The following is a 288,358-nucleotide window of genomic DNA, read 5'->3' as shown; positions in this document are numbered from 1 at the left end:
CTTATACTTTTAGAAAAATAATGTCAATACCCGAATCCTAAGTTATAATTGATTTAAAAAGTAGCCTATATTTTAAGTGACAGCATCTTGTATATGTATAAAAAATTTCATCTCAATCAGATAAGTGGTTGATTAGTTATAAAGGCACAAACCGACAGAGAGACAGACAGACGAAAGTTTCAAAAAGGGTAGATAATGTATGAGTAGGTCATAAAAATGATATTTAATGCTTAATTCGAAATAAAAACACCATGTACAGACAGAGCCTATAGATTTATATATTAGTATAGATATATATATACTAAATAATATGACAATTTTTTAATATCAAAGTTATTAAATTTTCATTCTGTTAACTATGAATTAAACTGAAATCCCCTATACTTAAAAAAAGATCAAAGGTTTTGGCAGCAATTTAAAAGTATAAAGTATCAATTTGATTATTTGGATAACGTAATGCCATAAACTTTTCTTAATTATAAGTGCAGAACAGACTAGAGGATCAGACTACAATCCATCGATAACCAAAGTTAAGCAGCATCGGCGTAGGACATCAATTGGACAAGTGATCTCGTAGTAAAATAGTAGTCAACGGATAATAATTTTTTTTTTTATTATCCAATTTTAACCGACATTTAAATTGATTAAGACAATAAATTCTAATTAAATTACTTAATTAATAATTTACAGATATTCTAAATGAGATTCTAAAAATGACTAAATTCGTTCATGCATCATTATATATAATCATATATGATCATGTATAAACATATCTGATTATATATAATTAGACCTGGCCAATTTTTGCATCTAATCATATATAGATGATTATGGATAATTATATATGATTAGACAAAAACTTTTTTCATCGGGGTGTGTCTGTTCGGGTGGAATTTTGTAATTGATTTTTAAGTAATTTCCCGATGACCTAAAGAGTTGAAATTTAAGAAAGAGCTCAGAATCAAATGACAATGCAAGAAAATAAAAAAAAACAAAAAAAAGAAAAAAGGAAAAGCAGCAGAGGAGGAAGAAAAAAACGAAAAAAAAAAAAAAAAAAATCTGTCTATCGGTTGACCCTGCGGGCCAGCCCTAAAACTTCCCACTATTTTCGAGCTCCGTGAAAAAATTAACCGATTTTGATGGTTGAGGTGGCAATCAACGTATTTTATTGAGTTCTAGAGCTGATAAAATTTTGGGGATGTTTAGTTCAGTTATTTCAAAGATATTGGCAAAAAACTGTTTTTCATCGTTTCTTTCTCTCGCGATATCTCTTAGGCAAATGACTCGATTTTGATGGCTGAGGTGGTAATCGACGCGTTTCAATAAGTTCTAAAGCTGATCAGATTTTGGAGTTGTTTAGTTCAGTTGATTTAAAGATAATCGAAAAAAACCGTTTTTTACCATTTCTTTCTCCAACGATATCTCTCGAACAAATTAACCGATTGAGATGGTTGAGATGGCATTCGACGCGGCTTGTGAAGTTCTAGAGCTGATTAGATTTTGAAGTCGATCGTTCTACTCGTTTCTAAGAAATCAATAAAAAAAAAAAAAAAAAAAAATTTTATTTCGTAATTCGCCAATATTTTCGTGTCTACTTGATCAAATGATCTGAAATTTTCAGAAACTGCGATGGCCAACAAGCTCATTCGATTGCCACCTTAACCATCCAAATCGGTTCCTTGTTTAAAAAGTTATAGAGCGGTCACACACACACACACACACACACACACACACACACACACACACACACACACACACACACACACACACATATATAGAAAAAGTGTTAAATAGATCTTTAGATCTGTTAAGCAAACGGTCAAAAGAAAATCAATTGAAACTGAATATTCAAAAAACAGTTTTCACAGTAATCCATGACAAACGTAACAAAAATATAAATCGAGCTTGTAATTTAAGAATTGATGGTGCTAGTATTCAATACGTGAACAAAACTAAATACTTAGGTGTCATCATTGATCATAATTTGACATTTTCTGATAACGCAATATATGTAGCTAAAAAATTAGCAAAGAAAATCAGTTTGCTCTCAAGATTACGTGATTCTGTCAGTAATTTTGCGAAAACTATTATATATAAGTCTATTGTAGCACCACAATACGATAATTGTAGTACTGTAATGTTAAATTATGATCAAAGAAAATTGGACATTCTGCAGAAACTTCAAAATCGCGCTATGAGGGCAATTTTAGGGGTAAATGAATACACAAGCATAAAATTAATGCTGGATACGTTGGGCTGGACGTCAGTCAAACAACAGTTAATGTTTAATTGTTGCTTTCTGGTCTATAAAATGGTTAATAACTTAACACCATCATATCTATCTAATCAAATTGATTTTATAAATAGCAAGCATAGCTACTATACAAGAAACAATAAAAAGATTGAAATTAAACATACACGAACAAAAACAGCTGAAAAGTCTATTATATATAGAGGGTTTATGTGGTATAATGACCTACCAGTAAAAATAAAAGAAGAGACAATTGTAGCTTTCAAAAGATCTCTTAAATGTCATGCTATGAATAACTTTGATGTAAAATAAATACTGATTATTATTATTATTATCCTGTAAAGTTGTTAATAATGTAGCAAATGCTAAATAAAGAACTCATTACATTACATCTTTCTAAAAATAGTCAGAATAGCTTCCTAGGACCTCAGAACGTCGACATCTGATGAAATTTCGATTTTCGCAAATCGGAGTGAAAACAATGACTTCCCGAAATTTTGAACATTATCGATTTTCTTAGCGGGAAGTTAAAAAATGAAAATTCATGTTGTACCCTGTATCTGTATAAAAATATAATATGTTAAACTGTGTATTAAAAATTGTTTAATTTAAAAACGAATAAAAGCAATCATTTTCACAAAATTTTCTCCTTTTTTATAACACTTTCAACCTTATTGACAATATGTTGTATCCCACACAGGTAGCAGCAGTCGATATGTCGTAACCCACATAATAATTAAACAATTTATCAAAAAATTTGTTTTTTACTTCTATTATTACTACTTATGTATTAAAACAAACGTCAGAAAAAAAAGTTACTAGTTTTCTTTTATTTGCGACCGTGAAACGTTTTAATCGTCTCCTGAAAAATTTTCCAAATGTAGGATCGGGCATATTAGAATGGCAGTATCGATATTATGCTTGAGAACTTGATCCAGATGATACGGCTATAGATGCTTCCACAATCGACTGAGAAAACGATTACTTTATATGTTTATGTAAATATAAAATTTCTAAACTCACACACTTGCAATAGTACTGTAACAACGTTTCAAGCATGATTTAACTAATACTTTTCTAAAAATTTTTGTAATTGAAATTACTGGTGCAGATCGAATGTCCTTATTTTACAGGTTATGTGTCTGTGTCATTATGAAATATATAAACCAATGTACTTGCAATAGTGCTGTACTAACTTTTCAAAGAAATTTTAACCAATAAGTTTTTGAAAATGTTTGTGATTGAAATTACTAGTATAGGTGGAGTGCCCTTTTTCGCAAGTTATAGGTGGGTGAAAATATAAAATATGTAAGCCCATATACAAGCGGCTGAGGCAGCCGCTCGACACACGCGTGGCTCGGGCGATCACTGAAGTTAAGTAGCATCGAGCATGGTTACTATTTGGCTGGGTGACCGTTTAGCGACGCGTCGAACTCGAACGAAGGTCTCTGACCGTTAGGAGCGGGATGAAGATCCAGTGATCGGGAAATGGCAATTGTATCGATCACTTGAGTTTCACCCAAACCGAAACTGTACTGGCTAGGTTTTCTCTTTGGTTTTCCTAGCCACTGCACCTCCATTGCACAAGGGAGGTTGTAGGGCATCATCGTAATGATCCAGTACAGTGTAAGCACAAGTCGGGCCATAGCCACACAAATTTGGGTATAAAGGAATAATGAGCTTAGGAAATTAAGAAGCAAGGGAAATTATAACGATATATTCTGTAAAAAACTAATAAGTTGTACAGTTAAGGAAAAACAATAAATAAATATAAGCCCATACAATAGCAATAGTACTGTACCATCTTTTCAAAGAAAATATAACAAATATTTTCTAAAAAATTATCGTAATTGAAATTACTAGTACAAGTTACGCAATGATCTAAAATAAAGGAATTTTTTTTTAAATTGCAATAATGTTTTGTCAAAGGATATTTTGCCGTGGGGATATTTTGTGTAAGGATATTTTGGCGAGGGTATTTCGTCCAGGATATTTTGTCTGCGGATCAAAACGCCGATTACCGAACAAAGATGTAACACTGCCTTAACGCAAAAAATGTCAATTAACCTTGTGCAAGTGTGTGTATTTGCGTGAAATCGTAGACGAGTGAGACGGTACGGTGCAGAACCGAAGACGATTTAAGACTGTACGGTACAGAACTGTATACATTTCGGGACCGTACGGTGCAGAACCGTTTACGGTTTGTGACTGTACGGTGTGATACCATCTGCGGTTTGAGTCCGTACGGCATGAAACCGTGTACGGTAGAGTCAAAATATACACTTCGTTGTTTATTTACTGATTATAATTAAGGACCAAAATTCTTACAATAATAATACATATCAATGTTGTTTTTTTAATAGTTAAGTTTTATTACCGAGGTTTCCTGAATTATTTACATAGTTTTAATCTCAATTTACTGATTATTTAGTACTTATTGTAGAAAAATTTAATCGTAATATCTTGTTTCTACGAATGCTCCATCGGCCCCTTCGTCAGTATATGCTAAAGACATACGAATTCCAATACATAAAATTTTTATGTCTTATTAATTAATGATATTCAATTAAAGCACAAATGGTATGAAACTTACAATGTTCAACTCCTATGAAGTTAATGACCCATCCGCTGCCTCCATTATTTGCACTTGTCTGATAAATTACTTTAACATCATTCGTTGATGCGTGGAATTTAGCAGGATTATCCTGAAATTTGTTGAAAAATTTTATTATTCAATAAATAAGTAGTGGTATATTGTACGAAGGAGGATAAAAGAAAACTTCATAAACTTTCTTTGGTAATTGCACCAATTTTCGCGTCTCTAAAGCCAGTCAAAACAAGCTAACTTTTGGTCCATGCCGCAAATAACTATAAGTGAATGCCAAAATTGCCAATGCTTCGAATAAATAAGCAAAAAGAAACATGTTATTTTGTGCTGTAAATTATACAGTAAACTAGGATTTGTCGAAACTTACACCTATCGTCTGTAAAACAAACGGTTTACACTCATTTATGTGTTATATATATATATATATATATATATACATATATATATTTTAGACTGGGCCAAAAAAATCGACTATTTTTTTTGTTTTTTTCGATACTGTGAAAATATTATTCCTTATGACAAAAAAAATTATTGTGCAAGTTTGAGCCCTTAATATTGATATTAAGAGGTGTATCGTTACGACTTTTAGTTTTTTGACAGAAATTTCATTTTTTACTCAAAACTCGTAAATCATCTATCTGAAAAATTTAAGCAATGTATGTTCTTAAAGGAACTTGAATTCCCTACGATAAATCTTTCTTAGTAAATTGACGTTAAACGAGCCGTTTCCTTGTAACCGTGCCTTAAACATTGATTTGTTTTTTAAATTGTTTGTTTCTATTTTGGATTTTCGTAACTACTAGAAATATTAAAAATTTTTTCTAGTCAAGATACATATTCTTGAAGAAAATTTAATGCTCTACAAAAAAGGTCTCTTAACATTTTTTGTTAAATTCACCCCTTCGAAAGTTATTCAAGGTCGAAGTTGAGTCAAAACGACTTTAATAACCTGAATAACTTTCGAAGGAGTGAATTTAGCAAAAAATGTTTATAGGCCTTTTTTGTAGAGCATTAAATTTCCTTCCACAATATGAATCTTGAATATTTCGGGTAGTTACGAAAATCCAAAATAGAAACAAACAATTTAAAAAACATATTAATGTTTAAGGCTTGGTTACATGAAAACGGCGCGTTTCATGTCAATATACTAAGAGAGATTTTTTGTAGGGAATTCAATTTTCTTCAAGAATATACTTTGTTCAAATTTCTCAGATAGATATAGGTGATTTACAAGTTTTGGGTAAAAAATGAAAATTCTGTCAAAAAACTAAAAGTCGTAACGATACACCTCTTAATATCAAGATTAAGGGCTCAAACTTGCACAATAGTTTTTTTTTGTCATTAGGAATAATATTTTCACAGTATCGAAAAAAAAAAAAAATAGTCGATTTTTTTGGCCCAGTCTAATATATATATATATATATATATATATATATATATATATATATATATATATATATATATTTTAACATGCATCAAAAGAAAATATAGAGTCTTCTAACATTACAAAATGCCCAGCAAAGCGGCGGGTAGCAGCTAGTATATATATAACAGCTGTAACACGTGAAAAATTCGACGTCGACCCGTGGTTTAAAAATTATTTGAATGAATGACTGGTTATTCGTTGAGCAATAGATTTGGTGACATCTATGACGGGAATTCGAACTTGGATTGGAGAATCAATCGAACAAATGGATCGAGGGAGAGCCGGTTGAGCCGTTGAACGAAACGGCCACGTTTTCTACTTTTGGAACAATTACGATTTATGATTAAAAAACGGATAAATTTCGTACAATAGTTAATGGTAAATAGTACTTCGAGTTGTTTGATTGAGCAATGGAATTGGCCGAAGCATCGGCGTGATTTGATTAAGTGACGTAGTGTCATGCGCGCAACATTGTGTCTTTATTGTTTATTAACGACTGAAGTGTGTCGTTGTGCGTTTACTTTATAACAACGAATATCAGTTAATTAATTACGTATGGTTACTGAACGATGATAAGTTGAACGATTGATTGTAATAAAATAAATTATTTTATATTATTTTATGCGAAAATTTCGGAGAACGGCGGATTATCTGTCTTTCGTCTGTAACGACAGTTGAGTCTTGGCCGTGACCAATACCCTGACGTCACTCGTCAAGTATTTCGTCAAGACGTGCAGTCGTATGTGTGTAATCAAGTTGTATGCTAAACAAAAATGAACTGTATGATATATCGAGTTTTTTTTGTTTGTTTATTTTGGTTTCTATCGAGTTTTGAGCCGAGTTTCGGCGACTTTTACCTTGTTTTGCTCTATCAACTGATTATGTTATTTATTACATCGATCAATTTGTTATTTGATTGAATATACACTAATTTTATTTTTTTTTAAATCTTAACAATTCTTGAATCGTAATCGCAAGTGCCTGACCTTTCCCCAATCCACTATCCTAAGTCGTATTACAGAAAAATTCTTTATCGGTGGTTATTAAATCACCTGGCGCCCAACTTTAACTAATTTGAACAAGGTTGCCAACTGGTAAGTGCATTCGGACCTCACTCCGGTAAATCCCCGGTGGTGAAAACCCCGTTACAATATATTTATATATATTGTAACATGAGGAAAATTCGACATCGACCCGTGGTTCAATAGTATTTAAAAATTTATTCGAATATAATGAATTGTTATCCGCCGAGCAAATTTAGGTGGAATCTATCATCACCATTTCGACTTTAACTTAGCAATCGACCTGACTGATTGATTGTGGCGCGAGATCCGCTTGAGACGCGCAGAGAGCGGCCACCTTTCTGTATTTTGAACAATTCGACTTCGACTAACTAGGACAATTTTGATCTACGGGCAAAATCAATTGTATCGCAAGAAATAATTCCGATTGAACAATAAATTACCTTCTGTAAACAATAACTGCCTTTAGAAGTGAATTAACAGGTTCTACTCTTCTTTTTTATGTGTAATATACTATACTGATAAGGGCGTTTAAAAAAAAAAAAAAGTTCTTTTTCGTCTTCTCGCTAAGAAAATAGTCAAGTTTCGTAAAGTCGATGTTTTCACTCCGATTTTCGAAAATTGAATTTTCATCAGATGTCAACGTTTTGAGGTCCTAGGAAGCTATTTTGATTATTTTCAGGATGATGTCCGATTATCTGTATGTATGTATGTGTATGTGTGTGTGTGTGTGTGTGTGTGTGTGTGTGTGTGTGTGTGTGTGTGTGTGTGTGTGTGTGTGTGTGTGTGTGTGTGTGTGTGTGTGTGTGTGTGTGTGTGTGTGTGTGTGTACGGATGGATGCAAACTGTCCATATCTTTTTTAATGAATTTTAATGAATTTACCGATTGAGATTGTTGAGGTGGCAATCGAACGAGTTTGTTGTTCGTCAACTTTTGTGAAAGTTTGAGATTGATCGATAAAATAGACTCTAAGATACTAACGAAATACAAAAAAAAAAAAATAAAGCACTCCGATTGCCACCTCAACCATCTCATTCGATTAATGCATTCACAAGATATCGTTGGCGAAACAAATGGACGAAAACGGTTTTTTTATTTACCTTTAAAGTGACTTATTCGATCAATCTCTAAATCTAGGCAGCTCTAGAATTCAATAGAACGCGTCGATTGCCGTCTCAACCATCAAAATCGGTCAATTCGTTCGTTAGATATCGTGAGAGCAAGGAATGCTAAAAAACGTTTTTTTTTTTAAACAATGGCAAGCAAAAATATTTTCAAGCTCGAAGAGCTTGAAAATGTATTCACGTCAATGTTTTCGAGCTCGAAAACAGCAGGAAATTTTGGAGCTGGCCCGCAAGGTCAACCGATAGACCGATTTTTAACTTCCCGCTAAGAAAATTGAAAATTTTCAAACAGTCGGGAAGTTATTAATTTTGGTCCGATTTGCAAAAACCGAATTTCTATCAGATTCTGACGTTTCGAGTTTCTAGGAAGCTATCCTGACTAATTTCACGATGATGTCCGAGTGTATGTATGTGTGTACGTACGTACGTGTGTATGTATGTAAATATTCATAACTCTTGAACGGATGAGCCGATTTTGATTTTTGAGGTTTCATTCGACGCAACTTGTTAATATCTTGAAGCTGTAAAAATTTGAGCTTAATCGGTAGGGTAAATCCATCTGTTCGAAAGTTATTGGAGCTGAAAGTCAAATCCACAGTCAATTTCGAGATCTTTTTACTTTTCCAGCAAAACTATCAGATTTATCAAAAAATGTCATAGGACCTTTTTTGTATACAATTTTATTTCCTACAAATTACTTTATATAAAGTTCATTCAGATTCTGCATTATTTTCTAGTTATTTTCATTTTGATGCCAAGCTCATAATAATAATGGTCTTCTAATCGATTTTGAGAACTTGACATCAAAATAAAAATAACTAGAAAACAATGCGGAATTGGAATAAGCTTTGCCTGGTTTCGAGAAAAAAAAATTTTTTTTTTGAAACGCCCTAATACTGATGTACCCATACCCCAGTCATTGTCAACGACAATAGTATAAAACCATTCTTTTTAGCATTGAAACTCAAAACTTGTATATTTTTTTCCTATAAGAATTTAATATTTAGTAATAATATCAACTTACTCGTGCGCAGTATCTCCTTGATACTCCTGCATCTTCTACCTCAATATAATCAGTCGAGCAATCGCTTAAACCTAAGTCAAACACTATAAAGTCAAGAACAACTTTAAAACCCCGAGGGACACTGATGTCCCAAACACATGTACTTGTGTTACGATAATTATTTGGATACATTGGCGAGGTAATTCTACCAACATAATTATAAATTATTCCCCCACAACCACGTCCTATTAACAAACAATCATAATTTAATAAATATTTAGTAAAAAGTTATTTTGATTAATGTTTTAGGGAATATAAAGTAATAATAAAATACCTTTATCAGTTGATGTATACAAAATATCATAACTTTCCCATGTAACACCACGTTCTGATGTCGAATGTAGACTTAACTTATTGGTTGTACTGAAAATTGGCGATGGTATTTGCATGCCGCATAACGTTGCTAGTAATGGAGCACTAAAATCACCATCATGGATTTGTAAATAACTCCGCGTACATTCAGACACATCGAAAAGTCTCAAAGAATTGAAGTATAGTGAAATAGTGTTTCCAGGTGGTACTATTATTTGCATCCAACAGTCCGTAAATCCTTGATGTATAATTCTTCCTTGTGAACTTGTATAATTACGACTACAATCAGCTAATCCTACTTCAAATTTAAATTTCCTTGGTTTATTAGGATGATCAACTGTAGATTTCAGATTGATTTCAATTTCACTTCCTCCACTACGAAACATATTTCAATTTAAAAGATGATTCATTGTTCTATAAGAAAGTAATTTAATAGATTTATAGGATACCTGTAATAATCATATGATTGGAATTTTGAACAGTAAGTATAAGCAGCCATAGGATTATGTTTTCCCTTGAAAAATAAAAATAGATATTAAAATTACTATCCGGCCCTGTGTTGAGGACAATTTACGAATAATTTTACTATTTTGATTTAAAATAGTGATTTATGTTTTTATTTAATCGAAATAATCAAGGTGATATAAATGAAAATGTTGCAATTGAAAAATAAGATTTTCACATTCATTAAAATTCCATAATTACAACAAGTTAAAAAAAAATGAATTTCAAGTTAATGAGCATCGCTTTTAGAACAAATTTAAAAAAAAGTCAGTGAAACAAGTACTTACTAATCGGATCATTGGCCGTTGTCCATGTTTTCCACTATAAACAAAGTCTTCACCGAAATCTTGACTTATGTGTTGGTTATTCTAAAAAAAATACATGATAATCACACAAACCAATGATAAAATTACTGTGATTAATATAATATATGAAATTACCATTTCATCGATAATTTGTAATCGATCGCCTAAGCAATCAGCGGAATCTTCCATATCAACATCTATGAAATGAATATGAATATCATGACTACTTGGCGTTGTAATAATCCATTTACATCGAATACCTAAAGGAAAATCAGCTGGATACTCGGGAGAGCTTATTACTTTTGATGTATTGACTATTGATATCGTTGTCTCGCCACAAAGTGCTATCAAAATGTATTTTCGTAGTAATAATTTGTATCATTAAAAAAAAATTGTTTACTTTATGGACGTATTAGAAATATTTAGTTACAATTGACTATATCAAAATGTGCTGTTACTCCAGATCCTTGAATTTCACCGTCACTGAAAAATCTAATCCATAAATGATTTAATGAAGATATAATGGGGTCGGGTGGTATTGTACTTCCACAAAATCTTCCGATTAATTCAGCAAATGGACCTTTGCCATCACGTATCTGAATTCATAATAAGTTATATTTTTATGCATGTAATTGAAGTATTTGGTAGTTGTTTAAAACTGGGACTCCACATATTTATACTTAGCAAAAATCCGATTTTATACATGTCGCAGTGAACCAGGCTTCATCAGCGAGCATGTATCGGCAAATTAAAAATAACTTGATTAGATTGTGTTTAAGCATTCACAATTTATAGTTTGATATGTAACGTATAAAATCAGCTAAATTGCTTTATCTTTGCTAGTTCAAAGTTCCGTGCAAATATACACTATGTGCCATAATGTACTTAGTTTTACATGCATTGATTGTCAATTTGCATTTGACTACGCTTATATTAGTACGAACCCAGCTAAAGCTCTGTAGTGAGCTTCACTTTACTCTACACCAGTAGAGAAAGGTTGATACTTTCGGAATGACTTGCATCTATTCGCTTGTCTTCCTGATACACTATATTATTAATAAAAAACAGGACTGTGATAATTTTGACGTACTCAAGAGTTTAAAATTATCCTGTAACTTAATTTACCTTTCGAGCTCCACCGTTCACCTAACGACTATAAATAAATTATTGCATCCCTCGCAGATTTGAATCACGGTGGAAACACCGTGGAAGTGTAAACACCGTGGATCCACCGTGGTTACACGGTGGGTTTGTTCCATTTTACCACCGGGTATACACAGTGTATCCACTGTGATTACGTAGTGTATCCTCCGTAATTCCACGGTGGCTTTGTGCTATTTCGACACCGTAGTTCCACGGTAGATCCACCGCGTAATCACAGTAGAAACACCGTATATATACGGTGGTCAAGCCACCGTGGGATCACGGTCGATACACCGCGTAATCACAGTGGTAAAATAGAACAATCCCACCGAGTTTCCGCCGTGATTCAAATCTGCGAGGGATGAGTTAAAAACTTATTTTGGAAAATTTGTAAGTTTTCTTGTTAATCTCATCAATTTTTATCACTTAGACTACAAGGTTTACTCGTGTATTTTGTGTTATCGACAAAAATGTGATGAAAAAAAAGTTTACTAATAGTTATTCTCAATATGAGTTCACGGAACTTTGAAAAATGTGTGAAGTCGTTTTCCTAAACCATAACTAAGTTTTTTATTTAAGATTCATCAGAAATTTTCATGAGCTCTATACCTCTAAGAAATCACCATTACAAGAACCACCATGCAATGCAGTTTTATTTGGTGTATTGTGAAGATCCATACTTGTAATTGTCATTTTAATATTTTTGCCAGATGGGGCAGAGACAGACCACAAGCAATCCTCGAATGCATCATATTTTGCCCCCGTCTGTGTTTTCCAAGTATGCGATGATTTTAAATTCAAATCACCACCACAACCACTTTCTCTGTTCTTTGTAAATAAAATCTATAAAATGAAATCGAATATGTAGTAATCGATTGATTATATTTAATAAATTTATTATTTTAAATTTACCGCAGCTTTGAACCCTCTGAAGTGTCTACTTTCATCGGAATTGAAGCTAACTGTCATTGTATTGCCAATAGATTTAATAACAGGCAATGATTCTGTCAAATTACCACAAAATGTAGCTAGTGTTGCAGAATCGTTAATATTTGCGCCTTCGAAAATCATTAAACGATCAAAATAACATCTTTATTAAAAGACAAAAAAAAAATGACGAAGTCACAATTAGTAAACAGGTTTCTGTTTAAATATTAAAAATGATTGATCATTAGTACCACGTTTATTACACATACCTACTACTGTACTCTAATTCAAACACTTCAAATCTTAAAACAATACTTTTATCGACTGGAGCACGTATAATCCAAGTGCAATTAAGTTTTCCGAAATATGTCAATAAGTCTTTAGAATAAGGTGGTTCAATGATTTCTTCTTTTGTTACTTCACCTCCACATTCTAATGGAATTTTTATTATTATTTACTTTTTAATAGCAATCAGCATTATTATTATTATTAAGTCTGAATAATTGATAACAAATTCACACAGTTACCGTTCACAAAATACGTAAATTGAAAACCTCTTCTCTGAACAAACTTATCGGTTTGGAAAATTATTATTAACGCATTGTCTGTTAATTGAATTGGTGGTGTATCGCCAGCACACCAAACAGTTTCTGACTCTTGCCAGCCAAATTCAATACGTTTGATTGTTAAATTGTCATACTTACAATTATCACCTATAAAACAATATTTAAAAACAAAATAATTAATATATGAATTGTTCATTTAAGATACCCCATAAGTCATGTTCTTTGCGAAATTGGGTTTTTTGCATTTTTGGGTTCTTTGGATGCCCCCCACCCCATAGAAATCAATAAAAATATGCATCAAATCAGCGTCTAAAAAACAATTATCGAGGTAACAGCAGTTTCATTTAATCGAGAAACCCCATAAGTCATTGACTTATCGGGTTTCTCATATAAACATGTGCAGTTTAAGTTTTACAGAAATAATTTTATTTTTTATTTAAAATTCGCGCTTTTTTGGAAATAAATTTCAAATATTGTTTTATTCTTGACTGTTATATAGCGAATTAAAATGTTGAAATTAATTATTATTTTTTGTAATGTCTGGGTTTCAGAGATCAAATACATATTTTATACTTCATTTTATCGGTCTCATAAATGATTTGAGTGGAAAAAAAAAAAAAAAAACAATGATTTTATAACTTTTTCTTCCGTTTGGTTGAGAAACTCCATAAGTCAATCAACTTTAAATAATTGTTTTAAGTAGTTTCAGTTACAAAATTGAATTTTTCTCATTTGAATCTTTTTCAGAGACGCTAACATTATTGTCTTCAATTATTTATTTATTATTTTAATGGCAAGTTTTCCGAGAAAAATGTTTCTTGTGATTCCTGAAAAATTTTATTTTCTTGACTAATGGGGTATCTCAAATAAATTTATGCTTACGAAAGAAAGCAAAAATGATAATAAATCTACTTATAACATTATAGACAAAGAAGTTATTACATTTTTATTTCACCACTGTCCATTATTTCATTTTAAAGTTCGTCTGTATGAAGAAAGGTATGTTATTTCTATTAATTCTCATAAAACAATTTTTTTTCCCCTTGATTTTCTGTTTAGGCCATGAAATCTACATAAATGATCATTGGTACTCGAGTGATAATAATAATTATCTTTCATTTCAACGATTTTATAGTCAAAAACGGTAAAAATGAAAATAGAATTAAAAATATTATAGGATTGATAACAAACACAAGTTTAACGTTAAATAACTTTTGAAGGAGTTATTTTATCGAAAATCCATAGGAGAACTTTTTTGTAGAGCGTTCAATTTCCTATCAGAATATGCTTCGATCAAATTTTTACTCTCATTTGTTTCTGAGAAAAATAATTAAGAGTCAAAAGTAAAAATCCCATGTTATTTAAATGGGAAATATAAAATGATTTCGGCACGGTTTAATGTGAAAATTAAGAGCCTAATTGTGTTGGATATTTTTTTTTAGGTCATAAACTAAAGATTCAGGGGGTGATCGGTAAATACAAATCGATTTGGGAAATAACGGACACCCTAGTGTATAGTCCTTCTGTTTCTGAACCAAGAGACCTATAGGATTAAAAGTCAGAGCGAATATTTGCTTTGCAAAGAGAAACTGAATGACATAATTTTTTTCAGAAAGTTGACATTTATTGAAGTTTGTGTGGGCGTAAAGAATGAAAATTTTCACCTCTTCTATCTTATAAACCTAGAGACTTAAAATTCGGAAGAATTATCTTCTACGCAACTAAACAAACAATGATGTACCTTTTTTTTTGTAAAACTGAGTGTTATAGAGCTAGCGGAAGTGTCAAAAATTGACTCTATACTACGTCATTACCGCTTTAAATTTTTTTTTACATCAAAAGGAGAATAAGAATATTTACGGATGTCTTGCACCAGAAATTATCTGCAGATACAAAGGTATGTTTTGCGCCAGATCTGCTCAAGGCGTGTTTTGTGCAATAATACTTTATTAATTAATTACGCGTAATAATTGTATCATAGTGCAGTTTGAACGCGTTACCGAAATAAAATATTATTTCATATTTTATTTTATTTCATTCGACATTTTCTGATAGTTACGAATTATCTGTTTCTCATTTGCACGGCAGTCTTGCAGCCTAGCCGTGTAAGAATACTCTGACGTCACTAGTCAAGTATTCGGATAATACAAACGTTGAATGTGTGAGTGAAAAATAACATAAGATTATTTTATTTCGTGAACTGACTGTTTTTTTTATTACGAACTGACTTTTTCTTTCGATCGACTACGACGTTTGTGAACAATTTAGTTTATATTGAGTCAAGACAAAACCGACAATTTATATTTTGTTTTTTCAACCGATAATATTATTTATTATATTTATTTTATTTAAGTAGTATATTAAGTAATAGGGTCGATCGCAGAGGTCTTACACACGAAATATTTACTTCATACACTACTTAAGTAAGAATCAACACGAGTAGCACAAAAAACTTCAATTAGACATTGATAACGAACTTGAAAACAAATAAATAATTCATTATATACACTAATGCAAAAAATTAAAGGAGCAGAAAAATTTTATAAATTTTTTAGTGATTTTTGGAAAGCTGTAACTTGGTGAAAAATGATCGTATCGAGATTTTAGAAAAAGCATTTTGTAGCTTAAAATCTCTAGTTTTGGTGCATTTTTTTCAAAATTTTTTAAAAGCTTCGGTTATTGCGCAAACATGAGAAATACCGCGAGACAAAAAATTTCTAAATTTTTTTTTTTTTCCGAAGAGTCCACGGACCACGGAAAAATTCGTTCAACTAAACGAGTACATAGCTCGTTTAGCAAATTTATTCAGCTTCAATTTGGTTTTTTGTTTAACCTCGTAGGACGTTTTGTCGCAGAGATATCAGCCTTCAAACAGAAAATGATCCTTTTGGCTTTGATCATCGATATTTCAGGTACCAATGATCGCACAGAAAGTTAAAGGGCGGCGTTGAAAACTTGAATAAATTCCCTACGAGACCCCGTCATCATTTTTTGGAAAAAAAAAATTTTTTTTATTTTTAACATCCATTAGAAGTAAGTACAAAAAATTACTTTTTTTGGTTTTTTAGTAAATCAACCGCTACTCTGCAAATATCGATAAAAAAAATAATGTTGCCAGGGACTTTTTTAGCTGAATGTACCCCCAAGGCCTCTGTAAATTTTTAAATTGATCCATCGAGCCGTTTTTTGGGAATCATCGATCAAAGTTTTGCTAAACAATTAAAGGAGCAAGTTTTGTTCCTTTAATTGTGTAATCATAATCAAAATTAAAAAATTATTTTTTTTGGACTTTTTTCAAAGTTTTGCATTGGTGACTCAGCTAATGCAAAGAAATGACAAATGATTTACTAAAGAACCAAAAAAAGTAATTTTTTTGTACTTACTTCTAATGGATGTTGAAAATAAAAAAAATTTTTTTTTCCAAAAATGATGACAGGGTCTTGTAGGGAATTTATTCAAGTTTTCAACGCCGCCCTTTAAATTTATGTGCGATCATTGGTACCTGAAATATCGATGATCAAAGCCAAAAGGATCATTTTCTGTTTGAAGGCTGATATCTCTGCGACAAAACGTCCTACGAGGTTAAACGAAAACCAAATTGAAGCTGAATAAATTTACTAAACGAGCTATGTACTCGTTTAGTTGAACGAATTTTTCCGCGGTCCGTGGACTCTTCGGAAAAAAAAAAAATTTCGAAATTTTTTGTCTCGCGATATTTTTCATGTTTGCGCAATAACCGAAGCTTTTAAAAAATTTTGAAAAAAATGCACCAAAACTAGAGATTTTAAGCTACAAAATGCTTTTTCTAAAATCTCGATACGATCATTTTTCACCAAGTTACAGCCTTCCAAAAATCACTAAAAAATTTATAAAATTTTTCTGCTCCTTTAATTTTTTACATTAGTGTAGATTGCTAGAATATATTATCAATATATTTATCAATATACGATTTTTTATGTATGTTTTACATATATATTTTAATATATCTTTTTTATATTCACGGAAAAAAATGATTGTCAATAATTTTAGTTCAACTTCTAATTATTTATGTCATGTTCAATGAATAATGTCGTTTCAATCAGTAAAATTATGATTTTAATGTTTAAACTGCTATAATTAACAGTTAACCGTTGAAATATACTGCTTGACTATTTAAAATTACTACTTAAACCTTAAAAAACTACAAGACACTTGTCAAAAAAATGCATCTGTTATTAATTTCTCACGTTCTACTCAGTAAAATTTACTGAGATTCGGTCTAGGCGCGCTGTTGACGAGAATCTCAGTAATATTTACTAATTTTTTTTTTCCGTGTTGATATATTATATTGAAAGTAGTATATTAATTAATATATAGTATTTTTTATATATGTTTTCCAATGTATTGCAAAATATATGGTTTCCAATATATTGTAAAATATATGGCACTTTTTTTACTTTTCTTAGGTTATTGCCAGTAAATATAAGGTCAATGAAAATACGGAGAAAAAATACTAAATTTGACTTTTTTTTGAGGAATTGTGTAAAAATTGAAAAAGTATATTAAAACAAAAAAATTTTCAATATATTGCGAAAAATATAAGTTTTGATATACTGAAAAAATATAATTCTAATATACCGCGAACCATATATTTAATCATATAAATTCTTTCATATATCATCATGAAGTTCACTTTCCGTTGACATTTTAGTTCAAAAAATTAATATTTTTTAAACTTCACTTTTCAAAAATAATAAAAAAAAATTCAACACTGAGTAAACTAAATTTTTATTGATTTTTGAAGCCCCGTAACTTTTTTCCAGTTCGTTTGACGTACATAATGCATTCGCACTTTTTTGTAGAGAATTTAATTCCCTACAAAATCATTTTAAGCGAAATTAAAAAAAAGAAATTTTTCATAGTCTTAATAACGAAAAACTAAAATGAAAAATTTTCGCGTGTGTTTTAAATGGGAAAGGGGACCGCCCTTTGTGATAGCTCAATTTTATAGATATCTGGCTAAAATTTTGTGAGGATTTTTTTTATAATATGAAGCAACTTTTGAGCCCATAAGACGTTAAAAAAAAAATATATTTTTTCTTTTTGCGACACCCTAATATATATACTATCCATATATGATAAGAATATATTGAGCATTATATGAGATAATATATATAGAAAAATACAAAACATTATATACAAGTAAATATATTATGATAAATATATAATCCAATATATGTAAAAAACATATATTTTTCAATATAGATATTTTTGCCGCTATATATTTATCACATATTCACCATATATTTTTTTATATACTTTTAACAATATATAGCTTTTTCATGCGGGTGACATCCATTATTCGTTGCGCAAGCGCAATCAATTTTAGACCGGCTGATTGTTAATTGTTCGTCCATTTTTATTAATGTATATATTGAAAACGATATTAGTTGTAAATTAAATTAAAGATTATATTTAATTTGAGTTCTACCAAAATGTCAAACGCATATCAACGAGTAAAAAAATTTCGAATGTTAAAAAAATTAAAAATTAATAACCAACAACAGCAAAATGATCAATGTGAAACTGTAATAAATGAACATGTGTCTTGTGTTGTTGATAACAGTGATGACAGTATAAATTCTCAAGCCGGCTGCAGTAATTGGGATAATAGTTTTGTAAATAATGATATTAATATAAGTATTAGTAGTAATGAGAATGATAGAAGTGAAAGTGATAGCAGTGAACGTGTTGTCATCGATAATGATTTAAATTCAAACGTCAGTTTCCAAGAGAAACTCCGAAGATGGGCTGTGAAAAATATAAATAGCCTTCAATTAAATGTTATCTCGGAATTATTAGTGTTATTGAGATATGAAGGACATCTAACGCTGCCCAAAACAGCACAGACCTTGTTACAAACTAACCATCACCAAGTGAACCAATCCATCCTTAGTCTGAAACAAACCGAGTGTGATTATAAGTAGTTCGTGATAGCAAATGGGTTGAAAAAAATTATTGTTCCTAATATATTTACTGAAAATACTATCGAAGTGCTGATTCATATTGATGGTATGCAGATCTATAAAAATTCACAAATCCAAGTATGGCCTATTACTGTTAAGGTTATCAATGACAAATACGTCACTCACCCTTTCATTACTGCTATTTATTGTGGAGACTCCAAACCTGCTAGTGTACAAGAATATCTATCTAACTTTGTTGAAGAGTCTAAAGTGTTAATTAATTCAGGTATTTCTATTGAAGAAACAAAATATAATTTCGAAATAACTGCTATTGTTGCAGATTCTTAAGCTAAATCGTTTATTAAATGTTGCAAACAAGCGGGAACTTTCTATGCATGTGAAAGATGTGTTACGAAGGGAGTGTCTGTAGGTGAGAAAAAAAAAAAAGGGTATACCCTGAAATGGACTGCTGACTTCGTACAAAAAAATCGTTTAAAAAAAGGTTGCAAGCTGAACACCATACAGGTGATTTGAAGTCTCCTCTCACTAAGATACCTGGGTTTGATCTTGTCAATGCTGTTGTTCTGGACTCAATGCATCTACTACACCTTGGTGTAATGAAAACATTAATGGAATCTTGGATATTGCGAAAAAGTAAAGCACGCTTGAAGAAATCAGTGGTAAAACATCTTCGACTGAAATTTTTATCAGTAACGCGACACGTACCTTTTGAGTTTCAATGAAAAGTATTTGATGTAAATGATTTATCAAGATGGAAGGCAACACAATGTCGTTTCGTTTTAGTTTATTGTGGGCCAGCAATATTGAAAGATATTTTAACAAAGGATCTGTACAATTATTTTTTACTTTTTGTTGTTGCCTGTCGCATCTTATACAGTAAAGACTTGATGATAACTTTCAATGACTATGCAAAAGAATTATTGAGAAAATTCTTTTACTTGTTACCGTCATTATACGGTGAAAAGTCGCAGACTTCAAATCATCATAATTTAATTCATTTAGCCGATGATGTATCAAATTTAAAACTACCCTTAAGCAGTTTATCTGCGTTTTGGGGTGAAAATTATATTGGGAAAATTAAGAAACTTGTTAAATCACCATACAAACCCTCAACCCCAATTTCAAACAGACTATCCGAAATTTAAAATGAAGATAAATTAAAAATTAAAAAACAAACAATATTCAAAAAGTGTGTGATTGATGAAGTTTCAGAAATTTTTACCAGTGAAGGTGTTGGGTACTTGAGTGTTAAGAGTATTATTATAAACAATGTTTATTTATCTTCAACGCGACCTGATAATGTTATAATATTAAAATGTAATAATATAATTATTGTTAACAAACTGTTAATCAGAAAAAAAGTTAAAAAATCACCAACAATAAATGATATTTACACTGTAGGTCGTGAAATGGTTAATAACGATGCTCTATTTAAATACCCAACTCCTTCAACTGATGTTGGTAATTTTGTAGGCGAACAATTTTCAAATTTAACAACGTTATTGCCAATTACATTAATGAAAAATAAGTGTATTTCATTAAACTCCGATAAAAAATTTTCGGTGATATCTTTATTACATCTTTAATTTAAGTTAAAAACTCGAAAAAAGCGTGAGTGTTTGATATTCAGTGTCCGAGGAGTCAGATGATTTGAAGTAAATTTTTTGCAAAATTTTAAAACTAATTTTAGTGTAAATAATTATTAGAAATAATATTAAAATAAAAAATCTTCTAGGAAAATTTAAAGTATTAAATTCAACGATCCTAAAGTTAGCAGACAGTTATAAATTTGCGGATTTTTTATTCAACAAATAAATTACAAAAAAAAAAAAAAACTAAAAATATACACATTTAAAAAATTTAATAAACTATAGGTGCAATTTTTCAAAATATTTTTGTTTATAGTTAATCGTTTTTAAAAAAAATTAAAAATTGTCAAACGTCTGCTAACTTCAGTTTCATTAAATTTAACGCTCGTCGATATGCGTTAAAAACAAAGACCGCCATCAATTGTATTAAATGAGTGTGTGTTAGTGTCTTGCAATGATCCTGAAGTTAACAGCCAATTAACTTTTTTCAAAGTATTTTTTTCAACAAACCTATTACAAAAAAAAAAAAAAATAAAAAAAAAAACTATAAACATGCTCATGTAGAAAATTCATAAAACTATAGGTTAGACGTTAGCTAACTTCAGTATATTATGTCTCGCACGGAAAAATTGAAACCCGACTGAGTCGTGTGCAAGAAAAAATAAGGGCAAGCACACGACTGGTTCTGGTGCGCACCCGAACCAGTCGTGTCTAGCACCGTACTCAGTCTGGTGCTGCACCCGAATTGCAGCACCGTAATCAGTCGTGTGCAGAACAATACTGATTCGTTTGTGCACCTGAACCAGTCGTGTCTAGTACCTTACTCAGTCTGGTGCTGCCGTTGTTGCCATTCGGGTGGCGCACCAGACTGAGTATGGTGCTAGACACGACTGGTTCGGGTGCAACACCGTACTCAGTCTGGTGCTGCTCACGACTCATTCTGGTGCAAGAAACGGTTTCTGTTATAACTGAGTTTGGTGAAAGAAAGTCAACAAATTTTAAATGCAGAAAATCAATATTTCAAAATACTTTAAATATATCAAATATATTGTGTGGAAATAGCGTTTAAATATTTAGGTAAGTAAGTAAAAAAATTAATAAATATATTTCATCATCGTTCGCACTCGAATGAACAAAATTTTAATATTTTGAGGTTATATTTTTAACTTCCCGCTAAGAAAATTGTAAATTTTCAAAAATTCGGGAAGTTATTGGTTTCGGTCCGATTTACGAAAATCGAATTTCCATCAGATGTCGACGTTTCGAGGTCCTAGGAAGCTATCCTGACTAATTTCACGATGATGTCCGAGTGTATGTATGTGTGTACGTACGTACGTACGTACGTATGTATGTATGTAAATATTCATAACTCTTGAACGGATGAACCGATTTTGATCGTTGAGGTGTCATTCGACGCGGCTTGTTAATGTCTTGAGGCCGTAGAAATTTGAACTTAATCGGTAGGGTGCGTTCAGAGATATTTCAAAAATAAAATTTTTTCAAAAATGTTTTATTTGGATAACTTCCAATTTGCTCGATGGATTGATTCCAAAATCTAATCAGCTCTAAAACTTTATAAGCCGCGTCGAATGCCACCTCAACCATCAAAATCGGTTCATTCGTTCAAGAGAAACCGTTGACGAAAGAATTCAAAAAAAATTTTTTCCTTGGTTTTTTTGAAATTTCTCAAAAACGGCTGAGTAAATCAATTTCAAAATTCGACCAGCTTTAGAACTTGATAAAACGCGTCGATTGCCACCTCAACCATCAAAATCGGTTGATTCGTTCGCGAGATATCGTGGAAGAAAGAAATGCTAAAAAATGGTTTTTTACAAAACAATGGCATACAAAAGTATTTGCGAGCTCGAAGAGCTCGAAAACAGCGGGAAGTTTTGGGGCTGGCCCGCAGGGTCAACTGACAGACCGATTTTTTTATTTATCGTGAATACAATTTACTTATTTAACTTCATTGATTAAGGGGATTCTCAGACTGTGCCCCTCCCACACACTTTTTAAAAATATGCAATGATTTATAACCGTCATAATCTTATCAAAATTCGATTAATCAATAACAAAAAATTAAAACCTTAATTGAAGAAAGGACAACGTAGTCGTAATTTCGCTGAGATATGAATTAAAAAAATAATACTTACAGTTGCTATCAATTAGGAGTAAAATGAATTCATTTGGATAAATTTTAGCCTACAATATTTGAAAATTCGAATTATAAAGTTGACATGAAGATTTGACAGAAAGTTATTTAACAAATTTTGTATAGCTCTCAATTGATGTCAAGTAATTTCTTATTACATCTATATCTCAGCGAAATTGCCACCACGATGTCCTTCTTTCAATTAATGTTTTATTTTTCTTTTAATTATGTGACAAAATTTTAATGCGCTTATGACAGTTGAATGTCATTGAAAATTTTTAAAAAGTGAGGGACACTGTCTACGAATAGGTTGGAAACAAAATAATTCCTGAGGTTAATACATTATCGCTTGAAAATGTATTTTTACTATTTTTTCTATAATCACTTTTTTTTCTTTCTTTTTTTTTATATATTTTAGCCATGACTGAGCAAGACGAACTTGGTAATCCTAATTTGGATTCAACGGATATACTAAATTCGAGTTCATTTAATTTACAATGCTCCAAATGTAATGTTTCAAATGACGTTAATTCGATGATTTTTGTATCATCTGAACTAAGCGATTTATTATCATTTTTACAAAGTAGTTTAGAAGGGACTTTAATAATATTTCATTATCATAAATTTAAATCATTAAATGATTCAATGAAAAATAATTTAACTCATCTCTTAATTAACAGAGAATTACAAATAATTTTAAAAAATAGCAAAGTAACTTTGGAAAATCCATTGCAAAAATTAGAGTAAACTTTATTATTCTACTGTGCATGTAAATATCATCTTATCTTTGCCACTAAACTTTTTAAATTATGATGTTAAACTCGTAAATTGTTTTACACTGTAAAAAATTGGGAATGAATCCGGAGTGATGACGGGTTTTATTTCCATCCAAATTCACTCCGATTTAGAGTTTTAATATTAAAATAAACACCTTTTAGGAGTAAATATCACTTCGAACCGGACTTCTAATATTAATTTAAACTCTCTTCCAGAGTGAATTTTACTCCGAGGGCATTAAATAGGGGAAGGTGGCCCAAAGCGGGTACCCCGCCTAAAGCGGGTAGGCGTTTGTGCGCCGACTCATGAAACGCGAGGGACAAGTGATGTATATGTCGAGGTTACCCGAGTACTTCCGAGTTTCGCTCAGTCCCATACGAGCATTAATGAAGCGTTGATAATTTTCTATTAATTTGAGCCTATTGAAGTTAAAATTAAGAAAAAAATATTAGCGTTTTGTTTTGAATTACTTGAGGTTAGCATCATTTAGATAAAAAACGTCGTCTCGGGCAAAGCGGGTTTCAGAGATGATACCCGCTTTGCCCTGACATTATTTTATACTTATTTTTTTGAATTTTTTTTTAGATTGTGAATAAATATAAAAGGAAAACGGAGCAAGCAGCCTGGACGGCAACGACAATGGAAAAGGCGATGGACGAAGCCAAAACTACTTCAGTTTCCGCGGCTGCAAAAAAAATATGGTATTCCACTTGCCACCTTGCAAAGGCATTTAAAAAAGGGGAGTTGTAAGAAGAAACTTGAGCGATATCAGAGAGTATTTAATGATGCTCAAGAAGCTGAATTGTTAGAATATGTATTCCAGGTTGATGATCTTTTTTATGGATTGACTAGATCTGATTTTATGAAACTGGTATATGAATATGCAGAGAAAAACAAAATTGCTCATCCATTTAAAAATGGCTCAGCTGGTTATGACTGGTTTTTAGGTTTTAAAAAACGTCACCCTAAATTGGTTATCAGACAGCCAGAACCAACATCAATAGCTAGAGCACGAGGTTTTAATAAACCTCAAGTTTACAGGTTTTATGATTTATTAGAGGCAGAAATAGTTAAACACAACATTGATTCTACTCGTATATACAACATGGATGAAACCGGGATTCACACTTCGAGTAACAAGCCGCCAAAAATATTGTCAAAATCTGGTAAAAAACAAGTTGGTGTAATTTCAAGTGTAGAAAGAGGAAAATTAACCTCTGCTATTTGCTGCTGTAACGCAGCTGGATCTTTTATACCTCCATTCCTGATTTATGGTAGAAAAAGAATGGTTGATAGATTATTAGATGGAGCTCCACCTGGCACCAATGCTACTTGCACAGATAATGGATGGATAAATGGGCCTACATTTCTACAATGGCACGGTCATTTTGTTGAAATTACTCGTCCAACTCCGGAGAAGAAAGTGATATTGGTATTGGACAACCATGAATCACATAAATATCTGGAGGCTTTAGAATATGCGAGACAGAATAATGTAATTTTTGTCTCAGTGCCTCCTCACACAACGCATCGCATGCAACCTCTGGACCGTACCGTGTATGAACCATTGAAAACTTATTTTGAACAAGAAGTTTCTACTTTCCAAAAAAGCCATGTTGGTAGAATAATTAGTCAGTATGAAGTGGCTAGACTCTTTAGTAACGCACATTTGAAATCAGCTAGTGCCCAGAATGCTATGAAAGGATTCGAATCTACGGGAATATGGCCTACAAATCGATATGTATTTAATGATGCAGACTTTCTGCCATCAAGTCTAACAGACAGAGCTCCAGTGGTTGAAAATGAAAGCAGTGATTCATTTTAATCTCAATCTGTTAGCAGTGACAATAGCCTTTCTGTCAATTCTCAATGTACCATTGCTTCATCTGTTTCGGGAGAAAAAAATCATTTCATACCTCAAGTCCCTATGATGAAACCACGATGCACTACCAGGAAAACAATTAATGCTACGTCCAAGGTTCCCTGACCTAACTGACGTGGTTGAAGTTTCATGTTCAGCATCAAGTAATGTCAATTTACACCAATCAGTGGAAAGTCCAATGCCAATCGTGTCTCACCAAAGGCCGATAGATATCAGACCATTACCTAATGTAAGCCCAAATAAAACATGCCGGCAACGAAAAACTCAAAGAGCTGAGATGGTAACTAGCACGCCGATCGAAGAACAACAAAAAGAAAAAAAAGAAAAAAAGAAACGTCTCACTGCTAAAAATACTGTGAAGAAAAATTTAAGTGGTTTCCCTTCTACAAGTCAAATCACCAAAACTAAAAAAAAGGACAGTATCGGACAAAAAAACTGCAAAGCAGTATGTTTGTCTTGTTTGCAGAGTTCCTTACGTTGACCCACCAGAAGAGGACTGGATTCAATGCGGAGACTGTCAAGAGTGGGCTCATGAAGCTTGTACAACTTATTCAGGAAGAGGCTCCTATTTCTGCGATCTATGTCACGAATAAGACGTTTGCTTTTATTTTTTTTTTTATTTTTTACTATTTTTAATTTGTGACTTCATAATTTGTCATTTTCATAGTCATTTAGATCTAAATATCGCTATATTTCTATAAAAAAGACTGTCAAACTACTAAAGACTAATTAAATTAGTCTAAAATCATTATTTAAATAATTAACAAAAATATTCAATTATAATTTATGAGTTTCATAGTCATTAAGATCTAAGTGTTGCTATATTTTTAAGAATAATAGTTTTATACTGCTAAAGACTAATTAAAATAGTCTAAAATTATATTTTAAATGATTATCTGGAATATTTAATATTTATATAAGACGATACTTTTTTATATAAGACTTTTAATCTACGAAAGACTGAATAATTAGTCAAACATTAATATTTATATAATTAACAAAAGAATTTAATCAAAAGTTGTTGAAGACTGATTAACTGAACCCAAAATTATTATTTAAATATTTGTAATAAGCTTATTTCCCTTAATTGTAGTGCCAACCCGCTTTGCCCGAACAGATTACCCGCTTTAGGCCCCCTTCTAGGGCAAATCGGGTTTTGGGAGTGTTTTTTAATTTGAATAATAAATAATAAATTAAAACAAATTTATACAATATTGCTTATTAATTTTAAAGTTCGATCCATCCTCTATCAAAAAAAAAAAAAAATCATTATTGTTATCATTCAAATACTAAATTTTCTCGGCTTTTAACGTTAACATACCCGCTTTAGGCCACCTTCCCCTAAATAAACAGTCATTCGCTTCGCATTCACTCCGGATTTATTCTGCGTTCATTCCGCTAATTTTTTATAGTGTAGTTATAAAAATATGTAACATTGTTTTTATTTTAACTTTGTAATTATTCATGATGTTATTATAGAGCTTCATCTGAGTGTTTGAAAAAACTTGCTGATGAAATTGAAATAGTCTACAATGAAAGACCCGGTATTTATTTTTCTCCCGCTGTAAGTGATGGAAAAAATATAATCAATGATTCAGGTAAATTTGTGCAGAAGATAAATTATATGAGGAAACTATTCGTGGAAAGTGGCCTTTTAGTTTATCCATCCAAAATTACTGATTCATTTACTGCGGAAAATTTGACAGGTAATGTAGGAATTGAAGTATTTTTTAAAATTCCGGAAAATTTCAAAGTTAAACTACTGATTTTTATTTTAATGCCTATTTATAGCCATCGATTTAGATGAACAGTTACCGATTTTAAAACGAGACCAAAGCTCGTGGGAAGAAATCGTAGAAGCTTGGAAATTGACCTATGAAAGGAGACAAAAGTTAATTAAATCCAGAAAAGAAGCAGAGCTTTGGGAGTTTACAGAATATCCATGTTTGAAAAAACAAACTGGCTTAGAGTTAGTAAGTGATACTGCCTTACAATGTTATGTACAAGTTTATTTCATCTTATTATTACAGTTTAAAATAATATGGGTTTATGTTTATAATAGATTATTGCTGACTTCAATAAACTCTATGCAGACAATGCAATAGAAATAGATGATAAATGGAAATCTCTGCGTAGTTGCTTCGAGAAATTTATTTTTTCAAAATATATTCCGGGGGATGAAACAACTATTCTCCTACAAAATTTACCTCAACTAACCGATGGTAAATTTATTTTATTGAAAATATTTGTTCATACTTATATGTGCAAATTATTTAACTACAATGATTATAATGTACAGATAAAAAAGACGCAGTCATACTACAGTTGCTACCTCTCACATTGAAATCTACTAATAAAAAATTAAACAAACCAACTCCACAGCGTCGAAGAATTACGACGACAGAAAAAGTAAACGTAGAAGTACGAATAAATGAATCAAACTGGGATAATTTCAATCTCCATGTGAACGTAAGTTTCGTTGTCCTAGGATTGAAGCTTTTGTAAATTTTTTGGTTCTTCTTTGTGTGGTATTGGGTCACAATTAACATATTTTTTTATTCGTATGTTTATGTTTTATTTTGATTAACGGATTGCAGCAGACATCGACAAAATTGAGGAAAAATTATTGAGGAAAAACGGACTTACGTTTATTCTAAAGGTGAACGTTTACAGCCTTTTATTATTTTTGTTGGTTCCTGTGATTCACCAGATGCTTATTACACCATTGTTGATGACATCAAATATAAAAGTGACTCTGCTGTAGCTGCCTTAGATGCAACGTATAAAATATTTTTTTTCTACGAATTACGAATATCCAAAAGCTTGCCGACAAGTGTGGCTCGTCATTCAAAAAGTTATTTATGGAATGAGTTCAAAAGGAGATAAATTTAGTGTTGTACTGAATAACGCAATTGACTATTTTGAAAAGGAATTGAATATTAAACTTTAAATAATGGAACCTCATATTTTTTCATCTAATTTATGTAATACTGCAGCTGATTTTGTTTCTCAGCTCTATAACTTTCCAGATTTATCACGCAATCGAGTCCAAGACATTATCAAAATCTTCAGTACTTTTTTCAATTCTGATCCAATTTCAATTTTATTTAACCAAATAATTTATAGATTAAACTATCTTTGTGAAAATCAACATAACATCATTGCTTATAAAAATATGTTAAGCACTTTGAAAAATTCATTCAATAAATTTAAATCTGAGCAACAATGTTTTGAATTTTTTCAAATTAATGGAACCTATATTCCCCCACGAGAAATCTCAATAAAAGTAAAAGAAGTTTACATTAAAAATAAGTCAACTATGATTTTAGGAAAAAAGAACATAACTATACAAGTTATACTCCTTAAAGATGTTCTCCGAAAGTACTTTGAAAAACCTGATATTTTAAATGAAACGTTAGCGTATTTACATTATTTGGAAACAAATAATGGATTACTTATGAACGTTGTTCAAGGACAAGCATGGCAAAACAAAAAAGCGAAATTCGGTGATAAAATTGTCTTTCCAATGTTTCTATATGAAGATGAGTATGAGACCAACAATCCTTTAGGAAGCCATAAAGGCTTGGGAAAAAACGGAACAATTTATATCACTTTACCATGCTGACCTCCACATCTCCGTTCGAAAACGGAAAATATTTTTTTATCAACTTTATTTAGAGCTAAAGATTTAAGACACGCCACTTTACAAACAATTCTAATTAAAACAGTAGAAGAAATTAAGTTTTTAGAAGAGACAGGAATTACGATCCGAACTACATCAGGTCCAACTCAAATATATTTTTCAATAATGAGAGTTATTGGTAATAACCTCGCTGTCCATCAAGTTCTCGGCTTTATTGGAAGTTTCAGTGCGCATCATCCGTGTCGATTTTGCTTGCTACATTCTAAAGACATAAATGATATTTTTGATGAAAAAAAATGTGATATTCGTACTAATGCAAATTATAAAAATAATTTAAAACACAACGATCCTAGTGAAACCGGAATTGCTGGTCCATCAGCACTTAGTGAATTTAAATCGATTTCAACCATAGAGCTTTTAACAGTAGACTACATGCATGACATTCTGGAAGGTGTAGCTCAGTATGATTTGGGTTTAATTTTACATAAATTTATTCTTCAAGAAAAATTTTTTACAATATTGGATTTGAATAACCGCATCTCTGGAATGTATTATGGTGATGACGAAGTACGTAACAAACCTATTGAAATTAGCATGAATCAAATAAATCACAAGTACATAAAAATGTCTTCTGCTAAGACACTTTGTTTTTGTCAAAATATCGGTGTATTAATTGGTGATTGGATTCCAGTCGACAACTGCTGCTGGAAACTAGTTATTTTACTAAAAGAAATACTCGACATTATAATTTCACCTATAGTTCATAACGATTTGTGCGATTTGATAGAAGTATTGATAAGAGAGTATTTAACTTTACGAGTGGCATTATTTCCCGAACGTTTAAAACCTAAACATCACCTTTTAATTCACTATGAAAGAGTTATGCGATATTTAGGACCACTTTGTAATATGTCAACCATGCGATGTGAACACAAAAATAAAGATTCAAAACTTGTTGCCAGCGCTACGACAAATCGTAAAAATACCTGCAAAACTTGAGCTATTAAACATCAGCTGCAGTTTAGTTATCGGTTGCGATGCAAGAGTTCTTCAAATGATTCTCGTTACGACAAAGGTCAATCAACTCTTACAATCGCTCGTGATATAGCCGGATTCTTTATGTACGCATCACTTCTGCCCATCAATCCACAGGATACACTTAATGAAATTAATTATCTTGCTTACAAAAATCGTACGATAAAAACAAATGTTGTGTTAATGATACCGGATGATGGTGGTCCAGAATTATTATTAGTGTTCAAAATAATAGAACTTGATAGTTATAAATTGTATGTTATTACAAAAAAAAATAACTGACTATTGTTATTACGATGAACACTATCAAGCATTTAGACTCCATGAGAGTGCTGTTGATAGTGCGCCATTTGGGCGTTGTTTAACGATGGAAGATCTTGAATTTTGTTCGGTGACACGTATTATTCAAATCGGTAATGGTTATTATTTCATACCAAAACGTTGGGTATAAATTTTTATTTTTATAGTAAAGAAATAATATAATAATTGTATAATCTTATGTATTTTATGAATAAATTTCAATGACAAACAATCTAAATTACAATTAGTTAGTTTAAGTCAATTTTTTTCATCTAATTCCTATCATAAAAACCTCTCTTATATAATAATCGTGAACGCTACTAAAAGGCAGTGTTAAATTTTGCTGGTGAAAATTGCAAAAATCATACTGTCAATCATGTAACTGTGTAGATTACTATAATTTCGAACAGTAACTGTTCGAGAGTAGCACACGAGTGGTTACGGTGTTGCACCAGAATGAGTCGTGAGCAGCACCAGACTGAGTACGGTGTTGCACCCGAACCAGTCGTGTGCTTGCCCTTATTTTTTCTTGCAAACGAACTAGTCGGGTTTCAATTTTTCCGTGTGCAGTCGCTATTTGGTGTCGCACGTTCCTGTTGGTTACCGATTGTTTAGTTAAAGAATTTTTTGTTTTCTTCAGTCTAAATTTAAATTAATTGAATAATCTATTGGATTAAAAATAATAAAAAAAGTATTAGTACGGGCTCTCCTTCATAGAATTGTAATAAAAAATAAAAAAAAAAAATTCTGCTATTTAAGGGAGTGCAAGAAAATTCGGCTCTTGTAAAACAAAAGAGCTAAGCAGAGTCAAATGTATCAAGTTAGTGTGTGTTTGTGTCGCGCAAGAGTCCTATCTGTTCCTGTCCTTAGTGTCACGTGTTGCCTATGGTTATAACCGGTAATTCACTAGTGTATTTAGTTAAAGAATTTGTTTCTTTGTTTAAAATAAAGATTTAAAAAATAATTTATTGCATTTAATATAATAAAAAGTCTTTTATGCGGGTTTTTACTTTAAAAATTATAGTAAAAGATATTTAAAAAAAATAACTATTCATAAGAATTCAAGAAAAAGTTGGCTTTCTTATACGTCAAAGTGTATCAAAAAAGCTTAGCCTCACAAAATACATCAAGTGAGAATGCAAATAATTAAATAAATAAACTAATCATTGTTAAAGAAAAAGTTATTTGCATACGAGTGTGAATGTAGCGGACATCAGACAAATTTAAAGTTATAAATAAATAGAGGAAATAATAAAAAAAATAATATCTATACAAAATGTCCTTGTCAATTTCAAAAATTTTTAAATGCGCATTTTTTTTAAATTTAATTTTATTAATTATTTACTTATTCTATATTATTAATAATTTTAAATTTATCTGATGTTTGCTACATTCACACTTGTGATTTGCATAACAGTTCTGATAGTTCAATTTTATATATCTAGAGATGGCGAGTTGGGAAGACAAAGATATTTACGCTATCGTTGAATTCGCAGTAAGTAATAGTGATAAAAAAGATATCGATCTTGTACCGAGCAAGTAAATTACAGAGGAAAGTGATGGATCCTTCTGTCAATATCCGCATCCTAATGATTATCATAAACTCGAAAAATACGTGCCAGAATTACGTGATGCAAAGAAGAGTTGGGCAAAGTACGCAATCAAAATTTTGTCTTATGCAGGTAAATTTATTATGATAAATTTACAAGCGGACTGAAGTTAGCTAACGTCTTATAATTTTTGGATTTTTGTAAAACCTATAAATTATTGGAAAAAAAAACTTCTAGAAAATACCGCCTACAGTTTTTTCAATTTTCTACATGTGCATATTTTAAGTTTATTATTTTTTTTTTTTTGTACTTCATTTGGTGAAAAAAAAAATCCAAAAATTGTTGAGGGTCTGGTAACTTTCGGATCATAAATTTATTTATTTATTATTGTTATTTTTTTGACAATTAGACATAGTTCATTATTACAGTAAAAAATAATAAGTGTGTTATCAAACTTTTTTCATTTTTATGTCGAAATAGATAATCACTCTTACGGTCAAAGACGTTTAAATCGAGCGTATATAACAGTAAATTTAAAAAGTACTGATGATGAAAGTAATCAGCATCAGATTGTAGCTACGGAGCCAAAAATACTCTCGAAGAAAGCAGTGAATTTAGATTTAGGTACAATATTACGTATGGAAACAGACCAAGATCGTCCTCTCTCGTCTTCCAATAAAAAACAATTTTTAACGAGAACAATGTAAGTAGAATAATAGTACAATATTTTAAGTATCTAATTAACAAATCAGAGTTGCAAAAAATAATTTATTTTTTTAATCATTTTCTTATTTATTCAGTCATTTTTTTCAATTTTTAAATCAATTTTCAATTAATTTCAACTAAATTAATTGAGAATTCACTTGTAATAGAAAATTATCTAAATTATCAATTAAAAAGTTTAAATAAATTATTCAAATTTCAAATATTTATAATTTTTCAACTAATTTTGAACTATGAATTACACAAAAAAAAATTTCTTTGATGCAGAAAATATTTTGTATTTTGAAATGAAAGCAAAAAATTTTTTGCGAAATTAATTTATTAACTTGAACATTTTAAATTAAAAATTAGCAACTTTTTGATCAATTTAAATGACTTATCTGTAATAACAAATTTTAATTAATCAATTTACATTATAGATGAAATACGGGATGATGAATTACAACTAATCGCTGAAACTGATGAAGTGTTTGACTTTAGTGCGATTAAATTTTCATTAAATTCATTCCAATTTCATCCCATTCTTCATGCAAGTTTATAAATATCCTTTGTTCTATTATAGAATCCTTCAAGGACTTTTTAGACGGGAAACTAAATAATGTAGTAGCTTCAATTCAACGCAATCTAAGTAGTGAGAAAAAAAGTCTGCAGTATGATATGAAACGATACTTTGGAGAGCTGAAAAATACACTGTTGGCTAATAATCTACCTTCAGTTCCTCAGCTAAGTGTATCTGTTGCAACCACGAAATTAGGTGTCAAGCTACCTATAGAAAACCTGGAAGATTTTTAAAAATTTGATGCAGATATAAAAATTTCAGATTCATCAAAACAGGCTTTGGTAAAAATTATACTCAATCTTGTATATAATTGAATTTGCATCATTATTGAAATATTATCGTTTTTCAGCTTGTACTTCTTCGTGTTTGGATTTATGGACAGATGACTGCTAAGGGATGTATAAGCAAAATGGCATCTACTTTATTGACAAAAAATGTCGAAAAACACTATTCCGGCACTGGAAAAATTAGCAAAGGCACTGGAAAATTAAATTTCAGTGCTACTGAGACCTTCATATGCATGAAAGGTAGTGTAAAAATCATCTATGCTTGATAAAATTATGTGGAACTCCAGGAGAAAGAGAAATTAATTTACAATTTTATCGGATATTACAGATGTGGTAACAGAAAAATTTGGTGATTCGGAGGAATGTAAAAATTTTGCGGGAAAAGTGGGCAAATGGTTGTCCGGGTGCCGGGACAGAGATCATGGACGAAGAGAATGATCTCAATCTTTGTAATAACAAAAAAAAAAAATTTATTCTTAACTTAATAATTCTCCACGAACTTTCAAGTTGATATGCCACAATAAAGGAATTTTTTATTGTATTTAAATTTGATACGTGATATCCAAATTTTTATATAAAAATTAAATAAAAACTATTAAAATTAAGTAACTGAATTATTATTCAAAACTTAAGTAATAATAAAGGTTAAATAAGTAATATTATTATTATTATTTTGGTCTATTTGATGCTTTGCCGTTTATTTGTCATTAACTGGCTAATAATTAAAAAATACTTGGCCCATTGCTGGATTACGTTAACGGGCCGATGACCTCATGCCATACTTGGCCCATTCCTGGATATCTTAACAGGCTGATAACCTCAAGCCATACTTGGCCCATTGCTAAATAATCATAACGGGCCGTTAACCTCATACCATTTTCGGCCCATTACTGGCTGCTGTCAATCGGCCGATAGTCGAGCACCATGAATGGGCCGACGTTATCATTTGTATACTTAGCCGTTCATGGGCCGTTAAAGGTTGCCCATGACTGGCCGTTAATCACCATACTTCGCCCGGCGATGGGCCATCCAAGGGCCCGTTTCCGAACTTCGTATGGGGTCTTGAGCAGATCTAGTCCAAAACATGCGTTAATATCTGCAGATAATTTCTAGTGCATGAAATGCTCAAGTAAACTGTACCAATGCATCTTGCCCAAGATATGTTCAATATACTGGTACAATTCTTGAAGGATAACACAACACAGAGTTTGTCAACAAGTTTTACGCAAAACTCACAATATAAACGTTTGGTCCAGTATCTGCAGCGAGATACATACTCATATAAAGACATAGACATCTAGTGGGCTTGAGTGCCGGCTTGGGCAAGACAACTACAAGATTGTTATGTGGAAATTTAGCAGGTAATAAAGAGTGCTTATCAATGTATAAGATGACAAATTTTGACGCAAGATGACTCAATGAGTAACTTTGATATGTTTTCCACTCTAGCTGTAGCATTTGCAACTCAAGAACATTTTTCGTATAGCTGATGATTTCAGAATTTTAATTATTATGTATATTTATTACCCAATGTATCATATCTAATATGTATAGCTGCTGATAATAGACGCTTAATGGCGTGCCTTTCAAGAGTGTGTTACAAAACCTAATATTCGCAGCGAGTTGAAAAAATGCAAAAATTTGTAAATGAAAATAAATTACCTGTTTCCAATTGAAAATCATTGAATTCTACTAACACTGATTGTCCTTCTGGAGCAATGATAGTGTAATTACAATAAAGATCTTTATCGTAATAGCTCGGATATTTGGGTGATTCGATAATTTTGCGACGTCTTGAGGCAATAAAAACACCACCACAATTGCGATGCCACATAGCACGAAATCCATCTCCTTGTACTGCTTCATTTGAACGAAATATAATTTTCATATGATTTGAAGTTGTATTAAATGGCGTTGGGGTATTTCTGCCACAAACTTTCCCTAACGATTTCCATGAACCATCATCATCATTATTTTCTTGATCATAAATCTAATTAATAAAAAATAAAAATAAAACTTAATAAATATAGGATATGTCAGTTCATGATACACTTATCCAAAAAATTAAAAAAACAAGAAAATTTTATAAAGTTTTTAATGTTTTTTGGAAGGCCGTATTTTCGTGAAAAATGATCGTATTAAAAATAAAGCAAAGTGAAGCTTGAATTCTCCAGTTTGAAGATTTTCCAGCAAAATAATTTTTTGAGCCACGGTTTGTGCAGAATCATAAGAAATAGCTCGAGACAAAATTTTAAAAAATTTTTTGGTTTTGGGGCAGGGAAAATTTTTTTCAGAAAAATCAATTCCTGGCTCGTTTAGGAATTTTATTCAGCTACAATTTGTTTTTTTTTGTTTTTTTTGTACGACAATTTGCTGCTGAGATATCAGCCTTATAATAAAAAAGGATCTTTTTGTCCGTGATTATCGATATCTCAGTAACTAATGGTTGCACAGTGATTTTGAGGTCAGCTTTAGAATTTGAATAAATACCCCACAAGCCTCATTTACGATTTAAAGAAAAAAAAAATTTTTTTTCATCCGTTACATTAATTTGAAAAACCAACAAAAAAAATGGACTTCTTATGGTTTTTGAGTTAATCAACCGCTGCTTTAAGAATTTTGATGGAAAGGGGGGTCATGTTGCCAGGTGATTTTACAGCTTAATGTACCCCTCAAAGACCTGGACATTTTCAAATCGATCCATTGAAGTACTTGTCCAGGCCGATTGTTGAAAGTTTTACGAAACAATTTAAGGAACAAGTTTTGTTCCTTAATTTGTGTAATCATTACCAAAATGAAAAAATCAATTTCTTCCGGATTTTCTTTGATTTTTGCGTTAGTTATTCATTAAATGTAAGTTGAAGAAAAAAAATTTCCGAAAAACGAGATAAAACATGAATATTTCGACTTTTTTTTTCGTATTTCGGAATTTTTTTTTTCTCCACCTTACATTAACTGAATAACTAACGCAAAAATGAAAGAAAATCCGAAAAAAATTAATTTTTTCATTTTGGTAATGATTAGACAAATTAAGGAACAAAACTTGTTTTTTTTATCGTTTTGTAAAACTTTGAGCAATCGGCCTAGACGAACGGTTTAACGTCTCGATTCGAAAATGTCCACGGCTTTGAGGGGTACATTAAGCTGTAAAATCACCTGGCAACATTACCCCCCTTTTCATCAATATTCTTAAAGCAGTGGTTGATTAACTAAAAAACCATAAGAAGTCCATTCTTTGTAGATTTTTTAAATTGATATTAAGGATAAAAAAACTTTTTTTGTTAAATCAAAAATGAGGCTTGTGGGGGATTTATTTAAGTTTCTAAAGCTGCCCTTAAAATGACTGTGTAAATTTAAAAAAATTTTGTCTTGAGCTATTTCTTATCATTCCGCACAAGCCGTGGGTAAAAAAATCATTTTCCTAGAAGATCTTTAAGCTAGAGATTTTAAGCTTCAATTTGCTTTTTTTCTTTTTTGATACGATCATTCTTCACGAAAATACAGCCTTCCAAAAAACACTAAAAAAGTTATAAAATTTTTTTGTTCCTTTAATTTTTGAGATAAGTGTATGTAGTTCAATTTATACATACTTCAACAAAATCATGAGAACAAGATGAGCTTGTTTCTAAATTAAATCTATCAATAAAAGACAATCCGATATGATAACCGGGTTCTCCAATTATTTCCCAAGTACATTCAGCATTATTAGGATACTGACCCGGAAAACTATTGGATGAAAATATTCCTTTAAAAAATAGTTTTAATTGAAGTATAAAATATAATCGATCTAATGTTAATTACTTTGGAGAAGATATTTCTCTATTTGATCCACGCAATACACCTCCACATCCATATCTATCAGCATCTAAATTAAATTCAAAATCACTCGGTGCTTCCTTAGCATAATATTCAATCCATAGCTTATGAGTAGAACTTGTTATATTTGGTGGGCTGAGGTTGCCACAAAATTTTCCTACTTCTGGAGACATTGATCCCCCATTCCTGAATGTAATATTACCATAAAGATAAAGTTAAAAAAGTGAAATTATTTGAAATAAAACGACGGATAATCTTTTTGTGTTTTTTTTTTTTTTTTAGTTAAATTAATTGTTTGATAATAAACACCTGACAATAATATATCCTTTATCACAGCTGCCGATATTGAATCGATTAAAAGACATACGAATAATTTCGCCATTATCAGGAAACTCTACTCGCCATGCACAACTTTTGGGGTACGGAATATCTGCCGGCGCTCCAATTGTATAAGAAGGACCTGAAAGTACTCCACCACATCGTTGCCACCAATATTCTATTTCAAAGTTCATCGTAGAACCGTGAGTACCATTTAGTACCTTAAATACAAACAGTTGATATTATTTTAATTATTTTAGTATGGTATGAAGAGTTGATAAATTGTATAGATAAGAGAAAAAAAACTTTAATTGTTACTAAATTATAAATAGGCCATAATAAAATTAAATTTTAACTTAGCGTACATTACAGTTTGATGATTGACATCTTTTGAACGTTTGATTCAATCGACTAAGCATAAAATACCATTTTAAAAATCAAAATCGGTTCATTCGTTCAAGAGAAACCGAAAACGAAAGAATTAAAAAAAAAACTTTTTTTTTGGTTTTTTGGAAATTTCTCAAAAACGACTGGGTAAATCAATTTCAAAATTTAAAGAGCCTTAGAACTTGATAAAACGAGTCGATTGCGACCTCAACTATCTCAGTTGGTTTCGAGGATAAGTTTCTAGTCATGTGAGAGTTAATGGCGTTCTTATTAATTGCTAAGCAAGGTCTCGAGTAAAGAAGATCTGGAATGAATTCAGAGCAGTCAGCAGTAATAAGCGGTGAAAAGACAAGGCAAGTTGTTATTTGCTGATAGTGCTTTAATCCAGATTTCAGCACAAAATTTGTTGCAAATACATGGAACAGTGCTGTGGAGGCGAGAACAGAGTCGGGGCAAATAGCTCAATGGTCACGGGAAGGTGATTTGAATCGGTAACTAAGGGTATTATCCACATTTTTTTGATTAAGTTAATGCCTAAAATGTTGACCTAGATAAGATCAGATATGCTATTGCCAAGTTTATTGACATAAGTAAAGCCACTAGGCGTATTACTAGGTGAACGTCCATTAAGAATGACAAAGCCATTGTTGAGCATGAAGTCAAGCAAGATTGGACACCATTTATTAACTAATTGATCACGAGAGGATCTAGACTCAGTCAAGGTTGTTGACTCAACAAGTGGGTAGTCTAGTGGCCCAAGATTTCCTACGTGAACATTAAAGTCGCCTCTGAGTAGTAAGACTTCAAAGGTGTGAGCACTTCAAATAAGGCGTAAAGCTTGCTGTAGAAGGTCCAAAACGGGTGATAACTCAATGTCAGGCTCCTAGAACTTTGACTACTGTGGAGGGACATTTATACCAGTCAGGAAGGCCAGGATAAGCGAAGTCCTTATTGGTAATCTCGGTCTCACTAACGCCTACGAAGAAGGAACCATGAAGCTCGCAGATGTCAGCTATGTTACCAGGACCATGTGAGTTCAAAAATGATTATAACATAGATTTATGGATATATTAACTTGATCGATATGGAACGAGCGGCGATTACATGAGACTATACCAATAATTACTTTCACATCAAGACAAATTATCTTCATATTAAAAAATTTTAAAGCATACTTGAAAGCGATAATGATATTGTTTATATTAAACTTGAGCTATTTGTTATTATGATCGACCTTCTAGCTGAACGGCTGCACGACTGGCTGAAACGCCACAGACTTGAGCTAGCAGCCCACAAAACCGAGATGGTTGTCCTCACCCGTCAACGCTGGTTCAAGAAACCGTTCTCAGTCAGAATCGGCGACGCGGAAGTCGAAGCAAAACAGTCGATCCGCTACTTAGGCCTTCAGCTCGATGAGAAGCTAACCTTTTGGTACCATCTTTCTAGAACAGCTGACAAGGCCAGCAAAGTGGTTGCAAACCTATCAAAGTTCCTGCTCAACCTGTCCGGACCCCGATACGCCAAGAGACGGTTGCTGTTAAGCGCCGTACACTCAATTATGTTGTATGGCGCGCAAATATGGGCAGAACAACTTGTCCATGAGAAGTACAGGTGAAAGCTGGCCTCAATACAAAGGCAAACAGCTCTCAGGGTGGCCTGCGCGTACCGCACAGTATCGGAAGCAGTGACGCTGGTTATAACCAAAACAGTGTTGATAGACCTTATGGCAAAAGAGCGGAAAAGAATCCACGAACAGTGCAAGGTGGGAAACCTTGACGATAAACGTCGGGCGCTCGAAAGAGCACGAAAAATTGAAGAATGGACAAGCAGATGGAATAGCTCGGACAGAGGCAAATGAACAGCCAAACTCATCCCGGAACTGAAGGAATGGGTCGACTGCAAGCACGTCGAAACCAACTTCTATCTCATGCAGCTACTAACAGGGCACGGCCTGTTCAACGAGTATCTACACCGCATGGGAATAGCGCATAGCCCAATGTGTCAATACTGCCCCCTGGCAGTTGACGACGCGTGCCACACCTTCTTCCACTGTGGATGATGGACAGCCGAGAGACAAGCAGCCGAACATAACATCGAAAGCACGATAAACCCCGAAAATATCATCCTGCTTATAATCAGCTCGGAGCAGAAATGGGAGTCAATTATGGACTTTGCCGAGAGCGTGCTCAAGGCCAAGAAACAGGAGTAAACACCGAGCGCCTAGCTGCGCATCAGGGGCCAGACTGAAGTGATGTGTGAGCGGTTTCCAGCCTGGCCTCCCTCTGCCCACGGCGAAGTACAGAAGAGAGAGGATTATTTTTAGTGGGTGAAAATCCCACACTACCAACTCCATCAAATCTTCAAATTCCCCTTTCGTTGGTGTCTTTAGAAGATTTTTTAACCTCTCTCATATAAAAAAAAAAAAAAAAAAAACCACTATCATTACTACTCTAACATCTACTACTACACACGTGCTGCTAGCCGTTTTCATTTACATTAAGGGCCAAGAGCATACAAGCCCACAGTTCGTGGAAGCTTATTAAATCAAGTTAAATTTAAATTATTATTTGGAGTTAATTAGAAGACAATTGCTGTGGATTGGCCTGGAGGTCGTTTATTGAGGATTTTGTAATTTCCTGGAGGATCCAGAGGTTTCGGGATTGAGAAGAGGACCGGTTGGTGAGGTGAAGGAAGTTGAAGTAAAGTTGAAGTGAGTTCGTATAAATTGTCGGTTTATCTTATTATAAATTATTTGTCAGTAAATTTATATAAGGCATAGTTAATTCAATCGAGTCATTGTATCAGTAACGTCGTTGTTAAATTTATTAATTAAATCAGTCAAGTCAGTTATGAAATTTAGAGTCATTCGAGTCAGTTTCAGCAGTCATATTAAATATTTATTGTTCACCTTCATTTTATTAATTATTTGTAAAGCGACTTCGTTCGTAATAAATTCCATAGTTATCAGTTCACTAAAATATATTAATTAATTATCTAACCATGTTAACCTTCCTGATAAGTTTAGTATAAGATCTCTTTCTTAATTTTAATACTGCGTAGTCGTGTACGGAGTTATCCTCGCCCTGAGATTACTGAGCATAGTTGGAGAATTACGTAAGACACTTTAAGTTTTACACATGTGTGGGCCCTTATTTTATTACGACCACATTTAGCTGATAAAATAAGTGGACCCATTACATTGGCGCCCAACGTGGGGTACCAATGTAATGGGTCCCTTTATTTTATCAATTCAATTGTGGTCTTGATAAAACAAGGGCCCACACGTGTATAAAACTTAAGGCGTTTTACGTACCTGACCAGCTATGCTCAGTAATCTCAGGACGAGGATAACCCCGTACTGGACCACGCAGTATTAAAATTAAGAGAGAGATCTTATACCTAACTTATCAGGAAGGTTGTTATTAATTATTTAACTAAACGTATTAAATTGACATATAAAATACTATAGCATTTATTTAAACGAAGCCGCTTTACAAATAATAATTAATAAAATATAAACAATAACCAAATGACTGATGACACTGACTCGACTCAATTAACAAAACTGACTCGAATAACTTTACTAAATAACGACTTCTCAATTAATCAATTATATTACTTTATAAATAAAATAGTTAACCCGACAATAAAACAAAACGACTCGACTTACTCCAACAATCTCCAGTCATAACCAGTCCTTCATTCCACCGGTCCTTTTCCTCCAAGACCAAAACCATTAACCAGTTCCTTCCAAGTCCACCAATCCATTCCAAGCCTTTCCAAATCGACCAGGTCCATTCCACAGTAATTATTAATGATGTAATTAATTAAAATAAACTTAATTAAACTTGAATAAACTTAAATACGAATAAGCTTCCACCTGAGGTGGGCTTATACGCTCTTGGCCCATTATGAGTATAACTATCAGCACGTGTAGAAGTAGTAGTAGTAGATGATAGTTGTAGTAGAAAAACCAAGATGGTAGTGGTAGCCGTAGTAAGGCACGTTCGTCCACGGCGGTTGCTGCGAGCCAAGAGACCGACCACTCGTCGTCTCTGGCCCTCGTAGCTCTCCACTCAGGTTGACCAACCCCTGAAACCAAATGTCGGGACTCGACCGTAGCGAACCCGGCGCATCAACGCCTGCATTTTCTTCAGTATTGACAGTAGTTGAAGAAGGAGGGCGGATCTTTTGGCACGAGTCGAAATTAAATTTAAAATGTAATGTGGGAGCATTCCACCTCGTTACAATGAAGTTGTTCGAGGTACGAGTATGATATCGGTCCGAGTTTATACGTTTTGGAGTACGTTTGAGTGGTGTGTGTAAGTAAGATCAGTCGTATATGGGCAGTCTAGCTAAGTCACGATTAATGGTCACGGCAACGATCCTCTCGGCTGGTGATTACACTTGGACCTAGGACCTAGTACTTTGGGTGACGTGGTGGCCGGGGAAGAACGACTGAGCTATCGTTGCCTCCTCAAGCTGAAGTTTTGAGTAAGTATAAGATACGGTTACGAATTTACGGGTGGCCTCGTTTGCTACCCTCGAAGAAGTCAAATTTAATAATGACTTCGGGTTTCACGGAAAGTGGCACCACGGGAAGGTTTACGAGAGTTCGTCTTATGTGTGTAATTGTACGAATGATAAAGAATGTAGAATGCAAGGGTGCAAGTATAAGGAGCTCGCAAAAGGATGAGAGTGGGAGAATGGAGTAAATTAATGTGTTGTGAGATGGTGAAGTAGTCAGTTGAGTTTCAGAGCTGCTAATAAGTGGTAGTTGCTAATAAGTGGTAGCTAGTCTGCCATTTGCCCTGACGAAGTCACAAGCCAATACCGGGTGATATGGATAGCGACTTCCAAGACGAAGCACGAAGCTCCAGTTGCTGATCTTGGACTCTGGAGTTCTCGACATTTAAATAATAATTTTTTATTATTCATTGATATTGTTACTGCACAATTTGTTAATTTATTTTTCTTATAGTATTTTCTTTCATAAGGCACGTGTATTATCTGAGTGGCATCTTTTCAATAATAATCAGATATTTATGCTCTCATTGGGTGTCTGATAGACACTCTACTAATGTCTCTAATCCGGGTCAAAATATTTAGCTTCAATCTAGCCTCATCGAACCCAAGTAAGCCTCAATTCAGTCTCACTGACCAAAGGAAGCATTTTGAGCCTCAAATGATGTTAAAAAAGCCTCAATGAGCCTTAAATGATTCTGAAAGATCCTCAAGAAGCCTCGATGAGCCTCAAATGAACCTACTACTCGAGTATGTAATTTAAATTCGATTAGTATTATTTTAGGCTCTTTGAGCATTATTTGAGGCACATTGATGCTTTTTGAACATCATTTGAGGCTCAAAATGCTTTTTTTACTCACTAAGGCTGGATTGAGGCTTACTTGGGTTCGATGAGGCTAGATATTGGGACCCGGGAAGTCATGTCCGATTATTTAAATCACGTCTATTTACCTACCCTTGATTTTATTCATTTTTACTGTTTAGATTACAAAGCTTCTTTCAATCTGGACTTACCTCAACTCTCTTTCTATAACCTAGCATACTGAGAGTAACGGAAAGAGCCACTATCGCCGTACATTTTGTTCATTTCTAAAGGACATAGATCGTAGGTTTCAAGATTTGTAAGATTTACGTTGTCTAGCATGGACTTCCCAAAGCTGCTCTAAACTTTGACTTGACTTGAATAATCAGAGCGCCTAAAGGCTCAGAAAGTAGAAAATCTATCAGGAAATGAACAAGCGAATAATAGCTTGTTAGGAACTGAAAAAAAACAAGTGAAGGAAGCCCTTTACATAGAGTTTGGGCAAAAGTTGCGCCCCACCACTTCCATAAGCAACCATGTTCACCAGCGCTGGGAGTCTGGTACCATGGGTGGCTTTTCCAAGCCCACTTCGATCAGAGTATCTTTATTTCCTGAGATGGTCATGGTGTTTGGCGCACAGAGGAAGGACTCGCGGTGGCTGTGGTTAGATACCTCGCGCAATGAGGATTTTTGATGATACCTCCGGTTAATGTCTACCTTAATCGTCACTTGATTATATTTTTCGGCTAAGAGTGTCGTTTGGGTCGTAAGATGGGGATGACCTAGCCGCATATGTATTCCCAAAAGGTCGCGGAAACAGCTTCCGGTAAAACGGAGGTGGATTTCGGTCCCGTTACATTAATGAATTCTAGTCTCGACTTAAATTTTTACGTTACAACTTTCATTACCTTAATGTAATTGTATGGTGAGGGGCTTCTTATAACATATGGCTCTTGTGATACATTACCACATACTATTCCTGTTAGCTCATCAGGACCTAATAGGTAAAAACAATAAATTTGAATTATTGTAAAATCGAGATATCAAACTTATAGGAGAGGAGACCATGGGAGATCGACCGTCACCCATCAGATAACTCGATGAGACATAATTTTTATCAAATATAATTTATTAAAAAACATGCCTATGATAACTTGCCGATCGAAAAGTGTTCATAGCTATTCGTAATTGAATTAATTTTAATCGATTTCCTTTCATCACTTTCACTCTTTTGATAACCGAGTGAATTTCATGTCAACTGATAGTGTTTAACACAGAAAATATGCCTAGGTAGGCTTGCCTATTTATTTCTGTGCATGGCTACCTGGCAAGCAGATGTGAACAGGTAAGTCAATATAGATAAGTTCACCGATCTGATAACCAATCGAAATTAATATCATAAGTAAGATATTTTACTTACAAAACCAATCGTATAGGCTTGCCTGCAAAAAATCGAGCATAAAATATAATTGCCGAGCTATAAAGTTGTAGAATTGGAGCTATTTGATAGGTGCGAGAGAGAAAGTAGAGCGTCTGAGGTCCGTGTGATAGAACAAGACACAACATAGCAGCTGCACGCTACCTGACCATTAAACATGTGAGTGACAAAGACAGCATTTATGAACAGTTGACAGAAATTTTGAACTATAATTTATTATAACTCTAATTTCGATCACAATTTTTGAATTATTTCATATTATATATGGGGCATTTCACGCTAAATCGACCACTTTTGAACCCGACTCCTTTAGATATGGATGAAAATTATCTCACTTTCTCTACCCCATCAAAACCGTTTCCTAAAATTTTTTCAAATTTTTTTACCCGACCAAAAAAAAGTTATAAATTTTTGGAAAAAATGGCTCTTTTTATTTTAAATATCTATAACTTTTTCAAAATTCGACTGATTGGGACGTTTTTTAGGTAGATTTTTTTAAAAATCTATCTATTGTATTTGTCCTCATGGTCGATTTTTCAAGGAATTTCGTCATAAACTATTATAATTATTTGAGTAGAGTTCAAAAATACCATTCGTTAAAAAATTTATATATGCATGCGTATATATATATATACGCACAAATCTTTTCGGATCTTAGTGAAATTTTTTACACTTATTCTATAGGCGATTACCTTGATCAAGTTTAAGGATGGGCTGAATCGTTCAAATAGTTTTGAAATTATGGCTGTTTCAAATTTTCATGATTTTTCGTAAAAATAAATTTTAATCACTGCTAAAGTTTATATAACTTCAAAACTAATATTCATAGACAATTTCCGAAAAAGTATCTGAAAGTTTGTCTAATAATCTTTAATTTATGACCTTAAGCTTTATGTTTTAACTTTTTCTTCCAATAATTTGATAGACTTGAAATTTTTAATGAAATCAAAAAATGTTGGAAATATGGTTTTCATTTCACATAAGTTGAGCATTTCTCATTATAATCCAATTTCGTCAGTTGTATTTTATTTTAAAGAAAATAACCTGTAAAATTCCCTGCTATTTTATATTTTAAAAGCATTTCTTTTATCACTAATGATGTTTCAAACGTACCTGTACGTCCTATAATTATAACTGGTCTTGTCATCGTAATATCGATTACAATTATGATCTCAAACTAATTAAATTTTCTATACTTTGTTTGTGTGAAGGTTCGTTTGGTACATTACCTATATAATGTATGTCAAATTAACTATCTGATGTTCTCTATCGAAAATCGTCGTTGTCTTTTTTTACCCTCACTCTTAGAAAACGATCCTAATTTTATATCATGACTATGCACTAACATGAATTACAAGATATGTATGTATGAAACTTTTTATATAGATTAATAGGAAAATCTACCTTTCATTTTGGCTGTCGAATGGCCTTCTTTATGTAAATTTTTGTTTTTAAATGAACTTTTCGAAAAAAAAATCAAAAAAATTATTGCAATGTATCTTTATTGTTTTTTTGTGAATTTTTAGAAATAAGCAAAAATTTTTCGATGCTTACCATTATTGATTTTTGATTTTTTTTTTAGATAAAACTTTCTGCAGATTCTCAAATTTTTTCAGAGTGATGTTTTGTCGGTATATATTTTTTTTTCCAATTGAAATGGGAATTAAACAAAAAATTTGGTCTACACTCATTCTTTTATGGTTAAAGGACTTTTTTTTTATTTTCTTTGTTTTTGAATGTAGTCTTCAAAAAAAAAATGATTCAGAAGGTCCTTCTATTTTTTAACTTAATGTTTCGAACAAAATTTTAATTATTTCGATGATTACCATTTAAATTTATTGTTGTTAGTTTTTTTTTCCAAATTTAAAAGTTCTCTGAGCACTCTAAAAAATTTGAAGCATGGTGTTATGAAAAATAAGGCTAGTTTAAAAAAAATTTGTTTTTTCAATTGAAAAAAAAAAAAATATAAATTGAAAAAACATCACTCTGAATAAATTTAAGGATCTGCAGAAGATGTCAAAGTTTTATGTAAAAACTAAAATTTACAGAAAAAACGTCCCAATCAGTCGAATTTTGAAAAAGTTATAGACATTTAAAATAATAAAAGCCATGTTTTTCAAAAATTTGTAACTTTTTTTCGGTTTGGTGAAAAAATTTGAAAAAATTATGGGAAACGTTTTTGATGGGGTAGAGAAAGTGAAAAAATTTTCAGCTAAATCTAAAGTGGTCGGGTTTAAAAGTGGTCGATTTGGCGTGAAATGCCCCATCTATAATATGAAATAATACAAAAATTGTGATCGAAATTAGAGTAATTATAAATTAGAGTTCAAAATTACTGTCGACTGTTAATAAATGCTGTCTCTGTCACTCACATGTTTAATTGTCAGGTAGCGTGCAGCTGCTATGTTGTGTCTTGTTCTATCACATGAACCTCAGACGCTCTACTTTTTCTCTCACACCTATCAAATAGCTCCAATTCTAAGATTTTATAGCTTGGCAATAATATTTCATGTACGATTTTTTGCAGGCAAGCCTATACGATTGGTTTTGTAATTAACATATCTCACTTTTGATATCAATTCTGATTAATTTTCAGCTCGGTGTAGTTCCCTACATTGACTTACCTGTTTACATCTGCTTGTCAGGTAGCCATGCACAGAATAAGTAGGCAAGCCTACCTAGGCATATTCTCTGTGTTAAACACTACCAGTTGACATGAAATTCACTCGGTTATCAAAAGAGTGGAAGTGATAAAAGAAAATCGATTAAAATTAATTCAATTAAACATAGCTATGAACACTTTTCGATCGGCAAGTTATCATAGGCATGTTTTTTAATAAATAATATTTGATAAAAATTATGTCTCATCGAGTTATCTGATGGGCGAAGGTCGATCTCCTACCGGGTCTTAATTAATAATAAAGACTATTATTAATTATATATTTTTACCTGTAACCATAATATATTTCATTAGATAAATACACGAACGAGTCTGTCTGTTATATCGACCGATTAATCCTTTTACCACTACAGTTAATGTTACGTCGGGTTCCGAATTTTCTTCTGGCATTAAAAACATTGGGGCTTTCAGAGACCATTGGCAATAAAAAGTGGAGTGATTGAAAGGTGAAGTTGTTGGAGCGAACAAAAGACCGCGATAATTATTAATACTTCCACCACAAGCTAAAAAACAATCAAAGAACATTTTTTATTATCTTAAAATATTCTTATTCTTTATTTAAATGATATTATTAATGAAATAGAATGAAATTACGAGCTGTTCCTGCAGCAATGTAATGAGCTTTGAGACCTCTGTGGCCACTGCTTGACCAAAACGAGATCAGCATCAAATTTGTAGAACTGCTAAATTTATTTGAATGCTCTTGCGTCCGAATGATTGAAATCTTTGACTTTGATTGAAAATCATTGTAAAACTGTAAATAATTATTTAAATACAATGTCACTAGAAATAATCTTTTTATGTACGTTATTGTATGAAAATATTTATTTACTGCTAAATAAAATCCCGACCGCTCAGTTTCAATTTCTGATGTATCCAAGTCATCAATTTCTACTTGTACTTGATTACCTTCTGGTACAGTAATTTTCCATTCACAATATCTTAAATCAATATTATGTATGTAAATTATTACTTCTAATTAAAGTGTTACAATGAAACCTTTTCTCACCTAGAACGAGTGGTAGGATTTGGATAACCAAGTGATTTAAATTCTCCTGACATACCGGTTAAAGAACCACCACAACCTGTATAAAACAATATCCAAGAGTAAATGATAATAATTATTATTATGATCATAGTAATATTATCTACTAATAATTTTTAAGATAATATGATAAGGATGTGAGTACAGTAGAGTTTTTAAATCGGAATAAATATTACTATCCGATTTGAAATCCTAACACAAATTCAATTAATTTGTGTTTTCGAATTTGGATATTCGGTTTTCAAATTTTCATCTCACATGTGATAAATTATACAAAATTATGTATCATAATTTACGGATAATTTAAAATCATACGAATATTAATATTTGATTCGATACAAATGTTGCATTTTTTTTTTCCAATTCAAATTATTTGCACACCTCAAATAATAATATATTAAAAACATTTATACATTTTACACATCACTTGTATCGAAATAACCAGTTTCAATGCATATTTAGCCAGTCAAAACAAGTCAATTTCAAACCACTGGGATTGATCGAGTTGAAAGTTATCATTTTTTTCTGAGGGCAAAGAATATCTAGTATCCGACTCGATTTAAGTCTTGTCAAAATCCCATATGCTTATCATAGACTTCGAAATAATCATAAATTATTCAATTCAGCCAAATGAGTAGTTAACCTTTTAGAGCTTGACCTTGAAACATCACTCCATGTTCACACTGACCGTCGTGGAACGAGAGTGAGTGCGGAGTACCGGCGGCAGGGGCACATGATAAAAAAAATAAATTTTTCCTTTCAATATTAGACTTAGCCATGTAAACAATCCTAACTATGGCACTCTTACTGTACACGAAGTAGGATTGAAACGAATGAAAAGGTGCAAACAGTAATATTACTATTTTTACGTAGCACACATACAAATCCACGTTACTTTTGGATCACGCTTTTTCCACGTGATTCTTACCAATACATCTCGAGGCTCCCAAACGCTACAGGGTTAAATTTATACACGTGTTATTGGTCTTCAATTATCTCATTTTGATTGGCTAGATATTCAAACTCTACATTTAAATGCCAGTAGTTATAATAAAATATATCGTGTTGTACGGGACGAAATACAATTTCAGCATGTACAATAGCACCCCTGACCTAAGCCTCGGATGGTCGAAATAACCATCGTCTGAAATCGTTTTATTTCATTCCATGCCACACAATACACATTTTTTTTATATTATTGTAAAATAACATACTGCTTTTACTAGCTGTGAAGTTTAAACTAAATCCTCGATAGTTTATGTAACTTCTTCGATCACTAATGAATGTTATAAAAGCTTCATTGGACGATGTTACAATAGGTAAAGGCTTGATACTTCCACATACAGTAGTTATAGGAATAACTATTAAAACATAAATAAATATTTAAAAGATTAATTATTTCTAGTTTACAAACCCAATACATAGTGTCTTGTTTGGAAAATATGATTTGAAATGATTCGTAATGCTGAACGTATATGAGAAGTGGTATTCATGCGATTTGATAGTATTCAATATTATTTTATTTAAAGTTTTTTCAATTAGTTTAAATCATATTTTATAATCGCAAAATTAAAGTACGAATTTTGTTTACCAGTTTCATTATGAGGAACTTTTTCACCAATAAAAACATGATCAGTATTTTCACAACGTCTTAAACCAGGAAGATGAATGTCACGAAATTGGATTGTTAAGGAATGGTCATCTGGGCCAATTAACCACCAAGCACATTCTTGATCTTTGGGATACATTGCTGGATAGTTTGGAGATGAAATAATACCATCTTTCCCTCGTATAATACCACCGCAAAATTCTAAATATTAAAAAAAATGTATATATTTACATAAATGCTTTTTATTTAACTACTATAATTTATAATTTTACCGCCAGGAATGACAGTCGCTTTGAAACCATTTTTAGGATCAGCTAAATCAGTGTAAAAATGAGCATAGAGAACATTTCCGGTCGTCGTTAAACTACTTGGCGCAACATCTGAACAAAATCTGCCTAAAAGTTTTGACGAATCGGTACCCCCATCTCTAATTTCGAGGAATTCTTTTTCACAACTAAAGGCATAATTGATTTTTAAATAAAAATTTAAATTCTAAAATCTTATTTCATATTGATTGATTTAGTTATATTACCCGGCACTGTTAGCAAGATCGAAACGTTCGATAAAGTGTATAGAAAGTCTTGTTCCAGCTGGTGCCATAAACGTCCAGAAACATTCTGAATAAGGCGGTGGTATATTAGGATAATTAGGTGAGGAAAATTCCATCCTATTTTCTAAATTGAAGACCCCACCACAATCTAATCCTACTTCTCTGAAATTTATGATTATCAATAATCATAAGTTTATCAATAATCAAATATCAATAAGTTACTATTCTACAAATTATATTAGAAAAATAGACTTACCGCCATTCAAGTGCGAAATTAACATGTGTACCAGTGCCAACTGTTTTTACGTATAATTTGTTTCCTGTTGTCATTAAAGTTTCAGGTAAAGTGTTGCCACAATATTTTCCATCACCAAGAAGTGGAGACTCTGGACCACCTCCATTTTTCAACTATATTTTATCAATTAACAAAAAGAAAATAAATTCCTTATCACCTGCATGGAGCTTGAGTTTCAATGGCTGTTCTACTAGTCAAAACAAGCCGATTTCAGGTCAATAGGATTTGGTGGGTGAAAACTAATGAGTTCCTTACCTACGGAAGAAACTCATTAGTTTCTGCTGCCTGAGTTAGTTCCTAATTTCATCCTTGTCAGAGTCGTATTTTGCTGTAAACTTCTAAATGCTTATGTCATTTTAATAACTAACCAAACTATTTGCAATGTTTGGAAAGTTACAAAAATAAGAAGAGTGCTATTAAAAAAATAATAATAATAAATTAATGAAAGGCACTGTTTTCTTTCGTAAACTACTCAAATTCGCACGTTTAAATTAAAGCATTTTTTTGCCGCACTATTGGTCAGAAAAAAGTCTATTTTGACAGGCTCCAGACATAAAAATTCTCAGTATCATTGAAGGTGAAATGACAAATAATGCGTGACACAAAAAAATACGATATCGCCTTAGGCTCGGACAGTCAACTTCACCCTCGTATGAAATCGTTTTGTTCCATTCCTTGCCACGCGATATACTATTTTATATTACCTGTACTATAAGTTTTAATGCTTGTTTATCTAATCGAAAGAATTCTATTTCAGATCAATGCAATTTACCAACTTGACAATTTCCAGTTTCTTTCCTAGCGTAAAGACTATGTAATTGATGCCCACAGTTTATTACATACTTAGGAAAGAAATTAAAACATTCAAACTCCTATGTGTTTGGTTGCCTACCCGAGCCGAAGCCGACGGTAACAAACACATGAATTGAAATGTCCTATCTTCTTCTGATATTGTTTGAGGAAGTTTTGTACATGCGCTTATTCATATCTTCATTTTTCTATAAGAAAAAAGTGCAACTCTCTTCCTGGGATAGAATATTCTAACCCACGCGTTTGCTGTCCCCACTTTCGATTCAAGTAGGTACCTATACACACGTGGACTCGTCTGCTCTAACTTTTTTTTTTAGTCTATAAAATACTACTCTGAATTTATTTCAACTCTGGTAGAATCACATTAGTTTCTTGTAAGCTTTAGTATAATCATATGTGATTCTCACCAACCAAATCAACAGTTGAATTTTTCCATGCATTATTAAACTTAAAATGTTCCATTTCAATTAGCTCTAGACATTGAAACTCTAAGTTTCAATGCAGGTCATTATGAAAACTATAGTAGTGGTATGGAGTCAAAAACGATTGCACATTTCAAACAATTTGGAATGGAAATGAATATCATTTATAAAAGCGAATGATTTAAAAAACATTAAATTATAAGTATTAGAATAAAGTTCAAAAATAAAGCATTAGTGATTATCTACTTACCATTAAATAATAATTGCTACAATGATTATCCGTTGTATCAATTGACATGTTAACTAATTTAACTTCAATTTTTCTTCCAGGTCTCACACTGACATTCCATTCACAGTTAAAGCTCCATGAACGTACTAAATGTTGTCTAATTACATTATTAAATTCAATTTCTCCATTAGAGCCACTTAAGTCACCACCACAATCTAAAATATATATATATAATCAGTCATAATTTAATTGAAAATGTTTTTTGTTATCCGTTATAATTAATGTTATAAATAATTATTTAACAATACCAACTGACCAACGTAAACGACTCCTTTGAAACCAGTATTATTTATGTATATATCACTTATAAATTTAACCGTCATTGTGTTAGTTGTTTCAACATGAAGACTCGATTCGTTACTTAAACAATATTTTCCATGAAGTTTTGCGTCTGGTGGTGGTATTGATGAACGTACATATCCTGAATAAATATCAACATGATCAGTTATACAACCGTTAGATTCTTCAAGATCAAGATCTAAAAACCAAAATATTAGGTGTGTTCCAGGAGGTGAAGAAATAATCCAACTACATTCGAGATTAGGTTCATATCCTGTTGGAAAACCAGGTGAAGTTATATAATAACTGGTGTTTGTTGGACTCAAAAAGATTTCTTCATTACATTCTGATACTGAAAAATTATTAACAGAACGTTATAGAAAAATAATCGCTTATGATAGGGGTGTTCCATGCCAAATCGACCATTTTTGCACACGGCCCCTTTGGATTTGGCTAAACATTTTTTCTCTTTTTCTATCCCATCAAAAACACTTCTCATAATTTTTTCAAATTTCTTCACCTGACCGAAAAAAAGTTATGAATTGGAAACAAATTGTTTCTTTTACATAGCTATAACTTTTTAAAAATTTGACTGATTGGGAATTTTTTTTTGTTTCAAATATTTTTTTTTTTAAATGTATTTTCTAAAAAAGCACACGAAAAAATTATTGCAACCTATCATCATTGTTTTTTTTCTTAGATTTCTTGAAAAAATCGAAAATTTCTCGATGATTACCATTTTTTATTTTTTATTTCTTTTTAATAGATCAAGCTTTGACATTTTCTCGGAAAATTTTCAAATTTCTTCGAAGTGGTGTTTTTTCGATTTTTATCTTTTTTTTTTCCAATTGAAAGAAATTTCTTTTTTAAGTAGCCTTATTTCTCATACCACCTTGCTAAGAAATTCTGAAAGTGATCAGAGAACATTATAATTAAAAAAAAAATGAAAACAAAATCTTTAGATGGTAATCATCGAAAAAATTTAATTTTTTTTCGAAAAATTAAGTTCAAAATTAAAAGGATGTTTTGAATAATTTTATTGTATTTTTTTCGAAAAACTGCATTCAAGAACGAAGAAAATGGAAAAATTAGTGATCTTTTGGTATATTATTAGTCAAATGACGGGAATTGAAAAAAAACTTTCTCCAACCATAAAACACTGAAAGTCAAAGGAATTCTTTTTGAATTCCCGTTATTTGTCCAAACGACACTGTTTTTTTTTATTTTGTTCGTTTTTTAATAGTTTTTGAAAAAAAAATTCAAGAAAACTATTGAGAACGTCCGTCTATTTTTTAATAGAATTTAAAAAAAAAAAAATAAAATTTTTGTTTTGATTACCATTTAAAACTTTTCTTCTTATTTTTTTTTTTTTTTTCAATTTGGAAGTCCTCTGATGACTCTCAAAAACTTTTTGCATGGTGTTATGAAAAAGAAAGCTAGTTAAAAGATTTTTTTGGAGTTTACTCCTTAAGAATCGATTTTCATATAAGGAGCCCAGTCCTGGACGGCTAATTTTTTTAACGGTTTTTCGTTCATAACAATTGCAATTTTATTTTTCCAAAAAAAATCCAAAAAATGACTTTTTCTAGACGCCATTCCGGATCTTTTAAGCTATCAACTAAATTTTTAGAAGACCTGTAACTATTTTTCGCAGGAACTCAACTTCTCGAAAAGACTAAAATAGAATAAAAACACATTATTTAGGTATATTCATTGATTCGGTTATTTACCATTTGATATGGTATTAATTTTTTTCTTAGACTAGTAAGCCTTTAATTCTGTGCCTATTTAGACAGTCAATCTGAAGGAGTAAACTCCCATCGTGCGTCGGAGCTGACACACACACTTTTTTTTTTTTTCAATTGAAAAAAAAAGTAGAAATCGAAAAACACCGCAAACAGTTTGATGATTTCCAGAAAAATATCAAAGTATAATATAATAAAAAACGGTAATCTCCGAAAAAATTTGACAAAATTATGACAACCGTTCTTGATGGGGTAGAAAAAGAGAATAAATTATTAGCCAACTCAAAAGGGGTCGGGTTCCGAAGTAGTCGACAAGGCATGGAACGTCTCAATAGTAAATGTATTATTTAAAAATAATTTTACAACTTGTTTTATGTCCTCCAATGAGACTTTCTCGAGGTACTTGATACCAATGGAGATAAAACCAATTTCCTTCTCTCATATAATCACCATTGAATTTAATAAATATAACATTACTTGACGATTGAACTGGATCAGGTATACTGTTAGTACATGGTTCACTAAGAATTGGAGCTTCAGAATCATAACCATCATAAATCTTAAATAAATAATATGATGTTTTTTTATTCAAATTTCAAGATTTTTCTATGGAAGTTAGCAGTAAATAATGACTGTTAATAAATTTACCGTGAAGCTTGAAAAATAACATTCATTAACGTTTTCGAGATGGAAATCATCAAATTCAATTCGTACTGCTAATCCAAAAGGTACAGTGACTCTCCAGGTGACGTCATCACTTCGCTTGAATGCATGTGGATAAAAGGGGGAAGCAATTGCACCGAAAGTGCCGGTTATGTCATTACCATGAATAAATGTATATTCACCCAAAAAACCTTTACCCGTACCACTGTTATCACTTCGAAATTTTAGCCATAATCTTGCGTTGGATGCTATCGGATCAATTGTATTACCGCAATATGCTCCAATCAATTGACCCACTGCGGAATCTTCACGTATTTCTAAATAATCGCGATTACAGCTTGGACTTGATTCAATATCAAAGTCAGAAAACGTTAGACTTATTCGATTTCCCGGTGATGTATTGAGTTCCCAAACGCATTCAGCATTCAACGGATAACTATCTGGATATGATGGTGATGATATTGTCCCAGCTTCAGATAAATAACTACCACCACATGCTATAAACAAAAAACGAAAATGTATATATACGTATACGTACATCTATATGCATGTTTGTTGCCCTTTTATTACAGACGAAATTTGTTTTTTGGCTGATATCATTAATTTCAGCTGAATATTCGATATTTGAAAACAAAATCGTAAGATTTGAATGCTTTTAAATCGGAAAATTTGAAAATAGTCTGCATCGATATTCTGGTTAAAAATAAGACCTCCAACATTTAGAGAATGTTGTATATATGTATATATATACACTAATGCAAAAAATTAAAGGAGCAGAAAAATTTAATAAATTTTTTAGTGATTTTTGGAAGGCTGTAACTTGGTGAAAAATGATCGTATCGAGATTTTTAAAAAAGCATTTTATAGCTTGAAATCTCTAGTTTTGGTGCATTTTTTTCAAAATTTTTTAAAAGCTCCGGTTATTGCGCAAACATGAGAAATACCGCGAGACAAAAAATTTCTAAATTTTTTTTTTTTTCCGAAGAGCCTACGGACCGCGAAAAAATTCTTTCAACTGAACGAATGCATAGTTCGTTTAGCAAATTTATTCAGCTTTAATTTGGTTTTTTTTTTAACCTCGTAGGACGATTTGTCGCAGAGATATCAGCCTTCAAACAGAAAATGATCCTTTTGGCTTTAATCATCGATATTTCAGGTACCAATGATCGCACAGAAAGTTGAAGGGCGGCGACAAAAACTTGAATAAATTCCCTACGAGACCCTGTCGTCATTTTTTGGAGAAAAAATTTTTATTCATTTTTAACATCCATTAGAAGCAAGTACAAAAAAATGACTTTTTTGGGTTTTTTAGTAAATCAACCGCTACTCTGCAGATATCGAGAAAAAAAATAATGTTGCCAGGGACTTTTTTTAGCTAAATGTACCCCCAAGACCCCTGTAAATTTTAAAATTGATCCATCGGACCGTTTTTTGGGAATCATCGATCAAAGTTTAGCTAAACAATTAAAGGAGCAAGTTTTGTTCCTTTAATTGTGTAATCATAATCAAAATGAAAAAATTTTTTTTTTTCGACTTTTCTCAAATTTTTGCGTTGGTGACTCAGCAAATGCAAGGAAATGACAAAAAAAATAAAAAATTTCCAAAAAATGTCAAAAAAAAAATCGAAGAAAAAAAAAATTGAAACTTTTTTTTTGTGTTCTAAATTTTTTTTTTGACATTTTTTGGAAATTTTTTATTTTTTTTGTCATTTCCTTGCATTTGCTGAGTCACCAACGCAAAAATTTGAGAAAAGTCGAAAAAAAAAAAAATTTTTCATTTCGATTATGATTACACAATTAAAGGAACAAAACTTGCTCCTTTAATTGTTTAGCAAAACTTTGAACGATGATTCCCAAAAAACGGTTCAATAGATCAATTCGAAAATTTACAGGGTTCTTGAAGGTACATTAAACTAAAATAGTTTCTGGCAAGATTACTTTTTTCTATCGATATTTGCAAAGTAGCGGTTGATTTACTAAAAAACCAAAAAAAGTCATTTTTTTGTACTTACTTTTAATGGATGTTAAAAATATAAAAAAATTTTTTCTTTCAAAAAATCATGAGAGGGTCTTGTAGGGAATTTAATCAAGTTTTCAACGCCACCCTTCAACTTACTGTGCGATCATTGGTACTTGAAATATCAAAGATCAAAGCCAAAAGGATCATTTTTATTTGAACGCTGATATCTCAGCGACAAATCGTCCTACGAGGTTAGAAAAAAGCCAAATTGAAGCTGAATAAATTTGCTAACCGAGCTATGCATTCGTTTAGTTGAAAGAATTTTTCCGCGGTCCGTGGGCTCTTCAGAAAAAAAAAAAAATTTTACAATTTTTTGTTTCGCGGTATTTCTCGTTTGCGCGATAACTGGAGCTCTTAAAAAATTTTGAAAAAAATTGTGTGGCTCAATAAGTTATAGATGAAATTGAATGGAATATAGTATAGTGCCGGATAGCTCAACTGGTAGAGCACTCGGCGCGATACCGAATTGGTCTGGGTTCGATTCCCAGTTCGGGCTATCTATATTTTTCTCAATTTATCTATAAATTGTCTTATTGAGAAGATTATTTGCATGTTTGCATGTTTAGGTTTCCACTATACTTAAATGGTGACTGGAGCTGGAATAACTGGAGATCTTAAAAAATTTTGAAAAAAAAGCACCGAAACTGAAGATTTTGAGCTATAAAATGCTTTTTTTAAATCTCGGTACGATCATTTTCTATCACGTTACAACCTTCCAAAAATCACTAAAAAATTTATAAAATTTTTCTGTTCCATTAATTTTTTGCGTAAGCGTACATACAGTAGGGTGCGTCATTTCGGAGCAACCTTTTTTTTTCTTTAAGTGCATGTGGAAAAAATCATAGTTCTACACAAAAAAAAAATTTCCACGGAAGAAAAAAAATTCCATGTCGATTACAGACCTAGCTCATTGAAAAATTCAATTTTCCCATTTAAATAACACAGGAAATTTTTTTTTGTTAGCTGTAAGTATCTTTAACTTTTTAACAAATTGATGGATCAAATAGACTAATACATAGTCCAGTAGGAAATTGAACGCTCTACAAAAAAGGCCTCTTATCATTTTTTGATAAATTCATTTTCTTAAAAAATGATAAGAGCTCGAAGTAAAGTTCGAGATCTTTTTACTTTTCCGGTTAAACTATTAGTCTTATCAAAAAATGTTATAAAAATTTTTTTGTTGACATTTTTATTATCTACAAATTATTATTCATAAAATTTTTTAAAATTCCGCATTTTTTTCTAGTTATTTTCATTTTAATTTCAAGCTCTTAAAAAAATGGTTCTGATCGATTTCAAGAGCTCAACATAAAAATGGAAATAACTAGAAAACAATGCGGAATTTGAAATAACTTTATTGATAATAATTTTGTAGAGATTAAAATTGTCGACTTAAAAAAAAATGCTGCTCCGAAATGACGCACCCTAATATACACGTATATATCTATCTCAACAATACAAATAATGCTGTTAAGCAGGAAAGTATATGAGTTTGTTTACACACACATACGGGACTATGTACGTGAAGCGTTCCACACTTTCCGTGTTATGGGCAAGGAGAATAAGGATAGGAGAAGATTGGGAAGGATAAAGACGGAACCTCCTCAACGAAAAGTCTATGAATGAATTGAAAAAAACATGGACAGTTCGAACTGGGAATCGAACCCAAACCATGTCGGTCACACCCCGAGTGCTCTTCCAGTTAAGCTATCCAAGCCTATGCCATTTTTCGTTCAATTTATCCATATCCATTGAGCCACAACGTCTATCGTACGGTAACATTTTAAAGTAATTAATATAATTATGTTAAGCAGAAAAGTACTATATATTTGAAGTATTCCACCCTTTGCCGTAATATGGGGAATATACGTATTAGATGCATATTTATATAAAATTCTCTTAATGCTAGAAGCCTTAATTTCAATCCGATTATCAATCTAAACAATTTTTAAATTTTCCTATAACAAAAGTACGTAAATCAAGTTTTCTTTTCTTTTAATTATTGAATATTCAGCAACAGTTAATAATATCAGCAGAAAAAAAAAATTCCGTTGGTAAAAGGTGCGCTAAGTATGCATCTATCGTAGTTAAGGTAGCCGGTAGCCGTATGGTAACTCGCGCCGTTTTCATTCCTATTTTTAGGGGCCTATCTTTTGAGAAAGAAGAATTGAAAAGTTTTGAAGTTTCAACATGTTATTATTTACATCTTAAGGTAACAAAAAAAAATTTGTTTTAAGAAATTAAATATTGTTTTATTATTATCATTATCACTTGAAGCTGGCACCTTAAAAAAAAAAGCGAGCAGATGACCCGGGTAATTTTGACTTTTGACGACATCTGAAATCAAAAATTCCTTATTAGTTAATGTATAGATATGTCATTCTAGTCGGAACTACAATTATAAAATTTTATCGAAAAATAACAAAATGATAAAATTTCATAATCGTTACTACGATCAGAATGACATATCTATAGATTGACTAATAAAAAACTTATGATTTTAGATGTCCACAAGAATCAAAATCACCCGGCCCATCAACGCGCTTGGGGGGGGGGGGGGCATAAAATGGTGTATTACCGTAAGAAGGACGGTGTGGCTCAATAAGTTATAGATCAAATTGAACGGAATATAGTATAGGGCCGGATAGCTCAACTGGTAGAGCACTCGGCGCGTTACCGAATTGGTCTGGGTTCGATTCCCAGTTCGGGCTATCTATATTTTTCTCAATTTATCTATAAATTGTCTTATTGAGAGGTTTGCATGTTTAGGTTTCCACTATATAAAATGGACTTGCCTACTTCAAGTGATCATAATAATAATAAAGCATTATTCAATTTCCTCCAAAAAAATTTCACTTTTACCTTAAATAAAAACATTAAAAATTCAAAACTTTTCATTTTTGCATTCTCAAAAAAATAGGCCCCTCAAAATAGGCATGAAAAACGGCGCGAGTGACCAGATTATTACTTTAAAACTTTTGAAATCAAAATAATTACTAAGTATTTTAGCAGCACATAATAATGTTGATAAAGTTTTATTCAATTTAAGTCGAGAACTGATATTTCTTGATTTCTTGTTTAGTAAGCTTTGATGAAAAGTTCTACGTTTCATCTGTCCCTCATGGGTATAATTTTTATCAAATATACAAAAAATAAAAACATTTTTAAATAATATGAATTAACTTGGCAAGTCAGTGTTATATTTATTTATGACTTAATTCAGCTGATATTGACTCGCCAAGTTTATCTGCATTATTAAAAAATGTTATCTTTTTCTTATATTATTTAGAAATTATACCTAAGAGACACAGAAAAAATTTTTATTACATTTTATTGAACAAGAAATCAACAAATATCAACTGCTGACTCAAATTGAAATAAAATTTATCAACAGTTTTATGTGCCGTTAAGTTACTTGGTAGTGATTTTGGTTTAAAAAATTTTTACTACGGTAGATGCATGCTTAGCGCATTTTTTTTCTACCCATGAAACCTGTTTTTTGACTGATTTCACTCTTTTTTGAGTACAAAAAAGTTGAACATAAAATTAGAATAAATTGAGTATAAAAACTTAGTAACCATGTAATGTTTTATGCTCAGATTTTATCGTGAAAAATCGTTGATGACTTTGTCGGAAATTTTTAATCTTTGATCACTTATTTAGAGCTTTGGTTTTCACTAATCCCTCTACATACAAGATAAACAGAGTACTACAGGGCAAATTTTTAACTTCCCGCAAAGAAAATTGTAAATTTTCAAAAATTCGGGAAGTTATTGATTTCGGTCCGATTTCCGAAAACCGAATTTCTATCAGATCTCGACATTTTGAGGTTCTAGGATGTTATTCTGACTAATTTCAAGATGATGTCCGAATGTATGTATCCATGTATGTATGTATGTATGTAAATACATAATATAAAATTTGCGGTGTTAAATTTCAACACCGATATCGGTGTGAAAATAACGCAGCCGCCGGTGTAAATATTCTAGACCGGTGTTAAAATAACGCCGCCGCTGGTGTAGATATTCTTTACCGGTGTTAAAATATTTTAATTTGTGAATATTTGTACTTACTCGATCACTATACTTGTTGATAAATAATATTCTTCATTAATTTTCATAAAGAACTGACATTTTTTGTGTTTTATAATCTTTAAAGTTAATACTCCAAGCGGACGCAGTTTACCCAGCTTTTACACCAGTTACCCTGCTTTTACACCGATATTACTCCGTTTTTACACCAATTACCCCTCTTTTACATCGATTTTACTCCGCTTTTACACCGGTTACCCTGATTTAACACCGGTATTTTTAATACCGGTGAATTACTCCTCCTACACCGGTGTAATTTTATTTTAACACCGGGCGGAGTTAAAATGAGTCCTTTTTTAACACCGCTCTTTTTACAGTGTATGTATAAATGTATTATGTATGTATGTACGTACGTACGTACGTATGTAAATACCTGTACCTTTCGAACGGATGAACCGATTTTGATCGTCAAGGTCATTCGCAAAAAACCGTTTTTTGGTATTTCTTTCTCCCGCATTATCTCACGAACAAATGAACCGATTGAGATGGCTAGGGCGGCAATCGACGCGTTTTATTAAGTTCTAGAGCTGAGTAGATTTTGAAGTCAATCGTTCAAGTTGTTTCTGAGAAATCAATAAAAAACTAAAAACAAAAAAATTTTTTTTTCCGTAATTCGCCAATATTTTTGAGTCTACTTGATCAAATGATTTGTAATTTTCAGAAAAGTTGATGGCCAACAAGCTCTTTCCATTGCCACCTTAAGCATCCAAATTCGTTCATTAGTTGAAAAGTTATAGACCGGTCTCACACACACACACACACACACACACACACACACACACACACACACACACACACACACACACACACACACACACACACACACACACACACACACACACACACACACACACACACACACACACACACACACACACACACACACACACACACACACACACATACGGACACTCGGACATCGCTCTGACAATAGTCAGAATAGCTTCTTAGGACTTCAAAACGTCGACATCTGATGAAATTTCGAATATCGCAAATCGGGGTGAAAACAATAACTTCCCGAATTTTTTTAAAAATCGTCGATTTTCTTAGCGGGAAGTTAAAAAAACAATGGTTTTCCATTATATTCATTAATTGATTTATATTGAATGGTTTAATCTCATTTCAATGAAAACTGAGCAGGTATAGGGGATTTTACCTTACTAAATTTTATTATGCCTACTCTGAATTTAGTTCGGCCAAGAACGCCAAATTTCTCAGTTAACTACTCAAAAACTCACTAGATGTTTTGCGTTTTTTTCTTTATAATGTAACCAAAATAAATTTCTTTCTTTAGGCCTGATACTTGAATTTAGTTGTAAAAACGACTTTCATCATTTAGAAATGACAAATGATTGATTATCATGGTGTCCGTTTTGATTTCGATCACTGGATTCATCTTTGTATTGTAAATACAAACGTGAAAAGCTAATCGAAACAAATTGATTTTTCAGATCTCGATTTTTTTGTGTATTGATTTTTCAGACTTCGATTCGAATCCATTCAAGAATCGTTCTTTTTCGGGAAGAATCGCCACCTCTGAGTAGATCTGTGTGTTTTTTTCCTACTGATGTGAAAATCAAATTTAATTCAACCAACAATTAAAATGTATCGTATCTTCGAGCTCAAAAATACTTTTGTATGTCATTGGTTTGAACTTTTAATACGAAAAAATATCTCGCGAAGGAATTAACCGATTGAGATGGTTGAGGTCGCATTCGACGCGGCTTATAAAGTTCTAGAGCTGATTAGATTTTGAAGTCGATCGTTCTACTCATTTCTGAGAAATCAATAAAAAACTAAAAAAAAAAATTTTTTTTTTTCGTAATTCGTCAATATTTTTGAGTCTACTTGATCAAATGATCTGAAATTTTCAGGAAAGTATATGGCCAACAAGCTCTTTTGATTACGGTCTTAACCATCCAAATCGGTTCATTAGTTAAAAAGTTACAAAGAGTTTACATCCACACGCACACACACACACTCGCAACATACACACTCGGACATCATTCTGAAAATAGAATAGCTTCCTAGGACCTCAAAACGTCGACATCTGATGAAAACTCGATTTTCGAAAATCGGGGTGAAAACAATAACTTCCCGAATTTTTGAAAATTCACAATTTTCTTAGCGGGAAGTTAAAAATCAAAAAATCGAAGAGGGTCACCGTCGCAATGTCGTTGAATCGATATCGAATGACCCATATATTAACGGATATTTTTATCTCTTTTCACAATATATATCACAAACGTTGATAATAGTATTTACAATATATGAAAAATATTCACATTTGGCGCATGAAATGTCGTGATAGAGAATAGCTTTTCAAGTACTGGACCTAATAATCCGCTTGAAGTTGCAAATAACAGTGAATTACCCTCGTGACCTCAAAACTGGAACCACTCTGGAACCAGAGTCAGAATGGAACCGTACTGAGTCCAGCGTGTTTCCAGAGTATGGATTTGTGCCTTTTTTTTTTAGAGTAAAACCAGACTGAAATCGGAGCATATTCAAAATACTCCCAAAGTTTATTCAGAGTAATTTAAGCGTATAAATTCAGAGTAAATCCAGAGCAAATCGCGAGCAAATCCACTGTAAGTCCAAAATAAAACGAAAGTGTTTCCAGAACGAATACACAGTGTTCTTTAGAGTGGAACCACAGTTTAACCTGAGCGAATCTACAGTGGAACTAAAGTGTATTACGTGTGTCCCCAGAGGGTATCCAGAGTAAATTAAGAGTTAAAATTCAGAGTGAATCCCGAAAAAGTTTAACAAACAAAATTCAATATAATGCTCGATTACACTAGTCACAGAAATTAAGGGATATAAACAAAATTTTTTTGGACTTATTTCTAATGGATATTAGAGATAAAAAAAATTATTTTTCATAACAAATGATAAAAGAGTCTTGTAGGGATTTTTGGGGACAGCCAAACGGATCCTCTTTCGTTTGAAGGCTGATATCTGTGCAACAAACTGTCGTACAAAGCTAATAAAAAAAGCATATTTTAACTGAAGAAATTCTCGAACTGACTTATGTATTCGTTTAGCTGAAAAAAAATTTCCTTTGCCCGTGAACCTTTCAAAAGAAAATACAACAATTTCGAAAATTTTTGTCTCACGATGATCTGTTGTCACAATATAATATAGTATATATATGATATTACCATCAAAAGAATAACTTGTGATCAAAATGTGATTTTTGTATTCAATTCATAGTCTTGAATATTCTAAAAATAATAAATTTCGGAAACATTTTTTTTTTTCAATATTAATTTACTGCGAATACCCTCAGGTTTGAGTATGTACTCACTCTGGTATCACTCTGGATATATTCTAGAAACACTCTGGTATTAGTACGTTCTCACTGTGGGTGCACTATAGTGTCAGTTTGTATCCACTCTGGATATGTTCTGGAAATACTTTGGATACACCCCATAATCACTCTGGAAATACTCTGAGTTCACTTTCAAAAAAGGGCACAAAACCATTTTGGAAATACTCTAGAGCCGGTATGGTTACATAATGTTACTAGAATATTTCCAAAGTGGTTCCAGAGTGTTTTTAAAACCGCAAGGGTATATTTATTGGCATGGTATATCGAAGGTTATTTCAACTTTAAACTCGATAGATTTTTTTGTAATTTAACTTAACAGAAGTTCAAATATTAACAAACTGATAGTTGGTTCGGGTATAAAAACACAGTCGATGTTCTCACACTCTTACTGTTCGATTCATACTTGACGCGAGACACAACCATGTTTCTTGATCCTCTTATAACTCGCGAAATAAATTTACAGTAATAATCACAATATTTTATGGGAATGGCTCCTATTTTTGTGGGAACAGATTTTCTAAAAGTACGGATTATATGAACTACAGCGACATAAATTACGGTAACAATTCTACTTTATATCAGTTTCATTCCTATACAATATTGAAATGGTTCCTAGGAAATTCTAGAAATTGTTCCTGTAATAGTATGATAATCATTCCCATAATATATCGTAACGTTTACCATAATTTGACAGGAATGATTACCATAATTTATGGGAATATTTTATAGATATTATGGGAATGAAGACATAATAAATGGGAACCGTTACCATAATATATATAGCTTATTTCCATATGCACTTAGAAAGCATTTCAATGTGGATATAGGATTCATTTCTATTTCCCTATGGAAATTATTCCTAGGATTTAGGTTATCATTACCATATAGAACATCCATACAACAACTGATACCATAATGATAGGAATTTTCCCATATTTATGGAAACTTGTTCTACAAATTATGGGCGTATATTTAATTATATATGTTATTCTTACTGTGGCAGTATGAGACGATGTTTTATAAACGTACTATAAGAGGTTACCACAATACCCTCTTAATGTAGGAAGAGATTAATCAGAAATTAATTGTTCTTAAAGAGTGTAATCTAAGTATAACGTAAGCTGTGTTATTTATATCTACCATAAACTTACTTTTTTTAACAAAACTGACTTTTTTGTTTGTTAGAGCGATAACTACCGAAGACATGATAATATTGCTAAGAATAATTGAATCGAAATTTTTATTCTCTTAAAAAAAGTTTTATGAGTCAAGTCACTAAAATTCCTAGATTACGAAGTCGAGAAATTTAAATTACTTTAAAAATAAAAAAATAAGTATACGAAACTATAGATGTTCATATGTTATACGTTATATCATTCTTTCAAATTACCAGAATTTAAAACAGAATAAGTTGCTTGAAACATATCATCACTGGCAAATGATGAAACCAAATGTACTGTCAAAACATTTCCATTACTGACAATTGGCGCTGGTGCTTTACTACTACACCATGAGCCTCGAAGTGGTCCACTTATACCTTCACCTTCGTAAACTCTCAGATAATGTTCTTCACACGATTCATCCCCTGTGTTTATCCATGAATTAGTTAAATCCATATGAATAATAGTGAGCGTAATATGATCAGCTGGATCGGAAGCCTCAATTATCCAAGTACAATTGGTACCGTCTGTTTGACGTAAATGTAAATTAGATACTGTGGACAAAACTCCCGTTTCATCTGTCACAATTTTAGCTCCACATGTGCGATCGAATTGTGCTTTGAAACCTTTTGCTGATATTAAACTGTCAGTTCTCATTACTACTAACATTTTATTTCCTGATGAAATTATTGATGGCGGTAACTCATTTCGACAAAATAGTCCTAATTCTTCATGTTCTTTTGTTGAACCATCAAATACCTTACGATTAAATATACATTTCAATTAAATAATTATTAATAATTTTTAATTATAATTACCTTTACGTAATCATCAGTACAATTAGTTGTATCTTCAATATCGAAATCAATGAATGTTAAATTAATTGCATGATTTTGATCAACAGAAATCGACCATTCGCAATTTTGATTATGAGGATAGTTCATCGGATAGTTAGCTGAATGTATAATTCCTTGATCAACGTGAAATACTCCACCGCAAGTTAATAAAACCGATTTATAACTAGCTGAAAAACCTCGTCCGGTATAGGATGGATCAGATTTAAATTTAATAAACATTTTGTTTGTTGGACTCGTGTAATTAATCGGTTCTGCCGAATGACAGAATTCAGCTAGTTTTGGTGCATTTGCATCTTCACCACCATAAATTTCGATTTTATCATAGTAACAACTTGCTGTTTTTTCGGTATTGACTTCAGCGAAAAATATTTCAACACTGCTGCCATACTCAACTTCAATTAACCATTCACATTCTATATTGAGTGGATAATATGATGGAAAACCAGGTGATGTAAACTCCCCTTCTGGCTTAGTTAAATGACCACCACAACCATGAATTATCCACTCTAATCTAAATCCACCATATGTGTAATACTCGTCGGTTATAAAAATAATTGATATTTGATTTTCAGTAGATGTTAATTTTGATGGTATCTTATCACCACAATATTTTCCTAATTCTGTATTAAACTGATCTTCAGTACCCTCTCTTATAGACAAATAATCATATTTACAACCATCTTCAGAGCTTGTTTCAAGATCAAAATGCGAAAATGTGATATTAATTTTATTGCCAATCGGCGCATTAATTATCCAGCTACAATTAACAGATGATGAATATTTTTCGGGGAAATTAGGTGATTCTATTACTCCATTAAAACCACGGAGTTGGTTGACACAAACTAAGTAAAAATATCAAAAATTTCAATTTCCTCCTTATTTTATTGTTAAATATGAACTGTTATTTTTTTTATTATATATTGTAGTTAATATTTCTTACGTGTACTATACTTGATGAAAAAACCACGTCCTGAATTCGTAAAATCACTTCGAAAGCGTACAGTAACTAAGTTACTGTTCAATTCAATTGAAGGGGGATAAGTTGTTCCACAAAAACGATTCACATTTCTTCGTATTCCATTCATACCCTCGAAGATTTCAAGATAATCAAAATTACATCGAATATGTTCTTCCAAATCAAGATCAACAATAATTATTTGAACTCGGCTGCCAGCTGATACTGCAATTTTCCATGTACAATCTGATGATCGTGAATACACGTGAGGATAATTTGGTGAAATAATGTCACCAGTAGCTGCTGTTAGCGTACCACCACACCCTATATTTTATTATTGTTATTATTATTTAGTGATATATTTTTTATCAAGTGTAAATTATAATTCAATTTGTGAATAAAATTAAATTTGAATAAATATTTACCATAAGTCATACTGTCCCATTCAATTTCAAAACCTTCATCACCTCTAGATCCGTCAGAAACAAATTTAAGATAGATCTGATTGGTAAAACTCATTATTTGACGTGGTATTTGATCACCACAAAATTTTCCAATCAAAGGTGAAGTATCATAACCACCATTCCTAATTTCTAAATAATCATACGAGCAATAGTGATGGTCTTCTACTTGAAATTTTATAATCTTTAATTCTATCTGATATTTATTTTGGGTTTCAATAATCCATTCGCAATTACGATTTGAAGGATAGTAATTTGGATAATCAGGACTCTTTATAACACCTCTAGGACTATAATAACGACCTCCACAGACTTTGGAAGCATCAATGAACAAATAATTAACAACAAATCCTTCAGAAGTAATTGTGCTATCGGAATTAAATACCAATGTTAATGTAGGACCTTGAGATGTTACTATTGGTGGTAATTTGTCACCGCAATATCTAAAATCAAAGTAATCATTATTTTCATGCTCAAATGTTTTTCTTTAATTTTTGTTTACTCCTAACTATTTATATCAATAACTATTTATAGTACTTCTTAAGATTTTTTAAGGATATCGAAACGAAAAAAAGTGATTATGCTATTTGTTAGTCACCTTAATCTGGTAAAAACTCTTTAAAAGTAATAGTGTTAAAAAATTATTAATTCAACGCAGGCCTGATTTGCGCAAGTTATGGAGTCTGCGTTGCGAATCTTAAACAGCTGTTTATCGGCGGGTGCAAAGAATTTGAGGAAAGACAAGATAAATTTCCTCATTTTCCACTGGCACTGGTAGAACGACTTAATGTTTTTTGTCAAAATCTATGTTGAACGGCTAGTACAGTATATATAGTTACTCTAATTCATCATATGTAGAGAGCTGTACCACGTGGCTGGTGTTGTATCTACTTTATTGATAAATATTTAAATTAATAATTAAGACACCCGAGTGAATTTTGAATCAATTAAGTATGAATTCTGAATTTTGATGTTGATGGTTTGTTGTAATTTCGTGACACAGATTTCGCTTCGCAGATTGTCAATAATCGCGTAAATCAGGCAATTGTTCAGTAAAATATAGTGCATAGTAAAACACTTAGTCTTTATCCGGTAAGTGCAATAATTTCAGCACACGTCTCCAGGCCCTATACAAGGGTCTTCGGTCCGTTCATGTGACCCTACGACTTGTGCTAAAAACATTGCCCCCACCATAGAAGGACGATCTTACAAGGAAAGTATCCCAAGTGACCCTCTTCAATTTTGATGGGAATGAGATATGTTATTCTCCGTTGAAATCTAATAAGGGATACGTATTTTTTTTTAGCTGCTGAAAAACATATCAAAAGAGTGATAGCATCTCTTTCAACTTTTATACATAGACATGGATCCGCATCACTTCTAACGAAGCTAAGTTCAATAAGAACTTCATGTAGCCGTTCGTTCCAAACTCTGGCCGCTTGCTTCAATCCATAAATGCTTTTTATCAGTCGACAGACCATATTCTCCTTGCCTGGTATTTCATATCCTTCTGGCTGCTTCATAAAATTTGTTTCCTTTAGTTTACCATTAAGGAAAGCAGTTTTAGCATCGTAATGCTTTATTACCATATTTTCTTTACCTGTGATTGTCAGCAATACACGAAATGTCGTTTGTCGTACTACTGGTGCAAATATCTGGTCATAATCTGTCCCGTACCTTTGTGAGAATCCTCTTGCCACGAGTCTAGCTTTAAATCTGTCCACTTGACCTTGAGCATTTCTTTTTACTTTATAAACCCATTTGTTGCTTACTACATCTCTATCCTTTGGTGCTGGCACTATTTCCCACGTTTTATTATTTAAGAGAGACTTCATTTCTTCATTCATAGCCTCTGCCCATTTATTTTTGTCCGGCCCCGACAATGCTTGCTCACGAGTTTTTGGTTCTTCAACTGATAATTTAGCGCTGGCTACGAATAAATAGGTGGAACCCCTTTATTTGGCCGTTGAGAACGCCTCGACTGATTTTCCGGTATGCGCTCCTCGTTCTGCAAAGCCTCTACCGCAACATTGTCTTCTGGATTTTCTTGTTGACCTTGGTGACCTCGATCTTCATGATTTTTATCATTCCTTTTTGAAAGTCTGAAGAGAACTTCACTCGTTTTATCTTCTGTGATTTCTGATTCAACTAGTTCGCTGTTATTTTCGACTGGTAAAAGAATTAATCCTTTGCCAGTTAAATCGTTCGTTTTTTCGTTCAAGAAAATAACATCACGACTAATTATTATTTTGTTAGTACTTTTATCTAACAGACGATAAGCCTTTGACTCCTTAGAATACCCAACAAAAATTAATTTTGTAGCTTTCTGATCTAATTTTCTTCTTTTCTTTTTTGGTATGTGCGCGTACGCTTCACACCCAAATAATCTTATAATAGTAAGATCCAGAATTTGCGAAAACCAAAACTCGTATGGTGTCTTCATTGTTGCCTTTGTTGGTAATCTGTTCTGAAGAAAATTAGCCGTAGCGACCGCTTCACCCCAATACTTATTATCGAGGCCCGCATCAATTAGCATGCATCTTGACATCTCTAGTAAAGACCAATTTTTCCTCTCTGCAACTCCGTTTTGCTCAGGTGAATAAGATGCAGTGAGTTGTGTTTTGATACCTTCTTTTCTTAGATAATCTTGTAAGTAGTTACCTACATATTCCTTACCTCGGTCCGAACGAATAATTTTCGGTTTTCTTGATAATTGTGTCTTGGTAAGTTCAATATAATTCTTGATGCATTCTGTCGCTTGATCTTTTGTCTCCATTAAATAAATTTTAGTGTATCGACTAAAATCATCAATGATGGTTAGAAGATACCTTTTTTTGCCTGGAGTTATTGTCTACATTGGGCCACAAACATCTTTATGTACAAGATCGAGAGGCTCCTCAGTCTTGCTCTTAGATTCCTTTGGAAAACTTTTCCTTGCCATTTTTCCCTTTATACAACACTCACAAATATTTGTGTTTTCTTTGCAGTCCGTAATTACTATTCCTTTAGCTAGACCTTTTTCGGTTAAGCTCTTTATTGCATCCAAATATCGATGCCCTAAACGTCTGTGCCACACGTGTACACAGTCTTTACTGCGCTTAGGATTTTTTATTATCAACGCCTTTTTGACCGTATTTAGCTCGTACAGATCACCATAAGGTTTTACAACCGCTTTCAACTCCATATCCTTGAAGATGTTGCATTGTTCGCCTTCGAGAATAATTTTATAATTATCTCTAGCTAGTTTCTTTATTGATATTAGATTCGAGCTTAGCCTGGGAACGTATAGAACGTTGTCAACCAAAATTTTCTTTATTTCAGCGTTGTTAAGTTGACAATTTATGGCGCACTTCCCAATTCCTTCGACTTGGACGTTTACCTCTTCATCTGCAAAACTAACAAAGCCCATTTTTTTGAACTTCAACGAGACGAAAAAATCCTTTACGCACGCCATATGGCTAGTCGCCCCCGAGTCCAAAAACCATGTGTTACGTTTTTTAATGTCCTTTACTTTAAAACATGCATTTTTTGTCTCTTGCGACAGCCCCGTATGTGCTTTTGTCATAAAACACTGATTATTTTCGGTTATCTTATTCGCGCTTGAATTACTTTGTTTCTTTTTCCATGCCTTATATTTATAGCAATCTTTCTTTAAATGACCAGCATTTTTACAGAAGAAACAAACCTTATTATTCTTTTTGGCTATATTATCTTGAATCTTCATTGCCGTTTCACTGGTTTCGGTGTTATGGACAGCATTACTTTGACGCCTCCTGAATTCGTCAATTATTTTGCCCTCGACAAACTTTGATGTGAGCTCGTCTGATCTGCTCTCAATACTCATAATGAGTGGATCATATGAGTCCGGTAGACTGCCAAGTAAAATTGATGCAACCGTTCTGTCCTTAAAGCCTTCACCGCATCCATTTAACTTATTTGCTATTTCTAGTAAACTAGTTACATGCTTTTCCGCATCACCTCCTTCCGGCAAACTTGATCGGAATAATTTTCTAAATAATGTTACTGTAGCTGGTACAGATGACTTACGGTGATGAGTTTCAAGCGTATCCCTTGAATAAATTAATGTATATATTTAAGTAATGTGATCGTCACGAGAGCTGAATTGACACTGAAGTTGACTATTGTTACTAGTAGACCCAAAAGTACAGAGAGTACCTGAGGTCATAAACTGGACCCTTTCCAGCTACTCTTTTATGCCTACACTTATATTAGTGTATATATATATATATATATATATATATATATATATATATATATATATATATAGATGTATATATATGTAGATGTATTGGTGTCGTTGCTTTATACCAACACTTTTTAATGCTTTTGAATACGTTGAATACTATTGAATCGCCCTTCTTATGGGAGTATAACATTGCAAATCGTTTCTTTTAATCAGCGATTATACACTCATGCCATAAATTAAAGGAACAGAAAAATTTTAGAAATTTTTAAGTGATTTTTGCAAGAGCTGTAACTGCGTAAAAAATAATCGTATCGAATAATAAAATAAAGCATTTTGAAGCTTAAAATCTCTAGTTTCGACGCATTTTGATCAATTTTTTTTTATAACTTTAGCCATCAGCCTTTAAACGAAAAATGATCCTTTTGAGTTTGATCATCGATATTTCAGGTACCAATGTTGACACAAAAAATTTGTTTTTAACATCCATTAGAAGTAAGTACAAAAAAGTGGCTTTTTTTGGTTTTTCAGTAAATCAACCGCTACTTTGTTAATATCGATAAAGAAAATAATGTTGCCAGGTACTTGTTAAGCATAATGCACCCCCAATAACCCTGAAATTTTTAAATTGATCCATCGAACCGTTTTTCGGGGTGAATTGATCAAAGGTTTGCAAAACAATTAAAGGAACAAGTTTTGTTCCTTTAATAGAGTAATCATAATCAAAATGAAAAAATAATTTTTTATCGACTTTTCTGAAATCTTTACGTTGGTTACTCAGCAAATGCAAGGAAATGACAAAAGAAAATAAATTCAAAAAAACGTCAAAAAAATTCAAAGATAAAAAAAAATCGAAACTTGTTTTTGTGTCATCGAATTTTTTTTTTACCGTTTTTTTTTTTTTTTTTTTTTTTTTGTCATTTCATTGCATTTGCTGAGTAACCAACGCAAAAATTTAAGAGAGTCGAAAAAAAATTATTTTTTTATTTTGATTATGATTACTCAATTAAACGGGTAAAAAAAAAGTTCGACATATCGAACTTTAAAATTCGTTAAAAAATCGAACTTTTTTTTTACCCGTTTAATTGAGTAATCATAAACTCTTCTATTTTGTTTCCATGTCTTCTCATTTCCGATGTTCAAATGATATCGTATTTTATATTATTTATAGCCTCTTCAAATTCAAGCAAGCGATCATATGATGAAAGAGTCCGGACGTTGTATGTTGTAATCTTTAGTTTATATTTGTCTAGGGTATTCTTTTCCTCTATTGATGTATTCATTGGAGGGTTTTGGTCATATTCTTTCACGGTGAACAACCGGGTTGGAAGATTTTTCCTATTATATTTTTGGTTGTTCTTTTGTTCAATTGTGACATCTGTGTGGTAGGGGGGGGGGGGCTTAGTTGCTATATATTCTCGCTGTTACTTTCTTGGTTGCTGTTAGTTGTAGTTGTATTTTTGTTGACCAAGAAGTTGAGCATGCTAGTTTTTATGACTCCTTCTGAAATGCTGTTTCACCTAGCGACTGTCTTGCCAGGCTGTTGTGTCTTGTTTTTTTTACTAGCCTGAGTGTGTTTGTCCGTTATAGTTTGGGTGGTGTTGTCTGGTGATGACCAGAATTTTCTTTTACTTTGGTATTTTGATACAATCAGTTTATTATATTTGAGTATAGCTATATTTCCCGTTTCTCTCTCTCATTGCAGTAACTCCTGTAGCTCCTTCCTTTTTTTAAGTACATATTTAGGAAAATCTTCTTTCATATAGTACTGTGTATCTTTCAGTGCTCCTTTTTGTTTAAATATTTCGATTTTTATTCCTAGTATAATAAAAGTTACAACAGTTGGACGTGATCTCTCTCCTTTCTTTCACAATCTATTTATCTCCTGAATGTCGCTGTAGGTCAATTTAGTAGAGAAATATTGCTCAATCCATTTAATTATTTTTTTTTCAAAACTCTTATATGATGTTTCGTTTTCCTCGATACCGAAAAATACTAAGTTTTTTACTGTTGCTTGTTTTTTCAGGTAATAGATTCTTTTTTCTTGATTTTCCACTCTTTCTTTCATTTTTCCAAGTTTTCCTTCCCAGGCTTAAAATTTCTCCTCGAATATAAACGTAATATTTTGTGTAACTCGTTCCGTAATATTTTTTCCGGTTTCCCTAATTTCAATTTTTTGTTGGTCTAGTTCCTTTTTTATTGATCTTAGCACGTTTAAAACTTCTTCCATCTTTGTATTTTTTTTTTTTTTCAGTATATATATTAGAGTGGTCCAAAATAAAGATTTTTTTAAGCTATCATTCCAAAAGCTTCTCTAAGGTATAAAAAAAATTCCCTCCAAAGCGCAGCTTGATATTTGAATTCTTTAAGAAGCTCAGTACATTTATATTTTCCCATTTAAATAACACGTAAATAATTTTTTTTTACGTTTTCATCCGGTAAAACTACGAAAAAAATTTTTCTCTGAATTTTGCATCAATTATTCTTGTAGGAAATTTAATTCTCTACAAAAAAGTATTGACATAGTTTTTTCGTAATTCTAACGGTTAAAAAGTTACTGAGCTTCAAGTACTTGTTACTAAGTAAATTTGAAGTAAGATAGTTTTAGAGCAACTCTTTAATGGAATTGACACCATTACTAGATAATTTATTTAATTTTTATAGATTTGAAATAATTTTCAACTTTCTGAAAACTTTTTTGGTGACTGCATGTATTTATTTCGAAATTAATCAAACTCTAAACTGTTTATAATAATTAAATAATTTAATAATCGTTTATGTAATTATGAATAATTTTTCTTATTACAATTTGGATATTTTTTCCTATGATCAGCAACTATTTGTAACAGATATTGTTTCTGTTCTCCATCTTTTGTCCCAAATTCATTACATTTTTCAATTAAAGCTAGTACTTGCGGATGGATACTGAATTTAATTTTCTTCATATCTAATTAAATTTTCTTTTATTGCGAATATTTAATGCTCAATAACTTTTTACCTGTTAGGATTACGAAAAAACTAATTCAATACTTTTTTGTAGAGAACTAAATTTCCAACAAGAATAATTGATTTAAAATTCAGAGAAAAATTTTTTTCGTAGTTTTACCGGATGAAAACGTAAAAAAAAATTTTTTACGTGCTATTTAAATGGGAAAATATAAATGTATTGAGCTTCTTGAAGAATTGAGATATCAAGCTGCGCTTTGGAGGGAATTTTTTTTATACTTAAGAAAAGCTTTTGAGATAATAGCCCTTGAAAAAAAAAAATAAAATGTTTTTTTTGGACCACTCTAATATATATACGTATATATTAAAGCTTTGGGCATTCCCAATCTAGCCAATCGAGTCGAATTCATATACGAATCAAATTCACATCTCAACCAAATCAAATTCAATTTTTAAACCAGATCAAATTCATGGATCGGTGACGGGATGAACCTCAGGGCTGAAAGACCTCACACTCTTTGTGTGAAAAATTCTTTCGGCAACCGCTGGGATTCGAACCCACGCCTGGCCAGTGATTTCCATCTTTGCATTTTGTTATGGTGCAAGTGATGTTCTCTAGCGGTGCGTGTGTGTATTAGTTAGCATTTGATATGGAGTACTGTGGATCGCCTCAATAGGCCAGTAAAAATAGACGTTTTTTTTTGGTCAACTTTGCACTAAATTACCGATTCAAATTTTTTTTTTATAAGGTTTAGGATCACTTACTGAGCATAAAATCACAAAATGCTGACAGATCCAGGTGGCGCTACAATCGCTATATTGGAAAAACGTTTTCAGCCAATATCTCAGAAACTATGCACTTTAAGGCAAAAGTCATAGAAACCATTATTATAGAGAATAAAATTTCGCATCTTTTGTTTTCTGTAAACTTTTTTGTAAAACTTACCGTTTACGATTTATGGCCCATTTAATAAACCGGTTTTTCTATCGCGGCCAATAACTTTTGAAATATTAGATTACTAAATAAAATGCATTCATCCATTTTTAAAGATCAGTTTATTTTCTACAACTTTTGTTTTAAACTTTTTTTTCTAATGTCAATACTTCTTGAGTTATAGGACGTTTAATGTAGAAATGCCGACGCTCGGCGGGTGACGCGGCAGCCCTAAGGTTTTTTCCTATAGCAGGTAAAAACTGCTATAGGAGAAACTTTCCCGGTTTCTTTTATGTCTCTACACGAAGGCCCGGAAAAGGACGCGTCCCTGAAGTGTAATACACCCCTTATAGGAAAAAACAATAGGCCCAAGCTTGGCGCAAGACTTATTAACTCTGGGGAAAGTTTGAAATCCAAGCTTGGCCCAAGTCTGTCTAAGCATCGAAATGATAACACCGAGCCAAGCTTGAGTAACAGTGTTGTGCCAAGTCTGCATCTAAGTATTGGCCCAGCATCGAGAGCTAGTATTGTGCCAAGACTGTTGCTAAATAAGCACCTATACTTATTAAAAATAAATTTTAAAAAAATATTAGTAGACATGTGCGTGATGGTAACAAATGGAAATAAAGTTGTACATAGAGAAATCAGGTTGATTGATAAAGTTAATTTTTTTTGCATTCGCTGGGCCTCGAACCTGGTCTTTCATGGCTGCTAGGCAAGTGTCTTATCCACTAGGCTGTTACGCTATTCATAGAAGCCAGATGGTTTTAGGTACTATTTGTTATTTAGACTGGTACACCAAGGCTTGTCAATTAAATGTCTGTTGAATCTTGGTCCAAGACTGGCAAGCCAAGGCTTGTCACTTTAGTAATGGCTGAACCTTCATGTTTTTTCGAAAAATAAATTTTGCATAAATTTTTTAAAAACATTTCTCTTTGGTTTTCTTTCATTTTATTATAGCATTTGAACATAACATAATTAATAATAATTACTAACTATTTTTTAGTTGTGCGAAATATAATAAAATAAATTTAAAAAAAGTTCGTTACTATTGTAGGTAAGGAATTGAACTATTAATTGTTAACTACATAAACAATCGAGGTATTTTTTAAATTTATTTGATGAATTTGTAACATTATACTCTATGCGTATCTTGAAATTTTCAACTTTACGCCCGGTAGTCCAACATTAAACGTCCTATAACTCAAAAAGTATGGATATTAAAAAAAAAGTTTCAAACAAAAGTTGTAAAGAATAAACTGATCTTTAAAAATGGATTAATGCATTTTATTGATTAATCTAATATTTCAAGAGTTATTGGCCACGATAGAAAAACCGGTTCATCAAATGGGCCATAAATCGTAAACGGTAAGTTTTACAAAAAAGTTTACTGGAAACAAAAGATGCGAAATTTTATTTTCTATAATAATGGTCTTTATGCACTGAGAAAAAAAAATACTATTTTCCAAACATGAATTTCTTCGTTCAAGAAATCCGTTCAAAATATTTATTTTATTATTATTAATTATCAATTCCTTGAGAAAAGAGCATCAAATTTATTTTTGTTATTATATGAATTTGATATTATATTATGAGTAAACAAAAGAATAGCTTTACTTAAATTAAATAAAAATTATTTCCTTCAATTCTACGAATTCTTGAGACAAAATTATATATTCTTGAAAATTATCAAGAATATACGTTCTTGTATCAAGTAAATGTTCTTGATAAAAGTATTTTTTTTTCTCAGTGTGCTTTTGCCCGAAAGTGCATAGTTTCCGAGATATCGGCCGAAAACGTTTTTTCAACATGGCGCTTGTAGCGCCACCTGGATCTGTCAGCATTTTGTGATTTTATGCTCAGTAAGTGATTCTAAACCTTATAAAAAAAAAAAATTTGGATCGGAAATTTAGTGCAAAGTTAAATTCTATTTTTACTGGCCTACAAGATAATGATGCTTCAGTCGCAATGAGTGTGACGTGGTGATGAGCTCCTGTTATAATTGATGGCGTCGTGAGTGCGATGGTACGCTGATTAGAACTATTGGAACATGATTTGCAAATCAACGATCTTTTAGGTTATGATAGTTTGCACTTATTTATTTATTTATATTTTATTTTTATTTTACACTTTAATCTGTAATTTTCACTATTACACACACAAAAGTATTCTGGCTTGAGATGTTGGGTCTTAAAAAAGACGTAAACAATGCTCTCAGAAGGTATATATATATATATATATATATATATATATATATATATATATATATATATATATATATATATATGTTAGGGTGATTCGTTTTGAACGACAATTTTTTTTTCACTCCCATTTGAAAATAATGTTATAGACATTGGAAAAAAAATTCCCTGCAAGTTTCAGCTCTTAATTTTAATTTTAAGTACTTTATATTAGATTTTGAAGTTTTCCCGTTTAAAATACATAGGAAAGTTGGGATGTTTTTAATTAATTCTCTATAACTCAGCTATGCTTCAAGTTATCGGATCGCCGTTTGCGGCATTTTGTAGGTAATTTAATACTCTTCAAAAGTCTCATTAATAATTTTACTCGGACTCTAATTGTTTTTTCTGTTATGACAGAGTGTTTAGCTTGCCAAGTCTGGTCGCACCTAGTATTATGGTCGAATAATAGGGCGCCACTGGAAGATGGACTCGGCCTTCCAGAACCGGATGTTGTTGTAATTTTATTGTAATCAATCAGGGTCGGTTGTAAATTTTATATTTTTGTGAGAGAGGAGAGGAATAATGAACAGGCTGAAATAAATTTATTTAAAGTTTTAATTCCAATTTCTTATTAAATAAGCACCTTGCTTCTAATTTATTTTCCCTTAATAACAATTAATAACCTTATGACAAACTAATCTTATGACAAACTAATTCCGTCTCCTAGACGTTTTCCTTATGACAACTAAATATCGTCCCCTGGACGTTTTTCACACTCCCACACACTCACATATTTTAAGCGTCTTCCGGACGTAACACACTCACACACACTCTCATTAAAAAACCGTCCACCGGACGTTAAACCTTTAATCTTGATAAACCTTGATAAAAAACCGTCCACCGGACGTTAAACCTTATTTTCCTTAATTTCTACTTTTTAAAAAACCATCCACAGGACGTTAACCTGCATTTCTTATTTCCTAGTGTCCACCGGACATATCTTAAACCTAACTTAAATTTTTGTCCACCGGACTTACATCACAGACACAGTTTCTTTCAATTAACATTAATTTGACTCTATTTAAGACTCTACTTTCATTTTGAACTTTTAATATCATCACAATCTTTTCCACCCAATATTATACTATGACTCAAATTCAACTAAATTTCCAATATAAAATTTCCACATTAACTTATTCTGATTACAAATTATCACTCCCTTAATTTCCAATTAACTCACTGATTTTACACATATTAATTAATTAATTTGTTGTTTAAATTAAGTATTAATTAATTAATTTTTCCTTATAATTTTCCACTAATAATTTTACCACTAGTTAATTTGCCACTCTTTTTATACATTAATTTACTTCACAATAAAATAATCCGTTTCTTTCCATTTTACTCAATAACAATATATCACATGATGATTTATGACTTCATTTTTATGACTTCATTTTATTTAGATATTTTAATTAATTAACTTAAAATTAATTTATAATTAAATCACGACTAGAATTACGTTATGAATTGACTAGAAATTCGGCCATTGAGTTGGCGTTACTCGGGTCCTGAATTTTACTGACGGATTCAAGTAAAATAAAGTTTATTCATGAATTAATCCAGCCACTGGAATAAATTCCGGCCTCAATTAATTTACTGACGTTATCGAATAATTTATTTAGTTAGTTATTTACGCGGGAAAATTATTTTATTCCAGCCGAAGGCCTCGGATAAAATAATTCAGAGTTATAGACAAGATGGCGAATAAGAGCGGCGCGAAAACTTTTGAGAAGACGAGGCGCGTGGTTGTAATGGCCAAAGGCCTACAACTTCCAATTTATATACGCGAGAACCAACGGAACGATATTAATTAAATTAATTATAATTAATTCTGCCATTGGAATATAAATTCGGCCTTAATTAATTATAATTTTACCTTGATGAATTTTACAGCAACAACCAGATGAGACTTGTAGCTGATGTCCAGCTATTCCTCCAACTGTCGTTCAATTTTCCTTACAGGTAAATCTGCTCTTCTGGTTCCCGATTGTCCGATTTGTTCACGCTCCAGATTATTAAGGTCCTCGTCTTGCCTCGTATAGAATGGTGTAGATGATGCGTCCAATCACTCTAGTCGTTCACTAACTTTCACTTAGGCGTCCATCGCCTTCGGTCGTCCGACTCACTCTGTTGATTTTTGGCACTGCACTCCCTTATAACTCTTCGATTCACCCCCGGAAAACTCATCCCTACTAAATTAATTAGCCAAAGAGAGGGACAGATTTTCGGGGTCTCACTGATTAGCGACACCCGGTGACATGTCGAATCACTCAATTTAATAAACCGGGTTATAATTAGGACCCGTTATCGACCGTGGACAAATCCAAATTTAGATCTTAATAAATAGTCATTGGAATCTACTTTACCCTGTTACACTGTATTGGTTCTGAAAATAATTTTTTTTTAAATAATTTGGGTTTATAGTCGATATTGACTAACTAACGAAATTTACAGAAAAAGTGCAGATAACGATTTTTTAGGAAATTTTATTCGCTACAAAAAAGACACTCTTAGTTAAGTGGCTCAAGTTCTTCGTTCACGTGATATAGGGATTTTAGTAATTTTGTGAATAAAATATTTGTCAAAAATTTTTCCGAAGTTCATCAATTTGACCCCTTCTGATTTTAATGACTGAATTAAATTAATGAAAGGAAATTTATTTACTGGTTTGAAATTGAAATTCAATAGCATTTGGTGGAATTTTTTGATAAATATTTTATTTACAAAATTACTGAAATCTCTATATTACGTAAACAAGGAACTTGGACCATTTAATTAAGAGCTCCCGAGTCGAAAAATCAGACCTGTTTAAATTGTATTTTTTTCTAACAATTCTCAGAAAATTGAGTGGTCAAGAGAGAGTCTGCTCTATAAAATACCATATGGACTGGACGCCTGGTTTGACTGTAAATAGTGGAGTTTTGTCCCATTTTAACAGGATTACATTCAAACCAGGCGTCGAATAATAATAACAATTCAAATAATAATAATTATTTTTCTTGTACCGTGCCTAGGGATGGAGGTTCGAACCCGACTAGGAACAGGATTTTATTTTTAATAATAATAATAATAATAATAATATCATATAATATAATATAATTATTATTATTGTTTCTTTTTTAGTTAATTGCTCAGGGGGTTATCCTCGGTAGTCCGACTCTACCGAGGGCCTCAGCTGAGCGCCAAATCGTTACTGCTGCGATGCTTCATCAACAAGATGATTAGCATGCGCAGCAGGCCAAGTTTCGTTGCCTTAGGAGACGGAGGGACCCGAGAATAACAGCCTTTTGCATCCGCGATGCCAGAAACTCAACTTGCGCTGAACAAGTTGGTATTCTAGCCAGTGCAGACACAAACGACTGCTTTATCCCTCCTAGGACGCCAACAATGAGGACGACAAGTTTGACACGGTAACCTGGGTGAAGTTTGCCAATTTCGAACAGGAGATCCTGATATATCTCGTGTTTGTGCTCTTCTTTAACCGTGATGTTATACTCAGCAGGTGCTGAGAACTCGATGACATAAATGTCACGAGTGGTTTTATCGAAGAGCACAATATCAAGTTTGTTGTGATCTATTTTCCGAGTTGTTGCGAATGGCACGTTCCAATAAATACGGCAACGGTCATTCTCAACAACTTGCGGAATATCTCCTGGCAGATAAGGCAGCACTGGTGTTTTGTCGATACCGTGCGTATGTCTTAGATGGTAATAAAGCACTCGCAGAGCAGCATTGTGACGCTGGATGTATGCACTTCTTGCCAGCACAGGACATGCTGACAAGAGATGCATAAGCGTCTCAGGATGTTGCTTACACACCCTACACGATGTGTCGGGTAGCTGCATCTGGAGTACTTTCGCACGGTATTCGAGGGTATTGATTACACCATCTTGGCAGGCAAAAATATATCCTTCGGTCTCGGACATCAGGCCAGCTGACTTAAAGAAGGAAAACGTCAGCTGGGTGGACAAGCCATGATGACGCACGTGTTTAAAGAACACGCTGTGCATAGACTTGTCCATGTGTGTACTGAGCAGTTTTTGCTGCTCAGCATTCCTGACGACACTCTTAAATTCCTCCTTAGGCAGTTCAATAAGAGGGTTTACTCTTCCGAGACCGAGGGATTTTGCCGCGTACCTTGCTGCCTTATATAAGAACGCTCCCTTCTGCAGATTCTCATGACTATGAACAATCTGCATAAGGAAGTCGTTCTCATCTGCTGTGAAATTGACAACTTCGTATGTTAGACCCAAAACCAAACGATCATGTAGACACTCCAAGCTCTGTAGACCTCTCCCTCCGATGTACCGGGAAAGGTATAATCTGGTGACTGAGGACTTAGGGTGCATGCTCCGATTGATGTTCATGACTTTGCGTGTCTTGATATCGAGATCTCTAAGCTCTTTTCGGGTCCATTTAAGGACACCGAAAGAGTAGAGTAGTACTGGGACAGCAAGCATGTTTGTTGCAGAGACTTTGTTTTTTCCGGAAAGTTCTGATGACCAGTATATATCGTCCTTAAGTAGCAAAATTATCCGTAGCTCACGCTGGCATCGATTTAGTTTCCCCTACCTTCGCCCGAAACGAATTTCTCAAAGTCAATCGGTTAATATCCCGACTAGAATTTCTTCCTGATTTGCCTGAAGTACCATAAGGACCTTATCAGGTTAATATAAGGTTTGCCTTATTAGGGCAAACCTGACAAGTTTCTTGTCAGGACCTCATCAGGATATCCATATTAAAAAAAAAAGTTATTTGCCATCAGGTCAACCTGACGAGTTCCTAATCAGGACCTCGTCAGGATATCCTTATTCAAAAAAAAGTTATTTGCCATCGGATCAACCTGACAAGTTCCTTGTCAGAACCTCATGAGAATATCCTCATTCAAAAAATAGTTATTTACCATCAGGTCCAACCGACGAGTTCCTGATCAGGACCTCATCAGGATATCCCTATTCAAAAAAAAGTTATTTGCCATCGGGTCAACCCGACGAGTTCCTGATCACGACCTCGTCAGGATATCTTTATTAAAAAAAAAGTTATTTACCATCGGGTCAACCTGACAAGTTCCTTGTCAGGACCTCATCAGGATATCCTTATTCAAAAAATAGTTATTTGCCATCAGGTCCACCTGACGAGTTCCTGATCAGGGCCTTATCAGGATATCCCTATTCAAGAGAAAGTTATTTGTCATCGGGTCAACCTGACGAGTTCCTAATCACGACCTCGTCAGGATATCTTTTTTAAAAAAAAAGTTATTTACTATCGGGTCAACCTGACAAGTTCCTTGTCAGGACCTCATCAGGATATCCTTATTCAAAAAATAGTTATTTGCCATCAGGTCCACCTGACGAGTTCCTGATCAGGGCCTTATCAGGATATCCCTATTCAAGAGAAAGTTATTTGTCATCGGGTCAACCTGACGAGTTCCTAATCAGGATCTCGTCAGGATATCTTTATTCAAAAAAAAGTTATCCCATCCCTTTGAATATTCCATTTACAGGCTAAAAATTAAACAAAGTACAAAAGAATATTATATCAAAATTACGTCAATCATTGCAGCACAGATTTTTTACTTCTTCATCAGTTATTCTTTGCCATCATAATGAATATTATATTTACACTTTCAAAATTACATGTGTATGCCAGCGCAGTGGATAGCATCGAGGACTTTGAATCGGAAGGACGCAGGTTCGAGCCCAGCAGTCATCGGGATTTTTTCATCAATAAAAAATATGTTTACTTCCTCTAATTAATGCTCTCAATACGATAGATAACATTATCGATCGAATTAAAATTCTCTTATTTTTTTTGCAATTTAATATTTTTTTTAAAATAATTAGTAATAAGGCAATCCTGATAAGGATTTGATGAGGATATCCTGGTAAGGTCCTGATAAGGCAATCCCGATGAGGACCTCATGGGTCTTAAGCGTTACATCCATATCAGGATCCTCGTCAGAATACCCTGATCGGGACCTTATTTGAAATAAGGTTAACCCGATAAGGACCTCGTCAGGCCCTTATGAAAAATTCTAGTCGGGTATGTTTTAAAAAGATATGGAAAGTTTTCATCATAATTATTCAAAACTAATTAAGTTTTAAAAAAAATTAGTACTGTATTTTTAAAATTGTTTGAATCAAAGTCCAGCGCAACATCTCGATTAATCGCATAAAACTTATATTTTTCTCATTGCGTTGTTAATGAAAATTATTCTTTAATTTTTGTTACTATGTGGAAAATCGATATTCATGTAAAGTTAACAAATATTAATGAAATATTTATTTTTAGAAAAAACTGATTTTTTATTACCTGCCAACTTCAACAACTGTTCCTTCATAGTTCTCTAAAAGTTTAACATAATCAGTTAAGCACTTGTCGTGATACTCTAAATCAAATGATACCCATGTAAGTTGGATAACATTTCCTGGTGGTGCTTGAATATTCCATGTGCACTCTTCATCATTTGCGTATCCACTTGAATCGGATGGACTACGAATTTCTCCATTATTTAGTTTAAGAAGTCCACCACATCCTTGAAAATTGAAATTTACTTTATAAACTTATTATTATAAATTAACAAAATTTAAACAATGTCATTATTTATATACTTCGGTTTACAGTAGTATAGTTTGCAAGAAAACCTCGGCCATGAATACTCGCATCGGCTTCAAACTTGAGATACATATAATTTAGTGATGAATATATTGAATCACTTGGTATTTTTTCTTCATCACCACAAAGATTAGCAAGAATTGTTGAATTTTCACTATCTCCATCATGAATTTCCAAATGATCGAAATAACAATCGATAAAAGACGAACCTTCAATGTCCATGTCAACTATATCTAAGACAATCCCTTTACCTGGTGGTTGAACTATCATAAAATGACAGGTTCTAGCACCTGGGTAATGATTTGGATAATATGGTGACTTTATTATTCCGGATGGCTCGTGGAATTCACCACCACAAGACGTTTCATATTGCAATTTGAAACCTGTATGTTCATTACTCCAATCACTTTTAAAAACTATCAATGCAACGTTTGAATCCAGTTCCATTGTTGAAGGTAAATTACTACCACAAAAGGTCCCTAAAGTTGGAGAGTCCATATCAGGTCCTTCAAAAATCTACACATAAAAAAAAGCATATATATATATGTATTAGGGTGGCACAAAAATACCGACTATTTTTTGTTTTTTTCGATCTCGCATGAAAATTTGTTAGTTGACGATGTTTTAAGAAGCCTCTCCAAAAATCAGCTCGATAAAAAATTTTCAAGAGGTCGCTCACGAATTTTAAAAATATCAAAAATGATAGAAAATTGACTTTTTTATTTCGAATTTTTTTTTTTTTTTATGGCAGTAATAGTTCATATTTGTGAAATCATGACTACGCTGAAAATTTAAGCCCAAAATTTAAATATTTAAACCTCGCTTAAGAATTTTGAATGTTTCCGAGTGCTGTCTTTTGGGCGTTCCCGAACGACCCTTAAATATTAATGATAAAGCTTCTTGATTTTTTCACTATCAATTAGTGAAATTTTTTTTCACGAGAAATAGAAATAATAAGTTATTTACATACTTATTTATTTTTTAATTCAATTTGAAGGTTTTTTCGCTTATTCAAAACTTACCCTTATCAAAGTCTAGCGTAAACAGAATCATGCAAATTTGAGGCTTATTATAAAAAATATCAATACTACGAGAAAATTTGTGCTACATGTAGTGCCATGAAATCACCAACAACATCCACGTTGTTACAAATAATATTTTGTTATCGATCACAATGACAGAAAAGTATTTGGGAAATCCAAATAAAGCCTTAAATTTGTATGGTTCTGTTTACTCTACACTTTGAGAGCCTGTAAGTATACGAAATATCAAGTTTACACATTCGACTCCTAGGACTTTCGTTTAAGAAATATAATGCCCTACAAGAATATCCTAGAACCGAATTTTTGACTCACATGGTTCAAAAGTTATAATATTTTTAATCAAAAAAAATTTTTTTTGAATGTTATTTAAATGGGAAATTTCAGATGGCTACCGACACCTTTTAAAATTGAGCTAAAAATTTTGCCCAATGGGAGAATTTTTTTCTCGATATATAGGTCTTTTTAAGACGTAAATTCGATAGGTTGGTTTTTTTGGCTCACCCTAATATATTGAGACAATGTGAATTGTCATCTTCTCCCTCAGCCTTGCGGTTCTCATTTTTCCCCGTCTCGTTGCCGTCTGAAACCACCTAAAGCTAGTCATAGTGCCATGGTCACATGACTAGTTATCACCTCAACGCATGACCGTGAGGGGAAGTGGGGAGCGAGCCCAAAAACTCAGCCCTAAGACCCTACGGTGATTGAACTTCACTTCGATCCTGGATCAATTAGTGATAAGACGTATAATTGAGTTTTACTGTCATATACTAGCAATTTATTTGCGACTTTGTTAATACGGATAACTACTTTGTAAATCGGGAAATTAACTTGCGTTATAGTTGTATTAATAGCAATTCTCTTGCGATATACTTTACTGTCCAAGTTTACTGATTATTATAAACAAAGTTAGTTCCATTAAATATTACTGTACGTTACCGGCGATATATTCGCGATATAAAATTATACTGTGCCACGTATCTGTTTACATTACATCCAGCGTTTGCACTTTCTTGTAAGTAATTTTGATTATTATAATTGGCAATAAACTTGCAAAGAATTCTGATTAATTCCTTTTATTCCATCTATCACTGTTCATCCTACTTATTTCCTATTTTACTGGTAATATTATTAAATAGTCTGATAAAATAAATATTAATTAAGTTACAAATAGTAATTTGACCATCAATAAGAATATTCTATAATTTTATAAGCCGTGAGGTAAGTTGATAAGTTTTCTCATACGTTGCCGAGTTTGAATAAGTGCGGGTCTTTGCTTTGCAAGAACCCCAGCCCACTGCTCTGTCCAAGTAAAATAAAATTTGTTAGAGGCCAGCCTAAGCCAGGGTTCAACCCGCGAATTCTGGTGGCTGCTGGTAAAAATCGCGAAGACGAAAAGCGATTTGTCTCAATATATATATATATATATATATATATATATATATATATATATATATATATATATATATATATATATATATATATATTAATGTTCACCAGCCGGCTTGAGTAGAATTTTTGTACTATTAAATGACTATATATATTTTTTTGGACTATCGATATCAATATCCTAGGATTAACCGTGCAATCCTTAAATATCCTTAGTTTTTCGCACTTTTTCACGTAAAAAAAAATTGGAGGTGGTAATAACGAAGCGTAGAGTCAATTGTTAATATCCTGGCTAGCCCCATAACACCCGGGAAAAAATGATTTTGCCTAATCATATATGATCATGCATAATTGTCTATATATGATCAAATCCAAAAATTGGCCAGGTCTGATCATACATAACTTGATCTGTTTATACATGATCATATATGATTATATATAATCATGCATGAACGAATATAGTCATTTTTAGAATCTCATTTAGAATATCTGTAAATTATTAATTAAGTAGTTTAATTAGGATTTATTGTCTTCATCAATATCAATGTCGGTTAAAATTAAATAAAAAAAAAAAAAAAAAATTAATAACCATCGACAATTATTACTACGAAGTCACCCATCCAATTAATGTCCAACACCGATGTAGCTTAACTTTGGTTATCGATGGTTTGTAGTCTGATCCTCTAGTCTGTTATACACTTACAATTAAGAAACGTTTATGGCATTACTTAACTCAAATAATCAAATTGATACTTTATACTTTTAAATTACTGCCGAAACCTTTGAACATTTTTTAAGTATTGGGGATTTAAGTTTGATTGATAGTTGACAGAATAAAAATTTAATAACATTGATATTAAAAAATTGTCATATTATTTTATATATATTTTAGGGTGGGCCAAAAAAAGTGACTATTCTTTTTTTCTTTGGTTACAGTGAAAATATTGTTTGAGATGATGAAAAAAAAATTCTATCAAAATTTGAGCTCTTAATATTAATATTAAGAGGTGCCTATTTGCAATTCTCCATTTCCCATTTAAATAACATGGGAAAAAAAATTTTTTATTTTTTTATTTTTCTAGCTCGGCATTTGCACGTCATATAAATGAGTCCATAGCATATTCTTATAGAGAATTTAACGCTCTACAAAAAAGGTCTCTTATCATTTTTTGATAAATCCATCCATTTGAAAGTTATCGGAGCTGGAAGTCAAATCTATAATAAATTTCCAGATCTTTTTACCTTTCCAGCGAAACTATCAGACTTATCAAAAAATGTCATAGAATTTTTTTTATAGACAATTTTATTCCCTACAAATTATTTTCAATGAAGTTCTTTGAAATACCGCATTGTTTTCTAGTTATTTTCATTTTAATGCCAAGCTCGTAAAAATAATAGTCTTCTACTCTATTCTGAGAACTTAAGATTAAAATGAAAATAACTTAAAAACAATGCGGAATTTGAATGAACTTTATTTCAACTAATTTGTAGGAAATAAAATTGTCTATAAAAAGATCCTATGACATTTTTTGATAAGTCTGATAGTTTTGCTGCAAAAGTAAAAATATCTGGAAATTTATTATAGATTTGACTTCCAGCTCCGATAACTTTCGAATGGATGGATTTATCAAAAAATGATAAGAGACCTCTTTTGTAGAGCGTTAAATTCTCTACAAGAATATGCTACGGACTCATTTATATTACGTGCGAATGCCGAGCTAGAAAAATAAAAAAATAAAAAATTTTTTTTCCCATGTTATTTAAATGGGAAATGGAGAATTGCAAATAGGCACCTCTTAATATTAATATTAAGAGCTCAAATTTTAATAGAATTTTTTTTTCATCATCTCAAACAATATTTTCACTGTAACTAAAGAAAAAAAAATAGTCACTTTTTTTGGCCCACCCTAATATATATATATATATATATATATATATATATATATATATATATATATTTAAATATTTATAGGTTTCATATCAATGAAATCTGATCAGATTTAATCATAGACATATATAACTACATATAGGTTTATATCAGTCACGTCTGATCAGATCTAATTATATATAGGCCTATATCTAATTATATATGGGTTTGTATCAATCATGTCTGATCAGATCTAATCATGTATAGACTTATAGATGATCAGATCTGATAATATATAGACTCATATATGGTTATATATGGAGTTATAACAGCCAGGTATGATTATATCTAATTATATATAGACTCATATATGATCAGACCTGATCATATATAGACTCGTACATGATTATATATGGGGTCATAACAGCCAGGTATGATCAGATCTAACTATATATAGACTTATATATAAATAGATCTGATCATATATAGACTTATGTATGATTATATATTGGGTCATAACAGTCAGGTATGATCATATCTAATTATACATAGACTTATATATAATCAGATCTGATCAGATCTAATTATATATAGACTTATATATAATCAGATCTGATTATATATAGACTTATATATGGGCTTATAACAGCCAGGTATGATCAGATCTAATTATGTATGGGGTCATATATAATTATATATAATTATATATGACCCCATATATAATCATGCATGATTATATATAACTTCATATATGATTATATATAATCATATATGATCATATATAATCATATATGAACATATATAATCATATATGATTAGGCAAAATCATTTTTTCCCGGGCAGTCAGTTTTATGAAAAAAAATCTGGCCATCAGTTAGCACTGCGGACCAGCCCTAAAACTCCTCGCTGTTTTTAAGCTCTAGGAGCTCGAAATCATCAATGTGAATGCACGAGCTCTTTGAGCTTGGAAATTTATGAATCGAAAATCACTAATAAACAAGCGTATTTCAATTTTTATTCCCAATTATGTTCAATTAAATACATGTATTGATACAGAAATTAATGTCAGTGATCGAAATAATGATTTAAATGAGTTTTGACCCGGATCAGAGCGATAACATATAAAATATCCAAGAAAAATATTGAAAACGGTGCATTTTGTTGCTTTTTTCCGTGAAATAAATATATCAAAATTACACAAATTGACAGTAAACTTCCATTGTCAATTTGTATCACACAATGAAGTTTTTGAGTTCCTTTTGTCATTGCTGTTCTATTAAACTTCATTTCGTGATACCAAATGGAGATGGAAGTTTACTTGTAAAACAATACTAAAATTCAACTGAATTCGAAATTCACAAATTGTTTAAGCGTCAAAAAAAATAAACTTCGTTTATTACTTTGGGGTTCAAATTCGGATCAATTTCATTTACTATCCTTTCCTGGGTATTTTTTGTTCCTTATTGGCTATCGTCCCAATAAGGCCACGTACCACTTCTCCTAGGTCATAAAGATAACTCATAAGTAGTTCTTAGTTGATTTTTAAAATTTATTTATTGAATGAGTAGAAAAACTTCCAAAAATAGTATACTCCGAACGGCACAGTAGTTAAAAAAAAATCATAGCATCTAAATAGACCGATCTGAGAATGTCCATTGGTCAAATTAAGTCGAAAAACAATATTTAGGGAAAAAAACTTTTTTCGAATAAAGAAAAAAAATAGAACGAATTGTTTGTCCACGATCGGATTGGTCTAAAAATTTTCTAAATTCATCCAAGTTTTTTTGAGAATTTTTTCAAAAAAATCGAAGGGGGCATACATTTCCAAAAAACATTTTTTTTGCTTCAAACTTAAAATAAACAATGAAGGAATTGATTAAGAATAAAAACGTGTTATTTTCTTGAAAGAACATTCAAAAACGAAGATTTAAAAAAAAAAAACGATCCGATTGGTGTACTTTTCGCGAAGTTATAACCGTTTCAAAAAAAAAACCTCGTATTTTGAAAAAAATCGGTATCTTGGAAACGAGTAGTCAAAAAAATTTGAAAAAATTCATGAGAGCGTTTTTTATCAGCCTCCAAAACATATAAATTTTTCAAAAATATCGGAGGGGGTGACCTCAAAAAGTGGCCGATTTGGTATGGAATGCCCCATATATATATATTCCCTTATATATATATATTCCCTAATATATATATATATATATATATATATATATATATATATATATATATATGGGAAGGGAAAGCGGCTGAAAACTCATTTGTCATATTTATAATTACGACCAATATTAACACATACCAAATAAATGATCTCTTAAAAATTTCATCTCAAATTGTAAACTTTCAAAAGTTGCTCAAGAATTATATAATTTTCAACTATTAAATATGTATTTCTGGATTAGTTTAATAAGTTTCTTAATAAAACTAAACGTTATTATCATAAATCACTAGAAGAAAACAAATTAAGATAGAAAAATAATAAATAGATCAAAGATTTTTACCTGAAGGTAGTCAAATAAACAACTATCTGACTCTTCGAGATCAAAAGTAGTCCAAGTAATTCTAATTTTTTCACCAATTGGTAACTGAATTTTCCACTCACATAACATGTTAGGTAAATAAGATGATTGATCAGTTGGGGAAGAGATAATATCTTGAGCCGCAGTGTACACTCCTCCACAACCAGGAATTCCTAGATAAGGTAACATAGTTTTAAATAAACGTATGCGAAAAATTGAAGAAATAGAAAAATTTTATAAATTTTTCCGCGACTTTCGCAAGGCTGTAACTTTGTAAAGAATAATCGTATCGAGATTTTAAAAAAGCATTTTAGAGCTGAAAATTTTTAGCTTCGATGCACTTTAATTCAAAATTTTTCAAAGTGACGGCTATTGCGTAAACATGAGCAATTTCAACCACTTTCGAGAAATAAGGCCAATGCATAGGTCAGTTAGAAAATATACTTAGTTTAAATTTTCTTTTTGAAGCCTTGTACGACATATTTTCGCAGAAATATTAGCCTACAAACAAAAAAAGATCTTTTTGACTTTGATCACACCGGCACACAAAAAAAATTAAGTAGAACGTGCATTTGACCAGACCTACCTACGGGTACGTATTTTGTTCCGCTTAATCCGAATTCAAGGTCAGTTTGACCCCTACACCCTCGAAATTTCGAAAAAACTTCAAAAAACCATAAAAATGATGAAAATTGGCAGTTTTAATGATAAAAAAATGTTTTAGAACTAAACTAAGCGTGATTTTCATGTATTTCGATCCGCTGAATATGAATCGAAACTTTATTGAGACCACGAGCCATTTTAAATGTGAAAAAATCACACAAAACTCTCGAAAATTCCGAAAAAATATAGTTTTCATGGTAAAAAAACTTCTTCTGGTCCAATTCAGATAAAATTTTATATCTTTTGATGTCTTCAAATCGTATCTTAATTTTTTTAGTCTATTCACCCTCTAAAGCTGGAAAAATTCGAAAAAATTGTAAAAATTACCATTCATAACAGAAAAACAATTGATTGAACATGATTTAATGCCTAAAATAAATTACTCCTGTCCCTGGGTTAACGGCACACACACCGTTAACCCAGGGACTCTGCCAGATGGTTCTGTTGCCCACCGTCACCACGTGGAGGTGCCCTGGTTACAGGCACAAGCAATTATAAGTCTTCAAAAGTCAAAAACGAGAGTAAAAAAACCAAAAAAATTGCTTTTTTCGGAATTTTGGAGGGTTTGTGTGATTTTTTTACATTTAAAACGGCTCGTGGTCTCAATAAAGTTTCGATTCATATTCAGCGGATCGAAATACATGAAAATCACGCTTAGTTTAGTTCCAAAAAATTTTTTATCATTATAACTGCCGATTTTCATCATTTTTACGGTTTTCTGAAGTTTTCTCGAAATTTCGAGGGTGTAGGGGTCAAGCTGACCTCGAATTCGGATTCAGCGGACTAAAATACGTACCCGTAGGTAGGTCCGGTCAAATGCACATTCTACTTAATTTTTTTTGTGTGCCGGTGTCATCGATCTCTTATAAGGAAGGTATCCCAAGTGTCCCTCTCTGATTTCGATGAAACTGAGATGTGTTATTCTTCGTCAAAATCTGAGGGACTTTTTTTTTTAGCTGAGGAAAAACATCATGGGGGTGAAACCAGCCCTCAAACTTTAGACTCCAAATGGGTGTTTTTTAAGTTTCGTATACTTGCAGTTCAAATAATCGAATGGGACCAACGGCATCATTTTCGGGGTAAAAAATAATGAAAAGTACAATTGGTGTTATAATAAATAAATAAATAGAACAAAAGTTATGAAGGTTGAAATTCACAAAACTTTTATTTAAAAAAAACTATCCAATCGATTTTATCAAAACGAACGGTGATTGAAAGAAGAAAAACAAAGTAGAGGAAACGTCTTTTTAGGGTTTTCCGAGAAATCAAGTTTAGAAGGTGAACAACCCCTAAGTCCATCTACATGACCAACATGAAAACATCAATATTTTATTAGCGTTAGTTTTAATTAATCGAAAATTATTTATTCATACAGTTTTAGAAACGAGGACATAATAATAATATCATTTTCTTATATTTTACTTACTGTCTTATTTCTACCTTTTAAATTCTACATGAAAGATATGCCAGGTCGCCATCCCTGATTTTGCTGCCACTGAAATATGTTATTCTACTTAAAAGTCCTAAAAGACTAGAACTTCCGAATAGTAGATACGATTTTTGGTGTTAAAAATATATACATGTATATTAGGGTGAACCAAAAAAACCTACCAATCGAATTTACGACTTAAAAAGGACCTGTATATCGAGAAAAAAATTCTCCTATCGGGCAAAATTTTTAGGTCAATTTTAAAAGGTGTCGGTAGCCATTTGAAATTTCCCATTTAAATAACATGCAAAAAAATTTTTTTTGATTAAAAATATTATAACTTTTGAACCATGTGAGACAAAAATTCGGCTCTAGAATATTTTTGTAGGGCATTAAATTTCTTAAAAGAAAGTCTTGGAAGTCGAATTTGTAAACTTGATATTTCGTATACTAACAGACTATCAAAGTCTAGTAAACAAAATCATACAAATTTAATGCTTATTATTAAAAATATCAATAATACGAGAAAATTTGTTCTACATGTAGTGCAATGAAATCACTAAAAATATCCACGTTGTAAGAAATAATATTTTTTTATCGATCACAATAAAAGAAAAGTATTTGGAAAATCCAAATAAAGCCTTAAATTTGTATTATTTTGTTTACTCTAGACTTTGATAGTCTGTTAGTATACGAAATATCAAGTTTACAAATTCGACTTTTAGGACTTTCTTTTAAGAAATTTAATGCCCTACAAAAATATTCTAGAGCCGAATTATTGTCTCACATGGTTCAAAAGTTATAATATTTTTAATCAAAAAAAATTTTTTTGCATGTTATTTAAATAGGAAATTTCAAATGGCTACCGACACCTTTTAAAATTGAGCTAAAAATTTTGCCCAATGGGAGAATTTTTTTCTCGATATACAGGTCCATTTTAAGACGTAAATTCGATAGGTAGGTTTTTTTGGCTCACCCTAATATACATGTATATATTTTTAACACCAAAAATCGTATCTACTGTTTCTTTCTACTTTTCGGAAGTTCAAGTCTTTTAGGACTTTTAAGTAGAATAACATATTTCAGTGGCAGCAAAATCAGGGATGGCGACCTGGCATATCGTTCACGTAGAATTTAAAAGGTAGAAATAAGACGGTAAGTAAAATATAAGAAAATAATATTATTATTATGTCCTCGTTTCTAAAACTGTATGAATAAATAATTTTCGATTAATTAAAACTAACGCTAATAAAATATTGATGTTTTCATGTTGGTCATGTAGATGGACTTAGGGGTTGTTCACCTTCTAAACTTGATTTCTCGGAAAACCCTAAAAAGACGTTTCCTCTACTTTGTTTTTCTTCTTTCAATCACCGTTCGTTTTGATAAAATCGATTGGATAGTTTTTTTTAAATAAAAGTTTTGTGAATTTCAACCTTCATAACTTTTGTTCTATTTATTTATTTATTATAACACCAATTGCACTTTTCATTATTTTTCACCCCGAAAATGATGCCGTTGGTCCTATTCGATTATTTGAACTGCAAGTATACGAAACTTAAAAAACACCCCTTTGGAGTCTAAAGTTTGAGAGCTGGTTTCACCCCCAAGATATGTTTTTCCTTAGCTAAAAAAAAAGAAATCGGTCTATCAGTTGACCCTGCGGGCCAGCCATAAAACTTCCCGCTGTTTTCGAGCTCAAGAACCTCGAAAAGATTATTGTGAGTACATTTTCGAGCTCTTCGAGCTTGAAAATATTTTTGTGTGCTGTTATTTTTGAGAAAAAAAAACGTTTTTCACCATTTTTTCTCCAACGATATTTCTCAAACGAATTGACCGATTGAGATGGTTAAGGTGGAAATCAACGTGGTTTATTAAGGTCTAGAACTGATTAGATTTCAAAATCGATTGATTTAATTTTTTTGTAGATATATGAAAAAAAACGTTTTTCACTATTTCTTTCATCAACAATATCTCTTAAACGAATAAACCGACTAAGACGGTTGAGGAGGAAATTGACGCGTTTTATCAAGCTCTAAACCTGATCGAATTTCGAATTCGATTCATTCAGTCGTTTTTGAGATATTTTAAAAAAAATAAAAAAAAATTTTTTTTTAATTCTTTCGACAACGGGTTCTCTGAACAAATTAACCGATTTTGATGGTTGAGGTGGTATTCAACGCGGCTTATAAAGCTTTAGAGCCCAGTCGATTTTGGAATCAATCCATTGAGCACATTAAAAGTTATCCAAAAAAAACATTTTTAAAAAAATTTTATTTTTGGAATATCTCTGAACGAGACCTACCGATAAAATTTAATTTTCCACAGCTTCAAGATATTGACAAGCCGCGTCGAATGACACCTTGACGATCAAAATCGCGTCTTCCGTTCAAAAAACAGAGCTACTTACATACGTACATACATACATACATACATACATACATACATACATAAATACATACATACATACATACATACATACATACATACATACATACATACATACATACATACATACATACATACATACATACATACGTACATACATACATACATACATACATACATTCATACATACATACTAGGGTGATTAGTTTTGAACGACTATTTTTTTTTTTCACTCCCACCTAAAAATATTGTTATAGAGATGAAAAAAAAATTCCCTGCAAGTTTCAGCCATTAATTTTAATTTTAAGTACTTTATATTTGATTTTGAAGTTTTCCCGTTTAAAATACACAGGATAGTTGGGATTTTTTTTAATTCTCTATAACTCAGCCGCATTTCAAGTTATCGGGTCGCCGTTTGCGGCATTTTTTAGGCAATTTGATACTCTTCAAAAGTCTTCTTAATAGTTTTACTCGGACTCTAATTGTTTTTTTTTTGTATTGGTTCTGAAAATAATTTTTTTAATAATAAGTTGGGTTTTTGGTTGATATTAACTAAATATCGAAATTTACAGAAAAAGTGCAGATTAAGATTTTTTAGGAAATTTTATTCGCTACAAAAAAGGTCTTCATAGTTAAGTGGCTTAAGTTCTTCGTTCACGTGATATAGGGATTTTAGTAATTTTCTAAATAAAATATTTGTCAAAAATTTTTCCGAAGTTCATCAATTTGACCCTTCTGATTTTAATGATAGGATTAAGTTAATGAAAGGAAAATTATTTACTGATTTAAAATTGAAATAAAATATCATTTGGTGTAATTTTTTGACAAATATTTTATTTACAAAATTACTAAAATCCCTATATCACGTGAACGAAGAACTTGAGCCACTTAACTAAAAGGACCTTTTTTGTAGCGAATAAAATTTCCTAAAAAATCGTTATCTGCACTTTTTCTGTAAATTTCGTTATTTAGTTAATATCAACTAAAAACCCAAATTATTATGATAAAAAATTGTTTTCAGAACCAGTACAGAAAAAACAATTAGAGTCCGAGTAAAACTATTAAAGAGACTTTTGAAGAGTATCAAATTGCCTAAAAGTCGCCGCAAACGGCGACCTGATAACTTTAAATGCGGCTGAGTTATAGAGAATTAAAAAAAAATCCCAACTTTCCTATGTATTTTAAATGGGAAAACTTCAAAATTAAATATAAAGTACTTAAAATTAAAATTAAGGGCCGAAACTTGCAGGGAATTTTTTTCCATCTCTATAACAATATTTTCAAGTGGCAGTGAAAAAAAAAATAGTCGTCCAAAACGAATCACCCTAATACATACACTCAGACATCATCTTGAAATTAGTCAGGATAACATCCTAGAACCTCGAAATGTCAGGATATGATAGAAATTCGATTTTCGAAATTCCGACCGAATCCAATAACTTCCCGAATTTTTGAAAATTTTCAATTTTCTTAGCGGGAAGTTAAAAAGTACGTGTCCCTCACATTTTGACGAAGAATAACTTATCTCAGTTTCATCGAATTCGGAGAGGGACACTTGGAATACCTTCCTTGGGAGTAACTAACGCAAAAATGGAAGAAAAGTAAAGAAAAATTATTTTTTAATTTTGATAATGATTGAATAATTAAAGGAATCAAACTTCTTTCTTTAATTGTTTTGCAAGACTTTGATCGATTACCCCAGAAAAACAATTCGATCGATCAACTTAAAAATTTACAGCGTCTAAGGGGGTACATTAAGCTAAAAAACCTGGTAACATTTGGATTTTAATCGATTTTTACAAAGTAGCAGTTGATTTATTGAAAAACCAAAAAAAGTCATTTTGTTGCACTTATTTTTAATGGATATTGAAAATGAAAAAAAAAAATTTTTCCAAAAAAATGGTGAAAGGGTCTTTTGTAGGGGATTTATTAAAGTTTTCAAAGCCGCCCTCCAATTTACCCTGCGATTATTGGTAGCCGAGATGATCGATAATCACAGCCAAAAGGGTCATTTTTTGTTTGTAGGCTAATATCCCTGCGACAAATTGTCGCACAAGGCTAAATAAAAAAAAATAAATTATAGCTGAATAAATTTGCTAACCGACTATGATTTGGTTTAGCTGATAAAATTTTTCCTCGGTCCGTAGGCTCTTTGGAACAAACAAAAATAAATTAGGAAAATTTTTGTCTCGTGATATTTCTCATGCTTACGCAATAGCCGTATCTCTAAAAAACTATTGATAAAAATGCATCGAAACTAGAAATTTCAAGCTATAAAATGTTTTTTTAACTTAAATTTATTTACAGCTTGCAAAAATCACTAAAATGTTTCTAGTCATATAGTTTTTGGCATGAGCGTAAATTTGGTCAAAGAGTTGAGAATACCTTCGATACTTGAATAGGTGATTTGAAACCCTAAGTCTTGACCGTGATCATCTGAATGGAAGTGAACTGTTGCAAATGAGCCAGAAGTAATAAGAGGTGGTGGATGAGTATGATTACAATAAATACCCAGTTGAACTTCTCTATCGCTGACAGTTTCGGTAATCTATCACAAAGTTATAAAAACAATATAATTTATGAATACATTAGGTGTTTAAATTGAAATTATACTTCAAGATAGTCCATATCACAAGTTGGATGTTCTTCAATCATAATGGTAAAGAAGTGAAATTGAATCCGTTTTCCCATACGGACCATAACATGCCACGTACAATCTCTATCCGGAGAATATCTTCCAGGTGATCCAGGTGAACTAATTGTTCCATGTTCGGAATCCAATAATCCACCACAAACAGGTTTAATACTATTCCAATAAAGTGAAAATCCAGTACGGGAAATGCTATTGTCTGTGTGAAGCCACAAATATACGCTATTGTGAGTGGAGATAATGTTTCCATTTAATGGTAAATTGTTCCCACAAAATCTTCCAAGTTGATGACTCCCAGCATTCCCTCCATCATGTATCTATAGGTGAAATTGAAAAAAAAAAAACACGTAATACTTTCTGAAACTGATGATTAAACCATAAATTATTGAAGAAGTATACTTGAAGAAAATCATGTCGGCATCCAGGAGTTGATTCCAAATCGAACTTTGTGAAAGTAACATTTAAAACTAAAGAATTATTTGTAGCTAAAATAAAAGCGCAGCTGAGACCATGCCCATATGTAACACCACTTGAAGGATACGTTAAAGTACCGGATAAGTCACGAATTACGCCTCCGCAAGCTTCTTTTGGCGTTTCGCATCGAGGACCCGAGTAAGTTGCTGTACATTCACATGATATTGCTCTTGTTTCTGTTAGAGTGCAAATTCCCTCATTTTTGCATGGATTCGGAGAGCACGGATTTATTTGTGTAGCACACGTAATTCCTTTATTTGAAGTATCAATCAATTTAAACCAAAAATATAGTTTAAATAGTAGTTAAGAAGAAGTTTCAAGTAAAAGTAATTTACCTGTATAATCAGAATTACATCTGCAGATAAAATTATTATCATGTGGTATACAATGTCCATGAATACATGGGTTACTTGCACAAGGACCGTTATCACTAACAGTGCCTGCCTGACACCCTTGGGGACCGATTCCACTACCGTAGAATCCAGTCGGACAACGACACTCTACAAGAAGATTATTGTATCCAGGATTGTCGATACAGGTTGCGAGTGGATGACACCCTCCATTATTGATTCTACAAGTTCCAACGAATACACATGTAACACCATCACCTTGATAACCGGTTGGACAAGATCCACATACTCTTGATCCCTAGGTAGTTTAATTACGAATAAAATTAGGTAGACTAAAAAAAAACACTTTGGTATGTTAATTACCATTGTATTGATGCATTGAACTTTTGGTATCATACTGCATCCACCATTATCTGAAGAGCATTCGTCAATATCCGCACAATAATGACCATTTCCAGTGTAACCAGTTGGACAACTGCCACAATAGAAATCCCCAGGTACATTAATACAAGGTACATATGGTTGAATTGAGCAAGGAGGATGTTTTGCTGCACATTCATCGATGTCTATTGTACATGCAGGATCATCGCCATTTGACTTCCATCCTTGTGAACATAAACAAGTATAACCACGAGTTGTTCCGGTAGAAACACATGTCCCATGATCACCACATAATGTGTGAGAATTTTGAGCATTACAAGCCATTGTGTTTGAAGTACAATCAACTCCGTACCAACCTGATGTACATGAACAGCTGAAAATAATTTTATTATAATAATATTAATACTTATAACGGATGATTTCAACACAAATTAACGGTATAAATGTTTTAGCTTTGGACTTAAACAAACCGATAAGATCCAGGAAGATTTGTACAAGTCGCTCCATTCTGACAACCTAAATCTGTTCCCATGAATCTTGCACATTCATTTACGTCAATACCACAGTTAGAGCCCTGTGAAGTATTTTTTTAATATATATTCAATTGCTCAAAAAAAAAAAAAAAAATTTATTAAATTTTTTTTTTTTTTTTAGAAAAATTAAAATATAAGAACATACAAAAAATTGTTTACCTCCCAAAAAGAAGGACATATACACTGAAAATTATCATACACTCTTATACAAGTACCTCCATTCAAACATGGATTACTTGTACATTGATTTTGCCGTAGTTTTGATGAAATTGTTCGCAATCGCCCTTCTATTCGTCGAACCTAATATCAAATGTATGATATACAAAAAATTTATCATTTCGTAATAACTATATAATAATAGTTTCATGTTTAAAGTAAATACAAACTTACTCGATCATTTAGTGTGTGAAGGGTTGATTTGGTCACATCATCAATAGGATAATTCTAAAAAAAAATTTTGTGATGAAATAATTTTCAAAATAATTATCCAGTAAGAAAAACGGCTAAACTTAATTACGTCATTCGACGGGGCCGGAAACCGTGAACCAGAAGAATTTGATGATGTATCAATACCGTATTCTAAAATATTTAAACGTCTTTGTAATCCATATGGACCATTGATCGCGTGATCAGCCTTCTGTACTTTTTGTACTAAATCTTTTAAAAACCCATCGCGCCACTGTTCAACTAAACGTGATGCAGTTCTTGCCTAGTGATTAAATCATTCAACATTAATTTCATTCATTATCATATTGAAAACAATAACCGATATTCAATAAAACTGTTAAGTTACCGAAACGGCAACATGCAATAAATCGATGTCATCAATATTGAAATATCCGTGTCCTAAAATTTTAATCGTAATATTTCTATCTTTTGCACTTGAAATAATGAGATTTCCGTCAACAGATTCCAAAACAGGTCTAAAAAAAAATAACAATTTAAATATATTTATTTGAATTAAAATGTGCAAATATTTATTAAAATAACCTTTCGTCCATCCAAGCATCACAAAATGATTTGCATAATAGTAATAGCAAAAATATTAACCACAACACTTTAAATTTCATTATTGTAAGGAATATAAGCATTTACATAATACAATATAACAATTAATTTAATGAAATTATTAATAACATTCCAAGTGATGTTAAGTCTTATAAAATCGGTCCCGAACTGAAGATCTAGAATCAATAGCTGAGTACAGTCAGGTTTTACGAGTGGGCGTGAATGACATTCGTATCACAGTCCGCCCAATATCTTATTACTCAGATAAAAATTCAAACACAAGATTGACTTTATTTTAAAAATAAATTTCCACAATCGACTAAACTTCCATCAACTTCTTATGTGTGACTTTTAGAGACTGAAAAAGACTTTATTAAAATCGAACTCGACGCCTGAAACTCTCTAATGGAATATATACAACATTCATCAATAATGAAAGTAAGAAGCGTTACCCGAGATGAAAGGTGTAATTAAACTCTGTTTAGCTTTGATTATCTGAAACTAACCGTGTAAAGTCAGTTGGACTGAAACGAGGATTGATTTTGATATAGTTTTCCTACCTCATGAACCAATTTTTCGAATAAGTAGAAACAGTAAAAATCAGATACCATAAACTGCTCACTTCCATTTTCTGATAACTTTTCTCTTTTTGAGCAAGTACTTGCGATGATGAAAAAAAGGCCATTCGGCATTTGAAATAGAAGTAGATTTTTTACTGTACATCCTCTAAAACAAAATTGTCTAAGATAGCTGAGTAAGATTATTTAAATATGTCAAATAGTGATATGATTATTATAATTAACGTAATTATTGTTCTTGATATATCGTAGTATTCTTCACTGTCAATTAAACAAAATTGAACATAACCTCTTGAATAAAGAAGTTAAGATACTTTTAAAGCGTTACACTGCTATAATCGACATTTTCTTGATTAAACAAAGCGATTCACTCAGTGGAATGTATATCTATATAGCAGTAAAATTTGATCGTTTTGAATAGTTTCTTTTAAACAGGATGAAATAGTTCTATAAATTTATGAAAAATAGGATAAAAAATGCCACAGCTAAATTTCAATAAATTAATGGATAATCTTTGTTTATTATAAAAGGCTATGAGTGAAAGTATAAGCTCGTTTGGTAAGCTACAACACCCTGTTTAGTAAATCTCATAGAATCCAATGGATTCTCATAAATTCCCATAGAGATTTTATAAGAATGAATGAGTTCTATGAGAAGTACTATAGTTGAGTATAGGGTCTTATACATACAGCTATAAGAATCTATCGGATTTTTTAAGCAGAGCATACAATTAACGAGATAACCTATGATTTATTACTCAAAAGTCATCAAACACTGAAGTGAAAAAAAACTTTTCATATTTTGTAAAAAATTTTGAAATTAATCGAAGTAGTATAAAAAGTTATCAAAACAATAAGAAACATAGTGCAAATTACAGCTCAATAAAGGAACTTTAAGATGCAACCACCCGAAATAGATTAACTTCTTGAAATTAGAAGTTGTTTGTCGATTAATCAACAAAAGTCAACATTTTCGAAAAATCAAAATATTTCAACCGACCATAATTTCTAAACTTTTATGGCCGTTTTAGCTCATATTCCAACAGAACTGAGCTCTTGAATTGAAGAACAAGTGTATAAAGTTATATTAGGATCAGTGTAGAATTGTGATCGCTACCATTGCAGAACGGTACGTTGTATCTTATATGTATATCATGGTAATTTAAAAAGAAAAATCTGGGCGTCAGTTGGCCCTGCGGACCAGCCCCAAAACATCACTGTGAATATATTTTCGAGCTCGAAGAGCTCGAAAATGCTATTACATAGAATCATTTCTTTGTGAGCTATTCAAGCTCTAACAAGTTACGTTTTATGCTAGAATTTGAAAAGTTAAGAATCGAAAATCATTAATGAAGAAGCGGCTTTTTAATTTGTATTATCGATTATGTTCTCTGAAATAATACTATTGAGGCAGAAATCAATGTCAGTAATTAAAATCAAAATTTGAATGAGTTTTTACTTAGGTCAGAGCGATAATATATGGAATATCCGAGAAAAACATTAAAGACTGGGTTTTTTCAATTTTTTGCTGACAATATGTTTAAAACTAAGGAACAAGTTATATGACATTATCTGATGATCGAAAGAGACTATAAAGAGAAAGAGTTGGTATGGTTTCAGACACATTTTAGCACATTATATTTTGATTTATCCGGAAAAAATATCATAAAATGTTATTTTTTTAACTTTTCAGCGCCGATATCTTTTGAACTAATTAACCGATTTTGACGTTTGAGGTGGCAATCGGCGTGTTTTCTTGAATTCTAGAGCTGATTAAATTTTGAATTTAATCGGATGAGTCATTTCAAATATAATCGAAAAAAACCGTTTTTTATCATTTCTTTCGCCAACGATATCTCTCGAACAAATTAACCGATGGAGATGGTTGAGGTAGCATTCGACGCGGCTTATAAAGTTCTAGAGCTGAATAGATTTTGGAGTCGATCGTTCAAGTCGTTTCTGAGAAATCACTAAAAAACTAAAAAAAAAAAATTTTTTTTTTTTCGTAATTCGCCAATATTTTCGAGTCTACTTAATCAAATGATCTGAAATTTTCAGGAAAGTTGAGGGCCAACAAGCTCTTTCGATTGCTACCTCAACCATCCAAATCAATCCATTAGTTAAAAAGTTACAAAGAGTTTACACACACACACACACACACACACACACACACACACACACACACACACACACACACACACACACACACACACACACACACACACACACACACACACACACACACACACACACACACACACACACACACACACACACACATACATACAGATAATCGGACATCATCCTGAAAATAATCAGAATAGCTTTCTAGGACCTCAAAACGGCGATATCCGATGAAAACTCGACTTTCGAAAATCGGGGTGAAAACAATAACTTCCTAATTTTTCGAAAATCGTCGATTTTCTTAGCGGGAAGTTAAAAATTTTTTTTCTCGGATACAGGTTCAAAAGTTTCAGTCTGATATAACAATACGCCTGTGAAAATTAGAGCTCTTAATATTAACATTATGATGTTCCGCATCGCATTTTTCTATTTTCCATAAGAATAACATGGAAAAAATTTTTTTTGCGTCTTCTGATTTTTATAACTAGCTAACAATGCGTTGTAGGAAAAATGTGCAGACATATTTGTGTAGGGAATTAAATGCTCTGCAAAAAAGTCTTTTATCATTTTTTGATAAATCCATCTGTTCAAAAGTTATTAAAGCTGGTAGTCAAATCTATAGTAAATTTCGAGATCTTTTTACTTTTCCAGCAAAACTATCAGACTTATGACGAAATGTCTCAAAATCTTTTTTGTAGACAATTTTATTGCCTACAAATTATTTTTTATAACTGCTGCCTTTAAAGTTCAATATTCGAGCGTCGTGTGGCGCGAGTAAAATAGGTCTTTCTCTCGATAACTCGACGAAACTATAGAACGATGTCGAAAAATCAGCTGTTGGACTTTTCAGCATGATTTTACTGTGCTGAAAAGTAATTGCCTATAGGAAATGTATACAAATTACCAAGCAACCGTCGTTCACTCGAGTTAGAAAAAGATAGTGATACTTTTTTCTCCATATACTCCTACTGTCGCATTTATCCTGAAATTCGCACATGCGCAGATAGAAAGACGACAATTGGAAACCTGCATAGTGATCATATGTTTCTTATTCTTATTGAATATCATAACTTGTGTGTTTGTATTGTGAAAATAATATTATTATCATATTATTAATCGTTCATTAAAAATTTTCACATTATTAAAAACAGTCACAGATTTTAATTAATAAAATTATTAAACTAATTGATAGAATTCAATTGAAAAATAAAACATTAATACATTGTTATTATTTACACTTGTACAATTGTTTATATTTAGAAGGTAATTTTTTATCCTTTAAATGATTGAATTCCTCTCGATTAAACTTTAAAGGCAGTCATTATAAAAAATATTGTTCGATACAAAGGATTAAAAAGAGGGATACGGTATGCATGTATTGTCAACACTCGTCTAGGGATATGTTACATTCACAACGAGAACTCGTACCTACATCTCTCTCGCACTCGCTTCGCTCGTGCGAGAAAGATGTATGTACTCGTTCTCGTTGAGAATGCGGCATAACCCAAGACTTGTGTCGCCAATCCAAGCATGCCGCAAACCCTCTTTTTAATCCTACGTATCGAAAATAGCTATTTTATAACGCTTTTTTAAATTCTGGATTGTTTTCTAGTTATTTCCATTTCAATGTCAAGCTCTTGAAATCGATCAGAACACTATTTTTCTCAAAAACTTGATATTAAAATCTAAATAAATAGAAAATTATCTGGAACTAAAAAAAACTTTATTCAAGATAATTTGTAGAAAAAGAAATTGTCTACAAAAAAGAACTCATGACATTTTATTATAAGTCTGATAGTTTCGCCGGAAAAGTGAAAAGATCTGGAAATTTAATATAAATTTGACTTCAAGCTCAAATAACTTTTAAACAGATGGATTTTTTAAAAAATGATAATGGAGTTTTTTTTGTAGAGCGGATAATTCCCTACAAAATATATCCTGAACTTATCTGTTCAATAGGCCATCGCCGAGGTATAAAATTCCAGATATTTTTTTTTCCATGTTAGTTAAATGGAAAATTCGAAAATCGAGAAGCGCCACCTTTAAATATTAATATTAAGGGCTCATATTTTAACAGGGTCTTTGTATAGAGATACTCTGCCGATTTTTCAATGTTCTTCGAGAAAAAAAAAAGTCCATTTTTTGAAACATTAATATTTATGTATAAATGTACGAGCAATACTGAGTTAATCACTTATTACTAAAATCACGGATTGATAAACTGGCTTTGAGTAAACATCGTTAGAAACAAAAATATACACACGTAACAAAATATGGAGGAGAGAGATTAAAGGCATATGACACTGGTATAGAGACACAGTTGACTCACGCCGCCTCATTTACATATTTATCAGGGTGTGTCATTTTAAGCTATATTTTGCACACCTCAATCGCGAAAGCGTTGAGTGTGCTTTACTGTCACTCTCTCGCTCTCGGCCCTTAGTCTAGTCAACAAGTTCAAAAAGAAGAAAAATAGAGATAAAGCTCTTAAAAATATGAGCGATAGCTCATTCGATACGGAATGACGTCTAGAAAAATGTATCTCGAAGATTTATTAGCACATAAAAAATTGCGATTGTTATTAACAAATTAAGACAAAAAAAAAATGGCATTTAGTTTTTCGTTAATATTTCAAAAACTATTAACATTTTTGAAATTTGGAAAAAAGATCCTAAAAGAGGAGGAAATTTGCAATAAAAAAGTCCCGCCTCCCCGAACTCTACCTCTATTATTTTTAATTTTAATTTAACGCCGAAAATAGGGCTCCGCGCAGCCGTTACGGCTCGGGCGCACTGCCGCTAAAGAGAGAGTACCACATAAAATAATTTTTTTATAGTAAAAAATATTAATTTAAAAATTTTAATAAATTATGGTATCATCTAGACACTTGAAAGAATAAATCCCCGTTGGAAAAAAAGTTATTAAGTCAATTTTTCAAAAAGTTATACTTTTGTTAACTAACTAATTTTTTTTCAATCTCCGTTTTTATAAATGACAAAGTAAAAGCTTAAATAATACACCTATAAATTTTTGGCTTCGTGGAGTCCTTCTTATATATATACTTAACAAAATCACGCCATAAAAGTTTATTTATAAATCGTTTCTTTGATACAAATTCAAGTAATTCGAAGATAGCTCGATGATTTCATCAAAGAAACGATTTTTTTAAATAAACAATAGAAGTACATCAAATTCAAAGCTATATTAACTTAATATATTGTATAGAAATTAAAAATATTGTTTAGTGATGCAATAAAGAAACAAAAAATTATATATAAAAGAAAACAAGTTAGATAAATATTAATAAAACACGTATATAATTTAAACTATAAGATATATAGATATGATGTAAAGGTTGATTGGTAGATATTTTAACACTCAATAAAATTGTTCCGAGGATCATAGCTGTAATTTAATTATTTAACTAGTTATAAGTCATAAAAGATACGAAAAAGCAAGAAAAATCTCACATTTTTATAAACAAATGCGTATAATAGCTGATAAACAATAGTTACAAACTTGGTCATTCACTTATTTAAAAGATTAATTAAACCTTTATGAAAACTTCTTGAATGTTCATTATCGTATCTCTAATAGTTTAAAAGTTACATCAATTATACATCATAATCATATATTATACTTTCTTTATAGTACACCAAAGTTGTTAATGGTATATACCATTTTAAAGGAAACACTATGACTTTCAAAAAACAAGACTTATCGGCTTATTATTTTTTTTTAATATCTGTGTACTTTTGATCACAAGAACCCTTCAAAAATCACTATCTGAATTCTTTTTGTTTTGGTGTCATGAATAAAAAACGTGAAAACTTATTATTCACGAAAAATTTAGCTGCTATTTTTTTTATTATTATTATTGTTTTTTTTCATTGTTTCTCTCTATCAACTACTGGTGGCAGCACTAGCGTATTAATATGGTAGAAAAAAAGCGACATCTGAGACAAAAGGCGGGATATATAAAAAAAAAATGTTAGTAAAAAATTATTAAATTGAAAATAAAAAATCAAATTGATAATTTGTAAGTTGAATAAAAAGTTCATAAATAAAAAAAATAAATTAATATTATACAATAAAAGTAATGATTAAAAATAAAATGATCTATTGAGGTGTGCACTTTTGGATTTTCCAACATTTTAACTTCCCGCTAAAAAAATTAAAAATTTTCAAAAATTTGGAAAGTTATTGGTTTCGGTCCGATTTACGAAAATCGAATTTTCATCAGATGTCAACGTTTTGAGGTCCTAGGAAGCTATTCTGACTAATTTCAAGATGATGCCCGAGTGTATGTATGTATGTATGTATGTATGTATGGACGTACGCACGTACGTACGTATGTAAATACCTGTATCTTTTGAACGGATGACCCGATTTCGAACTTTAAGGTGTCATTCGACGCGGCTTGCCAATATCTTGAAGCTGTAGGAAATTGAGCTTGATCGGTCGGGGTTGTTCAAAGATATTCCAAAAATAAAATTTTTTCAAAAATGTTTTTTTTTTATCACTTTTAATGTGCTCGATGGATTGATTCCAAAATCGACTGGGCTCTGAAGCTTTATAAGCCGCGTCGAATGCCACCTTAAGCATCAAAATCAGTTCATTCGTTCAAGAGAAACCGTTGTCGAAAGAATTAAAAAAGAAAAATTTTTTTATTTTTTTTGAAAAATCTTAAAAATGACTCGATAAATCGAATTCAAATTTGATCAGCTTCAGAACTTTATAAAACGCGTCGATTGCCACCTTAACCGTCTCAATCGGTCAATTCGTTTGAGAGATATCGTTGGAGAAAAAATGAAGAAAAACGTTTTTTGTCGAAAACAAGAGCATACAGAAATATTTTCAAGCTCGAAGAGCTCGCAAATGTATTTACAATAATGTTTTCGAGGTTCTTGAGCTCGAAAACAGCGGGAAGTTTAGGGCTCGCCCGCAGGGTCAACTGATAGACCGATTTTGCATGCCTTAAGCGTGAGCGTAGGTATGCTCTACTCTCGCCTAAAAATGACAGAACTGGGTTCCGTCAGAGTTTTATTTAAATAAATAATAATGTAGTGGTTAAAATTGGTCGGCTTTTATACCCTAATAAAAAAAACATCAATGGTCATTTTTATAAACAATAAACAGCTGGTCCAACCCACAATTTGGATAAAAAATGAATTTTTCAGAAAAAATTCTGTAAAATACATGTAACACTCTGCTTGTAATCTCCATAACTTTTGAAAAACAAAACTAATTCTTTTAATTTTTATTTTAATATATCCGTAAATTCATTCTGACGAACTGATCAGAAAACCACAACTCTATTATTATTCGTTTGATTATAAAATAATAAAATGTGTACTGTCGAAGTTAAAAAATTTACATCTCAGGCTGCAATATATAAAAAAAATATATAAACAAAGTTAGTGAAGACCTGATTCTTCTATCGGAGCGTGCTAGATGGCGTTAGCAAAGATTCCCATTCTATCCGCGGAAATTTTTTTATTATTTTGTAATCTAACAGAGTATTGTTTTTTTTTTGTTTTTTTATTTAAATTGCATGCCTTAAGCGCGAGCGTACATATGCTCTACTCTTGCCTGGAAATAAAAAAACTGGGTTACGTCAGAGTTTTTTTAAATAAAAATATGATTTTTTTTTTCCTTCTTTTTTTATTAGCATTTTAGGCGCATAAATGACCATATTTGTACTGCCTGAGAATGAACATAAATTATATAATAATAATAATAAAATAACTACAGCATATGGACTTAATAATTGTCATTGTTACATTCGGTGAAACTTGGAAAAAAATTTCTGTCATTCTGAAGAGTACGCATGCGCAGTTTCTCGACTCAACCAGTATAGTTCTTTCTTTATGTAACTTTCGAACACGATGATTTTTTATCATCAACATCGACTAATGAAAATACACCTTTTAACAACGTTTCTTGGTATTCCCAATAAATACTAAACTTAAATTGCATCTTTAAGCGCGACTCCGCAAAGTTATACTGAAGGAGCGCCTAAAAATCGAAAAAAAAATTGGAGGTTTTGTTTTATTTTGTGCTGTTTTTTTTTATTTTTTCGAAAAAAGTGATGTTGAAAATAAATTCGAAGAGAAGAAGAAAAAAAAATTTGAGCCTTTATTCTTAAAAAGAAACAAGAATTTCATCGACGAGAAAGTAAGTAAAAAAAAAATTTTTTCTTTTCTTTATTTCTTTCTATTAATTTTTTTCTTTTAATAAAAAAAAAATAATAAATAAGCCACCTCTTGGTTTATTATTCTGTAATTTTTGTTTATGGTAAAATGGTAACAGAAACTAATGAATTAACAAGTAGTTAACGCCAATCTGCGGTCAAAGTAGAAACCAAAAAATTGAGAGCAATAAAAAAAAAAAGTGGTAAAAAATTTATGGTTAAGTTTTAATTACGTCATTCATAAACTACCAGCTCAATTATATTAGTCTAACGTTTATTTATTTATTTAAAATAAAAACGTAATTAAAAACTAAAAAAAAATGTCGGAACAAGGTAACTATTAATTTTTTAATTTTACTATTAAAAATCTTAATAAGCAAATTTATGAAATAAAATAAAATACTATGTGTTTTTTTTCAATACAAACTCAATTTCATGTCGTGAGCGTGAATATTATTTCTTAATTATAGAATTTTTTTTTCTTACTTTTGATTTTTTTTCTAAATTTTGTTATTAAATTTTCATTATCACAATAAATAATAAATAACAAAATTATTTCGAACCAATTTTAAAAATGCCATGTATCTTAAGTTATGAGTGGATTAATTTTTTTCGTACTGGTCACCGCAAGTGTATTAATAATCATAATAATAATAAAAAACAAATATTTTTTGCATGAAATTTGAAATCGCCGTTTATCTTAGGTTGTAAAAAAATTGTTGACTATTTAAAGCAATTAAACGCCAAAAATTTAAAGTGGCTAAATACTAAAAATAATAAATGCACATAGGTATGTTATACATGAATTTAACGCTTATTTAATTTATGATCGACGACTTATTAGTATAAGTTGTTGAATTTGACATAAATTTATTAATTTTTCGTTCTCATGATATAGTGTCGCGATTAGAGAAAGAGGTATCCGACATGCAGAAGTTTATAAGAGAAATACAAGCTAGACATGTAGAAAATGAAAATCAGTGGGCTCAACGAGAAGCAAATCTAATACGCAGTTACAACAACCTACTTGATCGAAGCCGAGGAAATTTGTTTTTCCGCATTGATCCAAGAGCACAACAGGTTATTCCACCTCATCAGGTTCCTCAAGGACTACGAGGACTGAATGTTGCAGGGGTTGATGGAGGACCACCTGATGTTCGACAAATAGAGCAAGTTAACGTTAAGAACGGCCAGCAACATGACCAACGTGAACTTCATCAGGTTCCTCAAGGACTACAAAGATTGAATGTTGCAGGGGTTGATGGAGGACCATCTGATGTTCAACAAATAGAGCAAGTTAACGTTAACAACGGCCAGCAACATGACCAACGTGAACTTCATCAGGTTCCTCAAGGACTACAAGGACTGAATCTTCCAGTGGTTGATGGAGGACCACTTGTTGTTCGAGAAATAGAGCAAAATAATGTCCAAAATCACCAGGGAAATGATCGACATGGACCTTTTCAAGTTTTTCAAGGACCAGGAGTACCAAACAGCCAAGTGCTTCCCAAAGAACCACCTGTGCTATATTTAGTACAGGTTGGCGCTCAAAATGGCCTTCAAAATGTTTAGCGTGTACGTCCTGAGATTTTCCAAGGACCAGGCACACCAAATGCTCAAATGTTCCACAGTAGTTTATCTTCAGGATCAGCAGGCCAAGTACCTCAAAAAACATACGTAGAACCAGGGGCTTCTCCTGGAAATTTGCTCTTACAAGAACTACAAAATACACAGGTGTTGTCTGGAGCATCACCCGCGTTATCTGCAGTACAAGTTGCAGCTCAAAATGCTCATCAAGATTCACAACAATTAGCCTGTGCTATCTCTAAAGCATCAACGACAGAGTCTGCAAAACCATCGTCTGTACCCCATCAAAATACATCAGGAGACGAACTCTCTGCTATCAACAAAGCATCATCATCTTCCAAAATCATCAAGTCGATGATCGAAATAAAAGTCAACAAAGCACGAAACGCTCTACTGCTGATAATTTGGATGATGATGACGGTAAGGATTTGTTAAATTCTTCTATAAATATATTGAATCTGCTTTGAACTATTTTTCTTTCTTACAAGTATTCTTTCAAACACCACAAAAAAGTTAGCGGCGAGTATTTTTTTATGGAACCAAATGATACCTCAATTAATTGCTCCTTAAAAGCTCTCTCAGAACCTACAATTGCTCCTCTTTTATGATTATTAGTTAATTAATAATTAATTTTTTAAAAAATTAATTTTCAAAAAAGTAATTTTGCTGTAGTTTGAAAACTATTCATATTTTATACATTTTTTTTTGCTTAAAAAATTGCTCTCGATGTGCTCTATCAATTAAGTGATAAAACTAATTAATATCTACAATGTTTTTAATAATTAACTTAAAAAAACTTTTTGCATACTAGACACTGCGCTATGACGTCATTAATGGTCGTTAGAATTCATTAAGGCTTTTTTTACATGTGTAGCTGCTGTGACTACTTTATATAAACGTTCGCCTTAATGTTTATTTGATAATTAAATTCTTCATTATTATTATCACAGTTGAGGTTATGCAGCTATTTAGATGATATTGTTCTCTCATTAAATACAATAACAGTTAAAAAAATACTATTAAATAGCTTTTGATTTGAGACCATGAAATAAAAATCTTAACGTCGAGTGGCGAATTTGATTATTTATTTCAACAAGTATGTGTAATTAGTCTCATAAGTAATCATACTGGTAAGTATTAATCAATATGTTTGAATAATGTTGATATTAACTAATATTTAATCTAATAATATTTTAAACATTACAGATGTTATATATGAGTAAAAAATCATTCGCTTGTAGACAGGAGTAATATGCTGGGTGATACCTTACAACGTTCACACTCAGTGAGTTTTATTGTGATCCTGTAAGTTGAAAAATCACTGCAAAAATACATAGAGAAATGTATGGTGAAGTTGAGATTGGTCTAGACAAAAATCGCGAGTTGATATCATGGAAAATCTTATCGTCTACTGTCACAAGAACATTTTACTCCAACGAAAATGTCCACACTTTTACTGTTATCGATATCGTTAATATAACCAAAACCGACTTAGTTTTGCTCCAGAAAGAACCCGGAAATGATGCTTAATTCGCTATAAAAGCTTTTATAGGAGTATACTAAAAATATTTATTCATATTAATCAATCGAATTGACATTAATTATAATAAACTTTTTTTTTTAGGTTGAGGATATTCGGACACTTTAATATAAGTCTAGTGTGAAAAAAGTAGCCCAAGGAAGACAGCAAACTTCATATACTTTTGCAAAGTTACAAAAACTGTCTTGGACAGCAAAGATGAAAAGTCGTGTATAATGGTCTTGTCTATACACCCTTTTGCGTCTGAACTTCTCACATCGATTGGACTGCCAATATAGAAAGAATTATACATTTTCAAAAAGGTATTTATTAGGATGGTCGTTAAAAATTTAATTTTCTAAGGCGCCCCATAAAAAGCCTCTTTTTAGCGAAAAAATACGTAGGGAATTTAGTTTTTTCGTTTTAAGTAAAAAGAGCACGTGTCGAAGGACGATCAAAGTTCATTTTTCGATACAATCGCGATTTTTTTTAAATATCTCATGAAATATGCAGATTAGAGGGAAAAACCATAGAATCAATTTTGTAGGAAATTAAATTTTCGTCAACAAAGGTCATGTTCATTTTTTTTATAAAATGTGTATTTATGAAGATATTTGAAAAAAAACTTTTTTTAAATCTGATGAATTGAGCGTTTTAAAGATTATAAATTTTGAAAATAACTTTTTTCTAAGTATATAAAAACTGTAACAAGCATTAATAATTGATATGTTGAGTTACGAAGTTGTCTATATTTAAGAAAAAACGTTATTTTTAACATTCGTTATCCTTAAAATGCCCAATTGATAAGATCTAAAAAAGTTTTTAAAAAATATCTGCATAAATACACGTTTTATAAAAAAAATAAATGTGACTTTTTTTGTCAAGAATTTAATTTTCTACAAAATTGATTCCATGGTTTTTCCATCTAATCTGCATATTTCATGAGATATTTAAAAAAAAATCGCGATCGTATCGAAAAATAAACTTTGATCGTCCTTCGGAACGTGTTCTTTTTACTTAAAACGAAAAAACTAAATACCCCACATATTTTTTCACTAAAAAGAAGCTTTTTATGGGGCGCCTGAGAAAATTTAATCTTAACGACCACCCTAGTATTTATTGTTTTGGTAAAAAACCGAAATATTCTTGTCTGGAGTAAAAAATCGAGTTTAGATTTTTTTTTTAGCCAAAAATTTTATTTTTCTTACCTAAAAATATTCTCATCATCGATTACTGCCGTGATTATTTCTTGCAGTTGCTGGTAGAAGAAAAATTATCGCGAAGCATCGAGAGTTAATAAATATAGAAAAAATAAATGAAGTTCATAATATAAATCCTGATAACTATTGAATTTTCAGAATCTAAATTGGTTAGTATCTAACATAATTTTATTATTAATAAATAATCTAATCAAGTTATATTCATATTAATTAGGGTGTGTCATTTCAAGGCTAAATTTTTTCTTTTTTTACTGCTATACCAGAAAATCTGGTAGTATATAGAGAAAATAAAGAATTATTCCTCTGGGCTCAAGGGTTTAAGTCCAATAGCGGCTTAGCTCATCAGAAAATTCGATTTCCCATTTAAATAACACGGGAAATTTTTTTTTTTTATCTTTGAGTATTTTTAACTCGTGATCAAATCAATAGATCGAATTGAGTTAAACATATTTTTGTAAGAAATTGAACGCTCTACAAAAAAGGTCTCTTATCACTTTTTGATAAATCCATCTGTTCGAAAGTTATTAGAGCTCGAAGTAAAGTTGGAGATCTTTTCACTTTTCCGGCGAAACTATCAGACTAATCATAAAATGTTGTAGGATTTTTTTTGTCAATAACTTTATTCCTTACAAATTATTATCACCAAAGTTTTTTCAAATTCCGCATTGTTTTCTAGTTATTTTCATTTTAATTTTAAGCTCTTAAAAAAGTGTTCTGATCGATTTCAAGAGCTCGACATTGAAAAAAAAATAACTAGAAAACAATGCGGAATTTGAAAAAACTTTGGTGATAATAATTTGTAGGGAATAAAGTTATTGACAAAAAAAATCCTACAACATTTTATGATTAGTCTGATAGTTTCGCCGGACAAGTGAAAAGATCTCCAACTTTACTTCGAGCTCTAATAGTTTTCGAACAGATGGATTTATCAAAAAATGATAAGAGACCTTTTTTGTAGAGCGTTCAATTTCTTACAAAAATATGTATTAGTCAATTCGATCTATCGATTTGTTCACGAGTAAAAAACACTCAAAGTTAAAAAAAAACATTTCCCGTGTTATTTAAATGGGAAATCGAATTTTTTGATGAGCTAAGCCGCTATTGGACTTAAGCCCTCTGGCCCAGCGGCATAATTTCTTATTGCACGACTCATGATGCGAAGCATCAGAGTGTGCTTTACGATCGAAAATTTTCCATATGCTATCAGATTTTCTGGTATAGCAGTAAAAAAAAAATATAGCATTAAAATGACACACCCTAATATTAATACAAGTTCATGTTTAATATTTCAAGTAATAATCTCACATTCTATATGATATTATATAAACTTGCACTTAATGCAACAACTAAATTTTAATATCACAGAGATAATAACAAATTAATCGAGTATTGGATGTGAAGTAAATTATGAGTTTGCTCTAACAAGTTATAGTGTTCGGTAATCTGTAAGAAATTTTATACACGTGATATGCTTATGTCGCACTGTACATCGATTTTACTCCTAAATTTTAAACAGCTTAGAATTATTATTTCAATTTCGATTATTGGTTAATTTCTATAAAGTTATATTTCATTAATTTTTCAGAAGCAAAAGTAAAATTTGAAACTGATTGGTAGAACTTATTCTTTAAACAAAATTGATTTTATTTGGTGGAAAAGCCAATTAATACATATTTATTTAAGAGTATCCATTGAGACACTACGGATATTTTTACGGGCACGGATGTAATACTTCAAAAAAGGATTATTCCAGGCACGGATCGGTGATTTCATCCGTGCTTCTAATCGTCCCTATGTTATAATACTGCATTCGTGCCTGTAAAAATACCCATCTAGTGTGTCAATAAGAGCACCGTATTTATTTACTTGAATTTTATTAAATACGATTATATGTTGGCATTAATTTTTTATAAAATTTTAACATCTCCTATTAGTTATTAAGTCGTAATTAACATGTTCTGTTTTTTCTTATAATAATATACTTTCATTATTTGTTTTAGTGTACCGTGGGACTTTATTACATTTATGGCCATTGTTATGGAATATCGATGAATTGGATTTTCAAGAACTTAAAAGACTTAAGAATTTAAAAGAATTTGTTTTGTATTATGAGTACTGGAAATTAATTTTTGAGTAGACAATTTTTTTTTTCCCGTTTATGATGTTACTTTAAACTTCATTTTGATAGAACATCGTTTTATAAATTTCGGAAATGATGTTTCGAAAGTTTCTATCTGAGTTAATTCTGAATTTATTTGAAAATTTATATATATATATTTACGTAACAATTTTAATGAAAACGAAGGGAATATTTTATTAAAAAAAAAACAAAAACATGATTTTAAAAAATAATTTTGTAAAGTAATTATTTGCGTATAAAAAAATATATATTATTTTAATTTTAACAACGTTCAATGTAATATCACGAATTTTTAAATTTATCATGTGTAATTCACTCAAAGTTATATCATTGTTATTTTTTCAAATATAGTTTTCCAATAACATTTCGGTTTAAAAAACTTTATTATAGTGTAAAATTTACATAATTGCAATTATGTAAAGTTTTAAAAAGTTTATGTATGATTCTTTTGTTGATCGTACTATCTATTAGTATAGTTTGATAATATACCTATGTTATTTTATTTTTATACTTGTAATATTTTTAATATATATGTGTATGAATATTATTTAGATTCTAACAAAATAAATATAAATAAAATGAATAAAAAATGACAAGTGTTATCACTTACTGTTTAAATTTCGCGCTAGATGTTTATTTTTTTTAATGACTATCGTCAAACAATTGACAATCAGCATAGCATATAAATGAAAAAAAAAGAGTGCCCATTATAACGCAGTTATTCATTGTTTTAAAAAGGTTTTATTTAATAATAGTGTATTCTAATTTTTAAAAAGTACTTAAAAATGACATCTTGGGCTGCTGTGTCACATTTTGAAATTTTTGACGTGATTAAGAATTTTGAATTGTGTCAAAGTAATGGTAAATTGAAGCCCAAAAAAGATCCGGTGTGGGTAGAAATTTGCTCCCATTGGTTGTACGACTCTGGGAAATTTCGAATGGAAGCTGTAAATTTATATTTTTATGTATATCAAAATCGAAATGCAATTTTTGAGAGTTACAAAAAGTTTCGTGGTGAATTTTTGGCAACAAAAATGCAAAACCTTATTGAAGAAAGCAATCTTAATGAAAAAGGTGATCCTGATGATGAAATGCTATATAAATTATCCGATGATTTTACTCTTCATCCTCAAAATAGTAATCATCCATGTAAAGACAAAATACTTAATTTTAAAATAACTTTTTCTGAAGCCCAGTGGACATCAATAAAACCTGTTGAAAAAATTGATAAACAGAAAAAAGTATACTATGCTTTCCAGAAGGGGTGGACACATATTATTTGTGAGTTAATATGTTTAGATCAAAAATTACCATGCGCATTCAACCTAAATACTCACACAATTTTCAAAAATGATTCTACAGATGATGATCATAATTTTATAGTTAAAATCAGTGGATTTTGTACTGATAAAAATTGCAAAGCTGCAATTTATGGTGAAGGCACATATAAGCATAGCGAAAAAGAGAATATCTCCATAAATATTATTACTTTAAACACCACAGATATCGTTCATAAAAAAAAAAGACATGTATCTGGTCCTCTGCGAACAGAATATAAAAAAGAATTGAAAGCTACTAAAACTGAAAATTTCAGAGCAAGATTGATTGATAAATTTCAAGAATACGGTGATAAAATGCCTCCTATTATACCAAATAAAACTGTATGTAATAAAATTAGACAAGAAGCAATAAATGAAGATCTAGGTGTTAAAGGTACATTGTGGGATTCTTTGCAAAATTTGAAGTACAATGTCGAGTTTCAATCAGGATTACAACAGCTTGCCTGTGATAAATTTTATCAGTTTTACTGGACACCTGAGCAGATAGACGTATATAATGATTTATTAACTTTTGGACCTGCTGTTTCTATAGATGCTACCGGAAGTATAGCTCGACGAATTCCACGTGCAGAAAATTATTCAAATGGTCCCATTTTTTTATATCAAATCGTGGCCTACGTTAATAAATTGATCGTCCCGGTTTGTCAAATGATTTCTGAACGGCATGATACTAAAATAATCGAGTTTTGGCTAAAAGAATGGTTTTCACAAAAAGCTCACATTCCATTAGAAATAGTAACGGACATGTCAAAACCCCTACAAAATGCTATTTGTTTAGCAACGAATAATATTACTTATAAGCAGTATTTATCACTATGCTATCGTTTTTTAACTAATAAGAGTAAAGTTTTAATAAAACCTTACTTGCGTATTGACATTGCTCATTTTATTCACTGGATTGCACGTTTGGATTGTTTTTCGAAAGTTAATGTTGCCGTTAAAGATTTTTATTTACGAGCTTTTGGATTAATGTCTACTGCAGATAATTTAGAAATACTAGAGAAATTGATGAGAACTGTGCTAAAAATTTGCCAAAATAATTACGGGTGTTCTGACGATGTTAACTGGTTATTAGATAAAATCAAAACCTTTGAATTTGACAATAGTATCAATTATAAAAGCTTGAAAAAAAGTACTTTTTGTTCACAAAAAAATACATGTGAAGATCATTTATCTTGTCACGAAAAAGTAATTGATTCGAATAATATTGAGCATCTCTTGGAAGAAACTGACGATCTCAATGATTATATTGAAAAAATAGTCACCGAAACTTGTGAAAGTACTTCTTCAGATGTATCTATCAATTTTGATGACCTTAATAGTTATTACTGTCCTGGAATTTTGTCTGATTTGAAGCTACTATTGAAAAAATTTCCATCTTGGTCGAATGTAATGAAAAGTCATTACGGTTGTGAAAATAACGTTCCAACGTCCGCTAGATCTGAAAATTATTTTAAATTCATAAAAAATGATCTTTTGGAAAATCATCAACCAATTCGCGTGGATAAATTTTTAATTAAACATCTTAGATCAATTTTTCCAAAAATTAAAGAAGCGAGAGCTGCAATTGAAGAATTAAAAATCGAACAGAAACAGATTGACAAAGAAGTAGGTAAAAATCATAAAAAAATTAAAACTAATAGTGTACTAAATATCCAAGAGAATTGGATGAATCAAGTTGGACCAGAGATTAATGAAACTTCGAGTTCTGATGACAATAATATTTCGCTTGACAAACCTGAAATAAATTCAAACACGGATTTTAATGAAAATGAAGATATTAAAATTGATAAGAATAGCTTACCTGAACCAGTATTTTTTTCAACTCCTATCAAACAAGAAAGCACAGTAGATGATAATACTAAATTATTAGTTTCTTCTGCTGATCCTAAGTATTCGATACCATCATCGATTGAAAACACTGACTTTTCCTTAGAAAAAACATCTGACGACAACTTTTCTATCAAGATAAATTTAACACAACCTACATTTAAATTGAAATCTGAGAAGATATTAACAAAAAGAAAAAATGTTTATAATACAAAAAATACAAAAAGTTCTAGCCCAAAAACAAAAAGAGGAAAATATTTGACGCCTTTCCCAGAAGTGGAAGTTTTTCATACTAATGCACAGGAGAAACAATCAAGAAGAAAAGTTAACAAGAAGATCATTAGAAATGGTCAATATATCCGTGCATACCCAATCGAAGGAAAAAAAATGACTAGTCACAATACCTGTCCCTTTGACAGTTTGTTAGAAATTTTATCATTTAGCTACTTAAACTATAATAATTTTAGAAATTTTGTAGATTGTCAAATAAGACCCAATTCCTTTTTTTCGTGTTTAGTGCATTATTCTAAATTTGGTGCTGATGTACCTTTTTATAAAAAACGTTTAAATTATTTAAGTAGTAAATATCCAGTAAGAGATTGTGCTATCGATTGTCAAGATGATGTTTCGAGAGTTTTTTCGCGGGGTATGTCTGAATCTACTTGTAACGCTGAACAAACTTGCTGCACAGATAGAGAATGTCTATTTGAGAAAGCCGTTGACGCCCCAGTGCTAAATGTGAGTGCTAGATTGATTTGGGAAAATGGCTTTAAGTCATTGTCAGACATTATTAGTCAAGAATTAAAAAAAAAGAGGCTATTTTTATGTGACAATTGTAAAAATGTATCAGCCACTAAGAAAATTAATGTTACTTCATATTTGTGCTTAGATATTGGTCACATTTATGAACCATCTATTTACTTCACTTCCTCAAACAAAGAACAAAGAATGACATACAAGCTTCAAGAGTTACCAAGTCGCTTGAGTGTAGTAAATATGAATTTCATATTGTCTGGAGTGATTGAATTTGTTCCACCATCAATTTCAAAAGGTTTGGGGCACTATATTGCTTACACTCGATCCATTAATAATTGTTGGACACAAATTAATGATATGGAGACAAAATCAAAACAATTTAATCCTAAAGTAAAAGAAATTCGAGCAGTTTTATTATTGTATGTATCAGTATAAGAATAAACTATTTATAAACGATAAAATCCATGTGTTACCAAAAATAAAATTTTATATTGATAATATATTTGTGCAACCATTATTTTTACCTAAAACTTCTTGACATGCTAAATCAAAAACAAAAATACAATAATAATTTATGTAATGAAAAATTTACACCTATTTTTAACTACTAACTCTCATTGAAGTAAATTTTTAGAATTCACAGTACAAACGAAAAGACTGAAATAGTTCAGTAATAAGTCGAGCACAACTTTGCAACATCCGGTCCTTCATGTATTTATTTACCTAAAATAAGTAGCCAATTTTATAAAAACAACAATTATAGATAAAAAATATGAATAGAATACTTTTATGAACTTAGTAGATAAATAACTAGCTGCGGTTCCATCGCAGCAAGACAATTTTCACTTCAACTTGATGAATAACTAGTCTGATTATTTTTCGCCAAGCAATTGTTTATTTTTTCTATGCAAAGACTCATTGAGGGGATTTCCATTACTAAATAATCCTAAGAAAAATTGTTTATAAGTAATTGATTTGTAAACTATTACACTCATAGCTGATTACTTTAACTGATTGAATTACTTTGTGTTCTAGCAGCAAGAAATTTGGACGAGTTACTACTTGTATTACGAGTAGGATGCTCGAGATATTCACTCGAAACTTCCTGACTTTCTCGGCAGTTAGTAAATAGATGAAGGTATTATTAGTACTTGAGTAATTTACTGCTCAGTAAATTTCCGCGGTTATCCAGTAAATTATTTGTCGGCGTACCCATTATTTCATCATCAGTCCGTCGTATCCTTTTAGCTGCTCTATGACATCCAAGTTCAAGTCCTCTTTAATAACAATACGAACGGTACTGTTGATAGTCGTAAGTATTCTTGACATGACCTAAAGAAAAACATCATCGAATGTTGTATCAAAAACTGGGCCATGAATTCCTCGCAGTTCACGTGGTCATTTAGCTTCCAATACTCCAGTCATGAACCATGATCCTTTCTTTGAGAAAGCTTAATTTTTCTACATCATATCGCATTATAGCTCCCATGCCATCGATTCAAATTCTTGAGAAAGGTGAAACCTGTTATTAAAAAATTTTGTTTATTGAATCAAAGTTATTGTTTTTATTTTTAAGCAAGGTAATAAACAAAGTAATCATTACTAACAGCACTTTTGCCAAAACCAGAATGATTCCACGCGACAATAGATTATATTTTATAGGTGTAATAATTCCTGTTCCATAAAACCTGCAGTTACCTTCGCAAGGTAGTATCCATGCAAACACTATCTCCAAAAGACAAATTATTTCATTCGTTTTTGTCAATGCATTGGTTGCAATATAAATGTTGAATTCTGCTGGTGAGTTTCACCTAAATACTGCAATTAAATTCTGAAATGAAAGATATTAATTCATGCATTATTCTTTTAATAATAATAATTGCATTAAAAAATTAAAATAAATTGATTACCAGACAACCGTCCTCAAAACATTAATTGTTGTCAATACAAATGTGTTCAATATGGTTTAATTTGAGATCATATTTAAAACTTCACAGTGTATTCATGAAAATTGTTCCAACTTCATCTTACTCATTGATATCCTTGAGAAATGATTTACTTAAATTAATATTATTGGATTACTTTAACATAGTAATTGTTAAAAAATCTACTAAAAATAAATTACTTTGACAAGGATGACCATGCATCGTTGACCTAAATACATTTTCTTCTGTCAACAATAAAAGTGTATCTGTATGTGGAAATACATTTTAACGAACCAGAAGTATTGTGACAGCGTAACGTACTCTGGTTACCCTGTTGTAAAAATCAATTTCGTTCCAGACATGATTAATTTTCAGAGAAAATTCGTTTGCATACAAGTACTTAAAGTTTCATCCTTAAATTCACGCATCGTCTTGCAATTTTGTCCAAGGAGTATCCTGATGGCCACTCGTGCCTGAAAGATTCATCGGTGTTGATACAATCTCCAACTGAGCCAACGTAGAGCATTTCGAGTTGACCCTCCCAAAAACCATCAAGACGTCGTTTGAATTTTTCAAAACGTTCTCGTGAACAGATGTCAAAGTTTCTTTCCCAGACTTTTTACTCATCGTACAACAGCAATGCTCTCTGGTCATCTCACCGTTTCATGACGCGAATCATTAACTACGACGAGAGTGACCGTAGCATTAGTCCTTTCTACCATTAACGTCAGTCGAAGAGTTCTACTTGTCACTTAATTATGAATCTCTTTAGACACCTGTGAACCACCTTTAGTTATTAGTGTGAAAACACATTATATTTACGGATCCTCTTCATCTCCATACACTCGTCAGTGCTGACATTAATTTTGAACTTTTTTCCACTGGTTTTCTGGAGAATATACGAGCCGTTTAAATGCTGACCTTTATCTGGTAAAGGATAGAGTCCTGGAATTTATTGATCAATTGTCGCAATAATATGACAGTACAGCCTATCTTGAACGAAAGTGTGTCCTTCAGTAAACTCGCAAGACAAATGTTCGTAAATAGTAACCTTCTAATCTTCATCTTCTTTCGTTCTAACACTAACCTTTGATTCAGCTTTTTCTAATTACTATTTGAACTTATTACACACATTAATCGAAATAAATACTTAAACTCCCCACTTAACGTTAATCAAGTAATAAAATTTTTTTATCGCTGTATACTAAAATAAAAATATTTATTTCATGGTTTCGAATCAAAAACTATTTATTTGTATTTTTTTAATTTTTATTGTATTTAATGAGAGAACAATATCATCTAAATAGCTGCATAACCTCAACTGTGATAATAATAATGAAGAATTTAATTATCAAATAAACATTAAGGCGAACGTTTATATAAAGTAGTCACAGCAGCTACACATGTAAAAAAAGCCTTAATGAATTCTAACGACCATTAATGACGTCATAGCGCAGTGTCTAGTATACAATAAGTTTTTTTAAGTTAATTATTAAAAACATTGTAGATATTAATTAGTTTTATCACTTAATTGATAGAGCACATCGAGAGCAATTTTTTAAGCAAAAAAAAATGTGTAAAATATGAATAGTTTTCGAACTATAGCAAAATTACTTTTTTGAAAATTAATTTTTAAAAAAATTAATTATTAATTAACTAATAATCATAAAAGAGGAGCAATTGTAGATTCTGAGAGAGCTTTTAAGGAGCAATTAATTGAGGTATCATTTGGTTCCATAAAAAAATACTCGCCGCTAACTTTTTTGTGGTCTTTCAAACTATTTAAAATAATTGCGATTGTGCTTTAAGTAATTTTTTTTGAAAAAAGTATTTTTTTTTTACGAATAATTAGTTGCAAAATATTTTTTTTTTATTTATTATTTACTTATAATTCATTTTTATTCTAATTTTTTCCTAAATAAGTTATTGGACCATAGAAAGATGTGTAAATATGTGATTTCTTTCTTTTTTCTTTATTTTATCAAATTATAAATTTTTTCAAAAATGACTAATTTTTTTTTCGATAATTTTTCCACAGCTCAGTCTACAAAATCTACGAAAATTCGTGGAAAGAATGGCGGTAATAAACGCCGAAACTGGCGTGGTAGTAAGCAGAGTAGTGAGAGAGGAAACTATTCCAATAAGAATAACAACAAAAATGAAAATAATGGTAACCGTCAAGAAAATAGAAATCATCAAAATAAAGGGAACAATTACAAAAACGGTCGGGGCAATCAAAATAGGGGGAATAGTAATAATTATCGGGGTAGATGGAACTCTCAACGTAGTGGAGGTGGCAATCTCTTTTTCTATTATACTGGTGTCGGTGGTGGTCGTTATTAAAATTTTATCTTAATAACCAAAATTTCAATATAAAATTCATTTTTGTTCATTATTTTTTTCTGTTTTCTAAAGTTAGATTTAAAAAAAGTATTTAATGTTAAAGATGCAAGTAGTTTTTGAAGTGTATATGTATTATAAGAGACACAACTCTCAAACGAATTTTATATTAATGATAATAGTCAATTAACAGCGAATTACAATAAAAAATTGTCATCTTTGAGGTTGATTGAATTTGAATGGAAGTTTGTAACAGTGCTATCGATGATAAACTTGCATTTTGAATGCAACAAATTAATTCAAAACAATTTTACACTTTTTTTAGTTTTTATTTTTTTCTTGTAATTCACTCGTCATTAAAATAAAATATTAATACACATGATAATGATCCAGTAACGAAAAAAGCTAAATTTAATTTAAAAAAAGTATTCAGGAATAAAAAATATTCGATGTCATGTCAGCAAATGTAGTAGAAAAAAGAATTTATACTACAAGAGTTATAATAAAAAAAACTAATGTTACTATCACTTGGGTAAATGAGTGAAATGCGTTATTAGATGAACTATTGATAGTTTCAATTTACTAGGCGATAACTATGTTAGTTCTTCATCATACTTTTTTTTTCATTTCACTCAAAGTGAAGACTTTTTTATTTTTAATAACATTTAACTTCCATTTAAATTTAATAATTTCTTCAACTTTTACCTTAAAGTAGAAAATTAAACTTATTTTGGTGACTTGAAAAAATTCTTTCTTAAATCAAATTTTCTAAATACGTTTTTTTTTTTTTATTCTAAGTATAATAAAAAATTTCATTTTCTGATATTATAAAATTTCGATAAACTACCGTACACTTCAATAATTACATGAAATTTTACCAATAGTTATTGTCACTGTTTTTATTATCTTAAGTTATATTTTTTTTGTCACTATTTTTATTTTCCTAAGTTGTATTTTTTTTTTTCGTCAGTATTTTTATTTTTCTAAGTTGTATTTTTTTGTTATGTAAAACTCATACTTATGCTATGAAAATAAAACTGATAGATTGTTATTAGTATCAATAAGAGAAAAATTTTGATTGATAGAGAGTTTTATAAATTACAAAACAAGTATGTGATTTTAAGGCAATAATAATTTGTTAAACAAATTCTTAGTCTTAATTTACTTATAACAAAGATTATACGTACTATTTACTCAAACTTCTGTATTTTCTATAAAAATTCTATTAATATGTGTATTGAAATAACTGGTAATAAATAAATTGCTGAGTTTAACTTTTGTTGAATTTTTTATTTTCCATAAAATTATGTTAAACACGTTTTGAACAAAAATATGTTCAAACAAACAAGTTTTAAGCATAAACGAATCAATTAAAAAATATAGTACAGTAAGCGTACTTTAAATATTTAAAAATTAGACAGAAAAGAAAGAGTAAAAACTGTGAGCGACTTATTGAACTAAACAAAAAGTAACAAATCTGCACAGAAAACAAGGAAATCTTGAACCAAGAAATAAAATGTCTTCGAAAATTTTTTCTTAAACCAAGCGAAATTTCTTACTTAATTGAAGTAAAAAAATTATTTGGATCAAGAAATTATTTCCTTCGCGGAAGACATAACTTTCTTAGTCTGACACATAAATTCTTTGAACCAAGAAAAAACTTTCTTGGTCCCAAAAATTTTTTTTTTGGTTCGAAAAGATTTTTTTTTTAATTCAACAAATTTTTTTTTGGCTGAAAATTGTTACGTTTTTAAGTCAAGAAAGCTATGTGTTTCGACACTATCAATGTGAATACCGGTAAGCTTATGTAAATTGAAACGCTAAAAATTATTAATTACACTTTCGAATAACAAGAAACAAAATATTTTAATGATTTCTAAAAATCTGTTATTATATATAAACTAATCGTGGCTCTATAAATAGAAAAGCAATTTGTTGTTTGAAATTTTCATTTTCTAAAACTTGCAACTTAAAATTTTTTAAGTTTTCATTAGTGCGTAATTAACAAAACTTCAAAAAAAATGTAACTAATCAAAAATTTTTAAACTTTCTGCAGACTTGAAAAAAATGTTTTAAGACTGCTTTTATTGCAGTATAAGTGAGCTAGATATTGTATTTTAATTTGATTTATTCAAGTGACAATATTACCTATTTATTGCTGAGTTACCAGTTGTTGAAAGAATAGTTGAACTTTCACGATTTTTTATGAACATTATGAACTTGTAGTTTGATCATAAAAATTCTGCAGCTTTCGTAAGTTTTTTATTTGATTTTTGGGACGTGTGAAGATCATTAACATTCATTCAATTTTTATTGTTAATATAAAGGCTAAAATATTCGATGATGTTTTTAATTAACTACATCGTAATTTTCATTAGTTTATATCTGCATTTGAGGTTTACAAAATGCAGCGTGTGCACTATTAGAAAAAAAGTTGAACAGAAAGTTGATATATTTAGCTTGTAGACATCATATTTTTGAAATTATTTTAAAAAATGTTGTGAAAGTAGCTTGGCCAGCTACCAATAGCCCTAACGTACCAATTTTTTCGAGATTTGAATAGGGTTAGGTGACTATCGATCAATCAAAATATGATATTGGTATAGAAGACGATGCGATAAAAAATATCCTAAATGAGAAAAAAATTTATTTATCAACTTTTATCCAAAATCAACTTCAGGTAATAATAAAAAATCAAAAATTTTGTAATTAACTGTACAATAAAAATATGTTGTACAATACATATTATACCCCTTCAAATGACATTAGTTTTTAGTTTTGTTTTGTTTTTAGATTTTAATATATATATTGTTTATTTTTCTTGCAGAATTAATGGTTTTGTATTTTTAAACGAATTTGTTATCATACAGTCAATTTATTATTCTCAAACAAGATAAAAAAAAACCTATCAATTAATTCATAAAATTAGATCCTTTGCATAATTATTTGTTATTCATAATTGATAATTTGTAAAATTGCCCACACTTGGGAATTATATCAAATTTTGAAAGTTCAACTCAAGTTTCAATCAAATTACGACTTGTATAGAATTTAATTTTTTTTTTACAGTAAAATATGGTTTATTATAAGTATTGAACAAGTTACTACATACATTATCTTATAAATTTTCACATACTAGAGATAAACGAAGTTATTTATTTTAAGTATTTTTCATAAATATTTTGGTTCTAATGTAACTAATTTTATTTATTAACTTCTATCCATTTTTCAACATAATTAATTTATTTATTAATTTCTTTAGAACCGTCCATCAAGAGATTATTATTATGAACGTTTGACGTAAAGCTGTATTTTTTGGGGTGTTCGGCCGAAAGATGGAATAAAGTTTAGAGCTCCTGGTGCTATGCACCACGCTAGATGGCTCTCGAAGGCTTCATACTATCTGAAGACTTATATGTTCGAAAAACAATTCATTGTCAACACTACAGTATTACGTGCTTTACGAGAAATATGCTCGTTCATTGTTTTTCTTTTATGTTGAAACATGGTTTCTAGCACCGGATGCAATCAAAGCACCTTATCATAATTTGAAATTGTTATAAAATTTATAAGAATATGCAAAACTTCATCCTAAAGTTGTTGAGGCAACTTGAGTAAAATTGTCGAGACACTTTTGGTATCTAGATGAAAAACTTGTATGTTTGGCTCTATTCGATTCAATGATCACACGAGACAAAAAACTAAAAATGGTCTATTCTACTCAAAAAACTATATTTGATCATAATGAAAATGTTAATAGTATCGATAGCAATAATAAAAATAACCTCGAATAATTTTGCAAAAAAAAACAATTCAAATAAATGTCACAGAATACTATTAATGATTTTGGAGTACATGATAAAGACCAACGACAGTTTTTGTTATTAACAGTTCAACAATGTCAGCATGACTTTCCTGCATGTGCATAAAAAAAAATTATTTAATAGTATAACAGATTGTATCATTAACCACAGTATAATTCTTGTGTTCATATTTCTTACTGAAAATAACAAGTTTTATTCATTATTTATAAATAATACTCGATTACTTACTTGTTAAGGGGTTAGGGGTAGTCAGAATTTTCAAAAAATCGATTTTTTTTTTTTTGCATTTTCTTAAAGTATAATATTTTAAAAATATTGTGTGAAAATTTGAAGTGAATCCGACAAATTCTTTTCGAGTTATTTAACAATGACCAAAGGACGCTCGGGTGCTACGTGGCATTCGAGAGCAGGTAGCTAGAAACAGCTGCAAGCAACCGACTTTTCGGGTTTCATTGTCATGAATATCTCCCCATTTTAATGTATTTATAATTATATATATATATATATATATATATATATATATATATCCTTCTACATATATTCACAATTTGTAGGTAGTACAAGAACTGAAAAATAATTTTTGGTTGCCAGTATACCTGTAGTCGTTGCACTGATCAGTCGATAGTTTTGTGATAAATTATTTCTCAAGTGAATTAAATTATTAACCATGGGACGTGATTCTAGAAAGGTTTCAAGAGAACTTCGGAGTTCTGAAAAAATTAATAAGTCGCGTTCAGTCAAAAGAAAGAATGTTTTTAATCCGAAAACAGCCGAACGTGATGAAAGTATTCAGAGTACATCTTCTAAAAAATTAAAACAAAACACTGAAGATGATGTACCTGAAGACAGCAGTACTGAATTTCGAATAATAAATTTTATTCAGGTATTCACTGCAATTTCTGCTCTTATAAAATGTAAAAAATGTGATGGAAATGTAGTGTTTCAAACAGCAAGTACACGTGGGCTGGGATTCAAAATTGTAGTTGCATGTAATAACTGTGGAAATGAATATATTCCTTCCTGTTCTTTCGTTGGGCATTCTTATGAAATAAACAGACGTTTCATTTTTGTAATGAGAATACTAGGAATAGGATACGAAGGATTGTGCAAGTTTTGCGGCCTGATGGACATGCCGTCTTTTTTAGATAAATCTACGCATACAATTTTACTGAAACAGATTTTGAATTGTAGTAAAGCCGTCGCAGAAACCTTCATGACGAAAGCTGTGAATGAAGAAAAGCAAGCAATGCCAACAACTGAAAATGAAGATATAAATCATCTAACTGTATCGGGAGATGGAACCTGGCAAAAACGGGGATATACATCGTCATTTGGAGTTTCTTCTATAATTGGCTATTTTACTGGAAAGATTCTTGACATAAACATTAAAAGTGCATATTGTAAGCTATGTGAGTATTGGAAAAAAAAAACAAATACTGTTGAGTTCGAGGAATGGTATCAATCGCATGAAGATGTGTGTTCTGCTAATCATCAAGGGTCTTCTGGGAAAATGGAGGTGGATGCGATGGTCGAAATGTTTTCGTATTCTGAAACTAAATATGGAGTTAAGTATGCCAACTATATTGGTGATGGTGACTCCAAGACCTATTCAGGAATTATAAAATCAGATCCTTACGAAAATACAACTGTAAATAAAAAGGAATGTATAGGGCATGTCCAAAAGCGGATGGGGAGTCGATTACGTACGCTGAAGAGTAAACAAAAAGGTCTTGGTGGTCGAGGTAAGCTCACAGGAAAATTAATAGACAAACTAACTGTGTACTATGGTTTAGCAATACGCCGGCATTGTGATTCTATTGAAAATATGAAATCTGCTATAATGGCAACCTTTTATCACTACGGCTCGAGTGATGAAAAACCGAATCATGATATGTGTCCAAAAGGCGAAGAATCTTGGTGCTCTTACCAGCGCGCTGAAGCAAGAGGAGAGCTTGATACCTTTTCTCACGATTATTCTCCTTTACCTTGTGATGTTTTAAAAGCTATCAAGCCTATATACGAAGATCTTAGTAATGAAAATTTACTTTCAAGATGTGTAGGTGGATTCAATCAGAATAATAATGAAAGCTTTAACCAACTAGTATGGAAAATATGCCCAAAAACGGTAAATACTAGTTTTACTATCGTACAAATAGCTGCATACGTTGCTATGTGTATATTTAATGAGGGTATAAATTCATTATTAGTCTTGATGAATACACTAGGACTTAATTGTGGGCCTAATTCTCATCGGTATGCAGAAAGAATGGATGCTGCACGTATCAAAGTAGCAGATAAGCGCGCTAATGATAACACCCGAGAAGGTCGATTGCAACGTAGGCACCAGCAAATCGATATTTTGGAAGCTGCTATGTCGGCTGAAGAGCTATTATATGGTCCAGGAATAGATGACTCAGTGTAAGTTATTAAATAATTCTTATAATTCGACATAAATCCATAGCAAAACTTTAAATGCGTTTTTCTCAAAACTATGTTTTCTGAACTGGTGATCACTGTAACTTAAAAACTGCTCGGTAGATTTCAATAAAATTTATTGTACTTTTGAAATACATTAAAAACTCGTGCCTGATCGAAGGATTTTTTTTTTTTTTCAAAATTTCGATTTTTTTTTAACAATAAACTGTCGGTTTTTTTCTCGAAAATTTGAAAAAAATTTCCTGAGGCCGCCATTTTGTTAATTTCGAAAAAAAAAAAAAAAGCTTCGATCAGGCACAAGATTATCTATTAATAAAACTAATTTTTCTTGTCCGATTGATTTTAGATGAATCTCCAAGGACTTATGATGATCACCGCAAAGGACTTCGGGAGGAACGGGCTCTACAAAAACAGCGATAACTTTTTGAATTATTAATTTTTTTTTTTGAAATTTTCGTGAAGTCAAATCGAAACGTGTTCTAATAAAGCTATGTTTTTATTTTTGTCAAATAAAGTAATTAACTACAAAAAAAAAATTATTGAAAATCATCATTTTTTCATACCCCTGAGTACCCCTAACCCCTTAAATAGAATGAAACTCATTCATTTTAAAAATATATCTCATTTATGTATATTTTTATTTTTTTATTTATATATTTTTTTTTAACTTGATGTAAGACAAGAAAATATCATATTTAAAAAATATTAAGTACGATTTAAAATGGTTTAATCGTAATTTTTTGTTGAAATTTTATTTTTCAAATTATTTAAATTACTAGAACTCCGAGGGACTTCCGTTTTCGGTGACAAATAAAGTGTGTGCGTTTTTTGTAGGGGAAAAGTGCAGTGGGTTTTTTAGGTAGAGTTAAGGAAAAAAGAAAAGTGGAGAGTAGTGGGTGGAAAAGAGAAAATTTTTTAGAGTGGGGTGATGAATAGAAAGTATAAGGGGGTAGAGTGGTGTAAAGGTTTTTAAGGAAAGCTCAGAGGGAGGTAAATAAAGTGAGGTTAGGGTAAAAAGTGCAAGGGGTAAGGGGAAAGAGTAAAGTGTAGAATTGGAAGTAACAGGCAGAGGCGCTGAGGAGGGCAGGGTAGAGATTCTGAGAGGAAGGTAAGGTAGGAAAGAAGTAGTTGCCCTCGCAGATTTGAATCACGGTGGAAACACGGTGGGTTTGTTCCATTCTACCACTGTGATTACGCGGTGTATCCACCGTGATTTCACGGTGGCTTGACCACTGTGTATACACGGTGTTTCCACTGTGATTACGCGGTGAATTCACCGTGATTCCACGGTGGCTTTGTGCTATTTCACCACCGTGGTTCTCCGGTGTATCCACCGCGTAATCATAGTGGAAACACCGTGTATACACAGTGGTCAAGCCACCGTGGAATCACGGTGGATACACCGCGTGATCGGAGTGGATACACTGTGTATACCCGGTGGTTAAATGGAACAAACCCACCGTGTAACCACGGTGGATCCACGGTGTTTACACTTCCACGGTGTTTCCACCGTGATTCAAATCTGCGAGGGTGAGAATAGGTAACAGAGTAACGAGAGTGGATAAGAAAGGGAGTGAGTAGACGAGTAGAGTAGGTAGGGTATGGGTGATAAAGATAACTTAATAAAGAGACCAAGTATTGAAAGAGTAAGGTTAGCAAGAAGGGGAAGTGACGGGGAGCTTGTAGAGGCGGTGCTGAGAGGAAAAAGAAAAGAGAGGGAACAAGAAGGAGAAATAAGATTATCGAAAGAACTAGAGGAGGCAGAGGTGTTTAAAAGAAGTAAGATAGCAGTGAGAACACCAGAGAAGGAGGGGAAGGAAGCTAAAACGGAGGATATGATCAAAATGGTGGAGGGGATGTTGGGAATTTAGGTATGGTAATCGTGAATGAAACAAATCAATTTATTAAACAAATGAATATTATATCTTTTATTAAAATACGCGCTCTAGGGTATGTCTTCACTCGTAAGAGATTTAGCTTAGACTAACTTATTCTTTTAATATTATTTAACTCTAAGGTCCAACAACCTCTCCTCTTTTTGTATAACAAAGATCTCTAAGTTCAAAATATATATATATGAGTGCAAATGAAGAAAAACATATTGCCTTGCATTTACTTGGAATCTCTCGTCGACCCAAGTACCTAAGGTCATAAAATTTGATCCATGCTAGCTTTCTTTTCCTTAAGTAAGCATATACACATTTTGAACTCAACTCAAATATATATACTACGACTTAAATGCGACACTGTTCGAAATAATATTTTGAACAGAATATTTAGTAAAGAGAAATAATTAAATAAAGTATATATAAGAATAAAGATTGATTTTTGTACAGAGAATCCAACAGGGGATAATGAAATCAGAGTGTGGAAAAATCGGGCAAGGGTAGAGGAGCTGGCTTCAGAGGCGAGGAAATGAGGAGGATGTGGGAGGCGGACAGGGTGGAAATGGGAAGAAGAATAGACGAACTAGAGAAAAAAGTAGAAAGCCTAGAAAAAGGGAAAAAGGAAAATGGAAATAATGCGGAGGGGGGGAGGGATCAGATATTGAAGATGGGGGAGGAGGAGAGGTAACGGGATAGAGGAAAGGAGGCTTAGGGGTTTAGAAGTAAAAATGGACAAGAGGGAGAGGGAGGTTAGAAGGAAAAACATAGTGATTAGAGGAGTTAAAGTAGGGGAAGGGGTGGAATACGAAAAGGAGTAGAAAATATATGGGAAAAAATAGGAGTAGAGGGGGGAAGGGTAAAAATGAGAAGAGTAGGAGGGGTAGACAAAGAGGGAAGAGGAATGGTGTGGGTGGAGCTGGCGAGGATAGAAAAGAAAAAGGAAGTTATGAAGGCGAAAAGCAAACTGAAAGGGGATCGGGAAAGAATTGAGGATGATCTAACGGTAGATGAGAGGAGGACAAGGAGGGACAATGAGGAGGAGGACAATGAGGGGAAAAAAGATGATGGCGGGGGGTAGGAAAAGGGAGAGGGAGGAAAGGTGGGAGAAGATAAGCGAAGGGGAACCGGGAATATAAGTATATAAGGGGGGTAGGAGTGCCGGGATACTTGAAGAAGGGATCGAAGGAGGAGAGGTGGAGAAGAGTAGCGAGGTATAGGCTAGGTGATGGGATGAAAGGGAGGATGTACTGGGAGAAGGAGGAGAATAAAAGATGTAGGATTTGCGGGTTAGAGGAGGAAACATGGGAACATGTATGGGAGGTTTGCTCAGGGTTTGGGGTGGAAAAAGGATGGCAGGAGATGAGGAAGGAAGTGTTAGGAAAGGAAGGACAGGGGGAAAATTGGTTGATAGAAATAGAGAAATTAAGAGAGGAGAGGGGGAGGATGTTTAGGAAAGAGCAGCAGAAACGGAAGTCGGAGCGAGTGGGAGAGAGAGGAGGAATGAGGATGCCAAAGAATTTTTTCTTTTGGAAAATTTTCTTTTTTTCTCTTTTGGATCCTGGGAGTGGAAGGTTGTGTGAGAAGATAAAATTGTAAAGGAATGTAAGGATTTATAGGGTTTGTAAGGAGTGGAAGTAGGTTAAGGAATGATATTGTAAGGCGGTAGATGTAAGTGTTTATTAATATGTAAGTTTGTTTCTTTTTTCGTTTTGTATTTGCGCTTTGTATTATGTAAAAAGATGTATGTAAAAAGGGGACGAAGGTCCGGTTTATAACCCGAAAGGGACAATAAAGAACCAATAAAAATACTAGAAGTCGGTAACTATGAACTAGAGCGACTTGACTAATAGGACCTTTTTTCAAGGGAATAAAATTTCCAATAAAATTCTCATTAATATTTGTAATGTACTTTCATTAGTTTACGTTCTGCAAGCCGAAAAAGGTCCATTTCAGGGGAAAAATGACTTCCGCAACAGACACAAGTGAAAAAAAAGGCCATTTGGTAGCCGAAATGGAAGGTAGATTTTCCAATTAATCTATATAAAAAGTTACATACATACATATCTTATGATACATGTTAGTGTATAGTCATGATATGAAATTAGGCTCGTTTCCTTAGAGTGAGGGTAAAAAAAGACAACGACTATTTTCGATAGAGAACTTCAGATAGTTGATTTGACAAAACATTATATAGGTAATGTATTAAACTAACCTTCACGCAAACAAAGTATAGAAAATTTAATTAGTATGGGATCATAATTGTAATCGCTACTACGATGGCAATACCAGTGATAATCATAGGGATTAGAGGTACATTTGATACATCATAAATAATGAAAAAAATCCTTTTAAAATATAAAATAGCTGTGAAATTCACAGGTTATTTCGATCACGATAAAATACAACTGACAGAATTGTATTATAATGGGAAATGCATAAGTTATGTGGGATGAACGCACCATATTTGCAACATCTGATGATTCCATTAGAATTTTCGGGGCCATCAAATTATTGGAAGAAATGGTCAAAACATAAAGTTTAAGGTCAAATATTAAAGCTTACTAAACAAGCTTTATGATACTTTTTACTGAAATTGTCTATCAGTTTTAGTTTTAATGTTATATGAACTTCAACAGTGAATATATCTGATTTTTTCGAAAAATCGTGAAAATTTCAAACAAACATTACTTCAAAACTAATCGACCGATTTAGCTCATCTTTGGATTCGATCAAGATAATCGCCTATGGAATAAGTGTAAAAAATTTCATTGAGATCCGATAAGAACTGTGGGTGCTATCGTAATGACAAGACCAGTGATAATCATAGGGATTAGAGGTACATTTGATACATCGTAAATAATAAAAGAAATACTTTTAAAACATATAATAGCAGTGAAATTTACAGGGTATTTTGTGCACAATAACATACAACTGACAAAACTGGATTATAATGGGACAAGCATAAGTTATGTCGAATGAAAACCATATTTTTAACATTTTTCGATTCCATTAAAATTTTCAAGGCTATCAAATTATTGAATAAAATTGTCTAAATGTAAGGTTTAAGGTAAAAATTAAAGCTTATTAGTCAAGCTTTAAAATACTTTTTACAAAAATCCTCTATGAATTTTAGTTTTCAAGTTATATGGACTTTAATAGTGATTAAAAACTGATTTTTCCGAAACATCGTTAAAATTTCAAACAGCTATAACTCCTAAACTAATCGACCGATTCAGCTCATCTTCGGACTTAACTGTGGTAATTACACATAAAATAAGTGTAGAAAATTTCATTAAGATCGGATAAGAACTGTAGACACAATCGTGTCCTCAAAAGTCCGTTATATTACATAAATATATATATATATATATATATATATATACACTGGTCACAGAAATTAAGGGATAGAAAAAAAATCCGAAATTTTTAGGTGATTTTCAACATGCTGTAACTCGGTGAAAAATGGTCGTATAAAAAAAATAAAAAAAGCAAATTGTAGCCTCAAGTTTCCAGTTTTCAGATCTGGACCTCAAAATTTTTTATTATGTACGGTTCCGGAGTAATCATAAGAAAACCAACGAAAAAAAATTTTCAAAATTTTTGCTGGTCTTTCAATACCTCTATGGGCGACAATAAATTTTTTTGAATAATCCGACTGTCTGACTTTTCTCGGAAATTTTATGCCCTTTAATTTGGTGGCCTTAAAAAGTCTCTACGACGATTTGGCGCCGAGTTATCATTGATCAAAGCAAAAAAGTCCGTTTTGGCTTTGATAATCAATAACTCCGGATGTATTGGTCGTACAGAGAATGGAAGCAGGGTTTTGAAAACTGGAAAACATTCTCTATAAGGCAAAATTAGTGGCATTTGATAGAAAAATTTTTTTTAAAGCGATATTGTTTGGTAAAAAAGAGGTCAAAATTCACAAATTTAAGGATATTTGGAAATCTTGCTATAACTTTGGATATGAAGGATGAACAAAGGATATCTTCGACTTTTTTTCAACCTCAAAGTGTCCTGAAAAAACCCTGAAAATTTCAAATCGCTGCGATTTTTCTTTCTCAGTGCCACGAAGCTTTAAATTTATCGATTTTGTCAAAAATCACCATAATTGGTAGTTTCTCGGTTTTTGTTCATTTTTTCGATTTGAAAATTTTTTTTTTACCCATAATCTTCATTTCTTTGATCAAAAAGATCGATTATCGAAAAAAATTGAAAAAAAAAAATTTTTCAAAAAAATTTTTTTTTTTTCAAAATTTTTTTTTTTCAAAAATTTTTTTTTTTCAAAATTTTTTTTTTTGTTGTATCTGCAATGATTTATCATTGTCAAAAAAAATTCCTAAAATTTTTTTACCGCCGGCATTAGAGTTACCCAAAGCGTATGTTTGTTAAGTTGACATTTAAAGCAGATGCAGTTACAGCGGTAACAAAAATTTTAGGAATTTTTTTTGACAATGATAAATCATTGCAGATACAACAAAAAAAAAAAATTTTGAAAAAAAAAATTTTGAAAAAAAAAAAAAAAATTTTTGAAAAATTTTTTTTTTTCAATTTTTTTCGATAATCGATCTTTTTGATCAAAGAAATGAAGATTATGGGTAAAAAAAAAATTTTCAAATCGAAAAAATGAACAAAAACCGAGAAACTACCAATTATGGTGATTTTTGACAAAATCGATAAATTTAAAGCTTCGTGGCACTGAGAAAGAAAAATCGCAGCGATTTGAAATTTTCAGGGTTTTTTCAGGACACTTTGAGGTTGAAAAAAAGTCGAAGATATCCTTTGTTCATCCGTTATATCCAAAGTTATAGCAAGATTTCCGAATATCCTTAAATTTGTGAATTTTGACCTGTTTTTTACCAAACAATATCGCTTTAAAAAAAATTTTTCTATCAAATGCCACTAATTTTGCCTTATAGAGAATGTTTTCCAGTTTTCAAAACCCTGCTTCCATTCTCTGTACGACCAATACATCCGGAGTTATTGATTATCAAAGCCAAAACGGACTTTTTTGCTTTGATCAATGATAACTCGGCGCCAAATCGTCGTAGAGACTTTTTAAGGCCACCAAATTAAAGGGCATAAAATTTCCGAGAAAAGTCAGACAGTCGGATTATTCAAAAAAATTTATTGTCGCCCATAGAGGTATTGAAAGACCAGCAAAAATTTTGAAAATTTTTTTTCGTTGGTTTTCTTATGATTACTCCGGAACCATACATAATAAAAAATTTTGAGGTCCAGATCTGAAAACTAGAAACTTGAGGCTACAATTTGCTTTTTTTTTTTTTTTATACGACCATTTTTTACCGAGTTACAGCATGTTGAAAATCACTTAAAAATTTCGGATTTTTTTTCTATCCCTTAATTTCTGTGACCAGTGTATATATATATATATATATATATATATATATATAAATTTTTTCAAGAATGGTATTTTTGAACTCTACTCAACTGTTTATGATAGTTTATGACAAAATTCCTTAAAAAATCGACCATGAGGACAAATACAATAGTTAGATTTTTAATAAAATCTATCTAAAAATCTACCTAAAAGCTGGAATTACAGCTAAGTAATTACGGGCACTTTTGAAAAACACCAAATGCCCTATAATTTGCGTTCAGAACTGCGTCGATATCTTAAAGTGCAGCTGAGTATTAGAAAGTTAAAATACAAGTAATTTAATTTACGTGTATTTTAAATGAGAAATCTTTAAAATCAAATGGAAGATTTTCAGGATTGAAATTAAGAGCTCACAGTTGGAAGGAATTTTTGTTTCAGCATAAAAACAATATTTTGGTTGATGAGCAATGAAAATACTCTCTCAGGAAACAAAGCACCCTAATTCATTTATACATATTTAGTGGTTAAGGTAATATTAAGTATAATAAATTAATTATTCAAACCAACTAATTATGTTTTGTAAATATTTTTATTTAACGAACGAATGTGACCCAGTAAAATTAAAAATACAATCGAAAATGCTTAGATATGTGTATGCAGTCCGGTGGTATATTTTAATATCTTTACGAATGAGGTAAAGACAGAAAACAGAAAAATCGATGTTCGACGTAGATTGCCGAAATTAATCAATCGCTTTGCAGTGCAGCAACGCTACAGAACTCCCTTCGTTTTTTTTAATACACGACAATTAAAGTAATGGATTATTTACGACTGATATAAAAAAATAAATGAGTAAATAAATGAACAAAATAGAGTGGTGAATTGTTACTTTGTAAAAAAAAATTTTTATATAAAAAAAATTAAATTGCTTAAATTTTTAAATACTAAGCCGGAATCGGCGTTTTTTGGTCTCGGTTGCTGTGTTGTTGTTTGGCCGGGAGTTTGTTGTTATCGTCACCGTGTCGTCTCGATTCGCCTCGTAAACCGGCTTTAATCTGTCCACTGAAATGGCGATTTGTCGTCCTCGAAAATCGACAATAAAATATTTATCATGTCGAGTTTTTACACGATATGGACCTTCGCACGGCGGCAAGAGAGATGGTTCAACCTGGTCATTCCGTACCAGTACGTGACTGCAATACTAAGGCTCCTGAAACAGAAAACAGAATGCTTGTCGTGACACGACATTTGGGCCAGTGCCAATGAATTGAAATGACGTTTCAATGTATTAACGATATATTGAGGTGTAGTTTTGTTACTGGGAGTAAGTAACTCACCAGGCAAACAAACTGGCTCAGCGTACACTAGTTCTGCCGAGGTCGCCTGGATGACATCTTTCCAAACAGCGCGTGAGCCGAGCAAAACGGCTGGTAATGCGTCATACCATGACTCTTGATGACACTAAAGTGCTGATTTTAGCTGACGATGTAAATGTTCGATGAGACCTTTGGCTTGCGGGTGATACGGCGTAGTATGCAGGTGTTTTATTCCATACATCTATATTAACGATTGGAATAACGACGATTCCAATTGCAGACCTTGGTCCGAAGTTATACGTTTCGGTACTTTGTGGCGTGGAATCCAGTACAGTGATAGCGCATGTGCTATTATCTCTGCAGTTCCATTGGATAACAGGACAGCCTCAGGAAACCTCGTGAATCGGTCGATGATCGTTAAACACTGGTCGAAGCCTCTTGATGTTTTTAAAGTTACTAGGTCGATATAAATGTGCTCAAACCGTTCAGTTGGAGGTTCACAACTGGCGATCGGTGATGAAACGTGTCTCTGAATCATATTTTTCTGGCAATCAATGCAAGATTTCACCCATTCACGGCAATTTTTATTAATCAACGGTCAGACGTATCGCTTCGAGACCAACTTAAGTGATCCTTTAATTCCAGGACAAGCGAGCATGTGTAACGAGGTGAACACTTTTTTCCTTAGTGGTCCTGAAACACATGGTCGCACCGTACCTGACGCAATGCCACAGTACAATGCTAAACCATTCTCGCAATTGATTCGTCGAAGCTGCAACGCAGTTGTCTGTTGCAGGTTGTTAAAGCTCGAGATCTTGCTTCTGTGCGTCGGCAAGTTCTTCTGATGTAATGGCAATAGTTACTGCTGCAACTCGTGACAATGTGTAAGTGACAATATTGTCGTTGCCCGACACATGCCAAATGTCAGTCGTAAATTAACCGATGAAATCCAAACGGCGTAATTGCCATGGTGATGTTCTCTCCGTAAATGCGTGTTGAAGCGGTTTGTGATCTGTGTAGATCTTTACGTGTCAAGCCTCGAAAATATGCTGATAATGTCTCACGGTGTCGTAGATCGCGTGTAGTTCTTGATCATAAGTCAACAATTCTTGGATCGACGGCTGTAATTTCCGGCTAAAGTAAGCCAGTGGCTGCCAGTCATTGTTTACGCGTTGCTGGAAGACGGCGCCGATCCCGATTTCTGATGCATCGGTAAATACTGCCCAATCTACGTCAGTTCTTGGATGCACGAGGAGTGTTGTATCAGCGAGAGATCGTTTAGCGGCATCAAATGCGTTTTGCAAATCAGCTGTCCAGTTGACAGGATGCGATCCTTTGATTTTCGGTCCTTCCAGTACTTTATTTAACGGCGCTAAAATTTCTGCAGCGTTCTTAATGAACTTTTCGTAGAAACTTATTGTGTCAAGGAATCTACGAAGTTCTTTAACGGTTTTGGGAGGCTGGAGATTAACGATAGCCTCAACTTTTCCCGGCAATGGTTTAATGCCGTGTTCGTTGATTAAATAACCGAGGAATTTAACTTCGGTATTGCCTAGCTGGCACTTCGGAACGTTTATTACTAGTCCGTAATCACGATGACGTAGAAATAATATCTTGAGATGTTTTAAATGCTCCTCTTCGTCTTTGGATGTGACTAGGATGTCGTCAATATATGGAAATACGAAATCCAGATCACGGGTGATTACGTCGATAAATCGCTGGAACATCTGTAATGCATTTTTGAGTACAAAAGTCATGTATGAAAACTGGAATAAGCCAAACGGAGGGATAATAGCTGTACTCGAAGTCGGAGGAAAGCTTTGGTAAAATCGACAACAGAGAAGGTTCGTTTCCCATGTAAATACACGGCAAAATCAACCATATATTGAAGTGCATATTTATAGATAAGAGTACGGTCGTTTAATAAGCGATACTCGCTACATGGTCTCCATCCACCGTCCTTTTTTTGGACCGTGTGTAATGGCGAAGACCAAACACTCTGCGATGGCCGACAAATGCCTTGCTCAATCATCTTACGAAACTCCTCTCAAGCAATTTTTAATTTGTCAGGCGATAAGCGACGGGCTTTGCTAGAAACAGGTGGACCAGGTGTTGTACGAATGTGGTGCACCGTTGAATTTTTCCTTTTTTTAATGTCGGATGAATCAGATCATGTGATATCGGCGAACTTTCTTATAAAAGCAATTTCGAATAAACGGAATCACCATCCACAGCCTTGATTTTGTCTAATGCTGTTGTTGCGTGGAAATAACTGGATGATGTCAATCCTGTAATGCCGTCGCATAGGCATTTGCGTTTACGGTCGACTAGCAAGTCAAAATGACTCAAAACAACGATTAAATTCCACGTGAAATCTCGACGCAGTGCGAGATTCAGCAATTGTGATTCTTAACCATAGGTTTCGATAATCGTGCCGTTTGTGGCATAAAGCTGATAACCTATGGGAGTTTTTTGCGATTTTATCAAGCCACGAGGATAAATGAATAAATCAGAGCCAGTGTCCGCGAGAAACTCGGTCCCAGTGACTTGATCTTTAATAAATAATTAGCGTGATGTCGGTATGCTCTGGACCGTGGATTTGGACGTTGCTCCTGAGTAAGCATTACGCTATACTAGGCAGTCAAAAGTGCAAGTTGCTAACGCAACGCAGCGATTTTCTCTGTGGCAGATGCGTACATTTTGAAATATAAAATATAAAAATAATATTTCAAATAATAATATCACCTGCCCTTAAAATTATTTTAATTTAATTTTTCTACGCATCCAGCGATTACTCACCACTCAGGAAGGTTCGGCTGATTTCTGGTTCAATCCTCGAAACTATTTCCAATGACGCAGCTACCGGAAAATTTGACGCGACAAACCTGATCGAATAATTTACAAATACTACGGTAAACTAGGCTCGAGAATGGACCCACGGTCGACAGGAAAGCTTGTACTTGCACATCGAATGCTCAATCAGAACTAACTGACTCAACTAGTACCAAACTCTGTACTTTTCAGTGGTACTGCATTGGTGGAAAAAGTGATAAGGGACACATCAGTGCAAATTACACTTTGTGAAGTGGCTAGTGCATTTTGTTAGTGCGTCCATCATCAAAAAGCATCTCAAGGACTTCTCAATGTTCTCAACTCACGTCGCTGCAGGTCACCTGACGTCATCACCAGCTACTGTCAGTTTGTTCTGGGTTATTATACAATTACAAGTTTTTTCTGTTTTTCTCATATCACTCTAATTACAGATTTTCATATCAATTTCTAAAATGGCCGCCGTACAGAACCAACTGGCGTTACAAATAGGACGTATGTCCTTCATCTCATCTCTGGCCACAGCAGCAGAAGCAGGGGTGTTTGAAATACACCCTCTGACCTCTGCCAATGCTAAGATTAAGCTGCTCAACATCTACTAGGAGAAGTTCGAAGCTGAATATGAAAAGCTTCTTTCCTCAAAAACTGAGGTCACCGTGGAACATAAATATTTCACCAACGGGTCGTTTGAGATCACGCTCAAGCTGTTCCAGGCAGCGTCTGACAGCCTCTATACCCGCGTTGCGGATCTGGAAGCTAAACAACCATCTCACGGCAGCTCTTTGGCAAACTCCAGCCTTATCCAATCATCTCACCATCGCACAGTATTACCAGCAATCACCGTACCCAAGTTGTCGGGTAATTATCAAGATTGGAGGCATTTTCATGACCTCTTCGTCTCACTGATCGGGGAAAATCCCAACCTCACCAAAGAAAATGCATTATCTCAACTCATGTTTGGTTGGTGAAGCTGCTCGTCTCAACTCAAACATCAGCATCACCACAGAGTCGTTTGAGTCAGCCTGGGACACAATTGTCAACCAGTATGAGAACAAACGGCTCCTTATCTCAACTCAACTTGACAAGCTCTTCAGCCTCCGTGCAGCTGAAACATCGTCAGCCAAACATCTCAAGGCAGTTTTGGGCACTGCCATTGAAGCCATTGATGCCCTGAAATCACTGGGATCCCCTACACAGCATTGGGATCAGATTCTAGTGCATCTCATCCCACACAAACTAGATCTGGCAACCTTGGAGGCTTGGGTAGTCAGTGACTACGGAGTTTCCCACCTTCGCAGAGCTCCGAACCTTCCTCTAAGATCGCATTCAAGCCAAAGAGGCCATGGAGTGTGGTGTGTCTCCACGAAAACCACAAACATTCAAGCCATCTCAAACAAAACCACCGCCTGCAGCCCGAGTACGTAACCTGCAGCAGGCTAAGACTGAGACTTTCAACATCTCACCATCATCTCAATCCAAGGCACCTGCATCTCAACAACCACCATCGGAGAGCAACAGATGTAAATTGTGTGCGCAAGGACATATTGTGGTTTATTGTCCACAATTTCGTGCGTTCTCTCCCGATAAGAGACATCAGTGGGTAACCCAGCGATACCTCTGTACTAACTGTCTTGGTTCCCACAATGTCTTGCAGTGCCGCAACCCCAAGACCTGCGCGAGGAAAAGCATCACTCTATGCTACATGGTGCCACTGCTTTGACCACCACAAAGCCAGTTCCGAAGAAGAACACAACTTCAACTCCACTTCAACTAGTGGTACAAACATCTCAACAGCAAGATAAGACATCATCAACAGGAGCTGATGCAACTCATCTTAAACGCCTGATAACAAGTAATCACCTCACCTCAATTTCAACAACAGTTGACATCAACGATGTTAAGATATCATCTCACTCAGCAGCACTCAACTCAGTACAAATAAACCATTCACATGACATCTCAAGAACAATATCACGACCCAGTGTCTTATTAGCCACTGCCAAGGCTATTCTCAACTACGCAGAAGATAATTCTCAAATTATTCATCGACCCTGGGTCTGAACTCACACTCATATCACGGACAATAGTCAGTAATTGTCAACTTGACAGCATTTATTCTCAAATTCCAATTGTTGGAGTTGGCAGTGTATCATCCGGAAGTACATCTGGAGCTGTAAACATCTCACTCACCTCACTCCACTCTGATGATAGTGTTATCATCTCTGCACACATTCTCAATAAACTCACAGCAGCCAGCTGTTTCAATCAAGAAACATTCGTGGAATCACCTCAACAGTCTGCGATTGGCTGATCCAGAATATTTCAAGTCCGATAAAATTGATCTACTTATCAGCGCAGATTGTTATGGAAAAATTATCAAACCTGAAGTTCAAACTGGTTCACTTGGTGATCCAGTTGCCATCAAAACAATTTTTGGCTGGTCCATACTTGGTCCAGTATCATCTCAATCACAACAATCACCAAGCAGATCTCACCATATCATCTCTATCGATCAACTTCATGATTAATCGTCAAGTTTTTGCAACTTGAAGAAGTCTCATCACATCTCAACAAGTCTCTCACGGTGGAAGAAGCTGAATGTGAGTCTCATTTTCAATCAACTCACTCTCGTGATCAAACTGGTAGATATACCGAGTGATTACCTTTTAAATCATCATCTCAACAGCTTGGACACTCAATGCCCATTGCCACCAAGTGTCTAAATCGACTAATAAAAAACATCTCACAGAAGCCTGAGTTCAATCACCTCTACAAGGACTTTCTCACGGAGGATGAGGCCATGGGTCACATGCAAAAAGTCCCCGATTCATATCAATCATCTCACATCACCTACTATCTACCTCATCACGGTGTTCTTCGTGAAAAAAGCACAACAACGAAGCTGAGAGTCGTTGTCAACGGCTCCAGCAATACTACCTCCGGCATCTCACTAAATGACACACTTCACACGGGTCCAAAACTGCAGTCTGACATCTTTGATGTCTTACTGTATGTCAGAAGACACCAATTCATCTTCACCACGGACATCACAAAAATGTTTCGTCAAATCAATGTTCACCCAGATGATTGGCACTATCAACGGATCCCCTGGGTAGATGATGACAATCAACCTCAATCATATCATCTCACCACCGTTACATACGGCACGCGTCCAGCACCATATCTTGCTGGCCGTGTTCTCAAACAGCTGATCATCGATGAAGGAGATAAGTATCCACTAGTTGTTGAACCTTTTAAAAAATGCAGTTACGTGGATGATATCTGTGGAGGCGCTGATAACGTAAATCTCAGAAGAGGTTTTGGCGCCCTCTAGGGGGCGTCAGACCAAGCAAGTACCACCCTCTTCGCGGGTTCTGAGACTATTACTCCAACCGTTAGCGGTGCCCACTTGTTTTGCACCTTGTAACATGTGGCAACTCCGTGGTTGCAGGAAGCCAATAGGTACCTCTGCGTGGGTGAGACCTAACCTTTTGACTGTCTTAAACTTCTAAGGTATACAAGCCCGTACAGAATACTATCACAAGCTATAGTTAGCAAATGATAATCACTTGGGGATGACGGTAGAGGGCAATCTTAGTTGCCGTCCTACGATCCAAGTGGGATAATGTGAAAGAAACTCTTTTAGGGTAATGAGTTATGCTGCAGCTCACCACTTATTTGCAGCCTGTAGACCAATACAGGGAATTGGTACCATGGGGGCCTCGTTCCAAGCCCCATTTCGGCCAGAGTCTCTTTATTTCCTGGGATGGAAGGAATGGGGGGCCGAGTGAGGTAGGACTCGTGGTGGCTGTGGTTAGATACCACACGCAATGGGGATTTTTGATTATACCCCCGGTAAATGTTCACTCTTGGTTACGACTGAAATTGTCGTCTGGGTGAAAGAGATGGGATTACGCAACGCGAGTATGCCCAAAAGGGCGAGGCCTCGGCTTCCGGTTGGCGGAAGCGGACTTAGGTCCACGTTACATTAATTCATTGATAACGTAAATCATCTCAACAAGATCGCATCTCAAGTGGAAGCAATATGTCTTGCTGGTTGTTTTCCACTAGCCAAGTGGAAAAGTAACCATCCTCAGTTCAGCAAATTGTCATCAACCAACATCTCAAATTCCCACGAGTTCAACGAGTCTACATAAAAAATTCTTGGACTTTCCTGGAAGTGTCAACCAGATCATCTCACATTCGCTGGTCATACATTTCAAAAGGTTGCCATCACCAAAAGATCAATTCTATCTGAAACAGCCCAGTTATTTGATCCACTGGGACTCATCTCACCTGTAGTCATCAAAGCCGAGATCTTGATGCAAGATCTATGGCTAGAAAAGATTGGATGGGACGATTCACTCTCACCTCAGATAATTCACCGTTGGAAGAAATTCCGAGATGAATTACCTGAATTATCTCAACTTGAAATTCCTCGCTGGCTCAACATCTCATCAGACACCTCAAACATCGAGATTCACGGATTCTCAGATGCATCACAGCATGCTATGGCTGCTGCGGTTTAGATCAAGACTCATCATGATCTCACACCAGCAAAAATAACTCTTGTCTGCGCAAAGACTCAAGTTGCACCATTGAAACGTCTCACCATTCCTCGTCTCGAGCTATCAGCAGCTCTGCTTCTCACTGAACTCATCTCACACGTGCAAACAACTCTCAATCTCCAAGATGTTCCAGTTTATTTTTGGACAGACTCAGCGATGGCCCTTGTCTGGATCAAGCAAGAACAAAGCAAATGGAAAGAGTTTATTAAAAACAGAGTTCAATCAATTCAATAAAATCTACCAGCAGCCAAATGGAAATTCCTCTCAGGAAAACAGAATCTTGCCGAATGTGCTCCCAGGGGTTTAACTCCATCTCAACTTCAATCTTATCAACTCTGGTGGTCAGGTCCAACTTGGTTATTAGAGCCATCTCACCAATGGCCAGAATTTACATCTCAAGAAGATCCTGAAGTGGACACTGAACGCAAATCAGCTCAATCTCATCTCGCAGTTACCAGTCCAAGTTTACCACTTGGTAACTCGCTTGAATCATCATCAAATCTCAACAAATTGCTCAGAATCACTGCAAGCGAGCAGTTGCAGTCTTCAAAAAAATTCCTGCATCATCTCTTCACGTCTCACTACTCACACCAGCTGATTTACACTCAGCTTTGTACTTTTGACTTAAAAATACTCAACAAGAATATTTCAAGAACGAAATTTCACAATTATCACAAAACAAACCGTTTTTTTGATCTCATCCATTCTCACGTATCACAGCTTACATCGATGCTACGGATATTGTACGAGTTTGTGGACGACTACAAAATTCTCATCTTGACACGGACAGCAAACATCCACCAATACTACCAAAGAAATGTCATCTCTCTCATCTCATCATCTCTAATGCGCATGCTCGCACAATGCATGGAGGTACGCAACTGACGCTAGCTGCCGTGCGCAAGAAGTGCTAGATATTTGGGAGAAGAATCCCAATTAAATCTCACATTCAACGCTGTGTTGTCTGTGTAAGACATAGCTCAGCGATCTCAACAGATGGGTCAACTGCCTACATCTCGTGTCTCACCTTCACTCGTCTTTGAAAGCACTGGTGTAGGCTACGCTGGGCCAGTTCAACTCAAATACTTTCAAGGACGAGGTACTCGCTGCTGCAAAGGCTGGATTGCAGTCTTTGTTTGCTTCTCAACTTCTGCGATTCACTTGGAAGTTGTAAGTGATTACACTGCAGAAGGCTTCCTCAAAGCGTTCAGGCGATTCACAAGTCGTCGTGGCATCTGCAAAACCCTTTATAGTGATTGTGGTACAAACTTTAAAGGGGCAGATGTTATTCTCAAACAACTTCTCACCGGTGCACTTAACGAATCATCTCACCTTAAGCAAATTCTCACCTCAGACGGAACTCAGTGGATTTTTAACCCACCTGGTGCTCCTCACATGGGTGGCAAGTGTGAAGCCGCTGTAAAATCTGTCAAACATCATCTCCAACGCACAATTGCTGATCTACTTCTCACCTACGAAGACTTCTCAACATTCCTTACTCATGTTGAGGCACTGTTAAACTCAAAGCCACTCAGTGCACTTACTGATGACCCAGAGGACATCTCAGCTCTCACCCCTGGACATTTTATCCGAGGTGCGCCATTCAACACTGTACCTGAACCTAGTCTCGCTAGTGTACCAATATCTCGTCTCTCACTCTATCAACGAATACAAGATAGACTTCAATATTTCTGGGAACGTTGGTCTGCTGAATGTCTGCAATCTCACCAATCCATCTCAAAGTGGCATACATCTCACCATGATATCAAGATTGGTTCATTGGTTCTCATCGTTGCTGAGAGGTATCCACCATCAAAGTGGCCTTTTGTCAGACTTACTCATCTCCATCCTGGTAGTGATGGTCTTGCCAGAGTCGTCACTGTCAAGACTGCCACCTCTACCTTCACCAGACCAGTCACCAAGCTGGTGCTGTTACCCATCTCAACCGCCAAGGAAGATTCTCATCTCTAATCATCTCATCAGTATCTTCTCTAACGAGTTGGCGAAGGCGGGGAGAATGTTCGAATCTCCCGCGCTTGCGTTTCTCGTCGCCACTCTGAGCCCAGTTAATTAGAGTTGCGTCAGCGCGTTATCACGCGCAGGCGGCTCCACCGTTCCCATTCTTATCTCAAGCTCCGCCCTCTCATCCAAGTAGGGATGAAGAAGAAGACGAAGCTATTATTATTGAAAACTCACCGACGCTAAGTGCCACGTGTGTTTTTGCATTATTGTAATCTTTTGTAATCGCGTTGATTATTCTTGCTATTCACCTCAACTTAATTCTCACCTCAAATTGTATATTATTAACCCTTAACGGCCACACCTCCCTCAGGCCTCATAACGGACACATGGAGTAACTCATTACCCCACGCTGAAAAACCCGGCCAGACAAGATGTGTAAATGTTTTTGAGACTTTTAACTATTTGGGTTATGTTCGTTGACGAGTTTTTCAATATTTCTAATGGTTTCACTTGGTTAATTTATAGATGGCGTTCTAAAAACTGGTCATATAGTTCAAAATTCTGAAAAAATGGCTTTTTTTGCAAAAAAATTCACTACTCCGCCATTTTGCAATATGAACGACTAAAACTTGAGGGCTGTCCGCACAATATATACCACTACCACAAAAAAATAACAGTATCCACAAATTTTTCAAAAAGTATAGTTATTTTGCAAAATTACTGGAAGGAAAAATGAAAAAAAATACAAATCATGAAATTGACTTCTTTTGCGTTTTATTGTCTTAAAAATACATATTTATGAATAATAACGTAGATTTAAATATAGTGGAAACCTAAACATGCAAACATGCAAATAACCTCAATAAGACAATTTATAGATAAATTGAGAAAAATATAGATAGCCCGAACTGGAAATCGAACCCAGACCAATTCGGTATCGCGCCGAGTGCTCTACCAGTTGAGCTATCCGGCACTATACTATATAAATAGACTAGATTTAATAACAACTAAGATGAAAAAAAATTTTTTATTACTAAAAAATGATCAACTTACCTTTATTTTATCGATTGACACTGAAATAAGTTGATAAAAATAAAATAAATATTGTGACTGAACTGCGGTTACGGCCACACTGGGGTAACTAGTCACCCCAGGCCGATAAAACGAACGCTCACAACGCCACTGTGCATTTCTTTGGCTTTCTATGTAGTGAAGTCACATCTCACACATGTCTGTCACCGGCAGATGGCGTTTATTGTATTTATTTGAAAGGCTTAAGACCTCTAATCCCACTTTTTTTAAGCCTGGGGTTACTAATCACCCCGTGTGGCCGTTAAGGGTTAATATTTAATTTTCGTAATTATTTATTTAGTATCAGTTAAATTAATTCATCAAATTAATTACATTCATCTCACCGCGTGGTCGTTGGTTTGCCGCCAACCACCATCCTTTTCTCACATCACCGCGTGTTGCCGCGTAATACATATGTTCACCTCACGATTCATAATAAATTTACAGTGCAGTGTACATAGTGTATATAAATAAAATAAATAATTAATTTATTAATATAAAAAAATTAAATAAGTGTTAAAAAATATTTATTTTAAATATAAAACATCTCATCCTGTTCAATCACGAGCTTAGACAATTGGAAAAGCTTCGTGAATTTCCGCTACGATCGGGAGTAGCCGAACTCGCTACTGAATTGAATGTCAGAATAGTGCTGGGTCCGAACCCGCTACCAGCCGACCAATCAGAGAAATTGGCGGCTAACTATTTCCTGTTGGCGCGCTTTTAAGCCAATGGGAAAATTCGTTACTGCAGCCATGCTGCCACGTCACCACCGAGCAGCACCGAAGGAGGAAGACGCCGTCTCAATTGCTAATCTACATCGTGCAGTCTTACTAACCACCACGCGTTTTTAACCGCTTTACTTGTCGTTTTCGCTATCGCTTATCTATCTTGTCAAATTCGCTATCTAATGTTAATTCTCACCATATTGGACTGTATAAAGTGTAAATAAATAACCTAATTATTTATTGATAAAGTCTGTGTAATTTTTAATTCTTCAAATTCCATCACACCTAAACCAGATCCTTTTTGCGCATTCGCTCACTTTACACATCCTCATTTCCGCCAATTAAGCGTCCCAGCATCTCACCGTCCCACTTTAATTTAAGTTAAATTTAATTTTAAATATTTAAGTGACTTTAAACATGCTTTATTTTAAAAAACAAAAAAAAATAGTATATTGTGCACCTAGGGAGGTAAGTAGGACTTTTCCTCCCGCATGTAAAATGCATGGTAAACATGCGGGAAGAGATGTCCTTCTTTCCTCCCGTGTTGCAGATACTATTTTTTCTCTTACCAGGCCAATAGTTCGTAAAACTTACTAAGAGAGTCTCCTCAATCGTATATACATGTACATAAAATAGTATACACCCGTGCAGTGCATACTATTTTTCTTTATGCCCGGATGAAAGTACATTGACAAATCACATTTTTGTAGACTATATGACTTCGTCCTAGCATGTATTGATGCCTGCCCCGACATTTGTGGCACGAGCGAAGCGAGTGCTGCTGGTCTGGGGGCAGGCATCAAATACATCTACAATAAATATTATCATTTTTCTCGTACCAGGCCGAAGGTTCGTTAAACTTATACTAAATTGTGATCATTTTAATAAGTTCTATATCATTTAGGGGAAGAAATCCTGGATGGGGGGTTGGGGGCGAAGCTTTCTCAATAAAAATAAAAATAATTTAAATACTATTTCATTAATATTCATTGAAAATTTATTTAACTTAATTTGTTATAAATAACTTGCAGTTTTAGTAAAAAAACAACTTTTGAAAATGACCATTATAATAATAGTAATAATAATGATAATGCTTGTAATAATCATATTATTTAGAATAGTAATAATTATTTAGAATAATAATTATTAAATAGAATAATAATAGTATTGATATTTATCAAGAGTAATAATTATTCAGAATAATAATAATAACGATAATTACACCGGCACACAAAAAAAAATAAGTTCTCTGTACTTTTGACGGGACCGATTTATTCCCATGTATTTTGACCCGCTGAATCCGAATCCAAGGTCCGTTTAACCCGTACACCCTCAGATTTTTAGAAAACTTTAAAAAACCTCAAAAATACACAAAAATCGACCGTTTTTTTAATTTATAAATTTTTTTAACCCTAACTAAGCATGATTTTTATGTATTTCGGTCCTCCACATACTAACCTGAAGTTTATTTAAAACATTAGCCATTTAAAGTCTGACTAAATTCCAAAAAACCCCAAAAAATTGCAAAAAAGCAAAAAGATTCTTAGTATTGTGATGAAAAAAAATTTTTGAAGCATATTAAAATTTTTTTATGTTTTAGGCCAAAATATTTTTTATGTATATATCACAGATCGAACAATATGATTTCTTTTATTTATTTCGATTTAAAAATTGATTTTTGTTATACCAAATTTTATTTTTTTCGATTTTTTGGGAATTTTTGCCATTTATTTAAAATTTTAGAGATATCTGAGCCATGGATGTTCGAGAATTATATGTGACAGATAAACATACATGAAAATAATTATTTATTTAGCCCTTTAAAATTTTTTTCATCACAATACTATGAATTTTTTTGCTTTTTTGCAATTTTTTGGGGTTTTTTGGAATTTACTCAGACTTTAAATGGCTAATGTTTTAAATAAACTTCAGGTTAGTATGTGGAGGACCGAAATACATAAAAATCATGCTTAGTTAGGGTTAAAAAAATTTATAAATTTAAAAAACGGTCGATTTTTGTGTATTTTTGAGGTTTTTTAAAGTTTTCTAAAAATCTGAGGGTATACGGGTTAAACGGACCTCGGATTCGGATTCAGCGGGTCAAAATACATGGTAATAAATCGGTCCCGTCAAAAGTACAGAGAACTTATTTTTTTTTGTGTGCCGGTGTTATCATTAATAATAATAAAAATAATGATAACTATCAAAAATAATGATGACTATCAAGAATAATAATAATTATGCTACGACGTCTCGTTCGAAGATGATTACAAGTGTAATTAATTAATTAATGTAACAGGACCTAAGTCCACCTCCTCCACGGAAGCCGTTTCCTCGCCCTTTTGGGCACACACACGTTGCGAAATCCCATCTCTTCCACCCAGACGACACTCTCAGTCGAAAACAAGAGTGGACATTTACCGGGGGTATAATCAAAAATCCCCATTGCGTGTGGTATCTAACCACAGCCACCACGAGTCCTACCTCTCTCGGCCCCCCATCCCTTCCATCCCAGGAAGTAAAGAGACTCTAGCTGAAATGGGGCTTGGAATGGGCCCCCCATGGTACCAATTCCCTGTATTGGTCTACGGGCTGCAGATAAGTGGTGAGTTGCAGCATAACTCATTACCCTAAAAAGGGTTTCTTCCACGTTATCCCACTTGGATCTTAGGACGGCAACTATTATAGAGTGCCCTCTACCGTCATCACCAAGTGATTATCATTTGCTAACTATAGCTTGTGATAGTATTGTGTACGGTCTTGTATACCTTAGAAGTTTAAGACAGTCAAAAGGGAGGTCTCACCCGCGCAAATGTACCTATTGGCTTCCTGCAACCACGGAGTTGCCACATGTTACAAGGTGCAAAACATGTGGGCACCGCTAACGGTTGGAGTAATAGTCTCAGAACCCACGAAGAGGGTGGTACTTGCTTGGTCTGACGCCCCCTAGAGGGCGCCAAAACCTCTTCTGAGGATTACAAGTGTAGTAGCGCTAGCTATGTCCAATTCCACAACATTTAGAGTTAAAATTTCTTAGTTCATGAGTGCGACCACTGTAGTCAGCGCTCGCCGTCACTTACCTCATATAGTTTCGTTGTGTCCAACAATGAACATACAGAGTTGTTACACAGTCAAAAATAATAGTTAAATTAATTTAAATTAATTAATAACACTTAAATAATAAAATATCATTATTTATTATGACAAAAGAGAAGAAAAGGAAGCGTTCACGTTCTCGTTCAAAGGATCGAAAACGGGAAAAAGATGAGAATAGCCAACGAGTGACAAATCTGGAAAAGCAAATAGCTAACCTCACAAGCGTTGTCACAAAATTGATGCAACTAAAAAATGTTGAAGAAAGTTCGGAAAAAAGCCAACCGACAAACGTTTCAGGTAAAAATAATAATGATAATAAATAAAAAATTTTTCCATTCGAAAATTTTATTTGTGCGCTTTCCATACGAAGGACGCACGCCTAATAAAGGCAGTCTTAGCTGTGTATATATATGTCTATACAATTACAGCTATTGAACAAAAAGTTCCACACGAACTTTAGTTACGAAAAAAAAAAAAAAAATAATAAAAAAAGAATTTATGCACCAAATACTGTTAAAGGTTTGGGTAATTTTTTAAATTCTTCCTATTCCTTTTTCTTTCTAGAAAAAGACCTCGAGCTGCCTGGTGCACAAAATGGTGAGGTGACAGACACTGACACTAGAAATAATTCTACCCCAGATGTAGCCGATCAAACTCAAAAAGATGATGATCCGGTTCAGCATGAATCCGACTTAGATATGGAAATTCTTGAAATTTTAGAAAAATATCCTAATAAAAAACCAGATGACTCCTTTAAATTTCATGCGGAAATCAAAGGCTGATGGGGAGCGTGAATGAAAGAGGGCTTAACAGAAGAAGTAAAAAAGAGCGTACTGAGTTAGTATCCTCGAAAAGGAGATCTGTATGCAGAGCCTCCAAAAATAAATTTGGAGATAGCTCCAGCTCTTTCTGAGATTACTAAGAAAAGAGACGATCACTTCACGGAGACACAGGGATGTGTAGGATCGGCTATTGTTTTGAATGCCGCTTGTCCAGCAGTTGCATATGGATTATCTCACTGCAAAAAGCTAGAAAAAGAGAAATTTCTAGCTCTTATTTTAAACAACGGCAATTATGATAGTTATATGTCATTATCAGTTAATCTTAAAGAAGATCTAAACTGGTGGAACAAAAATAGCCAATTTGGTCAAAATCCTATCAGAACATCACAATACGTGAGCGGAATCTCATCGGATGCGTCATTATTAGGGTGGGGTGCTTTTTGTAATGGAAAATCGGCGCATGGCTGGTGGAATGATAAGCAAAAGAAGCTCTTTATAAACTATCTTGAGTTATTGGCAAGCTTTTATGCTCTCAAGTCTTTTGCGTCAAATTTAAATAGTTGTGAGGTCTTACTAAGACTAGACAATACAACAGCGATATCTTCTATCAATCGAGCTGGTAGCGTTCAGTTCCCAAGACTCAGTAATTTGTCAAGGGAAATCTGGGATTGGTGTGAAACTAGAAAAATCTGGATTTTTGCTACCTACATTTCATCAAAAGATGACTTTTATACAGATGCAGCTTCTCGATTGACTAATATAGATACGGAATGGGAGCTGTCTCAGAATGCGTTTAATTTAATAACCCAAAAATTTGATCCTTTTTCTATCGATCTGTTTGCCACATATGAAAACAGAAAAGTAGAAAAATTCTGTTCTAGATTCCCGAGTCCAGAATCTTTTAGAATTGATGCGTTTACGATTTCTTGGAAAAACGAAAAAATTTACGCTTTTCCCCCGTTCGCCCTGATCACACCGACCCTTGAAAAATTTATTACCGATAAAGCTGAAGGTGTTATCGTAGTACCAAACTGGCCTACCCAGCCCTGGTATCCGTTACTCCATTCGTTGCTCAAGGATCCACCCTTAGTATTTAAACCAAATAAGAAATTATTGATTTCCCCTGGCAGATCGAAAACTCATCCTCTATCGAAGACTCTTTCCCTGGCAGCCGTATACTTGTCAAGCAAAAATATTTGAATAAAGGACTTTCATCAGATGCTGCCGAAATCGTGCTAAGCTCCATCACGAAATCTACTCTCAAACAATATGAGAGTTCACTCAAGCACTGGTGGTCTTTTACAAAAGAAAGAAACTATGATATCCATAACGCTGATGAATTTAAAATAATAGAATTTCTAACCTTAAGATTCAAAAACGGATGTAAATACGGGACCTTGAACTCGGATAACGCTGCCATTGCACTTATTACTCATGAAAATCACTCAGAAGAAAAGTTAACAAAGCGTTTCATGCGAGGTATTTTCAAAAAACGCCCTACTCGAGCAAAATACGACACTACCTGGGACGCAAATTGCGTACTTGAATATATAGACACAATGCCGGATATATCAAAATTAAATATCAAAATAATATCTGGAAAATTAGTAACATTGATGATACTTGCTTCAGCTCACCGTTTACAGACGATGGCCTTGATCACTATAGATAATATTAAAATATCTGTGTCGGCAATAGAAATTAAAGTTCCTGAATTAATTAAAACCTCGAAACCAGGAGCCTTTTAACCTAGCTTAATCTTGTCATTTTTTAAACAAAGGCAAAGTGTATGCGTTGCCGAAACCCTACTACAATATTTAGATATGACAAAAAATTTAAGAGGTGAACTTAAAGGCCTTTTTATCTCAACTGTGAAGCCATATAGAGTTGTTGGTGCTCAAACCTTGGGGCACTGGGTTGAATCATTTTTAGAAAAAGCGGGGATAGATACAAGTTTTGGTGTATACAGTGTAAAGCACGCAGCTGTGTCAAAAGCCAATGCCAAGGGAGTGGATATAGACACAATAAGACGCACAGCTGGTTGGTCAAAGAACTCATGAACATTCGCAAGATTTTATAACAGACCAATACTAAGTTCAAATAAGATATTTGCACGTAATGTTATTTCTTAAAAACTTACAATACTTCTGCACTGTAAAAAAAAAAAAAAAAATTTCAAATTTTATTATAAACATTGACTTTAAACATCTACACTTGTAATCATCGAGAACGAGACGTCGTAGCATAATGAACCGATCAAACGAGCTCGCCGAAGGCAAGCGAAGTTCGATCGGTATTATGCGAAGACGTCTCGTTCGAAGATGATTACATCCCACCCCTAATAGTAATAACCCTTGCATGGCCCGTAATCATCTTTATACACTAAAATTTGTAAATTTTTTTTTTTATTATTTTGTTTTTGATTCTTCTCAATGAGAATACTCTAAAATATGAGGTAAGTGACGGCGAGCGCCACTGACTATAGTGGTCGCACCCATGAACTAAGAAATTTAAACTCTAAATGTTGTGGAATCGGACATAGCTAGCGCTACTACACTTGTAATCCTCAGAAGAGGTGTTGGCGCCCTCTAGGGGGCGTCAGACCAAGCAAGTACCACCCTCTTCGCGGGTTCTGAGACTATTACTCCAACCGTTAGCGGTGCCCACTTGTTTTGCACCTTGTAACATGTGGCAACTCCGTGGTTGCAGGAAGCCAATAGGTACCTCTGCGCGGGTGAGACCTACCCTTTTGACTGTCTTCAACTTCTAAGGTATACAAGCCCGTACAGAATGCTATCACAAGCTATAGTTAGCAAACGATAATCACTTGGTGATGACGGTAGAGGGCAATCTATAATAGTTGCCGTCCTACGATCCAAGTGGGATAATGTGGAAGAAACCCTTTTAGGGTAATGAGTTATGCTGCAACTCACCACTTATCTGCAGCCTGTAGACCAATACAGGTAATTGGTACCATGGGGGCCCCGTTCCAAGCCCCATTTCGGCCAGAGTCTCTTTATTTCCTGGGATGGAAGGGATGGGGGGCCGAGTGAGGTAGGACTCGTGGTGGCTGTGGTTAGATACCACACGCAATGGGGATTTTTGATTATACCCCCGGTAAATGTCCACTCTTGGTTTCCACTGAGAGTGTCGTCTGGGTAGAAGAGATGGGATTACGCAACGCGAGTATGCCCAAAAGGGCGAGGCCTCGGCTTCCGGTTGGCGGAAGCGGACTTAGGTCCACGTTACATTAATTAATTACACTTGTAATCATCTTCGAACGAGACGTCTTCGCATAATACCGATCGAACTTCGTTCGCCTTCGGCGAGCTCGTTTGATCGGTTCATTATTCTTGCTTGGAGTAATTTATAGTGACATTCATAATTTTACATTTTTTAATTTTTATAACAGGAGAGCTCATATTTAGTGTATCTGATGTTTTTGTTGATTTTTCTCAAATTTCATCTTCCAACGTTTGTTGTCTTGTACTTTAACTTGTTTCAAAATTCAAATTCGAATCTGGAGTAGGTGAGAATGGAGTTTCGAAGTCGAAACTGTTGATGATTTCAAGATCTTCAGATGACAAGGGTAGAGTTTCTTTCTCGGCAGGCGGTTCATAGGTGGCTTTTGAAGTTGATGGAGTTGAATTTTGTCGATTCAAATTGTTTGTTGATCTGTCGGTGGTAAGATTTTTGTTGACCGGTGGTACATTTTCAGAATTCACAATTTTGTCATGAATTTTTTTTTTTATTGTGAAGTGAATTTTCAATGTATCCTTGTGCAGCACTGCTTGACCTCCATCCGCCGTGCTGCATAAGAGTAGTGAGATTAGCGCCAGCATTCGCAAGCAGTGTTGTAGAAGTCCGTCTGAAGCAGTGTCCTGTGTAACTCCTAGGCTCTGGCAAGTCCAATAACGTCGCTATTGATTTTGGTACCTCACTCACTATATTTACCAATAGGTTGACGGGTGCATTTTTTCTCATTGTAAAATAAAAAAAATAATAAAAAAAATCGGTCGATTGCGGTGTCATCGGGTTTTAAAGCTGCATATTTACGATCTTTATCGTAGTACTCGTCCTTGATAATGAAACTTCGCGGATAAAAATTTTTGGTATCCCGGACTGAATCTATAAAATGGGAACCAGTATCCTCAACATCGTTTACTGTAATCTTGCAGTATTCACCGGATCTTAAAGCTCCACGGAATCCGAAAATAAGGATAACCTATAAAATAATTTTTATATATAAATTTATGTAAGTATTAATTTGTACATAAAAAAATTTGTGGATAAATTATACATATTTAATTGTATATATCTTAATATTTATTTTTATATTATTTGTATATATATTTATTTACTCGATCGTATATATATATATATATATATATATATATATATATATATATATATATATATATATATATATATATATATATATATATATATATATATATATATATATATATATATATATATATATATATATATATATATATATATATATATATATATATATATATATATATATATATATATATATATATATATATATATATATATATATATATATATATATATATATATATATAGTAGGGCGTGCCAAAAAAAATCGATATTTTTTTTTTTACTCTCCCACGAAAAATTTGTTTGTCAAATAAGATCGATCAGAAGACTATTTTCTTATGAGCATGACATTAAAATAAAAATAACTAGAAAACAATGCGGAATTCGAAAAAACTTTATTCGGTATAACTTCTAGGAAATAAAATTGTCTACAAAAAAGGTCCCATAATACACTGGTCACAGAAATTAAGGGATAGAAAAAAAATCCGAAATTCTTAGGTGATTTTCAACATGCTGTAACACGGTGAAAAATGGTCGTATAAAAAATCTAAAAAAAGCTAATTGTAGCCTCAAGTTTCTAGTTTTCAGATCTGGACCTCAAAATTTTTTATCATGTACGGTTCCGGAGTAATCATGAGAAAACCAACGAAAAAAAAATTTTCAAAATTTTTGCTGGTCTTTCAATACCTCTATGGGCGACAATAAATTTTTTTGAATAATCCGACTGTCTGACTTTTCTCGGAAATTTTATGCCCTTTAATTTGGTGGCCTTAAAAAGTCTCTACGACGATTTGGCGCCGAGTTATCATTGATCAAAGCAAAAAAGTCCGTTTTGGCTTTGATAATCAATAACTCCGGATGTATTGGTCGTACAGAGAATGGAAGCAGGGTTTTGAAAACTGGAAAACATTCTCTATAAGGCAAAATTAGTGGCATTTGATAGAAAAATTTTTTTTAAAGCGATATTGTTTGGTAAAAAACAGGTCAAAATTCACAAATTTAAGGATATTCGGAAATCTTGCTATAACTTTGGATATGAAGGATGAACAAAGGATATCTTCGACTTTTTTTCAACCTCAAAGTGTTCTGAAAAAACCCTGGAAATTTCAAATCGCTGCGATTTTTCTTTCTTAGTGCCCCGAAGCTTTAAATTTATCGATTTTGTCAAAAATCACCATAATTGGTAGGTTCTCGGTTTTTGTTCATTTTTTCGATTTGAAAATGGTTTTTTTACCGATAATCTTCATTTCTTTGATCTTTTTTAGATTTTTTTAGATTTTTTATACGACCATTTTTCACCGAGTTACAGCATGTTGAAAATCACCTAAAAATTTCGGATTTTTTTTCTCTCCCTTAACTTCTGTGACCAGTGTATTTTGTAATAGGTCTGATAGTTTCGCCGGAAAAGTAAGAAAATCTCAAAATGTAATATGAATTTGACTTCAACCTCAAATAACTTTTGAACAAATAGATTCCTTAAAAAATGATAAGAATCTTTTTTTGTAGAGCATTCAATTCCCTCCAAAAATATGCCTGCCAATTATTCCTATGACGCATCGTTAGCTACTTAAAAAAATCAGAAGACGTAAAAAAAATTTTTCTATGTTATTCTTATGGGAAATAGAAAAGTGCAATGCGGACAATGTTAATATTAATATTAAGAGCTCTAATTTTTACAGGCGTCTTTTTTTTATCTAAACGAAACTTTTAAACCTGTTTAGAAGAAAAAAAAAATTGGTTTGTTTTTTGAATCACCCTAATATATATATATGTATATATAGTAGGGTGTGCCAAAAAAAATCGATATTTTTTTTTTGACTCTCCCACGAAAAATTTGTTTGTCAGCCCTAAAAAAAAATTCAGTTAAAATTTCAGCCCTTAATTTCAATTGTAAGAGGTCCATCATCGATCTCAAAGTTTTCCCATTTAAATAACATGGGAAAACGATTTTTTTACATCATTTATGGCTGCAAACTGTGAAGATTTTTTTTTTTGACATACTTGATCAGTAAACCTACTTAAGCAATAAATTGTCTACAAATAAGTCCAAACAATCAAATCCGTGCACTCAATATTTTGTCTATTAATGATGTTAGAATATGCGAATTTTACGAAAATTCGTTATTTTTACATCTGGAAACGAAACTGTTCGTTGTAGAAAAAAAGTTAAATAGTAATTTTGTAGTACATTCGATTCTCTACAAAATTGCCTTTAAGACCTTTTTTGTATGATGAACAGATCAATAGTTATGAGCTCTCGAAGTCTTATTATTCAAATTATTTACTAATAACAATTAAAATATTGACTAAAAAAAAAAAAGTTGAATGGTAATTACGTAGTACATTTGATTTTCTACAAAATTGTCTTTAAGACTTCTTCTGTATGATGAACAGTTCAAAAGTTACGAACTCTTGAAGTCTCATTATTTGAATTATTTATATATAACAATTAAAGTATTGAGTATAGACAACAGTTATTTGAAAATTCGGTAAAAAATCCCATACACTAGGAATATACGCGGAAATTTTACCTTCCACAGCTCAATAAATTTGAGCTCCAAAAGTCTCAATTATAGATTTATTTAAATTATCAGTTTAACCTATTATCTGTTGAGAATAATTTGAATCAAGATTCTGTAGCACTATTTTAAATATATGAAAAAACTCGTAAAAAGTCCGTCATACCATTAATAGTTGATTGTTTATTTACTTTTTCTATTCCTTGATTACAAAAATCTAAACAAATAAATTTTTTTTTGTTTTAATTAAAAAAATTCTGTCTCTCGGTTGACCCTGCGGGCCAGCCTTAAAACTTCCTGCATTCACAAAATTTCCTTCTACATTCATTGTTATATGGTTAAAAGATTTTTTTTTTTAATTGTCAGCATCTGTCCAAAAATGGACCAGACGAAAATTTTTTTTTCTCATTGTCTTTGTTTTTGAATGTAGTTTTCAGAAAAAAATACAAAAAAATTATTCAGGTGATCCTTCTATTTTTAAACTTGATTTTTCGAACAAAATTCAAATTATTTCGAGGATTACCATTTAAATTTTTTGTTTTTATTTTTTTTTTTCCAAGTTTGAAAGTTGTCTGAGCACTCAAAAATTTTTAGCATGGTGCTATGAGAAATAACGCTAGTTGTAAAAATCTTTTTTTTTCAATTGGAAAAAAAAAATATAAATCGAAACAACATCACTCTGAAAAAATTTGAGGATCTGCAGAAAATGTGAAAGTTTAATATAAGAAAAAAAAAAATCAAAAATGGTCAACATCGAAAAATTTTTCATTTTTTCTAAAAATCTACAAAAAAACAATGAAGATAGGTTGCAATAATTTTTTTGTATTTTTTTTTCAAAAACTATATTTAAAAACAAAAATTTTGAAAAAAAAAACATTCCAATCAGTCGAATTTTGAAAAAGTTATAGCTATTTAAAATAAAAAAAGTCATTTTTTTCGAAAATTTTCTACTTTTTTTCGCTTGGGTGAAAAAATTTAAAAAATTATGAGAAACGTTTTTGATGGGGTAGAAAAAGAGAAATAATTTTCTGCCAAATCTAAAGGGGTCGGCTTCAAAAGTGGTCGATTTGGCGTGGAATACCCCATACATACGTGCGTAAGAGTCGACGCAGATATAATTGCGCATGCGCAATTCTTAATCCCTAGGGAACAAAATGCCACTTTCTTTCCGCTTTAGCGGGAAACAAGTCGAACTTTCGGCGTCGGTATGAGAAAAAATTTTTACTTGCGATTTCAATGGAAAAATGAATATTCATCGAGCTCTTAGTGGGACTGAGATTTCGAGCGGCTCTTTTGGAAGCATTTCTTTTTTTTTTACTTAAAACTAATTTTTGAGACCATAAGAAAAAAAAATTTTTTTTAAATATCCTAATAGATATATCCCGAGTCGAAATTTAGAGCCGATTTAGAACCTTCTAAAGTCGGATCTATTTCGGACTTTGAGGCTCGAAATAGAGTCTGTTTCTATGTTAAATCAAGTCCAATTTTGGTCCCTGAGGTGCTACAAATTTCCGTTTTCAGCACTTAAGGGTTCAATCTAGGACCTGATGAAAATTACAATTAGGTTCGATTTTGGACCTCTGAGCCCTATTACATAGTAATAATAATAATATTAATAATAATATTCATACACTGAACAAAAAATTTTTCTCTGACAACTAAATTTTAGTTATGACAACAAAATGATTTGATTGTCCATTGCCAATCATATATTTGGTTGTTTTAACAAAATAATTTATAATCTACCAACAAAACAAATTATTGGAAACCACAAAATGTTGAGTAGAATAATTTGTTTCCTTGACAAATACTTTTTTTTGTACTATGACAAAAAATTTTCAAGGAAATTCTAATGTCATAGTGTAATGTGTAATACAGGATACTTCTATATTACTATTAAAAAAGGGTTATCGTCACTCTGCTAATGTTGAGCGGCAACCCGTGTCCCATAAATGCTTCAAGTTCAGAATATAATAATTCTGAAATAACTTTCTTACCAGGGTTACTACAAGTGGTGGGCGCGATCTAGTGGCGAGCACCGAACTACTCTCGCTGCTGCTGCCTAGCACCATAACATTTTAAACCAATAATTATCAGGTTTAAATATATATTTATTAACCTCAAACAAATATATATATATATATATATATATTTACTCTAAATGACTATATTTTTGCGTTTCTAAGTAATATTTATTAGGGTTAATATAATAATACACTTATCCAAAAAATTAAAGGAACAAGAAAATTTTATAAATTTTTTAGTGATTTTTGGAAGGCCGTATTTTGGTGAAAAATGATCGCATCGAAAAAATAAAAAAAGCAAATTGAAGCTTGAAATCTCTAGTTTGAAGATCTTCCAGCAAAATATTTTTTTGAGCCACGGTTTTTGCGGAATCATAAGAAAAAAGTCGAGACAAAATTTTTCTAAATTTTTTAGTTTTGTTTTTTAGGTCTACGGGGCCGGGAAAAATTTTTTCAAAAAAACGAATTCATGGCTCGTTTAGGAAATTTATTCAGCTACAATTTGCTTTTTTTTGTTTCTCTGTACGACAATTTGCTGCTGAGATATCAGCCTTTAAATGAAAAAGGAGCCTTTTGTCTTTGATTATTGATATCTCAGCAAGTAATGGTCACACAGTAATTTAAAGGGCAGTTTAATAAACTTAAATGAATTCCCTACAAGCTACATTTTCGATTTTTTCAAAAAAAAATTTTTTTTCATCCTTGACATCCATTTGAAAAACCCACAAAAAATAGCCATTTTCTGGTTTTTTAGTCAACTCATCGCTACTCTGCAAATATTGATAAAAAAAATAATGTTGCCAGGTAATTTTACAGCTTAATGTACCCCCAAAAACCCTGGAAATTTTCAGATTGATCCATTGAACCGTTTGTCCGGTCCGATTGCTCAAAGTTTTGCAAAACAATTAAAGGAACAAGTTTTGTTCCTTAAATTGTGTAATCATTACCAAAATGAAAAAATTAATTTTTTTCGGATTTTCTTTCATTTTTGCGTTAGTTATTCAGTAAATGTAAGGTCAAGAGGAAAAAAAAAAAATTTTTTCAGAAAAACGAAAAAAAAAATAACCCCCCGAACGAAACGTAAAAAAAAAAAAATGTAAAAAAATTCTTGTTTGGTCTCGTTTTTTGGAAAATTTTTTTTTTTCCTCTTGACCTTACATTTACTGAATAACTAACGCAAAAATGGAAGAAAATCCGAAAAAAATTAATTTTTTCATTTTGGTAATGATTACACAATTTAAGGAACAAAACTTGTTCCTTTAATTTTTTTGCAAAACTTTGAGCAATCGGACCGGACAAACGGTTCAATGGATCAATCTGAAAATTTCCAGGGTTTTTAGGGGTACATTAAGCTGTAAAATTACCTGGCAACATTATTTTTTTTATCAATATTTGCAGAGTAGCGATAAGTTGACTAAAAAACCAGAAAATGGCTATTTTTTGTGGGTTTTTCAAATGGATATCAAGGATGAAAAAAAATTTTTTTTTGAAAAAATCGAAAATGTAGCTTGTAGGGAATTCATTTAAGTTTATTAAACTGCCCTTTAAATTACTGTGTGACCATTACTTGCTGAGATATCAATAATCAAAGACAAAAGGCTCCTTTTTCATTTAAAGGCTGATATCTCAGCAGCAAATTGTCGTACAGAGAAACAAAAAAAAGCAAATTGTAGCTGAATAAATTTCCTAAACGAGCCATGAATTCGTTTTTTTGAAAAAATTTTTCCCGGCCCCGTAGACCTAAAAAACAAAACTAAAAAATTTAGAAAAATTTTGTCTCGACTTTTTTCTTATGATTCCGCAAAAACCGTGGCTCAAAAAAATATTTTGCTGGAAGATCTTCAAACTAGAGATTTCAAGCTTCAATTTGCTTTTTTTATTTTTTCGATGCGATCATTTTTCACCAAAATACGGCCTTCCAAAAATCACTAAAAAATTTATAAAATTTTCTTGTTCCTTTAATTTTTTGGATAAGTGTATTTTGCTTTAATATTTATTAGGGTTTGTTGGCACTAGAAAATAATTTAGTTATAATTGACTATTGAATAAATATTTTCTTAACTTTACCAAATGATTTTATTATCTTAGAGAGAGAATTATTAATGTCACCCAAATAGCGCCTATTAAATCATTTGTTAAAAATGTCGAAATAAATTATGTGGACGTCCCAAATAAATTTTGGTTTAACAGAATTCAGCAAAACCAATTTAATTGTTCAAAGAGAAATTTTTTCTTAATGTATTATTAATATCATTAGCATTATTAATATTATGATTAGGAATAAACATTATGATTAATAATAAAGCCACATTGTATTTGTTTCCAAAATATTTGTAATTGCAATGAATATCACTTTGCTATTATTGGTGAAATTACAGGTACACGAAAAAAAGAGCAGTTGAAAAATTACAGTTTCGTATAGTAGTAAAGCGCTCCGAGTCTGAAACTGTAAAAATTACATATTTTATCCGTAAATTTTACAGAGATAACAAATATTACAATTTCAAACTCGATATTGTCGATTTAAGTTGTAAAATTTGCTACTTAAAATTGTATTAATTTTATTACTACAACAAATTCCAAAAATTACAGTTTAAGCTTTAATGTTTAAAGATTTTTGCCCCGAAAGCCTTTTTTAATGTAGAAACTGTAATTTTTCAACTGCTCTTTTTTCCGGGTAATGATGAATTTGTTGCTAATGGGGATCATTTCTTATATGACAGTAGATCATTTTTACAAAAATGCACTGAAGCTGATCATGTAAGAGCTATCTTAGCTGAATCACTTATTACACCATGCTTTTATATAAAAATTGATAATCAATATTTTGTAGCAGTTTCTATAAGCAGTAAAGAACGTGAGTAAATTATAATATGTATGCGGAGTGATTAAAATTTTGTTAATAAATGCAATTTCATTTTTATCAGGTAAATGAATTAAACTAAAATTTTTCGCATTATTAAGGTTTACAATTTAATTAACCACCTGCTTATCTAACTATTGTATAACAGGGCTATGCTGCTACTCTGGTCGTCCTTTTTAAGGGCGCCACTGGAAGTAATAACGGCCTCCCAGAGCCGGATCTTAGATCATCAGGGTCATTGTAAATTAATTAATTTGCAAGAGAAGGAAGAGGAAGGATAATTTATAATTATTAACACTTTTTTTAAATAATAATTTTAACCTTTATTTGTATGACTTTATAAACCTTTTTATACCTTATAGACCTGATGACCTTATAACACTTATAAACCTTATTACTACCGTCAACTACCTTTGACGTTTTCTTCTAAAACTTATTCTCGTCAACTACCTTTGATGATTTCCTAAACCTTAATTAAGCCAACTACCTTTGGCATCACACACACACTCACACTGAGTCCCCTGGACTTATTATACACACACACACGTGACTCAACTAAACCTTAACTTAATCCTCCACGCGGTCACCAAGACCCTCTACGTGGCTAAAACTTTATTTTTATTCCCGCGTGGTCCCCTGGACCCTCTACACGACTTTTACCTTAACAATTAATTCATTCACGCGGTTCCCTGGACCCTCTACGTGATATAAAACCTTTACAACAATTTCACGCGGTCACCTTGACCCTCAACGTGATTTTAACACTAACAATTTTAAAATCACTAACACTATTTTCACTTTTAACCCACACATTCTTTTAACAATTTTCCTTTTACCAATATTAAAATCCTTCGATTCAATTCACCGTTTAAAATTACAAATCAATTATATACAACCAATTAATCGTCCTTCATCAACAATAAAATTAATTAATTAAAATTTAGTTTAAAGATATTTTTATTAATTAATTAATTTTTAATTAACTGTCTCACTATTACTTTTATTAATTTCCATTTTAGTAATTATCTGTAACCACAATGAATTTTCCGTCAGTAATTTTCAATACCACATTTACCCGATCCTCACTCGATTCTTCAAAGTATGCGTCACTGACTACTTTGGATTTTCCTTGATTATTTACTGTTCTGTTCAGACACTTAATTTTCTTTTATTGTTATTAACTTTAATGTATTATTTTCTATTATTTAATAATTTTAATTATTGATTTATTAAATTTTATCTCAGACTTTTCGCGTCTGTTAACTTTGTCTTATTTAGTTATTTAACGGTCTCTTTATAAATTCAAATTATTTATTCAATTAATTTTATTTCATTAATTTACTTAATGTTATTTATTTAACTTAATTAATTACTTTTATTTAACGCGGACTTGACCACAAAATTTCTGGCTTGTGTTGTCACACAATAGGCCTAGAATTTTCTACGACGCAATAATTCCGGCAATGGTATGGAATTATGAACGACGCGCTGGATCCGGCTGAAGGGCCTGGATCTGGTTAGACAAACGTCTGGCTTAAACTAATTTTAACAAAATTTACACTAATTAATCTATTACGGGCCTAGACGCGGATTTACCCCGACGAACGATTAAGTATTTTTATAGAATTGAATTAATATTCTGGCTTGGGCCTAGAACAATTAATTTCATTAATACCTGATTTTATTTTTGATGTTTTCCGGTGGCTTTGTCTCCGTCTGGTGGTTCGTCTCGTCAGGTTCCTTTGGCTCTCCGTCTCGTTCGTCAAAGTTCCAAATTTACTTGTACTCTACTGCGTTAATTCAGCGTCTCAATCCTCGGTTGGTCTGTCCGGTTGTATGTGTAGGTCTTGATGGTTACCCGGCCCTGCCGGTTCTGTCTTTGTACGTCTTGATGGCTACCCGGCCCTGCCGGTTCTGTGTTCTCTCTGCTGCTGTCTTACGTTTTTAATAATTTCGCTCGAGTATCTTCGGTGGCTGTCGGAAAACCACTCCTCTACTAATTTATGATTGGGCCTAGCGTAAGAGTACTTTCAATCAGCGCACCCAGCGACAAGTCGAAAAACTCATTAAATTGCTCGTTTGGGGTTACGGGCAGGGTAAATGACCATCAGCGAAAAATCGCGATTTTGGTCAATAAAATAACTCATTTTCCCTGTTACGATTGTTATTAATAAATTTCGTTGCATGTAAAAAAAATAATGTTTATAATGAATTTTAAAAAATCTTTAATTTTTTATATCATCATAAATAATTTAATTATAACGAATCGAAATTTATTACGGAACTAATATTGTCGGACTTGAAAGTTTAAAATCGGACTTCTCAGTGATTGTTCGGACCTCTGGGTTCAAAGTCGGAGCTAGAGGACTACAGAGCTCTAAATCGGATCTATTTAGGGCTAGAGGGGCCTATATAGGCTCTAAATTTCGACTCGGGTATATATATAAACTTTTGAACCAATGGTATTTTTGGAACTTACTCGACTAGTTGAGACAGAAAATAGTAAAATTTTTGGATGATTGCGTCATAAGAACAAATAGAATAGTTAATAGATTCCTATGAAATCCACTAAAAAATCAATAACAATCATAAATTCTTGAATTACTGTTATAAATAGAGATTCATAACTTTTTTAAAGAATTTTGCTTTATCATAGGTAATGACAATGACATGTATACCACGATCGATTAATGTGAATAAATATAGATATACACTGCTCTACTAGCACATAAGCTGATACTATAGTTTCGTGAATCGTAAACCTTTCACCAGGTATTGTGGAAGCATCCTCTATGAATGTAAAAAAATTGTAGGACTGAACTGTGCCGACTGGTCAGTTGTTAGGCGTATTCGCGCAAGACAGTATCAACTGTGCTAATTTAAACTATCACTATGGTAAGTTTTTATTAAATTTTATTTTATTATACCTTTTCCAACTTCACGCTAAGAAATTTGAAAATTTTGAAAAATTCAGGAAGTTATTGGTTTCGGTCCGATTTCCGAAAATCGAATTGCTATTAGATCTTGACGTTTTGAGATTCTAGGAAGCTTTTCTAACAAATTTCAAGATGATGTCCGAGTGTATGTATATGTGTACATACGGACGTATGTAAATATCGGTAACTTTCGAACGAATGAACCGAGTTTAATCGTCAAGCTGTCATTCAAAGCGGCTTGTTAATACCTAAAAGCTGTGAGAAATTGAACTTGAGCGGTTGGATGCGTTCGGAGATATTCCGAAAATACAATTTTTTCAAAAATGTTTTTTTTATAAATAACTTTTAATGTGCTCGGTAGATTGATTCCAAAATCTAATCAGCTCAAAAACTTTATAAGCCGCATCAAATGCCACCTCAACCATCAAAATCTGTTCATTCGTTCAAGAGAAACCGTTAATCAAAGAATTAAAAAATAATTTTTTTTTTGGTTTTTTTGAAATTTCTCAAAAACTACTCGATAAATCAATTTCAAAATCTAGTTAGCTCTAGAACTCTAGAAAACGCGTCGATTGCCACCTCAACCGTCTTAATCGGTCAATTCGTTCAAGAGATGTCGTTGGAGAAAAAATGGTAAAAAAAGGTTTTCTTCGAAAATAACGGGACACAAAAGTATGTTCGAGCTTGAAAATGTATTTACAACAATTTTTTCGAGCTCAAGGAGCTTGAAAACAGCGGGAAGTTTTGGGGCTGGCCCGTAGGATCAACCGATAGACCAATTTTTTAATTCATATTTCAGAAATAATTTAAATATTAATTGATAAATATTTTTTCGTGTTCGCGTTGCATTATTAAGTAGCTCTCGATCAATCTATAAATGTCCATAGTATTCGATAAAGCTATCAAAACTTTTAGTTAATGATAATTTAAGTCGAAGGTTAAACGCACAAATCATTATATACAATTTTCTTGTATTATAATGTATTTCACTATTGTTTTATAAGTTAATGATAAATAAACGAGTTTAATAATAAATAAATATATAAGTAATATCTTGAAAGAAAATTTGTAATACTTTGTAATTTTTCAACATATTCATTTAAGTTTATTTGGTCCAATAATTATTAAATAAATGATCACTTGAATATTATTACAATTTATGTTAATAACGATTATTATTGACAATAAGTTATGAATTCATGAAGCTACTATGGTTACAGTTAACAAGCTTCAAAATCGATCGTATACATGAGTTTTCAGTCACGCCAGGCAAACATGGACTTTAATAGCTATCGTAGACGTACATTGGATATATACTATGTGTTGTTATTTGCTTACGGAGCATTAAATTAATTTATAATTAACTTTCGCTAGTTCAAGGCGTAGGTGGGTGACTACTAAACTCATACTTGACTGGCTTACATATAAAACTATTGTAAGGTTTAGGTATCATGGTCTAACAATGCAGACTTACATAATGTCTTCAGTCAGCCTCGAATTAAGAGACGAACTTTGTCATTTAAGCTCATCTTATTATACGGAAAAAAAATTCTAGTTAAATTTACAATGCTAACATCGTAATTTATCCTGTTGATTATCGTAGTGGTGGACTAGATTTTCAACATCGCAATTTTACGGTGTAGGATTGGAAATTTCATTTAAGAAATAATACTTCAGACAAATAATATGAAGTCTTAAGCTCTTTAATATAAATTACGATGTGAACATCGTAAAATTTGAAGAGAAATCTTAAATAAAAGCATAAAATAATAATTGTACGGTAGTTGGATTCGAACCCGAGTCCTTTCGAGTGCTAAATGTCCGACGCCTTGGACCACTCGGCCACCACAGGGCCTACACTTTAGATTGTTTTTAAAATCCATATAAACGATTTGAATAAACAGTCATAAGTCACGAGAGTGCCTCTTGCGGAGGACGCAGATACTATTCAAAAATTACGATGTAACATCATACTTTTTATAGCTTTCATCGTATTATAACAGAGACAGCACTGCAATATTTATTTTATTAAAAAGTAAATAAAAATATTAAATATACGAATAAATATAGTTTTTAAAGTGTAATTTGCACTTACTTTTTTTTACGATGTTAAATTGTAATTTTTGAAGTAATTTTTAATCCTAAAAGTCTTTGTTAAAATTACGATATTGAATAGTAAAAAATATAACCCACATAGTAAATTTTAAAATAAGATATTTAAAAATTGACACTAATAAAAGACTAGTCCACGATTACGATGTTAACATCGTAAATATTAGTAGAATTTTTTTTCCGTGTATAAACAATTTTTTTTCGTTTTTTTCTCGATATACATGTACTAAAATAGTTGATATAATAAACAAATAGTAATGATATTCATTGGAAATAAGTGGGCTAAAAAGGTAGATTTTTTTTTGTAAGAAATATTAATGTGATATATCTGGAGTATGCCACGTCAAATCGACCACTTTTGAACCCGACCCTTTTGGATTTGGCTGAAATTTTTTTTCTTTTTCTACCCCCATTAAAATAATTATTCAGGAAGTTTTCAAGTTTTTTTACCTAACCCAAAAAAAGTTGTTTAACAGAAAGAGGCTTTTATTTGTTTGAATAGCCATAACTTCTTCAAAAATTGACTAATCAAGACTTTTTTTTTCAAAATGTTTATCTTTGAATGTTTTTTCTAGAAAAAAAATACGAAAAATTTTAAGATGACAAATTCCATTAAATTTTCACCTTTTTTGAAAAAAAAACCGGTACTTTCTCGAAGTTCACATTTCTTATTTTTAACTTCCCGTTGAGAAAATCGACGATTTTTGAAAAATTGGGAAGTTATTGTTTCCACCCCGATTTTTGAAAGTCGAGTTTTCATCAGATGTCGATGTTTTGAGGTCCTAGGACGCTACTCTGACTATTTTCAGAATGATGTCCGAGTGTATGTATGTATGTATGTGTGTGTGTATGTGTGTGTGTGTGTGTGTGTGTGTGTGTGTGTGTGTGTGTGTGTGTGTGTGTGTGTGTGTGTGTGTGTGTGTGTGTGTGTGTGTATGTGTGTGTGTAAACTCTTTGTTATCTTTAACCAATGAATCGATTTGGATGGTTGAGGTGACAATCGAAAGAGCTTGTTGGCCCTCGATTTTCCTAAAAATTTCAGATCATTTGATCAAGTAGACTCGAAAATATTGGCGAATTACGAACAAAAAATATATTTTTTTTTAGTTTTATAGTGATTTCTCAGAAACGACTTCAACGATCGACTTTAAAATCTAATCAGCTCTAGAACTTTATAAGCCGCGTCAAATGCCACTTCAACCATCTCAATCGGTTAATTTGTTCGAGAGATATTGTTGGCGAAACATATGATAAAAAACGGTTTTTTTCGATTATCTTTGAAATAACTCATCCGATCAATTCCTAAATCTAATCAGCTCTAGAACTCATTAAAACGCGCCGATTGCCATCTTAAACGTCAAAATCGGTTGATTAGTTCAAAATATATCGGCGCTGAAAACTTAAAAGAATAACATTTTATGTTATTTTTTCCGGATAAATCAAAATATAATGTGCTAATACGTGTTCGAAATCATACCAACTCTTTCTCAATATTGTCTCTTTCGATCATCAGATAATGTCATGTAACTTGTTCCTTAGTTTTAAACATATTGTCAGCAACAAATTGAAAAAACCCAGTCTTTAATGTTTTTCTCGGATATTCCATATATTATTGCTCTGACCTAAGTCAAAACTCATTCAAATCTTGATTTTGATCACTGACATTGATTTCTGCCTCAATACATGTACTTCAGAGAACATAATCGAAAATAAAAATTTAAAAGCCGCTTCTTCATTAATGATTTTTGATTCTTAGCTTTTAAACTCTAGAATAAAACGTTACTCGTTAGATCTTGAAAAGCTCATAAAAAAATGATTGCATGTGATAGCATTTTCGAGTTCAAAGAGCTCGAAAATATATTCACAGTGATGTTTTCAAGCTCCTTGGACTCGAAAACAGCGGGAAGTTTTTGAGTCCAAGAACCGACGCCCAGATTTTGTTTTTATTTTTTTAACGAAAAAAACAAACTTCTATCATTTCTGCGATTATTTCCTTCGATTTTTTTTCTATCGATTGAAAAACAATTTTTTTCTCAGCTGGGCTTATTTCACAATACATCACTGGAAATTTTCGAGGATTTACAGAAGACTCAGAGTTTAAAAAAATTGAGAAGAAAAATAAGTTTGAATGTGGTAACCCTCGAAAAAATTTGGATTTGTTTCAAAAAAGTGAAAAAATGAAAATAGAAGACACCTATGAATAATTTTTTTGTATTTTAAGTCAGAAACTACACCAAAAAAACAGAGAGAAAAAAAAATTTCCATTTGGTCTATTTTGGACCAAGTTACTGGCTTTCGAAAAAGGAATTCAACGCTTGTGACTTGGTCAAAAATAGTCCAAATGGCAATTTTCTTTTCATTCTCTTTCTTTTTAGATGTATACATACTATAGTTTCTAAGAAAAAATACCAAAAAAACTATTTATAGGTATCTTCTATTTATTTTTACTTTTTAAAATAAAAACCAAACTTTTTCGAGGGTTACTACTTTCAATTGTTTTTCTCTTCTCAACTACACTAATCCCAAAAATTAAAGGAAAGAAAAAAAATTCTAAATTTTTGGGTGATCTTCAACATGCTGTAACTCGGTGGAAAATGGTCGTAGAATAAATAAAAAAAAATGCAAATTGTAACCTCAAGTTTCTAGTTTTCCAATCTGGACTTCAATTTTATCATGCACGGTTCCGGAGTAATCCTTAGAGAACCGACGAAAAAAAAAATTTCAAAATTTTTGCTCGTTTCCCAACAAGTCTATGGGCTTCAATAATTTTTTTTTTTTTATAATCTGACCTTAAGACTTTTTTAGGAAATTTTATGCCCTTTAATTTTCCGGTTTAAAAAGTCTCCACAACGATTTGGCGCCGAGTTATCATTGATCAAAGCAGAAAAGTCCATTTTGGCTTCGATAATCAATAACTCCGGACGTATTGGTCACACAGAAAATGAAAGTAGGGTTTTGAAAACTGCCAGACATTCTCTATACGGCAAAATTAGTGGCTTTTAATGGCAAAATTTTTTTTTGAAGCGATAATGTTTATTAAAAAAAAGGTGAAAATTTGCATATTTAAGGATATTCGGAAATCTTGGTATAACTTTGGATATAACGGATGAACAAAGGATACCTCCATTTTTTTCAACCTTAGAGTGTCCTGAAAAAACCCTGACAATTTTAAAGCGCTGCGATTTTTCTTTCTTATTGTCCCGAAGCTTTAAATTAATCAATTTTACCAAAAATCACCATAATTGGTGGTTTCTCGGTTTTCGTTCATTTTTCCGATTTCAAAATTTTTTTTCACCGATAATCTTAATTTCTTTCGTCAAAAAGATCGATTATCGAAAAAAATTAAAAAAAAAATAATTTTGAAAAAAATTTTTTTTCTTTCGAAATTTTTTTTTTCGAAGATTTTTTTTTTCAAAATTTTTTTTTTCATTATATCCGCAATGATTTATCATTATCGAAAAAAATTCCTCAATTTTTTTTTACCGCTGGCTTTAGCGTTACCCAAAGCGTACCACGTGGAGGTCACTCGGTCGGATTTACACTTGCCGGCGGTAAAAAATTGGAGGCCACGGAAAATAATATATTTTAAAAATTGGTGTATTACCGTACGATGGACGGTGTGGTTCAATAAGTTATAGATCAAATTGAACGGAATATAGTATAGTACCGGATAGCTCAACTGGTAGAGCACTTGGCGCGATACCGACATGGTCTAGGTTCGATTCCCCGTTCGGTCTATCTATATTTTTCTAAACTTTTCTATAAATTATCTTATTGAGAAGGTTAATTGTACGTTTAGGTTTCACTATATTTAGAAAAAATATAATAAAATCACTATACACTAGCAACAAATTGAAGGGCGTAAAATTTGCTAAAAGAGTCATATGGTCAGATTATCCAAAAAAATTTATTGAAGCCTATAGACTTGTTGGAAGGAACAAAAATTTTGAAAATTTTTTTTTCGTTGGTTCTCTTAGAATTACTCCGGAACCGTGCATGATAAAAAAAAATTGAAGTCCAGATCTGAAAACTAGAAAGTTGAGGCTACAATTTGCTTTTTTTTTTCTATGACCATTTTTCACCGAGTTACAGCATGTTGAAAATCACCCAAAAATTGATCATTTTTCTTCTATCCCTTAATTTTTGGGACCAGTGTAGATGAAAAGAAAAAAACCATTGAAAGTAGTAATTCTCGAAAAAGTTTGGTTTTTTTTTTTAAAAGTAAAAATAAATAGAAGACACCTATAAATAGTTTTTTTGTATTTTTTCCTAGAATCTACAGAATGGGTACTTCTGAAAACAAAGAGAACAAAAAGAAAATTGCCATTTGGACTATTTTTGACCAAGTCACAGGCTCTTGAAGTAACGATATGCGTTGGATTCCTTTTTCGAAAGCCAGTAACTTGGTCCAAAATAGACCAAATGGAAATTTTTTTTATGTAGTTTCTGACTTGAAATACAAGAAAATTATTCATTTCTATTTTCATTTTTTCACTTTTTTGAAACAAATCCCAATTTTTTCGAGGGTTACCACATTCAAACTTTTTTTTCTTCTCATTTTTTTTAAACTCTGGGGTCTTCTGTAAATCCTCGAAAATTTCCAGTGATCTATTGTGAAATAAGCCCAGCTGGGAAAAAAATTGTTTTTCAATCGAAAAAAAAAAATAAAAGGAAAAATCAGTCTACTCTGGGATTGGTGGGAATAATCGCAGAATTCATGTAAGTTTTTTTTATTTTGTCAAGAAACTAAAAAAAAAAAAAAAAAATGACGAACTCCGAGAAAATAATTGGTTTTCTCAAAAAAGGCGAAAATTTCGTGGAATTTATCATAATCACATTTTTCGTATTTTTCTGATATGGGGCTGTTCATAAATTACGTAAGAGCTCATTAGGGGGGGGAGGTCAAGCTGAATCTCTATGCATGCTTACGTAGGGGGGAGGGCGCTAGTAGACAATCTTAGGTAAGCAAAATTTTCTTATTATTTCGGTAGTCGGTAACTTAAATTGCTTTTCTACGGAGATTTTAGATTAATAATTCGATTTTATCGATAAATGACATGTACAGCTTTGTTTGGTTATAAGTTGTTTTAAAGCAAAGCAGAAAGAGCGAAGTTAACATGAGTGTCCGAGTCTTTTGTTTTCGTTGCCAGTAATTTGAACAAACTTATTGTTTAATTTGTCATTGAGTACTATCTCTTAAAAAATAATATGGCCAATAACTTGCACTATTTATTTTTTCGAGCATACGTAGCTTGTTATTCGACTAAAGCCCGTGGTGTTTGTCAAAATGAAGTTAATGCTATTTGGAAGAATGAGAAAAATACATTTAAAAAAGATAAAAAAGGTTTTGAACAAAGTATTAACACTAGAATTGATGAATTGAAAAAAAATACTTCAAAAAAAAAAAAAACGACTTTACATAATTTTTTAAAATCACCGGTAAGTAAAAGATTTGAACATTGATTAAAATAATAATTGTAATTACTATTAATATCTAATATAACTGTTTAAAGTCAAATTTTATCTAAAAAGTTTTAATGAATTTTTGATCTAAATTAATTGACAGTCACTTGCTATTGAATCGACGCTGATAGAGCCAACTTCAAAACCAGCTTCAACTGAATCAGCAACAAAATCTCTTGTTTTAGCTGTTCATGATGTCAGCACCAATGTTCATAAAGATTCTGCGACAGTACATGATATCTCTAATCAAGAAGTTTCTATGATACGTCCGCGAATCTATTCTACTCCTTCACAGGACAATGTTAAAGTAGCAGTTAATTGTTTAAACCAAAGCTTAAGCAATCAGATTTTATCACGAGACATTGGACTTTCTAGTTGTAATGCAGAAAAAAGTATTAAAACTTTAAAAAAACAAATTGCTAGTGAAACGAGCAAACTCAAGCGTTTACAAAAAAATGCAACCTACCAACAAACATACAGAGCTAAGAAAAAAAAACAGTTGTTGGATTTAAAAGCTCAAAATCCAGAACGAAACGATATTGTTATTTATGAAGAACCAGGCAGACCACAACTAAGTGATCAACTCATAATTGATCATATTTTAAAAATTGTTCATCTAGAAAGCGCAGCAGATCCACGTCGACGTTCGATTACGAGTACTACGTGCAAAACCTTGGACCAGCTTCATCAGTCTCTCTTAGCCACTGATCTTCAGCTCTCGAGAAGCGCAACTTATCTTCGTCTTCAACCTAAAAATAGCAAAACCCTTGAAGGGAAAAAACATATCGTTACAGCCCCTGTTAAATTAGCTCGACCAACTGCTGATTTACACAAAACTCATAAAGATGCCTTGTTTTGTACATCAACGATTCGATCTCTGGAATCGTTAGCTTCTTTGCTTGGGCCAGATCAAGTAATATTTTTATCTCAGGTAATATACAAAAATTTTTTGTAAATTTTTTACAACTAACACTTATTTATGATTAATAAAGACTAGATTTCTAAAGATAATAATTGTTTATAACTGTAGGATGACAAAGCCCGAGTTCCAATAGGTATCACAGCTGCTAATCATCAAGCACCATTTCTGATGAGTATGGAGTACCGGGTTAGATTACCTGATCATGACTGGGTTGTTGCTGAAAGGCATAAGTTAATTCCTTCGGTCATTGCAGGTATGAAACAATGATAATGTTAAGTTACCTCATCATTTCCACATTACAATAATTTAATAATATAACGCAATAATGTTTTATAAGCATATTTCACCATAGTATAAAATTTAATTTATTTTTTCTCTAGGATGTAAAATAAATCCCAAAGGCATGGGAAATCCTAGTGCAGTTTCTTATAGTGGATCAACTTATGTGTCTATCAGAAGTGGGAAGCACTCTTCATCCACTGCTTCATCGCATGCTGCTGATTTTACACGGTTATTAGAGCTGGATACGTTTAAAGACTTAACTCGAACGTCTGATGGTACAGTTAAACCTATCGTTATCTTTACGGTCGATGGAGGACCTGACGAAAATCCTCGATATGGTAAAGTTATCACCGAAGCAATAAAACATTTTAAAAAAAATAATTTAGACGCAATTTTTTATGCGACTAATGCACCTGGACGGAGCGCATTCAATCGTGTGGAACGACGAATGGCTCCTCTTAGTCGTCAGTTATCAGGACTAGTATTACCACATGATTCTTTTGGATCTCATCTTGATTCGAGAGGTAGCACAATTGACAAGGATCTGGAATTACAAAATTTTGCCGCTGCTGGTGAAATTTTAGCATCTATATGGAGTTCAACAGTGATTGATGGTGAAGAAGTTGTATCAACGTTTATTCATCCAACTAAGTTGGAGGAGGTAACTGATCCACCTATTCCTCAGGAGTGGTATGACAAACATGTACGTGAGTCCCAATATTTCCTCCAAGTGGTCAAATGTGGTAATTTAAATTGCTGTAGCAAGTTACGAAGCGGGTTGGGCACTCTATTATCAAGTGGATTTTTCCCTCCACCTATTTTAATTGAACAGAATCAAAATTCTTTAGCAGCAGCTGTTGCTACTGATGACCTACCAAAAAATGCTGAATTTTGTAATATCTTTGTACGTTTAGCTTTGAAAATATCTATACCTTGTAAAAGTCGAGAGGTACCGTATGATTTTTACTGTCCATCTGTGCAAAAAGTTTTAGAAAAACGTACATGTTCAGTATGTAGTCTTTATTTCGCATCTGAAAAGAATTTACGACTGCATAAGCGTAATCGTCATGGTAAATTGTCTGCTGGAACGTCTGCTAGAATTAGGCCATTTGAAATAGCTGCACGACGTCCAGGAGAAATTTTGTGTATTCATGATTTAGAATCATGTAGTCACACCATTGAATGGCTCCCTGAAGATGATGTTATTATAGATGAAGAAGAAATGCCAGGTACAGACGAAAAAATGAATGAGATACCAGTAATAGCTAATTTTGAAGACTGGATTGCTTAACCATGGACCGAAATTTAAATTTAAGATTGAAAATTTTATTAAACTGTTCTAAATATTTTATTTATTTCTGTTTCAATGCTTAGTGCATTAAAGATATTAATAAATTATTAATTACACAAGAGCTGTAAAAAAAGTAATTAAATATTAAATTTAAAAAATTTTTTAATTTATTTACAACCCTAAATTCACGTATATCTTACGTAAGATTTCAGAGGGGGGTGGAGGCTATCGGTTCAAAATCTTACGAATGCTTATTATGGGGGGAGGGGGTTGTAAAATGCTCGAAATTGTGCTTACGTGATTTATGAACAGTCCCTATGTACATTCAAAGACAAAAATTTTGAAAAAAAAAGTCCTAATTAGTCAATTTTTGAAGAAGTTATAGCTATTCGAAAAACAAAAAGTGTTTTTCCGAACAACTTATGATTTTTTTGGCTTGGGTAAAAAAATTTGAAAATCTGCCGAAAAATGATTTAATGGGGTAGAAAAGGAAAAAAATTTTAGCCAAATTGATTGGGGTCTGGTTCACAAGTGGTCGATTTGACGTAGCAAACCCCATAGTTTTTTTCCCTGTCTAATATAATGTCTGATATTTATGCATATCTAGCGGGAGTGTATATCGATACATATAGGACAAGCAGGCGTTCAAATGGGCAATGCCTGCTGGGAACTTTACTGTCTTGAACATGGAATTCATCCTGATGGCAGGATGCCAAGTGATAAGACGATCGATAAAGAAGATGATTCTTTCAATACATTTTTTTCCGAAAGTGATAGTGGTAAACACGTACCACGAGCAGTTTTTATTGATCTCGAACCCACAGTAGTAGGCAAGTTATTTTGTTTTTAATAATTATTAATTTAATTTAATTTCCAATATTATTTATAAATTTTCACTGATAGAAGGATTTCTTAGCATTTAAAACGATTTCTCAGTATTTAAGAAATCATTTCTTGAACATAATTTCTTTGTATTTAATAAATATTTATTACTATTTAAAAAATGGTTTTTTATTAGTTAAGAAACCGTGTCTTAAAAAATGATTTATTAACTATTAAGAAATATTTTTAAATGCTACGAAATCTTTCTTTCAGTGCACTGATAGTTAGTAACAGTACCAGGGATATAGTATTTAAATATCATACTTGGCTTAATACCTATAAACTATTTCCCGAAACTACCGTCAGTTAGTTCAGTTACGAATAGCCTTAGAGACATTTGATTATTTCTAGTGGGTCTAATAACAGACATTATGAAAATATATAAACCGATTGATCCTGAAAGCTGGTTCCACGCTGCGAAAAATGAAAGTAAAATTTTAATTCGAATTTTGCAGCTTAACAAATAATAATTTCGAGTCCAGAGTATACATATGTTATGTCCGCCGCTGTAATTTTAATTTATTATTTGGGATTTCTTCCTATGGTAGTGATAGGAAAATTTTGACGAGCAATTGGGAGAATGCAAACAACTATAAAGAATACGAAGAAGATTTTCGCTTTCTAAACTTAGTATCCATTGCAGGCTTTCTCGAAGCCTACGAACACGAACGTCTTCAAGCTTGGTCATGTTGCATTTATTAATCGATCAATTGAGAGAAAAGATCTTGAAATTGTCTCTCACTTACCTTTCGACTAATGTTTTGTCTAACGGGGCAGGTGTTATCTCTCCAGAACTTTGCGACTCATGCGGTGTTTTCCTGAAAGAGTTGATTCAATAGGTAAGGTTAGAGTTGTAGGATAGAATCATATGTGCTACTTTCGAATGATACTCCCAAGGTTAAATTCATAATCTTTCGTTTGTTTTATTTAACTTATCAATAACAACAATTGTAAGGGGGCAGGGGTAGCCGAGCGGTTCTCTTGTGGCTCGCGTGATCACCCAAGTTAAGCAGCATCGAGCATGACCGCTACTTGGCTGGGTGACCGCTTAGCCACGCGTTGAGATCGATCAGAGGTCTCTGACCGTTAGGTGCGAGATGAAGATCTAGTGATCGGTAAAATGGGAATTTTATCGATCACTAGAGCCTCACCCAAACCAAACTGTACTGGCAATGGTTTTCTCTGTGGTTTACCTTGCTCCTATACTCCCACAGCCAAGGTGGGGGGTAGGGTATCACCGTGATGGAACAGTACAGTATAGGCACAAGTCAGGCCATAGCTGCACAATGAAAAGCAGGAAAAAAGTAAGCAGTTGCGATATAAAGGCAAAAAGTGTAAAAGGCCGTAATGGCGACTATACACTAGAAAAACAATTAAAATTAAAAAATTACAACAGTTGTATTTAAACTTAACTTATTCAATATAACTATTGCTATTGATAAAAAATACAATTTAGAATGAAATTTGATTTTTATATAATGTAATGCGTCCTTATTAAGCCTGATGGCTTTTTATATGCAGATAAACTCGACTCCAGATCGGACAAAACTTTAGCGAACTACACATTTTTCCTTAAAACTCTTAATAAAAAGGAATTTTTAACTTTGATATTCGGTTAAAGACGGCGATTCGAGGCGTTTATGTAAATATTATAAAGAGACAGCTATTATTTACTTATAGGTTTCGGGTAAGATCGTACTTCCCGAACGAAGCGACAAAACTATAGCACTAATGTAGTGTGCGATTGTTTGGTAAGCAATTTATACAATTTCGTTTTGTAAACTCTTTACGTATTTAAAAGTATTACACATTTAAAACATCAGTTTATTTTTCCATCATTCCTCGCAGAAAAAAACTTATTATTGTTCTAATTAATACCGTCAATAATTTAAAAAAACAAATTTAATGTGTCACAAATAGCAAAGATAATAAATAGATCTAGAAAAGTAATCATGAATCATTTAAAAGATCCAGAAAATTATTCTTAAGAAAATCCAGGGGGTTGGCCAAAGGTCATAAGTGATAGAGATAGACGAGCAATTTTGCGAGTTGCTTCAAATTCTGAAGTAACAGCGAATCAAATCACTTCTGCAGCTGGCGTGAAAACGATTGGAAGGAATGTTCTACGTCTCCTACATGAAGTTAAGCATTTGAGCAGAAAGAAAATGTGAAAAAAAAAACCCTAAAGTGAAAAACATATGAAGGAACGCTTATAATTCGCTGAAAAACACATTACATGTAAAAAAAAAGTGGCGTCATGTATTATTTTCGGATGAAAAGATGTTTAATTTGGATGTTCCTGATGGATATAAATATTACTATCATGATTTAAGGGGAAATGACATAGTTGTAAGTCACAGACAATTTGGTGGAGGAAGTGTTATGCGTTGGGCTGATATAAGCTTTGAAGAAAAGACAGAAATAAAATTTATTTCTGGGAAAATTAATAGTGTAAATTATATTAAATTGATCGACGAACAGTTAGCCAAATATGGGACGAAAATTGGAGGTCAGAATTATATTTGTCAGCATGATAATGCTGCTGTTCATACTGCAAAACTCGTTAAAGGCTATTTTTCAGAACACAATATTCCAATTTTAATGTGGCTTGTGCACTCCCCTGATTTAAATATTATTGAAAACTGTTAGGGTGAACGAGTACGTGATATGTACTCTTCGGGACGTAAAGCTGATCGGGGTAACCCGGATTCCCCAACAAACTTACATATTTGACATTTGGACAACAACTACTTATTTTCTCCAACGCAAAGTCTATACATATTCAATTATTTGATGGTAATTTTAAATTAACAAATAATTTATCTGATTCCCAAATAAAAATTAAATTGATAATTCTAGTTATTTGTTAATACAAAAGTAGTACATGAAAATGGAATTTTTATAAAAATTTAAACATAATAATTGTTAGTTAATATATTCTCAATATTAATTTGTTAGTACGCATAGTATTTTGATAATAATATTTAAATTTCTTTCTATAGATAAATGAAAAATTATAAAAAGCAATAAAGTAATGTAATAATCGAAATTATTTAAATCCAACCAATAAGTCTACCGTACAAACTAAATAATTTGATTTAAACGTAACGAATATCTCCATTATATTTAAATTCTGCAACAGAAATTCAACTCAATTATTGTTATTTCTGTGATGATTGAGACATTCGTAGTGAACAAAATTATAAGGACACTGCTGACACTTGTATCTTTTGTTTTGCAATTGTGAAATATGATAAAATCTCCAGTGTTATAAAAGAGATGTCCACGATCCCCACTGGGCACACAGCTCTTCTCAGGCTGAGTTAGATAACCGAATTGGGCGCCAGTTCGTGTACCCCCACGAACAAAATATACTCAATAATAAATAAAGAAATGAAAATGAAAAATGAAAATAATAAAATCAGAGAGCAGTTTCAGATGTAGGAAAAGGATAGCAAGAAAGAGATAGTATGCAATAAATAAACAATAAAATTAAATTAATCCCAGGTTGGTAGCCATTTATCAACCCGATATATTTAAATTATACTATTGTTCCCATCGGGTATTAACAAAACAATAATGTGATTAATAATCAGTTACTTCAAAGTAAATTCTTAACCAACGCACAATAATAATTCAAAAAAAATTGTACAACGTGTTATCACTCGCACGTGATCGCAAATAAATCTGAATAATTATAAATAATGATGTGGTGCACTCTAAAAATCATTTAACCACAGTTTATAATTATATAATACGCATAAGCACTCTAATACGTTAAACAATTGTAAATATTCACCGCACTTAATAAAATGATCGCTAGTAATAATGTATAATAATAAATATGTAAATAATCGCTGATAATAATAATAAAATTTCCCAGCAAAAGCCTGAATACTTACAAACAGTATTCTCGCAATAAATCACCAGTGTTCAAATAATATTAATCAAATAATTATAAATAATCAACGCAAAATAATGAGAAATGATCACAAATAATAATTACCAATGTAAATATTTAACGCAAAATAAGTGATCACTGATAATAATATAAAATATTCAACTCAAAATAATACAGAATCACTGATGATATATAATTGGAAATTATTTAACTCAAAAATAATAAGAATAATCGCAGATACTGTGTACATACAAGTAGACATTTACCGCAAGATAAAAATTAAACACAAATAATATAATCCCAATAAATCATGAATGTTCTCAGCTAATAATTAAACAATTCGTAAATATCTACCACAATAAATAAAATGTTTAAAACTATGATGAATAATACTTGTAAATATTCTGATATTTACCGCTAAAACATATGAATAATCACCAATGATTAATCAATAACTAAAATAGTGATTATTAGGTTTCCAAGTTTTGGATAAATAGTTGCCGCTGGGACAAAACAAGTACGCACGTATAAATATATATATATATATATGTCGGAGGGTCAGCAGGTAGTTGAGGGGTACTCGTGGTATCGTCGTTATTATCACCATTATTTGGAGACATTTTTATTTAAACAATAAAATATCAGATAAACAACAAAATAATTATCGTCACGCACAAAAATTACTCTCGAGGAGATTTCACAAATGATTAAAGTATTACAAACAATTAAAGTATTACAATATGTTATAATTTAAGATTATCGTTACACAATATTAAGTATTCACTAAAGGCTAAAGATTACAATAACTACACTCAAATAACTATATGGATTATAATGCACAAGTAGTACAACAGTATTCACTAATTTAATATACAACTCAATCGTAGAGTTAACAAAGTATACACGACAGTAAAATTAGACTTGAGAACGAATACACGGTCAGCAGGATACGAGGTGCTGTCGACTCAAGCTCAAACAGAAGTGCCTTTGCACTCTGAACTCTTACTCTAAAAAAACTCTCTGTCTTTACCTGAAAGACCCAAACGAACTGCCTTATTCTATATTGCAATTATTTTACTATCCTCTGACCGTGGCTACGTTTGGTGAGCAGATGCCACTCCAAGTCTAAGCCTACCGTCATAAAAATATTTTACAACAAGCTTAAAAAAATTTCCCAATCCGATTAAGTTGTAAAATATTATTGTTAAGTATCGTTGTTTAAGAAAAATATAAACTAAAATGTAGTTGGGACTTTCCAAAGCCTCTGGGAAAACCCAGTTACAATTTTATCTCCGACACGGCCATTCTGACAATCACACGTCCTCGGGTGTCTCTAAAAACATGACATGTAAAACGGAGTATAAATTTTATGTCCTGATAAAATATTACAATCTTAGATTTATCCGCGAGTATGATTCATTCACAAGTCCAGTCATATAACAGAAATTTTATCGCTAATCAATAATAGTAGTTGAAACAATAATAATCGACAATAGTTGAAGCCACAAACTATGTTCACGTATACTATGCAAAAACCATCAGTCATCATTCCTAGTTGCCAAATATTCATACAATCTTACAATTCCCACCAGCTGACGCCCACTATTCCAGGCTCTGCCTGTATGCCACATACAGTATAAAAACATACAGTTGCCACAACTGTTTCCGCCACATCATCAGCTGCCCATCGCGCCCTGAACAAACTTCCATTATTCAACACAGTTGCCACAACTGTTTCCGCCACATCATTAGCTGCCCATCGCGCCCTGATCAAACCGACTAAATCAATTTGCAGTTACGACTACAGTCTAATGCATGTGCGTTATTTCAAGTTCTTATATTTAGTTTGCAGTTACGACTACAGCCTGATGCATGTGCGTTATCATAAGATCTTTTAACAAACCAGGTCCACGACCTGTAGCCCTCAGTGCTAAGCGTCACTGGTGGTTACCAATTCCAGAGTCCCTATTTCAGAACTCTGTGCATCATCAATACTTTCATGATCGATAGAACCATCGTTACTATCGTCAACACATACATCCAGTTCGCTGGGAATATGACTCTCAGGCATTTTTCTTAACCTATCGTGACTATATTTATAGCTTCTCTTATTACTTAATGACTTTAATTTATAACGATCATTATCAAGTATTTCTGTTATTACAAATGGACCTCTAAATTTTGGATCGAGTTTCGTCTGATTACGCTCCTCATTTTTAATTAAAACATAATCTCCTACTTTAAACGTATTTACTTTAGCTTTGTTTTTATCATACCTTAATTTTTCGTATTTAGCATTTTCCTCAATATTGTTAATTGCACACTGTCTTACATTAGAGATATCGACTTCTTTTTCGTTGTCACTAACTAATAAACCAAAGGGTCTTGCCTTTTTACCGATTAATAACTCTAAAGCACTTGCTTTGGTGATACGATTAATGGTAGTGTTTAATGCTAGCTGTACCTCACCGATGGCTTCTTGCCACGAACGATTATTAGTCTCAACAACAGTAAACATATTTTTAATTGTGCTCATAACACGTTCTACTTGACCGTTTGCTCTGCTAGACCCTGTAGCAATCAGATGCAAATTTATATCTTGAGATTTACAGAAATCTCCAAATTCTTTCCCGGTAAAACATCTGCCTTGATCGGCTATTACTCGAGAAGGTACACCGAATATAAATATTGCAGACTTTAAGGCCTTGATGACATTATTACAATCAATTTTACGAGTATGATGTAAGTATACGAATTTAGTAAAACCGTCGATGAGAACAATAATGTATTCTTTTGTATTATTTTTACCACTTAGTTTACCTGTAATATCCATATGAAGAGTGTGCCATGGTATGCGAGTCTTAGGTATGGGATGTAACTCGGCTTGAATTTTACCTGAGTTGGACTTAGAAAGTCTACAAACAATACAATTCTCGACAAATTTACGTACATATTTAGACATGTTGTCGAACCAGTAGTATTCATAAACTTTGTTAAGCGTTTTATCCCAACCTAAGTGCATAATGGACTCATGAATATGGTTAATTACAGACCAACGAAACGCTCTCGGTACAATTGGTAAACAAATTGTTTCCCCTTTCCGTTGTATTTTACGATGCAGAGTACCAGATTGGATCTCATAGGTTTTTGCGAGATCTTCAGATAGCTCGTCGCTTTCCAACTTAGTAACTATTTCCGAAATTTCCGGGTCACGTCGTTGTTCAGCAAGGAGCCAATCATCAGAAATCTCGGCGAGGTCAACACGCTTTTGTTCAACCTTATCAATCCGATCTGGAGACTCAGGTACTGGATTTCGAGAGAAGAAATCTACATGGGCCATACGGCTTCCTTCTCTGTAAACTATATCAAACTCAAATGCTTGTAAATAAGCCCACCACCTGTGTACTCTATCGTTAAGATCAATTTTGTTTTGTGAGGATTTCAACGAGTTACAGTCGGTCACGACAGTGAATTTGCGTCCATGTAAATAGTGACGAAAGTGTTTTATTGATTTTACAACAGCCATTGTCTCTAATTCATAGGAATGGTACCTCGATTCGGCAGGACTCGTTCTTTTACTAAAATACTCTACCGCTTTATTTTTACCATCTACTTTATGCATTAAAATAGCACCGTAACCTTCCGAGCTAGCGTCAGTATGTAATTCTATGGGATAATCAGGGTCAAATATCATTAAAACCGGCTCATTAGTTAAAATATGAATTATTTTCTGACGAATATTTTCGTGTGGTTCTGTCCATTCAATATTTTTCTTACCTGAGGTAAGTGCATATAAAGGTTTCATTGTCTGTGAGAATTTAGGGACAAATCGTCTAAAGTAAGAAGCAAGTCCAATGAATTGTCGTAGTTGTGTTACGGTCCGAGGAGCAGGTAGCAAAGTCAGTGCGTTAATTTTACGAGGGTTTGGACGAACGTCTCCGTTCTTTATTTCATATCCAAGATGTGAAACAGAAGTTTTAAGAAAAGAGCACTTAGCAAAATTAAATGAAAATCCCGCTTTTATAAGAGTATTTAAAACTATTTGAAGCCTTTCAAACGCTTCCTCTACTGTATCGGCAATTATTAATACATCGTCCAGATAAACTACAACGTAAGAATACGCGAGCTCGCCTAGAGCTTTCAGTATCGCCCTTTGAAAAACAGAAGGGGCATTTTTCAACCCAAAAGGCATTGTTAAAAATTCGAATTGTCCATCGGGTGTGACAAACGCCGTACGTTCAATAGATTCTGAGTGAATAGGAATCTGGTGAAAACCGCTAGCCATATCAAGACTAATGTAATACTTAGCTTTCCTAAGCCTTGGTATTTGATCAAGTATTAGTGGCAAAGGAAATTTATCAGACACGGTATATTTATTTAATTCACGATAGTCAACGCATAAGCGATCTGAACCATCCTTTTTCTTAACAAGTAGTATCGGACTAGCAAACGGAGAGTTACTAGGACGAATAACATTAGCTTGTAATAACTCATCTATTCTTTCTCTCACTGTCTGTCTTTCTTCTACACTAAGCCGGTAAGGTCTTCTCTGTACTGTTATATTAGGATCGGTCAAACGAATCTGGAGTTCACCAGTATTAACGCGAGTACGCGGAAATCCTGTAATAAAAGAGTTTTCAAATTCCTTCAGTATTGTAATTAATTTTGACTTATCATCTCCAATTAAATCAGTATCAACCTCATTTATATTAACAACTTCAGATTTATGACACGAATTAATAACTTTAGTTTTAGAAATACTAAAGCTGTCATGGGAAATATTGACATTAAAACCTAAACTCAAGATTTCGCGGCCGATCATAATATTACTCTTTAAATGGTCGTCCGGAACAACGTGAAAAAGTATTTCTAATGTAAATCCGTCAATATTGACAATAGATAAAATTTGTGTTGTGCAACTAACACCAACATTACCAATTCCTTTTAATATAATTAACTCATGCATTCTTTTACCCGAAAATTTCAAAGAAATCGACTCTTTTATTAATGAGCATTCGGCTCCCGAATCAAAACAATATGGAAACGACTCACCGAGATGATATAAATTACCAGTTGGGGCTGCAACAGTACATAAGTCGACTCGCCGCTCAACGCTGTTGTTGCTCTTGTTTCCTGAATTGTTGTTTCTTGTCGATGTACAATTCGGTGCGATGTGTCCATTTTCCCCACACTTGAAGCAAGTTACAGCTCGAACAGAAGAGTTGGATCCGGTAATTGATCGATGACCACTCGTTGTCTCCGCACGTTGATTCACGGGCTTCGATCGGCATTCCGTTCTTTTGTGGCCCATCTTGCCACAGTTGTGACATTTAATCGCCGAAGAAAATTTGAATCTTTTTGATTCTGATGTTGTGGAATTATCCTGAGATGGTGCTGGTCTTTTTCGCACGAATGAGAATCCTCTCATCTGACTCAGGAATTCAGATTCACTCTTAATATCACTTGTCAGTGCTACGCGTTCAACTCGAGTATCAATGTGAGATAGTCTTGCTAGCACTACTGCATTGATAATTTCATCGGTCGTTAAAGATCGCCAGCGAGCCTTCAACGATGATCGTAATCGAATACCAAACGCACCAACACTTTCATCTTTCATTGGCAGTTCATTGTTTATTTTTAAAACTGCCGCTGCCGCTGTTTCTTGACCACCGAAACGAGACACGAAGAGTTCCTTTAATTCCTGCCACTTAATACCAGGAATTGCCACTTGGGACAGCCACTGCGCTGCTGAGCCTTCCAAAGCTTTACTGAGTGCGGAAATCAATTCACTACCCTGTAAAGGGTTTTCAATTAAACATAAGTCAGCTGCGGAGCACCATGCAACTGGATCCGATCCCGCGCTCTCAGGATTGAACCGCGGCAAAGAAAAATTTTTATTCACAGGTTGTGATTTTTGCATACAACCTCTCATAAATTCGAACAAAATATTCCACTGATCTGGTGACGGACCAGACGGAGTAGATCCCACTTCTGATGTCGGAGGGTCAGCAGGTAGTTGAGGGGTACTCGTGGTATCGTCGTTATTATCACCATTATTTGGAGACATTTTTATTTAAACAATAAAATATCAGATAAACAACAAAATAATTATCGTCACGCACAAAAATTACTCTCGAGGAGATTTCACAAATGATTAAAGTATTACAAACAATTAAAGTATTACAATATGTTATAATTTAAGATTATCGTTACACAATATTAAGTATTCACTAAAGGCTAAAGATTACAATAACTACACTCAAATAACTATATGGATTATAATGCACAAGTAGTACAACAGTATTCACTAATTTAATATACAACTCAATCGTAGAGTTAACAAAGTATACACGACAGTAAAATTAGACTTGAGAACGAATACACGGTCAGCAGGATACGAGGTGCTGTCGACTCAAGCTCAAACAGAAGTGCCTTTGCACTCTGAACTCTTACTCTAAAAAAACTCTCTGTCTTTACCTGAAAGACCCAAACGAACTGCCTTATTCTATATTGCAATTATTTTACTATCCTCTGACCGTGGCTACGTTTGGTGAGCAGATGCCACTCCAAGTCTAAGCCTACCGTCATAAAAATATTTTACAACAAGCTTAAAAAAATTTCCCAATCCGATTAAGTTGTAAAATATTATTGTTAAGTATCGTTGTTTAAGAAAAATATAAACTAAAATGTAGTTGGGACTTTCCAAAGCCTCTGGGAAAACCCAGTTACAATTTTATCTCCGACTGTTTAAAACTATGATGAATAATACTTGTAAATATTCTGATATTTACCGCTAAAACATATGAATAATCACCAATGATTAATCAATAACTAAAATAGTGATTATTAGGTTTCCAAGTTTTGGATAAATAGTTGCCGCTGGGACAAAACAAGTACGCACGTATAAATATATATATATATATATATATATATATATATATATATATATATATATATATATATATATATATAATATATATTGAACTTTGCTAATAATTATTGCTCTCTCTCTCTCACTCACACGTGTGAGATATGCAAATGGCCACTGTTCAGTCACGAGCTTAATCATTTTGAAAAGCTTCGTGTACTTTCGCTACGTACGGGAGCAGCCGAACTCGCTACTGACTTGAATGTCAGTATAGTGCCGGGTCACTCGCTATTTGGGCCCGACACATACAATTTCTTGCTCATGACCGTGCCACGTCGGCATGAGAACCCGCTACCAGCCAGCCAATCAGAGAAATTGGCGGCTAACTATTTCCTGTTGGCGCGCTTTTAAGCCAATGGGAAAATTCGTTACTGCAGCCATGCTGCCACGTCACCATCGAGCAGCCACGAAGGAAGAAGACGACGTCTATTTTTCTAATCTACATCGATCAGTACGAATACAGCTATCCCTCCAACCGTTTCGCTCAATATATCACTAGTGTGATATAAGTCTGAACCGCTCCGCTAAATCTCCGCTTAACTATTCTCAATAATTAGCTAGTATATCAAGGCTACTAATTATTAAGTATATATTGAATTGTTGCTCGCGTGTTATTAATTATAAATTAATTATCGCGTCATTAACCGCTATCGACCACGTGTCGAATTTATACGCGCATTCCTTTACAGTCGCATTCGCTATCGCGTATCTTGTAGTTGCATTCGCTCTTAAGTATTTTTCTTACAGTTATTCAGTGTACATATTGTTGAATAAAGATCTATTCTATTATCTGTAATCTTTGTGTTAATTGTTGGTTATTGAATTAACCACACCTACACCAGAATCCCAAAGTACATTCGCTCATTTTACAGCCACCAACGCGGGACAAATTACACGCCAATGTATAAAGCACAAAGGTACTTACAGTCATCATCAATATATAGAACTCGTACAGGCTCTATTGGTTGCAATTTATCAATATAGCAATAATCAATGCAACAAATCAGATCAATATTAATTTCCAAAAGGCCAGCACACTTTGTAAATTTCAATTTTGCCAAATGGCGTCTCAATAAAATTATTACCAGCAACAGCAACACACCTTGCTCTTACAATAGATTATCCACGTCTGACCACGGCAGCACGTGTTTCTCACGCCGGCACTTCGGCCGACGCCATTTTGTGATCTATCTCACTTTAACCAATGGAGGAATATACCTGTCGCATGTTAATATTTCCCACACACCAACATAATGCATTAATTATTTTCGTGTAATTTGATCCATTCCCGACATCAAATGGCCATCCGCACATCTCAGAGTCAATGATTAACATGATTTGCAGATAAATCCCGCATTGATTCATTTATAAAACCAGTAAATTTATTTATAATGAATAAATTTACTGATGCCAACTGTTGCGTTGACACGCATGCGTCAACCAACCAAAATAATAATAAACATACAAATAAAGTACGCAATTATTTATCCCAGCGTCTATAAAATCCATTCATATGTTTATAAAAATCAGTAAATTTTATTGATTCCGCCGAGATTTACATCTAATAAACCAAACAGATAATAAAGATACAGTAATTAAGATAAAATAGTACATAAAATAATAATAATAATAATGTCCCAGACGTCTGAGCAGCGTGTGCTGCCATCTGTTGCCCCCTTCCAACCTAATGCGAAGATGCCGCGATATTTAAATATCGTGACAAAATTAACAAAGAACTTGACTAAATCAGCGATCAACGGACACGAGGTTATTCCTTCGGGAGAAACAACAGGTGCATTTTTTAATAAATATTTACCTGTTACCAGTGCTCAAATTATTAAAGGACTCAATATTACAATTAATTATTTATCATTATGTTCACTATTTTCAAATAAATAAAAAGTTATATTTCGCTCAGTAGCCTCTGCAATCATGCTACCACGTGTTCAACACATAAATTAAATTCAGTGCAATTTAATGTGAGCTCATTAAATTCATTTACTTCAGTGGTCATTATTGTTAAAACTCAATAATTAAATTCTTATGTATCTAGTGTTATTTAGAAATAGTAATTAACGTGTTCAATAATTAACTTCGCTCGGTAACCTCTGATTTCATGTTACTTTTCATTCTGACATTTTTACAATCAAATCAGTCTTCAAGTAAACTCAAATTATTTACTTAAATTATTTAAATTAATTACTCGAGCTCAATTTCAAAATTTGCATTCATTTAATTCCGTATTCATAAGCTCAGACAATTAACAGTATTAATCAATTAAATCAACTATTTAATTTGTAACCCAGTGATATTTTGTGCTGTGACAAATAAAAATATTGTTATATTTTTAAATATGCGTATTTTTCCAACATCCTAACCACCAACCAGTTCTGGCATGCATTTATTTTATTATTATTACAACAAAAATAATAATAAAAAAATAAAAAATAATAATAAATTTCTAAAAAATGGATGGTTATTTTCCTTGGTGTAGCGTCACGTTACAATTGTAATACCAATTACTAGGGACATTATTCTCCCGTACATTCCGTCTTAATTCTTCAACTATTGTCCGAAAGCTGTCACGTTGAGAATTAAGGGCCAAGTGAAAGAGCCTGGCTTGCTCTCGGCTGTTGTTGCGACCCTGAATTCTCCGGTTATTAAATCCATGATGATTAAATAGTAAAAGTTTTCCTCGGCCTCTTCCACGATTATCATTATTTTCCCCCCGCTGGGCATGAAGTTGATCGATGACTAATCTCAAATCAATAATTTAAAAATGTCAAATATTATTAAAAAGAAAATAAATAAACAAAAAAAATAAGAATAATATAAATAACATATATAATAATAAATAAATAAATAATAACAATAACAATAATAATAATAAATAAAATAAATTAGGTAATTTCATCGTAAGATGATTTATTTGAAATAAAATAATTATTATTATTCAAAATTTAAAAATATTATTTGATGATTTAAGATTTAAGTAAACGTTTTGTTTGAAATTTTTTTTTAAATATTTACTAATATTGAAGAATAAAATTATTTAATGATATAAGATTTAAGTAAAGAAATAAAAAGTTTTCTAAATATTTTTTTTTATTGGAGAAAAAAATATTATTTAATAATTTAAGATTCAAGTAAAAAAAAAAAAGTTTTTAAAATATTTTCCCTTCATTCATTTTTACCTTGAGGATTATTTAGGTTTTCTTCTGCAATTTCCTCATTGTTATCGTCAGTATCGACATCACAATTGTCAACGTCGCTGACCTGGATCGACATGGCGTTCATGTCGTCTTCATCGTTGTCGTCAGAGAATGGGTTGATATACCGCCAATTTTCATCATCCAAAAAAATAGTCTTCTGATCGATTTTAAGAACTTGACATTAAAATAAAAATAACTAGAAAACCATGCGGAATTCGAAAAAACTTTACAGAAAAATCTTCTAGGGAATAAAATTGGCTACAAAAAAGGTGTAATGATATTTTGTAATAGGTCTGATAGTTTCGCCGGAAAAGTAAAAAAATCTCAAAATTTTATATGAATTTGACTTCAACCTCAAATAACTTTTGAAAAAATTGATTCCACAAAAAATGATAAAAATCTTTTTTTGTAGAGCATTCAATTCCCTACAAACTTATGCCTGCCAATTATTCCTATGACGCATCGTTAGCTACTTATAAAAATCAGAAGACGTAAAAAAAATTTTTCCCATGTTATTCTTATGGAAAATAGAAAAGTGCAATGCGGACAATGTTAGTATTAATTTGAAGCTATAATATTCACAGGCGTCTTTTTTTATCTAAACGAAACTTTTGAACCTGTTTGGAAGGAAAAAAAAAATTTGTTTGTTTTTTGGATCACCCTAATATATATATATCTATAGTTTTACAGCCTTTTTTTATTCTTTCATTAATTGTAATTAAACGATACTGAGTTACCGAGCCATTCGCAATAGGAGACTTACGATTCTTTTAAAGAATTAAAAAAAAAAAAGAATTTTATTCAATCACTGCTTTTTTCGCAAGTTACAATGTATACGGGATTCGTACATGACGAACGGGAATTTTTTTAAAACTATTTTGATGTTCTTTCCGTTTTTATTGAACTAAATAAATTTCTGAAAAGTATGGAATTAATCTCCATTAAATTATCTGCAAAATAGTATGCAAAATATTTAATTTCGTGAACTAACAAGGGTATAATAGTTGAAATGGTTGTCAAAGTGAGGCGAAAAAAAATTTTTCGATCGTAAAGCACACTCTGATGCTTCACATCATGAGTCGTGAAAACACTCAGGATGATAGGCAATTCTGAACCATACACCTCAAATAAAAAATTACACGAGCATGCACTAATTAATGACATATATGATGATATTTATAAGCAAACTAATTTATTTTAGGAATACTGACCTAGTCATTTACGTATATTATAAATCTGTTATTTAATAATGCCAATGAAATCCCGTTTATAATAAAACACAAGCTTCTAAACAACCTTTTCCTAAAATAATATATCTATATCCATACCTGTACATATTGTAAATAATGTATTTATGCGTAGATTAAGTTAGATTAAGTTAGTTTGTAAGTTGACATACACGTTCAGTGGGTTTTTTTTTTAATTTTTACCACCCAATAATTTATCTAATATAATATAAAACTAAAATATGAATTTAATAAGCTACAAACAATTGGTTAAGTTTCTACAGATAGGAACGGTTTGACAAAATATAAACATAAAATGTTTCACAAAGTTATATAATACAAAACTGATAGTTAAAGAGATTTTCAAAACGAAACGAAAAAATAACACAGCAGCACATTCATTCCTGATCAGTCCAACTGACAAGAATACTCTACAGATAGCGAGCAAGGCAATCAGCGCTGAACAACTAGTAAATATTCAAGCGAGCAAGGCTTGAATTTTCTCCAGCTACTTCTCTACAACCACCAGTTCTTTTAAGAACTAACTTTCAAGTTGTCTTAGCTCTTTTCAGGGCTAGTCAACTAGACCTCCAGTACAAACGTAAGACTTCTCAACATCTAAACGGTTCTTCTCAAGACCTCAACTTGAAAACTCTCTAACGCAAGACTCAAGGTCTTTTAAAAGACCAAACCGGCCTTTTTCAAGGCCACCAACTCTTTCTAACGTGCGAATTCACTTCAATAGAAAACTATCAAACCAGCAGACTCCTCGAGTCTTAAAGTTGAACAGAATTGCTAAAATTTATAGTCAAAATATAAATTGTTGTAAGTCGCTCGATATCTTTGAAATTTCGCGAAAGAGGTATCAGCTGCGCTACTTTTTACTTAAATTTGGCAATTACTCATAATAATAATAATTTTAAGAAAATTAAGGTGCACATAACATCCAAAAGATTCGAATGATTTTCAAATATAAATAGTTTGATTCGATGAGAAATAGATAATTAGATTAATACATATTAATTATGTATTATCATATTTGATAGCGATCTATCTGTTTTTATACTAACATATATGCCCATATATGGCAATACATGGGCATATATGGTCATACATAGACACACAGATTTTTCAAATAAATTTGAGCTGGCTATTACAATTACTTATAAACAGGATGTTGATGTGTAAAAAAATAAGAAATTTTTTGATATTACTAACAGCATATTGATGGTTATATTTCCCCGTGAAAATTGAATCATACATGGCCATATATAAATGCTCCATATATGGCCATGTATGGAAATTGGCCAGGCATGGCTAATTGGGACCAGATTGGCTTATATATTACCATACATGACCTATATGACCATGCCTGGTCATGTATGTTAATTGGCTAGGTATGACCATGTATGACCATACATAGCTTGATATGGTCATATATGACTACGTATAGAAATTTTGACTAAATTAAAAAAAAAAATTTTTTTTCATCATTTTGGCGACGCAGAGATTATCAAATATGCGAATAATTGAATAGGAAATGGGATTCGAACTTTTGAAATCAGAAAAAAAAACGCTAGACTTAGTAATTATCGCACCCGCTTGAGTAGGATTCGAACCCGGGACCTTCTGTACGAAAGATCGACGCTTTGACGACTAGGCTATGCAACCGGCAGTGACAACGAAGTTTAGTTGTACAACGTAGGATTAAAAGAATATATTCATTTTTAAAAATGAAAAATATAATCATCAATCTAGTGTTAGTAATATCAAAAAAATTTCTTACTTTTTTGCACTACAATATCCTATTTATAAGTAACTATAATAGTTAACTCAAATCTATCTAAAGAATCTGTATGTCTATATGACCATTCATGCCCATATATTGCCATCTATAGGCATATAAGTATAAAAACAGGGATCTGTAATATTTAAACCGAAGACAGTTCAACCTAGCGACATTTCAATTGAAAACGATGAAACCAAATAATATTCAAACATTGAATTGAAAACTTTAAATTTCAATATGTACAGTATCATATTGTTTTTTAAATATAATGAAACGCAATTTACAATTTACCTTCTCACCAAGACAATTTATAGATAAATTGAGAAAAATATAGTTAGCCCGAACTGGGAATCGAACCCAGACCATGTCGGTACCGCCAGGAATGAAACCAGTTGGAAATAGGTCAAGACATATGCTTGAAATCGTACTGTGCCCTTTTTTCACAGATTTTGGGTGGGTATTATTTTGGAAATAGGTCAACACATATGCTTGGAATGGTACAGTACCCGTTTATCGAAAACCATTAATTAATTTCCACTTAAAATATATTTTTCTGAGTAAGATTTATCGACAGGATATTTTGTTACGGATTTTTTGTCTCTTGAATATTTAGTCCGGGGATACTTTGTCTATCGGATTAAATGTCTTTGTATATTTGATCAGGGATTTTTTGTCGGTTGAAATGTCGCTAGGTTGAACTGTCGTTCGGTTGAAGTGTCGTGGTTGAACTGTCGAGGTTGAACTGTCCGCTTAATAGTCGCGACACCAAAAACAGAGAGTGCGCTATCGAATATGATAATAGATAATCACGCATTAGAAGTATGCGAATAGTTTGAACTTACTAATAATCTATTTCTCAACGAATCAAGCTATTCATTAGGGTGTCCGTTATTTCCCAAATCAATTTTTATTTATCAATCGCCCCCTGAATCTTTAGTTTATGACCTAAAAAAAAAATATCCAACACAATTAGGCTCTTAATTTTCACCTTAAACCGTGCCGAAATCATTTTATATTTCCCATTTAAATAACATGGGATTTTTAGACTTTTGACTCTTAATTTTTTTTCTCAGAAACAAATGAGAGTAAAAATTTGATCGAAGCATATTCTGATAGGAAATTGAACGTTCTACAAAAAAGTTTTCCGATGAATTTTCGATAAAATAACTCCTTCAAAACTTATTTAACGTTAAACTTGTGTTTGTTAATAATCCTACAATATTTTTAATTCTATATTCATTTTTACCATTTTTGGCTATAAAATCGTTGGAATAAAAGATAGTTGTTATTATCACTAGAGTACCGATGATCATTTATGTAGATTTCATGGCCTAAATAGAAAATCAAGGGAAAAAAAAATAGTTTTATAAGAAATAATAGAAATAACATACCTTTCCTCATACAAACGAACTTTAAAATGAATTAATGGTAAATGATGAAATAAAAATGTAATAACTTCTTTGTCTATAATATTGTAAGCAGATTTATTATCATTTTTGCTTTCTTTCGAGAGCCGTCTAAAAAGTCGTTATTGCCCACCCACGTTTCACATCTAATTTCAAAAAATTTCTATCAGTGTTAAATCTTTCAAAAAATTGTAAGGAATCCGAATTTACTTACGAATTGTTAACAATTTACAAGTAATTAATGATGTCACCGAAAGAGCAATTAAATTAACTTAAGAGTATATCAACATTTTAACAACACGAGAAGACCAAAAACAATATTTGATTCAAATTGTAAATGAGTACAAAACAAAATATCCTAATGCGACCATAACTTTCTTAACAAAAAATTATAAAGAAAGCAAAAATGATAATAAATCTGCTTATAACATTATTGGCGAAGGAGTTTTTACATTTTTATTTCACCACTTTCCATTAATTCATTTTAAAGTTCGTCTGTATGAGGAAAGGTATGTTATTTCTATTACTTCTGATGAAAAAAATTTTTTTTTCCCTTGATTTTCTGTTTAGGCCATGAAATCTACATAAATGATCATCGGTACTCTAGTGATAATAATAATTATCTTTTATTTCAACGATTTTATAGCCAAAAACGGTAAAAATGAAAGTAGAATTAAAAATATTATAGGATTGATAACAAACACAAGTTTAACGTTAAATAACTTTTGAAGGAGTTGTTTTATCGAAAATCCATTAGAGAACATTTTTGTAGAGCGTTCAATTTCCTATCACAATATGCTTCGATTAAATTTTTCCTCTCATTTGTTTCTAAGGAAAAAGATTAAGAGTCAAAAGTCTAAAAATCCCATGTTATTTAAATGGGAAATATAAAATGATTTCGGCACGGTTTAAGGTGAAAATTAAGAGCCTAATTGTGTTGGATATTTTTTTTTAGGTCATAAACTAAAGATTCAGGAGGCGATCGGTGAATAAAAATCGATTTGGGAAATAACGGACACCCGTTATTACCCAAATCCTTACTATTACCCATCCCCTACTATTCATATTTGGAAATCATTCGAATCTTTTAGATATTATGTGGACCCTAATTTTTCTAAAATTATTATTGTTATGAGTCATTGCCGAATTTGACTAAAAAGTAGCGCAGCTGATACCTCTTTCTCAAAATATCAAAGATATCTAGCGACCTTCAACAATTTATATTTAGACTTTCAATTTTAGCAGTTCGATTTCTCATTTATAAAACATTTCCGATACAAAAAAATTCAAGAGAGCCAAGTGGATACGACCTATTATGCTCAAGTTACAGAGCTTGAAATCTTGGCCTTAATTATGATTGGCATAAAATCTTCTAAAATTTGGAATTCATTAATTTGACGCAACAAAGGCCATAGGCCGATAAGTATAGTGAATCGGCCCCAGAAAGATATCTGGCTTATAATTTCAGGGTATGTTGGTACTTATAAGATACTTCGATACTGCAATTTTGAGCTCTTCATCTAATACCGTTTTCGAGAAAATCGAAAAAAGCTGAAATTCAGAAAAAAATTATTTTCTCAGAAACTCGTGAACCGATTGATTTGAATTTCTAATATGTTTTGGGGGATGATAGTAGCTTCTAGGGAAAAAATTATGAGCTATATTGGTTCATAAGAACCTTGAATAAAATGACGTTTTTCTTTTAATTTTAATTTTGAACTATGATAGAGTTTTCGCACAATTATGAAACTATTTTTATTTAATTTCTCATCCAATTTCCTGTGGAATTATGACTTTTATGAATATTAATAAATGGTACGCCATATTGAAAAAAAATAGAAAACAGTTTTTTTATTCAAAAATCAAGTTATTTCAATGTTTTTATTCAATGAACAGTAGGAATGGTGCTCACTTGAATATTATTTTCGATTATGTATGTGATAACTACGTTTTAATAAATATTATTGTTCCCGCATAATAATTAGTTCATTCAGTAACTGTAAGATGGCACTGTTATTACAAGTCGGTAACCTTATTTTCTACTTTTAATTAAGAATGACATATTTACAAACCAACCTTCAAATTCACTGTTTACATTAAAAAAGAGCTTGGTTCATTTTTCTATTATCGTTTGTTCCAAAATACACTAATGGAAAAAATTAAAGGATCAAAAAAAAATTCTAAATTTTTAGGCGATTTTCAACAGGCTCTAACTTTGAGAGAAATGGTCGTACAAGAAAAAAAAAAGGAAATTGTAGCTTCAAGTATCTACTTTTTGGATTAGAACTTTAAAATTTTTTAGCGTCAGCAGTTTTTGAGTAATCTTAGAAAAACTAACGGCAAAAAAATTTTCAAATTTTTTTAATTTTTTTTTTTTGGTCTCCGGGCGTGGAAAAAATTATTTTTGCTTAACCACTATAAGGGTCGGATAACTTGATTATTCAGCTTTAATTTCTTTTTTTATGGACCTTGATACGTCCACTTCTCGCCGAGATATCGGTCTTCAAATGGAAAAGGATCCTTTTGTCTTTGATTATCGATATCTCAGAAACCAATGATCGCACAGAAAGTTGATGGTGGGTTTTAAAAACTTGAATAAATTCCCTTCAACGATTAGCCATTGCTTTTCAAAAAAAAAAATTTTTCCTATCGTCACATGAATTTAAAAATGCAACAAAAAAAGGGCTTTTTGTGGTTTTTTAGAAAATCAATCGCTGAAACGAAAATATTGTGGAAATCAATAATGTTGACTGTGCATTTTACAGTTCAATATGTCCACAAAAACCCTGCAGAGAGCCAGATTAATCAAACCAGCCGTTTTTTTGTTTCACGCGATCAAATTTTTAGAAAAATTAAAGGATCACGTTTTTTGCTCTGAAAAGCTCATAATCTTTAACAAGATGAAAACAAACATTTTAGCGGAGCTTTGTCCACAATTTTATTGCAGACAGTGCTTGAATTTCCAAAAAAGAAAAAACTTTTTTTTTCGAAACAAAAATTTCAAAAAAAAAAAATTTTTTTTGAATTTAATGACTGAGAGATCAGTAAAATCACGGAATGCAGCGACGTAAACGTGTTAAAAATTAGAGGATGTTGGTTTTGTAAATTTCCAAAAGTTATTCCAAAAAAAAATTTTTTTGAAAAAATTTTTTTTTTGAAATTTTTGTTTCGAAAAAAAAAGTTTTTTCTTTTTTGGAAATTCAAGCACTGTCTGCAATAAAATTGTGGACAAAGCTCCGCTAAAATGTTTGTTTTCATCTTGTTAAAGATTATGAGCTTTTCAGAGCAAAAAACGTGATCCTTTAATTTTTCTAAAAATTTGATCGCGTGAAACAAAAAAACGGCTGGTTTGATTAATCTGGCTCTCTGCAGGGTTTTTGTGGACATATTGAACTGTAAAATGCACAGTCAACATTATTGATTTCCACAATATTTTCGTTTCAGCGATTGATTTTCTAAAAAACCACAAAAAGCCCTTTTTTTGTTGCATTTTTAAATTCATGTGACGATAGGAAAAATTTTTTTTTTTGAAAAGCAATGGCTAATCGTTGAAGGGAATTTATTCAAGTTTTTAAAACCCACCATCAACTTTCTGTGCGATCATTGGTTTCTGAGATATCGATAATCAAAGACAAAAGGATCCTTTTCCATTTGAAGACCGATATCTCGGCGAGAAGTGGACGTATCAAGGTCCATAAAAAAAGAAATTAAAGCTGAATAATCAAGTTATCCGGAGACCAAAAAAAAAATTAGAAAAATTTGAAAATTTTTTTGCCGTTAGTTTTTCTAAGATTACTCAAAAACTGCTGACGCTAAAAACTTTTAAAGTTCTAATCCAAAAAGTAGATACTTGAAGCTACAATTTCCTTTTTTTTTTTTTCTTGTACGACCATTTCTCTCAAAGTTAGAGCCTGTTGAAAATCGCCTAAAAATTTAGAATTTTTTTTTGATCCTTTAATTTTTTCCATTAGTGTATAAAAAGGACGTATTACTCTGATTTTATATAAATGCAAATATCTCTACGTCTAAAAATAACAATCCAAAATGTTGCGCTTGTTCAAAATTCATAAAAAAAAGTACCTCGTGCTTCAAAACATATAGAAAGTGATGGAGATGCTGCAGAGTTTTCAACTATTTTCGACTGTCCAATTATAGTTGGTGATATTGTGTGCTCATGTTGCCGTTGAAAAAATTATAAAAAAACGAAACTTGATGATGAAGAAACGGAAACATTTGGAGAAAATGAATTGATTTCAGATATAAGTGATTTGAGTGGCATGTTAGAAAGAACTGAATCAAACTTATCATCGATGATTTTGTCGCAATCAAGCTCTGATGGTCCATCATATCATTTGAATCTTGTATCTCATGATACAGAGGAGTGTATTGAAATTCAAATTGAAAGAACTGTTGCTACTCACAGATACTGTTGTGTGTGTAATGTTTTAAATACCAATCTTGTACTTGTTCCTCAAGATGCACGTACTCAATGCTTCATCAAGCGACCAATTTTTATTCCGAATGGAAATCGATGCTGCAGAGACCACCTGATAAAAAAATGTTTTTATGAAGAGAATTTAGATAGGTTAAAGGTTTTTTCCAATTGGAGTATTTTAAGATCGTCAGAACTAACGCAACTTATGGCAAACTTGGTTGTTGACTGTGAGTCTACTTTGCTCCATAAAATGGATTATTTTCGAATTTGTGATGAACAACTTTATATATTTACTGGATTAAGAAGAGAAAATATAATAGAAGTAAGTGATTTATTAATAACAATGAGGAATACAGATTCTCGCACGGTTACTCAAGCACTTATTGTATTTCTATTCAAACTTCGTACTGGCAACTCAAACAAATTGATATCAGCGACTTTACAATTACCAAATGAGCAGTTGGTTTCAAAGTATTGCGAACAAGTAATATAATCATTCGAAAAAGATGCATTACCTCGTTACTTTGGTTTTCAAGCCATGTCCAGAACTGATCTTGTTCAAAATAATTCATCACCGCTATTAAAGTGTTTGTACGCTGATTTGAGTGATAAGCTTTTTCTGATTTGCGATGGAACATATGCTCGTCATCAAAAGAGCTCTAATAATGCATATCAAAGAAAGTCTTTCTCTGGGCAAAAGAAAGTGCCGCTATGTAAACCATTTACTATTTGTACAACAAATGGTTATATAGTTGATATGCTAGGGCCATATTACGTCAACCTAATTGACGCTGCTATAATGAAAGAGATTATCGATTCTCCTGATGGTATTTGCAACTTATTGGAGCCGGGCGATGTTTTTGTTGTTGATCGAGGATTTCGTGACGTGCAGGCGCACTTAGAAGAAAAAGGTTATCAAGTATTGATGCCCGCATTGAAAGGTAAAAGAAATCGTTTAACGACGACTGAATCTAATGCTTCAAGGTACGTTACAAAAATTCGATGGGCAGTAGAAGCAGTACATGCTAAAACAAAAATATCATTTACTTGACCAGAAATTTGACAATAAAATGCTACCTAGAGTAGGTAGTTTTTATAGAATCGCATCATTTCTTCACAATCAATACAATAAACGCCTGTCTTCAGATGCAGAGTATTTTGATGAAATAGTTGAAATGATGGAATCTCGAAATAATACGGACAATATATTAGCTGAAGAAGTAGATAAAAATGGTTGGCAGCGGAAGAAACTTCCATTTGAGATAATTTCATCTTGTGATTTAATGGACTTTCCGGAAATGACTGAAAAGGACTTGAAGCTTCCATTAACGGGATCATATCAATATAAACAAGCAATATCATATTTAGCAGAAATGATGGATGAATCAGATAATATAACTATTCAGTTTGTCAAAGATCAAACCAATGTGTTGAAGGCTCAAGTGCAATCTCGTCATATCGGAAGAAAAGTTTACAGATGTTTTATTGAATATAAACCAGACACAATTGGATGGAGTGGAATATCAAGGTATTGTTGTGAATGTGCTAATGGACTCAAAACCATTGGTTGTTGTTCACATGTTGCTGCAATAATTTTCTACTTAGCACACGCTCGATATTTGGCTAAAATCCCCAGACCAGCTGAAATACTTAATTCCTTATTCAATAGAGGTAATATTACCACGGTCATTGATGAAGATAGCGAGGAGGATTAGTCATGAGGATCACAGAACATCTTTCTTACTATGTAAAAAATAAGATATTCAAATATAGCGATAACTAGTGTTTAATGAATAAAAACATTGAAATAACTTGATTTTTGAATAAAAAAACTGTTTTCTATTTTTTTTTCAATATGGCGTACCATTTATTAATATTCGTAAAAGTCATAATTTCACAGGGAATTGGATGAGGAATTAAAAAAAAAATAGTTTCATAATTGTGCGAAAACTCTATCATAATTCAAAATTAAAATTAAAAGAAAAACGTCATTTTATTCAAGGTTCTTATGAACCAATATAGCTCATAATTTATTTACTAGAAGCTACCATCATCCCCCAAAACATATTAGAAATTTAAATCAATCGGTTCACGGGTTCCTGAGAAAATCATTTTTTTGTGAATTTCAGCTTTTTTCGATTTCCTTGAAAACGGTATTAGATGAAGAGCTGAAACTTGCAGTATCGAAGTATCTTATAAGTACCAACATATTTTGAAATTACAGGCCAGATATCTTTCTGGGGCCGATTCACTATACTTATCGGCCTATGGCCTTTAAACTTAATTTTTGTATATAGTTCAGACATGCTCATGTATGAACTATATACGGTCATATGTAGCCATCTATAATTCATTAATTATGGGCATGCATGATCATCAGTCATTGCAACCATAATAATATTAAAACTGTAATGAATTGGGTAATTCGTTTAAAAACATATCTTTTTCCCAAATATATGGGACTGCATGGTATGATTTTGTATATTTACGAGTATAGTTTCAAGTGAATACTAGAATTTTACTCATAAATTTACTGTTATAGATGAAATAAGAACTGGCACTTATCGTCAACTATTTCATCCTGAACAATTAATTACGGGAAAAGAAGATGCTGCAAATAATTATGCTCGTGGACATTATACAATAGGTATATTGATAAAATTATACATATCAATAAAATTTTTTTAATTTTTTAAAGTGTATTAATTACTGTAAATAAATCTAGGAAAAGAAATAATTGATTTAACGATAGATCGTATTCGACGAATTACTGAACAATGTCGAGGTCTTCAAGGGTTTCTTATCTTTCATTCATTTGGTGGTGGAACAGGTTCGGGGTTTTCAAGTTTACTTATGGAACAATTATCTGTAGAGTATCCTAAACGAAGCAAACTGTCTTTCAGTATTTATCCTGCACCCCAGGTAAATTCATATAGCAATCATTGTTTTTGATAAGTATAATTATTAATCAAAAGTTAAAAAAAATAAAAAAAAAATTACTAACGAATTATCGCTTAAGGTCTCAACTGCAGTTGTTGAACCATACAATGCTATACTTTACACGCACCCTACCCTTGAACACTGTGATGTCGCTTTTATTGTCGATAATCAGGTAAACATGAAGGTTAAACATAATTTGTTTAGAATTACACAAGAAAATTTTTAACGATATTTTTCTGTATTTGTGCTGATATAGTTGAATTTAAATAAAGTATCCGCTTGATTAATTCTTCAACAGGCAATTTATGAATTATGCAGACGAAATTTGAGTATTGAAAGGCCAACATACACAAATTTAAATAGATTAATTGGTCAAATAGTTTCTTCAATTACGGCAAGTCTTCGATTCGATGGAGCTTTGAATGTTGATTTAACGGAATTCCAAACTAATCTAGTTCCCTATCCGAGAATACATTTTCCGCTCGTAAGTTTTTATAAGACATAAATATGTATTGCTTGTAAGTTGTATTTTAGAGTTGATTAGTTTAGTAAAATATACAAATTTATTTTAGGCAACATATGCACCAGTTTTATCAGGGGATAAAGCTGGACACGAACGATCGACAGTCGCCGATATTACAAGTTCGTGTTTCGAGCCAAACCATCAGATGGTTAATTGTGATCCTAGAAAAGGGAAATATATGGCTGTTTGTATGCTTTATCGTGGTGACGTCGTCCCTAAAGATGTTAATGCAGCAATTGCAACGATAAAACAACAGAAGCATGTACAGTTTGTCGAATGGTCTCCCACGGGCTTTAAAGTACATTTTATATTTCTTTTTATTTGTAATTGTCAACCTAATTAAATTTATCATAAGTAAAATATTTCAGGTTGGAATAAATTATCAACCACCGACAGTAGTGCCAGGAGGTGATTTAGCGAAAACAGAAAGAGCTGTTTGTTGTCTTTCTAATACAACAGCAATAGTCGATGCTTGGGCAAGAATTGATCATAAATTCGATTTGATGTACTCCAAAAGAGCTTTTGTTCATTGGTAATACTTCATATATGCCTTTTATATATTTTTCATAAGTACTACAGTATAATTTGTTGCAAGTAGTCGTTAAGAGGTGTAAGAGAAAAAAATCTTAAAAGTAACCATTCTTCTACCATATTTCATTTATATGTACTCTTTAAAAAACGATAAGTAGAGTTTCCCTGGCGGTTTTGAATAACGGTGGAAATACCGTGGAAACACGGTAGAATCACGGTGGGTTTGTGCCATTTTATCACTGTGTGTACACGGTAATTCCACGGTGCACCCACCGTGGTAACACCGTGATTAGACAGTGTGCCCATCATGGTTCCACGGTGTACCCACCATGGTTCGATGATGGATCCAGAAATTTAATTACGAAAAAAAAAAAAAAACAATCTTGTTTACTGGTAGGCTTGATCCCGAGACATTTGAATTCAAAGTCTGATCTATTATCCATTGTTCCAAATCTCACAATTAAAAAATAAAGTTGATTGTATTTCTTTGGATAAAATTGAACTTAAGAAAATTAAAGACGTCAAATAAATGATTGATTTTCTAATTTGTGTTCTATTCAATTATGTTATTGTTTATATAGTAACAAGACAAATAGTGGTATGCCCAGTAATAAGTAGACAATAACTACTTGTTTTGGTCAGTTACATAGATAAGAAGTTGAAATTTCTCAAACTGAAATAAAAATTTTGTAAGTTAATATCCAGGTTTTTATAATTAAATTCCTTATTCAAGATTCGAAATTCTCTCAACTGTCCCACTAATGGTGTTGTTAGCCTATCTTCAGAAATTTAAACAAAGTTTGTATACTTTGTAACACTTATAAATGCGGCAAATTAGAAAATTTCATCGACTTTATAAGCTTCATGAATCATTATGAAATCATTTTTTTCGAATAATGCTACGTTATATAAACCTATGTTCATTATTTCACAAAATTTTATGACTCACACACCTGCACAGCTTGATATTTACACAGAAATTGCTATTAGATAGAATTCGCTAGAACTCTATTATTATGATTTATAAGATTATATGAAAAGTAAAAAAATTTTATTAAAGTTTTTTGACTGAATGGATAAATATGTAAGATTATATACAAAATAATGTAATTTTATATATTTATATGAAATTGAACTCTAAAGATTTATATTCTTATATATAGAAATCAGTGGCTATCCAGTGGTAACACGATGGGTACACTGTGTAACCACGGTATACCCACTGTGAAACCACTGTGGGTACACCGTGTGTACATGGTGGTAAAATGACGCAAAACCGCCGTGTATCCACCGTGATTCAACCGTGCTTCTATTTCCACGGTGTTCCCACCGTGATTTAAATCCGCCAGGGTTACTGTAAATTAGTAAATCTGCATTGGGAACTAGGTATGTGTTTACCACTGGTTGGATTAGTGGTATACCCGGGAAAAATGATATAGATATGACCAGATATAATTATATCTGATCAGATAAAATTATATCTTGACAGATCTATTTATATCTGATCAGATCTAATATTCAGCCATGATCAAATTTCATTATATCTGGCCAACCACCGTTTATATCTGGTCAGACCTCATCAGATATAAGTACATCTAGGCTAGATACAATATCAGGCATGATTATATATAGTTAGATCGGCGTATATCTCGTAAGATCTGATTAGATAACTATATCTAAACTGAATACAACATTTAACATAATCTGATCTTGTTATATCTGTTCAGATATGATCATGTATATTTTTTTTTTTTTTTATCGAAAATTTTTTATTTATATGAATTTTTTCATCAATCATAATCATGTATAATTCGTCTGAGTAACGTTCCTAATACATTAAATTACATTCCGGATCAAATTAAAACTATTTTTTTAACTTCCCGCTAAGAAAATTGTAAATTTTCAAAAATTCGGGAAGTTATTGGTTTCGGTCCGATTTACGAAAATCGAATTTCCATCAGATGTCGACGTTTCGAGGTCCTAGGAAGCTATCCTGACTAATTTTACGATGATGTCCGAGTGTATGTATGTGTGTACGTACGTACGTATGTATGTATGTAAATATTCATAACTCTTGAACGGATGAACCGATTTTGATCGTTGAGGTGTCATTCGACGCGGCTTGTTAATGTCTTGAAGCCGTAAAAATTTGAACTTAATCGGTAGGGTGCGTTCAGAGATATTTCAAAAATAAAATTTTTTCGAAAATGTTTTATTTGGATAACTTTTAATTTGCTCGATGGATTTATTCCAAAATCTAATCAGCTCTAAAACTCTATAAGCCGCGTCGAATGCCACCTCAACCATCAAAATCGGTTCATTCGTTCAAGAGAAACCGTTGACGAAAGAATTCAAAAAAAAATTTTTTTTCGGTTTTTTCGAAATTTCTCAAAAACGACTCGATAAATCGATTTCAAAATTTGATCAGCTTTAGAACTTGATAAAACACGTCGATTGCCGCCTCAACCATCAAAATCGGTTAATTCGTTCGCGAGATATCGTGGGAGAAAGAAATGCTAAAAAATGGTTTTTTACAAAACAATGGCATGCAAAAGTATTTGCGAGCTCGAAGAGCTCGAAAATGTATTCACAATAATGTTTTCGAGCTCAACGAGCTCGAAAACAGCGGGAAGTTTTGGGGCTGGCCCGCAGGGTCATCTGACAGACCGATTTTTTTTTTTGAATTTATTATTTTTTAACTTCCCGCTAAGAAAATCGGTGATTTTCGAAAAATTCGGGAAGTTATTGTTTTCACCCTGATTTTCAAAAATCGAGTTTCCATCAGATGTCGACGTTTTGAGGTCCTAGAAGCTATTCTGACGCTTTTCAGAATGATGTTCGAGTGTATGTATGTGTGTGTGTGTAAACTCTTTGTAACTTTTCAACTAATGAACCGATTTAAATAGTTAAGGTGGCAATCGAAAGAGCTTGTTGGTCGTCAACTTTCCTGAAAATTTCAGAACATTTAATTGAGTAGACTCGAAAATATTGGCGAATTACGAAAACAAAAAACTTTTTTTTTTAGTTTTTTATTGATTTCTCAGAAACGCGTTCAACGATCAACTTCAAAATCTAATCAGCTCTAGAACTTGATAAAACGCGTCGATCGCCGCCTTAAACATCTCAATCGGTTAATTTGTTCGAGAGATATCGTTGGAGAAAGAAATGGTGAAAAACGGTTTTTTTCGATTATCTTTGAAATGACTCATCCGATCAATTCTTAAATCTTATCAGCTTTAGAACTCAATAAAACGCGCCGATTACCACCTCAAACGTCAAAATCGGTTGATTAGTTCAAAAGATATCGGCGCTGAAAAGTTAAAAAAATAACATGAAACGTTATTTTTTCCGGATAAATCAAAATATGATTACTATATAATATAAAGTACTAAATGTGTCTGAAATCATACCAACTGTTCCTCTGTAGAGTCTCTTTCGATCATCATAGAATGTCGTCTAACTTGTTCTTTAGTTTCAATCATATTATCAGCAAAAATTGAGAACAGCCAGTTTTTAATATGTTTCTCGGATATTTCATATGTTATTGCTCTGACCTAAGTCAAAACTCACTCAAATCTTGATTTTGATCACTGACATTGATTTCTGCCTCGATAAATTTATTTCATTGAACATAATCGAGAATAAAAATTTGAAAACCGCTTTTTCATTAATAACTTTCAATTCTTAACTTGTCAAACTTTAGCGAAATACGTAACTTGGTAGAGCTTGAAAAGCTCATAAAAAATAATCCCAGGTAATCGCATTTTCTAGCTTGAAAATATATTCAGAGTGATGTTTTCAAGCTCCTTGAGCTCGAAAACAGCGGGAAGTTGTGGGGCTGGCCCGCAGGGTCAACCGACGCCCAGATTTTTAACTTCCCGCTATGAAAATCGACGATTTTCGAAAAATTGGGAAGTTATTGGTTTCGGTCCGATTTACGAAAATCGAATTTTCATCAGATGTCGACGTTTTGAGGTTCTAGGAAGCAATTCTGACTAATTTCAAGATGATGTCCGAGTGTATGTATGTATGTATTAACGTATGTATGTTTGTAAATACCTGTATCTTTTGAACAGATGAACCGATTTTGAACTTTAAGGTGTCATTAAAGTTGTGAAAATTGAGCTTGATCGGTAGGGTTCGTTCAGAGATATTCCAAAAATAAAATTTTTTCAAAAATGTTTTTTTTGGATAACTTTTAATGTGCTCGATGGATTCATCCCAAAATCGACTGGGCTCTGGAGCTTTATAAGCCGCGTCGAATGCCACCTCAACTATTAAAATCGGTCTATTCGTCCAAGAGAAACCGTTGTCGAAAGAATTAAAAAAAATTTTTTTTTGTTTTTTTAAAATATCTTAAAATCGACTCGATAAATCGAATATCAAATTTGATCAGCTTTAGAATTTGATAAAACGCGTTGATTGAGACCTCAACCGTCTTAATCGGTTTATTCGTTTGAGAGATATCGTTGGAGAAAAAATGGTAAAAAACTATTTTTTTCGAAAAGAACGGCATACAAAAGTATTTTCGAGCTCGAAGAGCGCGAAAATTTATCGTCGACAAAGTTTTCGAGCTCAAGGAGCTCGAAAACCGCGGGAAGTTTAAGGGCTGGCCCGCAGGGTCAACCGATAGACAGATTTTTTAATCTGGGTTGCTCATCATATAATTTAAAATCTGTATTTTTTTTTTATTTCGAATTTCCAAAAGCTTTATTTTCAATAAAATCATTATTTTCCATTTATAATCCTTTCTATAAAAAGAGAAAAGATAAAACGAAATATACGAATATCTTCTATGTTGCAATTGTGTGTTTTGTTTCTCTTCTGTGACAAACCGAACTTTTTTAATTAAATAAATAGTGTATAACCTGAAGTTTACTGTTGCGGCGTTGCCAAACTTATTTATTATTCTTTTTAATTTTTTTTAAATCTCAAAGCATGTCTTTGATTGGTCAATTTAGATTTTAAATAACTCAAAAAATATTGAGAATTTTGAAAAATGGCTAAGAAACTTTATGCTTAGAATTGTCTCCTCTATTTAAATTTTCCCGCTGTGAAGGTAATTCTGAATCACCCTGTATATATACTGAGTTTCAAATCTTAAAGTTGTAAATCCTTTTTCCCATTAGATTGGCTCGAACCTCTTTTATAGAAAAAGTAATGCACTCATTGATTTTCATTGTAATTTTTACTAAAATATATTCAAATATTTTTGAGGATCATTTTCTCCGTGTAATTACTTGCTGCGCACACTTGTACCACATCTGTAACTTTTTTCCAGCTCTTGGAGCTTGAAAAACCCAATGTATCAAAGAATATTTTTAAGCTCGATAATCTCTAATGTGTATTCACAATAATGTTATAAATAAATTATTAATATTATTTATGAAATTAATATCTTATGTATCATTAAATACGATTCCAAAATTGTGGCTCTCTATTGCAGGCTGGCCCGCAGGGTCGACGATTTTCTAGATTTTTTTTTTTTTTTATGATTATCAGTCTATTTGATCGATTGATATAAGGTTTACAGGAAAGTTGATGATTAGCAAGCCCTTTCAATCGCTACCAAAACCATTCGAATTGGTTGATTAGTTAAAAAGTTATAGAGACTTTGAATACATGCATGCATATACAAACACACACACACACACACACACATACACACGACACGCACATGCAGATATCATTCTGAAAATAGTCAGAATAGTTTCTGGGACCTCAAATGTCAACTTTACTTATAGTTAGATTGTACCGTATTTTCTACTTAACTAAACAATTCATTTATTGTTTTATAGGTTTGTTGGTGAAGGTATGGAAGAAGGTGAATTCGCAGAAGCACGGGAAGATTTAGCTGCTCTTGAACTTGATTATCGTGAAGTTCAAGAGGACGCTGTTAATACGGAGGAAGATGAAGAATATTAAATTGTATGATAATTCCACAATATCACATAGTTAAAAGTATTTTTAAATATTGAAAGAACGTTACCATATGAATTTTCAGTGTTTTAAAATATGTTTGCTCACAATGATAATTTTGCAATAATTTATTCTTGTTTAGGTGAGCATTGAATTAAAAAATGCATTAAGGTTATGCAGCATAGTTTGATTTTTACATATTAAAGAAAATACAACGATTGTGTGACGGATAAATGATTGAAAATAAGTTTCAAATTTTCTCTTTACTGCACTTGAAACAAATATGTTTATAAAATATTTATTAAGAATTTCTATATTTAAGACATATAAGTAATTGTTTAGTTTTAATGTAAATTAAATATTTAATAAAATTTATTTTGACTGATGATATTTTTCATGAGTAAATAAATATTACGAGATTGAAAATTTCTTATGAAAAATGAAACCATTAATAATAGCTGAAGGTAATAAAGATACCTAATGCGTGAAGATAACTTACAAATCTTTTGGGATTGCGTATAGCTTTTTCTACTCCCTTAAAATATTGATTCGCAGTGAGATGAAAATTAGATGCTACAGCACATGCTCAGCAACGATTCTCAGCTGGTTAGTAAACTCTATCACACGATCAGTCACATCTACTAACAATTGTTTAACGTCATGCCGCCTGTATGGTATTAACGATAAAAAATGTTTATCAATCATTAATTTTTAATTTGCTGTATGCGAAATGTAGTTGATAAATATAGTCCTTGGGAGTAGAAAAATTCATTATTTGAAACGTCAAAAAAAAGTAAGATATGATAATTAAATATGAGCTTATTTTTCTATAATAAACTTAATAATTTTTGTTTAATAAAAAAGTATTTCATAAAATTAAAGAAATTTTGTGGTTTTTTTCAACACTTAAATCATAATGTTAATTTTGATAATTTATAAAAATTTGGTAAAGAAATTGAGTTCATCTGAATCAATCAAATAGAAAGTCAATGAAAAACTTATTTCTGAATAAAAAAAAAATAATATTGAACAGTAACTAAATGTCAAATCACGAGTTATTACATCAGTGATTTGGAAGATATAACCAAAAATCTTAACAGGATTATAATTCAATAATTATTTTTATATAAACCGCAATTCAATGTTTAATATTGATATAAAATTTTCGAACTTCTTTGCCCGCGATAAAGAGTGTGAAATAAAAATTGGTGGGACGTGAATATCCTGTTTCGTGTTAGAAAAAAATAAACATTTTTTTATTTGTATGCAATATATTTTTTATCTCAACGTAAGTAAATGTTATGAAATTTATTGTTATGATTCATTTATAGATACTATAATTTGAAATTTGAAATGAGTAAAATAAATATTTTAATTTGGGTAAATTTTGTGTGTAGTGTCGGTGATCAATGTGATATTTCGCATTGTTATCGTTATTCTTATTAGTATTATTATTATTATTATTATTATTTAAAAATTAAAATTAAAATTATTATTTAAAAATTTTGCTAACTGAAGTTATTAACAAATCCAAATTCGTCATAAATGTCTCAAAAATTTTACTCAACCTACAATAATTAAATACTCATAAAGACTAATAAATTTTAGCATGTATTTAAAATTTTTTTTGAATTTGAACTTAGCTCAATAACTTAATCAATCATATAGTACATATATTTTTTACCAGTCACATTGTATTGACATTATTAATTGATTTAAAATTAATGAAATTTATAGAATTTTTATAACATTTTCGGAAATTAAAAACGATTTCTACATGTTTCAATATTTGCATGAATATTGCGTTTTGAGAAGATATCAACATTTTGAATAGTGGAGAATATATTCTTCTAAATCATATTTCTATTCTATTATTTTTATATTTGTTATACATTTTCCGTCAAATATTTAACTATTGAAAATTATAGAAAATTTAGTTAAATATAAAATGGTTCAATTTGAAGTATATTTACAAACTTGTAAAACAAAAGGAAAATTATTTTATCTTTAATCATTTCTCGCAGGCTTCACCATTGCCAATATAATTCCTATAATGATGTTAGGGCGAAAGCAGAGCCTTAAGGGCGATCCGGTTCTAGCCGATTATGGCCCGGAAGAGGCCCTAAATGAAAGTGCTGACATAGAATGGGTGAATAAGGTAATTTATTTCAAGTTTTATTATAAACTACTATAATCTAAATATACTACTCGAGTCGAAAAGTTTCAGCATTATTCCGAACTGATTAAGCTGAATTGAACCTTAATTGAAACTGACTACGCTTAATTGAGCCTTAAATTAAACTGTTTAGCCTGCGAGTGGAATTAAATTGAATGTGGATTCATCCGGACCAAGCTTAATCTTTAAACTGACGTAAAATTTTCAGGCTGTTTTAAAACTGACCAACCTACTATAGCATTAAAAACACACTGAATTCAAGCTGAGTAACCTAGAGTTTATTTAGTTCAAAACTAGCTTCAGCTTTGAGCTTCTTTTCAAGCTGGATAAGCTGCTACTTAACAAAATTTTTGACTTGAATCAAAACCGATCAGCCTGCTCATGTACGAGAAAGACACTGAATTCAAGCTGAACAAGCTGTTAGAGCAGACGAATAAATTAAAACGAGTTTAATTAAAAGTGGTACTTAGGGGGGTCGATTGAGATGGGCCCAAGAGGCTAGAGGAGCGTTGAGAGGATAGAAGCCATAAATCATAAAATGTGATTTTGCTTAAATGTACTCACATAAATATTTTCAAATTTTGTAAAAGTAAATAAGTACAATATTTTGAAGTACCGGGTTATTTTCCCAGGGTGCTATAAACAAGATGCGAGACTTAAAGGTCGGATTGTAGAGCAAAAAAATGGTTCACAAAGTGACGGTTAACGAGGTGAAACAAAAAAAAAGAAACGAAGAAAATTTAAATTTTATGAAAAGGAAATAATACAATTTTTTTAGCAGAAACAGATGTCGAGTTTGCCGTCTTGAGAGGCTTACAATTTTAACGGTGAACAAAAAGCAATAAAATTTACAATCTAGAAAAAAAATATAGAAAACGAGAATAAAGTGTATTGTGAAAAAATTTTTAATCGTAAACTACGAATTAATCACATGCTTAACTTCAGCCTGATGGTCCTGAAAATTTTCACTCAAGTGAAATATGACCTTTCAGTCTGAGTTCAGGCTCATTTTATAATATATTTTACATAATCACTTTTTACTTTTTTCAACTGTTGGCTAGCAGTTTATTCAGTTTGAAATAATGTTAAACTTTTTTGGCTCGGGGAGTGGTTAATGTAATTTATATATTTTTTATCTTTATAATTTTAGTTATGGATAAGAAGATTGATGAGAGCTTGCGCATTAATATCACTTTTATCTGTATGTTTAAATACTCCAAAGACATTTGAAAAAGTCCCTCAATTACAGTTCACAACATTTATTATCGATCTTGTTGTCACATTTCTCTTTACAGCTGAAATGATTGCAAAAATGCACATTCGTGGAATATTAAAAGTAATTACAAGGTATTTTATTTTTTACCCGGAAAAAATTATCATAGGATTTAACGACTTTTGATTGCACAGACATAGATCTTATTTTTATAATTTTGTATTTACTTTGGAATCAATAGTTGGAAGGACTAGTATATACTATACTAGTTCATGTAAATCTTTTCAAATCTAACCTTCTTTTGCTCAAAATTGAAATGATAATAATGTGCCTTTTTTGTCTTCAGTCCCCTCGTGGTTTTCATGATACGGTTTGAACACTGTATTAAAAGAGCATAAACGTAGTCTATAACAAGTAGTTTTACCGTATTTATACGGTATGTTTGTGAAATTTAATTACGGTATTCCTACAAAGCTTATACTGCGTTTATACGGAGCTTATACGGCATTTTTACCGAATAAATACGAAATTTCTACCGTGATAATACGGCATTCGTGCTGTAGTAATACCGCATTTCTACCGTAATAATATGACATTGTTACCGTAATAATACGGCATTTCTACTGAATTTATACGGTATCCCTACCGCGTTCACACAACAATTGTACTGATTTAATAAGGTATTTATACAGAATTTATCCAGTACAGGGTAAAAAAAATGATACATAATTATTATTGATAAATGACTCTATATAATTCTTTAAATATATGGGTCATTTCATGTAAAATCGACCAATAGTTGGAATCGACCCCTTTCGATTTGGACGAATTTTGGTCAGAAGTTTTTTATTACCATATAGGGTAAAAGCACCAGTACCCAGCCCGTAACCAGTAGCCAGCCGGTCATATACTTTAACATTGGCTCAAAATATATATAGATATAATTTAACATGAGGTGGCTGGCTATTGGTTTGGGGCTGGGTACTGGTGCTCTTACCCTAACGCAATTCTGCCAAAGGAAAAAAATTTGAAAATTTTTCTTCAAAAGTTATGCAAAATACAAAATTTCGCGATTTTCCCAGTTTCTCAACTTTACTTTTTAAATATCTCGAAAACTAGGACTTGACTAACAGGCGAAGCGCTGAGTGGACGAATGAGAGTTTTAGTGTGCAATTAATTTGTAAAATTATTGGTATGTGAATTGATTTAATAAAACTGGGCGGTTAAAAAAGTTAATTTAAGTATTACGATAATAGTAAAGATATAAGGTCAGAGAAATATGATGATGCTTTTCTTTTTTGTTGGCTCAACTTTTATTTACGTGTTTCATCTTCTGATGAAGTTTTATCTTCATCCTCATTAGTTGAGTTGTTACTATCAATTTCCATTATCTTAGTAGTTACTGTAGATAACTGCATTTGCTGAAACATACTCTGGGACTTTCCTTGCCATTGGTCTTGACGTTTTTTGTATTCAATTTGGGCACTTTGGTGTGCTGCTGGTAGATCCATGTTTGAGATAACGTATTCCTCGGTTTCTAAAGTTGACAGTTTCGTCATAGCTTCTTCGTAGGATCTTATTGAATAAAAATTGAAATAATATAAAAAATAAAAAAATTATGCTAATTTAGAATTCAAAAGCAGTTGTAAAACATACTTGCTCGTCCTCTTATCGTCACAGTAAATTTTGGCCAATCGTTTATCGGATTTTGACATTTTTGAATCATTTGGTGTAGTGATTGAATAGTTTTGGCATTATAAGGTGGACCTGGATATTTGGTGAAACATTTTTGACTATTTTTGTCAAACGTAACCCAAAATGACGGTAAACATTCTATTTTCTTAATTTTTTTTTTTTAACTTCCCGCTAAGAAAATTGCAAATTTCCAAAAAAGGAAAGTTATTGGTTTCGGTCCGATTTTCGAAAATCGAGTTTTCATCAGATGTCGACGTTTTGAGGTCCTAGAAAACTATTCTGACTATTCCCGGATGGACGTCCGTGTGTGTGTGTGTGTGTGTGTGTGTGAACTTTTTTTTGTCCGACGATATCTTTGGAACGGATAAACCGATTTGAACGTACTTGGTGGCGATCGAAAGAGCTCACCAAAACTTAGTCTTGATTAGATTTTGGGGTAAATCGGTCATGTTGTTTACAAGTTATACAAAGAATAAGAATTAAAAAATTTTTTTTATTTTAGTTTTTTATTGATTTCTCAAAAACGACTTATACGATCAACTTCAAAATCTAATCAGCTCTAGAACTCAATAAAACACGTCGATTGCCGCCTCAATCATCAAAATCAGATAATTTGTTCGAGAGTTATCGCGGGAGAAAGAAATGGTGAAAAACAGTTTTTTGCGAATATCTTCGAAACAACTGAACCAAACAATTACAAAATTTTATAAGCTCTAGAACTCAATAAAATACGCTGATTGCCGCCGCAACCATCAAAATCGGTCAATTCATTCCTGAGATTTCGTGGGAGAAAGAAATGCTAAAATCGGTTTTTAGTAGATTTCATAAAAATCTAACTATTGTATTTGTCCTCATGATGGAATTTTCGAAAAATTTTGCTACCTCTAAACTCAGCTCGGCGAGCTGAGTCAGGAAATACATTCAGTTCAAAAGTTTATATATGTATTTATATATATATATATATATATATATATATATATATATATATATATACAATATAACGCGCCGTTCTCCAACGATAGCGTCCGCAATTCTACACCGATCTTAATGAAACTGAGTATACTTATTCTATGGACGATTACCTTGGATGAGTTCGAAGATGAGCCAATTCGGCCAATAAGTTTAGGAGTTATGGTCAATTGAAATTTTGTAAAATTTTCAAAAAAAAATTGTTTGCCGCTTTAACTGGGTGTAACTTCTTAACGGAAAGAGATAGCTTATTTTCGTTTGTTCTATATGAAAGCTCGTTCGATTGCCTTCAATTTTGACTATACAGCTCATTGATTTGACCATTTTTTCTAATAGATAAATGGTTTTGAACATTTACAAAATATTATAAAAGCTAATTTTATGCAGGTTTTCACTTTGATTATAGCCACAATTTCAAACCGATCACCTTAAAACTTAGTATACGTATTTTGTGCGTGACTACCATGTTCGAGTTTGAAAATGAGCTCAATCGGTCGATTAGTTTAGAAGTTATAGCATTTCAAAATTTTCAAAATGTCAAAAATTCATATTTTTACTTATTCTTCCTTCAATATCTTTTGAATGTGATAACTTATCGACTTTATATCAAATTCATCTGAAAGCTCTTCAAATTAGCTTTAATTTTCATGCCTATATATATGCCTAGACCACTGAAATTACTTATTTTACCATTCATTCAATGAAATTTTTAGTAGATTTCATAAAAATCTAACTATTGTATTTGTCCTCATGATGGAATTTTCGAAAAATTTTGCTACCTCTAAACTCAGCTCGGCGAGCTGAGTCAGGAAATACATTCAGTTCAAAAGTTTATATATGTATTTATATATATATATATATATATATATATATATATATATATATATATATATATATATATATACAATATAACGCGCCGTTCTCCAACGATAGCGTCCGCAATTCTACACCGATCTTAATGAAACTGAGTATACTTATTCTATGGACGATTACCTTGGATGAGTTCGAAGATGAGCCAATTCGGCCAATAAGTTTAGGAGTTATGGTCAATTGAAATTTTGTAAAATTTTCAAAAAAAAATTGTTTGCCGCTTTAACTGGATGTAACTTCTTAACGGAAAGAGATAGCTTATTTTCGTTTGTTCTATATGAAAGCTCGTTCGATTGCCTTCAATTTTGACTATACAGCTCATTGATTTGACCATTTTTTCTAATAGATAAATGGTTTTGAACATTTACAAAATATTATAAAAGCTAATTTTATGCAGGTTTTCACTTTGATTATAGCCACAATTTCAAACCGATCACCTTAAAACTTAGTATACGTATTTTGTGCGTGACTACCATGTTCGAGTTTGAAAATGAGCTCAATCGGTCGATTAGTTTAGAAGTTATAGCATTTCAAAATTTTCAAAATGTCAAAAATTCATATTTTTACTTATTCTTCCTTCAATATCTTTTGAATGTGATAACTTATCGACTTTATATCAAATTCATCTGAAAGCTCTTCAAATTAGCTTTAATTTTCATGCCTATATATATGCCTAGACCACTGAAATTACTTATTTTACCATTCATTCAATGAAATTTTTTAGTAGATTTCATAAAAATCTAACTATTGTATTTGTCCTCATGATGGAATTTTCGAAAAATTTTGCTACCTCTAAACTCAGCTCGGCGAGCTGAGTCAGGAAATACATTCAGTTCAAAAGTTTATATATGTATTTATATATATATATATATATATATATATATATATATATATATATACAATATAACGCGCCGTTCTCCAACGATAGCGTCCGCAATTCTACACCGATCTTAATGAAACTGAGTATACTTATTCTATGGACGATTACCTTGGATGAGTTCGAAGATGAGCCAATTCGGCCAATAAGTTTAGGAGTTATGGTCAATTGAAATTTTGTAAAATTTTCAAAAAAAAATTGTTTGCCGCTTTAACTGGGTGTAACTTCTTAACGGAAAGAGATAGCTTATTTTCGTTTGTTCTATATGAAAGCTCGTTCGATTGCCTTCAATTTTGACTATACAGCTCATTGATTTGACCATTTTTTCTAATAGATAAATGGTTTTGAACATTTACAAAATATTATAAAAGCTAATTTTATGCAGGTTTTCACTTTGATTATAGCCACAATTTCAAACCGATCACCTTAAAACTTAGTATACGTATTTTGTGCGTGACTACCATGTTCGAGTTTGAAAATGAGCTCAATCGGTCGATTAGTTTAGAAGTTATAGCATTTCAAAATTTTCAAAATGTCAAAAATTCATATTTTTACTTATTCTTCCTTCAATATCTTTTGAATGTGATAACTTATCGACTTTATATCAAATTCATCTGAAAGCTCTTCAAATTAGCTTTAATTTTCATGCCTATATATATGCCTAGACCACTGAAATTACTTATTTTACCATTCATTCAATGAAATTTTGCTATTGCATTAGTTCTCCTACTTCTTAGTACATTCATGGAGCTACTTAAATTCATATTATCGCAGTGTGACACTTATAAAATCCATACATCTCAATTCAGTGGGTATATACAATTTTGTTTTATCGACAGTGTATAAATGATATGATATATCAATAACAAGATTAACATTAGTTATGATGATAATATTCTCTATATCTACTCGTCGTTTGATATTCTAATAGGCTATTTATTTCAAATATTAGTACTAATTTCAAGTATGACACTTTGATCTATCGCAATCAATTTTTAATTTTAGAATATTTTATTAGTAGATTTTATTGAAAGCCAATTATCGCCTTTGTCCTTATGGTAGAATTCTCGAACATTAAAACCATAATCTATCATAATTTTTCGAATAGGGTCCAGAATACCATTGGTCCGATAGTTTGAATATATGCATACGTATCTTTAAATAATGTCAAATCAAAACATATAGTGTATTATCATCAAAAATTCTTCTGAAAATCATTTAGTTAGCTTCAATTTTTGGCATGATACTTATAATTTTTGGTTTTTTTTTGTTTTAGTATCTCGAGAATTTTTAAGAAAATGTAAAAAAAAATTTTATTTCATTATTAACTTTTATTTGAACAGTGAACAAAATTAAACAATGAGAAATCTACTTCCATTTCGGCTGCCGAATGGCCTTTTTTTTTTTAAACAATGGCACACTAAAGTATTTTTTTTAGAACAATGGCACACTAAAGTATTTTCGAGCTCGAAGAGCTCGAAAATGTATCCACAACAATGTTTTCGAGCTCGAGGAGCTCGAAAACAGCGGGAAGTTTTGGGGCTGGCCCGCAGGGTCAACCGATAAACCGGTTTTTTTTTTATGATGACAAACAAATATATTAATATATTTTTTTTTAATATTTTTTAAACACCAAACCACCAACATATACCAGATTAAAGCCGAATAATTTGTTTCATTTTAATCACAGCAAAAAATTTGTACACACACACTTTGAGAAATAAACAACTCAACTCACGTGACTTTTGTCCGTCTCTATTTTACCAGTGTTAAAAAGCCATTAAAAACATTTATACTTGTTGCGGTTGCCATGGTTATATAATATAGCCGCTGTATACAACCACCAGTCCACCACCAATGCTAACAAACTAAATTATTACAATCGTATATGTAAATCACAATAAAAAATAAACTTTGTATACACATAGCCCTAATGAATTTTTAAAAAATTATAAATTATTAAATTTATAATAGTATTTGTTGTTATTTATAAATATTCATAATTGTTTTTATAATCCAATACATCACACTCAACATATCACGTAACCAGCAAATTTTTTTGACACTTAAACGTAGTAAACACAAAGTTTTAACTTTTTAATGTATATAATGTATAAAATATAAATAATCCACTGATGTTTATAATTTTTTTAAATATTTTAATTAAATTTCACAAATATACCGTATAGATATGGTAAAACTACTTGCTATCGACTACGTTTATATTCTTTTAATACAGTGTTCAAACCGTATCATAAAAACCGCGAGGGACAAGAAACTATAAATATTACAGTAACTACGACTATGCACTCTTCTCTCCATGTACCATAGTTTATATGTGTACCATTTCTGTAATCGATATTTCAAAGACACCTCTTAGCATACGTTATGGGAAACACTCCTTTAATATATTGTAATTGTTACTGTAAATTTCTCTTCGTGCAAACTATTTTTTCCGGGTTATCACTAAATTTGAAATGGTCAAATAAAAAAATTGAAATTTATATGCATACATTTAGAGAGACAAAGCTTATTTAAAAGATCACTGGTGTAAATTTGATGCAGTCATGGTTTTTTTTCTCTGGCTGTCAGTAATTCTTCAAATGTTTGAGATGCTTGGATTTGTTAGTAAATTTAGCGCTGCATCAGTTATACGTTCACCTAGACCACTTATTATGATACGTTTTCTACGAGTATTTTTGAAATTTTCAATGCCCAAAGCAAGGATTAATCAAATATTTAAGTAAGCATCAATACTTTTAGTAACTCAAGTTAACTTCTTATTAACCTCTTTCACAAAATATAATCGTGCTTATATTTGATAAATATAATTATTCTTTTTCAGGCGATCAAGTCAGCAAATTTACAATGTAACACTATTTTTCCTGTTCTTCATGTCACTTTACGGTCTTTTGGGTGTTCAATTTTTTGGAGAATTAAAAAATCATTGCGTTCTTAATACAACTGATCCAAAGCAAATTACAATCAATAGTTTAGCTATTCCTGATACATTTTGCTCTACTGACCCTGAATCAGGTTATCAATGTCCTGAGGGCATGAAATGTTTGAAATTAGAACTATCGAAATATATAATGGGTTTCAATGGATTTGATGAATTTGGTTTGGATTTATTTATTTAAAAAATTATATACTTATCGATTAAAACTAAACACAATAACAATTTGTACTAAAATTAATGTTGTTACAGCAACAAGTATATTCACTGTATATCAAGCGGCATCTCAAGAGGGTTGGGTATTCATAATGTACCGCGCAATTGATAGCCTTCCAGCCTGGCGAGCCATTTTTTACTTCAGTACAATGATATTTTTTCTAGCATGGCTGGTAAAAAATGTCTTCATTGCTGTTATAACTGAAACATTTAATGAAATTAGAGTACAGTTTCAACAAATGTGGGGTATCAGAGGACAAATAACAAACAGTTCTGCATCACAGGTAATTTTCATATTACTAAAGTTATATTATTTTGAAACAACTCATAATTTTTTATAAAAAATAAATCATTCAAGATTCTTTCGGGAGATGATAATGGCTGGAAATTAGTTACTCTTGATGACAACAAACACGGAGGTCTTGCATCACCACTTTGTCAAGCTATTTTACGTTCACCACATTTTCGAATGATCGTGATGTGTGCTATTTTAGCAAATGGCATTACAACTGCTTCAATGAACTTCAAACATGACGAACGACCGAGACATACTTATTACGATAATTACTATTATGCCGAAATAGCTTTTACGATATTTCTTGATTTAGAAACACTTTTTAAAATTTGGTGTCTCGGTTTTCGTAGTTATTATAAACATTCAATTCATAAATTTGAATTGTTACTATCAATTGGCACGACTGTTCACATTATACCATTATTTTATTTATCAGGGTTTACTTATTTCCAAGTGAGTCAGTATTTATGTTATTTAATAATAGTTAAGTTAATAAAATATATTCCGTTTTTATCAGGTATTAAGAGTTGTGAGACTTATTAAAGCATCTCCAATGTTGGAAGATTTTGTTTATAAAATTTTCGGACCAGGAAAAAAACTAGGGAGTCTTATAATTTTCACCATGTGTTTACTTGTGATATCTTCTAGTATATCAATGCAACTTTTTTGTTTTTTGTGTGACTTTACTAAATTTGAAACTTTTCCTGAAGTAAGTAGTATTTAACCTTCAACAATTTATAGTTCATAGCAAAAAATAATTAATACACGAAAATAAGGTAAACAGGGGTAAGACTGCCTTTTATTCCATGATGGATTACTTTCAAAAATCCTAAAAAAAAATAAAATTTTGTTATTTTTATGTTTATTAAGAGCTAAATGGTTCACTGAGCCAAATTAACTGACCGGAGCCGATCGGAATCAAAATAAAAATGAAAAGAATTAAATATTTTCGTATTATTACGGTTATGCAGGGGAGACCAGGGCACAACAGACTTTCTCAAAAGTTAGCAAAAAAAAATTATTTTTTGTAATCTTTATATTTTCAAGAATTAGGTATAATTACCAAGTCTTAAAGTGGTACAATGTGCTTGATACAAAGCCTAAAGTTATAAGTTTGATGCAATTTACAAATTTCTTCTGGAATAAAAATGGTTTTAAGTAAAGAAAAAACAAAAAAATAAAAATAATATTTTTTTTAAGTCAGAGTTTATAAGCAATATTTAAACGCAAAAGTGTAGGATGTGCGTGGGTATTACCGTGTGTGTGAGTATTACCGTAGATTTTTTTCATTCTATTATAAATGATTCATAATTTTTTGTAATTTAAAAAAAATCCAGCAATAGATTTAATATTTTGAAAACGTAACTAACAGAAAATCCGGTATAAAATGTAAGTACTATAGTTTGTTATAGATTATTGAAAACCGATTATCAATTTCTTACAGTTAGTGTGCAATATTTATTGCATTTCAGAGCAAGATTATACTTTTTTATAGTCGAAAATTCAACAGATATTGAATTTTAATCAATTGTCACTTTTAATTTACTGCCGCGGTAATTGTCGCCAACTTTTGAAGCGTGTCAGTATTACTGTGGTTTCAATGTGATTCGACGGTAATAGAAACATATGTAGTATCTTTAGGTGAATGCGACACTTGCTGCGGTTGAAATATGACTGTTCATAACCTCAAAATTAATATAACTCATTGTTTATCTTGTACACTCGTTGTAATTAATGCCTGGCCACCTGTCTGGTTAAGAATTTATAGTCCAAGGGACCAGGCAGTAATGACAACGAGTGTACCCCTTGTATTAAACTTTCAGAATTGCAAAAAACTCAAACAAATTTTGAAAATACGAAAAAAAAAAGCTACAAAAGTAATCAGTGAAAAAAAAAGGTGTAATTATAAACGTAAGAATTTATTATTTGTGGTGAAAAGATGTGCAAAGAAGAAAATTATTGCAGAGTTGCCAAGAAAATAAATAATAATTATATTGATTAAATAGTATATTCTTATATCACTCATAATATTACTTGTATTGGTTAACTATACCATAATTAAACAAGTCTCTTTAAGATCCACAGTAATAGTAGCACTTTGAATTTTTTTTCAAATGCTAATTATATCATGAAATCGATATTAAATCATACCCTTCATTTTTCTTAGAGTTGTAAAGAAGTTAATTATCGATTCAAAAAAAAATTTAAGCCGATATCTTATAATGAATCATTAAAATATGCTTTTAAAGTTAGACGTACACATCAAGTCGCGGTAATACTTACACTTACTCTATTTGGGGTACAATGGAATGCTTCAAAAGAGTTAAATAATAATTTTTTTTATTTAACACAACAACAATAAAATCTATTGTATAGATTACGCCAAGTTGATTGTATGAAATTAGTAAATTTTACTATATTAGAAAGGAAATAATTAAAACTAAATTTTTATTAGTTTTATTAACTTATAATTATCATCATTGTTATTACTTTAATTATTATTATTATTATTTATGTCATCTGTGTTAGTGTCGATTGTTTTATTTAAGAAATCACTTGTTTCGACCAATATCTCCCGCGTGTGACTCTTTTCCCCCGTCTGTCATCCACCGTTACCTTAGAATGAAGGTCTCTGAACTTGTAGTACATATGTGTATACGCTATCCCTACCAATTCTTAATTTTATCGATCTGCTTTAGAAAAATTACGAGCCGTTTTGTAATCTTTAGTTGCAGTATAATAATATGTACTTAATGCTACGCTATTTTCCTGGCATACAGAAATTACTAAACACTGTAAAAAAATCAGGAGTGAATCCGGAGTGAACACAGATTTTATTTCAATCTGAATTTACTCCATCACTCGGAGTTCACTCACTCACACGGCATGCAGAGTGAATATGGATTTTTTCATGGACGGAGTGATTTCGGAGTGACTCGAATTTTGGTTCAATGCGCTTTCACTCCAATCCGTAGTTTAAATACTTAAATAAGTTTATATTCAATAGAAACGGCTGTTAATTAAAATCATAATTATTTCAATAAATAATTGATTCAAATCAGGATTGCAAATAGCTCATTAAATTTTAAGACAAATCGCTTATTAACTTCACGATTTTGCTAGCAGCCACCAGAATTTGCTGGTTGAACCCTGGCTTAGGCTGGCCTCTACAAAATTTATAATATTGGGATAACACAGTAAGGTTCTCGCAAGAGAAACGCCCGCACTCATTCGATCAGACAACAAATAAAATTATGATAACCTACCCTACGGCTATATCTTCTCTAGTTTCTGTAATTTATATACGATATCTTGCTTTAAAGAATTTAGACAAAGTACAGACGTAATAAATAAATATAATGAACAATTCGAATTTGCCAGATATAATAATAAAAATTATTTACAATTATTCGCAGTAATAGATTCAATAACAATCGTGTCGCTCGTCAGCGGCAACGGTTCCAATGTGAGTTTTGTGGGCACATGGCACAGATTCTTGAGAATATTTTGCTTAATTACTTAAGCTTTATTTCATATAACAGTGATGAAATTAAATAAATACAATAAACAATATTAAATTATGAATAGGCTTAAAGTATTAATATGGCGAGTATATCGCTAAAATAATTTATATTTTATTTAGAATTGCATGTTATGGATTATTAGTAGCACGTGCGCACTTGCTAGGATCCAAGATCGAAGTGTCGTTCAACCAGCGCAGGGTCTTAGGGTGAAGTTTTTGGGATCACTTCCCACTTTCCCTCACGGTCATGCGTTGAGGTGATAATTAGTGACGCGAAGATAGCAGAAAAACCGTAAGGCTGAGGACGATGAAGATAATCTGTATTGTCTCAATTTATAATATAATTAGTGCTTGAATTACATTTTTTTTCATATTTCATAATTCAAAAATAACAAATTAGAAATAATTTTTTTATTTTCAATCCAGTATCGTTAAATTGAAAATTAAATTTCAAATTTTAAACTCGTAATGTAGCGATAAAATATAATTGCTTAGTTTTTAATTCCACGTTTTTGAATACGACATTGAATGAATAATTTCAATTTGGAAAACTAGATTAATAAATAAGTTTCCAATCCTTTATCCCATATATTTAAATTAAAAATTGGATTAAACATTTTCATCTGCTATAGGGGTTAAAAAATAATTACCTAATGTGTAATTCCGTACTTTTAAAATAAAAATTAAGTAAGAAATTTCAATTTGCTAAAAGTGATCAAAAAATAAATATCTAACTTTTGATCCCGTACTTTTAAATCAAAAATAAAATTATAATCTTTAATTAAAACACAAAATTAAAAAATTTCTTCCTAATCTCTAATTTTCTATTTTTGAATTTAAAAGTAAATTAAAAATTTCAATTGGCTAAAGTGTATTAAAAAATAGCATTATAAAAGAAAAAAAATTTATTAAATTATAGGGAATTTTCTATAGATCAGAATGAACTGAAGCAGAGCGGGATCTTTTGAGTTAGCTTCGAATCCAAGCTCTCAAAAGCCCGTTCCATTAACGGTGCATAAAGTTCCCGGCCTGGAACTTTATGACCTGGATAGACCCGAAATCACCACTGTCTACCTTACGACACTGAATGGGGAATAAATGAAAACATCAGTGCGGATGTATTTTCGAATTCTTTGAGCTCGAAAATACTCATGCATGCAATTTTTTCTTTTATGAGCTTTTCAAGCTCAAAAAAGTTACGTTTTATGTTGGAGTTTGAAAATTTAAGCATCAAAAATGATTAATAAACACACAGAAAAAAAGGAATTCTTGGATCAAGAAGAAAATCGTTTCCAGAAATAAATTCTTAAATTAAAATATCCTATTTTCTTGTTTGAAAAAATTTTCTCTTGGTAAAAACTTTTTTTTTTTTAATTAAAATATATAAAGCTCTCCAGTGAAGAAATTCAATCTTGATTTGAAAATATAAATTTTTGCTTTAAATGTTTTTAGTTTCTCCGAATAAGAAAACAACTTAATTGGCTCAAGAGAATTTAGCTTATGGTTTCAGAAGATACCAACTCATTCTAAAAACATCGTTATTTCGAATGTAGTCGATATCGATTCATTTCAATACATCAAGTTTTTAATCGGAATCATATTTCACTTACTCCAAGTAAAAATTAATTTATTTGAAGATTTGATAACATTTAGTTTAAAGAAAACGTTGACTTATCTTAAAACGATTAGTTCTAGATTTAAGAAATAAAAAAATTCATTTTAAAACTAAATTATACATTAATGTCAAATAAAAAATAGTTTTATTTTTAATATAATAAATCAGTTGAATTTTAAATTACTTGTTTTAATTAAAAATTCAATTCTCAGAATATACACAATTAATCATCAAAATATATTTTGATTCGTTATTACACTGTAAAAAATCCGGAGTGAAATAAAATCCGAATTCACTCCGGATTCACTCCGCCACTCGGAGTTCCGGAGTTTTAAAAAAAATCACTTCGCATGCGGAGTGAATTGGGAGTTTTTTTTTTAGCGGAGTGATCTCGGAGTGATGCGGATTTTATTTCACTCCGAATTCACTCTGGTCCGGAGTTTTAACATTTAAATTAATTTATATTAAACTATTAAACAGCGTGTGTGTGCGAGTGCGAGTGCGTGCGTGCGGGTGTTTGTGTGCGCGTGTCTGTGATGTGTGTGCGTGCGTGAGTGCGCGTGCGAATGTGCAAATGTGTGCGTGTGTGTGTTCGGGGGTGTGCGTATGTGTGTGCATGTGTCCGATCGGGTGTGTCCGTTTGTGTGAATGTGTGCGCGTATGTTCGGGTGTGTGCGTATGTGTGTTCGGGTGTGCGCATGTGTGCGTGTGTGCGAATATGTGTGTGTGTGTGTTCGGGTGCGTGTGCGTGTGTGTGTGCGTATCGGTTGATCAGTACTGTAATACGCGAATTTTTATTTCGATTTTGATTAGTGGAGTTATATTTTATTAATAATATTTTTAAAACTGCCCTCCGGAGTGAATTTCAATCCGGAGAAGTTAAATTAATAAAAAATTATTCTCTCCGTGAAAACTCCCCTGCGGAGTGAATTTCACTCCGAGGGGAGTGAATAATTAAAAATTCATTCACTCCGCATTCACTCCGGATTTAATCCGCATTCACTCCGCGAATTTTTTACAGTGTACAATAAAAATTTTTTTTTGTCCACAAAAATAAATGAAAGGTTATGTTATTTATCCTGGCTTCATTGACATCATCAACTGCATGATACCACACTAAAAAGGAAACAATATCATATGAATTCATAGGATCAGAAATGAAAACAAACTTGACTATCTGATATGATGAAAAACAGCATAAATAATAATTAACTTACTTTTTTAACTTCCCGCTAAAAACATTGTAAATTTTCATAAATTCGGGAAGTTATTGGTTTCGGTCCGATTTACGAAAATCGAATTTTCACCAGATGTCGACGTTTTGAAGTCCTAGGAAACTATTCTGACTAATTTCACGATGATGTCCGAGTGTATGTATGTATGTATGTACGTACGTACGTATGTAAATACCTGTATCTTTTGAACAGATGAACCGATTTTGAACTTTAAGGTGTCATTCGACGCGGCTTGTCAATATCTTGAAGCTGTAAGAAAATTGAGCTTGATCGGTAGGGCTCGTTCAGAGATATTCCAAAAATAAAATTTTTTCAAAAATGTTTTTTTCGGATAACTTTTAATGTGCTCGATGGATTGATTCCAAAATGGACTCAGCTCTAGAGCTTTACAAGCCGCGTTGAATGCCACCTCAACCATCAAAATCGGTTCATTCGTTCAAGAGAAACCGTTGTCGAAAGAATTAAAAAAAAAAAATTTTTTTATTTTTTCTGAAATATCCCAAAAAAGACTCGATTAATCGAATTCAAAATATGATCAGCTTTAGAACTTTATAAAACGCGTCGATTGCCACCTCAACCGTCTCAATTGGTTTATTCGTTTGAGAGATATCGTTCGAGAAAAAATGGTGAAAAACGTTTTTTGTCGAAAACAACGGCATACAAATGTATTTTCGAGCTTGTAGAGCTCGAAAATGTATTCACAATAATGTTTTCGAGGTTCTTGATCTTGAAAACAGCGGGAAGTTTTGGGGCTGGCCCGCAGGGTCAACTGACAGACTGATTTTTGAGATTGAACCGACACCATTCAAATTAACTCGAATCAAGAAAAAACACCAGATAGAATGACTAATAACTACAATAACTGATATTTTTATTACATAATTCAAAACAATTCATGTATATGAATTAGTTAATTGTACAATTAACAAACTTATACTATTAGAATATAGGTGTGTAATATATAATTGCACATATACGGTGACAGCGCTGAACAGACTAGTTTCATTTTTTTGCGATCTTCGGGCGTCTACGTGTATACATAAAGTAGTGTCCGAAGTAGACAAGCAGCATAGACCCGAGAGCCACTGTTACCCGAATGCTGCTGTGGACAAAAAACAAGAGCTTGATTTTCTGGACTTGAATTTTTTTTATTTTTATCTCAAGCAGTAGCCACTAGTTGGTTTAAGAAATCTGACTTCTTACGTAGAAAAGTTAAATTTCATAGAATAAAATATTTTTTACATAAATGAAGAAATTCAAAATATTAATTAAAAAAAACAATTTACTTTCTTTAACAATTTTTTTTTTTTGAACTAAGATGACATTTTTAACTTAAAACTTTAACCCATTTGGATCGAAAAAATAACTTTTTGAATCAAAATAATCAAAATTAAGAGAAAATTTTATTCAATCAAGAAGTATTCCGTTTTCCCAAATATTCTCTTGACTCAAGATAATTCTCTTCGAACCAAGATAACCGTTCGTTTAGTGCAGTCATTGTTCAACTCGTAATTCACGACTATGTTCAACAAAATGAATGCATTCAGGATGAAATCAAAATAAGCGATAGAAATAAGTATTTCAATGAGTTATGAGTCAGATCGGAGCGTTGGTATGTAAAATATTCGCGGGAAGTTAAAAAAAATTTTTTCGAATCATTTAACACGAATCATTTAACATATTTTCAAATTATTTAAAATAGATTTTTTATTAATAGTAATTTTATTTAATTTTTGTCTCAATTTGTGTTTTACAAAACTTTAAAATATGTATTTCAATCATCTTTACATTTCCACTTATTACATTTTACATTTTAGGCAGATTTTTTTAAAAATCTAACAATTGTATTTGTCCTCATGGTCGTGTTTTCAAGGATTTTCGTCATAAACTATCATAATTAGTTGAGTAGAGTTCAAGAATACCAGTCGTTGAAAAATTTATATATTCATGTACGTGGGGCATTCCATGCTAAATCACCGAAGTTTTGACCCGACCCCCTTCGATTTCGCTGAAACTTTTTTATCATTTTTTATCCAACCCAAAAAAAGTTACGAATTTTTGAAAAAAACCGCTCTTTTTTCTTAAATTGCTATAACTTGCTCACGAATTAATCTTTCGGCACTTTTTTTTTTCAAAATTTGTGTTTTTAAATGTAGTTTTCAGAAAAAAATACAAAAAATTTTTTGGAAGTCACGATGTAAGAAATATTTCAGTTTTTCCAATAAAATCGTTATTTTTTCGAAGTCAGAAGCCTTCGATTCTCAATTTTTTTATCTCAAAATAAACTTTAACCAAGACAGTATTTAACCCCGCTATTCCAATTTTGTGCCGACTTTCCTTTATATTTTTTGTTTTCGATTGAAAATAAAAAAATTTCTAAATTTCGCTTATTTTTTATGACTTTGCGCTGAAGTTTTTTTGAATTGTTTTTAAAAGCTCAGAAGTTGAAAAAAATTGGACAAAAACATCCGTAAAGTGTATTAGGGGCAAGGATTGATTTTTTCGGAAGAAAATTCCCAATTTTTAAATATAGTGAAACCTAAACCTACAATTGACCTTCTCAATAAGACAGTTTATAAATAAACTCAGAAAAATTTAGATAGCCTTATAGACAATTTTAGATCAAATTGAACGGAAGATAGTATAGTACCGGATATCTCAACTGGTAGAACACTCGGTGCGATACCGACATGGTCTAGGTTCGATTCTCAGTTCGGGCTATCAATATTTTTCACAATTTATAGATAAATTGTCCTATTGAGAAGGTTAATTATAGTTTTTGGTTTCACTCTATTTAAAAATTGGGAATTTTCTTCCGAAAAAATCAATCCTTGCCCCTAATACACTTTACGGATGTTTTTGTCCAATTTTTTTCAACTTCTGAGCTTTTAAAAACAATTCAAAAAAACTTCAGCGCAAAGTCATGAAAAATAAGCGAAATTTAGAAATTTTTTTATTTTCAATCGAAAACAAAAAATATAAAGGAAAGTCGGCACAAAATTGGAATAGCGGGGTTGAATACAGTTAATACTTAGTTAAAGTTTTTTTTGAGATAAAAAAATTGAGAATCGAAGGTTTCGGACTTCGAAAAAATAACGGTTTTATTGAAGAAACTAAAATATTTCATATATCGTGACTTCCGAAAAATTTTTTGTATTTTTTTTCTGAAAACTAAATTTGAAAACACAAATTTTGAAAAAACAAAGTGCCGAAAGATTAAATTGTGAGAAAGTTATAGCGATTTAAAAAAGAAAGAGCAGTTTTTTCAAAAATTCGTACCTTTTTTTGGGTTGGATAAAAAAATCTGAAAAAATTCAGAAAAATGTCTTTGGTAGGATAAAAAATGATAAACAAGTTTCAGCGAAATCGAAGGGGGTCGGGTCAAAACCTCGGTGATTTGGCATGGAATGCCCCATATATATATATGGGGCATTCCACGCCAAATCATCCACTTTTGAACTCGACCCCTTTAATTTGGCTGAAAATTTTTTCTCTTTTTCTACTCTATCAAAAACGTTTCTCATAATTTTTTCAAATTTTTTCACCCAACCGAAAAAAAGTTATAAATTTTTGAAAAAAATGGCTTTTTTCATTTTAAATAGCTATAACTTTTTCAAAATTCGACTGATTGGGACGTTTTTTTTTTTTAAATTTTTGTTTTTAAATGTACTTTTTGAAAAAAAATACAAAAAAATTATTGCAACCTATCTTCATTGTTTTTTTGTAGATTTTTAGAAAAAATAAAAAATTTTTCGATGTTTACCATTTTTGATTTTTGATTTTTTTTTTTTTATATGAAACTTTGACATTTTCTGCAGATCCTCAAATTTTTTCAAAGTGATGTTTTTCCGATTAAAATTTTTTTTTTCTAATTGAAAAAAAAAAAATTTTACAACTAGCCTTATTTCTCATAACACCATGCTTAAAATTTTTGAGAGTGCTCAGAAAATTTTCAAATTTGGAAAAAAAAATAAAAACAATAAATTTTAATGGTAATGTTCGAAATAATTTGAAATTTGTTTGAAAAATCAAGTTTAAAAATAAAAGGACCTTCTGAATAATTTTTTTGTATTTTTTTCTGAAAACTACATTTAAAAACGAAGAAAATTAAAATTAGTTAAGAAAATCTTAACTATTCTAAATAATAGTTAAGATTACGGTTTTTTCGTACTTATCCCTCCATTGTTACCACAACCATGCACTTTTCTCTCAGTGTAGTAATTTTTCTGATAAACATATAGTACTAATTACTATTTTGTTATTTTTATTAAACATTTAGTACTAAATAGAAAAAGTGTAGCACACATTGATTTGAATGAGTAATTCTTACTACAATGTATTAAATATTGAAATATTTTTGAGGTTCGTTTTTCCGTGTATTGATTTAAATGTGAGTATAGGGCCCCGTCTGCCTAGAATAAATTGTTTTGTTGATATTGTCACAGCATTAGAGGTTTGTTTAATATTCGTTGAGTTAAAGGATGCAACGTTCTTTTGGGACAAAAAGCATTTTTGGAAGATTAAAAAAAAATCATAATTTAGAGAAGCCATGTGCTCCGAAATATAATTTTTTTTATCATACAGGTTAAGACATAGTAAACGATTGATTCAACCAAAGGTAAAATTCAAGGATGCAAATCTGAAAAAAAAAAAATTTTTTACAATTTTTTTTGTTTATTATTTTTTAAAAAGGGCTTGTTGTACCTCGAAAACGGAAATTTTTTATTTCTAAAATTATGGCAAAATCATGATTTATTTTATCAAGATAGATCAGAACAAATTGTACCTCTCTTCACCTATAAAATACTTAAGGGACTATCTTACCCCCTTTTACCATATTCACTAATTGTAAGATAATTTTATAATTTTAGGCTTTCATGTCTATGTTCCAAATACTTACACAAGAAGCATGGGTTGAAGTAATGGATGAAACCATGGTGCGAACTCATGAAACTTTCGCACCGTTTGTTGCTGTTTATTTTATTCTTTACCATCTTTTTGTAACTCTCGTAGGCATTTGATATTCTATATTATTTTTCTTTGTATTAAATAATCGATAAAACCTCACATTAACATTACTTATTTTAGATTGTGTTAAGTCTTTTTGTTGCTGTAATTCTTGATAATTTAGAACTTGATGAAGACATAAAAAAATTAAAACAATTGAAATTTCGTGAACAAAGTGCTGAGATAAAAGAAACACTTCCATTTCGGTTACGAATATTCGAAAAATTTCCCGACAGTCCACAAATGACATGTTTACACAAGGTTCCGTCTGATTTTAATTTGCCCAAGGTGATTAATTATTTTATATAAATTTTGATATACTTTTTGATTATTAATATTATTTAATATTTTAACAAAAGGTTCGAGAAAGTTTTATGCGTCAGTTTGTTTATGAAGTTGAAGATGAGGAAAGTGAAACAGCTAAAAGAATAAATGAAACATTTGATTCGAAAATAATTTATAGAAAACAACGTCCAGTTAAAATTTTAAATCATCCCCCAAAAGTTAGAAATGTTATGACTGATCTAAGAAAAGCCGCCATTAACTACATCATTAAGTAATTTTCAAACAATTTATGGTAAATTATTGTTGTTTATTTTATTTAGTTATTATTGTATTTAATTTTATAGTGACTCGAATAATCAAAGATTGTTACTTGGAGACTCAGCAATGATACCAATACCTGGCAAGGGACTTTTAAAACCTCAAGGGACTATCAGTAGTGCAAAGCAGCTGAGGATCGATCAAAAAAAGTAAGCTTAATCAGGGATCTATTAAAAACCTTACAACAGACATTCTATTGAATATAATAATAATGTTTAAGATCAATTCGTCGAAGTGTTCGTAGTGGATCGATAAAGCTGAAACAAACGTACGAGCATTTAGTTGAAAATGGAGACATCGGAGCCATTAACAGGGTAACATCATCACGCAGTAGGCCCCATGATCTAGACATTAAATTACTTCAAGCAAAACGACAACAAGCTGAGATGCGAAGGTAAATATTTTTGAGTTTGAACTATACTATTTTTCATTAAGAATGTAAATTATGAGTGTACGATTAATTCGAACAATTCGAAATATTTGAATCGTTCAGAAATTCGTATACTATTCGTAAGTTTCGAAACATCTAGAAAATTCGAATTATTTTTAGTTTTCCAATTATTCGAAAAATCTTAATTATTCGCAAATTGTTGTAATGAATTTTTAATAATTTATCATAAGTTGGATAAACATTTTATTTTTTAAATTCGACCCGAATGCAATCATTTTTATCCCATAATATGAAAATTTGTGATTTATTCGAATAGTTTGAAAAATTCCGCAACTTCGGAATAATTAGAAAATAGACAAATAATTTGAAAATTTATGTGTAAAATGAGCGAATGCTCAATAGGGTCCTGGTATAGGTGTGGTTAATTTTAATAACTCAAAATTACACAAAATGTAAGAATTGATGAATGAGAAGTTTTTTTACAATATCTACATTTTGAACTGTGAGAAATAATTCTTATTTAGCGAAGACGACAAGTTAAGATTGAGAGTGAATGCAACTAGAATGAAAATCACGTATCAAAATTGACACGTGGTCAGTAGTACTTGAAGCGATGCACGCGAGGTAATTAAATTAGATTTAATTCAACGCGAGCAAATATGTACTCAATAAATAGTCGCGTTAATATACGAACTAGATATCGAGAATATTTTAATATTTTATTAGCGGCTTCAGAATTCGAGAATATTAATCAAAATTCAAGATAATCAAAGCGGTTTTAGCACGAGGGAGCATGTTAGACTGCACGATGTAGAAATAGAAAGCACGGAATGGCGGCGTCTTTATCCTTTATTGCCGCTTGGTGAAGCCGTACGTGTGCAGCATGGCTTAAAAACGCACCAACGAGTAGTAGTTGGCAGCCAATTTCTCTAAGTGGCCGTATAGTAACTGGGCTCTCATATCACCTTGACACGGCCATGAGCAAGAAAAAGTACAAGCCGGGCCCAAATAGCAAGTGGCCTGGCACTGTCCTGACCTTGAAGTCAGTTGTTTGTTCTCAGCTCCTGGACGTAGCGAAGATGTCCAAAACGATTCAAACAAATTAAGCTCGTGACTGAACACATGAATACTTTGAATTTTCTAAAAATTTACAAATAAATCGAATTTCTGATTCGCACACACTTAACGTAAATAATAATTTATAGTTTTTTTCTTTTCACATTCATACAGAAATCAACGAGAAGATGACTTAAGAGAAAATCATCCATTCTTTGATACTCCATTGTTTGCAGTTCCTCGGGAAAGCAAATTTCGAAAAATTTGTCAATTACTTGTTTACGCTAGATATGATGCCAGATTGAAAGATCCTTTGACTGGCAAAGAAAGAAAAGTGCAATACAAAAGTCTTCAGTAAGTTCAAAATTTTAATGAAACATATGTAACTTTTTGGAAAAATAAAATAAATAATTAAATGCATGTATGAACATTTTTTTAGCAATTTTCTAGGACTTGTAACTTATTTAGACTGGGTAATGATATGTGCTACAACACTTTCATGTATTTCAATGATGTTTGAAACACCAAAATATCGAGTCATGGAAATACCAGCATTGCAAGTTGCAGAATATGGATTTGTTATATTCATGAGTATTGAATTGGCATTGAAAATACTGGCAGATGGTCTATTTTTTACACCGAAAGCTTACATTAAAGATGTTGCATCTGTGCTTGATGTTTTTATCTACGTAGTAAATATATACTTTAATTTTTGCTAGAGTGATGTTAATATTTATGCAATACAACAATTAATCTAAATTCTAATTGTATTAGGTTAGTTTAGTATTCTTATGCTGGATGCCAAAAAACGTACCACCTAATTCCGGAGCCCAATTATTAATGATATTACGTTGTGTAAGACCTCTCAGGATATTTACATTGGTCCCACACATGAAGAAAGTTGTTTACGAGTTATGCAGAGGCTTTAAAGAAATTTTATTGGTACGTCAATCAGTTATTTGTAGATTTCGTATTACTCATCATTTTAAATCTTATAGCAACATTATTTAAAATATATTTTTCAATAACTTGTTATTTAGGTATCAACGCTTTTGATTCTTTTGATGTTTGTCTTTGCAAGTTATGGCGTTCAATTATATGGAGGAAGATTAGCTCGATGTAATGATCCAACTATTTTGAAACGTGAAGATTGTGTTGGAGTTTTCATGAGACGTGTCTTTGTAACTAAAATGAAGCTTAAACCTGGACAAAATGAAAGTTATCCATCTATTTTAGTACCACGTGTATGGTAAGTCTCATTTTGAAATTTTTTCGACTTCCTGCTAAGAAAATTGAATATTTTCGAAAAATTTGGAAAGTGGTTGTTTTCACCCCGATCGTCAAAAAACGAAATTTTTTCAGTTGTCAATGATTTGAGGTCTTAGGTAGCTATTGTAACTATTTTCAGAGCGATTTCCACGCGCGCGGACACGCGCGTGTGTGTAAAATTTTTATTACTTTTAAATAAACCAGCCGATTTAAATGATTCTTATGGCAATTGAATTAGCCTGTTAGCCGTCAATTTTCCTGAGAATTCTAAATCATTCGATTAAATACTCTAAGAAAATTAGAAAATATAAAAAAAAAACTTTCTTCTTTTAGTTTTTTTTTTCTAATTTCTCAGAAACGATATAGTCAATCAATTTATAAATCTAATCTCCTATCGCTTCAAAAACTATCTCAATCTTTTGATTCATTTAGAAAATATCGTTGTAAAAAGAAATGGTGAAAATGGTAACAAACGGTATTTTTCCAAATATCTTTCAAATGACTTAGCCAGTCAATTCGAACATTATGTGAACTCTAAATCTAAGAAGAAACGCGTCATGTTACTAGAAGAACAATTTCAATCGGTTCATTCGTTCAACCGACATCGTTAAAGAACGAAATGGTGAGAAACGTTTTTTTTTAATTATCTCTGAATCGATACAATCAATCAATATAAAAGTTGAATTAGCTGTAAAACTTCAAAAAACGCGCGGATCACCACAAAAAGCATATCCTGGGTTAAACAATTTGATTCAAACCAAGTTTGAAAATAGTCGAAATAAGGAATAGTGCGAACAAAACTGGATTAAATTTCAAATGTAAATCAATTACAATAATGATTAAATTAAACACAAATAACTTAAAATTTTTATTTGATTTAAAACTGATCGAATTTTTTGACCCGGGATCTCATTCGATTAGTTCATTTCAAAGGTATCTTTGAAAATAGACATGTTAAAAAACCAAAAAAGCTCGTCGATAGCTTCATCGAACATCAAAATTGGTTTACTCATTCAAAAGTTTTTGATGCCGAAAAATTTCATAAATAACACTTTTCCTTAGATACGTCAGAATGTAATGATCAAAATGTTTCAAAAATTACACTAGATCTTTCACTTTATTGTTTCTTTTAATCACGGTATAACTGTGAGCAATCTGTTCATTAGTTCAGATTCATCGTTAATAAAACATTAAAGATATTGGTGTTCTTTGAATTTTTTTCAGATATTTAATATTTAGAAGTAATGATCCAATTTAAAACTCTTTCTACTCTCTACCAGGATTATTTACATTTACCCGGGAAAAAATGATCAGGCCTGACCATGCCTGCTCATGTATGATCAGGCCTGAAATTAGACCTGATCATGCCTGTTCATGTATGATCAGGCCTGAAATTAGACATGATCAGGCCTGATCATATCTGAAGTGTTAAATATGCCCAGGCCTGTCCATATCTGTCCATGCCTGTTCACGTCTTAAGCTTCAAATACGCTCAGGCCTGACCATGTCTGTTCATGCATGTTCAGGCCTGACCATGTCTGTTCATGCATGTTCAGGCCTGACCATGTCTGAAGCGTTAAATACGCTCAGGTCTGTTCATGCCTGACCATGCCTGTTCATGTCTGTGCAGGCCTGATCATGTATGTTCACGTCTGAAGCGGTAAATGCGCTCATGCCTGTTCATGTCTGTCCATGCCTGCTCAAGCCTGATCATGTATATTAATGTCTGAAGCGTTAAATACGCTCATACCTGTTCATGTCTAGAAAAGTTTATTAAATTCACTCTATGGTAGGTTTTTAAATAAAATAATTTTATTTAATGAATAATTAAATATACCGTTTATTGATAATTTACAAACTTATCGATCGAAATTAATGTACATTCACTATGAACATTCAAAAATTTTTTCTCAGCATATTTGGTCGTTTACATAGATGATTTCCCACTACAATTAGATAAAACATACTCTCTATCTGATTACAATCAATTAATAATGACGGATTATTTTTGGTAAAAGGAATAATATGTTGAACTTGCACCTGTTTTTTTGAATGAACAAAATACTTAGTATTGTCTATGATATATTCATCAACTATAAAATATATTAATCCATCTTCAGTTCGAAAGAAAAGTTTTATCGAACCATAGACTGTAACACTATTTTTCAAGTTTATTTGTACGGTATGGCTATTAGTTTTGATCGTCTTATAAATTTCAGAAGTACATTTTTCATTAAAGATTTCCGCTTGTGCGTAAACTTTGAAATTTTCCATTTCAAAATCATGATTTCTTATCAATCGATTATCATTAGCCGTAAGTTTTACATCATTTATATTTTTACCAATTACTCGATGATTTATTATGTCAACTGAAGACTTAGAGCTTGTTTCAATAATTTTACTTTTGAGAAATTGTAATGCTCGAACTTCTTTCAAATGATTGGTTATTTCTTGTCCAAGATGTTTTATGCCATGAACGCAGTTAGCGATGTATCCATTAAAACTTTTGAAGGAAAAAGCTGCTGTGCCCCATAAAGGTCCCCAGCGTTTAACACACAAAACAAGATGTGAAAGCTGGTGGACATTATATGTTAATTCTCGATCTGTATATAAAGTCTCAACTTCTTCTATGAATAATGAAAATAAATATTGTGCTTCATTAAGGTCTTCTGCTGTTATGGTTTTTTGAAGTAAAATAAAAAGACCTTTAACTAAGAGCATCCAATGGTCGATATATTGAACAGGTAATCTATTAAATAGTGCAGGAAGAGAATAAAACAGAGCCCAATTATAAAATTCAGAAGCTTTATAATGTTTAAATGACGACAATTTACGTGGCATTCTTCCGAAAAAGTATCGTGGCCGAATATTTAATATAAAACCATCAATTTCCTCGATTACTTCTTTTTTTAATTTCCATGGGTTTTTCTTCCCAAGCCATAAACCTGTAAATTGTCGAACAACTCCTAGCAAAACAGAATGCATATATTCGGGAATAAAGCATGTTTCTGTGTCAATCAAAGGCAATTTTGAAACGATAGAATTCCCTTTAATACCTTTTGATGTTTTTTTTTTTTATCACTATTCATAACTTTAAGTACCTGATGTTTTATCCTTTTTCTAGTTCTTAGTTTAGCTTTCTCAAATTTATAAATACGTACTCTTTTCTTTCTTGCAACAGCAAGACATTTTTTCGATTTTATCTTACATATATTGCATCCATAACGCCCATTGAAGTTTAAAATATTTTGCAGTTGAGCCCTTGCTGGCGCATCAGCTATTATCAAAGGAACTACAATTTGTGAAACTATTTTTTCACCCGTCTTCTGATGGGTCCACAGAATACCATCATTGGTATTCAAATATCGTGGAAACCTAAACATGCAAACCTCTCAATAAGACAATTTATAGATAAATTGAGGAAAATATAGATAGCCCGAACTGGGAATCGAACCCAGACCAATTCGGTATCGCGCCGAGTGCTCTACCAGTTGAGCTATCCGGCACTATACTATATTCCATTCAATTTGATCTATAACTTATTGAGCCACACCGTCCATCGTACGGTAATACACCATTTGAATATAGTGGAAACCTAAACATGCAAACCTCTCAATAAGTTTCTGGTCTGGTCTGGTCTGACCAGGCCTGGTCAGGCATGGTCATTTTTCATGTCTGATCAGGCCTGAAGACTCATACCTGCTCATGTCTGATCAGGCCTGAACATTTTTTCCCGGGTAGTTCCAACTAAATCTATGTGTTTTCAGCTCGAGAAGCTCAAAAATGTATTCACAATAATGATATCAAGCTCAAAGAACTTGAAAACAGCGGGAAGTTTTGAGGCTGACCTGCAGGATTGACTGTCATCTCAATTTGTTTTAGTTTTATTTTTTAAAAATCTAGCTGTTGTATTCGTCTTCGTGGTCGATTTCTCAAGGAATTTTGTCATAACCTATCATAATTGGTTGAGAAGGGCTGAAAAATACCATTCGTTAAAAAATTGTAATGGGTCTCACTTATTTTATTAACTAAATGTGGTCGTAATAATATAAGGGCCCACACATGTGTAAAACTTAAGGTGTCTTACGTTCCTGTCCAGCTACCCGGTTGGCAAAAAGTTATCATAAAGATCTCATAAAGATAACATTTTTTTGGATCCGATAACTTTAAGACTCATCTTAAAGATAACATAAAGATATCAGAAAGATATCTAATGCGCCGCCTACTGACATCTTTTAGATCTCATCGAAAAGGTATCCGAAAAATAACATTTTCTGTTGTCTAAAAGATATCGGATCGATGATATAATAAAGTTATCTCTAATTCGATATGATTTTGAGGTTACTTAATAATAATTAATATTTAAAAATATTTTGGTTTTCATTGTTTATCATTTATAAGAAAGTAATTATTCAAAATAATATAATAATTTAAATATAATTAATAATAATAATTTAGTTTTGATAATCATACTCATAATAATAATGATAATAATAATACTAATCTTTAAATTCACTTCAACTTGTTTATCACCATGATCATTATTTTCACTACTATTATCGCTATTATTATTTATACTATCATTTTAAGTATAATCCAATTGACATTTGCCATTAACTTCAAAGTTTGGTACCCTAATTAAGAAAAATTATTTGAAATGATTCAAAACAATTTGAAATAATTTAAAAATAATTTCAATCGACTAATATATAGAAATACACTTAGCATAGATTGAATTACTTTTCTTATTCAGGGTAATGATTGAGGCTCAATATTCTGAGGTTCCTAGAGATTAGAATCGTTTATTGAAATATTTAAGAATTTTCGTAAACGTCCATTTTTTTTACTTGTAGATAATTCTTTTAATGTTTTTCTAAAGGACATTTTTTATCAAACACTCTTTGCACATAACTCTATTTTGTAGGTTAGACTAAACTAAACATAAAATATATGAATACCAAACGTCAGCAGATCGATTTAGATTATGATCAAATGTTAACAAAAAGATATCTTTTTGGCCGCATAAGGACATCTACAGAAGTTATCATAAAGTTATCTTTTAGATCTCGATGAACTGATATCTGTAAAAAGTTGTCAAAAAGATAACATTTGTCTGGCCTCTAAAAGATATCTTTTTTCAGATAACATAATGATGCCTTTCTGACATGGATGCCGAACGGGTATGCTCAGTGGAATCTCAGGATGAGAATAACCCCGTACTGGACCACGCAGTATTCAAATTTAAAAGAGACCTTATACTAAGCTTATCAGAAAGTTTGCAATTAATTGATTAATATATTTTAGTAAAACTAATAACTATGGCATGTATTCCAAACGAAGTCGCTTTACAAATAATTTCATGAAAAGATGAACAATAACCCTATAATAACTCGTAAGTTCGAACTATTCGTATGCTTCTAACGCGTAGTTATCTATTATCATATTTGATAGCGCACTGTCTGTTTTTATACTATCTTAGATACAGGGGTACTGATTGAATCACAGCCGTGATTCAATCAAGTAAAATTCATGAACAAAATACATTTAGTTCAATGACCAAAACTTAGACAGTTGAAGAAAACCTTTTGTGAAGACCGATTGTCTCACGATACTATGAGTATTCGGCTTAGGACACTATCTTTTCTTTCCGATCTTAAAAAAATTCAGTCTGTTGTTTTAAGCCGGTGAGTAAAAATCTTCGTGTTCAATCGGGTCAACGAAAAGGCGTGAGTGTAAGGGTGTGAATTTTATCCCCACCATATAATGACTTGAACTGAACGAAATACTTATGTTAGGAATAACTCAAAACAACCTTTGAATCAAACTTCTGAACAAAACCTCGTTAGTAAAACGTTTAGTTCACAGCGTTTAAATCATTCAACTGCACGAGCCAGTTTTCCGCTAGATGGTGCTAATAATAATATTGACATGAATTGTGTTATTCGAAAGATGACTATTCAATAAAATATGCTTATAATGCTTATGAATATTATTGAGTAAAGGGTATTGGTAGGAGACGCTTAAGATGGGGGAGGGGGGGGTAATTTAAGCTATTTGCAAAGTTAAAAATACAAATTAGTTCCAACTGCCCGTAAGAAAATTATTTTATAACATTTTATAAAAGTTTAGAAAAATTTTATTTTACCTCAGCACACGTATAGTCCAGTTGATGCGCACGAGAAAATGGTAAAAGATCATTTTTTCGTTGGGTAAATATCGATTTTGAAAAAAATTTTTTTTAAGTACTAGAAAAAAATATGAGGAAAAAGGTTGACATAAATTTGACGGGTGATTGTTACGTTCTGGCTTTAATTAAATTTAAATAAAAATTTTTAGAAATTTTTTTTTTTTAAGTCTCGAATTATTTATTCGCCACAGTGGGCGAATAAACAGTTCGACACTTCTTATAATCATATTTAATTAATAAATAATTAAATCGTTACTTTCTTGGCGATATTATTTTTATTCGCCGCCAACAATGTAACGGAAATCTCTTGCGATAAGAGAGTCGCCGTGGCTCGCGGATAGTCTAAACAGATGAAGATGCATGAGACCCGGGCCACGACGATTCTCCCATAGGAAACCTGAGATGCAACGTTAACAGTTTTGATAATGTATTATACCAAGGAGCGACAGAATCAAGTCAGTCGATCACAAGATCTAGTAGATCTAAGAACTCTATACAAATCCGCTGGCTTGATCCTGTCACTCGGACTTTAAGGCAAAATATATATATATCTATCCGTATTTCTTCAAAATACATTTTCCTTTTTAACTTTGGGCGCCGCCACTGGCAGCCCAATATTAATACACACCTCATACTGGGCGCCGCCCCCGGCAGCCTAATATTCTCACCTGCTTTGGGCGCCGACACTGGCAGCCCAAGCACTTCCTTCCTGACTTCCAAAATTCATGCCGAGAAGCCGAAGGACAGGTAAAAAGGCCCAATTACGTCGGGTTCTTCGTACGATCCATGAGGATCTCGGTCGTTCAGTTCACCAACGCCGCCGCCTAGAAATTGTTGCCAAGGAAGTTCTTCTCGATCCAGTGACGTTGGTTATTCCAAATTCGGGTATCGCGTTAAGTGAGGTTCGTGAGTTGTCGAGCTCTTGTGTTGTTGAGCCGTCGAGCTCTTGTGTCGTTGAGCCTTTGAGCTCTTGTGTTGTTGAGCTGTCGAGTTCTGGTGGTGTGGTCCAACGGCTGGAGTCGCTCGTCCTTACGGAAGAACCAAGCCGTCAAAGCTCTTCCTATCCAGAGGAAGATTCACGGGCGAACCCAGTCTTCTGGACTGGTATCAGTGAGGGTTGGCAGTTGGATCCAGTGGACGCTCCATCCGTCCATCCACCCAGCGGGAGCATCCCTTTCCACGACCCTCGTTACGGGTACTATTCAGAGGCCTATTTCAAGGCCACCGGCCGAGACGAATACGCACCAGCGGAGGCGAAGAAATTACGAAAAAAAGGGATTATTTGGGCCGACCTATGGGGCCCATAATCTCCACCATGGTAAGTCATTGAACTTTTTGCATAAAATAAAGGAAGGTCAACAGCTGACGCACTTGGGGTCTATTGACACCCTAACGACGTCAACCTGGTAAATTTAAAAATATTCTGTCTAATATGTTGAGAGGCCAGAATGTAACAGTGATAATGTTTTTTTTTTTTAATTAGATGTAAAATGAAATATTTTGGAAACTATTGAGAAGTTATCGAGACAAATAAGTATCATTATTTTTGGGATTTAATAACAAACAAAATGAATTCCGAACGAAGTCTCTACGATGAATAGTTAATGAGATAAAAATTATTGAAACGCGAAAAACGAAAAAGCGCGTCACTTTGTCCGCGCGCGGATAAACAAATGAGTGGAACTCGGCAGCAAATTGATATTTTTACAAATTTTTTTTTTATTCTCTTAGTAAATCGTATACCAACCATTAAAAAATTGGGTAACTTCCAGAAAAATTTTTTCAAATTGTAAATTTTAAAAAAGTAAAAATCGCTCTTTGTTAAATAAAAAATAGAAAAAATGAAAAATGAATAAAATGACCTAATGGATTATGATTTGAAATTTTGTTTTCATAAAAAAACGCGTTTTGAAAATTTCTGAAATTTGTCAACAATTAAAAAAAAATCTTTTTTCGAAAATTGTCGATTTTCTTAGCAGGAAGTTAAAAATTACTTAACGAATTTGCTAAAAAATCGTTTCTACAATAAAGGTATCAAAAGAATGCAAATTTTCTGAATCGGAAAAATAACTCATCGTGTAAAGAACTTTTTTTTAGAGGTTTTTTAAAAATTTGTTAACTAATTTATTATAAATAACGACGTAAACTTATTTTTAAAAAGTCCTCTACACGATAAGTTATTTTTCCGATTCAGAAAATTTGCAATCTTTTGATACCTATATTGTAGAAACGATTATTTTTTTAATTTGCTAACTAATTTATTATAAACAAAGACATAAACTTTCGAGAAAAAGTTCTCTACACGATAAGTTATTTTTCTGACTCAGAAAATTGGCAATCTTTTGATACCTACTGTAACAGGGATTTTTTAATTAAATTAATTATTTTATTTGAATTTTTATTCGACTGCGCTCTCGGCCCACGCATTACCGTTGCCCCCACGCCATCAAATAAATCAATACTGGGACTGCTATTGATTGGTTAAAATCTTTCGGCCATGTGACAAACGGGTACCATGAGGGGCCCCGAGTCCCGCCTGTTATAGGTTGACAATAAATTTTATAAAGAAGTATACGGTACTGACATCGTCCGAGAGTGGGGACTTCGCTGCTTCGTAGCTACTCAGAGTCGCAAGTTGCGACACTCACTGCCTGGTGCTGTTGGCGATCACTCACTTTAAGGTCAGCCATACATTACACAAGTATTTATAAGAGTGAGTCTTAACATCACGTTGCTGCTTATGGTGAGTCGAAAGATCCCAATTTTTTATTTACTTATTGGACATCGTCGTCTTGGTGCGTCTTTATTTGACCCCGAATAAATCATCTTTAAAATAACGTCTTTGAAGCTGTGGCGGCAGTGGAAGCCAGTTTTCCAAATAATTAATACGCTGAGTCTAAAGACCGCGTATATAAATTCAACATTCTCCTGGTTGCTGAGATATCATTATACTCAGGAAGGCAAGATCTGCGTCACAAGCTAAGGAGTACGACGACGAGTCAAACACAACAGCAAAACGTTCAGTGGACATGTAATGGCGGAGGCGAGTCATCCACGTTTTAACAAAAAATTTTGGTAATAAATAACGGTCCGGTTTTATTGTTAAAAAGGGGAAATTTAAGTGTATATTATAAATTTTATTAGAAAGTTTCGATTATCGGAAAATTTGATAATTCAGTTATTCAGGGTAGAATATAAATTATAAAAGAAATAGTGAATTTTACGACGTGGGTTCGAGAGCGTTCGGTCGCCATTTTGTTTAAGTATCTGGAATTGTCTTTGTAAGGTAGCATCGTATTAAGTACTTAATTCAGTCGAGTCTAACGACCACTGGTTAATAAATTAATGATTAATCATTTCGGAATTTAGTAATAATTTGATTTAGCAGGTATTTTTTTAGAGATACTGAGTCCCACAGACCGTTCTCTAGAAGGTGCTGAAATTTAGTTGGTAGCCCATTTATGTCGAGCTCTTGAAATCGATCAGAACCACTCTTTTAAGAGCTTGAAATTGAAATGAAAATAAGTAGAAAACAATGCGGAATTTGGAAAAACTTTGCTGATAATAATTTGTAGAGAATAAAATTGGCAACAAAAAAGATCCTGTAACATTTTATGATAAGTCTAATAGTTTCACCGGAAAAGTAAAAAGGTTTCCAACTTTACTTCGAGCTCTAATAACTTTTGAATAGATGGATTAATTGAAAAATGATAAGAGGCCTTTTTTGTAAAGCGTTCAATTTCCTACAAAAATATGTATTAGTCTATTTGATCTATTGATTTGTTAACGAGGTTAAAAATACTTAAAGCTAAAAAAAAAATCGGTCTGTCAGTTGACCCTGCGGGCCAGCCCCAAAACTTCCCGCTGTTTTCGAGCTCGTTGAGCTCAAAAACATTATTGTGAATACATTTTCGAGCTCTTCGAGCTCGCAAATACTTTTGAATGCTATGTTTTGTAAAAAACCATTTTTTAGCATTTCCTTCTCCCACGATATCTCGCGAACGAATTAACCGATTTTGATGGTTGAGGTGGCAATCGACGCGTTTTATCAAGTTCTGAAGCTGATCAAATTTTGAAATTGATTTATTTAGCCGTTTTTGAGAAATTTCAAAAAAACCAAGGAAAAATTTTTTTTTGAATTCTTTCGTCAACGGTTTCTCTTGAAGGAATGAACCGATTTTGATGGTTGAGGTGGCATTCGACGCGGCTTATAGAATTTTAGAGCTGATTAGATTTTGGAATCAATCCATCGAGCAAATTAAAAGTTATCCAAATGAAACATTTTCGAAAAAATTTTATTTTTGAAATATCTTTGAACGCACCGTACCGATTAAGTTCAAATTTTTACGGCCTCAAGACATTAACAAGCCGCGTCGAATGACACCTCAGCGATCAAAATCGGTTCATCCGTTCAAGAGTTATGAATATTTACATACATACATACGTACGTACGTACGTACGTACACACATACATACACTCGGACATCATCGTGAAATTAGTCAGGATAGCTTCCTAGGACCTCGAAACGTCGACATCTGATAGAAATTCGATTTTCGTAAATCGGACCGAAACCAATAACTTCCCGAATTTTTGAAAATTTACAATTTTCTTAGCGGGAAGTTAAAAATATGTCTATCGTTTGACCCTGCGGGCCAGCCCCAAAACTTCCCGCTGTTTTCGAGCTCCTTGAGCTCAAGGAGCTCAAAAAAATTTTTGTGGATACATTTTCGAGCTTATATGCCATTTTTTTTCGAAAAAACCGTTTTTTAGCATTTCTTTCTCTCATGATATCTCACGGACGAATTGACCGATTTTAATGTTTGAGGCGGCAATCGACGTATTTTATTGAGTTCTAGAGCTGATAAGATTTTTGAATTGATCGGATGAGTCACTTCAAAGATAATCGATTTAAACTGTTTTTTACCATTTCTTTCTCCAACGATATATCTCGAACAAATTAACCGATTGAGATGGTTGGGGTCGCATTCGACGCGGCTTATAAAGTTCTAGAGCTGATTAGATTTTGAAGTCGATCGTTCAACTCGTTTTTGAAAAATCACTTAAAAACTAAAAAAAAAAATTTTTTTTTTGTAATTCGCCAATATTTTCGAGTCTACTTGATTAAATGATCTGAAATGTTCAGGTAAGTTGACGGCCGACAAGCTCTTTCGATTGCCACCGTAAACGTCCAAATCGGTTCATTAGTTAAAAAGTTACAAAGAGTTTACACACATACATACACACACACACACACACACACACACACACACACACACACACACACACACACACACACACACACACACACACACACACACAGACAAACACACACACACACACACGCACACACACACACACACACACACACACACACAAAATTTTTTTTTTAGTTTTTTAGTGATTTCCCAGAAACGACTTAAACGATCGACTTCAAAATCTAATCAGCTCTAGAACTTTATAAGCCACGTCGAATGCTACCTCGACCATCTCAATCGGTTAATTTGTTCGAGAGATATCGTTGGCAAAAGAAATGATAAAAAACGTTTTTTTTTTATTATCTTTTAAGTGACTCATCTGATCAATTTCAAAATTTAATCAGCTCTAGAATTCAAGAAAACGCGCCGATTGCCACCTCGAATGTCAAAATCGGTTGATTAGTTCAAAATATATCAGCGCTGAAAAGTTAAAAAAATAACATTAAATGTTATTTTTTCCAGATAAATCAAAATATGATGTGCTAAAATGTGTCTACAATCATACCAACTCTTTCTCTTTATAGTCTTTTCCGATTGTCAGATAGTGTCATATAATTTGTTCCTTAGTTTAAACATATTGTCAGCAAAAAATTGAAAAACTCAGTCTTCAATGTTTTTCTCGGATATTCCATTTATTATTGCTCTGACTTAAGTCAAAACTTATCCAAATCTTGATTTTAATCACTGACATTGATTTCTATCTCAACACATTCATTTCAGAGAACATAATCGATAATAAAAATTTAAAAGCCGCTTCTTCATTAATGATTTCCGATTCTCAACTTTTCAAACTCTAGCATAAAACGTAACTTTTTAGAGCTTGAAAAGCTCATAAAAAATGATTCTATGTAATAGCATTTTCGAGCTTGAAAATATATTCGCAGTAATGTTTTCAAGCTCCTTGAGCTCGAAAAGAGCGGGAAGTTTTGGGGCTGGCCCGCAGGGTCAACCGACGCCCAGATTTTTTTTTTTTAATTTAGTTCAAATTTCTATACACAATCATATCAAGTCATATATAGCCGTATCAAACTATATGTAGCTATACATAGCCATACCTGGCCAATTTCCATACATGGCCATATATGGAGCATTTATATATGGCCATGTATGATTCATTTTTGACGGGTAAACACACTGAATATAAGATACATTATTTATTTTAAATTTAGGGCGAACCCGAGAAGATTCAATTTTGATAATATTGGTGACGCAATGATGGCTTTATTTGAAGTGCTTTCATTCAAAGGTTGGCTTGATGTAAGAGATGTGTTAATCAAAGCGCTTGGTCCGGTAAGTTACTTAACTTTTTTGTAATTATACATTGATCAATAATAACCCATTATTTTCAATGAGAATGATTTATAATTAAATATTTCTAAAGGTTCATGCTATTTATATTCATATTTACATTTTCCTCGGTTGCATGATTGGCTTAACACTATTTGTTGGTGTAGTCATTGCTAACTATTCTGAAAATAAAGGAACAGCTTTACTTACTGTTGATCAAAGAAGATGGTAAGTTCATGTTTATAATATACAGTTTTATTTGTAATCAGTAGGGATGAAGTAATAAAAATATAAATTATTATTAAAAAGGTGTGATTTGAAAAAAAGATTAAAAATTGCTCAACCATTACATCTGCCACCTCGCCCAGATGGAAAAAAATTTCGTGCATTTATTTATGACATAACGCAAAATATCTATTTCAAAAGATTTATTGCTGTCATGGTTTTGATAAACAGTGGATTATTATGTGTTTCGGTAAATATACAAACTTGAATAATAACGTTATAATATTCCATGTAACTCATGCCCGAAGAGTACGCCACTAAATAGCTAGTTAGCCTCATAAAACTTTAAATTAAAATACAATCATATTTCATTGATCAATAGTGTGATTTCATATATTTTATTAAGCGCATTGTCACGGGGTAAAATTCATAAATTCAAAAATAAATCAAGTTGATTTCCCGCAGTTGATTAATTACGCTGAGTACCCTATACGCGTTACTATTTTATCGACTTGTCGCCGGGCGCGCTAACTTAAGTGGGTCGTCCTCAAGACCAAATTAGAAATTAAGTAAGGGCGGTAATTTTCCGAAAATTGCCAAGAGGGCACGTAAAAATTAGTTTCAAGGGCAAGACAGTGGCCAGTGAAAAGGCAACTAGACCAGCCATTGAAGAGAACACCTGACACCGTACGTCACACATTGAGGTAATTATCTGAGCTTGGAAAAAGTGATGTGAAACCTTCCAGAAGCTAAAACTCTTCCAATTAAAATAAGTTTTGTTTTCGGCAGAAATCCGATACAACTGAACATATAATTAGTTTGTACTGAATTTCCACAGATCAGATACATTACGATTTAATTTGGAAAAAGGAAGATGAAGCTCAGACCGGGGACCAGAAAATCGGCAGAGGATTGGAGCGTGGTGGAAGTCAACGCGAGGTAAATGAATTCTCGGCGATAAGCCAGAATTTAGAATTGATTAAGACAAAATCGTAAATTTGAATTATCTAATCGTGGGGTAGACACCATTTTCAGTTTAACAAATAAATAAGTTCACGACAAGAAAGCCACAATGTTCTAGTTAAAATTAATAAATGATCATGTACTCGGTTAAGGCACTTTTCGGCAAAGAAGCCAGAAAATTTTATTTAATAAAAATTAATTTTACGGCCAGAGACCTAAAATTAAAACTAAAGTAATGTACAATTAATTTTAAGACTGATCAGTTAAGAAAATTTAGTACGGAAAATTGGAAATTAAGTGAAGTAATTTAAGTGATGAAGTGCATAAATCATTATTTGAAACTACTGCTCACATGGGACGATAGCCAAACCAAAAACAAAAAAAATTTTATTATGTGGGAAAAAATATATACAAAGAGAAATTAATTAATTAATGTAACGGGATCTAGGTTCACCTACGCCGGCCGGAGACCGAGACCTCACCCTTTTGGGCACACTCGCGCTGCGAAATCCTTTCTTTTCTGCCCAGACGAAACACTTAGTCGAAACTAAGGTGGACATTAACCGGAGGTATAATAAAAAATCCTCATTGATTGTAGTATTTATCCACAGCCACCACGAGTCCGACCTCAAACGGGCCCACCATTCCTCCCATCTCAAGAAATAAAGAGACTCTGGTCGAACTGGGGCTTGGAGTGTGCCCCCCATGGCGCTAATTCTATGTATTGGTCGACATACCATTTGGTCGAGAGGGGACGTGGTCTCTTTCCCCTGCCTCTCTAAGAAGACACCCAGTTTTGTTTACATTCATCCGTCCATACATCAACACATTCTCTCACACACACACCAGTATGTGGATGCCAGTTGAACCGTGATCTAGTAGTCCTCTCCTCCTTCCTCTCGGTGTTGGAAATGGCTACTGAGCTTGTGGTGGAGACAATCTTTGCTGAAACCATTAAAAATTTCAAAGTTTGGGGATGTGGCAAGAACCCGACCGATTTGTGGCCACTCCGCGACCCACCCTTCAATGCTCTGGAGCACCTCACGCTAAGGCTCGAACTCGGTGCATTTTAGCAGTAAGTGCTGAACGGTATCCCACCCCTTGTTACATTGGGGACATTTGCGATCTTTTGCGAGTCCGTACTTGAAGAATCTATCTTTGAAACAGTCGTGACCGGTTAAAATCTGGGTAAGCCAGAAATTAGGGCTGATGTGTTTTCTTGCTAGACGTTCAGTAACGTCGGGGAAGAAGGTAAATGTCATTCGTCATTCGTCCTTTTTCCGTTGTGGGCGACTGTTCTTGCCATCTGCAAATGGTTTCTTTGCTGAGGGAGACAAGGCCTTCTTTGTCATCTGGCTGCACGGTCACGGATCCAAGGGTTGCCTATTTGCCAGAGCGAAGAATGTAACGGGCGCAACGTTCGTCAATCACAAGCCGAATGGGCACTGCCCCTGCAACTACACATAGTCCCTCATACGATGCCGTCTTGTATGAAGACGTTATTGTAATCAGGGCTCGCCGTTGCAGGGCCCTAAGAGCCTTCCAATCCTCTATTCCACATAGGTCACTCCAGCCTGCTGCCGCATAAGTGACAACAGGTAGGAAGTAGCCCCTGTAGATGGTGGACATAGCCGGAAAGCGCAGTCCCTATTCAGTCCGTGCGAGACGGCGTAGACGACCAAAAGTTTTATCTAATTTCACGCGCCTTGTCATTATGTGCGTAGTTATTTTCAGGTCCTGGTCAAAGTGTACCCCTAAGTATCTAACGCTCTTTTTAAATGCGGTTTTCGTTTTACCTATTACTATTTTCGGTGGCTTTGAATCATATTTGGGCTTTCTCTGTCTTTTCGCTTCGTAGGGGTACGGACCTTTGTCTTTGCGTGGACCGCCTGGTGTACTCTCTCTCGAAGAATATCGTTTCGGTCTTGGACTCCAACAGCGTAAGTTTCGCAGAACGACACCATTCCAGTATCGTATCTACCATCCCTTGTGCTTTTCTCTAAATTTCGGCACGTGAGGTGTCTTCTATGATGACGAGGAGGTCATCGAACGTAATGTTGCAAAATAGTGGCCCTAAAACTGATCCCTGTGGACATCTCCTTTTTAGCTTTTTATTTTCTTTCCCGAATCTCCATGACAGTGAGACTATCCTATCCTCAAAGTAACTCTGAACCACCTTGTAAACATTTTTGGGGTATTCCCGTCCCTTCAAATCCTTGAGTACTCGCCGCCACCACACATTGTCGAAGGCGCCAGAAATATCGAAGAGAAGTCCGATTACCAAATTCTCTGTTGTCGAATCTAGCAAGCGGCGCATCTCAACGATTGCATCTTCAGTCGACCTTTTGGCCATGAAGCCAAATTGTCGACTGGAAATCTTGACTCCAGCTAAGACTGTGGTTGTGAGTCACGACGCATAATCGTTCAAATACCTTCCCGATTACGGAAAGTAATCATATCGGCCTGTAAGATTTTGGGTCACTCGCGTCTTTATCACTGCTCTTACGGAGCATGATTATCCCATCCTCTTTCCATGCAATTGGGAAAACTCCTAATTCTAAAATTCTGTTAAATGATTCTAAACATTCCCTTGATAAAATAACTCCTACTCTTTAAATAACTTCGTTTTCTACTAAATCGAGTCCCGGTGCTTTTTTATTTTTAAGCGTCTTTAAAATTTTGTAGAGTTCGCGCGGGGTGAATAAATCGGCGTCCACGGTGTCTGGTGACGTCTCTGAATTCTCCTGGGTTACTTTCTGCTCCTCCGTTTTGTAATGGGTGTGCTTATTGTATTAATTTTGATTGTGGTCTCAATATAGTAAGTATCCCACACATGTGCAAAACTTGAGGTGTTTTGCGAAACCTGTCTGACTGTCTCAGTACCTCAAGGTGAGGGTAAACCCCGACTGAACCACGCAGTGAATTTGTTTCTTCCACGATATCTCGCGAACGAATTAACCGATTTTTATGGTTGAGGCGGCAATCGACACATCTTATTGGGTTCTAGAGCTAATTTGATTTTGAAATTGTTTGGTTGAGTTGTCTCGAAGATATTCGCAAATCACTGTTTTTTACCATTTCTTTCTTCCGCGATATCTCTCGAATAAATTAACCGATTGAGATGGCTAAGCCGGCAATCGACGCGTTTTATCGAAGTCTAGAGCTGATTAGATTTTGAAATCGATTGTTCTAGTCGTTTCTGAGAAATCACTAAAAAACTCAGAAAAAAAATTTTTTTTTTCGTAATTCACCAATATTTTCGAGTCTATATGATCTGAAATTTTCAGGAAAGTTGATCGCCCACAAGCTCTTTTGATTGCAACTTTAACCATTCAAATCGGTTCATTAGTTGAAAAGTTACAAAAAAGTTTACACACACACACTCGGACATTATTCTGAAAATAGTCAGAATAGCTTCCTAGGACCTCAAAACGTCGACATCTGATGAAAACTCGATTTACGAAAATCGGGGTGAAAACAATAACTTCCCGGATTATGGAAAATTTACAATGCTTAGTGGGAATTTAAAAATAGTTTGTACATTTGACTGAATATACTTTCGGTTATATATTTCGATGTGCTGAATCCATATTCGTGATCGGTGTGGCCATAAATGGATATAAATCGCAAAAAAATGCTATTATGTAAGTGGAAAAATTTTGTTTGACCTAATCAAGTTCGTTTCTTGTGTATTTCGATGTGCTGAATCCGATTATTAAGATTATTCAGACCGTCATGTCTTCAAAATTAGAGTAAATTGCTAAAAACCGCTAAAAATAGCTTAGAAATCGTGAAAACTTTCAACTATTCAACTAAAAGAAATTTTTCAATGGAGATCAAGTTTTCCCTGATGTATTTTAATGGGCCGAATCCAAATCTATAATCAGTTGAGCTTGTACGCCATCCAACTTTAGATAAATTGCGGAACAACGCCAAAAATAGTCATAAAATAGTAGATGATATCAAAACATAGTATTATTCTTACTCACAGTAATAAACTAAACATGATTCCTTTCAAGTTATACTATGACACCCACACATTGTAATTAAAATGATAAATAGAAACGACCTCTTCTATTCAGATGACCTACGCAGTGTACTTACGTAGTGGAAAAAACCGTCATCCTTCTTCAGAGCTTAGACCTACTGCTTGATGAGATCCAGCTCAATATGCAGTGGTGGTAGTAAATATTTAGAAGAGTCAATCAACGGTGTTTGCATATAGACCTGCCATTGTATTCCTATCCCTGGCAGTTTTGAATCATCCTGGAAACACCCTGGGAGTGGAAACACGGTGGAATCACGGTGGATCTAGGGTGGTTACACGGTTGGTTTGTGCCATTTTATCACCCTGATTCCACGGTGGTTACACGGTGTTTCACGATGGTTACACGGTGTATCCACCATGATTCCACGGTGTATTCACCGAGATTCTACGGAGTATCCACGGTGATTACGCGGTGTACGTGGAATCACGGTGGGTACACAGTGTAACCACCGTGGAACCAGGGTGGGTACACCGTGTAACCACTATGGAATCACGGTGATAAAATGAAAAAAAACCCACCGTGTAACCACCGTGGATCCACCGTGATTCCAGGGTGTTCCCAGGGTGATTCAAAACCGCCAGGGTACACTAACAAAAACTCGATGCTATGTAGAATTGAATTGTTTAAAAATTTCTAAAAATCGAAAGAAATAAAAACACCTTTCTCTAGATACGTCATGATATAATGTACTGAATGTTTCAAAAATTCCACCAGATCCTTGCTTTTACGATCTTTTTCAATCACGGCATAGCTTATAGCAATCAGTTCGTTAGGTTAGATTCTATAACTAACGAAACATTCAAGGAATTGGCGTTCTCTGAATTTCTTTCAAATATTTTAAACTTTAAGTTTATGATCCAATCCAAAATTCTCATCATACTTTATCAGGATTATTTACATTTAGTTCTGTCCAAATCCATGCGTCTTCTGAAGAAAAGTCGCACACCCAAATTGAAAGTTTCATGTTCTCAACTATCTAAGAGTTTTTAAATTTTCGCTTTTTAATGTGAAACATAACTTTCAATAAGCTTAAAAAGCTCAAAAAAGAAACGCATGTAACGGGGTCAAAATTCAAATATTCAAAATTAATTCAATCAGATTTCCCACGGTTGATCAATTATTCTGAGCAGCCCATACGCGTTACCAGTTTATCGATTTGTCGCTGGGCGCGCTATTTTAAGGGGCTCGTCCTCCAGACCCAATTAGAAATTAAATAGGAGTGGTTAATTCTTCGATAATGGCCGAGGGGTCGCGAACATAGATTTTATAAGTCAGTGTACAAGGTGATGACACACACAGTTGGACGGACCGGCAGATTACACAGACGAGTGACCGCACGTGATAATCAGCAGATTAATAAACATAATTGAAAAAATTGGAGGAAGATACGACGGGAGAATAACGCGGAAATCGGCAGGTAATCAGGAGACACCGCGATACTGTTGGACCTGGAAGAACATTAAATTGGAGGTAAATAAATTTCCGCTAGAAGCCAAAATTTATTAAAAAGGTTCGTAATTATTTAATAATTAATTCGTGGGCAGTCACCACTTCCGGGTTAAAATTTTATAAGAAAATTCTCGGCAGGAACGCCAGAATTCTTTTGTTAATTGTCAAAATTAATCACGCGGTCCGACTGATAAATTCTCGACAGGAAAGCCAGAATTTATTAATTATCAATTATAAATTACGAAAATAAAATTTCTTGGCGGGAAAGCCAAAAATAATAAATAATAAAATATTAATTAAGAATTTTAATTTTCTATAAAAATAAGACGTATCCATGAACATATCTGAACAGATACAACGAGATCAAATTATGTTAAATGTTGCATTTAGTTTAGATATAGTTATATCTAATCAGAACTTACGAGATATACTCTGATCTGATTAGATATAATAATGCCTGATATTGTATTTAGCCTAGATCTAATTAGATCTGACCAGATATAAACGGTAGTTGGCCAGATACAATGAGATCTGGTCATATCTAAATATTAGATCTGATCAAATATAAATAGATCTGCCAAGATATAATTATATCTGGTCAGATCTAAATCATTTTTTCCTGGTACAAAAAAGTATGCGTCTTTTTTTCGTAGTACTAACAGAAAGAAAATAATGAAGCTTTAAACTATGTTAAGTAGTATAACTTCATAATTTTAATATATAAGTAGTTTTTTGACAGAAATTTAGATATTTTGGTTTGAGCTAATGCCATCTGTGTTTTTCATTTGAACACGCAAAAAAAAATTTTCCTTACTTTTAAAACAGAACCTTTTTTTTTTAATTTAAAAGCACATTAATAAGAAAAATGTTAATTCTTGAAAAAAAAATTTTTCTATAGAAATTCATACGGAAAGTAAGTAAGATCTCAGAAATATTTTTTTAACAGGGGTCTGATTATACATAATACATGGATTCATCATGTAAGTATGGACATTTAATGAAATCCGGAAATTATCTTTAAAACTGTATATACGTTGTTGTTAAATTCACGATTGTTTCAAGCTCAATAACTTTTTTTCTGTTAGTTGTACGGAGAAAACACTCCAAAACTTTTTTGAAGAAAATAAAATTTCCTACGAGACTATGTACTTTAATTTTTAAAAAACAAATATAAAATTTTTTCACATGTAATTCAAACAAGAAAATGAACATTCGGCGAGCTCTTAGCAGGATTGAGATTTCAAGCTGCTCGTTTGGGAGCTATTTTTTATAACCAAGACTAACTTTGAAGACCATATGGCTTAAAAAACAAATAATGTTTCTTTTGAAACACCCTAATATCACATAGTTGCGTTAGTCTTACATTTTAGATATTATGTCAAAATTACGTAACAAAATAAACTTATAAGTGACCTTCGTGACTCTAATTTTACTGTTACGTTTACATTATACTTTTATATTTCCGATTGCATGCCACTGACTTTAGAAATTGAACGGCGTTTATCTTCGTGCATTAGTTACGTATACATACATACATACATTATTATATACATCTAGTGACATCGAGGTTTATATTTTCGTGTCTTGGCGACACTCGCATCGCTCGCTCGAGCAAAAACTAACACTCGAGTATACTACAGATGTCACAAGGTGGATAAGATATTATTCAAATTATTGATTCATGTTTCTTTTTTTTTGGAAATTATAGTGGAGAATCGAAGAAAAACATACCGAAGCACTTGCTACAGTATCAACAATTTTGGTATTGGTATTTGTTGTTGAAGTTATAATGAAAAATATAGCATTCACACCACGTGGTTATTGGCAATCAAGACGAAACCGTTATGATCTTTTAGTTACCGTTGTTGGTGTAATTTGGATAATTATTCATTGTACGATGCAAAATGATTTATCATATGTTATTGGTTTCATGGTTGTAATTCTTAGATTTTTTACAATCACTGGAAAACATACGACATTAAAAATGTTGATGTTAACAGTCGGCGTATCAGTTTGTAAAAGTTTTTTTATTATATTTGGTATGTTTTTATTAGTTTTTTTTTACGCACTTGCTGGCACAATCATATTTGGAACTGTAAAATACGGAGAGGGAATAGGAAGGTAAGAAATATTTTTATTATAGTTTTTTTTTATTTATTAATTATTAAAAAATTCGTAGACGTGCCAATTTCGAATCACCAGTTACTGGCGTTGCTATGTTATTTCGTATTGTTACTGGTGAAGATTGGAATAAAATTATGCATGATTGTATGGTACAACCACCATATTGTACACCAGCTGCTAATTATTGGGAAACTGATTGTGGAAATTTTCATGCATCACTTTTTTACTTTTGTACATTTTACGTTATTATAACTTACATCGTGTTAAATTTATTGGTGGGTAAGTAATTTCAAATTATTATTAAAAAAGTTGATTTAGGCATTTCTTTGGAAGCTTAATTAATAAATATTATCAATCATAAAAAAAAACATAGTAATATTAATATTTTAATAATATAGCTATTATCATGGAAAACTTTTCTCTCTTCTACTCAAATGAAGAAGATGCGCTGTTATCTTACGCTGATATAAGAAATTTTCAAAATACATGGAATGTCGTGGATATACATCAAAGAGGAGTTATTCCAGTTAGACGAGTATGTTTCAAATTTCTCTGTAAAATTAACCCTCTGTCCATTGTTGTAAATAATCATGTACATGCACCTAAGGAAATTAAAGGACCGACCGTTTTTTGCTCATCACGCGGATTATAATTACTTTCCTAAAGGTCAATTTGAAGTATACAAGTATAGAATTCAAAGTCACCATGCGTGGAAAAAAAGCTCATAGCGCAGTTGATGTCTGACTGCTGATGATCAGTCAAGCATTATCAATTCGTAATGGGCTAATTATTGATCGGTTGAATTGCTTATAAAAATGAAATGCAATCAACAGCAGTTTATCAGCTGATATTTGAATACATTATTCGTCGGGCAGGAACAATAAATTTCATTAGCTCTGGTTGTTAATCTCTTAATTTATTTTTTCATAGTTTGTATAAAAAAATATTAATATTTTGAAGTTTATTGAAGAATTCAATTTTCAATATAGATTTTATGCAATATGTTAAAACATCAACGCGTGAAAAAAATCTAAAATTAAAAAAACAAGGTAATAAGCACTGAAGAAAATCTAAACAAAATTTTTTTTATTCCCAAAAATGTAAGTAATACAAAAAATGACGGTGACAGCGTCAATATTGTAAATAGTGAAAGTGAATGTAATAGTTGGGTCAATCGTTAAGTTAATAATAATGATAGTTCATTGAGCTCAAGAATGAGAACAACGAGCCTGTGAACTTATTTCAAAGTAAAGATATAATTTGTGGTGATAAACTCTTGTTATAGAACTAAGATTCGTCGGCGCTATTGTGAATGAGTAAAAAATTACTATTTTCAATATTATTGAATTTCATATTTCAAGTATTATAGAATATCATTCCACTGTTATGCTAAATCAATAGGGATCTTGAAATATTTTAGACATCGTGGAAGATCGCTAAACTCATCATATTCATCGTTATGAATCAATCACAACAGTTCTATAATTAATGAAATTATTAAGCTTACGCCAAGCTATCAACCAATTAAATAGATGAATACAATGAAAATACTGGGCATGACAATAGACACCAGAGCCTCTTGGGCCCCACACATTAAAAAATTAAAGAGTGATTGCACAAACTATTGCAGACTCTCAAAGTTCTGGCACCCAAGAAATGGGGAGCTGATTCCGACACGCTGCTGAACATATACAAAGGCCTTAAAAGACCTGAACTGAATTATAACACAATCCACTATAACTCCCTGAACTCTTAAATATAAAACACCCTAGATCTAATACAGAACACTGCATTATGCAGAAGCCTCGGAGCCTTCAGGACCAGTCCAGCTAGTAGCATAGAAGCAAAAACAAGGATACCAGCATTAACCATCAGATAAAGAGAACTTTGTATAAGATATGCAGTCTTCATCTTATCTATCCCTTATAGCCCGGCAAATCTGAATACAATCAAAAAATCACTAACATCTATGTACGACCACCGACCACAATCTCGTAAATAAATTCGAATGTGTATAGGGAATCACTATGAACAAATCAGCGTCAGAATCCAAAGGTATTCTTGTACGGCAATCTACCTGTCCGTCCATGGATACCAGATTTGACCATTGATATCTCGTTCAGCCAATACAATTGAACCACTACAGATTAACAAACTTACCAAGCCTTATTCCAGGAACTTCAAGACAGGTACATCAACCATGAAGAGTTCTAGACAGATAGATCCAAAATAGGAGCCATAATTAATCAATGTGACGGGACCGAAGTCCACCTCCGTTCTACGGGAGGTGTTACGAAGTCATCTCTACCCCGCCCCAGACGACACTTAGCCGAAAAATACAATTGATTGACGACTAAGGTGGGGCTCACACTTCAGATCTCAGGAAATAAAGAGACTCTGGCCGAAGAGAGCTTGGAGACGAGGCCCACTGTGGCACCAATTTCCTGTATTTGTCAAAAGGTTGTTTCGTGATAAATAATGAGCCACAACTTCGCCTCAATATCCTAAAAGAGGTTTCTTTTACTTGTCATCTTTCGGTTTCGAACAAGCTATTATCGACTTGTTCAGTTCTTTATGAATTTTCTATTTTCCGAGCTTTCATACGCTCTGATTATTCAAGCCAAATCGAAGTACCAAACAACTCTGCAGAAGAAGCCACAATCTACGCCATTGCATATGAAGAAAAAAATATATGTGAACCGGCTAGTTTACTAAAACATAACTCTATCTTGACATGTGAAGCTGTTGCCATCTTAAAAGCTCTTCAGCTTATTACTAAAAATAAATGTATCAAAGGTTTTATATACAATGACCCTCTCTCTCCTGCCTACGAGCGATTGGGAATAAATCCATCAACAACCCGTTAATCCATAGCATCGAGGAAACGACCCACAAGTTACAGTCCCAGACTTACGAAGTAATCTTTGCTTAGGTACCAGCCCACCAGGGCGTGCAAGGAAATGAAAATGTAGACGCAAAAGCGACATTAGCAACCACTAAACATGTACAACCTGATATTAAATTATCTCCTGTCGTGGCCAAGTATCTTATACATTATAATATAATCGAACACCGAAACAATGTATGGAACGGTACGGCAATGAAACTCTACCTAGTACGTGACAACGTAACGGATAGAGCCTACAATATTCTGGATAGAAGCGATCAATGCGTAATTAATAGGCTGCACATCAACCACACGAATTTCACTAATGTCCACGTCATCAAAACCAATACCACCAAGTACCCCCGCTGCGATAACAGACTCTCCATCCACTGTTTGCTTATTGAGTGTATAAAATACCAAGCTGAAAAGGACTAGTTACAGCTATCATAATCCATGAAAGCATTATTATGTGATCCACACGGACAGATCAAATCCATAAAGTTCCTAAAAACGATAAAATTTTACAAATCTATTTAATACAAATGTCACGATCGGAGATAGTGAAGGCGATGAGTGAAAGATTTTTAATTAATTAATCATTTAGCAGAAAATAACCCGAATCCTTAATCTATAACTCACGCAAGGAGCTTAATAAGACCATCACGTGGCTAATTTGAGAATGTTTAGTACTCGGTGAAATTTCTGAATACTAAATAAGTCTATTTAGCATCAAACAGAAAGACGCTCAACAATCCTGATTGTTGATCTGTGTGGCTTTAGGGTACGTCCCGGGACTTCAAGCGAGAGGAAAAGTGGGTAATGAATATGGGTCCTCGAAAAGTGTCTGTTCTTGACGTCTGTCTCTTTCTGTACTGGCTAACTTATGGATATTAGAGTAAGAGGTATAAATAGAGAACGAGATTCAAAAGAGGACAAAGGATCTGTATATTCTTATATTGAATTGAAATATTGTATTACATGTCTGTATTATAGTTAACAAAATACGATTAGAGTTACTAATCAGCTTGAAGTGGTTTACAATTTATGCTGATCACACTCTCTTACAGTTTACCACATTGAATTTATGATTGAGGAATTGTGCAATTATTATTATTATTAATTTCGCTGGGACCCTGCACTGTGGCTTAGGGATTTTAGTTCAGCAAAATTAATTATTCTACTTGGACTCGAAGCTACTGGGGTACCGAGAGGATGCACTTCCCGTTCTATCGGATACAAATACGAATATTTGAATTAAACATAATATTTAAATCTAGAAGTCTGGATTTCTAGACTATATACTGTCATGAGACCAATAATCCTAAAATGAGCAAGTTAAATCGACAGTGATTTTAGCAAGTTCAAAATTTAGTTATTTGGCCAAGGAATCTGATTGCCTAGATAGTGGACCGTCATATGGACAAATAATTAATGTAACGGGATCTAAGTCCACCTCTGCCGTCCGGAAGCTGATACCACACCCTTTTGGGCATACTCACGCTGCGAAATCCCATCTCTTCTACCCAGAGGAGACACTTAGTCGAAACTAAGATGGACATTAACCGGAGGTATGATCAAAATTCCTCATTACATGTGGTATCTAACCGCAGCCACTACGAGTTCAACCACACTTAGGCCCATCCACTCCTCCCATCTCAAGAAATAAAGAGATTCTGGTCGAAGTGGGGCTTGAAATGCCCCCCCCCCCCCCCATAGTACCAATTCAATGTATTGGTCGACATACCACTTAGTCGAGATGGGACGTGGTCTCTTTCCCCTGCCTCCCTAAGAAGATACCCAGTACATTTATGTGGACAACGATTATAATTTTAGACTATGATTCGTGGTACGAATCGGACTTGAGCCTTAGAACAAACCCGTTGAAAGCACATGGGGAGGGGCTATTTTAAATTTAAAAAGACTACTTCGGGGAACGCCCGAACACGGAACCGACTTCAAGTTCAGAATAGTGTTGGGTCACTTTCTACACTAATGGAAAAAATTAAAGGATCAAAATAAAATTCCAAATGTTTGGGTGATTTTCAACAGGCCCTAATTTTGAGATAAATGGTCGTACAAGAAATGAAAAAAAAGGAAATTGTAGCTCCAAGTGTCTACTTTTTGGATTAGAACTTCAAAATTTTTAAGCGTCAGCAGTTTTAGAGTAATCTTAGAAAAACCAGCGACAAAACAATTTTCAAATTTTTTTAATTTTTTTTTTTTTTTGGTCTTCGGGCGTGGAAAAATTTTTTTTTGATGAACCACTATGAGAATCGGATACCTTCATTATTCAGCTTATATTCATTGTTTATGGACCTTGATACGTCCACTTCTCGCCGAGATATCAGTCTTCAAATGAAAAAGGATCTATTTGTCTTTGATTATCGATATCTCAAAAGCCAATGATCGCACAGAACGTTAATAGTGGGTTTGACAAGCTTGAATAAATTCTCTTCAACAATTAGCCATTGCTTTTTCAAAAAAAAAAATTTTTCCTATCGTCACATGAATTTAAAAGTGCAACAAAAAAAGGGCTTTTTGTGGTTTTTTGGAAAATCAAACGCTGAAACGAAAATATTGTGGAAATCGATAATGTTAACTGTGCATTTTACAGTTCAATATGTCCACAAAAACCCTACAAAGAGCCAGATCAATCCAACCAGCCGTTTATTTGTTTCACTCGATCAAATTTTTGAGAAAATTAAAGGATCACGTTTTTTGCTCTGAAAAGCTCATAATCTTTAACAAGATGAAAACAAACATTTTTTCTGAGCTTTGTCCACAATTTTATTGCAGACAGTGCTTAAATTTCAAACAAAGAAAAAAGTTTTTTTTCGAAACAAAAATTAAAAAAAAAACAATTTTTTTTAACTTAATGACTAAGAGATCAGTAAAATCACGAAATACAGCGACGTAAACGTGTTAAAAATTATTGGGTGTTGGTTTTGTAAATTTCCTAAAGTTATTCCAAAAAAAAATTTTTTTGAAAAATTTTTTTTTTTTAAATTGTGTTTCGACAAAAAACTTTTTTTTTTTTAAGAAATTTAAGCACTGTCTGCGATAAAATTGTGGACAAAACTCAGAAAAAATGTTCGTTTTCATCTTGTTAAAGATTATGAGCTTTTCAGAGCGAAAAAACGTGATCCTTTAATTTTTTCAAAAATTTGATCGAGTGAAACAAATAAACGGCTGGTCGGATTGATCTGGCTCTTCGTAAGGTTTTTGTGGACATATTGAACTGTGAAATGCAAAGTTAGCATTATCGATTTCCACAATATTTTTGTTTCAGCGTTTGATTTTCCAAATAACCAAAAAAAGCTTTTTTTTTGTTGCATTTTTAAATTCATGTGACGATAGGAAAAAATTTTTTTTTCGAAAAAGCAATGGCTAATTGTTGAAGGGAATTTATTCAAGTTTTTAAAACCCACTATTAACTTTCTGTGCGATCATTAGCTTTTGAGATATCGATAACACAGGTCTACAAAAAAAAATTTTTTGTTTCGTGCCGCTAATTCTAGGTTATATTTTGGTTAATTAGCCTACAAGATGTCGTGCGAAGCTGTCAAAATTATGAAGCTAAACAATTTTTTCCACGCCCAAAGACCAAAAAAAAAAATTTTTTTTAATTTGAAAATTGTTTTGTTGCTGGTTTTTCTAATATTATTCTAAAACCGCTGACGCTAAAAAATTTTGAAGTTCTAATCTAAAAAGTAGACACTTGGAGCTACAATTTCCTTTTTTTTTTATTTCTTGTACGACCATTTCTCTCAAAGTTAGGGCCTGTTGAAAATCGCCCAAAAATTTGGAATTTTTTTTTATCCTTTAATTTTTTCCATTAGTGTATTTAGGCCCGACACATACAATTTCTTGCTCATGGCAGTGTCAAACGATATGAGAACCCTGTTACTAGTTACCTAATCAGAGAAATTGACGGCTAACTGCTACTCGTTCGCAAGCTTTTAAGCTAATTAAAAAATTCACTTGGACAGCCATGCTTTCTACGTCATTACCGAGCGGCAACGAAGGAAGAAGACACAGCCATGACATTCATTCTACCTCGGGTAGTCTAACGTGCTACCGGAGGCAACTACACTGGTCACAAAAATTACGAGATATAAAAAAAATTCTAAATTTTTGAGTGATTTTCGACATGCTGTAACTCGATGAAAAACGGTTGTAAAGTAAAAACAAAAATATCAAATTCTAGCTTCAAGCTTCTAGTTGTCAGATCTGGACTTCACATTTTTTGATCATGCATAGTTCCGTGAGTAATCCTATGAAAACTGACGCAAAAAAATTTTCCAAATTTTTGTTCCTCTTCAAGAAAGTCTATGGGCTTTAATAATTTTTTTTTGATAATCTGACCTTATGACACTTTTAAAACATTTTATGCCTATTAATTTCCCACCCTCAAAAAGTCTCTACGACGATTTGGCGCCGAGTTATCATTGATCAAAGCAAAAAAGTCCATTTCGGCTTTGACAATCAATAACTCGGGACATATTGGTCATACAGAGAATGAAAATAGGGTTTTAAAAACTCAGAAACATTCTCTATAAGAAACAATTAGTGGCTTTTGATAGGAATTTTTGTTTCGAAGCAATAATGTTGATGTAAAAAACATGTAAAAATTCGCATATTTAAGGATATTCAGAAATCTTGGTATAACCTTGGGTATAACGGGTGAACAATAGATACCGTCAACTTTTATTTAACCTTAAAGTCTCCTGAAAAAACTCTGGCAATTTCAAAGCACTGCAAATCTTCTTTCTTAGTGTTCCGGAGCTTTAAATTTATCGATTTTGCCAAAAATCGCACAATGAGCGATTCTTCGGTTTTTAATCATTTCTTCAATGTCAAAAATTTTTTTCTAGCGACAAGCTTTATTTTTTCAATCAAGAACAGTAATTATTAAAAAAAAATTTTTTCAAATTTTTTTTTTTTGTTTCTTAAGGAACTTGATTTTTTTGAAATTTTTTTTTCGATATTTTATTTCTTTATCATCTTCAAAATCATTCTGATGTTAAAAAAAATCAATTTTGAAGATGATAACGAAGAAATATATCGAAAAAAAAATATTTCGAGAATATCAATTTTCTTAAAAAAAAAAAAAAAAAAAAAAAAAATTTGAAAAAAATTTTTTTTAATAATTACTGTTCTTGATTGAAGAAATAAAGCTTGTCGCTAGAAAAAAATTTTTGACATTGAAGAAATGATTAAAAACCGAAGAATCGCTCATTGTGCGATTTTTGGCAAAATCGATAAATTTAAAGCTCCGGAACACTAAGAAAGAAGATTTGCAGTGCTTTGAAATTGCCAGAGTTTTTTCAGGAGACTTTAAGGTTAAATAAAAGTTGACGGTATCTATTGTTCATCCGTTATACCCAAGGTTATACCAAGATTTCTGAATATCCTTAAATATGCGAATTTTTACATGTTTTTTACATCAACATTATTGCTTCGAAACAAAAATTCCTATCAAACGCCACTAATTGTTTCTTATAGAAAATGTTTCTGAGTTCTTAAAACCCTCCTTTCATTCTCTGTATGACCAATATGTCCCGAGTTATTGATTGTCAAAGCCAAAATAGACTTGTTTGCATATGGATCTTATATGGTCATATATGGATCATATATGATCATGTATTGATCACATATGACCTTATATAGAGTTATGAACTTTTTTACGTTCAGTCACATATTTTAACTTATGATGACCATAAATGGTTCGTACACAACTATGTATGTAATCTAAAGAAGCAGTCGAGAAACAATTATTTTTATCTACGGTGATCTAAATCCTACACACAAGTGAAACCTACGAAAATCTGGGTTTTTCATTTTTTAATCTACGAAAAAAAAAAAGATCAGAAAATTCCTAAACTCAATAAACTCAAAATTTTGATTTTTATGGTAATTTCAAAACTCTTTGAAATAATTTCTTTTAAAAAATTATAGATCAAAGAGACCCTCAAAAGTCTGAATTAATTTGCATACATCTACTTTGATTAGTGCAGACCTTAATCATGGAAAATTCCGATCTTTGAAGTTCTCATTATATTTAACTAGATCTAAATTTTTTTTAAAGAACTTTTTTTTTTATAAACAAGAATTTATAAATGTATGTAGTTTTAAGAGTTTAATAAAGTTCAAAGTAATTCTGACGAATCCCGGCAAAAACGAATCATGTATGGTCATATATGGGCATGGATGGCCATTCACCAGCATCTAAATAAATACAAAAGACTTCGTTTTTTATGTTGATCACTCCATGCAGTGGTTAACGCGCCAGACTTTGAATCTCAAGCACCCAGGATCGAGCCCAGCTTACGCCACGATTTTTCATCGAAGAAAAAAATAATGACCCACTTCAGAGACTATTAGAATACATGAGACATCTGAATTGCTACCATCTCACATGAAAATTTTCATCATGCAAATTTCGAAAAGCTGAAGGAACTTTTGATACGTAACATTTATCCAACAGCTTTCGTTAAAAAATGTTTCAAAAGTTTCCTAAACAAATTAAAGAATGGTAATAATGTTACTAAAAATTGCAATAGGGTTAACAATGGCAGAAAATTCACGAGATTTTCTTTAACTAAAGAGATTTCATTAAATACTGACAATTTAGTTAAGAAAAATCGCAAACAAAAATTCAAAGTTACATGTTTTTTATTTATTTTTAGTTAGTTGAATTTTCGTAGTTCAAGGCAGGACATCATTTATTATGAGTTCGATGGGATCAGAAAAACAAGCGTATTGAAAATCAGTTTCAAGCTCAATGAGCTCGAAAATTCATTTACAATAATGTTTTTAAGGTCCAGGTGCTTGAAAACAGTGGGAACCTTACGGGCTGGCCACAGGGTTCACCGATCTCCAGATTTTTTTTTTACCAAAATTTACGCAGATCAGATTTGTTCCCTTCTGAAAATCTACGTAGATCTACTCAGGTCAACGTAGATAAACTTATTTATGCATTAGATCTACATAGATCTATGTAGATCTATGTAGAATCCATCTTGCAGATGTAGGTAGGTATGTGAAGATCTACGAAAATCTGTAGAGATATTAATTTTTCGTGGGTTCACGTAAATTGCATTTGTTTGTGTATTTATAGATCACAAAAAAATGTATGCAGATAACGTGTACAGAGGGTTAATATATAATGTTTTCAATTGATTATTGAGTTCTTTATCTAAGACAAACTAATTATACAATACGATATTTAAGGTTAAATTTATACTGCGACTTTTAAAAGGAAGATTAGAAACAGATCCACAAAAAGATCGATTACTCTTCAAATATATGTGTTATGAGCTTGAAAGACTGCATAATGGAGAAGATGTTACATTTCATGATGTCATAAAGTTAGTGTAAAAAATGGTCTATCGTATTACAAAATAAAACATTTTATGTATTGTAAATTTTATTTTTTAAGTATGCTATCTTATCGTTCAGTGGACATTAGAAAAGCTCTGCAGCTGGAAGAACTTTTAGCTCGTGAAGAGTTTGAATATATTATCGAAGAAGAAGTAGCAAAACAAACAATACGGACTTGGTTAGAAGGATGCTTAAAAAAAATACGCGCTACTGGAGTAAGAAATAATTTCATTGCATTATTAGATTTTTAATAATATTTTGAATGATTAATTACTCTAAATTCAATAGAAACAACAAAATAGTTTGATAGCGGGACTACGAGCGACTAATGACTTAGCCACATTAACTCAAGATCATCTTGAAGAAAAAAGTAAAGAAAACATTGTTGAGCGTGAAATAGAAACTGAAACAAAAGTAATTTATGTCTTATAATAATTTTTGCATTTAAAGTAATAATATATAACTTTGGGTTTCTTATTTCACAGGAAACTGAAGGAATACGCCATAGAAATAAAAAACCAGCTATATTACCGAGATCAGATAGTATCGGAAGTGCATCAGGTAGAAAATATTTGGCACCAACATTATCAGATCCTGCCTCGTGTCGTAATGAAAAAGAAAAGATTACGGTATCGAAGAAAAGAAGTAGCCGACCCCCCCGTAAGTTCTTTTCTATTTTACATAAGAAAATATCTATGGGGCAGAAATGGACAAAGCCATAAATTTAATTACTATAAGCTTCGTGTGCTTTTTTTTTACCGTTACTTCAAGTAAATATAACTAATTTCCAGTTGCTATAAAAACTTTTTTCTTATAAACCAAGTGAGCCACTCCGAAAAAATAAAATGAAATTGTTTACATAAAATCCAAATGGAAAAAAATTATTTGCTATACAGTAAGTAAGTAAAGACGTCAGAAAAAAAATTATTAGAAAATTAATAGGTCTATGGTTGTAGAAAATATCTAACAAAAATTTATAGGGCGACAGTTCCAGTTAATGAACACGAAAATAAATGAATATTACACGGAGAAATACGTGAATTTCATTTTGCATACATGATTTAGATTTCAATGTTATTTACAAAAAGATACTATTCCATTCCTGTCTGATTGACTACTTCTAAAATTTTAATTTTAACTTTTTTTGAATCCTTCTGTATTGAAAGTTCGACGTATCCGATCGTTCAATAATTAGAAATCATATTAGAAAAAACCGATTTTAGCTACAAATTTTAATTTTTTATAAAAATATTTTGAAAAGAAATCTCTGAAAATTCTAAATTGTGCAATAATATTATTGAGAGTTAGAAATGATAATCTAGAGTATTTTTTCCTTGTTTTTTTTTTTTTTTTTCAAATTTTTTAACAAACTTTCGAAATGGCCTATTTTTTTACCTATCTGCCCCACTTCTACATGTGTAATGATATATTCATTAATTCTATTTTTATGTAGCATTAACCAAAACTAGTTTACCCCATCTTTCGGAAGGCACAGAACAAAATAGACAACCACGAGAAATCTCCAATACAAAAGCAGCAGTCCCGAAAGTTTGTAGTGTAACACTAGAAGTAAAAGATTGGTGGGTTGAACAACTTGATCACAACTCAGAATTGAGTGAGGATGAGTTTTAAATTTGGAATTTCATTGATTGAAAATTATTAAATTGTATTTTTATTCACTTGAAGATTTATTGTTCAAATTAAGCGATCCATGAATTTCAAAAATATTGTTAATTATTCCCAAGTAACATGTGTTTGGGCAAGATTCTGGAGTAGGTATTGTGAGCAAGACCCGCAACTGCTAGTGTCTTTTTTTACGTATATGTCATTCGCAAGATCGTGTATCAAGAACTTGACCTATGTCAAAATTTGTGTATGTCTTACTCATGGTATCGAACGCGAAAATATTGAAGATACCTTGCACGCGGTACAATGAAAAAATGTCTGACGCATTACTTGCACCAGTAACTTACAGTAGGTATATACGTATGGCTTGCGCAAGATCTGCTGAAGATGCGTGAAACAAGTAACTTTTTTCATTTCTGACGCATTTCTTGTTTCAGATATTCACAGAAAATCGTAATACTTTATCAACAAGCATGCTTCAGATGATTTCAATATTCTTACATAATTCTTGAGCAATAATCGGAAAAAAAATTTTTTTGCAAAATTGTACTAAGCTTGCAATTTAAATCTGGTCACATGTATCTGCAGCAAGAGACATACGTAGAAAAAGACACTAGCACCTATAGATCTTAAGACCAGACTTGCTCAAGAATTGAAATAGATTGTTATATGGGTATATCTGACTACCGATGAGATAAGAATCGAAAATATAATAAATATTCTAAATGAGAGAAAAAATACCCTGGCGGTTTAGAATCACGGTGGAAACATGGTGGGTTTGTTCCATTTTACCACCAAGATTACAAGGTGTTGCCACCGTGGTTCCACGGTGTACCCAAAAAGTCGGTTACACAGTAGGACCACGGTGGTTACATAGTGTAATCACGGTAGATATACCGTGGAACCACGGTGGTGAAATGCCGCAAAGCCACCGTGAAATCACGGTGGATACACAACGTAATCACAGTGAAAACACCGTGTATACACGGTGGTAAAATGGTACAAACCCACCTTGTACCCACCGTGGATCCACGGTGTTTACACTTTCACGATGTTTTCACCGTGATTCGAATCCGCTAAGGTAATCAAGCCCATATTAAAGTAATCGTTTTCTGAGTAGATTGATACTTTGTTATAATTTTAATTGACTAAGCAACTAAAGTGCATACTCAGATTCAATGACTAAAAAAAAGTTAAATTACCATAATTCATTTACGCAAAGTGCTTAAGCACTATTCAAGTGACATTTAATTTATTATTGAGTCAAAATATTAGTGCGAAAATTGAAAAAACAATAAAATTTAATAAGAAATTAAAGATGAAGCGAAATCATTTTGTAAGTATGCAAATTGTAAAGCTATCATCTAGTTGTAAAGTCAAGTCATTCTCAATATATAAATGTATATAGTTGATAATTTAGCATAATAGATTTTTTAGAAATGATGTACAAATACGCAATGGTATTGCATAATGTAAAAACAATGTAAAAATACGCAATTAATGTCTTATCATAATTGGAAAAATGATCGTGAAATGTGATTCAGTCAAATTTTGCAGTGACATCTATAAACTGGCCATAACTTGAACAAATGATTTGATCAATGCTGAATCAAATTCTGCCTTTTGCTTTGATCATAATTTTCGAAGAATTAAATCTTTTCACTGACATAATTTAAAAATTTTATATTATAGATTAAGGTTATGAGAAATATAATAAAACAAAACTTTAAAAAAGTGTGAGATTTCAGATGTACAATTATCTGAATCAATTCACCAAGATCTACGGAATAATCTTAATTTTTTTTATCTGGGTGTCAATTGAGATGCATTTGAAAGTAAAATTTAGTCTACATTGTTATATATATACTGACGCAAAAAAATTAATGGAACAAAAAAATTTGGAAATGTTTTCAATGATTTTTGTGAAGCTGAATCTTTGTGAAAAATTATCGTATCCAGATTTTCAAAATAGTATATAACATGCCTAAGTCAGTAAAATAAGGAAAGTCTCAGATTACATGTAATTGTTTGATGAGGCGAAGCCGAGGCTGACAAACATGTGGTGTGGGGTTTTCTTTTTTCTGGCCAAGGCGCGCGGCTCCCCGATTTTAAATCACAGTAAGTAACATATTTTTCAAAATCGAGTTTTGAGTATTTTCAATTCCAGTTGAGTCTTGTGGACATGATTCAATTCATATTTCTCAAAAATTTGCTGTCTTTCATGTCGATATCATCCATTGAAACGGTGGGTTGCCGTTCAAAACTGTAAAAGATGTTGAAACAGCCTTTTCGTGGGTTTACCCTGGTAACTCAGACCCAATGAGACTCTATTTTATATTGTTTTATAATAAATACCCGAACTGGCCTTACATATCTAGACTAACACTAGTACTTGGTCGATGAACTATAGTTATAGTCCACAGTGAGTACTCTGCTACCCATCTGGCTAGTCGTCCTCTCGGATTCTTGATGTTTTGTAGCCATCTTAAACTTGCATGATCGGTGACAACTGTCACTGGATATTGCTCGTAGTAACCTTTCAGTTTTTGATAAGACCAAATAACTGCTAGGCGCTCTTTTTCCGTAGTTGTATAGTTGCGTTCAAGTTTGTTTAACGATCTGCTGATAGCAGTAATATGGTACTCCCGGTCTTGAGCTTTCTGTGTTAATACTGCTCCAATCCCAGTATCACAGGCATCTGTATATAAAATAAATGGTAAGTTATAGTCTGGTACAGTTAACGCTGGTGCATTCAGTAGTAGATCTTTCATTTGTTTAAACGCGTCTTGCTGTTCAGAACCCCAAGTCCAAGTTGACTTCTCACTGGTGATGGAGGTGAGTGGACTTTGAATCTTGGCTACCATCTTCATATGTCTTCTATACCAATTTACCATTCCCAAGAACCTTCTGAGTTGTTTCTTGTTATACGGTTCTGGGTAGTCTCGAATTGCGCTCAGCTTATCTGGATCTGGGTATAATTCATTTCCTCTTACAATGAATCCCAAATGCTTCATCTCGGCAACGCAGAAACAGCATTTTTCTCGCTTGATATGCAATCCTACCTCCCTGAAGACTTGAAATAATATCCCCAGAGTCTGTAGATGTATGTCAAAAGTCGGCGTTGCAATGACCCAGTTATCCATATACGGATGGATATAATTAACCCAGTACGCTGGTAAATTAAGCTGGCGTAAAACTTTCTTCATTGTTTGTATTATCAGATCCATATTCCGCTGAAATGTTCCTGGTGCTGTGGACAGTCCAAACGGCATTCTGACGAATTCGAATGACCCCATTCCTTCTACAGCAAACGCAGTATACTTGCGATGTTCTGGTTTAATTTGAATTTGATAATACGCATTTGTACAATCTATCACACTTCGGTATGCACCTTCTCTGATTACTTCCAATGATGTGTCAATTCTTCTCATTGGATAATTTACCATCTTCATGATTTTATTGAGTGGTCTGTAATCTATGCACATCCTCCATGTTTTGATGTCGTCCGCATCTTGCCCTGGTAATAATTTCTTTTTAACCATTACTGGTTGGAAACTCCATTCACTGGTGCTCGGCTGGATAATTTTCTGATCCAATAGTTGTTCTATGATTTTATGTAGAGCCTCAGTGACCTTGGGTGATCGTCGATAGGGTTTGACACATATCGGTAGATAGTCATTTAATTCGATTTCATATTCAACTCATTTTAATGTACCTAGATCGGCTTGGTCCATTAATTTAAATTCGGCATCTAGAAATCTGGTTAATTCGCCTTGTTCATCTGGTTTTAAATATATCGTGCATATGTGGTTACCTGGTTTAATTTCTTGACAAACCTTGGGTTGGTTGTCGTGTTTCCACATCCACATCATTTTATCAGCACATAAATTGATGCCGTGGTCCATCATAAATTTCATACCAAAGATGATGTCGTCTGGCATTTTACGAAATACTTCGAACCATGTATTTATTTCGACACCGTCTATTTCAATATTGACGAATATTTTCTTGATACTTTTTATAGCTGAATTGTCTGCTAATAAAAATGAATTTTAAATTGAATCATATTTTGTTTTGATTATATTTTCCAGTATTAGATATGCAACCTTTAACGTGATAAAATTTCTACTCGCGCCCGAGTCGAATAATGCCGTGCAACTGATTTTATTTATTTTTACTTGACAAATAAAATGTTTACTCACATTTATTTGCATTTTTCAGCCCAGTTTTGCTCCCGCTGGTACATTAAGCGTAAGTTTATTTATTTCTTGACCGCTGGTTCGTCCTGCTCTCTCTCTCTGGTTGGACTTGGCTCGAGATAATCGCCTCCGCAACACTTTGCTAAACAGTCTCCCATGCTGGCAATCACTAAATGGTTACAATCACCGTACTTACTCTGAATAGATACGTCTGACTCGCATGCCTCCCGTCCCCTCCAAAGTGTAGCGTGGGGTGATTGCTGTTGGGCAAGTACAACCCCCTTTACCTGTTGCACCCGCGCTACTAGTTTTTTATACAGCAGCATGTCTTCACAGTCTCACCTACTTTTAAACAATTCACACAGATGTTTACTCGTTCATTTCTGCAGTCTCGGGATCTGTGTCCTCCTCTTTCTCCGCAGTTAAGGCAAACGTAAGTGCCTCCGACCGTCCTTGTAGATGATCTGGATGTATTTGATCCTGATCTTTTGTTGCGATCGTTCGAGTTTGATCTGTCTCTGTACTTGTTGTTATTTCTTTTGTCGAATACGACATTAATTTTCTTGTCATTGGATTTGTCGCTCTGTGTTTCTTGATCTGGAGAATTTTTTATCGCTGGTTTTCTCAGGTTTCTCTTTTTTCTGACGAGTCGTTGTATTCTTTTTTCATCTCCTGATTGTGAGTCAGTGTCAGTTTGTGATACTGAGTCCCTGGTGTTTTGTAATCTCCTCACAGTCGACCTATTTACATCTCTAGCCTTTCTTTTATCCGCTAGTATTCTTTCTGCTGTTGCTATTGCTTCAGCTAGTTGTGCATCAGATGAAATTACTGGCATAGTATTCAGCTCACTCTGCATCTCTGCTGCTAATTTTGGTATTAATATGTCTAGCTTACCTTTCAGGCCTAGAGGTCTGTCTAATTCTTTCAATTTCGTTCTCATGTTTCTGATGAATTCCTGGGTGTCTTCATTCTTTCTCTGATATATGTTGAATAGTTCTTGTAACACATCAGTATCTTTCATTGTTTTGCAGAACGTTACTCTGACTTCTTCCCAGTTTGACCATAAGTCGCAAGTTTGGTTTATCCATTCTTCTTCATTAATGGCAATTTTTAATAATTCCAACCTGTCTTTAAAATCGAATTTCTGTTTTCTGCATTCATCTGTCAATTTCTTGATCCACTGCTTGGGTTGTGATGATCTCGTGAATAGCAGTCCTTTCACCCTTATTAAGGTTTTCATCAGATGTTTTTTATCTGCTATTCTCTTCATTGAATTTTCTCTGTGGCTTTGAGAAATTGTGATTGGACAGCTTGTTTGTCCATGATATTCACTTAAATAGTCTGGCCTATACGTTTGGTATTGGCTCTGGTATTCTGGTCTGTTGTATTGTTGGCGTTGCTGATACTCTGGTCTGTACTGTTGTTGTGCTGGTTGATACGTTTTATTTTGCTGTTGTTGCGCTAGTTGATGTCCCGCGTGAGTACCATAATTATCTGTTCTCACGTATTCTTGTTCGCGTGACTTCATATCTTGTTTTTGCTTGTGGAATATTTGTGTAGAATTTTGTATTCCATCCAGCTACACTGTATCGTCTCATAGCTGTGCATCTTTTGCTATATAATTTACAATTGAGTTTTGCCAATGACCATTATCATTCTTTCTCAATCTGAGTTCTCGTTCTAGATATCTTATTAATTTTATATTGGTAATTTGTGGTATTGACTCTATTAATTCAATACGAGATGCTGCGTCTTTCTCGTACTGTATTCTTGATTTCGTCCATCGGATCCAATTTGCTGTCGTTTTGATCCATTCTGCTTCTTTCGCTTGAAGCTCTTCCATTTTCTCGATGTTTTCCAAGAATACTTGCGCTTTTAAATTATCTAGTCTCCACACTTTTTCTTCTTTTGTCAAAAACGTTATATTTTCATCCCTTATTGATGTATCACTGTGTTGGGGATGATCACGTAGCAATATATTTTTATTTTCCATTTCTTGTCTAAAGTTGTAATTTTCTGCATTTTGCCATTCCTCTGTTCTTACTAATGTGAATGGCTTCTTTAACGCTCCATTCTCGGTTATTACTGGGATTTTCTTTATTATTCCCTGGTTTGTCGACTGAGGTTGCTGGTTGTTGATACTTTCCCTCTGGGTTGAGTGTCCGTCGATTTGGATATTTTTCTGGTCTAGTTCTTGAATTTCACTGTTATCAAGTCTCTCTTTTAATTTCTGAACTGTCTCGTTCAGAGATTTTACTACTCTTTCCTAATTCTTGTTTTTTCTTGTCTTGACCATCTTGATAATTTATTTCAAAGAGTAAACCGAACATAATTCTAAAAATTTTTAAAATAAAAGTACAGAAAAAGAAAAAAATGAAAAAAATGATTGATTCCTCCGGTGACCAAAATTTACTGTCCTTGTCGCTTGTTTACACCTGTTAACTTTCAATATGTTTCTATTAGTATTCGCGTCACGTATCACGGATCAAAAAAATTTTATCAAAAAATAATGTTTTAAATTTATTTTATATAAAAATTAATTTAAACTAAGATATATTATTTTATTTTAACCTTTTACTGGATTTGATACTAACTTTATATTATAAAATATTTAAATCAATACCTGCTTGCACGTGGTTAAATTTCATATAAAATTTTATCTTGAATATATTACAATTTATATCCTGAAGCGGTTCAATTTTCAATGTTAAAATATATATTTTATATCTTCTGACGTGTTTTATTTTATTTCAGCAACAAAACTATTTTTTGTAATAAAGTTTATTTACTGGTATTTATTTACTGCTGAATACGTGATGCGTAATAAATTAAGCTTGTCAACAACTTTATAGTTGCGTCTTTATTTAGAAAAAGACATAGATACTTGTTAACAATTGTTTCCGGTAGATGGCGTTAGTTTTTATATATGACCTTTGAATTTCTTTATTACCGACCGTAAGGTTGATGAATTCCTAGGTAGAACTCTGTAACAAATAAATTCAAATTTAAATATTTGCCGCCTTTGCGACTTATCGCCTATTCTCTTTTGGTCTGGTTTTCTTTATATTTAATAATGTTTAGTCGCGACTAAATTTAAGTCTTTATTTTCGGTCTGTTGCTAAGCAAAATTTTAGTCTCATTCTCTCTAGTCTGTATTATAAGAATTTTTGTTTACTCGACTAAATTTTATTTTGATGCTTATACAAACTCCAAGTCTTTTCTTTTTCTGATTTTGTCACTCAATCAATTTTAATTATTTAGCAGAACTTATTGCCTGTTTGCTTTAAGATTTTAATCTCTACTGAAATTCTATTGTAACAAAATTTTACATCCAAAATATTCTGGTTTTTACTGGTTTTATTTAGACTTTTTCTATTTACTTAAATTTTTCTTTGTTAAATCCGGTGATTTTATCTTTCGATAAATATTTATAATTTTATATTGAATACTTAATTTTAATACTCTTAATATCTATTTTTATAACATACTTATAACTAATTTTACAATAATTGTCACTGTTATCACTTGTAACAACACTTAACAATATTTTATCTTATAAACTGTGGTTTTTACTGGTATTAAACGATATGCGTTTTATAATTCCAATGGAATTTTCCGCTTACTTTGGTTTACTTTCCCCGGGCAAAAATAAATTCTTTAAAAAAATAATTCCCGGGTAATTTTTCTAATACTATTTCCGATGTGGAAATTAAAATGAAAATAAAAATTTTAAACAACAATAATAATTCAAGTGAAAAAATTTTTTTCCACTTTTTTCTGTTCGTTTCCGGGCAAAAAGAAATCCTTAGAAAACTCACTCCCGGGTAGTTTTCTTTTAAACAAAAATGGAATTAATTTTTTTCAAAAAATCAAAAAATAAACTAAAAATGAAAAAAAATGTTATATTTTTACAGTAAAAAATATAAGAACTAGCGGTGTGCGTTTTCTTCCTGATAAAACGCCTGAAAAGTCAAGGCTTTAGGAATATTCTGAAACAATTTGGTGTAATTGAACCCGCTTGCTATATGATAATATTTATTAGATCTTATTAAATTTTATTTCGCAGACTTTACTCGGAATTTTTGTTTTACGTCTGTAAAATCTAATTATACAGTGGTTAATTGAATTTATATAATTGAATTATGTACATTTATGGCTTAATTAATCAATCAAATCAATTATAACCCGTTGGCGTTATTGCTTATGGCAATGTAATGCAGGCTTAATTAACTGACTAAATCAATTAAAACCCGTTGGACGCCATTATTAATAACAATGGACAGTAGGCTTAATTAGTTTAGACCAACTAAAACCCGTAAGGCGCCATTGTTAACGGTGGGTTGCCCTTCAAAACTGTAAAAGATGTTGAAACAGATTTTTCGTGGGTTAACCCTGGTACCTCAGACCCAACGAGACTCTATTTTATATTGTTTTATAATAAATACTCGAACTGGCCTTACATATCTAGACTCACACTAGTACTTAGCCTAAATATCAGTTCGTGGAGATTGTGATGTGTAAAAAACTAGTAGCGCGGGTGCAACAGGTAAAGGGGGTTGTACTTGCCCAACAGCAATCACCCCACGCTACACTTTGGAGGGGACGGGAGGCATGCGAGTCAGACGTATCTATTCAGAGTAAGTACGGTGATTGTAACCATTTAGTGATTGCCAGCATGGGAGACTGTTTAGCAAAGTGTTGCGGAGGCGATTATCTCGAGCCAAGTCCAACCAGAGAGAGAGAGCAGGACGAACCAGCGGTCAAGAAATAAATAAACTTACGCTTAATGTACCAGCGGGAGCAAAACTGGGCTGAAAAATGCAAATAAATGTGAGTAAACATTTTATTTGTCAAGTAAAAATAAATAAAATCAGTTGCACGGCATTATTCGACTCGGGCGCGAGTAGAAATTTTATCACGTTAAAGGTTGCATATCTAATACTGGAAAATATAATCAAAACAAAATATGATTCAATTTAAAATTCATTTTTATTAGCAGACAATTCAGCTATAAAAAGTATCAAGAAAATATTCGTCAATATTGAAATAGACGGTGTCGAAATAAATACATGGTTCGAAGTATTTCGTAAAATGCCAGACGACATCATCTTTGGTATGAAATTTATGATGGACCACGGCATCAATTTATGTGCTGATAAAATGATGTGGATGTGGAAACACGACAACCAACCCAAGGTTTGTCAAGAAATTAAACCAGGTAACCACATATGCACGATATATTTAAAACCAGATGAACAAGGCGAATTAACCAGATTTCTAGATGCCGAATTTAAATTAATGGACCAAGCCGATCTAGGTACATTAAAATGAGTTGAATATGAAATCGAATTAAATGACTATCTACCGATATGTGTCAAACCCTATCGACGATCACCCAAGGTCACTGAGGCTCTACATAAAATCATAGAACAACTATTGGATCAGAAAATTATCCAGCCGAGCACCAGTGAATGGAGTTTCCAACCAGTAATGGTTAAAAAGAAATTATTACCAGGGCAAGATGCGGACGACATCAAAACATGGAGGATGTGCATAGATTACAGACCACTCAATAAAATCATGAAGATGGTAAATTATCCAATGAGAAGAATTGACACATCATTGGAAGTAATCAGAGAAGGTGCATACCGAAGTGTGATAGATTGTACAAATGCGTATTATCAAATTCAAATTAAACCAGAACATCGCAAGTATACTGCGTTTGCTGTAGAAGGAATGGGGTCATTCGAATTCGTCAGAATGCCGTTTGGACTGTCCACAGCACCAGGAACATTTCAGCGGAATATGGATCTGATAATACAAACAATGAAGAAAGTTTTACGCCAGCTTAATTTACCAGCGTACTGGGTTAATTATATCCATCCGTATATGGATAACTGGGTCATTGCAACGCCGACTTTTGACATACATCTACAGACTCTGGGGATATTATTTCAAGTCTTCAGGGAGGTAGGATTGCATATCAAGCGAGAAAAATGCTGTTTCTGCGTTGCCGAGATGAAGTATTTGGGATTCATTGTAAGAGGAAATGAATTATACCCAGATCCAGATAAGCTGAGCGCAATTCGAGACTACCCAGAACCGTATAACAAGAAACAACTCAGAAGGTTCTTGGGAATGGTAAATTGGTATAGAAGACATATGAAGATGGTAGCCAAGATTCAAAGTCCACTCACCTCCATCACCAGTGAGAAGTCAACTTGGACTTGGGGTTCTGAACAGCAAGACGCGTTTAAACAAATGAAAGATCTACTACTGAATGCACCAGCGTTAACTGTACCAGACTATAACTTACCATTTATTTTATATACAGATGCCTGTGATACTGGGATTGGAGCAGTATTAACACAGAAAGCTCAAGACCGGGAGTACCATATTACTGCTATCAGCAGATCGTTAAACAAACTTGAACGCAACTATACAACTACGGAAGAAGAGTGCCTAGCAGTTATTTGGTCTTATCAAAAACTGAGAGGTTACTACGAGCAATATCCAGTGACAGTTGTCACCGATCATGCAAGTTTGAGATGGCTACAAAACATCAAGAATCCGAGAGGACGACTAGCCAGATGGGTAGCAGAGTACTCACTATGGACTATAACTATAGTTTATCGACCAGGTATTAACAACGAATCGGCTGATGCTCTCTCACGAGCATACGAGGGTGTTGAACCCGAGACAGAGAAGCTCAGTAGAATCACCGATATACAATAACAGTGGTATACTAGGAAAGTCAAGGAGGTCAAGGCTACACCAGACCGGTTTTCTCAATGGAAATATATAGATGACAACCTATATTACTGTCGACCACGGCACCCGACAGAAATATTTTAAGATGCGCCAGAACATTGGAAACTCGTCGTAAAACCAGAGACGCGCATGTCTATAATCCAGAATGCGCATGACGAACTAGTATCTGGACATGGAGGCATAACCAAGACATACCATCACGTGTCAAGCCATTACTACTGGCTGAATATGTACCACGATATTATAAATTACTTAAATAATTGCGAAGTCTGCAAAATTCACAAACCAGACACTAATCCACCGCAAGTAGCACCAGGACATCGACCGATCACTGAACTATGGGAGAGTGTATCAGTTGATACTGTGGGACCATTACCCAAGTCTCAACACCAGAAAACACATCTTATTGTCTTGTGTGACATGTACTTAAGATATCTGGAAGTTCAGCCGATCTCAGAACCTACAGGTAACAAAATAGTGTTCTTTTTACGAGCCGTATTCAACCGATGGGGTTACCCAAGAGTTGTTGTCACAGATAACGGTACAGAATTTGTGAATAAAACTGTTGCAGAATATTTGCAAACCAACCAGATTGTCCACGAACTAACTCCGACGTATCATCCGCGGGCCAATCCTGTAGAAAGAGTAAACCGAAATTTAAAATCATCAATTCGTACTTTTCTTTCAGATAAGCATTCCAAATGGGACCAAAATTTACCAGAACTTGTATATGCTTATAATACATCTGTTCACAGCTCGCTGACTGTCAGCCCAGCCTATATAAATTTTGGCCGAGACCCGAGATATCTAGATTTACATCGGGGTGGAAAAGTTCTAACCGAATTAAATAAGACCGATAATCGCAATACCGTACCATCATTGATCGATGAACTTCGACATTACATCGAATCATTCATGATAAAAGCTCAGAATCGTCAGGACGAGTTATTACCTGACCCAAATATAGATATTGTCATTGGAGCTGAGGTATATATTAAAAACAAACAGTTAAGTAAAAAGGTTGATGGATTCGCAGGTAAGCTTGCACCTCCACGTAAAGGTCCGTATTTTATACATAGTTTTTACTCTAACAGTTTGGTTAATGTTTGCGACAAAAATAATGTACTAATCGGGACATTTAGCATTAATGATCTTAAGATTCCGCGTCGGTCAAACCGAAATAAACCGGGGTCGGATAATGAGTCGTTAGTTCAGAAAAATAATAAAATAACAAAATAAATAAGTTATTGTAAAGTGTAACATCAAAATTTAACACTAACACTAGTACATTGCGCGGTTTAATCAGTTCTATTTTCCAGTATGACTTCATTGGGGAGCCTGATCCGGACTTCATCCAACGCTCCACCAGGAGAAGAATCAGACCGAAAATTATTGCGAAACCAGAGTTTCCACAGTAAGATTGGTAATAGAAATTCCTACTGGCTCAATCCAGCGTTTGCCACGGCAGCTGGATATTTTAATTTTGAGATTCCTGTGTCTGTGGATGTCACGTTACTGTCCGGATTCCATCGACGAAACAGCAATGTGTTAGTTTATGAAGAGAAAAATTCTGTACTGGTAGTCCCAGAAAAACCAGTACAAGTACCAGTTACTTTACCCAAGATGCCTATCCCATCAATCATCGTACCATGTCAAATTGGCATTGGTCAAGTGTCACAAATGCTCGAAATAAATTTGAGACGAATTATTACAAAACCGGAGTGGCAAGCTGCAGTAGATAAAATTGCTCAGGAGATTGCTCCAAAAACAACGAGAACGGTGGCTACACAAACCACCGAGACCAGACTTGCACCAATTCCAGAACCAGGGTGTCTGAAGTGTAAAGAAAAGGGTCACTCCTTTGATAAGTGTCCAAATGAATTAAGAGGGGACAATTACTGCACAAATTGTAGACGATTGGGACACACCAACAACACGTGCCCATACCACGCCTGGAACACCGAAAGATACCGAGCAATGAAAGGTTATTGCCATCACTGCTCAACTCAGATCCATTTGTAAATGATTCATGCTAGGCATGTTGGCAGCGGGTAAACATGACCAAAGCATCACGGGTTGCGTACTTGACGTTACCTCCGTAATAACCAGACGAAGACCAGAATTTATGTGAATTCAAGAAAGTTAATGAAGTGCTCAACGAAAAAAAGTGTGATATTGACAATAGTGATTCTTATTATACCGGTTTTTTGTTTGATTATTGTTTTTATTTTTATATACATTTATTATTTGAAACTTTCGTTCACATAAATTTAAACTCACCGATTGTGACAACCGTGATTAAATTATAAACAGTGTTGTTAATCCCGTAATTAATTTACCAGTATTTGGAGACAGTAATATCAGTATCTGTAATGATTTTAATTTTTGTTTATTTCATTTTTATTTTTGTATTGTGTCTACTAATCAGAAAAAGGTACCTGAATGTAGAATAATGGACATTGATGAGTCCGTACAGAACTGATGTCATTATTTATTTTTTACAAAATATTGTTATTAATAATATTTATAATAATGTTCATTACATGTACCAGTAATTGATCAAGAAAGTTTATAAGATATTTTTCTACTGGAATACCTGCTAATAATTTTGTAAAGCAGTATTTCAGCATTTTGGCCACTGTGTGAATGTGATCTTATTGTAATGTATGAATGAGTATGCTGTTGTCGGCGCTTAAAACATCGGTTTTAACTTCAACCCTGTTATCATCATAGGTCATTGATACTACCCGGGTTAAAGTTAAGGAGGGTGGTGTTACGAAGTTGGTTCGTGCACCTCCGCCATCACTCGATCCCAGGTAATATCACGTGGGACAGTGCGTCGACAAGTCTATAAAACGGAGCGCAATCAACTATACAATAGCTTTAACGGTTCGGCAATCTAGAGTCCTAGTGATACTCTACTCAGTTTTCACCATTCAATCCAGTAGTGCTGCATTACACTTAGTTAATCAGCAGTAAATTAACATTTAGTTTAATTTACCTCAGGTTGAACCAAATAACACTTAGTTCATTTGCGTAAGCTCCCGTTTATTAATTACGGTTATAAATTAATAAGACCGGCTAGTGTGTGTGAAAGTGGCATAATTAAGTCTTTCCTTTAATAAAGCCTTAATTGACATTATATACCAGTGTTTGAGTGAATTCACCTGTTATCCTGCCCGCCTTTATCACTAAGGTACATAAAGCTCACATTCGTCCAGTCAACGATCCAGAAGGGTCCAGCCAAGTCCAAGGTCAACAGGGACATCACCATCTCCACGAACTGATATTTAGGCTAAGTACTAGTGTAAGTCTAGATATATAAGGCCAGTTCGGGTATTTATTATAAAACAATATAAAATAGAGTCACATTGGGTCTGAGTTACCAGAGTAAACCCACGAAAAGGCTGTTTCAACATCTTTTACAGTTTTGAACGGCAACCCACCGTTTCAATATCAATTTCGATAAATCTAGTAAGTGCATTTTTTTAAATTCGAAAAATTTAAAACAAAGTCAAGTTCACGACAATTCTAAAAACCTAGTAAGTCGGCATCAATTTTTAACTTCCCGCTAAGAAAATTGTAAATTTTCAAAAATTCGGGAAGTTATTGTTTCTACCCCGATTTTCGAAAATCGAGTTTTCATCAGATGTCGACGTTTTGAGGCCCTAGAAAGCTATTCTGACTATTTTTAGAATGATGTCCAAGTGTATGTGTGTGTGTGTGTGTGTGTGTGTGTGTGTGTGTGTGTGTGTGTGTGTGTGTGTGTGTGTGTGTGTGTGTGTGTGTGTGTGTGTGTGTGTGTGTGTGTGTGTGTGTGTGTGTGTGTGTGTGTGTGTGTGTGTGTGTGTGTGTGTGTGTGTGTGTGTGTGCGTGTGTGTAAACTCTTTGAAACTTTTTAACTAATGAACCGATTTGGCTGTTTAAGGTGGCAATCAAAAGAGCTTGTTGGCCGTCAACTTTCCTGAAAATTGAGGATCATTTGATCAAGTAAACTCGAAAATATTGGCGAATTACGAAAAAAAAAATTTATTTATTAGTTTTTTATTGATTTCTCAGAAACGACTTGAACGAACGACTTCAAAATCTAATCAGCTCTAGAATTTGATAAAACGCGTTGATCGCCGCTTAAAAAATCTCAATCGGTTAATTTGTTCAAGAGATATCGTTGGAGAAAGAAACGGTGAAAAACGGGTTTTTTCATATATCTTCGGAACGGCTGAACGGATTGATTCCAAATTT

The 288,358-nt window shown here is 32.6% G+C and overlaps 7 protein-coding genes and 3 long non-coding RNA genes across 18 annotated transcripts; 8 read left to right on the top strand and 2 right to left on the bottom strand.

The window, feature by feature from the left end:
* Positions 1-4,604: 4,604 nt before the first annotated feature.
* LOC130675578 (cubilin-like) lies at positions 4,605-102,055 on the bottom strand. Of its 2 annotated transcripts, none has more exons than XM_057481348.1 (48): positions 101,886-102,055; positions 101,689-101,818; positions 101,413-101,604; positions 101,286-101,339; positions 101,055-101,195; positions 100,833-100,936; positions 100,345-100,735; positions 99,967-100,279; positions 99,557-99,882; positions 99,121-99,474; positions 98,893-99,055; positions 92,010-92,200; positions 85,206-85,725; positions 84,907-85,129; positions 68,229-68,707; positions 67,789-68,127; positions 66,810-67,690; positions 66,222-66,750; positions 55,373-55,884; positions 55,088-55,283; positions 52,957-53,331; positions 52,662-52,855; positions 51,141-51,292; positions 50,867-51,046; positions 50,607-50,788; positions 50,317-50,535; positions 49,940-50,086; positions 48,690-48,765; positions 48,513-48,621; positions 48,275-48,434; positions 47,950-48,183; positions 44,471-44,559; positions 37,841-38,070; positions 37,517-37,717; positions 37,306-37,441; positions 35,378-35,705; positions 13,214-13,399; positions 12,956-13,118; positions 12,672-12,849; positions 12,369-12,602; positions 11,047-11,212; positions 10,752-10,960; positions 10,599-10,679; positions 10,257-10,321; positions 9,770-10,182; positions 9,457-9,680; positions 4,845-4,956; positions 4,605-4,756 (listed from the first exon to the last, which is right to left on the bottom strand). In XM_057481348.1, exons 1-48 carry the CDS (start codon positions 101,984-101,986, stop codon positions 4,701-4,703), a joined length of 11,238 nt encoding a protein of 3,745 aa, XP_057337331.1. In that variant the 5' UTR covers positions 101,987-102,055; the 3' UTR covers positions 4,605-4,700. The 2 variants fall into 2 exon arrangements, with proteins under 2 accessions (XP_057337331.1, XP_057337332.1); XM_057481349.1 differs by having other exon boundaries at positions 55,091-55,283.
* On the top strand, positions 31,137-34,197 carry LOC130675579 (uncharacterized). Its single transcript, XR_008991314.1, has 6 exons — positions 31,137-31,726; positions 32,042-32,278; positions 32,627-32,849; positions 33,432-33,709; positions 33,778-33,955; positions 34,044-34,197. It is a non-coding gene; the product is annotated as an uncharacterized LOC130675579 (long non-coding RNA).
* Positions 102,056-113,299: 11,244 nt separating the features above from the next.
* Positions 113,300-117,690, top strand: LOC130676160 (uncharacterized). Of its 2 annotated transcripts, none has more exons than XR_008991385.1 (5): positions 113,300-113,514; positions 113,591-113,938; positions 114,009-114,226; positions 115,090-115,272; positions 117,124-117,690. It is a non-coding gene; the product is annotated as an uncharacterized LOC130676160 (long non-coding RNA). The 2 variants fall into 2 exon arrangements; XR_008991384.1 differs by having other exon boundaries at positions 113,307-113,514; positions 115,159-115,272; positions 117,124-117,684.
* Positions 117,691-121,177: 3,487 nt separating this feature from the next.
* Positions 121,178-124,595, bottom strand: LOC130675752 (uncharacterized). Its single transcript, XR_008991334.1, has 7 exons — positions 123,315-124,595; positions 123,100-123,231; positions 122,797-123,020; positions 122,213-122,711; positions 121,975-122,135; positions 121,714-121,912; positions 121,178-121,574 (listed from the first exon to the last, which is right to left on the bottom strand). It is a non-coding gene; the product is annotated as an uncharacterized LOC130675752 (long non-coding RNA).
* A 4,931-nt stretch (positions 124,596-129,526) lies between these two features.
* LOC130675588 (uncharacterized) lies at positions 129,527-132,289 on the top strand. 3 transcript variants are annotated; one of them, XR_008991315.1, is made up of 3 exons: positions 129,527-131,403; positions 131,504-131,696; positions 132,061-132,289. XR_008991315.1 is itself a non-coding variant. In XM_057481360.1 (2 exons), exons 1-2 carry the CDS (start codon positions 129,946-129,948, stop codon positions 132,062-132,064), a joined length of 1,755 nt encoding a protein of 584 aa, XP_057337343.1. In that variant the 5' UTR covers positions 129,528-129,945; the 3' UTR covers positions 132,065-132,289. The 3 variants fall into 3 exon arrangements, 1 of the variants encoding a protein (XP_057337343.1); XR_008991316.1 differs by having other exon boundaries at positions 131,486-131,696; XM_057481360.1 differs by having other exon boundaries at positions 129,528-131,696.
* Positions 132,290-145,784: 13,495 nt separating this feature from the next.
* On the top strand, positions 145,785-146,420 carry LOC130676354 (uncharacterized). The gene has a single exon (XM_057482508.1). It carries the CDS (start codon positions 145,785-145,787, stop codon positions 146,418-146,420), a length of 636 nt encoding a protein of 211 aa, XP_057338491.1.
* A 2,230-nt stretch (positions 146,421-148,650) lies between these two features.
* Positions 148,651-149,625, top strand: LOC130676353 (uncharacterized). Its single transcript, XM_057482507.1, has one exon. It carries the CDS (start codon positions 148,651-148,653, stop codon positions 149,623-149,625), a length of 975 nt encoding a protein of 324 aa, XP_057338490.1.
* A 5,971-nt stretch (positions 149,626-155,596) lies between these two features.
* On the top strand, positions 155,597-156,493 carry LOC130676352 (uncharacterized). The gene has a single exon (XM_057482506.1). The coding sequence runs from the start codon at positions 155,597-155,599 to the stop codon at positions 156,491-156,493; it is 897 nt and encodes a 298-aa protein (XP_057338489.1).
* A 13,309-nt stretch (positions 156,494-169,802) lies between these two features.
* LOC130676633 (tubulin alpha-2/alpha-4 chain-like) lies at positions 169,803-213,752 on the top strand. Its single transcript, XM_057482984.1, has 9 exons — positions 169,803-169,941; positions 180,660-180,882; positions 206,374-206,478; positions 206,557-206,753; positions 206,851-206,943; positions 207,070-207,255; positions 207,344-207,592; positions 207,663-207,826; positions 213,624-213,752. Exons 1-9 carry the CDS (start codon positions 169,939-169,941, stop codon positions 213,748-213,750), a joined length of 1,347 nt encoding a protein of 448 aa, XP_057338967.1. The 5' UTR covers positions 169,803-169,938; the 3' UTR covers positions 213,751-213,752.
* Positions 213,753-214,077: 325 nt separating this feature from the next.
* Positions 214,078-273,902, top strand: LOC130676632 (sodium leak channel NALCN). 5 transcript variants are annotated; one of them, XR_008991459.1, is made up of 29 exons: positions 214,400-214,537; positions 215,769-215,902; positions 217,071-217,256; positions 224,064-224,287; positions 224,390-224,664; positions 224,753-225,000; positions 225,075-225,464; positions 225,529-225,720; positions 236,256-236,393; positions 236,473-236,679; positions 236,751-236,947; positions 237,021-237,143; positions 237,215-237,388; positions 238,616-238,795; positions 238,881-239,133; positions 239,216-239,383; positions 239,482-239,690; positions 252,323-252,443; positions 252,535-252,668; positions 252,750-252,915; positions 260,835-261,247; positions 261,306-261,529; positions 261,649-261,785; positions 271,371-271,507; positions 271,579-271,735; positions 271,809-271,934; positions 272,006-272,180; positions 272,974-273,494; positions 273,584-273,902. XR_008991459.1 is itself a non-coding variant. In XM_057482982.1 (28 exons), the coding sequence occupies exons 2-28, from the start codon at positions 215,798-215,800 to the stop codon at positions 273,150-273,152; spliced, it is 5,238 nt and encodes a 1,745-aa protein (XP_057338965.1). In that variant the 5' UTR covers positions 214,078-214,537; positions 215,769-215,797; the 3' UTR covers positions 273,153-273,902. The 5 variants fall into 5 exon arrangements, 3 of the variants coding, with proteins under 3 accessions (XP_057338965.1, XP_057338966.1, XP_057338963.1); XR_008991460.1 differs by having other exon boundaries at positions 272,974-273,498; XM_057482982.1 differs by having other exon boundaries at positions 214,078-214,537; positions 272,974-273,902.
* The last annotated feature ends 14,456 nt before the right edge of the window (positions 273,903-288,358 follow it).

Source organism: Microplitis mediator, chromosome 10, assembly GCF_029852145.1.
Source record: "Microplitis mediator isolate UGA2020A chromosome 10, iyMicMedi2.1, whole genome shotgun sequence".
Lineage (NCBI taxonomy): Eukaryota > Metazoa > Arthropoda > Insecta > Hymenoptera > Braconidae > Microplitis > Microplitis mediator.
The sequence above is the reverse complement of the archived record's forward strand: the minus strand, read 5'-3'. Positions and strand labels throughout refer to the sequence as shown.

Excerpts from the sequence above, each read along its gene's own strand:
- LOC130675578 (XM_057481348.1), bottom strand. The coding sequence starts at position 101,986 with ATGCTTATATTCCTTACAATAATGAAATTTAAAGTGTTGTGGTTAATA. Across the intron at positions 68,708-84,906 it reads ACAGTTGTTGAAGTTGGCAG|ATATTGCGGTGACAAATTAC; the intron begins GTAATAAAAAAT and ends CTTTGATTTTAG. Across the intron at positions 48,622-48,689 it reads AATCCTACCACTCGTTCTAG|ATATTGTGAATGGAAAATTA; the intron begins GTGAGAAAAGGT and ends TATTGATTTAAG.
- LOC130675588 (XM_057481360.1), top strand. The coding sequence starts at position 129,946 with ATGGGACGTGATTCTAGAAAGGTTTCAAGAGAACTTCGGAGTTCTGAA.
- LOC130676354 (XM_057482508.1), top strand. The coding sequence starts at position 145,785 with ATGCCCATTGCCACCAAGTGTCTAAATCGACTAATAAAAAACATCTCA.
- LOC130676353 (XM_057482507.1), top strand. The coding sequence starts at position 148,651 with ATGGGTCAACTGCCTACATCTCGTGTCTCACCTTCACTCGTCTTTGAA.
- LOC130676352 (XM_057482506.1), top strand. The coding sequence starts at position 155,597 with ATGTCATTATCAGTTAATCTTAAAGAAGATCTAAACTGGTGGAACAAA.
- LOC130676633 (XM_057482984.1), top strand. Across the intron at positions 206,479-206,556 it reads TCGTGGACATTATACAATAG|GAAAAGAAATAATTGATTTA; the intron begins GTATATTGATAA and ends AAATAAATCTAG. Across the intron at positions 206,944-207,069 it reads CTTTTATTGTCGATAATCAG|GCAATTTATGAATTATGCAG; the intron begins GTAAACATGAAG and ends ATTCTTCAACAG.
- LOC130676632 (XM_057482982.1), top strand. The coding sequence starts at position 215,798 with ATGATGTTAGGGCGAAAGCAGAGCCTTAAGGGCGATCCGGTTCTAGCC. Across the intron at positions 261,248-261,305 it reads TACGGAGAGGGAATAGGAAG|ACGTGCCAATTTCGAATCAC; the intron begins GTAAGAAATATT and ends AAAAATTCGTAG. Across the intron at positions 261,530-261,648 it reads CGTGTTAAATTTATTGGTGG|CTATTATCATGGAAAACTTT; the intron begins GTAAGTAATTTC and ends TTAATAATATAG.